This window comes from Watersipora subatra, chromosome 1, assembly GCF_963576615.1.
Source record: "Watersipora subatra chromosome 1, tzWatSuba1.1, whole genome shotgun sequence".
Lineage (NCBI taxonomy): Eukaryota > Metazoa > Bryozoa > Gymnolaemata > Cheilostomatida > Watersiporidae > Watersipora > Watersipora subatra.
The window spans coordinates 13,990,896-14,196,513 of record NC_088708.1 but is presented as its reverse complement, the minus strand read 5'-3'; the positions used below and the strand labels follow the sequence as shown (position 1 = coordinate 14,196,513).

The following is a 205,618-nucleotide window of genomic DNA, read 5'->3' as shown; positions in this document are numbered from 1 at the left end:
AACCTGCTTTTTAAAGTGTGTTCTTTTATCTGAGCAAAGCAATTTTTTGTAATCCGAGGTATGACATTGAGAATCCTTAAAAGGTATTGCAAAATCTAAATGAGACGCCTTTAAGAAATGTGGAGTCCAGGCAGAGAGAATATATATTACGCATAATATCCCATAAGGATGTGCTGGCAGGTTAAGGATATACTAAAGGAAACAATCCTTGGGAATTGTCTCCTTTGGTATAAACCTCACCTGCCGGCACATCCTTATGACAATCCTTGAGGATTGTGGTGTGCAGGCGGATAGAGCATATGCAAAAGCAGACAACTCTTGAAGGTTTTTACTTACAAGTAGGTTAGAAAGTTACAGCGCACATCTGCCAGCATGATACAGAGTTCGCTGCCAGATATGTATCATTGAGACTGCAAAATTGACACCGATCGGTACATCTTTTGATGGCATAGGAAGAATGCCTTGCAGAGTTGTCCACCCTTTCATAGTGAAGAGAAAACAACAGATTATAAGTAGTCGTAATATCAATACTGAAAAAGCCAAAAAGATCCCTCACTATGGTATTTTAATAGATAAAAACTTTAACATATACATAAAATCCCAGTTTAACTTAAACTCTTTGCTTCTGCTTGTAAATGCAATTGAGTTGATGTGGCCCCAAGTAGGAGGAAATTAGAAAGAAGGACCATTTCAAATACACTTGCGAGAGAGGGAGGGAGAGACAAAGAGAGCAAGTGGTCACCCTACTAGTGTGCAAAGGATAGAGAGAAAACGTCAAGACAAAATTGGAGTATTACATACAATACTTTAAGCAAGATAACATATCAAGCAAGATTTGTATTATTTTGAACATCTAGCGATCAGACTACACCATTCACAGAAGCTAAATAGCACATCAGTCAAGTTACACATCGGCTAAGTTACACATTGATTCTAGTTTTGAGATTTCACATACTTTGAATGCTGCCAGTTAGCAACAAAAGGTGCTTTGTTGCTTTAGGTGATGATTTTGATGGGTAATGAGGTTGATGAGGCATCTAACATGGTTGTATTATACCTCTTTATACATGCTATCTTACTCTAAAACTGTTATGTGCAACTCATGCAACACATAGACAAAAAGAAGATAACTTCAAATGCAGAAGTGATAGGCATTATTTAATAGATTAATAATAGGCCATACGTATATCATCACCTAACAAAAGTCACCCAGTGATGCTGCTAGTTACATACATAAAATAATGTAATGAGATGATAATATAATGTCATTTTTAATAAACTAATGATTTTAAATAAAACGGCAGCATATAACATTTGACGCTATTTATTATACTCTTGTTGCACTCAACAAACGGCAAAACGAAATTAATTAAACAGATATAGCAACTTATATATTGTGTGAGTTGTAACGCCGCACTCAGAATGCGTTTTTATTTACAACAGAATAGTAAAATATCGCAATTTAATAAAATGTACCATTAGCTTCTTTCAGAATCTAGAAGCTACCAAAGAATACAGAGAGTTTCTGGTATAGCAATAGAATTACATGTATCTATATTAATAAAACTCTGTTTTAATAAAACCCTGTGCGTGCGTGCGCGCGCGTGTGTGTGTAAGTCTGCAAAACTATCCATTTCCACTTTTTTTGCCCAATTTCAGCCAAACTTCCAACTCAAATGCTTCATGCCTTTCGCCAGGCTGCTAAAATATTTGATCTCCAAAAGCAGGCAATTATATATATAATTATGCCAAATAGTGGAGTTGATAGGAGCATCTGCTGGTTCTATCCTGACTTACTGTTCACTTTTTGGTGATCCCATGACAAGACCCTTGCTTATATCCATTATCGTCTGCAACTTCCATGGTCAGCACAAAAAACTAACTTCATGCCAGCTCGTACGCCACCAGTCAAACAAGGTCTGAGCTGCCCGTAGCTGAACCAGGGTGATAGGTGACAAATAGGCTACTGGCTCAAAATGGATGGAATGAACTCGGAATAGTAACACCAACCTCATGCAGGGCTACTTTATGAGTGAACTTCAGAGGTATGAATGGCTACATGGGTAGAATGTGACAACTTTGTATATGGTTGTCTGCTTTGTACCATAAATTGTTATTTCATAATACAATTAATCCTCAAACCTTATAAATAATTTGAAGATAAGTTTGTATTTAGCTTTCAGAGTGTTTAACCTACAGCCTAATGAGAAGATAGGATACTGCATCTTTGAAATCTGATAGTGACTGAAAAAAAGCACAAATTGTTTTTTTAAATAATTATAGATTAGTTCAAAGATTAGTTGCTCCAATTTGCTCTGTATTTCATATTATCTTTCAAATAATTATTCATTTCAGTAATATGTTTACTTGTATACATATAAATATACACTACTAAATCCCACCTCGTCATTGTGCGTGCGTGTGTGTGCGTGCGCGCGTGCGTGCATGTGCGTGCACGCGTGTGTGTGCGCGCGCGTGTGTGCATGCATGTGCATGTTAACATGTGAACTGATAGTGCGCATGTCTGATAGTTCATGTAAACACGAAGAATTGCAAAAAAATTTTGGTGAGATTTTATCCGAATATCGCACATATACGCTCCGTGCCTTCTGTCAGCTCTCTAAAGATAATCGGTTTCCAAACCTTTTGGTTCCTGAGAATCAGCCTCTTAAACCCCCATTTATGGCTGATTGAAAATATAAGAAATTCGGCACATCACTAGACTTAATGCTATTGTTATACATTTGGTGAATTATAAGATCACAGCTTTCCCTGTCTAAAGAAATCGATCTCATAATCCTAATAGCTAGAGGATAATAGAATTAGCTAATCTGAAGCTATAGGGCTATAGCTAGACTAAGTGGTTTCAGCAATATAGAGTTAGATCAGCTGTGAAACAAGGTACGGACAACTCTTGTTTGTTCGGACTAATACAGACTTGGCCATGTTTGGACATTGAAAAAGTCTGGATATCGAAAATTGTGTAAAAGATAGTACTGTACAATAAACAGCCTATACTGTCTCACATTCATACTCCTAGAATACAGTATAGCCCAATGTGCATATACAGTATACGTGAGAGAGCAACAAACGGTTACACATGCAATAGGGTATTAATAATAATAATAATGATAATAATATTGATATTGTTCTGAGTGATACCAATAGTAATTGGTGCACTCGGAACAATATCAATGAGGCATATAGCATACCTGGTTGAGGTAGGAGTAAACATGTCTTTTTAGACTATACAGAAGACAGCCAATTTAGGAACAGCTCACATTTTGAGGAAGGACCTCTCTTAGTGGAATTGAGGAAGATGTTGGATCCTTTGGCCTTTTGTTAAGACCCGGACTCAACATGGACTACAACCAGTCACCTACCACCACACGACTGTGAAGAAAAGCTCTAACAACAATAATAATAATAGTAATAATAATAACAATAATAATCGTAATAATAATTCTGCACGGTACGACCACCATGCAGAAGCTGTATTGGAGAACGAGAAAGTGAAGCTGCTATGGGACTTCAATGTGCAGACAGACAAGGTTATTGAAGCTAGAAGACTAGACCTGAGACTAAAAAATAAAGAAACCAAACAGTGTCAGGTCATAGACATAGCAATACCTGGAGACACAAGGGTAGTACAGAAGGAAGATGAGAAGATTGGTAAATACAAAGAGCTTGGGTTCGAGATAAATAGACTGTGGAAGGTGAAGACCGGCATGATACCAATAGTAATTGGTGCACTCGGAACAATATCAATGAGGCATATAGCATACTTGGCAGAGGTGGGAGTGAATATGTCTTTTGAGACTATACAGAAGACGGCCATCTTAGGAACAGCTCACATTTTGAGGAAGGTCCTCTCTTAGTGGAGTTGAGGAAGATGTTGGATCCTTTGGCCTTTTGTTAAGACCCGGACTCAACATGGACAACAACTAGTCACCTACCACCACACGACTGTGAAGAAAAACTTTTACAATCATAATATTAATAATAATAGTAATAATAGTTATCATAATAGTAATAATAATAACAATATTAATAATATTAATAATAATAGTTATAATAATAATGGCTAAAGGCTTATTTGATTATATTTGTCTATTGTAATACGTAGATTAATTTCACTCAATACACTTTTTTCAAACACTACTTGAATAGTTCATAGAGCTTTGCTATATTTATTTATTTTAGTTATTTGTTTTCTAGAATAGGAGAGGCCTGCAGGAAGTACTGCAGTGCATAACCATATACATGTCTAAATTATTTGTTTATTATACAAGCAGTTATCTAATAAGGAACTTTTGTGCAATACTGAGGTGAGAAACCCAAGGTAAAAAAACCCACAGCATGTTTCTATCGTGAGAGCCATTGACCTTTGACCCCTATTGGTCAAAGTTGTCATTCTTAGAACAGACACACCACATCAGACAATCACATGCATCCCAGACCTTGCCGAACAATTCACATTCAGGGGAAGTGATGTCTAAAGAAGCAGGGGTTAAATGTTAACTGTTAACTGTATTGTTAATGGTGGTTCCTTTTACTGCCTTGTTTGCCTTGTTTCGTGGATAGTATCATAAATTATACTGCTAGCTGTCTTATATTTTCAAAAACTAGTCTCTGTCGAATCAAACCAGTTTCAGCATATTGATTGTACCTTCATCAAACTGTACAACAACAGATTTCATTTCTAATTTGCTAAGTACGAACTTGTTTCCACATGATAACGACAACGCTGTTACAGTATGAGATATTAATAACTTGCTTGAATGTTACAGCCTTCGGTTATAACATTCCTGCTGTCAAGTGTTTCCCATATTAATATGTGTACATGCCTTTGAAGAGATCAAGTCTTACTAAAATCATTGTACATGTTAAAGCATGGTTGCAATTGCTCCTTTTAAAACAAATCACCAGGGGAATAGGTATTACATGTAGTTACTTTAGGACCACAGGCTGTCTTTTTCCTTCAATCTGTGTCAAGGACATGAGATGGCTTTTTTCCTATGTCTTTAGAAGTTTACTATAAAATGGCTTTGTTGAAAGCAATAACTTTCAAATGGGATTTCATGTGTATGATTTAAGCTGGTGCCATAACCTTAGCCAATTGTCTAGCATTCAATGAAGGAAAAGAAACAGGTGTTATATTATAGGTAGTGGAACAGCGCGGAACATATTCATAAAATAGCCTGTGGTTAAAGTATCACTCATTTACAGTTCATCATCTAAATCTTCTTCATCAGATTCATCATCACTATCATAGTCATCATCATCATCATCAACGTCTTCTACAGTGTAGCTCTTTCCGTGACCATCCTTCCAATTTCCAGGGTCGAGAAGGGCATCATTTCCCCCGCCACAACTGTTCAGCTTCCTGTCTCTCTCAGTCATACAGAACAAGTCAAAAAGCCGCTTTTCCTTGCCTTTGCTTTTTACTATCATCTCGTAGATGTCGTACTCATCAAACTCTCCCATCAACTCTCCACATCTCTGAGCGAGTCTGTCAATAAACAACAATAAACAACAATAAACGTATTCGTTGATGGAGGCTTCATAAAATAATTTAGTCCCATCTTGTGACTTGAGAATAACATGTGATAGGAGAAATGATATAGCCAAGCCAGTCTTAATGAGCCAGCCCGCTGAGAAGAACACTCGTAGCTCAACTAGGACTACAAAGTACATTAAAATAGGGATTTGAGCTTGTCATGGAGTTGTCTATCTTGTTCTTAGAAATGAGCCAAGGTAGGAATTGTGCTTCCATGCTAGCTTTGACTGCTGCATTATTGAAGCAAGACAAAGATATATCATAATAATGCAGCAATCAAATAATGCCGCAGGTACATTATATACTCGGCATATATTATATATTATTTTGGGCCAGCTTAATAATCGTTACGCGTAATGGTCAACAGTGCTAGTTATTAACCCCAAGCAAGAGCTTTAAGCCTGCGTATTGTAATGAATGTAATGACTATTTATTCAAAGTATATCATGTTCCGTGTAGCTCCATGGTAAAGCTTACCACCTCTACATCTTGGGGTCCCGGGATCAAACTCAGTGCCATGCAGATTTATCATTGCTATAACTGGACATACGGTTTAACAAAAAGACAAACACTGAGATTTATATATGTGTCACATATATAGATATAAAAGACAAAAAGATTTACACGCATATGCGTGCATGCGTACATACATACATGTATGTATATTCACATTTATATATATATTTATATATAGCCTAGATATACACGTGTTTATATATAAACAATCATTCGAAAAAAGTAGATCTCTATCATAATTTAGCCTGATAATTTCTGTATCCAATCACAAACAACAACCACATTGTGTTAGGGACTTTAAAAAAGTGACAATAATGATGCATGATGTAAAATGTATGTTATGTAATACATTATAGAGCACATCGTACAATACTAATTGGAAGCAAATGCATTACTATACGTATAAGTGATCAAAAACCCTTGATTCATCTATTTGCTATAAGATTAACTTTAGTATCTCACCTTGAGGGCCAACGACCTCCACCCATAATCATTCCAGCAGATCCATCTGCTTTGAGGCCAGGTCCCGAAAGTTTTGTTGCACCATTGACATTCTTTACTCCGTACCTTTGACACATGGTAAGACAATTTCTCAGTCTAATACTTTTTTGTTTTACCATTGGTTTATTTGTTTAGGTCTATGTGCAACTCCATAAGCTTTTATATAGATAACTTTATGGATATCACTATAGACAACTCTATGAACATTACTATAGACAACTCTATAAACATTACTAAAGGCAACTCTGTGAACATTACTATAGCCAATTTTATGGATAGTACCATAATAGACAACACAATGAATATAATTAAACAAAACAACTCTGTGAATATTAAAATAGACAACTCATTGAATATTACTATTATAGACAACTCTATAAATATTACTATAGACAGCTCTATGAATTTTACTAAAAACAACTCTATGAATATTACTATAAACAACTCTATGAATATTACTATAGACAACTCTATGAATATGACTATAGCCTACTTAAGACTATTGCTATAGATATTTTGTTCTGCAATGCTATAAATTTGGTAAGCTTTTGAGTTTTTAGAGAGTATTCAATGAAGATGTATATCTCAACGTATTCAACAGACATCAATTGACAAGCTGCATTTTAAATAAAGTTGAAGTTTTTGAAACAAAGTGAGCTAAACAGAGGCACAATAACACACACCCATTAAATACATCAGTCAGGCAAATTTGTTCCACAGCTGCAATGACATCTGACTCGGGCTTCATCTTGTTTTGAGGATATTTGGTTTTATGGAAGTTCCACAACTTTGAAGTGATCTAAAATAGTAAAAAACTGATACAGACACTTGAAATCTTTGAAAAATTTTCTCATACAAATTACAAATATAGCTTGTTTGTTGTACAGACTAAGGTACGCATGGAAAAGTACATATATTGATCCCAATAAATAGAATATGACACGTCTACTCAGTGTGCAAACAGCAAGCAACAGTTCTCTTACAAAATTGAATTGTTTTAGATAGTACTTTTTTGTGCCATCATAAAATGAGAGGAGAATGGTATACAAAATTACTTTGGAAATAGTATAAATATGAAATAATAATATAACAATAAAAATACAACAGAAAAATTAGAAATTGTTTTATTAACTAATATTTACCGTATAAGTGATTGCTTTGCATCCTTCACAGGTAAGTGTTGAGGGAACATGGGCAGACCACTGAGACTCATCATCCAGAACTGGCGCCTTGAAACTCATTTTTTGAGCCCCACCACGGTTTGCCTTAGCTTGAAAAAGGGGGAGAAAGGCAAATGCTGTTACAGGCAGTATCCATGTCATGGATTTAAATCCAAACATTTTCACTTGCCGATTTAAACTTTTCAATTCTAAGAATGTCTTCGAGTCCAGCGTTACGCTGTGCACACTGTCAATAAGCCATTATTGTTTAGATAAGTTCATACATACTGAAACATTCACCAGGTTTTTAACCAATTATGTGCTTTTAGGCTGTAATCAACCAATCACATGAGCGTGTGCTAGTATGACGGCTTTGGAGGGAAAATAAACAGGCGTGTTTGTAGAAAGCTCATATACTAAATTTCATTAGCTACTCACCTAGAGCCCAATCAACAAGACAGAAAGAAAGCATATGCATATGCTTAACGCTGGCTGCCACTGCAGGAGTCGTCGGCAAGCTTACAATAGCAGAAGGTCTGGAGTGAATAAAGGATGAGTAAGGGAGAGAGGGTCAGCGTTGAATTAGTTGGAGGGCCTCCATGGGGATTCAGATTGGGTGGAGGAGCTGACTTTGGATGTGCTCTCGAGATTGCCAAGGTAAGTTTATTTATTTGCCCCACGAAAGTAAGGACCCAAAGCTGATTATTATGATGGTTTATCCATGGTGAAACATCAACATAAATAACAGGCAATATCTTTTTTGCATTATAGAATAGAAAAATGTGAAATTCAGTTGGTTTCATATCAATGAAGCTCACACAAAGTCTTGTAACTTTTATGCAGATTTTAAAAATGTTTTTCGTAACTTAGTAAACTAATGCTCAATCTATAAAATAGCTGACATTGATTTTGTCATTTGGGAAACAGCTATTCCGTTTGGGCTAAAAACCTATGCAGATGTGAGAAACAGCAATTGGATAGTGAGGCCATGGCCATTTAGAAAAGGAGACGAATCCAATGACAGCTGAGGCAGCGCTTGTTAACTTTGTGACAATAAGGCACATAATGAACATATTTTTTTATAATTTACTTTGATTGCAAATAACAACCTGTTGACAATCAAAAATGTCTATCATCTGTGTTAGAACATGTGTAGGTATGAGCGTATCTGGCCATTTAATAAGGTCATAAGTAGGAATGCCACTTACAGCATCTGGGTTTAAAAAACCCAAATGCCTTTTATGAGTCAGCCTAGCCATTGCGAGAAAGAAACCTTTGGTTAGTGTAGCACAATCTAGTCTCACCTTGGCTTGTTTGGGCTCTACGTTTGCATTAGTATAAGTTTATTTGAGTTTGAAAGTAACCCAATCACTAGCCGGCCAAGATTGACTGCTATATACAGTTATACGTGATGCTGGTAGCTGGAGATCTGTTATACAATAAGTGCTTAAGGCTCTTAATACGCAAATAGAAGTCAAGAGGCCAGTCGACTTCTCTGACCTCGGATATGAAATGAATATGACCATGTCTACAGCGATCGGACCGGTATATCATAACTCATATCATAACTCGGACCGGTGTACTCATAACTGTACAAATTTATTTTTAATAGGATAGTGTTTGTCTTAGTGGCAAATTCCAGAGGCTTCGTATACCGCGGTGTGTCATCTTTAAGCGATACCTTCAGTACTGTGAGGAAACATTTGATCTCAAAATGGCCCGTTAAAATGGTTTCTAGATTGCTGTTACATCACTGCTGCGCTGCCGCAAGAGCTAGAAAGGAATTCAAATAGCGTATGTAACTTTCTAAGAATAGGATTGCCCGAATAACCTCTAACGAGAAATCCTCTCATGTATTGTTGAGCTTGCCAGCTGTCTCATTAGAGCCATCGTAAATGTGTCCAAAGCTAGGCGTGTGCATGTAGCAAAATCCTAGATAAAAGCCAGCCAAATAGTCGCTAAAATACTTTATTATCTTTTTAAGAGCAAATGTAAGTTTTGCCAAAAACAATTTCAACAGCCACATGAACAGCTGCTCAAAAACTATAGGAGCTCAAGATCTCAGAATATGATCGGGCCATCAACACACACTCAGCATAATAGACTATATAGTTTATAGGATCTCAGGCTATAATAATACCTACTGCTCAACCGAAGGTGAATAAATTTATAGTTTACGATCAGCTGTCATTCAGGTGAACAGCCCTTGGAGCGTCTATCTCACCGTCTGAATGTATAATTGGTCCAGTTCACTGCCCGTCTCGCTAAGGCAAGGCAGACATGTATACATGTATATAGGATAAGAACACTTGCGAGTTTACATTGGTAGTTGGTAGTTGGAAGCTAAGCACACCTGAAACTGTCCTAGTTAAGTCAAAGAGTCAGTTTAGAATTTCTCGCAAAGTCACACAAAAAAAACTTAAGGTCTTGGTATATGCATTATATATAATTAAAATTTTAAGGCGTGTTTTATAGATATGAAAACCCTTCAACATTATATAACAAGCTAAGTAGATGCAAGCTGGTCATTGCATGATATATAATACATTATCCTATGATGATATCCCATTGTCAGTTGCCGAAATACAAACACCTCCTCCTTTACCATCATGCCACTAGTGGACTGTTACAAGAATTTGTAAATGCAAAGGCTGCTTAGTATGACCTTGGCTGAAGGTCTGATATGTGTACAAGACAAAGTTATCATTGAAACTTTCCTTAGATTCAGTTCTAACCCCTATAACTGGCTCTTCCCACACCTTTATTTGACGAGCAATGACTCGGGGCTATATCAGATGGTAGTCACTATAACATGTTTAAAATGTGACCAGCTATCAGTATTTTAAAATACATTGTACTACATATATCACCGGCGATCTCTCGCTGAAGGCTGTAATGTTTGTCGCAAATATAACTTGTGTCCGTGTGATTGGTCAACTGGGTGGCTGTCACCCTAGTTTAGCTTCAGCTTTAACATGAATGCATAAACTTGTCTACTAAATAGTTAGATTTTTCTACATTCAACTAAATGAATGAAAAGACCATACCACAGCGAGCATCCTTAACAGGAGCATTTAATATTGCCTTATGCTATACCATGGGCTGGCCAAAGGTTTATGATTCATTATGTAGAAAGATGTTATTTTGCTGTAGTGATGATCACTCTTTGAACCTCTATCCTAAATTATGTAATAGAATGATAAAAAATAGTCTAGGATGAGCAGAAGAGAGTTGTGTTGAGATTGCCTCAACATTATTACCTTTATAAATGTTGAAAAAGCATTCAGCTTTGTTACTACTACTACTACTACTACTAACACTACTACTACTACTACTACTACTACTACTACTACTACTACTACTACTACTACTACTGCTACTACTACTACTGCTACTACTACTACTACTACTACTACTACTACTACTACTATTACTACTACTGCTACTACTACTACTACTACTACTACTACTACTACTACTACTACTACTATTACTACTACTACTACTACTGCTACTACTACTACTGCTACTACTACTACTACTACTACTACTATTACTACTACTGCTACTACTGCTACTACTACTACTAATACTACTATGCATGTAAAAAGACACATGATAGTAGTGTTTGAAAGACTTCATGAATACCTCTCACTGTAAGGTTTTAGTACAATAGCTCTTAAAAATTGGAAATAACCTTTGTACTTAGTAATCTTTGGCAATACCAAAATATTGTAGGCTAAAATTTATAATACCGTACAGTTCAAATACGCAATTGAATTGTTAAGACTGACATCTATAGCTGTAATTTATCTTAGGTGCTGAGTGTTAAACCCTGATACTGCCCTGTTCGGGCTCTCCATGTATGATCTACATGTATATGGTATGTAATATATATATGAACATAATAAGGTATCATTACTGCAGCTGTGTATGATCTACATGTATATGGTATGTAATATATATGAACATAATAAGGTATAACTACTGCAGCTGCGTATGATCTACATGTATATGGTATGTAATATACTTGTATATGAACATAATAAGGTATAACTACTGCAGCTGCGTATGATCTACATGTATATGGTATGAAATGTATATGAACATAATAAGGTATAACTACTGCAGCTGCGTATGATCTACATGTATATGGTATGTAATATATATGAACATAATAAGTATAACTACTGCAGCTGCGTATGATCTACATGTATATGGTATGTAATATATATGAACATAATAAGTATAACTACTGCAGCTGCGTATGATCTACATGTATATGGTATGTAATACATATGAACATAATAAGGTATAATTACTGCAGCTGCGTAAGAATAGCAAAGCTGCAAAGGTTGGACTGACGGAAGGAGATGTTGTGACTGTTATTGATCACCAGCGAGTCGACAGCAAAAGCCATGGTGATGCCATGAAAATAATCGAGCTGGCCGGACCTACTTTGCGCCTCGAGATTATCAAGTAAGTGAGTTGACTAGCGGGTAGGAGTTAGCTAGTTGTCAGTTACCACTGAATCAGAACAGATCAGAGATATATAATGAGCTGAGATGAGAAAGTTACAAAGAGATAGCCAGATTAGAGAACAAATACTCAGCTACGCAAGACATCCACTTCCAACTAGAAGCCGAGCTAGGCCTAACCTCATTACATGCCTTAATTGCATCCTGAATATAAATATATAGGCTTTTGATGATAGTATTTTGTTCATTCACTTCAAGCAACTATTATACAGTTGTTGAAACATAAAAATATGCAATTGAGATGGTTGGTTGTTAGTTTGCTGCCTTCTGGTGGCCATATGTATAGTCCATTATAGAACTTTCATATATATCTTATAGAGTGCTTCTGCTAGCGCTCCTGCTAATCTGGTCAGCTTGCTATACAGCAAACAGGTGCTAGATATGTTGTATGAGTGATCCTAGCTATGTTGTTAGTTCATTTGCTATATATAAAATGACAAGTAAAACAGAGAATGCGGTTTTTAAAATACAGTCTGTAATTCAATAGCAGAGAGATGCTTTACGCCTCTGTGTTGTATGGGAAACTGTGGTCTCTATTTGAGAAAGATTATCCTTTTATGATAAATTATGATGACCCTGCTTTATTTTATGGTGAAAGCTGACAAGATATAATAGAAGCTGATGCCTTGAATTCAGTTCCATACAAAATATTGACTGTGCGTGGAACCTCTCTATATCCACTGTTCCACACCTTTACTATGTTTCTCTGGCGATTTGAACAGAGGTGTAGGACCATCGGCTGAGCTAGCAAATTCTTCCATGACGAGTGATAGTTTTACAACTAGCCAATCAGAAGGCAAGGAAAGTCTGCACCAAACTCGTTCCTCCGAACTGAAGGTGCAGGAATCTAATATTGGACTCTCTAGCACACCCTCTCCACCCAGAAGGAGTAGCACTCCCCAAACACTCACCATTATCCCTTCCTCTCACAACCAGAAGGAGGTATCAGCAAATCTTTCCTTACCTCCACTAATGGTATTTGATGTATAAGTTATAATGAGGCTGCACACATTCGAATAACAAGTTAAAGTCGTGGCTACACGGCAATTGAGCAGAAGCTTTCCAATTTCAAGTTGTAAAGAGTGTTGACATCAATCAGAACTGACCCCAGAAAGTTGACATTATTTCAGCTGTTTCCTGTTTTATGCTTGTACCAGTCCTTTTATTCTGATTTGGTTGGCCCTTTGTTCAAAAATAAAGCAAATAGTGCATTCACCTAGGATAGGTTGTTCAAAATGGGTTTTGGTTCTGTCTGGCCTAACCAAAATTATCCTGACTGAAGCTCCTCAGTTGCAACTTTCAAGGCTTCCACTCCTTTGCATGCTTTTTCCTACTGAAACTGCCGATGTCAGAAGCTTAAGGTCGATTGTCATGTGGCCACAACTTGACTTATGAAGTTTTTAGACAGTTTATCTACTGACCTCAAAGTGACTAGTGCGCGAATGCTGCCGGCCTCTTATCTGGCTCAACTGGCTTTTAACTCAAGACTGTCTAGCTGCCAGCAGGACTGCTAGGCTGCCAGTGATATGAGAACTGCCAGCAAAAACCAGCTTGCTTGTTTTAATTAGTAAATATAATGATAAATATAAAGTAATCAACTGTCTTAATAGTCAGAGGAGAGGGTTTTAAAAAAATTCTTTATATTGCGCAAAAAACTACGGATAATATGTACAGATAAATATATCAGTTTATTGTATACTAGCATTATGGGATATGTATACCTGTATATATACAGTGTGTATATATATAATGTGTATATACTATATATATAATATAAAAAAGATTGCATCATGATCTCTCACGCAATCATGATCTTCAAGCTAACTAGCAGAAGCTTGAAACGTGCTATTTTAATCGATCAGCATTAAAGATTTGCAGGTGTAATAAGTATGATATGCACAATTTTTTCACAAAAGTGCTGGTTGACCTGCATAGTGTAATGGATAGTATGACTGACTGTAGAGCTGAATGTATTGAGTTCAATTCCAATGTAGTGCGAAGTTTTTGTTCCTGTAACTTGATCAGTATAACTGGACACACAAATGACAATGACTTTTTGATTATCCAGGCAATGCCGGCATTGGAAAATTTATTTTTAATTGGCTAAGTTTACTTTAATGCCTGGTGTTGTCCGAATAATAAAAAGTCTTTCCACGGAATATTTATTTTTATTTGACATATACAACATTTACCGTCATAACTTTTAAATTTTATATCACGAGAAAAATGTTTTGTGCAGTTCAAATAAATTAAGAGAAAAACTAAAACAACTGTAAAGGTGTTTAGATGTGAAATAATTAGCAAGTAATGACTAAATAAAGTATGTTTTATTACAATGGTTACAATGAAAAGTGATTTGATACTGATCCAAGTAATAGGAATTGAGATAACGAAATAAAAATCATGAATATGTAGAATTAATAATAACAATGAGTGCATAGAAGTGGGTGTATAAAAAAGGTTACTGTTTCTGCTGTACATCAAAATTTTGAATACGATTCTGGTACCTTTCAATACAGGTACAAACGTAAAAATGAGATATAGAAATTAAATACTGTACATCAGTGAAGCGCATGAGGGTACTTTGTCTGCCCGAACAGAAAGAGAATGTAGAGGCAATTACGACTTGAAAATGTCTATGTGAACAGTTTTTAGTTTTCCAATTTCTAGTGATTGCCCTTTTAAAGTAGCAGAAATTGAAGATTAAAATTGTGTTGTTATATTTGCATTGTAATAGAAAATTTGAAATTTAAATGGCACATTTGAAAATTACAAGTTAAAAAAATAGATAACAGATTTTGAATTGGTTTTTAAAAAATTAAAAGAAACAACAAACGAAAAAGGTAATATTAATTAATAATAAAAGTGCATATCCATTTAGCTTGTAACCTGCAATGCGCGATAAGGATACCGTAGATAACATAGCTGTAATGATAAGAACAGCTTATTCTTGTGGTTAGGTGTGTGTGTTTGCAAACCTACAATTGCAATCCATTGCGAGTTCAATTCCAGTGCTGTGTGAATTTTTCATTGCTAGACTTTAATCGCTTTAACTGGACACATGGTTGAACAAAAAGACAAACTTCAAGATTTATATATAGATATATGTATATTCATATATGTAGAGTATGTCAATAAGGGTATAAACACATTTTTCTTAAAATTTTGATTCTTAGAGAAAAATGATTAGCATTTATAACCTCACTTGCTTAGCAACTCTTGCTTATTTCTGGCTAATTCTGGCTGCGTTGCTCCGTGTTCAAGCTTTCATTGTAAAACCCCAGAATGCTTTGTCTGCACCTTTAGGAAGAGCCAAAGATGGCTGATACGAAGCCTGCTGCTCAAGAACCTTGGACTGTCGATGTCACGTCTTATGAGTTTGCTAAGACTCCCGATGGCAAATCTCAAACCCTACATCCGATAGCTAGGAAGCAGCCACCACCTACTTCTCCCAAACCAAAATTTAAAGCAAATACTTTACCTAGAAAGTCAGCGAGTAAAAAAAGTAGTTGTCCTGTGCTGCCTAGCTGGGAAACCCCGCCTACCAACCCTAACCTCCAGCATGTGCAGAACCTTGCAGAAACCGACCACCCTGACACAACTATTGGTAGTCAGTCTAAAGCGGCTCCGATATTCAAAGTAGCAAAAGTAGACGCAAAGTTGCAGAAGTGGCAGCCAACCTCTATGAAAAACATTGCTTATGATGATCCACGCCACAAGTTCAATGATTCTGGTAAACTATTCTGACAGGACTACTTATATAATGAGCTACTGGGTCTGACCTTTTAGCTATTTATTTGCCTCCCCTAGTTTATCCGACAGGCACTTGTTAATAACTTGTGCTTTCTGAGAAGAGTGCTCCTTCCACCTAATACATGTATGCCAGGTGCTGTGGCCCTTCCTTCTGTACATGAAGATGGAGAGCTTTCTACAGTAGCCCTTCCTTCTGTACATGAAAATGGAGAGCTTGCCATTGTGGCCCTTCCTTCTGTACATAAAGATTGAGAGCTTGCTACAGTAGCCCTTCCTTCTGTACATGAAGATGGAGAGCTTGCTACGGTAGCCCTTTCTTCTGTACATGAAGACGGAGAGCTTGCTACAGTGGCTCTTCCTTCTGTACATGAAGATGGAGAGCTTGCTACAGTAGCCCTTCCTTCTGTACATGAAGATGGAGAGCTTGCTACAGTGGCCCTTCTTTCTGTACATGAAGATGGAGAGCTTGCTACAGTGTCATTTGTGTAAATGAAAGCTTCCTAGAGTTCAACAAAAGCTTCTTTAAAATTGGCTAAGTCTGTGCGTCTGCCAAAGTTTTTTTTCAATCGTTCATAAGCCTGGTAGAGGTGCTTATTTTCCAACTTGCGTATACCTAAATATAATGGCTGAAGTAAATAATATTTTGGTCATGTTGCTCACACATCTAATTACAGAATTATTGACATTTTGGGCTGAGCCTCAAAAAGTTCTTATTAGAAGATTTGATTTCTTATCAGCAACTCAACAGGCTGAAGGCGACTTTTGGTAACCAGTCAGAAGTGAAAAGCATTTTTAGCAGCAGTTAAGCCCTATGTCCGCTTTGCCAGCCACTTGAAGATAGTTTGCCAAAAGCTGTGACATTAAACTCATGGTTTGTTAGTACCATTCATATATTCCTTGTCTACAGCTGTGCTCTACTTGCTTCTTAGATAAATTTATTTGTGCAGAAATGACAGCAACAGAGCAGAAACCACCAGCCACCATGTCACGGTCATTTGAACAGCCCAACCATGTAATAAACCATTCGCCAGCCTTCTCAACTGTTCCGGAACCACCCCCACCTCCTGCTCTATCCCCCAGGAGACCTGCTAACCATATCCCTGGCATGGTGAACCCGCTCATATGTGATGACAGTCAGGGAGATTTTGGAACAAACAACCTCGTGAGACCAGACAGTAAGTCATCAACTTCTGGTGCCATCAAAGCAACCGCCCACTACCTCTTTGAGGTCTGACAAAGTCTTTCATTCGCTGCCTGCTGCCTTTTCAACTAAATGCTTCAGCAAACACCTTTTCAGTTAGATACGCATTTGTTAGAATGGTAGTTGCTGGTTGAGAAAATTGATCCAGACTCTTGTTGACCTTGTTCTAGGCTGAACTTTGGACTTTTTCACAAATATTAATCTTTAACCTTTTTTAAACACTAATAAATTTGGTTTTGAAAATTGGTTTTCAATTCTTTGCATAAAGTGCCTTTGTATAATTTTTTAATATAAACAATTTTGTTAGCTTCATTTTCCAAAATAAGCTCTTACACCCACCAAAATTATACATTGCAATAGTTCTGGAGTTTCTCACTCATGGCATGCCAATTCTCACTCATATTTACAAGTAGCCGACTAAACCTATTTAGACAGTGAGCATATCTCTGACAACTGTCTTGTTGATCGATGAAATATGGCTATTTTAGCTGACGGAGAAAGAGCTAAGTCTAGTAAGTGTGCGCTATCCCACTGGCAGCGTGTGCATAGTTTTCGACTTTGCCTGCTGTTATTGCAATATGATTATTCTAGCTTTGCTTAGGCAAGCGCAAACACCTCTTTCATTAGGCTATCCCCAGCTTCCTATTCCTAGTCTACCCTGCAAAGCAGTAGCACCCATCTAAATACACTGCTATTATATAATTTACAATCCGCAGATCTGCAGCTAATGAGTGCCAAGTAGTGAGGCAGCAGTTTGGTGGCAACTGACTGTTGGAGGCGGGTCTATATATTGCATGTTTCACCTTTACGGCAGCGTTAATAGAAGCATAAGTCAACTACTAACATTTCCTAGCAGCTAGCTACAATAATGATTCTAGTCAGCATGCCATTATGTAATAAGAATTGAAGTATTGGAGTCTTGATAGGAATGCTGTATAATTTGTTAATCATATTCACTTACCACATTCTAAAATGTTTGTAGAAAAGATTTATTCAGATTCTGCATTTTATGATTCGCCAATGACGGTTTACCCGACCATACAAGAACAAGTTGCTTTAGCAAAAGAAATATCCAATTTCTTGGAATCGAACCAGAATAAGAGGTCGAGAGGTGGGCGCATGTTTACAAAAAGGAAGCAGAGGGCTGAGGAATGGTCAATGAATAGCCAAGGTCAGCGCAGAAACATACAGCAGGTCACTCCGCATGATTCACTGGACTCGGGCATACCAAAGTTTTCAATGCACAGGAAGGAGTTTGGATATAACCAGGTGAGGCACCACCCTGATCCAATTAAATCCAAGATTGACGCGGCTGAGCTTGAGGTGATCCAACACAACCAGAACTCTCTGTGTAAGCATGACACGCTTCCTCCTAATATCGCTTTCGATGTCAATGAGGCATTGGCTACTTCTCATGGCAAGGCGGGTCAATTCTTTGAGAGAAGAAGGCAGCGAGCAGAGAAATACATTGTTGATGAAAACAATAGAAAGAATTGGCAGCCTCAGGCCTCTTCTAATACCCTTTCGACAAAACCATCACTGTCCTCGGTGACACGACCTTACAAGTCGCCATGGGAGGCAGCTGCTGAAGGTAAACTAGAATCTGCATTTGAAGATATGCCACATAACCCGGCGTACCAGAAGCCTACATTACATAGCCCAGCTATTCAGAGACCAGCAGAGTCCAGTTCAGCCTATCAGAAGCCGGTTTTTTCAACACAGCAATATCAGCCACTAAATGTTATAACGAATCATGCAGACACATCCAGTCCAGGAACTAATGTCAAGTATAAAACATTCAAACCAGTAAATCCGGTTATTAAATCCACCCCTAGCGAAAGAGGGGTGCCGAGCACCTGCACACCACCCAAACAGAAAACTCGCCTTGAATTGATGCTTGAAGGTTCCACATCAACAACTTCTGCTACTTGCATAAACAACAGTAACAACATGAGTAACAGTCCAAGAGGTAAGAAACCCTTCATATGCGTGTACAGCAGTCAAACTAGGAGTTCCAATTTTGGATGTTACCTTTTTCTAAATTGATCAATAGATAACTCGGTTAACTACCACAGTTAATTATTGGGTAGTCATACATATGGTTGTTGTAGTTCAGTCTTGTCATGATATGTTGGAGACAAAGCTCTAATCGGGTATTGACAGGGTGTTGACAGAAAGTTGGAACTGCGTTGACAGGGTGCTGACTGAATGTTGATAGGGCATTGACAGAGCGTTGACATAACATTGATAGGGCGTTGACAGGGTGCTGGCAAAGCATTGACAGAGCATTGACAAGGTGGTGACAAAGCATTGACAGGCAGGGAGTTGGTAAGAAATTGGTAGATCATTGACAGAGTGTTGACAGGGCATTGACAGATCGTTGTCTAAAAATTGACAGAGCATCAACAGAGTGTTGACAGAGGTTTGGCAGAGCATTATCAAGACAAGATGTTGACAGGGTGTTGACAGGGTATTACTAGATTGTTGACAAAAATGAAAGATGACAGCTAGTAATACTTTGTAGCTCAATAGCAATCAAACCTCCATCTTTTGTAAAGGCAAAGATTGTAAGGAATTTACTACTGCTTGTATTTCAGATGCAGTAAAAGGAGGCCGAACAGAGATTTCAGTGGCAAGCAATCTCTTGCACAACCAACCAACAGCATATTCTTCTGTGTCTGCGTCTTCTCTAGCCCAGCCACCGTCATTCACTATAAATCTCAAGCGGCCAAAGGACTACCTGCAAAGTTCCAAGACTATGAGCAGACATCAAAGCTCTGCCCTATCCGCATTTTAATCCAAAAGAAAACAAGCGAGAGGGAGATAAGACTTTATTGCAGAGGCCATAATTTACATGTACCTCTGGTTTCAAATCTTCTAACCGTTTCCAAAGCTCAACAAAAGCTGTTGATCACAGAAACATTGTTTGCTTCCTGTTGGCTCCGCACCTAGTTTAACTGTGGTTGGAATGTATGCGCCCCCATCCCCATAGCATCTTAGCAGAGCTTATACTTACATGTATTATCTTCTACAAGCTACTTTGAATAGTTTTACTCGATACTTCATAGTGCACGCGTTTTCCTGTTCTAAAAATAGCTCTCCTGTGATAGCAACATACTAAAGTGTGTCTGTTAATATATTTATTATTTAATTATGGCAGTGTAAATGCACCCCTAGCATACTAGTCGTGGGAAACCTTGGGCAGGTTTAATTTCTGGTAAAATTGCTTGCATCAGTTCTCGGGTGTCTTTTGGATAAAATTTTATTTTGTTTATACAAAATTCTGTGAATAAATAGCTTTCAAAAAACTATTGAATACTTTGTCCAAGCATTGCGGCATCAAGCAGCTCTTATAGAATTGCGCCAATTTCCTAAGTAAACAGTTGGTACGAATACATAGACAGATGCATCTACAAGATAAAGGAATTTAGTTTGATCTAACTTCCGGATAGACAAACAGACTCCCTTAATAAAAGGGTGAAGCTAGAATAGAAGAGAAAATAGAGTCGAATTGGAGTTGAATAAACAATAGAATGGAAAGTAGTTATGATGGACAGAAACATAAAAAGGCAAAAAAATGTAAAGATAAAAAGGAATAGAAAGACAAGTAATAGAACAAAATAAAGAGTGATAGAATAAGGAAAAGAGTGATAGAACAAGGTAGAGATTGATAGAACAAGGTAGAGATTGATAGAACAAGATAGAGAGTTGCAGAACAAGGTAAGGAGGGATAGAACAAGGTAGACAATGATGGAACGAAATAAAGAGTGTACAAACAGGATAGAGAGTTGTGGAACAAGGTAAAGAGTAATAAAACAAAGTAAAGAGTGTTAGAACAAGGTAGAGTGATAGAACAAGGTAATGAGTGACAGAACAAGGTAGGGACTGATAAAACCAGGTAAAGAGTGTTAGAATGTGGTAGAGCGACAGAACAAGGTAAAGAGTGACAGTTCAAGGTGGGGGCTGATAAAGCAAGGTAAAGAGTGACAGAACAGGGTAAGTAGCAGTAGAAAAGGCAAAAAATTATAAAACAAGGTAGAAAATGATGGAATAAATTAAAGAGTGATATAACAAAGTAAAAAGTGACAGAACAAGGTAAAGAGTGACAGAACAAGGTAACGAGTAATAGAGACCAAGGATGGTAAAACTTATAAAGTTAAAGCAATGCAAAAAATAAATGTATAATTGAGTAAACATTGTATTATAGTATATTGTAGACGTGACTGAATCACATTACAATGCTAACGAATCTTATGAGTTAGCATTGTTATGAGAGAGTTATGAGTTAGCACAATGAGTGCATAGTAAAATAATGACAGCCGATAGTAAGTGGAAAAGAAAAACACATGCACTTGCTAAATAGAAGTAAGCTTATGGCAACTCACATAAACTGATCACAATAATCATAAAATGAACCTAAAATAGAAAGTGTATAATTATATACATGCATATGTTGGGCTAATGTTCTGACAGTCTTTTGTGGAAGACTCATGTTATTCCACATGGGCTGGTCAAGGTGATGCCATCTGCCAACTAACCTAATAATGTAGGATAATAGGATAATTTCAAGTTTACAGATCTACTAGTATATATGAACCACGATTCTACTGCTCTCTAGCTGTTAGGCTCCTCCTTTGCTTGTATGCACAACATTTTATTTCTTTATGAGTTGTTTTAAATGTTGTTATGCCAATTTTAGTTATTTTTAATTTGCGCAGAGTGTCATCAAGTTGGTAGACTTGCTAAAGTTATTGTGGTATCAACTAGGCAGAAAAATCTAAAAAAATTGCTACTCAATCATAAATAGTCCTTGTAGAAGAAGAGTGCAACAATACCTAGTATGTAGTTAATAGTGTTGTTGGGTTTTAGTACATGCCCAAACATACATGTATGTTTGGAAACATATTGTAGAAATTTAGATATTTAAAAAATTTGGTCATTCAGAAATTTTAGACTTGAATGTACATTCTATGCTTGTATACAATAAATTGATTGTAACTACTTAATGGCAACAAAACTTGGTTAAAAGTAATTGCTCACTCGTCGAGCCAAGGGACAATTTTTAGCAGTATCTTGTGTTAGTTGTCCGTATTTAGGAAAGTTTGAATGAGAGCTAGAGTGGTAGAGTTTGAGTGGTAGAGTTTGAGTGAGGGAGTTTGAGTGGGGGAGTTTGAGTGGGGGAGTTTGAGTGAGGGAGTTTGAGTGATGGAGTTTGAGTGGAGGGGTTTGAGTGACGGAGTTGGAGTGGGAGAGTTTGAGTGGGGGAGCTCGAGTGGGGGAGTTTGAGTGGGAGAGTTTGAGTGGGGGAGTTTGAGTGAGGGAGTTTGAGTGGGAGAGTTTGAGTGGGGGAGTTTGAGTGGGAGAGTTTGAGTGGGAGAGTTTGAGTGGGAGAGTTTGAGTGGGAGAGTTTGAGTGGGAGAGTTTGAGTGGGAGAGTTTGAGTGAGGGAGTTTGAGTGGGAGAGTTTGAGTGGGGGAGTTTGAGTGGTAGAGTTTGAGTGAGAGAGTTTGAGTTGTGGAGTTTGAGTGGGGGAGTTTGAGTGGGGGAGTTTGAGTGAGGGAGTTTGAGTGATGGAGTTTGAGTGGAGGGGTTTGAGTGAGGGAGTTTGAGTGAGGGAGTTTGAGTGGGAGAGTTTGAGTGGGAGAGTTTGAGTGAGGGAGTTTGAGTGGGAGAGTTTGAGTGGGGGAGTTTGAGTGGTAGAGTTTGAGTGAGGGAGTTTGAGTTGTGGAGTTTGAGTGGGGGAGTTTGAGTGGGGGAGTTTGAGTGAGGGAGTTTGAGTGATAGAGTTTGAGTGGAGGGGTTTGAGTGACGGAGTTGGAGTGGGAGAGTTTGAGTGGGGGAGCTCGAGTGGGAGAGTTTGAGTGGGAGAGTTTGAGTGGGGGAGTTTGAGTGAGGGAGTTTGAGTGGGAGAGTTTGAGTGGGGGAGTTTGAGTGGGAGAGTTTGAGTGGGAGAGTTTGAGTGGGGGAGTTTGAGTGGGAGAGTTTGAGTGGGAGAGTTAGAGTAGGGGAGTTAGAGTGGGGGAGTTTAAGTGGGAGAGTTAGAGTGGGGGAGTTTGAGTGAGGGAGTTTGAGTGGGAGAGTTTGAGTGGGGAGTTTGAGTGAGGGAGTTTGAGTGGGAGAGTTTGAGTGGTAGAGTTTGAGTGAGGGAGTTTGAGTTGTGGAGTTTGAGTGGGGGAGTTTGAGTGGGGGAGTTTGAGTGAGGGAGTTTGAGTGATGGAGTTTGAGTGGAGGGGTTTGAGTGAGGGAGTTTGAGTGAGGGAGTTTGAGTGGGAGAGTTTGAGTGGGAGAGTTTGAGTGAGGGAGTTTGAGTGGGAGAGTTTGAGTGGGGGAGTTTGAGTGGTAGAGTTTGAGTGAGGGAGTTTGAGTTGTGGAGTTTGAGTGGGGGAGTTTGAGTGGGGGAGTTTGAGTGAGGGAGTTTGAGTGATGGAGTTTGAGTGAGGGAGTTTGAGTGACGGAGTTGGAGTGGGAGAGTTTGAGTGGGGGAGCTCGAGTGGGGGAGTTTGAGTGGGAGAGTTTGAGTGGGGGAGTTTGAGTGAGGGAGTTTGAGTGGGAGAGTTTGAGTGGGGGAGTTTGAGTGGGAGAGTTTGAGTGGGAGAGTTTGAGTGGGGGAGTTTGAGTGGGAGAGTTTGAGTGGGAGAGTTAGAGTAGGGGAGTTAGAGTGGGGGAGTTTAAGTGGGAGAGTTAGAGTGGGGGAGTTTGAGTGAGGGAGTTTGAGTGGGAGAGTTTGAGTGGGGAGTTTGAGTGAGGGAGTTTGAGTGGGAGAGTTTGAGTGGGGGAGTTTGAGTGAGGGAGTTTGAGTGGGAGAGTTTGAGTGGGGGAGTTTGAGTGGGGGAGTTTAAGTGAGAGAGTTAGAGTGGGGGAGTTTGAGTGGGGGAGTTTGAGTGAGGGAGTTAGAGTGAGGGAGTTTGAGTGGGGGAGTTTGAGTGGGGGAGTTTGAGTCAGGGAGTTTGAGTGGTAGAGTTTGAGTAAGGGAGTTTGAGTGGTAGAGTTTGAGTGAGGGAGTTTGAGTGGGAGAGTTTGAGTGGGGGAGTTTGAGTGAGGGAGTTTGAGTGGGAGAGTTTGAGTGGGGGAGTTTGAGTGAGGGAGTTTGAGTGGGAGAGTTTGAGTGGGAGAGTTTGAGTGGGAGAGTTTGAGTGGGGGAGTTTGAGTGGGAGAGTTTGAGTGAGGGAGTTTGAGTTGTGGAGTTTGAGTGAGGGAGTTTGAGTCAGGGAGTTGTTTTCACCTACATGCAGATAGTCAATGTAACTTTTGTACTAAAAAATTAGATAGCTGACTGTAAAATGCTCTGAGAGTTTATGTGTACGCATGAAAAAGCAATATACTCATCATGCCAGCTGTAGCACCCTCTGATGCGCAAATAAGCTTTCTACTAGCACTTCTTTAGTTTTAATAAGCACTCTACATCAGCTGAACAACCATTTTCAAAATAATGGTAAAACTAATACATCTCATATATTGTGGAAGAAGTACAAAACTATATTATTAAAAACAAATCATAACAGAGTATTATGTCATGGATACTAGTAGAACGAGAGACCAAACGCAGATTAAAAAAATATTTCAAATAGAACAAACTGCTCGTTACTTTCAGGATTTAAACATTCATGGAAGTAAGCTGATTGTTTCCCTTAACAGACGGAGTTGTCTTTTCAGCATTGATAGCCCCAACTGCATGTAATCTTAATGCTATTGTATTAAAAACTGCTTTTAAAATGTACACTAACAGAATTTTGCGATTTTTAGGTTTTCTGTGCACAAAAACCAAAATTCTGTCACAATATTTAGGAGTTATCTTCTTAATACTGAATGCATAAACATGCTTTATACCAAGCTGATAACCTAACTATCTTGATTAAATTCTAATTGGCTTTTACTAAATATTAAAAAATATCAGTTCTATATATGGGCCTTCTTGGTGGTAAGGTCTTCTGACTACGAGCAGTTACATTATACCGGTAGTCATATAATACATGGGCAGACAACTCTTACAAGGCTATCCAATATTCACCACTCTAAATGTCCCATAGCACAACATATGTATTAAGAAGCCTGGCTATTATGACAGTGATTTAGGTATTTTAGTTTAATGGTTAACTCCAGAGCTTGCAGCTACACTGCCCCAATAATAGAACAGGTGATGGTGCCAGTGTGGCTAAACCGGTGTAACATAGTTTCCAGGAAATGTCCCAAATAATCCGGTACGTCCCGATGTGCCCACAAACCATCCATCAGTACATTTCTCTATAACATGTACTATGTCTCCGCGCTTTAATTGTAGCTCATCTTCATTCTGTGGCTCGTAGTTATACAGAGACCTGTACCTGCTCAAAAAAACCATAGCAAAGAATCAAGTTTATATACGATCTTACCTTAAAACTGATGTTGTTGAAGAAAATAACCCACTAACAGTGATGTCATATATAATTGGTCACATGACTTTTGCAAAAAGCACATTCAGAAGGAATAGCGTTAGGAGCAGCAGTCATCATTGTTACATAATGGCAGCTGATGAAGTAATTTCATGTAGATCGAACCATGTGTTAACTGCTGATGATGTTTTATCGATTTTATTTACTAACATGATAAATACGATGATAAATATTTTCAGTTTTAAAGAAAAATGATTAAACAGAATTGGTAGTTTTTTTTAAGTCAAAGCAGTTAATTATTACATTATTAGAAGCCGTGTCTGTCTGTTTGTCCAAAGCCAGTTTTAGAGGTTAAGATAAAAGGTTGCTTTCGACAAGTCTTCCACTCGTGACAGTCAGCTTGTTAGACCGATACATCACCGTCCGCACTCATCAGCTGCCATCGGACATTTCATAATAAGGGTTCAACTAGTTACTTCCTGTGCTTTATCACAGAAAAAACTTCCTACAGCACACCTGACGATCCAGTATTCATAAAATGAATAACTAATATATTCCTAGAACTCAGCACAGTGGAACCATATCATTTATCATTTCACAAGCTTGATCATAATTCTTTCCTAGAAGCCAATGAGCTCTAATCTTTTTTGGTGAAAGTCAATAAGCTCACTACTTGTTATACTTACGACGGCATGTCAAGGCTTCGTCTTCGCTGCTTTATGCCGCACTCAGTCTCGCCAACACTGCATATGTCACCTAACAAACAAATGGCACCAGTGTAGATACATTATTTAGCAGACTACTTACATAACGTAATATTGTACATACATAGTATACGAATGTATGTACAATGCAGGTAGGTATACGTGTCGTAATGTGTTGGTGTATTGTAAAGGTTTTGTGTGACCTTCGCTTTACTCCATTAGTACAAGACTCGGTGCATGAGTTTATACATATATTTTCTGCTTAGTTCATAAGTTGTAAAATAATGCTCAAGTAAAGGCAATGAACAGGCCCAGAACAGCTCTGCTCTTTAGCGCAAATGTTCAGGCTTTTATAGCGGGTAGGCCTGCCTACTCGTTCTGCTTGGCTGGGCTTGACCCGGCTGCGAAATTTTTTTCCCAAACAGGTTTACATACGGCAGTAAAATTTTGGCTCCTGATTGCTTGTAGTAATAGCGGTTTAGTAATCAAAACCTACATCATTACATTAAAAATCAAGTTATAATTAGAAAGGAACCCAAAATTCTAAATGACATACAGTCATACTTCGACTTACGAGCTTAATGCGTTTCGAGACTGAGCTCGCATGTCAATTTACTCGCATGTTGGTGCAATTTATTTATATATAGAGCAATTAAATATATATTGATTGGTTTCCATACTCTGAAAAATTCAAATAAAACACTCAAAACAAGATATTGTAACAGAAAGAACGTATTGGTTATTGTCCTAACTTAGCACGTGCTTTCAAAAAACAACGAATAAAAAATAATGCAAAAAGATGTGATTAATTAAAGTGTAAAATTAAATACCTACAATAGCAGCTAACACTAGAATTTGCCAGAGAGGGCAATATAAGTTATCTTTCATTACAACAGTTGACTTTGATAAATTTAGATTTAATCAAATTCTTAAAAGAAAAACTTAGAAGCAAACCTAAAAGCAAACTTTCATTTTTAACTTAACGTAATTAAAATTTCTTCGGCGTTCATAGTTTTAAGTTGCTCGCTAGTTAGCTAATTTTTCCTTTGTTTCGCTTTCACGACTAGCCGGCCGTTTTAAGTTAAACCTATCTAAGGACGTTTGTTTTTGTCGCCCTTTCAACATGTTGCGATTAGATTTTGAAAAACTAGTACAAATTGAATTCACTGTAAAAACCACATTAAAAACTGAAATAGCTACTGGATGTAAATAAATGTCTCACGTACGATTGACATCTGTTGAAATTGTTTCCTCATTGTTTTTGTCAAAGCCCCAATCGTTGTTATTATTGTTATTGTTGTTATAATTGCTAGTCTGGTCGGCCTGACTGTATCCAAACATTGGCTTATACTCTGGGGGGCTAGAGATCTTTTGGGAGAATATGTTCACATGTGAAGTTCCAGTAGGTACGGACTGTGACCTGTTGATCAGCGCTGACATCGGACTGTTGATTTGATCAGTTAGCCAATAGTTGTTATCCTCTAAAACTAAAAGAGCGAATACTGCGGTAACTCGACCTACATCACAAACGCTCAGCCAAAAAAGGTAAAGTCTTATAGTCATAAAATTCAAGTTGGCATCCTTACCTGGCTCACTAATTACTTGCAAGTATGATACTGGAAATATACCGGTAGTTATACTCCCTTGCACCCTGCCCTTGTACCAGTTAGGGTCCACTCGCTTAATCAGTGACACTCGATCTCCCTACAATGTAGTTCAGTTGATTGGAACCTTTGAAAAGGTGACCAGTACCAGTGAACAACTTTTAAAGACAACATATAGTTATTTACAGTGACTCATTCTATAGTTGTTGAATGACAGCTGTGGAGTGATAGTTGTTAAGTGACAGTCATTGAGTAACAGTGTTTGAGTGACAGTCGTTGAGTGACAGTGTTTGAGTGACAGTCATTGAGTGACAGTCGTTGAGAGTCATTGGGTGACAGTCGTTGAGTGAGAGTCGTAGAGTGACAGTTATTGAGTGACAGTTATTGAGTGTTAGTTGTTGAGTGCCAGTTGTTGAGTACCGTTGTTGAGTGACAGTTGTTGAGTGACACCTGTGGAGTGGCAGTTGTTCACTGAGTTGTTGAGTGACCGTTGTTGAGTGACAGTTGTTGAGTAACAGCTGTGGAGTGACAGTTGTGGAGTGACAGCTGTTGAGTGTCAGTTGTTGAGTGACCGTTGTTGAGTGACAGTTATAGAGTGACAACTGTTGAGTGACAGTTGTTGAGTGACAGTTGTTGACTACCCGTCACAGTAAGCTGATGAACTAGTCTCTCAACTCATCACTCCCTCTCAAATCATAGCTGATGAACAAGATAGGCATCTAAGAATATTCTCATTACTAAACAAGTTCTGAATATGTAGATGAAACGTTGTGAGCGAATCAACTATTTATGACGTTGAGTTTATTAATATAGCAAGCTGAGAATATAGCAGTCTCTATTGAAAAATGGGCTAAAATATATGTATTTCAATTCGTACTGCTTATTATACAGTGTACTTTAGTGGAACAAAATATACCCTTCTAAGAGCAAGCTCTGCTTCAGACTGAGGATTAAAGTTGTATCTAGCGACAGCGCTGCCTTCTCGTATGTCTGGAGGAGGTGAAATGAGAGGTGGTGGAGTTAGGCTGAATTCTTTCACTACCTACAGGAGCACAATTCATAAACTGAAACTCAAGAAAACCACAACTAGCCTGAGAGAGTATAAAATCTGTATAAAATCTTTAAATAGAGCAGAGGTGTATTTAAAACCTTAGAGATGAGCCTTTCGGGAGCCTGAGAATCGGGTAGGTTTATCTCAACATATGATTGTTTTTCATTAAAGAAATGCCTGGTTTATATTCAATGGCCTTGTTCCGTCTGGTGACATCATCGGCCTGGTGACATTGTAGGCCGTCCTTTCATCTACCATTTGATATTTTAGCAGATTCAACGCGTGCACATTTGCATTCACTTGTTAGCAAAAAAACTTCCTCCAGTTCTGGTGCGATTTTATCCACCTACATGTAAACCTTAGGGGACATTTCAGCTTCACATGTCTGCTAACCTGTAAGTATGTGACAGGTATGATTCCATTTCTGCCATTTTTACAGACTTCATACCAGTTACCATCTACTCTTCTCTTAATGGAGACAGTTTCATCCTTTCGCACTGACATTTCTCTACAATCAGTCAACATCATTTGATAATAAATACAGCAATAAAACATCTCTGCATTGCATAATTATGTTTTTAAATAAAAACACAAAAAGCTCTGACAAAGTTGCAAAACTGATAAGAGATCTCCAACCCCATTTTTCTAAACATGGTGCTAAAGTTGTCCACAATTATTTAATTCTGATCATAACAGATCTGAACATTTCCCACTCGGAGTTGCCTACTCTTAAGTACTGTACCTGGGGTGCTGGGCAATAAACTCATACAAGGCTATGGCTGTGCATGGCTTATTCATCTCGGAGACAATCACTCGCGGCGAATTCTGAGAAGTGGTAGATCTAGCAGGAGATTGTGGAGCAGACATAGAGGCAATGACTGGTCCATCATATCTATTGTGAGGTATTGGTGATTTCTCTTTGGGTCTATACACACAAGTGAAGTCAATGTTAACACGGAGTTGTCCTCACCACATGACATTCCATGCTTAGCATTGTAGAGCTTGTTCAATAAGAAATATCAAGTAAATGTGTGTAAAAAGGTTGAGTTATGGTTGGAGTTTTATCACACCCTCAGCTCAATCAGGCACATTGTATTGCTATGTTTGTTTTTTTAACTTTAGCATTTCAAATCAGTAAATCTTTTATTCTTTTACAGGCAGCCGTCTACCATTTTATAAAAAGATGGCTTTCTATTGACTCACGAAAAATAGTCTGAATGCCTGCGAGCTTTCCTTGCAGCTTCTTCCTCTTTAGCCTTTTTTCTTCTCTCTTCCGTTTCTATTTTGCTCTGAAAAAAATGTTTGTTTACTGGATGAGTGGATGCCTTAGCTTCAAAACTAACAAACTTGTTCTGAAAGGATGAAGGAATGTTTCGTAATATCTGCAGCTTGTGGAATTACACATGATATTTTATATACTATAATTAGTGCATAGTTTTGATATAAGTCTGTCAGTTGCTACTAGTAAAAAATGGAATAAGCAACTTCAGTTACCAGTATCTCTCTCCTTCTTGCATCAGATCTGTCTCTCTGGACACGCGGAAGGGGCGCTGGTGACCGGTCATATCCGGCAACAGGGGCAGGAACTTGCTTAGGCTTATCTAGAAGCATATTAAAAGCATTGGGTAACCGCTTTTATGTTCATACACTAAAATTTGAGTGTTTGAAGCCATGTTAGCCATATGATCACCAGAAACGGAAAAGCTGGTAGCTGCAGGACCGCTTTATTAGGTTACTAATATCTTGTAACTGTAACATTCTTCGAGATTCAAGGCTATAAGCTAATTCCAATTATTAGCATTTTATTGCAAACTTTATTTTATTGCTTTTTATCAAAGTTTTAACCTTTGACTTGTACCAATTTTATATAACTTGATGTACTGTAAGTTTTAACCATTTATCCTCTGCATATCTAGCAATATTTATCTATAAAATATGAACCAGCCGCGAGCAGACGTGCAAAAACATGTTTGCATTGTTTTTGTTGGTCTCAAAGATTCAGGTTAAAAAAAGTAACCAATATATTAGCTACAAAGGATTAAAATAGTAATAGTTGAGTCGCTATAAAACTAGAGCTAGGTGATTTCCTCTCCAGTGCTTCAATAAGATCAAAGGCTAGGGCGAGCAAATATAACATGTCATCAACAGGAAGGGCTACTTTTGAGGCTATAGTACAATAGCATATGACATTTAGGTGTAGTATTTGAGAGTTTGAGTTATTCTGTAATTTTATACATTATTTCTATTTAGAGTATCAGTGACAAGTCATAGTAAGGGGTTATTCAAATTTAGAGTTCTTGGAATTCATTCAAGTATTGGTATAAGAGCAGACGCTGTGGAAGTCTCTGAGGGGTGTGGTTTATAATGAAATATTATATCACGTAAGTATGCACACCATGGAGTAATATCATGTTATATCATACGGAAGTGCCAATTGTGAGAGGTGAAATACAGGTGTCATATAGTGAGATGCTCTATTACACCAAGGTGCACACTGCGTGAAGTGTGAAATGGGCGTGCTATGCAGTGACACGTGATATTATACAAGTGTGCGGATCATGATATAGTAGTGTCTACAGAATAGCAAACAGGCAGAATGTCCTGGTTAGCATTCTACAGGTAACTCTAGACAAGCTGTGTTAGTCATTAGCATCAGGTTGGTTCACTCAAAGACAAAGAGAAAGTGGTTATGAGGCCGATATGCACCCAGTTCACCTTCAATTTGAGCCTCTCCTTCTTGTGGTACACAGATATTTAGCTCTTGTACATCACGAATAATGTCAGGTAGTGTACACACGGCCCGTTCCCTACGTGTGGATCTCAGTTGATTAAGGTATTCAGCAAAAGGAACAATCATTGGAATTGGTTTATTAAAGGTGCTGTCAACTGAAGAGCCATTTGGGATTGAAAGTAAGGTTTCTGTAGGAGTTATTTTCTCCTGCGCAAAAGAGCTCAGTATTGTATTACCACTAACATGGCGCAGTCTCTCTTCAGTAGGAGACTTTACAGCTATGTGCAGGCTTTTGGGTCGCTCTTTGAGCGCTCCACTCTTCTGTCGCATTATATGAAGATTGTGGGCTTTCTGCAGAGATAGGGTCTCTTTTTTAGATAGACTTGTGGCGATTTCTGGTTGGTCAACTTTATTATCAGGTCTGGCTAAATTCTTTGCTCGGTATTCGGAACGATAAGTTGCCCTCTCTCTGAATAAAGGCTTCAAATTCATTGGAGACTTGAGTGCAGTGTTAGAGTTTGCAGGGGTGTTAGCCTGTGCACTTACCATGTGGGAAACTTTGGTGATAGGAGGTGGAGACACTGAGAAATGGACAAGACACATGCATGGATACCATAGAAGTGGTATCTATTACAAGATCAAAACATAGCAGTGGGAACAACAGGCTGACACAACAAAGACCATTTTTAATGAGTATCATTGTTATAAACAGAGTCTGAACACGGACTATGGCAAGGAAACACAGAACAACAAGAACATATAAAAGGAAAATATGTGAAGTATGACTAGTATGGGCTTTTCTGTTAGTTGATGTTGCTGAGCTTACTGACAATTCACAAGCCGTTGCATGTACTTTGCTGGAGTCATAACCTTAAGCCTCTGCAATACAGTCATGCAGGGAATATTTGTATAATTTAGTTGAAGTCAGGGATGCTACTCCTCTGCACACTCCCAGTTCTTATAAGAGAATGCGCATCGTTCTGCAGTAGTAGGCGATGATAAAGAAATAATTATTCTATATCAGGCAAAACTAAAGTGATTTATTGACTCGAGTGGAAACACTGACTTCCCAGGGGAGCGCGATATGCAGTATTATCATAACTGCGCTTCCCCCATTCTTGCTCAGTGTTTGTGAACGTGTTTATAGCAAACAGGAAAGGGCAGCTCATCAAACACTTGTACAAAATAGAAAGGGACTAAAACCATAGCAAGAGTGTATCAACTCCAACAAGAAAAACACTGACATCAAAAGTCCTTACAAGGTTTATGTAAGGGTGTCTCTATTAGCATTGATTTAAAATTTATTAGAAGATTAGTCTCGGGAGGTTAATGAAGGGTTTTCCTATGATAATTCCTCAAAAGTATTTCTATGAAAAATTAAAAAGATACCTTTATGAAGGGTCAAAACAGGTACCTCTATGAAGGCTTGCAGAAGTACCTCCATAAAGGTTCATAGACTGTATGTACCTTCAATAAAGTTCCATAGATTGTACCTTTATGAAGATTCTTGAAGGTACCTTTATGAGCGCCCATCCATGCCCACTACTACATTGGTGAGCATTATTTCAAAACTTTATTTGCTAAGAACAGAACGTCTTTTAACAACTCAACAGTTATATCAGCAAAGTTACAAACATTTTCTCCATTTCACAAACATTTCACCTAAATTTGGTAAAGCGTTGTGTTACTTTTTCATTTGACTTGATTGTCACATATATGATACCAACTATCTTTACTTATATAGCTCGTGAGTCTACAATTATTAACTGCGAAGGTGGCGCAGTGCTTAATACTGATTAAGCACTGCGCCACCCGTATTTTAATAATTCTGAGGCTACTGAAAGGGAAACGCATAAAAATATCTCGAAACTCACCGGCTCGAGGAGGGGTCACAGGAGCTGGTTTTCTCAAGCCAGAGAACGGTATTTCTCCGCCCCGTTGTATCTCTTTGTACTGCAGGCTAGGAGAACATAGACTAGCGCTAGAGGCAACCGAGCAACTTCTTGATGTAGACTGAGAATCACCAGTGATAAATGGATTCTCACCGTTCTCCTCCTCATCAATGGATAGGGCAGTCAGATACTGTGAATGTGGGGAGGCCGCGCTACAACAACAGTTGATGAATTAAAATATACAAAACTTTGATCAGGCAAGAAGAGGCTTTAAATCTATACGAGCTTTTGTTATTGGAACTCAAGCTAAAGCAATCTTCATAAGCAATCCTAATGAAATCAACTTTATGAAAACATAATTTCGCACAAACCTCGTGAGACCTTAACAAATCTTGACCACATTTTATCCGCTGGCTATTTCAGCCATTTTACAAATACATTAATCACATGCGAAAGTAAACCAGATACAGAGTAGCCAGATACAGAGATCCAGATAGCCCGATGCCTGTGCTAGATGTAGATATGGCAGATATCACTTACCCTGTATTGCCATGCTCGGCTCTAGTCATGTGTTAGCAGAGGTTGTCTAGCTATGTACTAACTCAAGTCTTGTGATAGCAGCTCAGCAAAGTCTCAAATCAATACGCAGGATAGGAAAAGGCATTAGATTGTGTTTAAATGACAAATAGAAGTCATTGATTGAAATCTCAGTAATTATTATGTAATTTTGTCATAGCTGAGGTAACTCAAAAAATATGCTTATTTAAAGATAAATGCATTGACATGAACAGCTAGCAGACAGCTTTCATAGCTTTATGTCCCACAACTCTAACCTAATTCATTAACCTCATCAAGCAATCAGGCACTTCCTTTCTCGGTTGATGAGTGCTCAGAAACCTAACCAACCAATCAATGTCATAACCATTTATCGTAAAATATAACAAAGTGTCGCAAAGGCATAAACAGTACCAATCTAATGAACTATACACAATGAGTGTGATGATGGAAAACTGGTTGTCAGAGACAGAGATAGGAGCAAACTAAATGGTATAGTTCTACCTGTTTGAGTAAAAGCCTGAAATCAGCCACAAATGGATGATTGTGAAGTGAATAGATCATAACTAAGTTATAGCATATATTAGGGTGTAGCTACCCATATTTCTTTCTTAAACCCTAAAATGCCATCTCATGGCTGTCAGGTTTGCTAAAGAAGTGACCTCGATGACTTACCTTTGGGAGATGTCAGCCAGAGTGTCAGCAACCATGACTGTCTAAAATATAAAATATGTCTCTTCCGCTGTTGGCTGCGTGTACACAAATGAGCAGTTGTTTTGTACACATACTAAAGCACAACTGTCAAAACATAACAACAAGACATGCACTGTGAAGAGTCATTCATTTAAATGGCAGATGCTGTTTGAAGGGCAAAGTATTTAGTATATAAGTCATTCCTTTGTTGATAGGCTGCTGCCTACTGCTGCCTACTGCTGCCTATGCATCGGTTCACCAGATGGCTATCAGCTATCACACACCCGAGTGCCCTAGTTCAGTTATATATTGATTGCTTGAGTTTTTATCAAACTCAAACATCCAAGCCTGACTAAAATAAAGAAAACAAAAAATGTGGCAGCTGGTTTTACAAATGACTCCTCGTAGACACACTTTTATAATCGTAAAATGTTCATGTCTGTCTCTCAGCACGCGTTAGCATTACCCTAGAGCCAAGTAAAGAGTACCTTTATAAGATTTCCATAATTCTGTGTCTCATCAGAAGCAAAAATAAAATGAGATGTCAGAGGATGATGTAGAAAGTCAGATATGAGTCAGATATAATAATAGCGGAGTGTTCTACTAACGCCACAGGGCAGTGTGTCGCTATGGCTGGTGGTAATACATCAACGGCATGGGATTGAGCAAGGTGTGAAACAGACTTCAAGGATGTAATGCAGAATCTGACAGTTGTAGGACCTCGCGCTAGTGCTGTGACTAGATTTGTATTGCCCTGTGACCTAAAGCTAGATTAGGTGTCTAAAGTAGTCCTTGACAAATGAATTTCTATAATTAACGAGTGCTGTTTCCGTTGTTTAACTGTGCCATACGCTGTAGGTAATAATTTAATAGAAATAATAGGTACAAATTTATAAAAGCAAAAAAAGAAATAAAATAGAGCAGCTACAAGCGCAGGACAACTGAAAAATTTGAGACTAGGATTGTAGAAGCACAAATCAGAAAGTTACACAGATCAACATAGCTCACCTTCTAAAGCCACAATGCGTCTTTAGAAGGTGAGCTACGATGTTGGTTCTAAGAGCTGATAGCAAAATTGTCAAAAAATTAAAGCTGTAGTGAACAAGCATATTCCTTCGTAACAGAAACTTACCAGAATAAACCAGACTAACCACTGTATTAGATATCAATGGTAAGTTATATTTAAACCTCCCTTGTACTTACATCCTTAGCATCTGAGTTTGCTTGAGTAGAACGCAAGGACTTCGAGCTGGAAGTATGTAGAGAAAGTTTGCATATAATTGGTTTCTTTTTAACAGGAGGTTTCACTTTCTTTTCCATATTTGTCCTTTGATTAAATTCTTTGTCTACGACCAGTGAAGCTGGAGCGACTGCTGCAAAAAAGCTTGCAAACTAGACAAGAATCCTGTTAGCTATTATTTACAAGAAACCTAACAATTAACAAGTTAACATTTACTACTTCTAACAGTTAACAAGTTAAAATTTGCTAATTTTAACAATTAACAAGTTAACACCTGCTACTGCTAACAATAAACAAGTTAACACCTGCTACTTCTAACAATTAACAAGTTAACATTTGCAAGTTTTAACAGTTAACAAGTTGACTTTTGCTACTTTTAACAATTAACAAGTTAACATTTGCTACTTTTAACAATTAACAAGTTGACATTTGCTACTTTTAACAATTAACAAGTTAACATTTGCTACTTTTAACAATTAACAAGTTAACATTTGCTACTTTTAACAATTAACAAGTTAACATTTGCTAATTAATTGAAGCTAATGAAACCTGTACATTTACCAACATGCGAAAATAAGATTCTACTGAAAGCAATACAAACAGCTACATCATGTGAACTAGCACCAAGCTAGTCAATATAAGGGCCATGTGGGAATTCTTGAGTCCATATACTCATTGTAAGTTTGCTCAAAGATGTCTCCAGAATAACAACTATATTTTGGTTTGACCATAGAACTATAAATTTGAAACTTGCTTGCAAGTACAGAACTTCGTATTCAAAGAAAATGTACAAGTTTAACACGATTTCAAAAAATGGTCTCCACAATCTAAAATTGAAATGTCCATGAGAGGACAACTCCTAAAGGCCATTATGACCTACCATTATTGTTGGTGTCAGGCCTTCCTTGGTGGCATTCACTCTGACTGCTTTCTCGTTGAGATTCCTTAAGAGAAGCCATAATTTGGTCTAAGTTGGTGTGGCATGTTTCAATATGATTTGATGCATACTAGAGCTTCGCGATACGGTGATTTAATTGTTCAATGGCAATTTTGGAACTGAACGATTTGAAAATATACAAGTGAACAATATAATCGGATTATGGCGATTTATCTTACGCCTGACAATTTTCAGAGTGAGCGATGCTGGAACTAAAATGCATGGGCCTTATAGTCTTATACATGTAATACGATCATTCCAAGGCTTTTCACATTCATGGGCCTTCATAAAATAAGTTTTTCTTAATTATAGCGCGCACAAAACAGTTTTTTTAACATTAAAATATATAAATTAGTGTTAACAAAAATCTACAAGTTTTTTTTACATAATAACATCGCAATATAACCTGATTCGATATAGCAAACTTGCTATATTGAATCGCCTGGTGATTTTTGGAAATCGTGAAGCTCTAATATATACTGTACAATATTCAACAATGCAAAGCTATGCAAAGCTATGCAAAGCTATGCACCGCTATGTGCAGCTATGCTATGTGATGATTTACTATTTTATAAAATATACATGCAACATCCCAAAAAATTACATAATACTGACTAATAGTAGCACTACATATTGTCATGTTGTATATAGAGATGGACTGCAGTCTAACATTGAGTGGCAAGGTCCCTATCTGCTTTTCAAATTTTAAAGAGATGTTACCGATTTGAAGATGGGCTATCACACACCCAGCCTCAGTTTAGTTGTGTGTTCTTGTCGCTAATTAGCAGCATTTTCTCATATTTAAGCATTGCGCTATTTTATCTCAACTAAAATACAAATACAGCATTCCGCCTGTCTTGATAAACAGTCACTTAAACATGAAATGCAGAGATACTCGTTTGGCTGACTGAATATTCCAGTTGGTGGTATTGTTTGAACAGACCTACAAATGCTACTTAATAGAAATGAAGTATAAAATTGTGTTATATTTAGCTCTGCTACATAAAACCAAAAGTAAAATATCTAGGAATTGTCGACCGTACTGATAAGCCCTAAGCTCAACATGGGCTTGGTGAGAAGGTGGAGATATGATACGATAAGATGTGACATGTCGTTAGGTGGAGATACGCAGAAGGTTACTCGCCCTTCAATAACCCATTAATAGTGTCTCCAGCAAACACTGATAAAGAAAAATAGCTTTGATTCTAAAACATCCCATCTATTGGATGCCTCCCATAACCACCCTGAGAAATCAGAAGACATGATAGTTCATAGAGTAGACCGGCTTATAGAGATCCTTAGTCAGCGGAAGAACAAGGTCTGGCAGCACCTGTAACTTCTTTATTTATGCAGACTCCTCCGCTGTTCTTAGACCTTTTCATGTTTTGATTGCTGACATAATATGTCAGCAATCAAACTCAGTCAATAATATTATTGTTGACTGAGTGCCAGCAATAAGTCAGCAATAATCACTGAGTTTTCCCTCAATTCAGATGATATGAATATGTGTCTCCTCATTCACATGTCATAATGCACTCACACTGATACTTGCATGTTATCCTTATATTCTATGGTACACATGCTAAAGCTAGCATATGCTCGTACCTGTCTGTCAGTTACATATGCTATGGTACCCGTGCTAGAACTAGCATGTGGTTATACCTGTGTGTCATTTATATATTCTGTGGTACACATGCTAAAACTAGTACACTCTTAGAGCTGTCTGTCATTTGCATATTATATGGTACACATGCCAAAACTAGCATGTGGTTATACCTGTGTGTCATTTGCATATTCTGTGGTACACATGCTAAAACTAGCACACGCCTTTACTTGTCGGTCATTTATATATTCTATGGTACACTGGCATTTTTAGATGCTATGGCAAACCGGTTCAAGTGAGTCCATGTTCAAACCTTCCTGTCATTTTCATATCTCATGGTACACCAGTTAAAGGAAGCACATGCTCGTACTTGTCTGTCATTTTCATATCTCATGGCACACCAGTTAAAAAAGCACATGCTCATACCTGTCTGTCCTTTTCACATCTCATGGCGCACCAGTTAAAGGGAGCACATACCCATACCTGTCTGTTATTTTCATGTCTCATGACACAACAGTTAAAGGTAGCACACGCTCATACCTGTCTGTCATATTCATATCTCATGACACACCAGTTAAAGGAAGCACATGCTCATACCTGTCTGTCTTTTTTATATCTCATGGCACACCAATTAAAGCTAGACTATGTTATACCTGTCAAGGTGGGCCGATGTTCATACTCATATACCTGCTGTGAACTTTTTGACTTGTCAAGTTCCTGAGATTCTACTAGTCCTGGTTCAGTTTTGCATACTGTATCCTGTTTATCCTGTTTAGATATCTGATTGAATGCAGGAACAAGAAAGAACTGCTCAGCGTGTTTATATCCACCTTCAATCCTTTCACTGGTGCCTACGTAGAGAGCACCCTTTGGTATCTCACCTGCTGCAAATACAAAGTTCTGCCAGTTTTAAACCATGAGAGAAAAATCTATCTGGAAGTGAACAGCCAGTGTGTGGATGATAACACAAGGCATAGACAAGTTCAGTAGAATTATCAATGACAAGTCGAGACAAGTGAGAATTACAACATGACACATGTGATCATTACTAGAACTACTAGACCATAAAATAGAAACTTCGAAACAAAATGATGCTACCTACAATTATTAATACAAGATGAAAAAAACACCGTATAATTTCATGGCACTCTAAATGCTCTCATTTTCCTGTCTTCATGCTAAAAGTACTTGACAGCTGCTGAGGTTCAGAAATGACAAGGTCAAAGGTTGCCACTGTTAGCAAGAGGGAAAGTTAACATTCCAAGTGCAGCTTGTAGCCATAGTTTGATAGCAGTTTTCTTCAAACATTTTATGCGTAGTTCATATGACTTACATAATTTAAACTTGTTTTCTGGCCGCTAAATGTTTATAAAAGAACATCTTAAATGGGTTATGCTTTTCCATATACAATAGTACAATACAGTGAGCAATATGTAATGAGCAGATTAAACTCCGTTATTCCTATGAGCAATCTTTTAAGCTGTCAATTTTAATCCTTACCAAACTGTCGAGAATAGAGTGCTGGGGCAGCCAAGCACTCCTGTATCTTATGCATGGTCTCTGAGGTGTTTCTACTACTATACAATTGACTATGACTACAACCACCGTCTGCAAACACAGCAACGACAAGACTGGCTAAGACATGCAGAGAACACCATTCAGAAGCAAGCATGCGATTGAACTGTAAATATTAGCACCTGATTGGTTGAAACACCAAACACTAGTTGGCCTATAGCCAGTATTTGGTAGCGGACAGCTACCATGCAGGTGTATGTAGCTACTGTGTAACCTACATATACGGGATGGTTTCTATAGATGACTCCTGTACTAGGAGTATACATAGTAACCTCATATTGGCTGTATAATGTATGAAATGTGTACTATAGAATTAAATACTGCTCACCACCATTATGCAACATAATATAATATGCATTTATATACTGATGTTATAACTTGAATGATGCAACATGGTAAGTTATGCGTGCGAGTTAGTCGTAGTGAAGTTTTTACATAGACACATTTTATTGTTATCCACAGTTTATATTTTAGCTAGTAGACAGCAACACATCGACTAAATGTACTGGATGACTGCCTAATAAGGACGAAGACAGGAAGACAGACTCACATAGATTTCTAGCCACAGATTTCTAATTGCGTCATAAAAATAACTACGCGTAGTAGTGCATGTATTCTATTCTGCAAACTATACGATGTTCATTAATTTGTGAACTGTCAATATCAACAATGTTAACTTTCATGAGGCCTGAGAGTATCAACAAATAGATATTGCGCAATACGAGATACTGTAAATATATTATGCCATAATACATTATAATTATACCTAAGCATATCAGGTAGCAGAACACTATAGCTTTATATTTAAAATAGAAACGAATCAAAAGAAATCAGTTAATGAAATGTAATGACTTCCAGAGAAAAGTGCTAAGGTAATTCAGACACCTACCAATGAAACACACATTTGCATTTACTTTAGTAGTTGGTGAGTAGTAGTTATGCCAATACATACAGAAACGCCAGAAACTAGAGAAATATTTTAAGAAAAAGTTAAGTAGAAAGAAAGGAAGAAATACAAAGTAGATGACACTCTCAGTCAAGAAATGTTGACATAGCAGAGTAAATTATTTTTGTTAAGTGAAAAAAAAGTTGAGTTGGGTTAAACAAAATGTCACAGACAGTTGTAAATACTTTCTGACAATATAAAAATTGTGACAACTCAAGACCAATTAATATACACTTTATAGTAATATACAGAGCTGTAACAACTCACTACTCACTAGTATACACTTTATAGTAATATACAGAGCTGTAATAACTCACTACTCACTTGTATATGCTTTATGGTAATATACAGAGCTGTATAATAACTCACAATTCCCTAGTATAGAATTAATGGTAACATACAGGAACTCACAAGCATCTCCACTCAATTTAGTAAATGACCAATTGTGTAACCAGCATTAATTCAATTCAATTAATATTCATCAAAAAATCAAATCTAACTTAATTCAAAACTTATAAACACAACAATCGAAAATAATATGGAGTATTTATTTGTTGGTAGCTGATCTAAGTTAGTATCTGATGTACGTTCAACTCATGCACCAAAATTCTTAGCTAGCTGTAAGGCCCAACAGCGTGCCAAAATATTTAATTGATAAATTTGAAGTTTCTATTACTAGTATGGTAATACAAAATATAATATAATAAAATAGTTTTAGGTTATTAGGTTTAAACTGAAGCTAAGACTTTATAAAATGACCACTCAAAAATTAAAACTAACTCAACTCATTAGCATACGCAAATTAGTTTGAACTCGACTCAACTTACAAATAAGATGAATTTAAACTTTATTCAGGTTTGACACATTATACATATTAAAAGGATTTGTTCTCTATTTACAGTTATCTAGTGTCTGTCGCATACTTCAAAATTTTGATTATTATAGCTTGAATTGAAAGTCAGCCTAGAAAACTAAACAAATTCAAACATATATTTATATTCAATTGACAAGAGTGCATAACTGGCCATAGTTTTGACAATGAAATTATATTACAACTGATTGTCATTAATAACTTATCACACGCATAAGTTTGGTATAACTCAGTAGAAAATCAAGTACCTGGTATGTCAGTTATTAGTGACTGTCTAGAAATAGGGCAATAAATTGGAACCTAGATTTGTAAACCTTAGACCTCAGAGTGATTGCGATTTGGACACAACTCACATGTAAACTGGCTGGAATACTGCTCACCTAATGTATTCAGCAGCCAAAATGGCCGACGCAGGTAATTTATAATCAGATGGTACATTGCTGGTTGCTGTCTCTGAAGGGTCAGACAAGATGAATGCTAATTCTGTTGTTCAGACAAAACATTCTAATTATTACCAGGAATGGTTGCCAATGTTTAAAAGGTAACCTGTCTTTAGAAAAATTTAACACCGTTGTCAATCTAAGGCTCCGATTCTTTCAAGTTTAAAACCAATAAAACTAAATAACCTTTAAATACTAATGAGAAGCAAAGATAGGCTCGTTATGCTGTTAGTAAGGTAAAAGGACATGTTTGCCTGAGGACAAGACTAGCCTTTCAGCTGCTAACTTGGCATCTGCCACATTGTCCTATGATCAGCATCGATCACCAATACAAGACTGTTTGTTAACACAAAGAAAACAATGTATAACTAGTATTTAGGCTTGACTTCATACTTTGTAACTGCCACAGGATCAAGCAAGACAGTGATACCAGACAAGCACTAATCACTGGCTGACAGACGGATTTTAGTTCAAAATTACCTTTTTTCTTTGAACACGTCTATCGATTGACATACCTCTAGATTTCTGTAGTAGGGTTACTGTAGGAGGCTGTGACTTCGGTAGAACTAAATCAGTTAGTTCTATAGACTGATCACTGCTTGAATTGCATAGAGATGGGAGTTGATCTCTCTTTGAGATGCAGCCCTATAGATACAACTACATTGGTAATTCATGTTGTCTTGCTGGATTATGTAAACCTTTGCTGTGAGCTGTAAGCATTTATTACAGTCATGCACAATATAATACAGTAGTCTGTGACAGGTAATAGTAAGAGTTTGTTTCCTTTGTGTCTTCTCACTGATGTTACATGTCTATATCGATTATAATTTATTGTTTGTTGTGTTTAAAGTAACATAAAATATTTAATTAATAATTCCTTAAATCGATTAAATTCAACCTTTTGTAAACCCTTTCAGTCAGTTTTACCAAAGTTTCCAGCCAATATGAGTTCACAGACAAGGTTTCTAGCTAGAGCATAATCACTCAGAGATTTTTTTTTCCGACAAAACTCACTTAATCAACAAACCTATATACCTTCATGGTAAGGGTGCACCTAAATTTTACCAACTGAGAGGTTAAACAAGTTTGATGTAGTGTAGAAAAGACAAATGCTGCATCATAGAATGTTGCGCTTCACGAAGGGTGTAATGCGTGATGGAAGCAATGAAAGGTCTGCGCTTCTTTATGATATAAATATTTCTCATAAGAACTTCTCATCTTGTATACAAAAGAATATGATTTGTTAACACGTGCCTTAGCTGAAGGCCTATTATCACTAGATTAGGCGCGAATAGAACTTTTCACATATATGTAGTATTATGTACACTAATTATATGCAAGCAAACTGTTAATTGATGGTTGTGTGGAGGAAGATCCTACTATCATCTGTTCAAGAAGCTCATGAGCCGGGCATTTAGTATTTCCTGTCTTTTTGTGATATTGTAAAACCATACTCTGAGAAGCGGTTATATGAACACAAACAACCTTTTCCAATGCAGGTCAAGTTTGCTGTGGGTTTAATGAACTGCAGATACAGGTAACAATTGAATAGCTACATAGTTTGTTAAACCCGCATTTTTTATCAAAACTTTTAAAAATACTCCCATATTAACTAAAAGAGATTTAGAATATCACCGTTTTAGTACATGTACATGCAATAAATTTGGCACTTTTAACGTACCACAAGCCACACAAAACCCATCATTTACCTTCGGAGTATCCGGTGGGCTTTCTGAAATTCTTAAGGAGTTATCTTCTTCCCATTCTCCTTCATCTAACTTGTCAATATCTGGAGGGTAGGTTGGGCACTTTGAGGCTGGAAAAAAACAACAACAGATCACCATGCCGCTGCAGGACATGTATAAAAAACTAGTTGACTACCCTAGTAATATAGGATACGGGTTTAGAGAAATCCCTAAGTATAATTGATAAAATATTAAAATGATCATGTAATTTTAGACAATACTTTTGGATTACAGCATTAACTGTGAGGGTAATGCATATGTAGTGCATATGTAGTGCATGAGTATTGTACCTGTAACATTTAATCATTGCAACGGTAAGGTTGAAGTATTGCACATGTAACGCTGAAGTATTGCGCCTCTGATGTTAGGTAATTTACATGTATTGTAGAGGTATTGCACCTGCAGTGTGTAGGCATTGTACGTGAAATGTATATCTACTAAGCTGGCAATGTTTAGGTAATGCACATGTATCGTCGCGGTATTGTGCCTGCATTATGTAGGTAATGCACATATACATGCTTGTTCACCTATCAGTACTAGTTGCATGAGACAAGCTACTTCCATAGCCACACGCAGCTGCACTTGGCAGTATTTCCTAATATTCTAGAGCCCTAATGAATTAAGCAATGCATTCTTCATAATTTACCATAATCATCTACTAATCTGCAATGCAAAGCAAGGCTATACTAGGACATGCCGTAGGCCTATGTAATATTTACCTGCTTACGTGTGTCTAGCTTACCGTCTGTGAGCTGATCATATTCATCAGCTATGCTAATTAACAAATGTACAGACTTTCCTAGCCAATGGTTTCACGCCAATCATTTGTTATTGTAAAACGCTTCAATCGCGAGCTGAGCTGCCGCTCCCTTTTCTCCATTGTGCATCATTGTGTGGAGATGTAAAGTTATATATTTGTTCAGGGAACATAGTAAAATAATAATACCATTGATGTCAATTCAGAAAAAAAATTCCGTATTCCAAAACCAAATGGAGTGCGTCTTTACAAATTGAGTTAAAAGTAACAATATTTGTACAGCCTTACGCAACCAATGGCAATGCAGAGGAGAGAGCAAGCGGTGAAGCGGTAGATGAATGCTTGAGAAAGACACCCAAACCAAACCAATCCACAAGCGATTTATTGTAAATCAATGCTATGGCTACCTTAATTCATCCTCTCTCTAACAGTTAGTATGTTGGTAAAAAAACTATGTATTATTTTTATTCATAAATAGTATGGCTATTTTTTGTCGTTCGAAAGTAATTGATACAATGTCTTTCTTGGTTCTGCAGATGTTGAAGGTTTGGTCGTTTTCTTTTTTACCCAAGACAGATCCGGCTCTGCAAAAAAATACAAGCACATAGTTGGCCAACATACATGTATATTTACTTGCGAGTTTTGAGATGAGGAATTGAAGTAGCCATATAAAAATGAAGCCAAATTTATGGCAAAGAGCCTTTTCCATGCCTTTCCAAAGAAGACTCAAGCGCTGAGTATGTCACGCATATTCTGCGCTTTGTCAAGCAAGTTATATTAGTTTAATTCTTATATTGTGGCCTGCCACACATATGCACTGCTTTGTATAAATTTAACACAAAATAATTTTATTGGCACACTTTTTAGTGTTTGTTAGAGCTCTAATTCTAAATCTAACACACAAGACTGGTTTTAGGTCTATCTACCTCACACACAAGACTGGCTCTAGGGCTATCCACCTCACACTCTTCTGAAGCTACCTTAGTCACATGATCATATAAATAAGTAAACTATTAGATATAGTAAACCAGTTCTATGTTTCTGTAGACTCCATTTTATCAGAAAAATAGAAACATACAAGGAAGTGGTTAGATGTCAAAAATCATTAACTAAAGGTAACCTCTACTTCTCCATGTCTCTCCGTCTCCTCCTGGCTCTTCTCTTTTCACTCCCTCTCCCTCCCCCCTCATTCTTCCTCCATCCTTCCTTCTCCCTGTTTCCCTCCCTCTACCTTTTGTTTCTTTTTTTTCCTTAATGGCTGTCCCTCTCTTCTTCTTTCCATCTCTCCCTCTCCACCTCTCTCACTCTCTTCCTCATATCCTTATCCGCTCCATTCTCTCTCAATTCCTCTCTCCCGCTCATTCACAGTTCTTCTCTTCGTCCCTCTGCGCTTCTCTTTCTCTCACTATCATTTAGACACTAAAATCAAGCATAGTAAATACCTGGTTCACTAGCTGCCGGAATTTTATTTGTTTTGAATTTAGCGGCTCTGGCAGCTTTTTTCTTTTCTGATTCTACAAGCTTTTCTCGCTCAATTCGTTGGAGTTCTTCCAGTTTGATTCTTTCTTCTTCTTGTTTCCGTTTTAGTTCTTCCTGCTTGAGTTTTTCTTCTGCTTCACGCTTTTTAGCCTCTAAAAAATGTTTTTTATTTTTACTGTTTCTCAATGGCTTCATAGCCTTAGGTCAGAAAAGACTAAAAAATATCTCCATATGGGAGTTCTTAACATGAATTTATTGTTAAAAGTAATGGGTTGTAAAATGAAGTACGTATAAATGCAAGTTTTGTACACGCAACACATCACATTCTTTAGTAACATAACATGCTATGCCACTGGACACACACACTTCAAATATGCAACAGGAAACTGTAAAATATTCCAGATGTTGCCACAAGTCCTGATTGTAAAATATTAGTATTGTGAAATAAGTGCACAATTAGCCGTGTTAATGCAACGGCGGCATACATAGAGTGAATGACCTTTTGATTTGCCAGCTATTCAGGTAGTCAGCGGTCTTGGCATGATATAAGATACAAGAATCACACGCTAACAGTACTTACCCTTCGATGAAATGTAAAACTTCGGGCAGCCTTGGATGTGCTTTTACTCCAGGGAGTGGACAAAACCTTAGCACACTCTAGGAAAGTGCAGAGATCTCCACCTGAGACATGTCTGCTGTGGCATGCAGCGGGTGCGGTCCACGCGACATGCGGCATCTCAACCTTCGCCATGCAAATTTTTGACAACTACTATTGCTTTTTAACAACTGTTATGCCACAATTAGCTACCGCTTTTCATTTTTTATCCTGAAATCTTTCAAATTTAAAAATATGTCATAAAAAAGCGTGAAACTCAAAATGCCTATTAAATATGGGACATGCGCGCACACATCAGCACGGCAACCAGTAAGGTCACCTTCGGCAGCCTTCTCTTCTTCCTCTTCCGCTGCCATCATATCGGCTATAAGCTTCTGACGAGCAAGAAAAAGATTCACTCCTTTGCTTTTACTACTGCCACTCTCTGAAATACTCGGGTCAGGAATCTCTGAGATAGCCTCCGCGCTTTTCTTCTTCTTGTCTACCATTGTACATTCAAATGTATAAACATACAGCGAGTAACCTATTGAACTTTTGCTGCCCACACTGTGCTGCCTCCTACAATACCAATGATATAGAATGGTTGTAGTTAGAACTGACCTGCAGCAGATATCATGACATAGCTCTGAGGTTTGGCTGATTGAGAATGAACAGAGGGTTCTTTTGATGTGGAAGGAACGACACCTGTCAAATATGTAGATGTCCTGGCTTATGCATGACTAAAATTTATCAATGGTAAATTGAGCATCTCTTTCTCTCAAGTAAATCTTTAGCTTTTGTTTACCCGGCCATGCGTGTCACATCGGGTGAGCGTGAAGGCTTTTTAAACATCAAGAACATTCACTTAGCCTAGCATAAGATAAGCCTCAGGTCTCAAATGAAGTATATCATCAAAGATGTAAATATGGAAGACAACATCTCGTTATTGCAAATATTGGCAAGAGAAGAGCTGTGTTCATTCAGAATGTGTCACCACAAGCTGTTGCGGAAAGATGCACTGAGATGAGATAGCGAACATGCGTAAACAAAGGTTGATCATATTTGTGAACGTAACTAATGGCTATCCGCTTTTTGCAATACACCGACTCAAACAGAAAGCAGAGCTAAAGGTTAGATATATCTCACTCCCTGATGAGTTCAACAGCTCCTTTTAATCATCTGATCATTCTGAGGGAGCCATCACTGTACTTTGGTAGAGGGGTCCATATCAACAAGGATGCTTCAGCGAAGAAGAACATACCATGCATTACAATGTCTAGTAGCAAGCACTCAAACACGGGGTGTATTGAATTGGAGTATGTTATATTCGGCTGCGTAGTTAAGCCATGCCACCCCTCTGTACCTTCATTAATTCTGACAGCGCTGCCACTGACACTTGAGTCTGTCTCTTCTTCTTCCATCATGTCGGCTATAAGTTTTTGCCTGGCTAGAAATAGGTTGACACCCTTGCTGCAACCACGTTTGCCCTGAGCTGAGGCTACATCCTTAGGAATTTCAGCCATCTCTTCGATGGACATCAGGTCATCACTCATTGTCGACCTTCTATTCGCTTACCATAGATATTACATACAAAGTTTCCCCGCGTTCTCTTCTCGTTCCTTCTCAAAATATAATATTTTGTAAAGTAGTGGCAACTAGGAAAGATACTATCACTAACTTCAAGTTTTATGAAGCAAATTTATTACCTTTAAACCTGTGAGGTCGCTCCTAGCCTCAAACTCTCTTCTGTGCGCTGAACTATGTAGGAATGCTGCCGAGCGGCAGCTGGCCGTGAGATTACGTTAGCAATAATTAGTAGGAGTCAGGTTCTATAAGCAGCAGTAATTAAGCGCTATTCGCTGCCGCCTCTATTACGGATGCTTGTATAATGTCGAAGCCATCTAGCCCTCGGCAGCGTGAGGATAAGGAAAGCTCTTACAGTCAGTGATGCTGAATCAGAACTGCGTGTGAGCATGAGGGGGTGTTACATATCTATAACAGGACATTGCTCTTAGAATCCTTTGCTCTCTATTCTTACATGTAGAATGCAGCTGATGCCTTTTTATGACAGCGTACTGAGCGACATTGATGAATAGGCATAGGTAACATCACAAGCATAGCGTCTTTATTAGCGCATATTAAATCTATCTGCTGGCATTGCATGTAGCAGCCCCCAACACAGACCACAGCACACCGCAGTCTTGGAAAGGAGCACACGATACTTAACCATATACATAGTCAGATTGAATGGTTGCCGTAACAACCCAAATCCGATCAGGACATTCTATTGACCTTTTCTTCCCGTTCTTTATTGCAAGCTATATTATATTTTCTTCTGGTAAATCTGTGATTTTATTTACAGAAATTCAAGAGCCAGACTAAATTATAAAAAGGACAACCACACTGAAATAGTTCAATCATGTAGCAGTTGGTGACCTACGATCCTAAGTTACTGCCCATGACTTGACGCACATAACAGCTCTAAATGATTCATTGACCTCTTACTAAATAGGTGAGCAGAGGCTTGCTTCTAGGGTATCCTCATAATCTTTGTCCGCAACACCTATGAGAGGCTACTAGAAACTGTAAGAAACAACTCTCTACACAAAATCTCTCTGATACTCATCGTTTTTCTATGTACATTCACTGGAGTTGTCTCACCTTCAATGCTATTACAGTATTCTTAACGCGTGACTGATGTGGTATGACTAATTTCTTCCAAGACGCTTAAACTCATTAATAAACATAAAAATGTTAAAATTCAAGACTTAAATATATAATTCACAAAGCTGTCATGAGATGTCAAGCGGTGAATTATAGTCAGCGGCGCAAGAAGTACATACCAAGTGGTGTTTTATTAGCAGCAACACGCTGAGCTATCATTAGAGAAGAGAAAAGCGACTATAACAAGAAAGATAAGTGCCACATTGTCTCATGGCGTCACCTGCAGATACGTGTCAGTTGTTACTCTGACACGGCCACCCGCTGCTGCAAGCATTGCTGGGCTGACAGAGAACTTCCTCATCTCTTTACGAGTACTTCTAGGGTATCAGGGATGTACGTAATGAGATGTATCAGGTAGACACTGTAACCTGTATTTCGTCTAATTTCTAGCGGCGTATGCTCCTAATGTGGCTGCTTGAAAATAACACGAGTTGTACCTGAGAGATTAATTCAGGGTTTCAATGGAATGAGTAGGAATTATTTATTAGAGCTGAAACAACCTGTAGCTCATCCAGACCACTCTTTGTTCACCATTGCTAATGCTTTGGCCATACAATTAGTTAATAACCAAACACTTTTTACAGTAATTTTTATGTGCTTTGGCAAAATGCCAACTAAGTATCGCTTTGATAATAGACATACGTTTTGTGCATTAAAAAAGCTGTGAAGGACAAGTCTATAAGTCTATGCGCTAGAGAAAACTTGAGTTACTAAGCGAGCTTACAAATATCATATATTATTACAGCTGTCTCCTTTATATGTTACGTAAAATCGTGCAGCCTCCACTTACACCGCCTTATACAATGTAATTATCTTTTTGATAAATCTCTCCGAGACTCCGTTACACAGGCCTTGGAGTCGTCTGATAACAATCATGTCTACAATAGAAAAGACACATGTGAGAACAGACATCGGAGTAGAGTACATTAATGATACAGTTGTAACTTGTTATTGGATGGTAGAAGATGTAATCAACAACATTTACAAAACATTCACTTCTAACAAAACTTAGTTTTAATAATAAAAGTTCCGAGTTTTATACTACAAGTATTAATAATTGTTTTAGATTTTAGGTGTTCTCTTTTGTCTATCTCTTACACTAGACTAGTAAGATTGGTTTCATATTTAGAGCAGAGTTAAGCAATAAAAAGTATGATATTAACCTTGTTATGATGGGCATATCATGTTCAGCAATAAACACAGCAATGCTATGTGTGTCTAGTGACACACTTTACACATGACTGCAGTGCTCAACATCAGGACACTCGATATTACAATCTCTAGTAATTACTTACCCAAGTTTTAGAAGAAAGGCTGCCTTCATATTGCTCATCCGCTATTGATGAGAATAGACTTACGGCTCATTGATATGTCAGCCTTGATAAGGCTGAGTGTAAGTGGGCTCTCATCATGCTATGGTTGAGTTAGGTTTTATGACCTGCAATAAATGAGTATATTCAGTTTACAGTTTATAATAATGATAGTATTAACAACTGGTCAGAGTAAATTTGTAAAATATACCTTAGCTTCAAGTAGCTCAGCAGAGTTATAGCGAAGTTTTGCCACAGAATCTAGCACATCGAAAAACTGTACATATATGTATATAATTGTATCTATATAGCAGAGTTTTGCAGAAGGATATAGTTGAGAGAACCTGTAAACATATATAACAGAGTAGTGTAGCAACAACTAGCTAAAAAAGGTTGGGCAAATAAAATTGCGAGGAAGGCAGAAACTTATAGTTAAGAAAACAACAGGTACAAAGATCAAAGCGATACAAATAATTATCCAAGTCAAAGGAATTGAGGGCATCTACAGTTCAGAGAAAGCGGCATTTACGAAGCACCCAAGCAAATTATACTTTTAATAGATTGTTTTTATTTTACAGTAATAAGATATGCTTGCTTACTCGTGTATAAACTGATTTACCTTTACTTAACTGCCTCATGACTAATTTACATTACTGGGTGCCTTGTAGTAATGACCATTTAGTTTTGAGCAAAATTTTCTTTAGTCAGGTATAGCAGCTCTAAGTAAAAGGTGTCAAACAAACAAAAGGTAATTGTAGTTTGATGATGGTCGAATCAAATTCTGAAGATATCAACATACCCTAACGTTCAAGTGGTCTCTGTTGCCAACAGCATTTTCAGGTAGTGCAACTCAGAAGAGCTTGGAGTTATCTTACCGGTAAATTGTGTTAGATTTATTAATCAAACAGAGCTACCTATTTTGACAAGCGCTTCGATAATGGAAAATACGACTTTTTTGATTCTGGGAAGACGAGGCTATTTTAGCAATTCCGTTTCTCACTGATTTAAGGTAATCCAATATGTAAAGAAAATTGTCTAAGTAAAGCAAGCCTAATCCACATTCGTCGTGAAGATATTCGTTAGTACAAAGTTTCTCTTGTTCAGAACTTATTGTGCATTATAGATTCATATGTAAAACTCAGCTTAGACCAGTCAACTTCGTTAAAGGACCAATAACGTATAAATCAACCACTCAACCCGGAAGGTATGTTCAACCAAAGCAATCAATATAGGCTACATGTAACTATCGTTTTTACTTATGCTAACAAATAATACTATAGATTGCACAATTGGCATTTATATTTTTATTATTAATCCTAATATTTGTAAACTGAATGCTTTATTTCTTAATTAAAACGTTTCGTTGTGTTATAGCTCCTTTTACTACTTTTAATTACTAAGGCAATGCTATAACGACACTATATCAAACCCAGCGTAGCTATCGCAATCAATCACGATTATTGATAAATGTAATCAATGTAATAATTCCAAATACCTGTTGTAACGTTCTTGAGTTGATCTCGATCCCAGTGCGTCCACCAGGTTGGAAATCCGGGTTCGAAAAGAATACATTTCTGTCCTACGAATCTCCCACCTCAGGTTAGTTAGAGACGCTCTGCCAGCGTGTAACAATCGTATTGGATCTTGCCTTAAACCTGGAAGTTCTAGCCTGAGACGAAAAGGTAGAAAAGATGATGAGTTAGACTGATGATGTCGTTTGATAGAATATCAAGACTCTAGACTACCTCCGCTATCTAACTTTAGCTAGATTACACAGTTCATGTTGACGTGGTTGCTGCCCATAAATCAAGGTTATTGACGGTTCCCTTTTCTATGAATGTTGTGAGTCAACCTCCGCAACTATCTATTGTTCAGAATATATAGAATCCGTCTTATGCTCAATTCCAGCTATAACAGTTACCCCTTAAGGTGCAAAGGAACAAAAAGGAGCTAAAAGGGACAAACAAACAATATTACTTTGTTTAAGTACATAAAATTTATTCTAGCATAAGGTACGTTTTAGCAGGGTATATAATTAAGCTTCACTGTTTTAATTATGGCGTTTTGATATGAGTGAAAATAAAAGAAAAAAACTAATAGACTTATAAATATGACTCTGTTGAAAAACGTATATTTGTTATGTACATGTAAAGGGGAGCTGTAATATCATGCCATTTCTCTTTATCTCACCTGTGTAGCCTAGGACACTGTTTACCATGTCTGTTTATCTTACTTCTGTAACATCAGACATCGTGTACCATTTTTCTTCATCTCATTTGTGTAACATCAGACACTGCCTACCATTTCTATTTATTTCACTAATGTAACATCAGACAATGTGTACCATTTTTTTCATCTTACTTATGTAACTTGAGACACTGTTTCGCATTGCAGTCATTAACCAAGTGTAATGACTTCATGACCTCTGAACAGTATTAGAACACAGCGTGGAGTTTATCAATAAACTTTATCACCATCAAATAGTCCACAAAGTGCAAGTACCCCTTGACTGCTAGGTTGGTTAGACAGTCAATACGCTGTTGGTAGCACTTTGGTAGAATTGATTACTGTGATGATTATCTGCCTGTTCAACTAAAGTGGTTAGATAAAAAGATATGCTCGGTAGACCATTGCTACATTAGTTATATATAGCACCCATAGGCACTCTAGTTAGAGACCTTATTGTATATCAACTAGCACAATTCCTGAAAAACTGATCCTATTCTTGATGCTGTTTTAATTGTCTTTTCTTCTGATGGCAGTAAGAATATGTTAACAATTTTGTCAAGAGATAGACCTTGCCTGCAGGCAAGTTGGCAAACCTGGCAAAAGAATTTTGCATTATATTTCTAATTTTGTTGTAGTGAAAAATTTAAAAGCACTAAAAATGAGTGAGAAAGAAAATGGAGGATCAGCATATCTGTATGAAGACGTCGGTGATTGTATAAAGCAGCTCTCGCATCTCTCTCCAGGTAGATATCATTCAACACCGTGGAAGACCAAACAACTTTGGTGATGATCTATTTTAAAAAATGGCCAAAATATTGAAAATTCACAGATGTGTCAAACTCTTACCTTTATTGTATATTTGTAAACAATATACCATAGTCCATGTACTTCCATTCTGAAGGTCTCACAATTCATTGCCTTTGAACACTACACATCACCCTGTGCTTCTCTGTGAGTGTACACACTTTACCATGAATATGTCATAAAAAAACTTTAAAAATGGATGCAAACAATTCAACAAATTTTAAAGATTGATCTTAAAAATAACCGCAAAATGTTTGTAGGAGATCCGGTTTTTTATTATTATGCAGGCACGGCCATTTAACCTTAACTGTTCTATGCCTTTCCGCTACACATTTCTTGACCCGCTCACTCCTCTCTGGATTGCTTCAACTAAATTTAGTGAAGACTCATGGTTTGTTGTTTTATACGAAGGCACTGATGAGTACACAGAGGCAGCAGCTAGCATGCTGACAAACCAGAAACTGCTTACAAATCTCCGTAGTCTCCTTGCAAATGACTCAACAGAGACTGCTGATGCTGCTCCTGCAGCTCAGCTCGTAGCAGAGCTTGCCAAATCTGGTGAATATTCATTCTAATTTTTGATGTTGTTAGTTTTTTGGTGTAATCAGTTGTACCTGTAGGTTTAGTAAAGCGCCATCAATGAGTTGAAGTCTTCGTGGGTAAGCATTTATAATGATTGAGATCGCATTCCCAAGCTTGGAAAGTTGGCACTCTGTAGCATCCGTGGTTGTTCAGAAACTCACCAAAGTCTGAAGAGAGTTTTTCCTATAATATTTATTTGTTAAAAAAAGTTTTTTTGCAAATAATCCTATGATGAGCGGAAAAGGTTTCGACAAGGTCTATGTTATAATAGCTATCTTAGTTATTCACATCGGTCTGCAATAATCAAATTTTGATTTATAGTAATTTTATTTTAAATGTCAAGGTGTCAAAAAACTGATTACTGCTACACTTTTAATTTTAAATAACCTTAAAAAGAGTCACTGACATTGTAAATTAGAAACATATGATATTCTTTAACCATATGAAAACTTGTCTCCTCTGAAGGATGGATGCCCAGTGATTGTTTTGAAAGTGGGCTGGTATCTGATCATCTTGTGTATAAGCCATAACCTAGCCAAGCATAGTCCCTTCTTGCAAAGTGTATTGCCAGAGGTTACGTTTATAGTTCACAGCAGTTGTTCTAGATATAATCATGGTCAGTGTAATTGCAGTTTCAAAATATCATTGCAGTGATCAATAATGGACTTACTATTGAACAGCTATCTGGAGTGCTCGTGATAGCTTAAAGGTTGTCTTGCAACAAAATTCACATTACAGTTATTTGGTATCAAAAGATTCACCATGTCTTACTCTGTTGTGTGGTAGGTGCCAAATATGTGGAAATGTGATTACAAGCTCTTAAAAGCTCAAAAACGAAAAACCGCCGTAGATTCGAATCTGTTTATTTCTCTGACGTAGTCATTACAGTTTGGTTATTGTCTTGTCACGTGATGTTCTTTAGTGAATTGAAAGGCCAATAAAATGCTCAATATAAAACTTATTGTAGCACTAGTTTATGACAAACACTTCGGGTTTTACCGAAGACCCCGTATCAATTATAGATGCTCGCTACCTTACAGTTTTGTTTCGGCTTGATCTAATCGTCAAGTTGTAATCTGATCATGTGACCTAATAATTCGCAAATAATTTTTGCAGCACTTTTCGATTATCACAGGTGACCAACAAGCTCGTCATGATTATCAGACAATGATATGTACTCCTTCGAGCTAAGGTTAGAAAATTTAATGAATTTTTACGGTAAGTTATAAGATATCAGTGCTAAAAGTGACAGCATTACAATGACGATAAAACAGACGCGTAAGAACAATAGACATGGTTTTATTGAATGCGCGAAGTATATTTGGGAAAATATTTCGACGAATGAGGTTGCATGAAAGTGTAAACAGAAACCATCTTGTAATAACTACGTCCCATTTGAGTCGTTTTGGAAAGAGAATTCGAACTACGGCGGTCTCGTGTGGCTGCGATTAACTGTTCGTTTTTTAGCTTTTAAGAGCATGTAATCGTATTCCCACATATTTTGCACCTACCACACAACAGAGTAAGACATGGTGAATCTTTTGATACCAAATAATTGTAATGTGAATTTTGTTGCAAGTCAACCTTTAATATGGTTATATCTATTGTAGTCACACAACTAGGCCACACCATAACTAACTCTCCCAAGTGGTGGACAGTCATGGTCAAACAGAAGCAAAAATGCTCATGTGTATAGCCAAACTGTATTTTGCATGTGTTGTAATCTACCTGACCATTACATCGCATGTTACGCAAACGTAATATCTGTATATCTGTTAGTAAATTGAGGCATCTAATTACGTTGATAGAGCAGACTCTTGCATCAGAACCAAACTTATTTGTATGCATTCAGGAGAGAGACCATTTGATCTCCAGCATTTGTTTCAAGATTTATAGACTGAAATGTTCATCTTAGCTCTGACAGATGATAATGTCGTGCATGCAGAATTGTTGTCTGTTCATATCTCTGTACTTTGAAAATTCATGATATATCACGCGCTAACATTTTACAGAAACTGCTAGAGTCACTCTTCACCACGACGGATTTATCGCTCTTCTAGTTCCTGTTATGAACTCTGATGACAGGGAGCTTAGTTTGCAGAGCATAAGAGCGCTTGGGAACCTTTGCTATGAGCAGGGTATGTTATTAACAAATGTGGCTATGCTATGGGTTTTTATATATTTATATTTTAAAAGAACATTTAATTATTTGTGCTAATAGTTGGACAGCTCTGCAATTTTCTTACTTGCTCAAATTCAGTGTCAGGCGTTGGTACGACCTTCACTGGCACATCTAACATCTAATTGCAGATTGTTCGTAGCAGTCTGTTGATTTTTGGTTATACCTTGTATTACCTGATCACTGTATTCTCTTTGCTCTATATATTGGCTGGATTAATTTATCCTTTCTGTACCAAATATTAACTAATTCTCTCTGTACCATATATTTACTGGTTGAACTGATTTTCTATGTACCATGTACTAACTGGATCAATTTATTCTCTCTACACCATATATGGACTAGATCACTTTAGTCTCTCTACACCATATATGGACTAGATCAATTTATTCTCTCTATACCATATATGGACTAGATCAATTTATTCTCTCTATACCATATATGGACTAGATCAATTTATTCTCTCTATACCATATATTGAATGGTTCTTTCTGTACCATGTATTGAATGATTCTCTCTATCATATATAGACTGGTTATCTGGTTCACTCTCTACCATATGTAGACTGGTTCAACTGGTTCATTCTGTACCATATATTGATGGCATTAACGGATTCATTCTGTACCATGTATTGACTGAACTGAATTAATTAATAAGAAATCTTAGAAGTAGATATTTATGTGCATACAACGTATTTTGTGCAGACCAATGCAGGGAACAGATAGTGCAGGAGAAGGGATTGGCTGAGCTCAGTTTGGTTCTGCAGTTCTGTGTCAATCAACACACCTCTCATCTAAAGCTTAAGACTGCATCTGCTGGATTCCTTCACAACCTTCTCAATGGAAATGGTTCGTAGCTAGGACATATTATTCCTATTTTTCTTTTGCAATTATCCCTATTTACTATCCCTTAATTATTATACCTATTATATTATACTATATAATATTATATATATAGTTTTCTTTTTGCAAACTACAGCCAGTCAGTAGTCATAAACATCAGCATCACTCATTAGTGCCTGACACTGTCTGCAAGTACTAACTGGAGAATGACTGGTGTTAGAAGCACTTGTCAATAAACCAGTTATCGGGATTCTTAGCCTGTAAAAATTGATATGCACTACACTAACTGAAATTTGTATATATGTTAAATAGGGTATATTTATATTGTTTGTCAATAGTTGGTTTTTGACATTCATACAGTTATTATGATATCTGATTAAGCCGATCTTGTTTGGGTACTGGCCAAGGCCAATAGGGAGGTGATAACATGATCATGATATATAGTGACAAAAATATTTGTCAGATACTCACTAATGATACAATTACATATGTAAGATACTCACAAATGATATTATTACATATGTAAGATACTCACTAATGATATTATTACATATGTCAGATACTCACAAATGATACAATTACATATGTAAGATACTCACTAATGATATTATTACATATGTAAGATACTCACTAATGATATTATTACATATGTCAGATACTCACTAATGATACAATTACATATGTCAGATACTCACAAATGATATTATTACATACCCTAGGACACTTATGTATTCGCGGCATCTAACTTTCGCGTTTTCGCGGCGTCATCCTCTCGCGAAAGTTTCATGTGCGAAACTAAACTATCATAACAAACGAGCGAAAAAGCGAAACTAAATAGCTTTGTTCATTGATACTGTATAATTGAATTTTATAACGACATTTATTTTAACGTTTTTAACGACCATTATAGCATCGTTAAAATATAAACCGACAAAATAATTTGACTGTCAAAATTTATTACGTTATTATTTTGCAATTATTTAGGATTATTTTCCCATTAGGAATGCTTTATAATGATAGGAATTTGATGTCAATGCACATGCATTAGTTAGCGTTATCGTTTGCTGGGGACATCAATCAATGCAGTGAGCACCGTGTGTTGAAAGAAAATAAGACACATGCACTGACACTCGCAGTACTACACAAGCAGCATGGCTCTGGAAAGGTTTGGATTCACCACTGACACCTCTTCAATAACTTGTAATTTTTTTAGATTTGTTTTGTTTCAAGTGATGTGACTGACGAGACGTTTTTAAATTAAAATAGGCAAAACATGACCGCAGTTAATACGCTCAGAAAAAAAAACATCTTTTCCTTTTGAGCGTTTTAACAAAGATCAATTTTGCGGATTTTATTTTAAGTTCATTCGGAGGCTTTTACGCTTTCGATGGGACACAGCCAAGCAGGTGATTGATAAAACTTAATCTTTTGCAAACCTTTATAAAAGTCGTTAACAAAAATATTTTGCCTCTGATGATGATAATAATGATGCCTAAGAACTACTAGAAGTTGATGTTTGTCTCTATGGCTTGGAATGAAGTGACATTCTACAGCGATAAAAACCGCGTCCATGGCCGTTGGGCAAATAACTTTTCGAATAAAGGATGTTGAAGTCGAGTTATCTGAAGGAATTTATCATTGCGTTGGAACTGACCAAACAAATCCGTTTGAGTCGACCTTGCGTTTGAGATGAAATGTTACATTTTATCTGAGGGCGAGTTTTTCGAGTTGGACTGTACTTACCGTAAAAAATTCCCAAAAAGTTGGGGCGGCTCAGCCGGCCAGCTGCCCCAGCGAAAACTGGCCTGTTGATAGTCCAATAAACAAATGGCAGCAAGCGATCAAATTGCATTATCGACCTTGCCCACACCATTCTACCTGCGGTTCACAATTACAAACTAGTCGCAAATTGAAATTTTTTTTATCGGTGAACCGAACCTGAGGAATATAATTATGTTTGTTCCACTGCATTTATTTTCACATCACTATATTTTCGCACTCATCAGAGCTGCGAAATTAAGTTGCTTCGAAATTTTACTCTGTGAGCTACTCACGAAACTAAATACTAGCGAAATATAAGTGTCCTAGGGTATGTCAGATACTCACTAATGATACAATTACATATGTAAGATACTCACTAATGATACAATTACATATGTCAGATACTTACTAATGATATTATTACATATGTAAGATACTCACAAATGATATTATTACATATGTCAGATACTCACTAATGATATTATTACATATGTCAGATACTCACTAATGATACAATTACATATGTAAGATACTCACAAATGATATTATTACATATGTCAGATACTCACTAATGATATTATTACATATGTAAGATACTCACAAATGATATTATTACATATGTCAGATACTCACTAATGATACAATTACATATGTCAGATACTCACTAATGATATTATTACATATGTCAGATACTCACAAATGATACAATTACATATGTCAGATAATCACTAATGATACAATTACATATGTCAGATACTCACTAATGATATTATTACATATGTCAGATACTCACTAATGATACTATTACATATGTCAGATACTCACTAATGATATTATTACATATGTAAGATACTCACAAATGAATTTATTGCATATGTCAGATACTCACAAATGATACAATTACATATGTCAGATACTCACTAATGATATTATTACATATGTCAGATACTCACAAATGATACAATTACATATGTCAGATAGTCTCAAATGATACAATTACATATGTAAGATACTCACAAATGATATTATTACATATGTCAGATAGTCACAAATGATATTATTACATATGTCAGATACTCACTAATGATATTATTACATATGTAAGATACTCACAAATGATATTATTACATATGTCAGATACTCACTAATGATACAATTACGTATGTCAGATACTCACTAATGATACAATTACATATGTAAGATACTCACAAATGATATTATTACATATGTCAGATACTCACTAATGATACAATTACATATGTCAGATACTCACTAATGATATTATTACATATGTAAGATACTCACAAATGATATTATTACATATGTCAGATACTCACAAATGATACAATTACATATGTCAGATACTCACAAATGATATTATTACATATGTCAGATACTCACAAATGATACAATTACATATGTCAGATACTCACTAATGATATTATTACATATGTCAGATACTCACAAATGATACAATTACATATGTCAGATATTCACAGATGATACAATTACATATGTCAGATACTCACAGGTGACACTTACGTGTCAATATTTGTTTTATCATGGCAGATTACACGTAAGATATCAGCAGCATTTTCATGAAAATGATTGTTCTAGTTACACAGTAGTAGCTAGTAATGCAATATATGCATGTTGTTTGATGAATAATGTGCATAATCAATCATTCTTTAAATATATTTCTAAAAATAAGCTGATGTCAAGTTCTATGGCATTAGCTACAAAACTTAAACTTAATTTAAGGTTGACTTACAACAAAATTCACATTACAGTTATTTGATATCAAAAGATTCACCATGTCTCACTCTGTTGTGTTGTAGGTGCAAAATATATGGGAATGTGATTACAAGCTCTTAAAAGCTCAAAAACGAACAGAAAATCACAGCCACACGAGACCGCCGTAGTTTGGATTCTCTTTCCAAAACGGCTCAAATGTGACGTAGTTGTGAGAGATGGTTTCTGTTTACACTTTCATGCAACCTTATTCGTCGAAATATTTTCACAAATATACTTCACGCATTCAATAAAACCATGTCTATTGTTCTTACGCGTCTGTTTTATCGTCATCGTAATGCTGTCACTTTTAGCAGTGATATCCTATAACTTACCGTAAAAAATCGTTTAATTTTTTAGCCTTAGCTTGAAGGAGTACATATCATTGTCTGATAATCATGACGAGCCTGTTGGTCACTTGTGTTAATCGAAAAGTGCTGCAGAAAGTATTTGCGAAGTATTGGGTCACATGATCAGATTACGACCTGCCATTTAGACTAAACCAAAACAAAACTGTTAAGTAGCGAGCATCTATATTTGATACGGGTCTTTGGTAAAACCCGAAGTGTTTGTCATAAACTAGTGCTACGATTAAGTTTTATATTGAGCTTTTTATTGACCTTTCAGTTCACGTGACAAGACAATAACCAAATTTCATGTCTATGTCATCGAAATAAAGAGATTCCAATCTACGGCGGCTTTTCGTTTTTGAGCTTTTAATCACATTTCCACATATTTGGCACCTACAGCACAACAGAGTAAGACATGGTGAATATTTTGATACCAAATAACTGTAATGTGAATTTTGTTAAAGCCAACCTTTAAGTTTGTGACGCCTAGCCTAGTTTGTGCTGGATCACCTACCTCACGTACTACTACAGATAACAGAAACTCTAACTCACGTCTCTTACAAAATCATTCATTTGGGCCCAAAAATAAGGTTTTATTATTATTTTTACTTGCCATGACAAATATTCCAATAAGATTTTATCTTGGTACAGTCAACCCTTTACAAATAGTTTAATTCCAGTGAATAAAATAGAAGTTCATTCGTATGCTATTATAACTGCATTGTATTTTAGATCAAACGCTCCCATACACTTATTTTATTTGGACTCAGTTTGAAGTCCTACAATAACTTGCTAATAACTACTACAGGTGTAAAAAATTCATTATACAGAGATGTAAAAAGAGGTTGAAAATTAAATTAAAAAAGGAAGTATTCACTAAACAAAGCCTTTTGTTGTTACCATAGAGATCAAACAAAAGTATAGACTTAATGATGCTCAGGTGTGCGGGTAGTGGTAATGCCAGAGACACGGGGTGGGTGTACCTTATCTGTTAGATTATTACAATTAGATAAAGAAAACAGCTTGTCTGAATGCTCAACATTTAATAAGTGTCTCTCATTAGTCACACCAATAAACATGAGTCACTAGAAACTTCCAGAACAGTGGGTGTGGTTAACAGCAATATAAACATATGGGTAGACAACTCTTAATAATACAACATCCAACTTGGTTCAGATTAGATTTAAACAAATTTATGGTAACTTAGTTTATTAATGTCAATTTCTTTACTTTTTTATTAATTTTGATCTTGAAGTTTCAAGCATCATATCTTGAAGATTTCTTTAGTTGTAGAGTTAATTATTATACGTACATTCTGTTAGACTTTTCATATGATGAGCTTTTAACTACATATCTGCCATTCCTAGTTGCACCTAGCTTGTGATTATTTCATGATTTATTTAGCTTGAAGTATAATTGTAGCAAGAATAATAATAGTAATCATCTAGCATCTAAGTGTTTTGTATGTACACGTACTTCCTGAAAGCACCGTCTGCAAGGCCATTTTAGTACCTACTTCATACTATAGTCATTACTTCATCTACGCCTGTGACCTGTCATACATTCTCCTTCACACCTGTCATACATTCTCCTTCACACTTGTCATACATTCTTCTCCACACTTGTCATACATTCTCCTTCACACCTGTCATACATTCTTCTCCACACTTGTCATACATTCTCCTTCACACCTGTTATACATTCTCCTTCACACCTGTTATACATTCTCCTTCACACCTGTCATACATTCTTCTCCACACTTGTCATACATTCTCCTTCACACCTGTCGTACATTCTCCTTCACACCTGTCATACATTCTTCTCCACACTTGTCATACATTCTCCTTCACACCTGTCATACATTCTCCTTCACACCTGTCATACATTCTCCTTCACACCTGTCATACATTCTCTTCCACACCTGTCATACATTCTCCTTCACACCTGTCATACATTCTCCTCCACACCTGTCATACATTCTCCTCCACACCTGTCATACATTCTTCTTCACACCTGTCATACATTCTCCTACCCACCTGTCATACATTTTCCTCCCCACCTGCCATACATTCTCCTCCACGCTTGTCATACATTCTCCTCTACACCTGTCATAAATTCTCCCTCACACTTGTCATACATTCTCCTTCACACCTGTCATATATTTTCCTTCACACCTGTCATACATTCAAGTACACCAAATGCTATCACATCTTTAGCTTGCCTTATTTGCATATTGCTTAGTCTAGATTATTTCTGCTCAACTTTAGCAAACTGATGAAACTAGAATGTCTGATTTCAAAAATTAAAATATTTTTGAAAAATTTGTTAGCATATCTATAAAATGTAAACGTAACTCGCTTTTCATTGCCCTTAGTAAGTTAGAAAATATACAAAAGGCCTAAATTAGACTTTGTTATTGAGCTGCTTCAAAAGTCATTCACCTGAGCAGCGCACACTTGGAACAGGGTCAGGCTTTATTTAACATATTATCATTCGACTTACCAGACAGCAATCGTAAGGCATTCAGACCTCGTCATTGAGACATGGATGCTGGACATTTGAGACTAAGTCTCCGAAGTTAAACCTCTGAGGTGCTGAGGCTAATGCTTTGAAGCTGAACCCTAAGGTGCTCAGGCTAAGGCTTTAAAGGTAAACTTTTGAGGCACTGAGGCTGGGCCAATCAAGACACCACTACTAATTTACTGGAGGACGAGTCTGAATCGTTCAGCTATTCTAAGTTACATCAGGGTGATAAATTGTGTCTATTATTTATATACAAAGCTGGTTTTCTCCTCTATCCTTTGACTCTGCTCATGAGCCGGTGTTGATATCTGCCTCTAGCAGGCAGCAGGTGTCTGTTGGAGAGATCAGCATCTGTTGGAGAAGTCAGTGTCTATTGTAGAGCTCCGTATCTGTTGTAGAAGTCTGTATTAAGGCTGTACTGAAGACAGACATTTTGTCATTGCTTCGTGACCTGCTTGAGCGCAATGCTAAGTGTGACTCCATAACCAGCTTCTCTTATATGACATTTTCTAGCATAGCTGAAATGGGTGAGTTGGTTTTCCTTCTCAGGTTCACATTACAGAGATCAGAATATAAATTGGGTGACTATTTCTTTAGTGTCATGGGTAGCATTTGATAAGCAGATGACTCATATCTAGTGCTGCACGATATCTTTGCATGTACATTCGATTATTTGGTCTCAAAATATATCGAATATCAAAAAATATCGAACATTGGAGTTGTCTTCTTTTGATATATAGTATTAGGCGATATGAGAGGATATTGGTAAATATCGGTTGAGAAACAGGAGTTACAACCTCGTTACAATAAAGAGAATAGACAACTCCATTTTTGCAAAATAAAATAAGCCGATATTTCGATAAAATATCGGCTTCAATATTCATATCGACTCGAAAACTGACCAAATATAAAATCATCCACTGAGATATATCGTCATATCGAATTTTATTGTGTCATCGTGCAGCACTACTCGTATCGCATTGTAAACATTGTATTACAGCTACTTGTACATTCTGTATGTCTGCGCATTAGCAACAGTAGGGGTATCTTGCATATCTACATGAAAAGACAATGAAATATTAAAATCATCAATTTGCTTACTAGGGGAGGTAACTTTGTAGCTGAATATCTGGTGAACTAATCTGGTGAAGTAGTAAGATAATAATTATCTCAAATTGATTATAACACTTCAAATCTTTTTTTACACGTGACAACATGACCTATTTTGGCTGGTTTCTATTCTAAATGTGATTCATTTTGTTTCACCAGTTTTCAGTATGTTAATTGCGCAACTCATTGACTGCTAGAAGATCAGAGGAAGTTAACTGGGCGATTGTAATCAAGGCTCTTGTGTGATATATGTGGTGCATACCTGTTTGAATAAAATTGTCATTGGATGATACGTGGGAGTTCTGATTGGATGATTCGTGGGAGCTCTGAATGAATGTATCATACATGGGAGTTCTGATTGGATGATACGTGGGAGCTCTGATTGGATGATACGTGGGAGCTCTGATGGGATGATACATGGGAGCTCTGATTGGATGATACGTGGGAGCTCTGATGGGATGATACTTGGGAGCTCTCATTGGATGATACGTGGGAGCTCGGATGGGATAATAAGTGGGAGCTCTGATTGGATGATATGTGGGAGCTCTGATGGGATGATACATGGGAACTCTGATTGGATGACACGTGGAGCTCTGATTAAATGATACGTGGGAGCTCTGATTGGATGATACGTGGGAGCTCTGATGGGATGATACATGGGAGCTCTGATTAAATGATACGTGGGAGCTCTGATTGGATGATACGTGGGAGCTCTGATTGGATGATACATGGGAGCTCTGATGGAATGATACGTGGGAGTTCTGATGGGATGATACGTGGGAGCTCTGATGGGATGATACTTGGGAGCTCTGAAAGCTCTTAAGTTTATACAGCTTTTAAAATGTCTGCTTATTTTTTGTTGCTAAGCATTCTTTTGCACTATTTTATGTGATACTGTATTGATTGTGCTGTCACATAAAGTTATGTAGTAACTCAAATTCAAATTGATTAGTTATTTTTCAAAGTTAATATTAACCTTTAAATTAAAATATTATTTTAACAACATTAAATTAGGCATGACAATTTACATCAATGCCTAAATGCTAGTACATCCAATAGAGATTCATATTGGACTTGGTGAGTCATTTAGTGGCAGCTCACGAGTTTTGTAGCCATCTGAACCAGGGAATACTGACTTGGAGTTATTCTATCATTCTTTACTTATGAGCTAAAGTATTTACGTGTATGTCATTCACTGAATAGACCCTGAATTTTTTATGAAAAGTATATCTTTGTATAAGGGAGCCTTTATCCTTGTACATTTTGTAAGAACTGCTAGAATAAAGTAATTTTCTGTGTATATAAATGGTAGTATTTCATGTGTTTCACATTATTTTAGAGAATATATGTTGGCACAAGTTTATTTTGAAATCTGAATATTAGTAAAGCTGACAGCAGCAGTAGAAAACTAATAATATTTTCTGGTACTATGTTCAGAGGGTGGGAGTGAAGCGCTACTAAAGGCTGACGTTGTATCCCTGCTGCTGAAGATATTCGTACACTCTAACATAGCAGACACAGATGACGTTCTTCTCTCAATCTTATCAGCCATGGCATCTGATTGCGGTGAGTCATTAACTTACCATACGTTGTGTCATAGTCACCATCATTTGTCACTTGTCTTAGCATGTCGTTTTACCTTGACAGATGAGGTAAAGAAGTTATTTGCTGAGTCAAGTCTTGACATGCACCTCCTCAAGATCATATCGCTACTCTCTAGCAAGACAGATGAGGATTCACAGCAGCTCGTAAAGGCAGCTTCGGAACTCCTTGTGCTTGTACTTACCGGCGGTTTGTAGTCCCACCCATCTTCAATCCAGAACTATGTAAATAGTAAATGTTGCTTTAAAGTTTTCATGCTGCACCTATTGCAGGCGTAGTACGTGCTCATCCAGATTTATATTGTAAAGGCTCCGCCGTGACCCTTTACAACTCCACATGAACCAAACCCTTTTCAGAGTATGAATATATATACAGTCAATGCATGCGTACAATAACTGCAATGGTGAGACTGTCCCGTGCTCTGCTCTCCCTTGGCTCATCAGGCTTCTCATATAGCTCTTATGATCATAGACTCCCCCTTCTAGATGGACGACTTCTGTCGACTTGGCAGCAGGTTGGTTTATTTGGTGCCGGCTCGGTGGTCAGCCGGTCGATCTTCTACTGGTTGGCGGTTGGCCAGTCTTCTACTTGTCCGACGTCCGACGGGGCTGACCCCAGTCTCATTCGGCTGGTCCGGGCCATCTTTCCTTGGCTGTCTGGCCATGTCGGCCCCTCTTGGCTCTCGGTCCAGTTGCTAGTTTTTATTACGCTATACCTTTGACTTGGAGTAGCTGCATGTACGCTGAAGTGTGGGTGTGTGTGCGCGCGTATGCATGCGTGTGTACAATATTAATCAGGGTGAAATCTACGCTTCGAATTCCACTCGCTCGTGTATATGTGCTATTATATACATGTTTGTGTATCTATGCTATAATATACATGATGCTATACATATGCTATTGTATATCTGGTGGTGTACATATGCCAATATATGCATGTAGGTGTATATATGTCAAGAGTATACATGTTAGTGTACATATGCTGTTGTATACATGTTGGTGTACATATGCTAATGTACACATTGCATCCTCTATTAATGAGGGCTTATGCTCTTATTTGTACAGCACCATAATGCTCCCAGTTATAAAGATGCCTAATTTAGGGACGAGTCTTTGTACCACACCGCATCTCACATATACTGTAGATGAAGCGATGAAGATTTGGTTTGATGGAGGCGAGGGTTACGTGTTTGCATCTGTCAGCGAGTGGTTGCAGAGCACCAATGGACAGTTACTACAGTCTGCTGCCTTTGCTATCGGAAACTTTGCTCGTGGAGAAAGCAACGGTGACATAATTATACAGAGGGGGATTAGCTTAGAGCTCTACAAGTCTCTAGATCAACTGCAGGGCGTCGCGGATGACGCTAGGACAGCCCCTACGATTCATGCAATACTCAGTGCACTGAGAAATATGGCTATCGCTCGTGAGTTTAGAAGCTTAGATAACTTGGAGAGAAGGCTGTGATGGAATCTTTTGCGTTATTGTGGGAAATCTCTAGCTTAGCTTATTATACATGGGTTTGTGTATTTGCAGCACGCAACAAGATACAGCTGCTGGAGCAGAGGATTATGGGCCATATCCTGCCATACATGAAGAGTGACAACAGCATAGTAACGAGCAAACTTGTTGGAGTTGTTCGCCTTCTTATTGATGGACAAGGTAGGTTGTGTTTGTTAAAACAAGTTGCATTATGCTCAGAGCGCATTCACTTGGAGCAAGCTAAAAGCTCATATCCTTCTGAGCTTTTGGTCCTTTACAAGACTATGTAGTGTTTGGGTTGTATATATCCACTTATCAATTCTCAGCCTCTCAAGCGATGCCTTTCTTTGTCATTTTTTGTGCAGAAGAAGAATCTACAATCTTAGGTCAGAATGAAGAAGTGATCAGACGACTGGTCGAGTTTGGTGACTCTCAGACAAATGCCTTACTCATGGGTGAGTCACTAGTAGTCATCTCTATTGTCAGACTAGTGTGAAGTAGTGCTAACATACTCATAGGTGGGTTATTAGTAGGTATCTCTATTGACAGACTAGTGTGAAGTAGTGCTAACATACTCATAGGTGGGTTATTAGTAGGTATCTCTATTGACAGACTAGTGTGAAGTAGTGCTAACATACTCATAGGTGGGTTATTAGTAGGTATCTCTATTGTCAGACTAGTGTGAAGTAGTGCTAACATACTCATAGGTGGGTTATTAGTAGGTATCTCTATTGTCAGACTAGTGTGAAGTAGTGCTAACATACTCATAGGTGAGTTATTAGTAGGTATCTCTATTGTCAGACTAGTGTGAAGTAGTGCTAACATACTCATAGGTGAGTTATTAGTAGGTATCTCTATTGTCAGACTAGTGTGAAGTGGTGCTAACATACTCATAGGTGAGTTATTAGAAGGTATCTCTATTGTCAGACTAGTGTGAAGTAGTGCTAACATACTCATAGGTGAGTTATTAGTAGGTATCTCTATTGTCAGACTAGTGTGAAGTAGTGCTAACATACTCATAGGTGAGTTATTAGTAGGTATCTCTATTGTCAGACTAGTGTGAAGTAGTGCTAACATACTCATAGGTGAGTTATTAGAAGGTATCTCTATTGTCAGACTAGTGTGAAGTAGTGCTAACATACTCATAGGTGGGTTATTAGTAGGTATCTCTATTGTCAGACTAGTGTGAAGTGGTGCTAACATACTCATAGGTGAGTTATTAGTAGGTATCTCTATTGTCAGACTAGTGTGAAGTAGTGCTAACATACTCATAGGTGGGTTATTAGTAGGTATCTCTATTGTCAGACTAGTGTGAAGTAGTGCTAACATACTCATAGGTGAGTTATTAGTAGGTATCTCTATTGTCAGACTAGTGTGAAGTAGTGCTAACATACTCATAGGTGAGTTATTAGAAGGTATCTCTATTGTCAGACTAGTGTGAAGTAGTGCTAACATACTCATAGGTGGGTTATTAGTAGGTATCTCTATTGTCAGACTAGTGTGAAGTGGTGCTAACATACTCATAGGTGAGTTATTAGTAGGTATCTCTATTGTCAGACTAGTGTGAAGTAGTGCTAACATACTCATAGGTGAGTTATTAGTAGGTATCTCTATTGTCAGATTAGTGTGAAGTAGTGCTAACAATTTTAGTAGAAACTCTGCTACAGCCTTAAATCAATCAAACACTAAAAGTATTTGAATGTCTCAGTGTTTTACCAAGTCAAAGCATATTTTAAATGACTTCATGCTAACTACCTCAACTCATCATGTACAGGGGAGTCAACAAGATGCCTGGCATGGATAGCGAAGAACAGCAGAGACCTGACAGCTCTCGACACACTCCTGCAACAAGGAGCATTCAAACACTTTGTCTCCCTTATCAGCTCTGATCACGCTGTCATGCAAAGCGAGGGAATCATCGCTGTTATGGTCATGTGTAAATCTCTTCCTGGTTAGTGTCGATAAGGCCATTCAACAGCCAGTAGCGCTGTTGAATCTGTTTAATGGCCTTATCATTCTAATTCACACAGTTCGTTAGCTAACATTATCGAGTTGAACTAACACCAATGTCTTTCCTACTCATTCATTTTCAATAGAATATTCCGGCGTTTGCCATGTTCCAAATTCCAGCATGTGCAATTATATAGGTATAGGCCATAGTAATACAGATAAGACATCAAGTTTAAATTTTTATAAGTCTTCCAGTTACGTTACCTAGAGATAACCATAGAGATAACCATAGAAATATTCATCACTCTCATTATCATTCGTGCTACTGTGCTGCCTGAGTTTATTATGTGTATTTTAATAATAGCCTTAGCTTCCAGTCTTCTGAGTTTTGCACTAAGGTTACTCACTTTAGGCTATTGACTTATCCGTGCTTCTTCGTATACAGAGGATACCAAGAGAGTTATAAAGGAGTCCTCTCTGATACCAACACTTGTGAAAATGCTGAGTAGAAAGGAAGAGATCGCTATAGAGCTTTTAGGAAATGGACTTCTTCTTGTTTCTGAGTGTATAAATCTAGGTCAGTACTTGACTTGTAATCCTTCTATGCTGCTGCTTGGTGCGGCAGTTCGTACGATAGGTCTAGTTTGTGATTGGTCACAGCGTGGCTGTTTTAAATGACACTCTTGTTCTTAATAAATCACTCATCGCTGTATTCTATTTAAAAACGCTCGAAGTTTGGTTGGCTGTTTATTACATAATTCTATGTCATTCCAAAGGTTTTTGAGGTATTAACAGTAGTCGGTATATCAAAATGGAGTATGCAGAGTTAAAAGAGAGTGTAAATGTGTTGTCTTAAATTATTTTTGGGAACAGCTCTTCAAAAATGGATTATGATGTCAGCTTAGCTTATTGCAAGCAGAGGCTGTTCGTGTTTTGAAGAACGTTGTTACACAAACAATAGTTCTGTGATCTTGGCTGGACATGTCTGAGCCCAGTGTCAAGGGAACCTCAACAACTGGAGAGATGCCCAGTTGCAGAGAGCAATTTAAGGATGGATGTCATTCTTGTCTTCACCAGTAGTCTTTTTGGGAATTGAACCCCCAGCCTGTGGATTGTAGGTCAGGCGTTGCAGATCACTTGTTATCATAATTTTACTAGATTGTTAAATTATTAACTATCTATTAATGAAATAACTAGAAAACCACTGACCTATTTCTAACACTCATTCATATAACTTGTTGAATTTGCACATTTGCACCTTGCCAAAGTTGGAAATATAAGCTCTGTATATATATACTACCTACATAAACCTCATTAACATGTTGGACTCTGTACGGAGTATAAACCTTTAACTCTATGAACTTTCTAGACAGTGTGAACTAACTTAAATCTATGAACTTCCTAGCCTGTGTGAACTGCCTTAACTCTATGAGCTTTCTAGACAGTGTGAACTACCTTAAGTGTATTAAATCTCTCAAGTATGTGAACACCATTACTATGAACTACCTAAATTATGGCTAGAAACTATCATACTGAGAGCTATACGTATTGCAAATGTTTCAAATTGGACAACTCCAAATGCTTGTAAATTTTTATTGACTTCATTTATGATAATTCTTTTTTGTCTTACAGTTTCAATTTTACTCTATTTCTAATAATCTATTTCTACAGTAGATTGTCTTTCTCAGCAGTTGAACTCTTTTTGCATCTTCATGTCAACAGCATTCTACTTTTTGTAAAATTATGTTAGTGGGAATGCGCTAGTTCAGGCTATATAAGTGTAGTATGTAGTAGGCTATATAGGCCATGTAGGTGTTGCTCATCTCTTATCTATAAACTCGGTATGGAAAGAGTGTATGCAAGATGAAACAAGCCTTTATTTATTAAATAACTTGGAGTTATCATCCCATTTGCCACAGTTTAGGGACAAATTTAAGAAAACTTGATTGCAGGATTAAAAGAGGAACTAAAGAACGCAGAAGGACTTCAGGAGTGTATTGAGCTTTTGCCTTCCAAGACTAGTGACTCAAAAACCCTTGATATGCTAACATACATAACACGATGCCTTAGGACATAGCTGAGAAAGGACGGCTTTGGGATATCTATGATTGTTTCTATCATAGCGGTGCTCTGTTAGTAGAGTGATTTAACTAAGTCTTGTCCATATATCATGTATTTCTAACAAAATGGGAAGTTATATTCTCTTGTTTTTCTCATTATGTAGACAATTTAAAGTAGTAATGCCTTGATTTACGAACAGATGGTGCGCTGCTATCTTGCTTGGGTTACATCGAAACACTGCTCTATATGAAAAGTGAGAGATGGGTGCACGTGTAAGAATCATAATTTCATACAAACCAAATGAGCAGCAACCAAGGTTGAACTCTACTAGAAATCACAAATTATCCTGTGATAGCATAAGATCCTGTGATAGCATAAGATTTGTGTTAGCTATTCAAATGCTTGGAGCTGAATAAAAACAACCTTTATCAACGTTTCACTATCTTTCCATGTTGTTTGTTTACTTCTAGTTTTATATCATCCTTATTCCGTTAGTGTAATGATTTTGTAATAGCTTATCTTGTTATAAACTTCAGAGAAAGTTGTTTTTGACTTTCACAATATTCATTTAGGATCTTGTGCATATATTAGTTATCCTTTTTGATATGATTTAAAGTGATAGATATGCTACATATTATTTGTTTTTATTTTGTGTTGCTGCTGCTTGACACATAATAAACAGTTAAATCTTTGCAAAAATATAGACTTTTAGCTCATCTTATCAAATTAGCTTTTTATGATTTACTAGTTGCATGTATTACCTTCCGGATTTATTCATGAGATTACATGAGGTATGCATTATTAAAGGAGATAATGCGCTGGAGGTATTAGTGAGGTGGAAGTGTTGGTGTGGTGAAAGCGTCGCTGTGGTGAGGGTGCTGCGGCAGTGGGAATGTTGTTATGTTGGGTTTGAGGCGGTGCCAGTGGTCCTGCTACGCTGTGAGGGCTATAGTGCTAGAGGCATGGCAGCACTGAGGGTGCCTAATGAGTGGAGGGTTGTTGTTTTAGGAGTACTGCAGTACTAAGGGCGCTGCTGTGCTAGAAGTGCTATAGTGCTGGGGGTGATAAAGTGCAGGGGTGCTATAGTGCTGGGGTGCTGTAGTGTTAGGGGCACTGCTGTGTTGGGAGTGCTATAGTACTAGGAATGCTGTAATGCTAGGGGTGTTATAGTGTTAGGGTGCTATAGTGTTAGGGGTGATATAGTGCTAAGGTTACTATAGTGTTAGGGGCACTGCTGTGTTGGGGGTGTTATAGTGCTGGGGGCTGTAACGCTAGGGGGTGCTATAGCACTAGGGGTACTGTAATGTTAAGGGTGTTATAGTGCTGGGGGTGTTATGCTTGGGGTGTTACAGTGCAGGGGTGTTATAGTGCTGGGTGTGCTACGCTGGGGGTGCTATAGTGCTGGTGTGCTATGCTGGGAGTGCTATGGTACTGGGGTGCTGCTGTGCTTTAGGCACTGCTGTTTGCTTATATAATCAATCTGAAATTGAGCCGAACCTATCAAATATCACATACCTTCAACTTGGAGGTCTGTAAAAGCAAGTGTTAGGCATTCTAACATTTACATGTTACAACAGCACTGTTTGTATGTTGTTAATCTTTATTCAATTTGGAAGGTTATTAATCGATGAGAACAATTTCAAGTTATTACGTTTGAATAAATATCAAGTGCTGTTCAACAAAAGGGACCAGAGAGCATTGTGTATAGATCAAACACGCTGCTATCGGTCTCTCACCTTCCTAGCTACAATGGAAATCATTGTATAAATGTGTAGGATAGCGGGTAGTGTTAGAGCGCCTAGTAACGAATTGAACTGGTCTGCTATCACAAGCTAGTACTATATGTTACTACTTGGTTTGTAATAGTACTGCTGGTACTTACTTTACACTGGTACTTACTGTTGCTATCACACACCTATTGCTCAACTTAAGGTAAGTTGGTATAGTTTGCTACTTGCTTGCATTCATTAGCTGCTGAATATTTGTGTAGCTAGTAAAGTCATGGAAGTTCTGACAGGCTCGAGATTTTGATTTGTGAATCCTACAGTGTTTTCTGAAGTTCTGTAGATCAACCAAGATTACTACTTCTATTCTCTTGCTCCTACAATTTGGGTATGAACCGAAGGCTTTAAGCATATTTGTGCCATAGAAATATCATTTACTGAGCTTTCTTTATCACCTACAATGAGCGTTTTGATACGGTTTCAAAATGACCAGTAATTTCAGTTGTTTTCCATAGATTAAATAAAACATTTGTGTATTATGGAGTGAATTAAGAAGTCATTGGATATGCGGTTTTGGGTGCGCTAACACAGTAGAAGGCGTCTATTAGACATATAGACTGAGGAATATCCATGTTCTCGATACGTGGAACAACAGCTACAGAAGCTTTATGATCTTTGTGATTGTAAAGTGTTGATGGAATGGAAGCCACCATGACTTTATCAGCCATTAGCCTTTCCATTGCTGCATCGTTGTCAAGACACACTGCCATAGTTTCCTGTAAGGCAGGTTAATCATGTATGTGCGGCTATAGTAAGTGTCAACACACACTGTTTGAAATTCAAGTGCGTCTATATCCGGCTCACTATTCATAGGCCCGCCATAGTGATATTGAGCACAAAGACTGATCGTTCGCTGCCTGCATATATGACTTGATGGCTATTTATTTTTGGCTGCTTTAAAGAGTGTAATGTTGACATCTTTCAGGTTTTAGACTGAAAAATGGAGGAGCTAGAAAAAACCTTCGACTTTGGTAAGCGAAATTCTTACAACGCCACAAAAAGTTTAGCACGCATTCGAAGCAGCAAATACAAAAGGGTCAAGGCTCCTGTTAGATACGATCTCTGGAACAGACCAGCACCAGACTTGCGGATGCAGCTATATCATCCTCACCCGGTGCCAAGAAATAGTCAAGAAGCCATTCAGCCTTGGAAATTCAGAGCATCATTTGATTCTGAAAAGGTGAAACATTTTTCTTCTTTTGGCTTGGTAGCTAATGTTTAGCTACTCTACGCATTCTTAGTTAAGCCTGGGGGTTAGGATGCCAATAAAATGTTAAAGGTCATAAGACTAGGTGATATCTAAAGTCGCTGGAAAGAATTTATAATACTTTCCGTTAATGCATATTTTTAAATCTACATACAAATAATGATGATTCAAAGAGTAGCGTGTAGTCTGTATCAAATTGATGAGCACCAGTTGACGAGTCGGGTGGCTACCATTGCAGCCCGTCCAGCTGTCCAAGTCTAAAGTGCTGCCACAGAGTATACAAGATGCTTTGTTTGGTGGAGAAGAGAAGGAAACAAAAATGACCATATCTCCGAGAGTATTGCGGCCCCATGAGGCAAAAATACTATTTGTGAAGAAAGGAATACTGCCCAAAGAAGTCTATAGTAACCCAAAACCTCATGACCACCGAGCTGTGAGTATGAGATTCACCATATTTTGTGCTGAACTAGTTCAAAGTTTGCCTGAGGTCCTATTTGCATTCAGGGGCTCTTGATGTAAAGTAACTGGACTAACATCGGCTGTGTAATCATGTATACAGTGAGTGAATGCAGGGCTAGCAGGTTGTACATCACCAAGTAGCTAAGTTGACTGCTCAGGCTTGCATCTGAACGAGTCCAATTTTAAACAGTATTTGTAGGAATTCGACGCGTAATGATTATCTCTCTCAGGAGACTCATCACACACAACCACCTCTACCACTTATGCACTCATTTTACCTGCCAGCCTATGTATACTTTTTATTTATGCTATACTGTGTCTAGGTTTGTCTTGTAGCACTCAGCTTGCCTTCTGTGTTTTCACACACATGGTGTGATTATGTGATTAGTTGGATGTTCTGTTAAAATAAGACATTGTTTTTCGTCTCCCATGTTTAGTAGATACATACGCGTGTAAAGACACGCTAGAGAGATAAGACTAGGGTACTTATGACACCAGTGCATAGCTTAGAGGCAGAAGTAATCTATTGTTTTGTCACACAAGAGATTTACCTATTTGTTGTGTCGTATACTTCAATATATCTAAGCCTTTTGTTAGATCATAAAGTTGATAACTAACTCTAGTTGTACAAGCCAGTATCTACTAGAACAGTGGTTTCTAGCTTAGGTTTGATTGAATCCTAAGGGTGCGGTGAGTCAGTCCAAGGGTTCGGTGGAGATCTCTCAAATGTAACAGTGGAAGTCACACGGATTTGCAAGATCATGTCTTTGTGAAAAGATATGTAAATTGTTGTGAGTTCATGCGTTGTATTGATTTTGTTCTTTCAATGCAGTGATGTTACTGCACAGTTCTTTTTGTGTATCAGCACAGCGAAATGCGGAAAAAATGCAAATGGGAAAAATGTGCAAAAAAACATTTTATTTTTAATAAAAAAGTGTTCAGTGATAGAGCCCATAATATTAATAGGGTCAGTGCATCCAACAAGGTTAAGAGCCACAAAACTAGACTCTATATAAAAATAATATAATTATGAAAACTTTTGCAGTTGCCTTCTTTGAAGTCTCTCGGCTTGCCAGAGTTCACATCGTCCTATGAGAAAGACCCATATAACATCATGTTCAAGTCTAAGAACCTCGATCAAGGTAGCTCATAAAACTTGGTCTCTTACGGTCGGCTACTGCTGACTACTGATGACTACTGCCGACTACTGATGACTACTGCCGACTACTGCCGACTACTGCCGACTACTGATGACTACTGCCGACTACTGCCAACTACTGCTGACTACTGATGACTACTGCCGACTACTGCTGACTACTGATGCCTACTGCCGACTACTGATGACTACTGCCGACTACTGCCGATTACTGATGACTACTGCTTACTCCTGATGACTACTGCCGGCTACTGCAGACTACTGCTGACTACTGCCGACTACTTCTGACTGCTGTTGACTACTGCCGACTACTGCTGACTACTGCCAACTACTGCTGACTACTGCCGACTACTGTGGGCTACTGCCGACCACTGATGACTACTGCTGACTCCTGCTGACTACTGATGACTACTGATGACTACTGATGACTACTGCTGACTCCTGATGACTACTGCCAGCTACTGCAGACTACTGCTGACTACTGCTGACTACTGCCGACTACTGCCGACTGCTGCTGACTACTGCTGACTACTGCCGACTACTGCGAGGTAATGCCAATTACTGCTGACTACTGATGACTACTGCTGACTCCTGATGACTACTGCCGGCTTCTGCGGACTACTGCTGACTACTGCGGGCTACTGCAAACTACTGATGACTACTGCTGACTCCTGATGACTACTGCCGGCTATTGTGGACTACTGCCGACTACTGCTGACTGCTGCCGGCTACTGATGACTACTGCTGACTACTGCTGACTACTGATGACTACTGCCGGCTACTGCCGACTACTGATGCCTACTACCGGCTACTGATGACTACTGCTGACTATTGCCGACTACTGCTGACTACTGATGACTACTGCCGGCTACTGCCGACTACTGATGCCTACTGCCGGGTACTGATGACTACTGCTGACTACAGCCGACTACTGCCGACTACTGCTGACTAATGATGCCCACTGCCGGCTACGCATAACTACTGTTGACCACTGATGACTACTGCTGACTAATGCAACCCTTTTTTACCTGTCCAGTCATTGGCTCGTGTCATTCTCCGAATTTAAAACAAAGCACCATCTACTATGCTTGCAGTACATGGTTTACCAGTCAATGTGCGAGATGTAGCTCCTGGTCCTCAGATGGGAGACAATGTCCTAAGGCAACCACCAAAATTTGAGAAGTCGTTGCACCTCCCCCACCCTTCCTTCCCAACTAGAATGATGAACACAACTAGACACAGGCCACTTTACCGCTCTCCACATAGTGCTTATTTAGAAAGAGTAGAAACAAAACTTTCTAAAGAATGGCGAAAAGAAAGAGCAGTAATTGCTACTGCACCAGCCAAAGCTCATGTCTCCTTATGAGGTTTGCCTATATTTTAGTGCTAGTTTTTGTTTCTATAGAAAGCATAGGACAACTTTTCATCGCTTCTTGAACACTTTCTGCGGTGCTAATGTTTCTAGTGGTAGATCCGCAAAAGTTCTCCTTGCTATATCATTCTGACAAGATATTTGCTCAAAATATTTCTATGAAGAGATACTATAAAATTTGCTCAACTGCGCACGTCTCCTGCTTTGTATAACAAATTAACTGCTCATGAAATATTTGGGTTTCAACACTTAGGCTTCTACAGCTGAAGATTTAATGCAACAGTAATGTTGGATTTTGTTCCTATTTTGAAGCAATTTTCAGCCCGTCGAGAGCTATACGAGACAATTCTTTGACTAGTTGTAACTCAGATTAGTCTATTGGTAAAACTGAAAATTTTGTATGTTCTTAAGATCGGTAAGAGTTCTTTTATTTTATGAGCTTCTGCTTTGATACATTTTTATGTAAAACATTTTGTAACACGTATGTTAATGGTTAACAACAATTTACTATATTCTTGTTAATTCATATTCATCTAAATGTACTGGCTACTTCCTGGGCTTGGCCTAACATCCATGAAGCTTCTGTGTCACATCTTTAAATATTTAGCATTTCATATGTACTTCTGTGTAGAATACTCAGATTGTCTTAATGTATGTAAAATCTTATTTTCATTGTTCTTTATAAATTTACCTTCATAGCTTTTGTGAAGAAACAAAAGTTTTTGTAGTGAATGATTCAAACAAGTTATGGGGCACATTTCAATAGAAGTTGTCTCCACTCAATTTTATGATAACACGCATCAAACTTTTTCAGCAGTTATCGATATATGCTCTGTATGCTGACTAAAAATTCTCCTTTACTCATGAATAAGCAACTTATTATCCTTGATTATCCTTGAATACAACAAATGTGAGAAATAGTTTATGCTAACATTTTAGAACAATAAGCAGTATGTAATTGTTGCCATCACTGCATGATGGAAACAATTACAACTTAATATTGATATAAACTTTGCTATTTGTATTTGTATAACTATCCAGTCTAACTAGAAGGGCGCCATTCACCAACCTCTCGTCTAAATTAACTTTGCTCGCAGTGCCTATGGCTACAGACCCTTTTGCTGTTCTGAACAGTCGTGAATAATGTAATTCAGCGTTTTTTTTCTATCTGTAAAACCGGTGCTCCACCTTATAGTTAGTAAACAAAGCAACTTTTTCTACACAGTATCACCTCCGCAGCAGAATCTTCACATACACAAAACTTTATTTATGCAGATTAGTAGTAAAGGTACAATGTAAAAAATAGCTGTCCACCACATGTGGTTGACTATGTCCACCACATGTGGTTGACTATGCCCTCCACATGTAGTGGACTATGTCCTCTGCATGTGGTGGACTATGTCCAGAGTATAACAAATTGAATTGCAGCCAAAATATGCTGGTGAGTAGACGGTAATGCTGTCTTAACAGCGATTGCTTCATTAGCAGGCGGGATGCATTAACATAAATAATAGTGCAACATTAATTATAAAAGAGAGGATAACTCCTGTATACAGGAATAAGCAAAGTTTTAGTAACAAATAAGGGTTAATAAAAGGAATGCACCAGCTAGAATACATACAATAAATAAAAACTCATTGTTTTCGCAAGGATTCTTTCAATGTTGAGGATTTCTTGCCTTTAAGAAATGTTAAATTTTTCATCTTTTTTTTAAGTGAACCAGTCATTGTGTCTCCCATCTGCTGCATGTCACTAGCGCCGTTGCTCGCTGATGACTTGACAGTGTCTGTCGAATGCTGTATATTAATCTCTAGTGTAGGTTTAGACGTGGCAGGCATCGGCGTAACAACAGTCAGCTCCACTTTATCTCCTCCCTTTACTATGATAGCCTTGATTTCCTTTAAAGCTTTGCATTTGACATTGACCCCGTTTACAGCGGTGAGAATATCGTCTTTGTTAATACTTGCCACCTGCAGCACAAACCGATGTTAAAAACTGACAAAGATGCAGTAGACTAGTCAGTCCCTTTATTCAACGGGAGACAATGGGGGGTTTTTTAATTAGAGATCAACTCCAAACCACAAACAAACATGAAGTTGAATTAACTTGTTTACAGATTAGCAGCTGAAGTGTCTAATACATGATATCATAAGCTATCCTAGTAGCTTATGGGCACCCGCATGAAGCAACCGCAAACAGATAAGGGTTAAGGAAGAGTGGTAATAAAGACTTAAGAAAAAAGAGGGCTTTATATTGAACGTATTAGTTAATGTTATGAGAAATGTAACGGAAGACAGTGGAAATGTCTGAAAAGAGAAGCCATTAATTCATTCATTGGGGCATTTTGAATGGCATGCGCAAAGTATTTTATCATTACTGTATGAAATGTGTGAAATGGATCAGTTGTTAAGCAAGGCATGTGCTACAGATGATTGGTAAGAAAAATGGTGTCTATACCAGTTCAGTCTGATCGTCAACCTACGATAGAGATTCACATATACAAACTTTCTATATTACAACACGGCAGGTTATACAGTTAGATGTGACATACGTAAATGATAATATTCCTAGACAACCTTTTATTGAAAGAGTAAAAAGTACCTGTGCAGGGCTATCATTCTCTACGGCAACTACCACACTTGGATTGTCACCCATAATAGTAAATCCAAAACCATGCGTCTCATCTTTGGTGAGAACCACAGTTCGGGGAACAGTCCATTCTGTTTGTGCAGAGAAAACAGACACTGGACCCTGCAAAGTGTTATTGACCTGCATGAGCTGCGTATATATGTTTTGAAATTTGTGGTCAGTATATTTCAAGGGCGTATTGCCCAATGGTGACTGTTGAACCCATAAAAGTGACTAGAGAGAATGAATTACTGAAACGAAAAGGAGGAAAAAATTATCTCCCCTTGGAACTCTAGCAGTGTGCCATTTTAACTATTCCATTACAAGCCAGAAACCATTTTAACAATGATCAATAAGTAGGTTTTAACAATAAGAAAAGCGATTCTGTCAGTTAAAACTGGTGCAGATATATCACTTGACTCAGCAGTAGGCGTTAAGAGGATCATTTTATGGAAAAAATAGCGAAGCTGGTTTCTGCTGCAACGCCACAGGGACTAATGCAATGAGCACTCACCAAGTCGCTGAAGAAATCCTCAGCAGGATAATCAGTGAAGTTTTGCAATGTAACCTGCACAAGGGTGTTGGTTTTGGGTACAACCACTGAGGTCGTCATAAAGATGTCTTCATAGTCACGGTCATCACTGACTTCTATTAACAACAGCTCAGCGCTGAAACAACAACAACTCTCTTCATGGGTCTATTGATTATTTCTTCATTCAAACAACAATTCCGAAATAAAACTTAAATCACAGTCTTAAAATTATAAATGAAATTAAATTTGGTTGATAACTGACTTTTCTGGCGATCCCAGGTAACTACTACTCATAACTAGACACTGTTCACAAAGGTCTCTAGAGATAACATACACAACCTCTAGAGCATGCAGCTTTGTGGTCAGAAGGTAGTAATTTAGAGCTCAAACTAAAAAGCAAGACTCACTTAGCTCGAGCTTCAGATAAAACTTTCATGAAGACATCGTCATTGTTCCTGAGCATCCGACAAAAGCTATAATCTTTCTCAGCAGTCTCATTAAGGGAGACTGAGCGATTGAGATGGGATCTGCAGTACTGTTTCTTTTTTAATGGGTCAGCACCATACTCCATCGTATTAGATTTAGAGTCGGAGGTTGTCACTCGTTCTAGAGTCTTTGTAATCTCATCAAGTGAAGGCAGTCGCTCTGTAAGGATTGTAATTTTCTGTCATACCACAGAATCTCTGTCAGTGCACTAACACATTAGCTTAGCTCTTGTTTATTGAAGTTCAGATAATTCACAACCTGATAGCCTATGGGGATACATAGCATGCGATTCACAAACAAACACTAAGTAATGAATATTTATGCAGCGAGTCTACCGAGGTGTGGCTGACAGAAGATCCCTGTTTTTTATATGGAACCAAACTGATATATTCAAAAATAACATATGCTACATGATCACATGTCAGTCCTTTGTACATTCTATACCTAAAATAATTTTAGCTTCTGAGGTTTCAAAAACCTGTAAAAGTATTTTGTACCCTTTTCATGTTATGCTTTGAACAAAGGGTTGTGCGAGACAATCAGAAGGTCGTCTAATGCGGTGTTTTCAAGTTCAAGTTTAGCTGGGATTGTCGGCAAGTCCATGAAAGGGCAAAATATTGTGAAGAATGCCGATATTTAGAGCTGAAGCCAGCCAATGAGAATTACCTGAGTGTTTGATGTCAAATGTGTACGTCTAAAGCTCAAAATAAAAAGTACTTAACGTCGTCATACTATTAGATTACTTGTTAACGCAGTGAACCCTTTACAGCACAGACTGACAGAGCCAATATTATAAGGGTAATTTATAGGGCATGGCCTCTGAAAAAGGGTTATAAATGACATCAGCCGCAAGTGGCCAACATGAAGGCGGACCAGTTAAGTAGGTACGTACATGACAGATAAGATAACAACATTCTGACATGGTTCCATCAGGTTTCGTCAAATGTTACGACTGCTGATAGCATTGAAGAGCTCTGCTAGTCAAATAAACAGCTTTCAAAAACGCCTGCCGGGCCATAAAGGCACGACCTTCAGTTCACCAATCACGGCTCACTAGTACAAGACTCGCTAGATGATTACAGATAGGTAACAAAAACTAATATATTATATGGATGGTTATGTGCAAATCCTAGTTGTTGGGTGAACAGACATTGACCGACCCTAGCTATAAACTTCTTAGCCTTAATTCCTACAGCATGACTTCAGTGAGTCTACAGCATGGTTTCTTTTATATTTGAAAGCTTAGAAATGGCAGTAATTTGCTTATGACATGACACACATGGAACTCAGTGAAAGTACCCAAATCTATAAACCAGTACACCCACCCTTGTCGAGTAGTAGAGATGAAGCTAGGTAATAGTGCGCCAAGGCTAAGTAGTGGTTGCACTTCATGATGGTCATAGTGAGCCAAGAAGCAGGCACATCATTCCTGATTGCCTTGCTTGCCACTGCGTTGTGTGTTTCCTCATACATGCGAGAGACCATAGCTGCCTCCTGCGCGTATCGGATATGGTCCGTGAACTTAACGGGAGCACCACTAACTAGAATCATTTTTTCATAAACACACTCCTGGCCTTGAGACTGCAAGAGGAAAGAAAAACACTTAGTCCAATGTGCTCAGAAAATCATTTGTTGTGACTCCCATGTGTATCATATGATTCACCAAAATGCCAAATAAGATGTGAAAATGAAGATAATTCTTATACTGACTGCTTGTATGATGGAAGGTATATGAATAGCAGAACCTAATTATACCAGACCAATAACATACTGCGGCAGGTACGCATGAGGCAACCTAACCATACTGGACCAATAATATAATGCGGCAGGTACGCATGAGGCAACCTAACTATACTAGACCAATAACATATTGCGGCAGGTACGCATGAGGCAACCTAACTATACTAGACCAATAATATAATGCTGCAGATACGCATATGAGGCAACCTAACTATATTAGACCAATAACATAACGCTGCAGGTACGTACATGAGGCAACCTAACTATACTAGACCAATAACATATTGCGGCAGGTACGCATGAGGCAACCTAACCATACTAGACCAATAACATATTGCGGCAGGTACGCATGAGGCAACCTACCTATACTAGACCAATAACATATTGCGGCAGGTACGCATATGAGGCAGACAAAAAGAGAATATTGTATTGTTGAGAACTTACTAGCATTAGCTGAATAAGGAGTGTGAGAGTTTCTGTGTGCATATCAAGACTCGGGGCATTGGCAAACCTGTCTCGCAAATATTGTAGTATTCCTGCAGATTTCTGGTAGTATTCTATGGCTTTGTTGAGCCCAGTGGTAGAGCTCCGGTCCTGCAAATGCACAAACGTATATTTACAAGGTATATGGTAATGCAAGAATAGCTTGTAGTCGTGACTTGAAATTCACATATTCAGAACTTTTGCCATCTCTTTTGTCTAATAGCTCAACAAAGGCTTCTCGATGCGATGCATTGTCATTCACTAAATTTTCAAAGGGATGTAAACAGAGCCGCCTCTGTCACCTGACATGCAGTTATCGTGATAGGTGTTGTTAGACACAGCAGCCAACCACACGTGCTCTCTGACATGACATAATACATCATAGCCTTATCAGCCAGGGCTAGCGTTATCACCTACTGGCTCCATGAAAAACATGTTCACAAGAGAAGGTAAGCCAGTAGGTGGAAAGTTATCAGATGAGTCATGGGCAGGACATGAGTCATCTGGGGAATTGAAAGTAGACTGAAATATGACTTTCAATAAGATAATCAATAATATTTTGCTTGTGAAGGAGCTTTGTGACTGACCAAGGTTCAAGACAGCATTCACTTACACTGATGGAGAGCTCTTAACCAAACCCATAATCATCATATCACAAACCTAATGACAGTTCATATGAAATGTCAATAAATAAATCTTTCCAGGTGCCCCACAAGCCATTGTTCAACAGAAGTGATGTAACAGTTACCATGTACTGCCTCTTTAGCCCTTACTGATAGACGACAAATGCCTACACACATGATAATTGATAGATGAGAGGGTTACCTGCGCTGTGCCAAGCTGAGAATATAAAGCACCAATGTTGAAAAGCACACACCCCCTTTCAAAACCGAGGGTCTTCTGCGAGGTATGCATCCCAGTTAGAGAATCGTACCTACAAAACAGCCACAAAAACTCGTCTGCAATGCGCCATACTCTCCACTAAATGTTCCATTGTGTTTGTCAAAACTTATTACAGCCAACACAAACCATCTTGTGTGGTCCAACTCATTTAGTCTGAGTTGGGCAGTAGTAGATATTAATAAACTACTAGAACATATATTCCTACAAGCTTACATTATGAGGTTAAAATACTTCAGCTACTTCTACTTCCTCCTCTATTTCATTACGCCATTGTAAGCTATTTTAAGCTCTCTCTCTTATGCACTAAGTGCAAACATTAACTAAACAGGTTATTTCTGTATAGAAACGCAAACAGGTTGCTGTTAACATGCAGATCAAAATGGTCTCCATGTCTGCACTCCTTGATTACTTGACAAGGCGCTAGCTAAACACGCTGACCTGTTGCGCTGACTTTGCTTTTCAACAAACTAACTGATCTAAACGTGATAAGTACACTCCTGTTTGAATAGAATAAACAGCATGCGCTGTGAGCCCTGATTCAGTCTTAATTACTAGTAAATCTTAGAAAGACTCGACCAAAAACTGTTATAGATGGAATTTCCAACGCCTAGAAAAATTAATTTACATAATTTTGTGCAAGCATCGAGTGACAGGAAGAATAAAATAGATGAATTACCATGTAAAGTAGACAGGAACAGCTCTCCCCGGAGGATAAAATCTCTTTTGTGTGTGACTGAGTTGATTGTAGTAGGTAAAGAGAAGCTCCACTCCAGCCTCACTCCTGTCTGGTGTTCGCATCGCCTGCGCATACATGACAGCATGAAAATGAGAACATTGACTGGAATAGCTTTAGCTCCATACCTCATGTTGCGCACTCTTTATTCGCCTTACTTAAGTAATTATCCTTCAGGTGATTATGGACTTTAGCTGTATATTTATCTTATTCTTATTTGTTATATAGTACTCAACTAAATGCTTTCACCATTGAAATATTCTTGTTGAGCAAAATTAATATATTTAGTATATACATGATAATAACATTAAAGATATATATCATAAACTGTATATGAGTGATAGCACCAGCTAGTTATTCTGGGCCAGCATGAACCAGAGGGCGAGTAACTATACATATAATCTCACAGCATAGCCAACCAGTTGAAAAAAATGGGACCATATTCAAAGCTTGTTTGTTGCGTATATTAGCGAATATCTATATATATATATATATATATATATATATATATATATATAAGATAATCTACATTCTTGCCCATGTTATGCATTCTACCCTTATATATATATATATAAGGGTAGAATGCGCAAACCAACCGCTATTCGATAAATTGCATTGCTTGAAACTCATCAGAGGCCATCAAAAGTTTTTTTGTTTGGTTGGATGAAGCATTAATCACTAAATGCCCTCAAGAAAAGTTTGTCAACATACAAGCTCTCAGGTTGAGGTATTTTGAAGGAGCTTGCTGTTTTGAATATTAGATAACCTAATTCCCAAACTTTAAAAGGCACAAACATGAAATCAGGTGAAACTTGGCTTTATAATTTGTCCTTGACACTCAATATGTTACGACAACAACTAACGGTTGTATTTTAATTCTACATTGACTAGCTTTTGAGCATGAACATGAGCTGCCTCAGTTGACAGGCCCAACCGCTTCATTAGTATTAGCATAACAACATTTATCGGGAACTAAGGGATAGCGTGTTGAATTTTCAATTTTTATCAAATCATAGATATGTGCATCCACAAGACACAGAGCAGTATGCCTCACCTTTCTCAAGGCGTGCAGTCTGTCAAGGTGCTGTGAGTAAAGTGCACCACTTTCTGAGTAGTGCTCCTCTATGTAATCCTAGCATGTAACAGACATAGTAGATAAGTAACATATGAATACAAATAACAAGAAAGTAACATGCAATTGAAGTAAATATCATCTATTTGATTAGAAATTAGCATAAATATTGCTTGTAGATAACGCAAAGTCAGCTGGCTCACCCGCTGAGCAGACAAATAGCAAGTATAGTACAAGTAATTGATATATGCACTGCATGTAATCCACATATTCACCGTGAATACTTACACCTATGAGAATACAGTGGATAGAGAGTATCAACTCACTGTGAATACTTACACCTATGAGAATACAGTGAATAGAGAGTATTTACTTACTATGAATACTTACACCTATGAGAATACAGTGAATAGAGAGTATTTACTCACTATGAATACTTACACCTATGAGAATACAGTGAATAGAGAGTATTTACTCACTATGAATACTTACACCTACGAAAAGACAGTGAATAGAGAGTATCAACTCACTGTGAATACTGTGCTAAAGTTGGCATCTTTGGTTTCCTTCAAGCCCAACGATAACATGGGAACAGCTGAGCTCGAGCTGCAAAATAAACAATAGTTACATGAGTTTTGACTTTAGATAAATTGGTGGAGCGGATGAGGAAAACTTAGTGAAGCTGAAGAATGTGTTTGTGTCGAGGTGAGCGCTTCCACTTACTGACTCAATGCTTCCTGAATAGTTTGGCTGGATTCATATAGACTATTGTGTTGTATAACTACTCGCTGCCCATACCATTAGAAACGATAAAGATTGCGATCAGTATTGTGTAACTGGATTGTATTTAGGGAGGGATAACATCACTAATAGCCCTCTATTAGACGAGCCCTTGAGGGTGTCTAGTGCTACTACGGATAGAGAGAGAGAGAGAAGAGGGTGGGAGTCTACCGCACACAAAATAAATTGACAACAAACCAGTACGGCTGTAATAGATAGCTCACCGGTCTGATTTCTTGCTGATTTAGCAAAAAAATATGTAGCTGGTTTGAAACAAGATATACACATAGTGACCCCCTTAACAATTCAGCAATAATATGCACGCCATAAGCTAACATTGTGAGAGCGTAATACATACTGGTTACCAGAAAGAAAGGTCTAAAGATGTCGCTAAAGAGCAACCTGCTGACCACTCTCCTTAGACTAGTCCTTAGAAGAGAGCATCCCAGCACAAAATATTTCTCTGAGCACCTGGTTATGGTAATTTTATTGTCGGACAGTAAAACTACTTGAATCTAATGCAAATAAACTGTAAAAAGGTGAAGTTATTACCACCTAATGTTACAGCCAAGGGCATTCACTCAAGCCTTAGAATACAAGTACTAGCCGATATGAATATACCGGAGGTCACCAGCTGGCAGCATCATGGAGCTGTCAAAAGTTGACAACCTCGCTAATACATACACATGCTGCCAATTGATTTTATTTATTCAATCCGCCGACTTTGATGACTGACACAAGAAGGTGAGAAGATTTAGCGTCCCTAAGATAAGTCATATGATGAATAGATACATAAGTCTGAGAATAGATACATGTAAATACGCTAAGTCCAAATCAAACAAGGTTTGATAAAGACAAGAAAAGCTACTATCCCCAGAGAAAGGGAGGGTGTAGAGAGAGAGCCTGGAGGGAGCAGCGAGAGTGTACGAAGGCTCGTGTCACTGAGACACGGAAAGATTAGATATCGCCAAAGAGGAAGAAGAGGCTTGTTATCACTCACTTTTCATTCTGGTATGTTTTGACATTGCTGTTGAGCTGAGCTAAGTCTCCCTTCAGCACCTCGAGCTTAGATTTGACAAAACCGAGTTCTATAGTGACCTTCTCTTTAATTTCCTTGTTAGTTGTGGCTCTGCAATTGACTCGTAAGTTAAACAAAAACAAATAAATCGCTGATGTGTGCTATCAATACCAGCTCAAACTCAGAGCGGATAATTCTCAAGGATCAAAGGTCAATGTAAGCAGAAACGTCAATGCCAGAGAATGAACAGTAGCGTGAGAGCCCTAAACATATATTAATATTTTTGTGTTTGCGTCTGACACATTTAATATTACAGGCAGCGCAAGCGGCCTCAGGTGTCCACAGAGTACCTGTAAACAGAGTCATCTATTGAGAGGGAGGAAGGTGACAAATGGCTAAAACATGTGAAGAAAGGTAAGAAATGGCATGAGCGCTTAAGAGAGGCGATGAACAGGGCAATAGTAATACAATTAGAAATGCAGCGAGTGAAATACACGAGTTTACCTAAAAAGCATCGGCTAAAAACTTGAATAATCATACTCATTAACAAACTAGAATGCGAGTAGAAGTGGACAAGTTGCTAACAATCAGACTGGCTGGGCACAAGATGGCAGCCGGTACAACTCGAAACAACTGCAGATGAATGAGTTGCATCACTACAGCACCAATAATTCGTCTGTACAATAAGATATCTATTTGTCTATGTGCTGCTTCAAGGCAAAGAGCCATTTGACTGTGTCAGGAGCGCAGTTACCTTAGCAAATTCTCTGCACCTCTCCTTAGCCTGAGTTCTTTAATAATGTCATCATTTATTCGACTTCTTTTTTGCTGTAGTTTGCTTCTGCCCGTATTATATGTGGCATTACAACCCTGCAAAAGATATACAGCTAGCTAGAGGCCTCCAAGCGCGTTTCATTCACCAAGAAACAATGTTATCACCAGTTCAATCGGAGGTTAAGTCGACTAACTGCTAAACTAAACAAAACAACAAGATCGTGACAAGAGGTTAACAATGTCGGTAGGCCGGTAGGCCAGCGGTGAGAGAGTACACCATACATTCAAGTTTAGGATGAGATTAGAGAGTTGGTGGAGCTATTACATTAGACAGTATAATGGGTTTGTCGTTGTGTGAAATAACTCATCAGACACTCCGAAGTTCTTCAGACTTCATATAATTACATCGTCACACAGGCCAAGCTTTTCATGAAGAACGCGAAGACAATTACAATCATAGTAATTGTCTTTCCATTTATCAAGTGTAGGAGAACTGGTAGAGGATGAATGAATAGCAGAAAGAACTGACAGGCATTGTCAATGGAAGATTAAAGAAACAAATGTCTAGTGGTGTCTATCCTGACAATGAGACCAACCATAATCCCAATAAACAATACAGTCTCCGTAGGTTATAGCCATGCTTGGAGCAATTACACAAAAGACCTACTTTCTTACATAGAGGGATACATTCAGAGACAAAGACACAACAAATTGTTCTTTTGTATCTCAAAGAGTTTCAAATAAAAGAACCCTTGTCTTGTAGTGCCTTCCATTAAGTGCAAGCGTGTCAACATGTGGTTATTTCTAAGATAGAAACCATAGCTATTTAGCAATAACTTCTGGGATTGCCCAAATCGATAACACAGTGAACACAGTATATGGAATAGTTGCTAGTGATTGCTAATGCCACGGCCTCTTACAATATATCCGTGGTTGTAACCAAGTATTGCAGCCATGCGTGTTAAAATTATCTCTCTAAACAAACTGGCACACTCTGAAGATTACGTCACATTCTAAGAACTTTAGATAAATAAGAATGAATTGAAGAGCTAAATCGCTGGTGAATAGCTTCCCTGGTCAAGGCTTGCTGTGAAACTTATGAAACTTTGTAAGGTTGTAGTGGACGAGTAATCTCTTCATCCACTACAACCTTGCAAAGTTTACAAACCTCATCCACTATGCCACTATCATCTATGCCTCCTTTTAGCAAAGCAATGCTATTCTCATGTCATACGTAGACAAAAACGCTTTCATTTATCGGACGTTTTTAAGATGGGTCGCTGCAGTTGTGAGTGTCTTGATGACAAGCTGCCGCCGCTGTAGTTATTTAAAACTGGGAACCTGGTGGTTATAAATATTCATACTTCTTGGTGGTAAATATTGATCTGCGTTCTGATTGTTTAGAAGTCTTTCACCAACGTTTAATTATTAATAATTTTATATCTGCAACTTCAGTATCAAATGTGTGACTGATCTAACAAGTATATGCCGATTGTTACTGTCTTTAAGATTGAACTGAAAAACTCTCATGTGTTAGCTAGATCCATAGATATATATATCTATGACTAGATCATACTTAAACTAACAGACAAGTTTTCTATTGTAAACTTGCAGCTGCTAGTCAGGAGGTTAGCATGAGCATGTTAAAAACTTAAATTTACCAATTCAGGATCACATCACATTTTTTGACGGTTTACTAAAAAGAGCATAATTGTATCAATTAAAGCTTCTATATTTTGTAGCAAATATGTTACTAAAACTAATGATTTTAATGCGTAAAAGTGCATTAAGCAAAAGATTTTACATTTGTGATGATGAAAAAACTGTCCATTTGTGCACCTCACTCTGTAGCCTCTGACCCAAAGTATATTGCGTAGATAAGCTTGAGAATATTCTTTATCATTGCTCAAAAGTTTTCTAAAATGGGTGTGGTGATGTTTGTTAGGAAATGTTTGCCTTGTTTGTATAAGCGAATCGAGCTGCCTAGGTTTCCTGTATGGTCTTGGACAATATCAGCTGCTATGAATCACATGATAAGCTAGCCATGAATAACAGTAGCTTTAAGATTATGACTAAATAACTTAATCATTTCGCTGGCATTCTCTAAACTAATCAATATTACAAATAGGAGAGCTGTCTTTACATAGGCTTTAAGTAACAACACAATCACATTTGAATATCTATAGTGAACTTGCATAATGAACGACAAGTATGTTGCTTGCTATAAACTGGTTTAGAGTGTACAACATTTTTCTTCAGAGAAAAATAGTCAATATAGAAATATATAAAAAAAATGATAAAACATTTTATGATGGGTGATTTAAGAATGTTGGATAAGTTGTTTTGTGAAACTCAAGCAAGCGTTACTTACTCGATTAAAGGGACTAAGCTTGTCTTGAGTGTTTGTGGCGTCAGATAATTTTCCAGTAGTGACCAACTTTTCTTCCATACTATAACTTTGTATTTTAAGTCTAAAATTAAGATAATGCAAATTTAGCATGACACATATTATAGCAGTGCAACAAACAAGCTAGTCATCTAGTTTGCTACAAACAATTTAAGTGTGGTTTAAAATTTGTAAACCAAAATTGGAATTTACACACTTTAGGCACTTTAAAACTCAAGTACTAATTACTTTAAAATGAGAATTAGTCTTGAGACAGGCAAACAGCGGCACGGTATTGTGCTAAACACCGGAAAGTGTCAAGTATCACAACATACGAATATACAGGCTCACAAGTTAGGGAAGAATCAAAGCACCACTGTATCGCCAATTAAAACCTTTTAAAAACAACAATTCAACAGTTTACTTCTTGAAAAGTAGAGTGCATTGTTCAGGTCAGATTCGTTGTTAATGCGGTTACTACAAAATAATCATTGACTGTTGTACACGAATACCTTATATACTTACTTGAGATGCACTCCAGCACAAAAATGTCTTCGTTTTCTCACCAGTAAATTAATGGTGTTATGACTGTAGAGTGGGCGCGTTTTTACTTCATATCGCTTCTGCAATGATAAGCCACACCTTGTTCTGCCGATGATTGTTTGTACGTTGACTGGCAAAGGTTAAGGGTCATCATCAGCCTTAGACACTGAAAACTTTTAACATCGCAAAGAAGTTAGAGGTCACGGTCGATTAAGCCAGTGTTCACAAGCTAACCGTAACGACCTTTACCCGTCCTTAGAAATAAAGGACGAGTAAAGGGCATCTGTTTATGTACGTCTGTTTTACACCTACTCATAGCAATTGGGCAACTATTATCAATATATTTTAGAAGAACTAAACATTCTAAATTTTTCTAAAACATTTTTATTATAAGGCTCGTTTTGCTTGTTTAGAGTTAGCTAGACTTGCGTGTAGATTGCTGAAATGGTGCACTCGAGTCTGTTTTTCTGTCATGTACGATCAGCTCTAATTTGTGCAAATGACCAATTTCACAACTTTGGCGCATATAGTGGATTTGCTTGTTGTATTTTTTAGCAGTAGATATTTTAGCTGAAATGGCGAACGCTAAAGTTTAATGTTTTGCTTGCTATACTTGTGCTGGAGGCCACGAATCCTTAACAGTTTCAAAGCTAGCTACTGCCAACGATTGGATTTCTGCCTTCGAATTATTTTTTTTTATATAAAAAATGTATTTAAGGAAAAACAACCTAATCTAAAATAAATGTACAATCTAAACGCTAATAATAGACTTGTCTCAAACACGTAAAATCAGATTTGTATAAGTATTACTGTTTCCTTTTTGTAACCACTTTTTTATTTTTGTTATCACTTTTATAAAAAAGCATAAATTTCTGCTATCTTTTATATATCATTCTTAATTCTTTTTATATTTGTTTATTTTTGTAGCACCTGTTATCATAATGTCATGCACAATGTGTTATGTAGTTAACAATGTGTAGAAAGTTATTAATTTGTTTGGACCTCTTTTGTGAACTCTTTATTAAAGGTTTTAGCGTTTAATTTTAGAAGAGGGAATTTTTTTTTAAAACGAATTGCGAAGCCTGGCAGTTTTAGAAAGCAGTTTTAACTCTTCCTTTTCTTTCTTCTGCTTTTTCTTCAACATAAAAAAGGCGAGATTAGCAACTTTAAAGCAAGTTATATAGGTTTTCTGTGGTTCCTTTTTGATTTTGCACCTTTTGTTGTCCTGTTGTTTCTGACTCCAATGTATCATTGCAGCTAGTTTTCTCCAAACTTTTTACTTCTTTGATCTTAATGCATGCTTTCCTGTCTGCGGCATTTTTTTTCGGTCTTTCATTTCGATTTCTAAAAAAATATCAGGTTTGTATTTGTCTAGAGTCAGCAGGCTTGTGATGGTTTCAAAGGTGCACTTCTCTCCCAAGTACATTCAGTTATTCCTTTTTCTTAGATTAAGGAATGTGGTGGTAAACATTCATTATTTGATGGAGTGACTCAATCCAGTCTTTCTAAGTTTTTTGCGAGTGATTTAATTTCTCATTGTCCGGTTTAGTTATCTCCGCAATGCTGCTGTTTTGTGGATGGCTGATAGTAGTTTTCCTACCTTCACTTTGCATCCTTCTTTCGTCTCATACCAATTGAATAGCAGCTAGAGTGAACCCTCTTGTCTGTCCAAGGTCTTTCAAGATTTTCCTTCCAGCAGAAGTGGTTAGGGCTCATGACATATGTATTAGTAGTTGACTAAAATGACTATTCATGCATTTCCTTTTGCAGAAATAAATGTTAGCCTAGCCAACTTAATGACCATCACTTGCCACCGGCAGAAAGTATCTACTCTGTATTTGTCTATGCTTGCTATGTTTATTGTCTCTACCTACTAAACATCAATTTAGTTAACTGTGTACATGCCAGAACCACCCCAGATGTTTACAAAATAATGTATGATAAATTATTGTGTTGGCTAGAAGTTTGTGAGTGGGCAACTCCTATATTTTCATCGCTATAATCTTCAGTTTTCTCAATAACATATTAATATGAGTAGGGTGATTTGCTTGATACAAAAATGATAGCTTTAGCTCCCTCACAATAAAGTCTATTTACTAACTTCCCAATCATACTATGATATGTTAGATGTAGCGGATAGTTGTTACGTACATAGGTTTGTGTCAGCCAAGTTTTTATTTGACGTTTTATTTCATAGAATATATATTTTTTCAATGTTGTGACTGCCAAATAAAATTTTTAAACTAATGTTTTTACCTAAAACTTTGTCTGCAGTTCTACTAAAATCTTGCCAATGAAGCTCATATATTTAAATATATAACTATACATCCAATTCTGTTAATAGTCAACCACATAAAGCTGTTATCATATATTAGTAATTATCACTAACATGCTAAATAAAGAGATCTCAGCAGGACAAAGATTTAGCAGAATAACACGAATTTAATTAGAACAAAAGAGAGAACTCAACTTTGCTACCATCACATTGTAGGTGTTGTCTTACTACTGTAAAGAGCATATGCATAGAGAATGTTACACATGTTTTCTGCTGCTGTAGCATTCAGTCAGTTTATCTACTTTGAGACCCTAGGATTGATATGCTCTTGTGACAGCCTAAGATAGCTTGAACTGTTCGGTTCTGACTAATACTGCTGATGAGCTAGATGCACCTATTTATTGACACATGTCTAGCTGTCAGATAGTATATCTAACGGCTGCGTTGGGTGAGAAACCTGCATGAGGTATGAATTTTCTGTAATGGCTGTATTGTCATCAATGTCTGGAGTGGTCCTTGTAGGAGAGCAAAAACAAACCGATTAGTCCAATGCGCACAAAAAAGTTCTCAGTCCATAATAAAGTTTGAATTAAAACTATACACTTAGTGTACTGTCACACATTCCCATAGTTTGTGCTTCAGAGAAAACAATGTAATTTGTAGTTTCCTTAATATAATTACATGAACCAAGCCAACATAGTGAACTGTAAGATATTGAAAGGCAGAGGTTGTCACTTCTACCTACATATTATTAGAGTGAGTTTGCGGAGTAAGCTATTTGTTTTGGTTTTGTATACATTTCCATTATACAACATTATCTTTTGCTATTTAACAGTACATACGGCAGATTATTAAGGTGGTTATGTACATGTACTATAATTCTTCTCAACTATCCAATGTGACTGCCAAAAAGTTTGCTAGAACACTTACATGTAGGATGTTATGCAATTACTGTCAGTCAGGGAATCATCCGAGACTGAACGATGTACATTTCCTAGCTAGTAGCCAAAGCTGAATTCGTCACTGTCTCGCGTGTTTGGGCTGATATAGTTCTCTGAGCATTTGAATCTTTTTGCAAGACTAGTTGGTCAAAACCTTATGACCTTGGAGGTTTGCTAGGTACAGGTTCAGCTGTCTAATAGGACTGGTGTATTGGAAAAAAGGTGTCATAAACATGGAGCTGAAAGTCAAGAAAAAGCCTTTGAAGTCTTGTTTAAACTACATGTTAGCAGTTGTTTCAAGTTCATTGAAGGCAGCGGGAACAAATTTTTCCAATGCTGTTGAACAGCTTTCCATTTGTCGTAGGATGGCTCACTCTGCATCCCAAATTCCTTTTTTGGCTCTATGCCAAGTGCTAGAAGGAATTCAATCGAAAAAAGGTGTTGCCGAAAAGAGAAAACTTCTCCAGAAGTTTGTGGATGAATGGAGAAACAAAACATTTGATGTATCAAATCAAGTAAGTTTTCTCATTGTACTTAAGAGAGTCATTTTATGCATTACTAGATGTGTAATCATATAACATTCCACACTTAATACACCTTAATATTTCTGTATCAAGACATTTAGTGTGGATCTCTCAATTGTATTCACAACTGTTTGTTTTTTGCTTGCAGGAGGATAGCTTCTATCCGATGCTACGTTGCATGGTCCCCCAGTTGGAAAAGATAGCATATGGCATAAAACAGGTTGGGCGGAAGCTAGGGCTAGGTTTAGACAGAGTTAATGAGAATTGTTTGTTATTACCATTCAGTAAACACCAGTATTTAACTAGTACACAATATGCGCTGTCATCCATTTTTCCAACAATGCTGCCAAGTTCAGCAAAGCAATCAAACGCCGGTAGATTTGGTTCTTTTGTAGCATTCCTTGGGGCGTCTCTACGTTGATGTGATGGGGCTGGGTAAGAAGAGCGAGGCGGCTACGATTCTTATGAACTACAAGAATCCAACAATGTCTACTTCAATCAACTCGGTACATCAGTACAACCTACTCTCTAGCGCGCAGTTCAATACATAACCCTTATTATCTTTGAACCCTTATCACCGGCACCTCCATACCCAGTACTTGTACCTATCATAGTATATTCTATTTACTTGCCTTCAGAATCTTGGTGACTTCGCTGAATGTGCCTATGGTGTGCTCAAGGACAGGTGCTCCGTAAAGTCTACCCTCTCAGTCATGCAAGTGATAGAGAAGTTAAACGACATTGCCAATGGCTATACAGGGAAAGACAAGTTGCTGGTCAAGTCTACGCTCGAGTATCTCATTAAGAACCTGACTGGACTAGAGAACAAGTGGTTCATAAGGATGCTTGTGAAGGACATGAAACTTGGTGAGTTAAACCACTTGTTCTCTAGTCCTGACTGAACTAGAGAACAAGTGGTTCATAAGGATGCTTGTGAAGGACATGAAACATGGTGAATTAAACCACTTGTTCTCTAGTCCTGACTGGACTAGAGAACAGGTGGTTCATAAGGATGCTTGTGAAGGACATGAAACTTGGTAAGTTAAACCACTTGTTCTCTAATCCTGACTGGACTAGAGAACAAGTGGTTCATAAGGATGCTTGTGAAGGACATGAAACTTGGTGAGTTTAAAATAGTTGCTTGTGGATCACCGGATCAGATGGATGGCTTAAGATGCATAAGCTCCCAGATTGGTTTATTCGTCAGAACATCACTTGCTCGCTGTGCTACTGAGGTAGTGAGAGGTACTTGTGCAGTGTACTACTAAGGTAGTGAAAGGTATTTATTCAGTGTATTACTGTGGTAGTGAGAGGTACTTGTTCAGTGTACTACTGAGGTAGTGAGAGGTACTTGTTCACTGTGCTACTGAGGTAGTGAGAGGTACTTGTGCAGTGCACTACTGAGGTAGTGAAAGGTATTTGTTCAGTGTATTACTGAGGTAGTGAGAAGTACTTGTTCACTGTACTACTGAGGGAGTGAGAGGTACTTGTGCAGTGTACTACTAAGGTAGTGAAAGGTATTTGTTCAGTGTATTACTGTGGTAGTGAGAGGTACTTGTTCAGTGTACTACTGAGGTAGTGAGAGGTACTTGTTCACTGTGCTACTGAGGTAGTGAAATGTATTTGTCTATTGTATTACTGAGGTATTGAGAGGTATTTGTCCAGTGTATTACTGAGGTAGTGAGAGGTACTTGTTCAATGTACTACTGAACTACTGAGACTCACTCAGTGCCTTTCCCAGCTAGTGCAATGCTTGTTTCACTATGCCATTATATTTTTGCTATCCCACATTCATTTTTGCCTTTTGCAAGACCTTGAACACAATAATCCCACGACCAAACACAAGCGAAGCGATTGTTTGGGAGCTTTATGATAAATGCATATGTGCACACAACTTACGAAAATTATTCATCAACACCGTCGCAAACCCTTGTACCGAAATCTCATCAACAAATTTTACCGTTTTTCAATGGAGTCGTTTAAGTATAATAACGATACAAAACACATATAAACTTATTTAAATATGTTACCAAGTTTTTGAAATTTGTAGACAATATCCTAAATCTTACCCATCTGATCGTATAATACATAACTAGACAGATTAATTTGGCCTAAAATCGCTATTAAAACCTGACAAGCTTTTTTTAATCAAAATTAAGACCGGCCAACAAACGCCGATAAAGCCGTGCGACCGAGAGTAGAACCATTAAGTCGTGCGTATTTCACCAGAAAAACGTGCACATTTCACTAGTCTATGGCATTGTCCAATTGCTGAAGGTTTCTATTATCTTTCCGTTTTTAATATCTTGCAAAAATATTTAATTATAAGAATAATTATTCGATTTTATAAAATTATTATAATATTTAATTATAAGAATAATCATTCGAATTTATTTATCCGAAGGTTTCTGTAATAAATGTAGACCGTTTGAGGCGTAGACCGATTTACAGGTACAAAATTGTGATACACAGTTTATCAGCCTATGTTTCTTTTGTCCAATTACCGAAGGTTTCATTAAATTATTTAGAACGTTAGCCAAAATTCTTTACATCTTATGTACAAGCTAGGGCCGAACTACAATGCCCCTTTATGACGAGAACATTTTTTTATTTTGCTCCAGTTTGCAGAAAATTTCCAGACGCGTGAATGCTGATGCTCGCTTTCTGTTACAGATCGCTATCAAAACCATTCTACATTCAACACAACCAACTTTCAAACTGTGTATATTACAAAGCAGCTTGCCATTTTACTTCTAATACTGCAGTTCTCCTATTGCAGGGGAGAGATATAAACATATAATCTTTTCCTTTCATTATTGCAGTTTGTTGTACATAATAACACCCAGTACATTACAGCTACCATTGCAGCTACCATTGCAGTTATCCTATTGCACTGCAGTGCCATTTGACTGCTAGTATTGCATTTCTCAACCAGCATTACCCTTTCTTTTTTCCAATATCACTTTGGTTGTGGGCTGTATGACAGGGAATTTCTACAAAATTATGATAAGACCATTCCAGATTCTAGAAATTCCCCTGTCATACAGCCCACGACCCGTGATATTAAAAACAGGAAAGGGTACTATGGTTGGTTGAGAAATGCGATATTAGCAGTCAAATGGCACTGCAGTGCAATAGGATAACTGCAATGGTAGCTGCAATGGTGGCTGTAATGTACTGGGTGTTATTATGTACAACAAACAGCAATAATGAAAGAAAAAGATTATATGTTTTTATCTCTAGTTTATATACTGTACATGTATATGGTAATAGACCGAGAGTTGTCTATCTCTTTATGCTTAGGGACGAGTAACTGCATCAGGTGGAGCCATTTGGTGTAACTCGTGTGCAGCTGATTTTTGGTTGTTGGCCTCAGTGCAACAGGATCCTTTTTGCTACATGTGCTACAGATGCTTGCAATGTGTTTTGTTGACTATGAGTATGCATAATCACCATCACACTATTATCACCATCACACTATTATCTTGTGTCATTATCTCTAAAACTGTTTTTTGTTGTATTTTGACATTGACAGTCCTCTTCATCTTTAATATAGCGTTTCAGTTTTTATTGCTCAATTTGTTTTCCATCTACACTACATTATTTATTAGAGTGTAGAATCTTACTATTAAAAATTTTTCTTGCAGGTTTGGGGCAAGACAGCATTTTGGCTGCCGTTCACCCGGATGCTCCTGCTCTTTTCAATGTTGATACGAGTTTAGAGAGAGTAAGTGTCTTGTCCGTATCATCTATAGAGAGTAAGTGTCTTGTCTTGTATGTATCATCTATAGAGAGTAAGTGTCTTGTCTTGTATGTATCATCTATAGAGAGTAAGTGTCTTGTCTGTATCATCTATAGAGAGTAAGTGTCATGTCTTGTCTGTATCATCTATAGAGAGTAAGTGTCTTGTCTTGTCCGTATCATCTATAGAGAGTAAGTGTCCTGTCTGAATCATCTATATAGAGTAAGTGTCTTGTCTGTATCATCTATAAAGATTAAGTGTCTTGTCTGTATCATCTATATAGAGTAAGTGTCTTGTCTGTATCATCTATAAAGATTAACTGTCTTGTCTGTATCATCTATAGAGAGTAAGTGTCTTGTCCGTATCATCTATAGAGAGTAAGTGTCATGTCTTGTCTGTATCATCTATAGAGAGTAAGTGTCTTGTCTGTATCATCTATATAGAGTAAGTGTCTTGTCTTGTTTGTATCATCTATAGAGAGTAAGTGTCTTGTCTGTATCATCTATAGAGAGTGAGTGTTTTGTCTGTACCATCTATAGAGAGTGAGTGTCATGTGTCATGTCATGCATCATCTATGTATAATATTAGTATCATGAATGTATCAAGTCTGTATCGTGACTGTATCAAGTCTGTATCGTGACTGTATCAAGTCTTTATCATGACTGTATCAAGTCTGTATCGTGGCTGTATCGAGTCTGTATCAGGACTGTATCAAGTCTGTATCGTGTCTGCATCAGGTTTATGTCATATTTATGCATGTATCATATCAGTAACCTGCTTGTATCATTATTGTAACATGTCTGTATCATGCCAATATACATATAATGTAGTATTTCATTTGTATCATTTCAATTTTATGTCAATATTATGCCAGTATCCTCTCTGTATTATCTCTACCTCATACCTGTATCATAGCTGGATTGTGTCTGTATCATGACACCCCTTAGGTGATAGACTGTTGCTGTTTCTAGAAGCTTCTCTGCATTCTGATCAACAATCTTGTAGGTTTGTCTTAAGCTGCGGGATATAAAGAAGCGTCTTCATGAGGTAGAGGTGAGCCTGTTCGCTCCTCTCAAGCCAATGTTAGGAAAACAAGTTAAGCCTAATGAGGTAATTACTAAACACATTCGTAACTCTTTTCATTATGATCTCTAGTTTCCTTTCACTTCAACGTATTTCCATCTGTCTTGTCTCAACATTTGAACATACATGCTGTGGGTGGCATTTTTAGTTAGAATTTAGTTAGCCCGTGTACCTGATAACAGTGCACGTCATTTGTCATGACTCTACGATATCCGTTTGTAGGTAGAGGCACAGTTGCAGAGTCCCACCTTTTTGATTGAGAGAAAGTTTGATGGAGAGAGAATGCAACTTCACATGGAGAAGGGGGCATACAAGTACTTTTCTAGGAAGTATGTAGTGATAGTGAACTCGTGTACTTGCCGTCTTACATCATATAATTACGTAGGTGTTGTTGGCCTACTAAAGCCTCCCTAAAGCTGAAGATGCCCTCTACTGATGCGATCTACTGCAGCTTATTCTTGCAGTAGTTAAGTTCCAGCAGTTCAGTTCAGTAGTCCAAGCTTAGTCCTTGGTCTCAACTTTTCCTTTGCTTGTGATTGCTTCCCCTTGCTTGTTTTCCCCATCATGCAAAAGCTGTATGGCGTTGGCATACTGGAGTTTTCTTCTCATAACCAAAGACTTTTTAGCCCATTTTCAGAATTTTCTTTTCATAGTTCTAGTTAGCTACAGAACATTGAGCTGATGAATATCTGTATCCGTGTTTAGTATACATGAAAACAATCACATGCGTTGGCCATTGCAGCGGTCATGAGTACACAAATACATATGGAGCCACACAGTTTGAAGGAAATCTCACTCCTAGAATTCATAAGAGATTGAAGGGGGTCACAAGCTGCATACTGGATGGAGAGATGTGTGGCTATGACGAGGAGTTGCAGGTGCTTGGTGAGTTAATAATATACCGGATGGATAGATGTGTTGGTATGATGAGGAGTTGCGGATGCTTGGTGAGTTTATAAACTGAATGAATAGATGTGTGAGTATGACAAGGAATTGCAGGTGCTTGGTGAGTTAATATACTGGATGGACAGTTGTGTGGGTATGATGAGAAGTTGCAGGCGCTTGGTGAGTTAATAATATACCGGATGGATAAATGTGTTGGTATGATGAGTTGCGGGTGCTTGGTGAGTTTATAAACTGAATGAATAGATGTGTGAGTATGACAAGGAGTTGCAGGTGCTTGGTGAGTTAATATACTGGATGGACAGTTGTGTGGGTATGATGAGAAGTTGCAGGCGCTTGGTGAGTTAATAATATACCGGATGGATAAATGTGTTGGTATGATGAGTTGCGGGTGCTTGGTGAGTTTATAAACTGAATGGATAGATGTGTGGGTATGACAAGGAATTGCAGGTGCTTGGTGAGTTAATATACTGGATAAATAGACGTGTTGGTATGATGAGCAGTTGCGGGTGCTTGGTGAGTTAAGCAGAACGCAGACAAGTTAACTCATCTTGGATTCTGTTTTACGTGACAGTTTTTATCAGTTTGCCATTTATCAGCTGTAGCCTGTGATTAGCAATAGAGATTTTCTTAGTCTCATGCTCTCTAATGGACTGAAGCATCTATTGATCAACATTCTCATCTTCAATCGCTACCTCTCAAAAGTTGATTACTAGCTTAGCTTCACTCTTCTCACTGCCAGTCTGTCCTCAGGCACGAAGGCGATGAACTTCGACATCAAATCAGCTTCGTTGTCTCGCTATATTCCTTGCTACGCCGTCTTCGATATTCTCTACTTGAATGGTGATGTGCTTACCAATGTACCACTGAAAGACAGACTTAAAAAACTACCAGAGATAATAGAAGATGAAGAGGGTGTCATATTCGCATCTGGTCATACAACTGCATCTACCAAGTTAGTACACATTTCGTTATTGAACCACCTGCTGAGCACATTTGGGGCTAGCCTTAGTACCTCAACAAACTGATGGGTCTACTTATACCACCCACACACTTTTTGTTTACATAGAAGAGCTAATGTATCGAATGCCATATTCCTCTGCATTTCTATCTATTGAGGACACAAACGTGTATGCAAAAACTTCCCTTAAATATAGAAAGTTTGTATACACGTGAATGTATGAATTTCTGAAGTAATGTGATGAACAAAGCTTTTAACGTTGCCTTCCTCCGGCTGCATCATTGACATTTTTGTTGGTTTCAGATTGGAGTTTCTGTATTTTAATATTGTCTCACTGTTGAGCTTTGAGAATTTGTGACATGTCTCATCTGTCATGAATTTCTAAATACTGTATATGAAGTGACATCATTGCCGTACTCCGTTTACCATAGCCTGCATTCATCGCTCACTAGGGTGACCGCAGCAACAATAATCATCATATCTAAACTATTATCAATCCAAAGAGTTCACCTAATCTATAAATTTTAGTGTTTGTGTGTCTGTCGTTCGTGTGTCCAGTTAGAGCAATAAAGTTGTAGGAACGGAAAATTGTTTCACACTGGATTTGAACTCAAAACCGCCAGTTCCAAAGACATATCCATTACACTAAGCGTCCAACTGGCCATATTATGGAATAATTGTGCACATCATAATTATTACACCTGCCAATCTTTAATGCCGATTGGTTAAAATAGCACCCTTCAACTAGCACGCTTGAAGATCGTGATTGCATGAGAGATCATAACGCAATATTTTTTCCTAATGATGGCTTCCGAGGGATGAACACGGCTCTTATTATAGCAGCGATTTAGACCAGCTCAAGTTACTCAATTCATTGGTAAAGAAACTTAGCCAAATTAAAAGTAAATTTTCAAAAACTTTTTTATTGCCCATGCAACACTGGGCATTCATCTAGTACTTTATATTTGAGAAGAAAATGCAGTTTGTTTTAGGTACGTTGTAGATGGTGATCTTTTAGCCATTATGTATATATATATATACATACATGTTTACAATATATATTCAAGTTGAACTTTTTACTTGGGCAACACTGCATGTCTGCTTGTGCAATGTGTATATCAATATCTTGATTGAGGTTTTCGTTTTGGTATATAAAAACATAAATCTACAACTTTTAAACCTTGGAAATTTTTGTTTTATATACCGTAAAATTTCTATCTGTACGCCACCTCTATTTGTACGCCACTATGAGAGAAGGGTTGAAAAATAGAACGCCACCCTCTATTTGAACGCCACCTCCAATTAACCGCCAATTTGACTATCTTTGATCTTTATGAACCCATAATATCAATTGATCAGTAGAAAAGTGTCCACAAAATCGTATTAATAGTGAATCATTTACATTAATAACAATCAATTCTCTCTTTGTCCAATTCTAAAGCTTTTCGCTTTTTTCGTTAAAACTTTGAAAGCAGCACCATAGAAATAATCAATAACGGTCTCAAGCTAGTAGTAGTTATTTGTTTAACGCAGTCTTTCTACTTCGAAGTAGCCTACATATATAAAAAATGGTTTAAATTTACGATGGTAGATGAACTTTGAAAGAATCACCATAGAAATAATTACTGTCTCAGGCTAATAGTAGTTCCTTGTTTAACGTGGTCTTAGTACTTCGATGTACATATATGAAAAACGGTTTGCAAGTTTTGAACCAAAGGTTATGGTTATCTAGCAGTTGTGCTAAATGCAGCACAAAAATTTTTTGTTTTGCCAAAAACTTGTTTGGACGCTAATATCGACTAGTTTAGCAAAAAGAAGAAGATTTGAGGTCAGAAGACATTGTGGAATGTATTGGACTACAGCTATCCGATCAAACGATGAAAATATCTTTGTTTCAAAACGTAAATTTTTGTTTTTGCATGTAATATAAGTATGTTTGTTTATATCACTTGTTCGTGAATATATATTTGTAGCATTTGGTAAATTATCCTTATATAAATATAAAGTTACAAATTTATTGCATATTATTTGATAGCATCATTGCGGTAATCTGTTCATACAATTGATCGACGCTTGCACCTCTTTCTATTGCACATAAAAAGCTAGTTTTGACTGCAAACTGTAGCAAACATATCAATGGGTGCAATGAGTTTTTATGCAACATTGGTTAATATAAATATAAAATGAAAATATGTCTTCAAATTTAGAATGCATTGAAAATTGAAAGTGCCAACAAATTGCAAAGAAGGACACAGGCTATAGTATCAACGCAGGTCAATTGCAAGCAATAGATATCAACTGGTAGAGATAATTCTTGGTTTCTTAAAGTTTAAGAGATTTTCGATAAGTTGGAGATAAGTTAGCAGATTTATTGCATCCAAAAAGTTTAATATTGCTTCACCGAAAAAAGAGAGCAAAATAAAGGTGACGTTCGCTTCGCCCGTAATATGGCTAAATTTATCTTCCAAAAATTGTGACGAGCCATTTGAAAAACACACCGCTAGTCTTTATTTGACCCCCGCCTCCAAGAGACTGTCACTATAGCAGAAGGGTTGAAAAATCGAGCGTCGTGGTGTTCAATTAGAGGTTTTACGGTATATATTTTAGTAAAGAATCAATCGATACATTACCTGGCAGCAAAACCTGTATTGATGGTTTATTTTGTAGCAAAGAATGTATTGATGCATTAAATAAAGCTATAGATGGATATGAGGAAGGCATAATGGTGAAGCATCCTGAATCTGTTTATAAACCCAACTCCAGGAGTGCTGGGTGGTGGGTTTTACCTACTCATTGATAGGTCATATATCCTAGTTAAAGTATCACAGGCATCTTTTTAAAATTACACTATCATCTCTAGTTATCTACAGGGAGTCTTACTGCAGCTGTTATAACACTATCATATCTAGTTGATTACAGTTAGTCATACTGCAGCTGTTATAACACTAACGTCTCTAGTTAACTACAGGCAGTCATACTGCAGCTGTTATAACACTAACGTCTCTAGTTAACTACAGGCAGTCATGCTTGAACTGTTAAAACATTTGCAGGTATAAAATGAAGCCCGAGTACGTGGATGGGTTGATGGATGAGTTGGACTTGGTTATAATTGGAGGCTATTTTGGTAAAGGCCGCCGGGCCAATATCTTGTCACATTTTCTGTGTGCTGTCATGGATAACAGCACCAAACCTGCGCAGTTTCACTCTGTTACTAAGGTGAGCAAACATTTGGTTTTCTTAGCTTCTTCTTACAATTCGTTAGAAATATTTTATCTTTGAACAAATCGACATAAGCACTGTTGTCTGTAAAACGACATTATCCACATTTGATACATTATTTATTGCTGCCATTTAAATTTCCTGCAATTTTCATACGAGACCTGTTCTTTGTGAAATGAAGTGGCACACGCTAGTTGATTCGCTATCCTTTATAGTTTAGGCACTCATACAGTCATAAGGACATACGTTTACTAGTCTAACACCTCTCTAGTTCAATTTGCTAGCTGTAGTCTATGTCATTGGACTGCAGGTAGGCTCTGGTTACTCATACAAGGAGCTTCTTGATTTCAACTTGAAGCTAAAATCTCACTGGCAGAAGGCACAGCCATCCTCTGTTCTTGTTTCTAAAGAGAAACCAGACATTTGGATTGATCCATTTCAGTCAGCTCTGCTACAGGTTCTCCTTTAATTACAACTTACTCCTATATACCTATACATGTGTATTGCAGGTTGTCCCTGTTCAATTACAACTTGTGCCTATATACCTATACAGGTGTACTACAGTTTGTCCCTCTTTAATTACAACTTGTGCCTATATACCTATACATGTGTACTACAGGTTGTCCCTGTTCAATTACAACTTGTGCCTATATACCTATACAGGTGTACTACAGGTTCTCCCTCTTTAATTACAACTTGTGCCTTTTTTCCCTGATAATATTTTGGGTTTGAACAAAGTTTAAGAACCTTTTATTTAGCGATGAGGTATTGTGACAGCAATTGGGTAGCGTTGTGACAGTTATAGGAGAACCTTGGGACAGCCATGTGATAACTTTAGGATAGCCATAGGACAGCCTCGTACAGGAATGAGATAACATAGAGAAAGTTATGGGACAGCTTCGGAACATCCTTGGGACTTTCATGGAACAAGCATGGTGTAGCCTTTTGTTTGAAACAGCTTGTTTTTGTTTGATTGGTATACCAGTGGTAACCTTTGCTTTGCTGTATCTCGTGTTAATGTGTTAATTAGGTTTGTTATTTGAGTGAATGTGAAGGACAATGTGATGCCCATTGGATTTCAGATAAAGGCTACGGAAGTGGTCGAGAGCTCATCCTTTTACACAGGCTACTCCTTACGATTTCCTCGAGTTGATAAAATCAGAGACGACAAAGATCCAACCGACTGCCTCACACTCAATGACTTCAGTCAGCTAAGAACGGTTAGAGTTGCTGCCAACTCATCTACTGCATGCAGACATGGTATTTTTAGATGCATGTTTCTAAAATTACATACATGTAAGTGTTCGTTTTGTAGAGACGTTCTGGTCAACTTACCGGAGGGCTTGTAACAGATGAGATGCTTGACGAGCCAAAACCAAAAAAACGGAGGCAGCCGGCGGCACGGAGTGTAGCTCCTACAATTGCTCAGCAGTTCAAAGCTGCTGACACAGCTGCTATAACTAAGGTCAATAACTAAGGTCATACCTGCTGTCAGAGTTTTTCATATTGCGCCTTGATCTTTTTGAATTGCGTGAACAAGCAGTAAATCTCATTATTGTCTTTCCATTCTTACTTTGGCAGGAAGTAGATACATTCGATAAGAAAGAATTCTGTGTAGTCCAGGGTACTAAAGTCCAAACAAAACAGCAGTTAGAACAGGAAATTGTGAAAATGGGAGGTTCTATTGTGCAGAATGCTGGTAAGACTTGTCGTTAGACATTCTATGAACAAATCTTATCTTTCACCAGTTTCAATCACACATTGTGCAAGATGCCGGATGATACAGTGGACCTTCGTCAAATGATTTTAATTCGTTCCAGTGTTGGCATCGTAAGGCAAAGATTTCGTATAAAAAACCCATAGTAAATATCTAATGCAAATACCCCTGGCAAAAATCAGCAAAATTTTATATACGTACTGTACATACTAAAAATTAGTAACAAGATAATATGTTAACCTTACTAACTATAGTTACCTACGGTAACCATAAAATATTTAGTGGCTATGATCTGCAATAAAATGAAATGTTACAATGTAATGTGTGCAGTACGTACCATAGGGAGTGTTTAATTTCAAGGCAGACGTATAAAATAAACATTGAATTTAACTTAAATGAATTTAGCTTACCAAACACATACTTAAAGCTATGTTTTAGTATGTATTTTTAACTATTTTACTAAACTTCAACTTTTTCATTGCTAAAATTTTATTACCTATCCGTTTCTGGTTTCATTTTCACAATAACTAATAACGAATGACATCGAACTGAGCCAGATCGAGCATCGTATATCTTTCATTTGTTGTTAGAGGGATTTCAGCGAGTAGCATATCGGCATATTTCTTATTCCGACATAATCAACGTAATCACCGACTGCCAAATTTGAATTTCTAGAGAAATTGTTTATTTCGTATGGCGAAAAATATTTGTATGGAAGGGGCAAAAAATCGGTGTGTTCTACATTGCAGGGCGAAAAAATCGTGTAACGGGGTCATTGTAACCTAAAGGCACACTGAATTTAGCATTGCTAATCATGCAGACAGTCATTCTGTGTTCAGCAATACCTTATACATATCGTGTTGTAATTACCGTAAAACCTCCATTGAACACCTTGATGCTTGATGATAAATTTTTCAACCTTTCCCTTATAGTGGCTTTTTATTAAAGGTGACGTTCAAAAGAGGGTGGCACTGTATTTTTCGACTAGATCGTCTGAATTTTGGGAAGATAAATTTAACCCTTTTACTGGTGAAGTGATGCTAATGCTGCCTATATTTTGCACTCGCCTATGGGCGCAGCGGCCAGGGATTCGGGGTCAGGGACCTTGTAACCGAGTAATTCTTAGTACCAGTTTGTGGACGCTTTGCTACTGATCACTTTTTATTATGGGTTTGTAAAGATCAAAAAATGTCAAAGTGGCGGCAAATAGAGGTGGTGTTCAATTTAAGAGTGGCATTGTATATTTCAACTCTTCTCCTATAGTGGCAGTCCAATAGAGGTGGCTTGCAAATAGAGGTGGCATTCAATTAGAAGTTTTACGGTAATACATTTTGCATTCAATCTGTACTGAAAGTGACAGATTTATGATCATGCTCAATAAAGAACAGCACATTCTGTACATGATGAGAGAATAGGCATTTTGCACTGTCATGCTGAGAGTGACCTTTTGCTTTCTGTCTTCTTGAAAGTGACGCCCTTTATTCATATCACAGATTCAGATTTAGTCAACAATAACCGTTGCTGCCAAAATTTACTGTTTTGTATTTGTGGTTGACAGGGGATAACACCTTCTGCATTGTCACTGATAGAATAACAATAAAGATACGCAACTATATGAAGGCAAACAAGTACAACATAGCGAGGGTGGAGTGGCTGTGCAGGTGTATAGAAAGTCAGACTCTACAGAAATGGTGGGTGGTAAGGTTATTATAGTATAGGTTATTCATCTCTGATCAGCTTTCCTTCTAACCAAATGACAATGCTCACCTATGTTCTCACCAAAGCATAGGTGGAAATTCCTGTTGTATATCAGAATAGACAATATGACTCATCCAAGTGTGTACCAACTTGTATATAGACTTATTCTAGCCTTGCAATAATGCTTTAGCCTGGGTACCTAAATAAAAGTGGTGATTGACAAGATCTATCAATCACCTAATGCAGATAAGTACTTTCATAGTTTACATGCATGCGTATGTTATTATTTTGCTATGCCCCGACATGGCTACGAATGTGATAATAGAATGGGTACCAGATATTTGCTTTGGCATGTGAGCATCCAGAAGGGCATTTAGCTTCTCTTATGCCACGCACAATCGCTTTGCCTATACAAGGAAAATTTTATTATTTTAATTTAATGAAAATATGCTGTATATGAGGAATAATTTAACTTTAAAAGCTAATGTTGATGGAGATGGTGATTTGGTGATCTTTGTCTGTAAGAACTGTTGAGCTGCTTGCCTGTCTTGAAGAGTGGAAGTAATGGAGATGAAATAAATAGCGCCATATAAAAATGCTTGCAGGGAGCCGTGTGATATGATCCATGCCAGTCCCGCCTTGCAGAAGCTCTTTGATCTCGAATATGACAGGTTCGGAGATGAGCACTCTACTAATACTAGTACGGAACAGCTGCGCAAGATATTCACTCTGATGCCACCTCGTAAACCAGTCAGTTACTCTCTATCATGGCTTATAATAAACTATTTCTATATATAAGATGCTGCCATTTGGGTCGCGGTCACAGAAACCATGGTTAAGTCGCAAATCACGAAGTTGAGTTATTCGACTTTAAAGTTGCACTGAATTTATAATTTTGGTAAAGATTTTTGTAACACGTGCTTCTAGACCAATCAAAGAATGATCTTTCTGAATCTGAAGTCAGTTTAGATAATAAATGTCTTAAAACCTCAGAAAAAACCCTTAAAACCGCTGCTATGCTAAACAGGAAGTACTAAAAAATGGCGTCCGAAAAACGTAATCGTTTTTTTTTTGTCGATTTGAAGGATAATTCTGACATTTTGGACACTTATAATGAGTACTTTGGTATTCCAACTGATGCCAAAAGCAGTGTAAGTAAAGGGAATGACCATGATATATTCCTAACCATTCTTATAAGATTTTTACTATATTTAATAATAAGAACAATTATTCGATTTTATAAGATTTGATTATAGGAAAAATTATTCGAATTTGCAAGATCAAAGTATAGAGTGACCCATGATGTGCAATATGTTACAGTTATTATTTTTTAAACATTTCGTTGATCATACTACGGTTGTGCTAAATATCGCGGCACAGCCAAGCCATTTTTAATATCTGCAAAATTAGGTAATACATTTTCTTATAGATATACAGCCATTTCTATGACAACCAGCCAAAATCTGTTTAGATTTTTAAATTCAGCATAATGTTTTTGATATAAAGACAGAAATCTAGATCAATATCACAACCTCTTAATATTGGTTGCTATGACGTTTTGAAGTGTAAACAAAACTGTGCATTGGTTTTCGTTTCTCAGACTTTAACACCAGTTTTCTCGGAACTATGTTTTTGCACTGATGGTAAACATGCATTCAGTTTATTGACCATAAAATCTGCTGTATTTAAGCTAGAATCAAAATTTTTTTTGCAAAATAACTGTGAGAATTTTCTCCTTCTGTTAATGCGGATAACTCTAAATCTTATAATCCCGACTTGACCATGGTTTCTGTGATCATGACACATTTACCCTCAGTATCACCACCTCTACTCAATGTAGTCTGTGTGCATTACAGACAGATCCTTTGGTAGAAAGTGCAGAGATAAGAGAGGTGGAGGAAGAGTTAATAACAAATGAAGACTACGAGAGAGCCCTGTTTAGGGGCTGCAGGTAAAACTACAGCTAATCTTATCGAAAGCCTACTTTTGCATATTTATTATAAATACTCATTCATGCTGAATGCCATTTGAATGCACCTCTACCGCGAAGTTGTCTGAACTGAACTGAACTGAAGGGGTAATAGACGCATGGCTGCCATATGATACAAGTAGGAATGTTAGGCCTGGTCTAGCTCTCCCATCCCACTTGAGCAAGGTGAACCTTGGTGAACCTTGGTAGTGTCTCGCCGGCTGGAGTCACACTCTACTTGTGAAGTTAAAATAAATTTTTAGTTTATAAAACTTTAAAAATATTAATAGGCAATCACTGATTTTTACTAATATAATTTTACCCTATATTGTGTAGTCCTCAAAAACTTTAATTATGTGAACCGTTTCATCTGACAAATTGATGTTTCTGTGCCTGTCTGACATCTAAGGAACGTCTCTCTATTATTAATTATCAGGCTGATGTAATGAATAACAACAAGGTTCATTCAGTTGACCGTTTTGTCATGTAAGAAGTACTACTGTCTACACACTGTAAATGTAAGTTGTGATTCTGAAGAAAGGTTATTGTGAAAATTGAGTTCCGGTGTTGACCTTCACATTCGAAAACTTTGCAACAATGTTACTATTATAGGCCGAGCCTAGATTAGCAATAGCATTAGACAGTCATAAGAACACCCTGTGTGTCCGTGAACACAAATTTTGAAAGGCATAGTCCTCATTGTAATTTGAGCAAGATTTGGGCTTGTTCTGCATGAATTAGGTTTGACTCTGTTGTATTAATCCCATATGTTATACTACTCGTTTTGTGTGGTTGTTATTGATAGTCCGTAAAATTCTCGAAAAATGCTCAAATTAAATATATTAGAAAGTGAGCATAACATACTGTATGTGAATCCTTAGGAAGTGAACATAACATACTGTATGTGAATCCTTAGGAAGTGAACATAACATACTGTATGTGAATCCTTAGGAAGTGAACATAACATACTGTATGTGAATCCTTAAGAAGTGAACATAACATACTGTATGTGTATCCTTAGGAAGTGAACATAACATACTGTATGTGAATCCTTAGGAAGTGAACATAACATACTGTATGTGAATCCTTAGGAAGTGAACATAACATACTGTATGTGAACCCTTAGGAAGTGAACATAACATACTGTATGTGAATCCTTAGGAAGTGAACATAACATACTGTATGTGAATCCTTAGGAAGTGAACATAGCATACTGTATGTGAACCCTTAGAAAGTGAGCATAACATATTGTATGTGAACCCTTAGGAAGTGAACATAACATACTGTATGTGAATCCTTAGGAAGTGAACATAACATACTGTATGTGAATCCTTAAGAAGTGAACATAACATACTGTATGTGAATCCTTAAGAAGTGAACATAACATACTGTATGTGAATCCTTAGGAAGTGAACATAACATACTGTATGTGAATCCTTAGGAAGTGAACATAACATACTGTATGTGAATCCTTAGGAAGTGAACATAACATACTGTATGTGTATTCTTAGGAAGTGAACATAACATACTGTATGTGTATCCTTAGGAAGTGAACATAACATACTGTATGTGAATCCTTAGGAAGTGAACATAACATACTGTATGTGAACCCTTAGGAAGTGAACATAACATACTGTATGTGTATCCTTAGGAAGTGAACATAACATACTGTATGTGTATCCTTAGGAAGTGAACATAACATACTGTATGTGTATCCTTAGGAAGTGAACATAGCATACTGTATGTGAACCCTTAGGAAGAGAACATAGCATACTGTATGTGAATCCTTAGGAACATAATATACTGTATGTGAACCCTTAGGAAGTGAACATAACATACTGTATGTGTATCCTTAGGAAGTGAACATAACATACTGTATGTGTATCCTTAGGAAGTGAACATAACATACTGTATGTGAATCCTTAGGAAGTGAACATAACATACTGTATGTGTATCCTTAGGAAGTGAACATAGCATACTGTATGTGTATCCTTAGGAAGTGAACATAACATACTGTATGTGTATCCTTAGGAAGTGAACATAACATACTGTATGTGAATCCTTAGGAAGTGAACATAACATACTGTATGTGAATCCTTAGGAAGTGAACATAACATACTGTATGTGAATCCTTAGGAAGTGAACATAACATACTGTATGTGAATCCTTAGGAAGTGAACATAGCATACTGTATGTGAATCCTTAGGAAGTGAACATAGCATACTGTATGTGTATCCTTAGGAAGTGAACATAACATACTGTATGTGAATCCTTAGGAAGTGAACATAACATACTGTATGTGAATCCTTAGGAAGTGAACATAACATACTGTATGTGTATCCTTAGGAAGTGAACATAACATACTGTATGTGTATCCTTAGGAAGTGAACATAACATACTGTATGTGAATCCTTAGGAAGTGAACATAACATACTGTATGTGAATCCTTAGGAAGTGAACATAACATACTGTATGTGAATCCTTAGGAAGTGAACATAACATACTGTATGTGAATCCTTAGGAAGTGAACATAACATACTGTATGTGAATCCTTAGGAAGTGAACATAACATACTGTATGTGAATCCTTAAGAAGTGAACATAACATACTGTATGTGAATCCTTAAAAAGTGAACATAACATACTGTATGTGTATCCTTAGGAAATGAACATAACATACTGTATGTGAACCCTTAGGAAGTGAACATAGCATACTGTATGTGAATCCTTAGGAACATAACATACTGTATGTAGAGACCTAGAATTTCTGCTCTTCAGCTCACCACTCACTCTTCCGTGTGCACAAGCTACTTCTTACATATTTGGGGCACTTCGTGATTTTCCTTGTCCACTATTGTTGGATTATTTTAATAGGTTCTATGATGCTGACGAGGGAGAGGAATCCCGAACCACACTGAACTTGATACAGGCCAGATTTTATGGCGGAGTTGTATCACACACACTAGATAAACTAGTGACACATTGCCTGTGTTCTTCTTCGTGAGTATTGAGTACTTCTACTATTCTCAAAATTTTTGAATTTCTTCTGTAATTCACTAGCACCTTTGTTGTCTATCATAAATATTAAGTACCTCTATTGCCCCAGTAGGCATTGGGTATTTCTAGTAGCACCCGTATGAATAATAGAGGTACTTGATACAACACTCAATACCTTTATAATTTTCTGGAAGTACTGAGTACCTCTTATAATTACTCCCTTTAGGCACGGAGTGCTATTCCTTAAGGATATTGAGTATTTCTATTACCCTCTGCACATGCAGTGTACCTTTTTATTCCCTATATGTATCGAGTACTTCTATTATTACTCCCTTTAGGCACGAAGTGCTATTGTTTAAGGGTACTAAGTATTTCTGCACATACGGTGTATCTTTTTATTCTCTGTATCTATCGAGTACTTCTATTATTTTCTGTAGGTATTGAATGCAATTAGACATTACCCTCTGTAAATTCTCATCTTTTGTAAATGCAGAAATGTGAATTGGATGCATGAGTAATGATGGGTTGGCAATTATTCCAGAACCCGGGTATCTAATCTGAAGGAGCTCAACCAAACAAGAGAACAAAAGTTTCACATTGTATCATCTTCATGGGTGGAGGAAAGCATCGAAGCGGGCAAGCTGCTCAAGGAGAGAGCATTTCCTATTTCGTAGCCTTTTACCCTTTACAACTGTTTAAGATTTTAGTACTTGCACTCTTTATTACATTGTTATTATTCTTAGACAGCAATTGTTACTTGATCATGTCTCGAGGCAAGGAAATAGTATGAACACTGATGGAATGTTGGCTGTAGCGCTGTCTCTCAGTTGATGAGCTCATAAAAGTGCACTGCTGCCGACTGATAGGCTGGCAGTATCAGGGTGTTACCGACGGTTACCATGTCTAAAATGTCGGACTTCCTGAGCTCTCGGTCTTGCAAGCTCAATAACACTTCGCCTAAAATAGATTTTATATCCATGACTTTATTTCAGTCCTGTTGGCATCATTTGTAGTGTGCCAACAACATACTCTAGGTCATCGCTAGTATCAAAATCTCCAAGTTTTGCTAAAAAATATAATTTCAGAAGTGACTAGATTGATAGCCGTTTAGCGGCAAGAGATTGTTGATCTCATTGTTTTGTCTCGGGGCCAAGAAGTATAATGTGAGAAATACAACACATGTTTAATATCATTTCAGCACGTCATACAATTCTAACCTGTGTTTCTCTGGAGGACTTCAATCTCTCTGGCGCTTCCATTAAACACCAGTAGATTGTTTTGACCATATGAGGTGATTCCAAGTGGGTCTGTGGTGTATCTATTTGTCCAACCTTGCCCACCCGTTCGGACATCAATCGCGAAGACAAGAGATGTCTGATAGTTTGATATAATCACCGAGTTGCTGACTTTGACGCTGCAGACTGCAACCCAACCTTGTGACAGCGCCGTGCACTGAATGTGCTTTACTATCTTACCATCAAGGGTGTAAACTACCAGCTGATTGTTGGTTCTGTCTGGTACAATGAGCCGATCTTTAAGGATAGTCATTTTATTACTCCACTGCACGCTATCCGTGTGGTCCCAGCTGCTTATTGACTCTCCCAGCAGGTTGCTCATGTATATCTTCATTGGCTTTCCGTAAACGAGGGTGTATATTTTACTTTTATGCACGACAATGCTCGCTACAGCTTTACCGTGCATCAGAAAGCGATTGTGTAACTTGTATTTGCTGTCAATTTTACAAACGTTGCCATCTTGAAGCCCAACATATGTACTTCCTTCATAATGACACAATGATAATGGAGGGGATGTCAGTCGTACAGTTTTGAGGAAGTTTATAAATTTTGGCAGTTGCAGACTTGATGTGAGGCCACTGGTGTGATCCAGCCTGCAGTCGTATGATATAAAATCACACCCTTCATGTACAGCACCTACAATAGGTAGTTGACAAGACACACAGTGATTCTGTTTTTGTCCTTCAGCATGACTGTCAGCCGTATGATCGTTTTACTTACAGGTTTCTGTAAGTTTGCCTACTTACAGGTCTCTGATAGTTGACCTACTTACAGGTCTCTGATAGTTGACCTACTTACAGGTCTCTGTCAGTTGACCTACTTACAGGTCTCTGTCAGTTGACCTACTTACAGGTCTCTGTCAGTTGACCTACTTACAGGTCTCTGATAGTCGGCCTCCAGCTACCGATCTCCTTGCATAGCTGGAAATAATTGTCGACACAAATTTTTAATGAAAACTAAGCTTGTTTCTACTGTACAAAAAACAAATAAAATATTAGTTTGTTTAAAATTTCAGCATGTCTTAATTAACAAAAGCAGCATTTTATGAGTAACAAATATTTAGACAAAAGTTCATTTACACTTTAAACAGGCCAATCTGCTTTCATGTGTCATATCTCAAGCGTTAACATAGGATTGGCATCACCATGCCATATTGGAGCAGGTACTTGATGGGCAGGTTGTCATGTTATGCCACCCTGTTGCATATAAGTGTCAACATTTAGACTGGTGCTATGAGTACATTTCAACACACAAACAGGCATTTCACATTATCTGCGAAACTGATTTAATTTCTGTGAGATATTGTTTGTATTTAGTAACCTCCAAGTCATTGAGAAAGTCACAACAACCTTGAGCCAGCTATTCACGTGCCGAACAGTGTGAATTATGTAGTCTGCAGGCAAGCCCTTTGCGATGCGCAGACTAGCTTTATGATAAAAAGTTCGGCATGCCAATTCTTTGGCATAGAAAATGAGAATAGTTGTTTTTGAGATAGGAACTGTGTACATAACAAAAGGTCAATTTGTAAATCACGTCATTACATCAGCAACATACAGAAAACTCGCTACCAAAGGTGTGTGTATACTCGGTGTACCAGCCATGCATAAAATTTTCATTGCAGCGCTCATCTCATTTCTCCTAATACAAAACATTTAACGGCTGGCAAAAAAACAGTTTCATAGTTTTTTAAAGTTTTACAAAAAAGAGGAACTATATTTTAGTTTATACAAATGAAGTTGGTTAAGAAATAGTCAAATTTTAGTTCAAAATTAGTGACAAACCTTCAGTGAGCTTAATATTCTCAAATCTCAGCTTTGGGAGCTCTTCCTTCACCAAACACTGAATGTCACAGTATGTGGCTGTATGATCTTTAATCAGATCTACCTGCGTACAAGGTAGGACATTTGCACCAGCACAAATGCATCTAGCCGGTATCATGTCCCTACCAAAGTTTATCTACTACTGCAATTTTAACGCTTATCTGTAAACTACATATGTAAATAATAAAATGTCAAGGCAATAACAATGGAGTCCTAAAGCCTTCTGTTGCCTGTAGCAGACTTCTTGGTAGTTTCACTAACACGTTAAACTACAGTTTAAACAAAACCAGCGTTCTCATCTAAATGTGTTTAACATGTGATGAAACAGGAAAAGTTAAAAAAGTGTTTGACATATTGTGTAGAAGTTTACACTTTGTTTTAGATATCTAGAATATGTTAAAAATGATGCAAGATACACTTTCTGTACCTTTAGGTGAGAATTGAAGAATTATGAACAAGCTAGAGGAGAGGTTACTAGGTTTCTAGGATAGATCAACAAATATCATCTAATAATAGAATAAAAGGCTAGGTTAAAGGAAACCTATGAGTATAAAGTAGCTAACCAAACCTGCAACACTCTAACCTCAGACCGACTTCAGAGTTGGTTAGCTTTTATCATTGTGAATTGTAGGATAAATGTAAAGCAATGCACAACAACTTAGCAAGATAATTGTAGGAAAAATTGACTGGCAGAGATGTTGGAAAAACTAAAAAAAGGTATTTATATATATATAATTATTATTGTTAGAATATGCATAAACTTGGTTCAGAGAAATAATTCGGTTAAAGCGATATATAAGGCATGTAGTATAATTATAACATATGAGAGCCTATAGAACAATCTGGAGTTTTTGAAATGTTGCCATCCTTGTTTTTAGGAAATAATTCAAAAAATAAAGAAGCCTGCTCACCTTATGAGAATGCTTAAGTCTAGCCTCAGATTTTAAACAGCATGTGCTTATTGTTGTTTGTTGCTCTCGGATAATATCTGAAAATTGTTGCATTTCAGTTTTGGACTTGTTCCTTAGCTCCACCAAATGCCTTTTGGATGGCGCCTAAAATAACATTTTGCAAATAAAAAGTAGCAATTTTTTCTCTTTTGGTTCCTTTGATTGGTAATTGTCTTCTCTAGAGCAATACATTTTATTAGTGCAGTGGACTCACGCCATATTATTTTAATTTGTTCCAGTGTTGGTATCATAAGGCGAAAATGCCATATAGAGGAGCATAGAGACTCATAGTAAATATCTAATGCAAACACCTGGTAAAACCTTCAAAGTTGTATACGTATGTACATACTATACGTATATATACAGTTTACGTATACAATATGTTCAGTATGAATAAATACTGTACATATTAAAAACCAGTAACAAAATAATTAGTAACTATAGTTACTTACAGTAACTTTAGTGTGTTAAGTGTACTTAGGTGGTTATGATCTGCAGAAAAATTTAACATTACAATGTATTATGTGAAGTACGCACTGTAGGGACTTCTTCCCTTCGAGACAGACATATAACATGAACGTTGAATTTAGCTTAAATTAATTTAGCTTACTAAAAACATACTTAAAACTAAGTTGTAGTATGTATTTTACTTAACTTCAACTTCAACTTTTGTTATTCCAGCGTATTCAATACACTGACTGCCAAATTTGAATTTCGAAATAAATTTTGGTTGATATCGTATAGCGAAAAAATGGGATGTAGCGAGGCCAAAAAATGTCGTAGTGTGAAAAAATCGCATAACAGAGTCATTGTAACTGGAGGGCAATCTGTATTTAAAACTTTGTAAAGACAATACAGTGTATGTTACATGACCTTAAGTTTCGAAGACTGCAACATTTGCTGAGTTTCAAGTGCATGCTCATCAATGGCTGCCAGTGTCAAGCACAGCAAGGCAGCCAACCTTTGCTCTTTATCGACTACTTGGCTGATGAGGCAGCGTATTTGTTGTGTCAGCTGAAGAGCTAGTTCATCTATGTCCATCATTTCATGTGAAGTTTCTGCACAATTCAACATCATTGTAAAAGCACTATGAAGCATTCTCAGAGTCTCTTAGATGATCCAGTACTGACAGAATACGTAAGTCCAAGTGACTAACTAAAAAATATTGGTCATCATCACCATGGTAACATTTAAATCATAATGCCATTTAAGTAAACAAATTATCGCAAAACCTTTGTGTATGAATTTAATTTCAACTGCAATCTGCTTTGTATGTTAAAACTATGAGATGTTGGAGCGCATAATCCCATGAGAATCCACTGTAATTCAGTTAATTCGTTCCTCAGCCTAAACATAATAACATTTACCCCACAGTACTAAATAGCATTAAGTACTGTGGAGTAAATTCCGATAGCATTAAAATGTTACATAATATAAAACTATGTAAGTTAGATAATTTCATGCAAAAGAAACAAGTTTTTCTAGAAACAGAGTTTTCAACTGCCATTTTAGCCTAGAAACAAGCGAACAAAGGTGTAGGTGAGGCGAGGTTGGAGTGACGATAAAAATACACAACTAAAGCTCAAACTAACTTCAATATCTTATTTTTATATTTTCAATGCTTTATGATTTTCACCAACTTCTTCATGTTCATTTATAAAGCTATAATGTTTTTAAAAAAATGTTACAAAGAAACTTCGAACATAGTATGTTGGAAGCTACTTTTGGTGTCGAGTACAACTCAAACTAAGTGTCGCATATTAGAAAATCCGCAAGTTGACCTGATTGTATGAAGAGGTTTGGCTGTGTTATGAAACATTTTTAGAGCCTTTTTAATGAGAGCTTAATGCATGCATAAAAGTTTGCGAATTGAAACAACCGTGGTGAAACAAATCTAGCACAATATTTTATGGAGTACAGCAACACTAGATTTAGCTTTAGCTCACAAACTTACGTAACAAATCTGTTTATTGTTTTATTGTTTATTGTTTTAGCATGAAACACGTATTATGTAAGGTCATTAAATGCTATTTTTAGATAAATATTTTCAAAGTTTGTTTATTTACCTGCTGTACACTTTCCAGGACTACAGAGACAATCTACACACATGAGAACCAGGCATGTTTTGCAGGCTCTTAGGTACGATAGTCCTGTGTGTATAGGACATAGTCTAATCTCTAGTTGTTGAGCTTCTAATCTGTACTTATTTATCTCCATGTGTACGTGTTCCTTGAGTATTTCCTCATGTGACTGGGAGCAAAATACACAATTGTCAATTACGTAAACACTTTCCGATTGTTATAAAACAAAAACACACAAAACTAAAAAACATAGCAAAGGTGCCCAGTTTCTCAGCATAGTGACTTCTGTGAACTTTTCAGCATTTTTAATTTTGTCAGGCAAGCCATTCAATAATTTGACAGAATAATTGTATGGCTCCGTGATCTCAACCAGCATTCTAAAATGATTATTCTATCACCAGCCAAATCTAATCCAGGATCTCAGTCAGGTTAGCTCAACCTTCAAGACTGGTCCATATAATACTAAGATGCTTTAGAAGCTGGCAATATACCAACTCACAAGCTTTCACTTTTTTAATGCAATACCCTAGCCTTTGTGAACATACAGTCATCCATCCTGCAGTAACAAAGTATAACAGAACAAGATGACTGTAAAACTTCTATTTGAAAGCCATGGTGCTTAATTTGTCAACCCCTCCCCTATAGTGGTTTTTTTAGAGGTGACGTTCAAATAGAGGGTGGCATTGTTTTTTGAATAATTTAGCAGAATTTTGAGAAAATAAATTTAACCAAATTTAACCAAAATATAAGCAAACACCGTTTATATTTTACGCACTCCTACAGGCAGAGGGACATTAACCTTTATGATGCAAGAAATTTGCTAACTTATCTCCAATTTGTCAAAGACTTTTAAATACATATACATTGGGAAGCTGAGAAATATTTCTACCAGTTGATATTTGTTGCCTGCAATTCACCTATGATAATATTATAGCCTGTGCTGCTACTTGTTGGAGCTTTCAATTTTCTATTTCATTTTAAATTTGAAAGCATATTTCCATTTTATATCTATATTTAACAAGGTTGCATAAAAGATCATTTCATTCAATAATTTGTTTACTGCAGTTTGCAGCCAAAACTGGCTTTTTATGTGCAACATAAGAGAAGTTATGAGCGTTGATCCATGTCAGCCGTGTTTATATTACCGCAATAATGCTATTAAATAATACGCTATAAATCTGCAAACTATAATTTTTATAATAATAATCTATCAAATGCTACAAATATATATTTAAGAACAAGTGACATAAACCATCCATTCTTATAAGGCTTACAAAAACAAAAATTAACATTTTTCAAACAGCAATATTTTCTCGGCCAGTTGCATTGTATTTGTCGCTTTTGTTTAGACCCATTTCATTTTCTTCCGGCCGTTCAATACCTTCCACAGTGTCTTCTGACCTCAACTCTTCTTCTGCACTGCTGAATTAGTCGATATTAGCATTCAAACCATTTTTTCAGCAGAGTAACACTTTTACGCGTCGCTATATAGAATACAATTTCCTTGCAAATAAAGAGCAACTTTTAGCTGCGTGTAAGCTTGCGCATGCTAAGCCAGAGTTTTAGCCTCAAAATAGTAGCAGATTTTATCGTAATTGCTAAACGGCTTTTCATAAACATTGAAGTATCAAAACCACATTAAACAAGGAACTAAGATTACCCTGTTACAGTTATTAATTATTTCTGTGGTGTCGCTTTCAAAGTTTTAACGAAAAAACTGTACAGCTTCGGAGTTAAAAAATGGATTTCGATACGGACAGCAACAACAAAAGAATTAATTGTTATTGATGTAATTGAGTCATTATTAGTAACATTTTGTGTACACTTTTCTACTGCTCACTTGCTATTATGGGTTTGTAAAGATCAAAGAGTTTTAAAGTGGCGGTCATATAAAGGTGACATTTAGTTAAAGGGTGGCACTGTATTTTTCAACCCTTCTCCTACAGTGGCGATAAATATAGGTGGCGATCAAATAAAGGTGGCATTTAAAAAGAGCTTTTACAGTAACTTCAACTTCAAAAATCTTTCTAAATTGATGAGCCAGTAAATCAACTGAATTAATATATTAACAAACTTCATCAAGGAAATTTAACACGTGTATCTTCAGATTCCTTATTGTATCATAAACAGTGAGATGTTTAACAATTATCACCCATCTTTGGTGAAGCAGTTATTATGACAGGTTATGCGCTACGCTGAGATGGTTACGGACTACTATATATCTCTTGTATAGTATACTCAACACATCAAATGCTGTACAAAGTACATTGTAGGGTACTATGTAGTCCATTTTAAATGTTATGTATAGTTCTTATGCAATTTACTTGCCAGGTTGTTTGCCCTAACAAGTCTAAATCAATACCGTCCGGCATTGTATGTAAAAGGAAATGGAGTTTCACTGTCAGTACGCATGAAGTTATTAAAGTGTGTAACTCACCTGCAAATGCTTCTTACAGTATTTCTTGCTGCAGGAAAGGCAATAAGCTTCAGCTCGCTCCTTCACGAGGTTTTTCATGCAGACATCACATGAATACAGCGGTGTGTCACGAGCGTACTGCGGGAGGCTCTCCAGTTTCTCATCAAATACCTTTCTATAGCAATACAAATATTTACCCTGTAAAGAGTTGTTACAAGTGTGCAACTTGAAAGCATCATATTGACTAATATTGCTAGAGAAGTGCTCCAACTACAGTGCATTACCACATCCATTTCATCCATTTCATGAGTCATATCCTTTGTTCAAAGAGCTACTAGGTTGAGATCTGACAAGTAAAGGACAGACGACTCTTGCGCTATAAGAGAGTTTGGCCACCAATGATGTGTCATGTTAAACAACTAGCTGTAAAACTGCTCATAAAATAAGCGAGGAGATCAACTATTGAAGGAACAGGCTCTAATAACAAATCAAAGTTTCGCTGCAACGATGAATGTGGAGAGTGTGACATTGTAGAGCCAAGGCTATTTTCTAATGTTTATTATCGCATTAAGTTTCTCTTGTCTGATATATGGCTATATATTTTTAACCTGCATGTGGATAGAGGGCATCGCAACACTTTCTTTATGACAAAGATGGTCTGAAGGCAAGCCATACAGTGGATATGTTTACACGGCAGTACTCTGGCATCTCCGGTTATATCACACCTCTGGATGCAATACCCACACTTTACAGGTCTTCTCTCAACTTCATGATTACAGCTGTCAACATGGCTGGCTAGCTGACAAGCTGCTTCCATAACTGAAATTAAAATTTGCACCAATATGATGCATGAATCTAGAATTGCTGTACAAAAAATGCAATTTTATTTTACGACTTATTGGAAACTAATGCTTATCGTACGGATTTGGAAAGAATCTCAGAGAACTCACAAAATAGCTTTTGTATGCATGCTTTTCTGTTGAATGAAGTTTCCTGCGGCTAATAACATTTGTAGATTTTGTCAGACATACTCTTTTTCTGCTAATACAATTTGTAGAATTTGAGGCTACAACAATGAAGCCAATCATCTCCTTGATCATCAATAAAACAGTTGTTGTAATATTCCCTGCTACACTGTTAAACGATATACAAGTTCTCTGTTTGATCGACCATCAGTTTGCAAGATTACACTGCTTTTCAATTTTGCTGGCTCCCGAAATTTCTTTGAAAGAAATTTTTAGTTACCAAAATCTTTTTCCTTTGAGCATCTGCGTCAAATCTCTTTAATATAATGTTTATGCATTAACATCTAGCATCTGGACCATTTTTATATAGTGGCTGGTCATCTTTAATATATCTTGTGGCCATCATGGTATATCGTGTGGCCATTTTGATATTGTGTGTGGTCATCTTTGTTATAGTTCGAGGTCATCATAATATAGTGTGTGGTCATCATAATATAGTGTGCGGTCATCATAATATACTGTGTGGTCATCATAATATAGTATGTGGTCATCTTTAATATAGAGTTTATGGATATCTTAATTACGGTAAGTCATTAGTTAGTGTTTTTAGTGTTGTTAGTCATAAATTAGTGTTTGGTACCTTTTCACCAGTTACTGAATATCAATTGATTGTTTGTTCCATTACCACCTCAATAGTTCTAACGTGTTAAGGAAAGTGTTTGATTCAACTTTAAACTGGTGACTATAACCCAACACGGCAAAGATCTTTAAAAAATAATAATTTTACATAATATATTATGACAAGGAAATTGTTGCTGAACAATTTAGTTACATTTGAGACAAATCATATATCAGAATCCTGTCAAGTCATGATAAGGAAGTAATGTCTTTTGTAGCCACATCCTGTTATGGCCCAAATGCATTTAGTTAGGAGCGGTATGATTGTTAGACAGGAATATGATATGCGATATACATGATCGGGTGAAGCAGAAGAGGCATCACTAGGCACAGCAGAAAAGATATGGTGCAAGGTACCCTAGCTGTAGTACTGCTAATCCTGAACTTCATAATGCCTTATAGAGAAATGTGGCTAACCTTTTTATCTGTCACAACGCTGCCAGTGTGAGTAGCAAATAGTGGGTGGCTCGAGGGATTGCAGTGCACAAAGTGTAAAACCGGAGTCAGCGCTTGTTAAGGAAATGACTTTCTTAGCTAGAAGCCATCTGGGAAATAAAATAAGATAGGGCTGATTAGTAATGGCTAACGATTAAATCTGTATTCCCTCATTACCAGCACTTGACAGGCCAACTGCAGTCAAACCCCAGACCAGTCAACTGATTGCTGTAGATTTTATTGTCTTATTGATGGCTGAATGCCTGTTTTTATTTCAGCAACAAGCAATATCGCAGGAGTAAAATCAATAAACATTCATAAGCAAGTAGGGTAGTAGAAAACAACTTGCAGTAGTATAAAAACTTGCCTTCTTTAAAATAAACACTGCAGCATCTTACAATATTTGAAGTACAGTACTTTCTGTGTGCTTCAAGAGTAGTTGACAAAAGAGTGAGCTAACAAAAAGTGCCTTATATATGTGTAAAAGATATATTTTGTCCATCCCTAGACTTTAAGTCTTCAAGTGTTAGTCCGTGGGCTTGAAAAAAGACTTTTACGTCTTCAAGTGTTAGTCTGTGGGCTTGAAAAAAGACTTTAAATCTTCAATTATTAGTCCGTGGGCTTGAAAAGAGACTTTTAAGTCTTCAAGTGTTAGTCCATGGGCTTGAAAAGAAACGTTCAAGTCTATAAGTGATAGTTCGTGGACTTGAAAGGAGACTTTTTTTGGGCTACGCTAGTTTTGAATCACAAATTTGAACTCTCTTTAAATGGTGGCAAAGAGCTTGTGTGTGGAAAAGGCAACTCCCTAAATAGCATAATCTCTTAATCTTTTCATATCTTTATATATCTAGAGTTTGTGTCCCCATGCTTGTAATAATGGACTCATTCCTTTGGCTTCATCGATAAAGACTGCTTTTGTAGAAAGAATTCCTATGTGATGTACACATGTTATGTTTTCAGATTTACGCGTGTTGTCCTGCTAAGTTTTGAGTAACTTGTTCATCCTGCTTCCAGTTATAAAAGGAACAAGGTCTATGTATTAATCACAGTCAGGGATACATAAAGCATACAGATGCTGAGCAGGATGGCAACTCTTTAAACTTTGATAAGAAATGTCAACTGAAGTTTTTCATTGTAACAAGAGAGTTCATGGTTTGTGTAGACATTAGCCTGCAGTGGGCTTGTGTTCTAAACTTGGAGTGTTAGCTGGGAGCTGCTAGGGCAGGTTTGACACAAGAACTGACAACATTCACAAGTGGTGACTCTCGCATAGTCTCATTTTTGTTATACGTAATAGTCAGAGCAAACGCTGCCAGCTACACTAGTGTACGATTGATTTACAACTGAATTTTTATAGCATTTTAAAGTTATTTAAAAGCTGTTTTCATATTTGTAGCTGAAACAGTAAATTCAGTTTTCTGTTCTCATAATATAAAAAAATAACTATAAGTAAACTTTAGCATAAACTAGTAATGAACTTTGCCGAGTTTCTTTACTCTTTAGAACACTGTGTGAGATGCTTTACAGCGACAAATAATGACTGAGTTTACGCTCAACATCTTAGGGAAGTTAGGTTTGATAAGAAAGCGCTGTCACTTATCAGCTACAAACATTGTTTCCTTTACAAATACTTACTTTAAGCTGCAGTCGACAAACTCACATAAGACTTCAAACATAAAGAATGCTAAGGCACACTAATAACATTTTGCTAGCCAAGTTAACATCTTATCGACTTAAGCAACAGCTCGTGTATATATCCAATGATGGAAAATCATTCTTCAAAAGAACCATTGGTTGAAATAAGATAGTTAGTCCTACAATAATTTCCACAAATTCTAAGGCACAGATGTCGACATGCAATTTTAAAGACAGTCACTGTGGCCCAGACATGCCATAGTGTGTGCTAATAATCTCAGATGTGAAACAATGTTTTTATCTTGACTGACCAAACAGTTTTTTTTAAATCGAGAACTTAAACTAGGAAGTTCACGCAGTAAAGCTAAGGCTTATAAATGTAGTAATGACAGAAGTGTATTTAACTGCGGTTATATATAATTTATATAATATATATACAGTGGAAGTTAATAATTATCAAAGGGATAACTACTTAAATGAAGCTAATAAAGAGTACTCAACATGAAGTATGGAGCTAAGTCTACAAATAGTATAAAGCATAGTTTGTACTTAGCTTTCAGCTGCTGTCAGTTTAAGGATACGGTCTTTTTTCTCTCATCAGGATGTACTCGAAGAGCACATCCTGATTAAAGGAAAGACTGTATCCTTCAACCTGACAGCAGCTCAAAGCCAAGTACAAACTATTTTTAAGCTAGTTTTAGATAATGCTGGCAACTTCAATTGTATAACATGCCAGCTTCCAGTTAGAATCACTCGCTGACTTTTATGAGATGAATATGAAACATATATATATATATATATATATATATATATATATATATATATATATATATATATATATATATATATATATATATATATATATATATATATATATATATATATATATATATATATACATCTACATAAATTTCAAAGTATGTTGTTTGATGTGTCCAGCTATAGCTATTAAAATTTAGGAATGAAATATCTGCTTCATGCTGGGATTGGTCTCAGAACCTCCATTCACCTGGCGCTAATCTTACCTATTAAGCTATGAAAGATGCAATGATTTCATTAGGCGATATGAGTCTCTATCTAGGTTAAAATATGCATAGAACTTTGCATTACGCAACATCACTAAAGCTTGCTCTTACAGCTCTTGTTAGTAAGTTGAGCAATAGGATAGCAGCGGATTCAAATTGGTCATTGGCAATGTGCCAGGCTAATAGAAAGTGGCAGGCAACTACATTACCTGTCATTGTTTATAAACTGTTTTTGAATACCCATACAACGCCAGGCCTTCGGCTAGTCTAACAATATAGACCAGAGTGACTAAATAAACATGGGTAAGTAAGCTGGCACATAAGCAAGCCTCAGAACTACAGAAATTTTTATCATACCCCTTCATTGGTTAAATAAATCACTATAGCAAACTTGAGGGAACTGCTAATTTTCTATACCCACAAGCAGTTGTTAGTACAGGAAATGAAAGAAACCATTTAAAAGGCACAATGTATCAACAGAGTATACACCACACTTTAATGGCCCGCTGGCAAGGTTCAAACAATTTAAGAAAGCAATGACATGTTTTGAATTCTAGAAGTTCATAATGAGAGGACTGTTATGGCTTGCAGCGTAGTATGCTTCTCAAGCATGAGTATTTAAGATTTGCCAATCGAGAACACAAAATAAATTGTGGTTGGGGTTGTCTGGCAGTGTATCGAATAGCTGTAGATGTTGCACACAGACTACCCTATAACAATTGTCAACCCAGCAGGTGTTTCTCAGCATCTGACCACCTCTGATATCCACATATCAGCAACACGAACAACGAAGTGTAGCCGTAAAGCATTTCGAAACTCGAAGTATTTAGTTCAATTTATATGGTAAGTTCTTCTGCAGTTTATTTTTTAGAGATATGACTTTTTAATTTAGTACAACTTAATAGCAGCAACACCTTTACATAAATATTCTTGGATAGAGAGCCTTACACAAGCTGCTGCTACTACTACCATGGATTGCGACCAAAACACAGATAAATTACAAAACAGTTGTAAATCTGTTAACAACACGGCAGCAAGCCTTTTAGTTTTAATTAAGCAAAAATGTTCCTTGACAGCTGCCTTCCTTGACAGCAAGCTGTCAAGGAAGGCAGCTATTATTACACAGAATGGTGAAGAATGGAAGCTGTTAGTCATAGCCATACAAGAGCCAATGCTATGCTCCAACTCTTTCCTACCTCTCTCATTCAGACAATTAACATGGCTGTATTTGCTGTGGTAAATAGTGTTGTCACTACAAAATGAGAGAAATTACTCACCTGAAGCAACTAGCTAACGTGCAGTGTAAAAGCCAAATTAGTTCACAGGAGTAATTCACTGAAAGTCACTCAAGTGAGTCAGAGAGCCCGAGGAGGTTGAGAGAAAGGAGCCTATTCTACGATTATGACAACTGAGTCGCTCAGATTAAACTGTTGCATTTTGAATTATGCATGTAAGAGCGAGAAATAAAGAATTCCTTGTTTCTAGCAGCTGCGCATAGCTCAAATATAGGCAGAGGTTAAGGTGAACTCCGGAGACTACAAATGAACAGTAGTTACGGTAAATATTTAGATGATCACATGAAGTGACTGGCACATAACTTCTCATGACATATGACAGGTTACAAGGCATATTATACAATGCTCAAATATATCTTTTATCTTGCTTGGCAACCAATGGAAAATTTTTTTTAGCTCTAAAATCTAAATATCAAAGAAAACAGGTGAACAGAATGTGTAGAAAATCAAGGATGCGCACACTAAAGACAGCAACCATACATGAAGACAGCAACCATACAGGAAGCTTAATTCGCAATAACAATTACAGAACATACAGAAATTCATCCCGATCATTGTTCATGAGATGTATGTGACACGTTGTAACAAGTATTCGTTTGTTAACTTTGTAAATAAAATGTTTCGCAATCAACCATCGCAGCTGATAGAATTAAGAACTTGTGGATTTTAAAATTTGAATAGCCAAAAATGTGTCACTCACCTGCCAGGCAATAGCTACTAAATGTGAGACATCCGTGTCAAACACGGTTCAGAGTTGCAGCAAGAGATAAACTAACAGCGATTTGATGAGGAACATAGATGGTTCTGGCCTAAGGTCAGACAAGTAAATAAATATTTACACGTCTTGCAGTGAGATTCGTCTGATCGGCAGACTCAATTGCAGCTTATCTCATATTGATTCTTCCATCAACAACTCTGCTTGCATAGATTGGCTGCATTTCTAGCCCAGGTCCTTGGCTGATTGATCAGCGCATAGCAAGAAATATGACAGATTATTGGCTTATTTAATAGCTGCATTTTTTTCCGCTGCATCTCCCCACTAGCCTCCCTCGTAACTTCCCCACTAGCCTCCCTCGTAACTTCCCCACTAGTCTCTCTCGTAACTTCTGCTGCTGTCACTTTTCCTTACAAGTTAATTAGCTACAAAGTAACTCAGCTTTTTTGTGGTGCAATTCAGGGATCAAAATCCTAGCTGATACGCAAACCACTATTTACAATATCAATATTATAAGTAGTATACACCAGCCTATATAAATGCATGTATTTTACAAGAGTCATTAAAACAGCCACTAGATGAAATACAGGAGTCCAGGGAAGTGATCAGTTTAGATGAAATACAGGAGTCCAGAGAAGTGATCAGTTTAGATGAAATACAGGAGTCCAGGGAAGCGGTCAGTTTAGACGAAATACAGCAGTCCAGAGAGGTGGTCAGTTTAGATGAAATACCGGAGTCCAAAAACGCTCACTTAGCTCAACTACCAAAGTTCATTATATTTCTATGCAGTAAATAAATGTCATGATAAATGCAAAAAAAGTGTATTCAATTGAATTTTCACATAAACTGAGAGTTGCAGAAGCAAAGCTAACATAAGTGCTGCAACGCTAGACTGAGTACCACAACTAGTTGGATCAGCGCATGTCCCTACGTAACTCTGAAGGCAAGCTGCATTCATTAATAAAAGTGTGTCAAGTTGCTGATAGAGATATTACATGTAATATACTGGATGTCATCAGGCTGTCATTCATCCCCTCCAATGATACATAACAATAGTCATTGAGTTACCATCAACTCATCAACAGTGTGATAAGGCTGTGCCTGTTATACAAGCCTCAGCACTTCAGTAATGTTTTTTATGGTCTCACATCTTCGTTCCTGTGATGTGTCACATGATGCAATAAGTGCGGCCCTCATTCCTAAAGATACCGCAGGTAAATAATCATTGACATATGAATCTCCTATGTGTAAGACCTCACTTTCTTTTATGTCTGTGCCTTCTATAGCTCTATAGAATATTCTCTTGTCTGGCTTGTACACACCTGCAAGACAAGCCAACACAGCGTTTCATTAGTCTCTACAAGTCAGCTGGATAGACTATTACAATTTATCATTGGTTTGAAAAGGCCAGTAAGCTAATATACATTGCCAATGACATGTAGCCTCCAGTTCAGAAAAAACAAGCTAATACATAATCTTTGGTTTGCACAGCTCTACAGAGCAAACCTCCGGTTCAACATTTAGAATGTAAAACTCAACCTTAATGTTCCCTTTTTCCTATGAACATAAAGATGGTCTATCAGTAACATATTAATAATATCCACTACCCGGCACACTCACCTTCCTCATTGGAAATGATGATCGATTTGAGCACATGTCTATCAAACAGCTCGCCAAGGACATTCCGAATCCGTGAGTCATTGTTAGTGATTACCACAACATCTAATCCTAAAACACATCAAGTTGTAAGCTGGCAGCCAGCTGTAAGATAGGTATCTATCAAAAAATGTGTTACACGTGCTACTTACCAAATCCTATGTAAACTGCAAACTCTAGCATAATCACAAGGAGCTCTAACAAGGAATGAAAAGCCGGAGAAGTACCTAGTAACAAGGTAGTCTTGTGAAACAATAATAGCGCTGATGTCAATTCCTTGTTTATGGACAGGTAGCTAGTCTGTTCAATTGCTGATGGACTAGTAATACAATTTCATCCACAGAGAATTGTGACTCTTCATATTTCTAAGACACCAATTAATATGTTCTCTTAAACAGTACAGACTGTTGTAATATTGGTATGGTACTTACATGTATATGTTACTTTATATTTTTATGAAATAAGGAATACAACACATACTTTTGCTCAACTTCTCTATTGTATCCTTAGCTCCAGGAATCAACTCATAGGCACTTGCAGATGAAAAGTGCTTATATAGGGCGCGGGTGAACTGAGTTAACTCTCTCAGCTCCAGGTCTTGACTGAATGGTTGCAGCGTATCTTCAGTCACCCTATTCCACCATTCTATTGCCTGTGATCCAAACAGCCGTGACTTTATGGTTTACAGGATCTTTCACAACCTTTAGTTATCATTCTTACAATACAATGCATTCTTGATCACAGCTAGCAAGTAAACTGAACCTTTTGGTATAAGAAATGTAGCAACACAGACACTAATCAAAATGTCTTCTGATTAGTTAGTTTGCAGCTTGTGTTGTAACATGCCTTCAAACATGGATCCGTATTGAAGCCACCAATAGTCTATACAGAGGCTGCCAGGTTTGGATATCCTATGTTAGACATTAAATCATATTAATAGAGTTTATCCAAATGTCTAATATTTCAATGAAGTTGACAAACCCTAAAGTGCAGTGATAATTTCTGAGAGCTGGAAAAATGAGGGTTGTAGCTATATAATTTTCAGCATCCAATAACGAAACAAAATATTTTAAAAATTCCTGGAACAGGATGCCAAGCTACTTGTTTATTTCAAAATTATTATATGGAAGCACAAAATGTTGTTTGATGTAGCAAATAGTGAAGAATTGTCTTACCTCCATATTTGAGTAGCCAAAATTGGGAGAGTGCTCCCAATGCTTGTGAAAAGTCTTTTTGAACTTAGAATTGATGCTGTGAGTAGGTATATGGTTGAGAAATGACAAGCCTTGCATTGTGGCGACCTGCTTGTACATCCCACCCACATCTTTTCTAATACGGATAATTGTACCAGTCACATCTAGCGTTACTCGTCTTATGCCTCCCATGTAGACAGTTGTTTTCAGGTTACAAATCCATCACGACTCGCTAGTCTTGTAGAGCTAAAACAAATTTAAAAATTAATATGAGATTTTTGAAGTCACCATGTTTTTGGAGTTCTCTTGTATTCCAGCGCAACTAGCACACTAGTCGCTTTGTCAACTTATCCCCTTTCTACGGATGCTAATCAGTTCTGCATTCTCCAACACTTTTGACGATACCGCATCAACTTTCATAAATTGTAAACTTGAAACAGGGTGCATCTTAAAAATACAAAAACTGGTAGTCGCTTTTCTGAGGTATGTTTATGAGTATTTCTCAGAAGTAGGTCATATTAACATCTTATTTCAGCTTAACTGTGATTCGGTGGGGGCAACCATGATGCAATTGCTGTCTTTTCCCCCTGTTGCAAATTGTCTACCTAAGTACTGTTCATAAAAATCTAGTGACCTTGCACTTTACAGTGGATGGGCAAGCAATTCTGCTGCCAACAGCAGTTTCTTTCGTAGCACCTACCTACGTGGTACATATGCTGATACTTATTTGCTCCTTGACAGAATGCTCGTCGCAGAGCTACGAAATCAGAACTGAAATGGTACCTTGACAGACTCTGGCAACGCACACTACTACCTGACTCTTAATATAATCTCTATCAGACTAGCAGGTGAGCGATATATTCAACATTATCAGAAGAGTGAGATGCAAAATTGAAATGATTGAAATATGTATTCAAATGGCTAGTCTAGATAGCAGAAACCTGGTTTTTCTCCGTTGCGAAAGTTTAAATGAAAAAATTATAGAGAGTGCAGAAGCAAGACGCTTTAAAAAGTGTATATGCATGAATTTTTTATGTAAAAGCATTCACTCAAAATGGATTAAGAACTCATACACATGCCCTTTATGGGATTACAGACGAGTTGATAATTTTATTTATTGCGACGAGGGCAGCGGAAGCAGAGCTAGAACGCAAGAACTGTTTGGATATTTGTTGGCCTGTTTCTTAGATAACTACATATTAAGTTCCTGATAACTGTGAGACTAAATTACTTAATTGGAGCCTCATACCAAATGGAACTACCTATTCAAGAAGTTTCTAAAGCTGCTAATACTTCCTAGTTCCTACTGAACTGCCTAACTAACATCTTTTACCATCAGGCTCTACAATTTTGAAAAACCATGCACAATGTTACAGTGATGAATGGCCTCCATGCCAAAAACATTATGTCAAGCATAACAAACAAAAAATGAATAGCCTAAACTAGTTGTTGGCTTTAAAGTATTTGTAATTCCTACAAGGTAGAGGAAGTATGTTTTTAACACATGAATGTTTTTCATTCTTCCTACAAAGCTGATAGAACTGTTGTTTGTAGGACACTTGCTAAAAGGATTTCTGCCTGCTACTATCAAGCGAAAAGCAGTTTTAGCTTTACAATCCATGTAACTTATGGCGTCTAGATATGCATTCTTAAAGAATTGGTTAATTCATCAAAGCCCACATGGGAAACAAGCTGTATGACATATTTGATTATATAAATTTGGTTTCATTGTACCATTAGTCAACAAAAAATGTGTATAAGTCACCCTGTCACTTGCATTTAATTTACAGGATCTACAATAAACCAACCACTTGTTCAAGTAGAAAGGTATGTATATTTATAAATAAATATACTATGAATTTGTAAGCTATGTTTATAAATAAATATACTAGAAATTTCCCTGTTATACAGCCCACGACCAAAGTGATAAAGAAAAAAGAAAGGGTACTGCCAGTTGAGAAATTCAATATTAGCAGTCAAATGGCACTGCACTGCAATAGGAGGACTGCAATGGTAGCAGTAATGTACTGGGTGCTATTATGTACAACAAACAGCAATAATGAAAGGAAAAGATTATATGTTTATATCTCTCCCCTGCAATAGGAGAAATGCAATATTAGAAGTAAAATGGCAAGCTGCTGTGTAATATACACAGGCTGGGGGCTGTATATCACTGGTCATAGCAACCAATATCAAGAAGTTGTGATATTTATCTAGATTTCTGTATTTATATCTAAAAAAATTATGCTGAATTTAAAAATCTAAACAGATTTTAGCTGGTATTTAGAGTTTAACATATTGCACACCATCGGTCACTATATACTTCGATCTTGTAAATTCGATAGATTATTCTTATAACTAAATTTTATAAAATCGAATAATTATTCTTGCAAGTAAATATTGTAATAATCTTATAAGAATCGTTAGAAAAATATCGTCATTTCCTTTACTCTCACTGCTTGGGACATCAGTTGGAATACTAAAGTACTCATTATAAGTGTCCAAAATGTCACAGTCCGGTAGAATCGGCAAAAAAGAAACGATTACTTTTCAGTACTTCTACGTTTATTACAGAAATCTTCGGCAATTGGACAATGCCATAGAATCGTTAGAAAAATATCATCGTCATTTCTTTTACTTTCACTGCTTTGGACGTCAGTTGAAAAATCAATGTACTCATAAGTGGCCAAAATATCAGTTACCTACTTTAAAATCGGCAAAGAAGAAACGATTACTTCTCAGTACTTCTACGTTAATTACAGAAACCTTCGGCAATGCCATAGACTAGTGAAATGTGCACGTTGTTCCCACGAAATACTCACGACTTAATGGTTCTACTCTCGGTGGCACAGCTTTAACGGCGTTTTGTTGGCCGGTCTTAATTTTGATTAAAAAAGGCTTGTCAAGTTTTTATTGCGATTTTAGGCTAAATTAATGTCTATTTGTGTATAATCCGATCAGATGGGTAAGGTTTAGGATATTGTCTACAAATAAAGACTTGGTAACATATTTAAATAAGTTTATATGTGTTTTGTATCGTTATTATACTTAAACGACTCCATTGAAAAATGGTTAAATTTGTTGATGAGATTTCGGTACAAGGTTTGCGACGGTGTTGATGAATAATTTTCGTGAGTTGTGTGCACATATGCATTTATCATAAAGCTCCCAACAATCGCTTTGCTCGTGTTTGGTCGCGAGATCAAAGTGCAATTACTGTGAGTGCAATAAAGAACTGCATATAACTGTGTGTCCGGCAGGCTAGCGATTGTCTGGCCTCGTATAAACTATTTGGGAAAGTTTAGGGTAATGATTATCTGGACTCTTATATACTATTTGGGAAAACTTGGGCATCTTTATCTCAAAGGCCGGATGGCCATTTTCTGCTGAGTCAGTCAGATCGGGTCAGTCTCTGTGGTGACAGGTCAGTGGCCGGCCAGTCCTTGTTCTACCGGCTAGCAGCCGGCCGGTCGTACTTTCCGCCGGCTCAGCGTCTTCCTGGCTCAGCCTCTCTTCATCTTGGTTTAGTGGGGCGAAGATGAGAAGAGGTATCTGATGTCTTGATGGTGATGCCTTGCTGGTGGTGCAAGAAATCAGCCATAGCTTTCGTCACGGTCCAGTGCCGACTGTCACCCATCAGATACTGGGTCCCCTTTTCTACCGGCCGGGCAATAACTGAGGATCCAGATGAAGGGATCTGGGGAAGTACCCGGCTCTGATGGGGAGCTGACCAGGGCCATCGATCTGACTGTAGCTCCCTCTGGTGGGTGGGCTAGTTTTCTCAGAGGCTGGGCTAGCTTCTTTGGAGGTTGGGCCGGCTCCTTTGTGGATGGTGCTGGCAGATCCTCCCGGGGTCTCTTTTGGGCCGTTTTTTCCATGTGCTCTGTCCTCCTTAACTGGTTGATCCTTTCTGATTCGGAGGGCCGTGGTCAGAGAAAGGGTACATGGCTTCATGGAAAGACCTCTTGACCAACTGCATACCTTCAGGAAAGAGAGCCACTTTAAGCGGTCCACGTGGCATACCACATCTCCGCGTCGGCCATCTCTGTGCATTCTACTATGCAGCATCACCTGATCTTTTGAAACATGCTGTCACATGCAGGGACACACAGGGATGGTGAAATAATGAAGCTCAGGGTGTCGACCCCATCAGTTGCTAGTTTTGTAGCCGCATAGGCCTCACTTATCTGGTCAGTCTTTTAGGGCAGTGGCTACACTGTCCCACATAGCCTAAGTGATGAGCCGCTCTGTTGTGACGCCGGTCTTCCTGGTAAGGAGTTCATCAATCCTGATGAGTTGCAGCCATGGTGACTTGGTAGTAGCCAGCAGTCCGGTAGTGGCCAGATCTTCCTGGTCGGTCTCCATGTTGACCTGAAAGACTTGAGCCGGAATAGAGCACTTGGCCTTCACTTCCGCCAGCCGCAGTTCTCATGAATCTCAAGTGATACACTCGCATCTGAATTCGCCTAGCTGACGGCTCCTAGTGATTCTCCTTTGTAGAGCATGATGGCAGCCGACCTGGGCCAACTCGTGCCGGGGTATGAGCGTTAACTAGGTGTGACTCGACTTGAGCATCCTCTGCTATAGAAACGGAAGCAGGAATATTTCTAGAGTCAGCCTGGCAAAGACACTCCACATCCTCGTTCTTCTCCTCGATGGAGGACCCACTGCCTCATCCGAGTTTGCCCTGGCCGTGCTCGTAGTCATAGCTGTATCGCCAACAGTATGACTCCGTAGAATGGCAGCCACACAGCCATGACTGTCACTTTCCTTGAGGAGGTCCTGTGCACTCTGGGAAAACATGTAGAACACTTGCTTACTCAGCAAGTTCGTGGTGCATCCAGTGTCAATCAGGAACTAGATGGATCGCAACTCTAGCTTCTCCAAAAGAAATATAGCTAGTCGAATAAGGCCGATCCAGAGCCTGCACCCTGATCGGGTCGACACAATTCTAACCCCAAGGAGCAATAGGGTCCAGGATGGACAGCCCAGAGCCTGTTGTCACCATGGCAAGTCTCTGGTGAGTCCATCTGATTCGGAGGTGGGGGCAGGGGGCCTGTCAATTTGAAAGCAGGCTTCCGGCTGGCTACAAGCCCAGTCTCCTCTGTCTGCTGTCCGAGTCCACTCCTAAAATCCTGTCTGGTGTGGCTCATCTTGGCTCCGGCTGCTTTGTCTTTTCACCCGGACAGGGTCCAGACTCCAGCTTCTCCAGAGCCTCATAGCAGTTCCAGGTGGCTATGCCAGAGGAGCTCCACAGCACTTCTCTGTCTCGGGTAGCTATAGTGAGAAGCCTTCGCGCCAACTCCCCATTCCTAAGGGTTATGGCGGAAGACCGCCGCGGCACCTCCCCATTCCAGGTAGCTATGGCAGATCTCCACGCTACATCTCCATTGCTTCTTGAGGCTGTGGTAATATGGGATTCGTGGAGCTCAGGTTATATTGGCATCTGAGCTCAGCGCAGTTGCAGGTGGTTGCAGCAATTACGGTGAGAAAATAAAGTCAGTAGATTAGGTAATATTAGGCAGTATATAAGTAAGTGGAAGGAAAAACGGAGCCCTTTTTTGCGACAATCCCATGTAAGTATACTGGTTTATACAACATGACGCAGTCAATAAAACTTCAATTGTTTTTCTGTTATCGTTAATAAAAGAGTACTGGTGGTGTAGTAAGTTTCACGATTGACAATACCCTTTAACATGCGTGCAGGTGAAGTGTCGTATAAGGTGAGAGAAGGAAAAAATTTTAAGGCGATGATTTGTTGAAGCCGTGAAGTGCCATGTTTGAGAAATAAGGGTGAGACATTTAAATTTAATATTCGTGAAAGAGGTGAGAAATAAAAATAAAAGGTGAGGTGTAGAGTGGTAGAGCATTAGTGGTGAAAAATAAATTGTTGTGGTGCTTGGTGAGCACGGTGATTGTTTGAGGCAGAGATTTTTCGAGAAGATGAAATTGTGTATCGAGAGGCAAGTTGAGAAGAGAGGTTATGAAAGTGAAGGTGAAAATAGACGTCCTATTATAAGAGGTAGAGCTAAGTTGGTGCCGTTATTGAGAGCTATTGGGCATAATGTTACAGAGGCGTAAAAAGGTGCAGGGTTCGACGTAGATAGTGTAGAAACCACTTATGAAGAGACAGAGTATTATGACAGACAAGAAAGTATGTTTGTGAAGGTTCTAAGTTCCTGACGGCTAGACAGCTAGTGGGTGAAAATAATCAGAGTTTTTGTAGCGAGTTGAGAGTTTCAATAGATATGTGGCGGTCCCTAATAATGCTGACAGAAAAAGGTTTGCTCTAATAGTGGCAGTTGATGGGTTGAGAGATAGCGAAATGAGTAGAAACCTGATGAAGAATGCCAATTTGACATGGGATACGTTGAATGAGGCATTGAGGGTTCATGAGATGAGGAATAATTTGGACAGGTTCTTGAGAGCCGACAGTAGAGGTGGTGACTTGAAGGAGATTAGGAATGTAGCAAAGGTGTCAGGATGGTATAATGGATATGCTGTGCGCAGTACCGTAAGGATGGTACTAGAAGATTCGATTCAGGAAGATATTTTTCTAGAAGTAGTCCTAGGGGTGGTAGTAAGTTTTATGGTGATAATAGTGATGAGTGTGATGTTAGTAGGTTAGAGGCAAGGAGTCGATAGTATAGAGAGGACAGGGACAGTATGAGATATAGAGACAATAGCAGGGAGAGGCCTGTCTCTAGATATGGAACAGGTGGTAGAGAAGTAGTGGAGATAGTTTGTTACAATTGCAAGCGTAGTGGTCATGAGATGCTAAGTTGTCCCTTCATTAAATGTTTTTTTTGTGGGCACAAGGCCATGTATCCTGATACTGCAGAGATAGGGGTCGAAAAGTGAGGTATGACAGACGAAGTAGCAGCAGTCGGCTGGGAGGTAGCCGTAACAGCAGCTATGAGGTATATTAGCCGAGATAGTAGAAGGGAGAAAAAAGTATTGAGACAGAAAAAGCCCTCGCCAGGTGAGAGAAAAGTGGAGTAGAGTGGTTACAGGGATAACGGTATGGACAGGTATGAGAGAGACAGTCGGTATGAGGAGTGAGATACGGATAAGCATGATGAAAGGTACAGTGACAGGAGCAAGGGTAGAAGTGTAAGATTTGCTAACTCTAGAGATTAATATGGTGAAGACCAATGACGAGACTGAAGAATTGTGCAGTATTTAGAAATTAATGGAGAGAATGTCGAGTTTACGTTTGATACTGGGGCTGAGGTGTCAATGGTAACCAAGGTAACAGCCAATAGGTTAAACCTGCGGATAAAGAAGGCATCAACAGCTTTAGACAATGCTGATGGTAGCGAGTTGAACGTGGTTAGAAGTGTGGTAGTTCATTTGGGAAGTAAACAAAGAACTATGGATGCTGGAGTTTATGTGGTGAAAGGATTGAGAACAAACTTTTTATGCATAACTGAGTTGAAGCAGCTAAAATTATTGGCAGTGTTAAACTATTAGCTTTGTTGGCTTTATTATTGGCTAAATTATTATGCGTTGAGCCTGTTAAGGAGTGTAGAGGTATAAAGCCGTGGTGGGAGGAACAGTGAAAATATAAATTCAATAGGTTAACCAATGAATATATAAAGCCAGGAGGTTAACAAATGAATATATCATGTCAATAAGTTAACCAATCAATACATAAAGTCAATAGATTAACCAGTGAAAATACAAAGTAAATAATTTAACCAGTGATAATATAAAGTCAATGGATTAACTGGTGAAAATACAAAGTCAATGGGTTAACCAGTGAAAATACAAAGTCAATAGGTTAATCAGTGAAAATACAAAGTCAATGGGTTAACCGGTGAAAATGCAAAGTCAATGGGTTAATCAGTGAAAATACAAAGCCAATAGGTTAATCAGTGAAAATACCAAGTCAATGGGTTAACCGGTGAAAATATAAAGCCAATAGGTTAATCAGTGAAAATACCAAGTCAATGGGTTAACTAGTGAAAATATAAAGTTGATGGATTAACCAATAAAAATATAAAGTCAATGGGTTAAGTCAATAAGCAAATCGAATTTATATGTCAACATTGCAGCTGCATATACGGTTGAGACAAATGTTTAAAAAAGACATGACTAAATGGTGAAAGGTGTTACTTAATTGAGGAATTAAAAATTTTCTGGAATCAGAAAGGGTGGAGACAACAATTACAAAATGTTATAGACCAAAAAACCGTACAACTCCATCTGTAGGGAAACTAAACGTATATATTATGCACCAAAATGGAAGTTTGGACGTGTTCATTCTACATATTGGTCATGACCTATATTTACCAACTGATGCATCCTAGTAGACTGGAAAAATTAAGAATCAGGAGTCAAATCCGAGATTGAATTGAAAAGGCTGATAGAATAATTGAGAAAAGCTCCACTATATTTAAAGTTCTTGCATTTTTTTACAACAGCCTCCAGTTGTGAATAACAGATACTGGATATTTTTATACATGTTATTAATAGCTATAATAGCTATAATAGTATGTAAGTATTTATGTATTTATGATGATCTTTGCAGCTTACAAAGTATTCGCATAATAAATATTTAAAATCAAAAACTGCATCCAACAGTTGAATGAGTGAAAAAGGTAATGATGGCGGCTCATTGCGTCACGGAAGATTCACCACCTCCAGGGATTAAATTGAAAAACATCATCTTGTTGGTATCAGTCTGAAATAAAAGACATTTAGTTGGTGAGTTAGGCGGTTAGACAGATGAGTGAATATATTTCATCGGAGCCGCTAAAACAGTGACTCACAGTTGAATATCCCACAGCAATAAATACTATATGCAATACTCTGATAGTGCCCTTAAAAGGTAGAAAGAAAATAAACCTGAGCGCTCTCGGCGATGTGGGTAATGTCAGAAAAGTTGACCTCTGGTCTCGAGTCATTGCTGTACGCTATCGAGCCGTCATTAGAGAGTATCACTGTGTTTTCTACAAACCAACAAACGAAGCTAATGTTAGGCATGGAAACTTACATATTCACATGAGTGGAACCTAAACTGAGACAGTCTGGCTGGGGCTACACATTCCGCAGACAAACTCAGAAATGAACAATTTGTCACCCAGAAAGGCAATAGTAAACAACAATAATTTACTTTAGTTTATAGTAAAACAACGCAAAATATATGAATATGAGAAGGCAAGGCTGACCTGGGAGAGACACGTGATGGTCTGTCTGGTCTATGACAATCCGTGAGTCTGTCTGCTCGGTAAGCCCGTTTACCCCAGCGACTTCAGATGCTACCTGCGACCTCAAGAGACTCGGGGCATTCACTGTAAAAGTGCAGAGGTCATGACCTCAGAAACAGTATTTTGCTTAGTCATTTAAAAGGAGAGCTCATTATTCAAATAGGTAAAAATCAGAGACAGGCCACAAAAATTTTAAAAATATAGTACTTGTTTTGCATTTGCAGCAGTGATGCAAATGAATTGAAAACAAAGTGGCACTTTTTATCTGGTCTTTCAAAACATTTGATATATAAATTATCGACTCTGACAAATCAATAAACCAAAGTAATCTAAATAGCAAAATTTTAATAATTTAAATCTGTTACTAGGCGGATTTACAAGGAACCAAACTCAATATTTATGATGCATAATATTTTATTTTATTTAGGTCAGAGAAGTGATGTGAACAATTATAGCATTCTTTTAAAAATTATTTTAATGCTTCTACGGCTGTGAAGGCACCTAGTTCATAGGTCTTCTTACTAGGTATGTATTCTCAAGTGGCATGTATGGAGCTTGTCATTGCTGGACAAGTATTGGTACTTATGATTGCTTAAACTTACAAAGTCTCCAATATTTGACATGAAATTGGACCCAACATTTGACTCTATATTTTAGGTGATTTAAAACAGGTCATTAAAAAATCTCAAAATCGGACATTTTCATAAAACAACTGGCAAAAACAGAACATAAAAAATAGAAAAATATACAAGTTAATGGAATTTTAATCTAATTTTAGTTACTTGTATTTTTTGAGTTAAGTTGAGCTGTGTACTTATATCCATTACCTTCATTCATCAGTAAGCCTACGTTTCTGTAGGCAACAGTTTGCAGAGGTTTAAAGCATATCTGCTTTAACTATGCTATGGCGCACACAAGCTTTAGTTGTTAAGATGAAATTCTCCACATGATTTGAGTACCGAAGGTTTTACTATAAAGTGAAATAGCACAAGTATAACTATGGAAAATGTAAATGCAACCAGATGACTTCAACAATATTTAAGAACTTCAATTTCGATTACATTTTTGCGAAATGTTCATCTTGTCTGCCAGCTGACATGTTATCAGTATAATTGAGAGCATAACTTGTGACACCATAGAGCTAAAGCGTTCTAGTAAAACACAAACTGATATTTATATACATAAAAACTGCAATGCGTTTAGTTATATTAGAAAAACACAACATTCATAAACCACAATCTACAGCGTTAGGCCTACTTTCAGATACAAATAATTCCATACGGCTGCCATAAATATTTGGGAATCCAACAGTCTGTTCCTAGAGCTGAAGAAAAGGATTTAGGGAAACGCGAGACAATGTTAAATGATCCATATTAATATGCTAATTTGTGTTGATCTATGGTGATATGAGACATGGCATCCTACCTCTCTCATCATTTAGATTGACCTGAGTGAGAATTGCCCGCCCATTGGATAAGTTGATGGTGAAGTGCTGCGCATTGTTCATAGACAGCTGCTGTGATCGTACATCGGATAACTTCCTAACGTCATTCTCTGGAAGATGACCTTGACCTGTGTATAGCTGCATAGTTGAGCTATCCTCACCAGCTACAATAAAGCATTTTCAATATATAAAGCATACACACTGTATCATACAGCGGTTCCTGACATTGGAGAGTAGGTGTTGTGTATAAAGAATCTATCAACTGCTGTTCATATGAGCATCTAACACCAGAGGTCTCTACCTTGCCCAATCTGCTCCTCAGCCAGTTCAACCATCTGTTCGGTTGTTAGAGATTCCATAGAAATGACAAGCGGGGCAGATGCGGGTCCCTGCCCATCCATGAGCAGTCGGTTGACCACCTGGCACTGCTCTATGTCCTTCTGCAAAGACATCAGGTAAGCCGAACTGTCTGCCATGTCAGCAATCTGCTGGTGCTTTCTCTACAACCGAGACACATACAACAAACATACAAGTAATATTAACCTTTGCCAGCTGTTAAACTATTGTGATGATATGACATTGGTCATATTGATAGACAGCGACACACTATGGAGATAAAGCCCTTACTTATGTTTTCAAAAACAACAGACGAGATAACAATTAACACAGAACTATTTTTGTAAAAGGAATTGTTTTTATGATAAATATTAGGCTATCCCAAACAAAGTTCTACAAAATCCTTAGAAAACAACGAAGCTGCAACGTGTTGCCATAACATTAAGCACCGTTAGTTACAAAAGCAGGTCTACTGCATCACTATAATTGACATTCGTCATTGGCCTGCCCCACAGCTCAGCTCGTGGACAAGCATGACTAATAATTCTACACTGTTATACGAGGAAGTCATTCTTAATTAAACTAAGGTCACCAGTCAGATAATAAATTTTGTAAAATACGTCGACTTTGCTGCTGACGCAAGTTTAATCAATTTTACTGAATGCGCACAGCATTTCGGATCTATCTTTGACAGCAGTATGTGCTGCCAAAGTTCAAAGATATGTGAAGTGGTTTCAACAATCTGCCTTCATCTTCACTTTGATTAAAACTTCATAGATTCACAAGATACATACTGTAATACCATTTATTGCGCTAATGCATTCCCAGTAGCCTGGGTCCCACATAAATACAACAGATTGCCTTTTGAGAAAAAATGCTATATATATACTAAGATAAAGTCATACCAAATAAATGCATGAAAATAATTAGAGATGCCCCGATTCTAAACTCACCAGCCGATTCAGATACCGATCCGATATACCGATTCTTATTGAAAAATAATCCAATTCAGATACCGACTCAGATCTTTTGTGTTGCATAGATAATTGTTCATTTTATGATAGAAAATATAAATATTAATGTCTTTATATGTATTGATTTATTTATTGAAAAAAGAGATACAGTCAAACATGGATAACTCGTCCACGGATAGCTCGAACACATGGTTAATTCGAACATTTCCTTTGGTCCGTTCCCACGTAATGATAAATTGCTATAGATAACTCGAACTCAACACTGTTAATTCGAACTGTTTTTTTGCCCAACGGCTACCGAAACGGTTGTTATCGCTTTAGAAAATCACTTTATTCAAAGCCATAGAGGTAAACTTCATCTTTTCGTAATTCATAAGCGTCGTTATTACCACCATCGGCAAAATATTTTTGTCAACGACTTTTCTAAAAGTTTGGTGAAATTTGATTTATACTGCGATACGATGAATAGCACGGGCTAGCCGGGTCACGCGCGCAAGGATTTTCGCCACGCACATACAAAACAAAAATCGCATGTTGTTTTGTATGTGCGTGGCGAAAATTCTTGAGTGCGTGACCCGGCTAGCCCGTGATGAATAGTTTTCCGACGTTGATTCCGTGTTGAATCAACGTCGGAATGTTGAATGTTTAAAACGTCTTAAAAATTTTTGTAATTAAACGTATACGTTGTCTGAGCTACAAAAAAACTATTCATCGTTTGACCTAAACACAGAATACGTGTGTACATTCAATAAGTATCTATTAAAAAAGCGTGAGTGATATAGAATGTACCGTAAAACCTCGTAAAACTTCTAATTGAACTGCCTCGGAGTGTTGCTCTTAACGAATCCCAGGTAAAGTAAGGTAATCTGCATAAACTTCAAGAAAAAACGGCAAAATTGATCGTGGGTAAAACCCCAAAAGAAAAAAATGTCTTTTCTTTTGAGCATTTCAACAACGATCAAGTTTTGCCAATGTCAATCTGAAAAACGTCCTGGCAATAACATCACCTCAAACAACATACCAATCTCAAGAGATAGAAAAATCTCTATACTTTTTCATGAAAACGTTTTAAACTTTACATTAGAAGCATTTAATTTGAAACAAGTCATTTGTGCTTTTGATTTATATTATAGTTTGTATATGTACATGTATCTACTAATAAATAAGTAAATATATGGACTTGTGACAGTGCTCTGATAACTTGAACGCTCTGATAATTCGAACACTTTTGCTCGGTCCCTTGAAGTTCGAGTTATCCATGTTTGACTGTATATAGATATTCACATACTGACATACCGTACACGTAGTAACAAAACAGTCCATGTTTCTTGTAATTTGTAATTAATAATAGTAATTACTGTTAGTGGTACAGCTCTATCTGTGATAATGAAGTCTCTCTTCTATTGCTCAACGAACTGTTGCACCTGTACAAGTTTAGAGCAAATAAATGTTTCTTTTAATTACTGTTAGTGATTCAATTCTCTCAGTGGGAAGTCTTTTTCTTCTATCACTATCAATGTAGCCAGTCGTACTGAGGAGGGACTCACTTGCCACAGATGATGGAGGTCAGGCTAAATACCGATAAGTCACTGGGGTTATTTTCTATGATACAAACAATACATTGTATCGTCAGAATCAAGAGAGAGAGCTAGATAACTTTATGCATCGTCTGCTGATATTACTTTCGTAATGCTAGTAAATAGAAATATTACACTGCATTTCTGTTTCCCTTTATTATTATCTTAATTTTATATTATTTATTGTTAAATCCCATCGCTGCAATTGGGAAATACCATACCTGACTAAAGCAAAAAGGTTCCTCAGCCGTGTTGACGTTGATCAGGCTATAGACATGAAGTAAATAGTGTGACAGGCCCAGAATTCATTAGGTAAGAGTAAGGAACTTGCAGCTGATGATCTTTATTAGTGTAACAGGCTAAAATATTGTTTTTTGCTAAATAGTTCATCTGTAAAAAGTATCTGAAGTTTCAGATATTTTAAGAAAAGATTGGCCGATACCGATTTAGATACTTAACACCCATATCGGCACCGATACCGATACCAAAATCGGGGCAACTCTAAAAATAATGCATGAGAAATGATAAAACTGGAAAGTGGGGAAAAGGCTAAAAGATTCAATAGCAAACGTTTGCCAATAGAGTTACTTCCTTGAAAAGATTTTACTTATTAAAATTGATAATAAATTGCCGTACAAACATGGCTGCTAGTAATAGTACAGCACTCTTTGTTTACTTGGTTACACTTCCGACAGCAACAAAAGGGAGGAAGTAAAGGAACAAGAGATGACAAGAGAGCATAACCTACCTTGATGTGTCGCCGCATGGTATGTTTCCACCTGCAAGTCTCGCCGCAGACCGCACACACGTAAAGCTTGTTGCTGTGCATCTCCTTGAGGTGCTTGTTAAGCTCATACTGGATAATAAACCTTCTATCACACAGGTGGCATGCAAGACTTCTGCCTGTAATATCACAAACACAGCGGAGTGTAGGCAAGGCGGTGTAAGAGGACATAAACAATGGTAAGGACTGGTGCAGTTGTATGATCCGTATCTGTCCACAGTACTGCAGCTTTAGATACTGGGGTAATCAGAGAGCAGTTCATCTAGGAGTGACATGTGACCAGCTAACATAGCTTGAGCTGTCAGTGTATCTTTTCACTCCAGTAAACTTGTCATCAGACCATATCTTTATTATATTACTACCATTTACTACTATGCCAACACAAAATTAAACTTGTCATTGACTAAACGACCCCAACTAATGACCCCAACCTCCTGGCTTACCGCATCGCCTCGACAATGCTTTCGGTTTATGGTGCACATAATCGACGAATAATCACTGAGAGGACAACCCCAACGTAAGGTGTTAACGTGTGAACACGTTAACACCTTATGTTGGGGTTGTCCTCTCAGTGATTATTCGTCGATTATGTGCACCATAAACCGAAGGCATTGTCAAGGCGACACGGTACGCCAGGAATGTTTGACAGCTATAAACTTTCGCTGAGCATCCGTGACAGCCTCTGATGTCGCAAATTGATTGATCCATATCATGTTTTATGACAGTTGCTGCGAGACTGGTGTTTCATCGTTTCTGCCACCGCATTGCATAATGAGAACGCTATGCTGTGAAAATTTCGCTGATGTCAATGCTGGTGGATTTGTGATAGTGCGAACATTGTTATTACGGACGACTTCCAAAGTATTATGTGATTAACACCAACATACTACTTAAGGTACTTAATGCTGTTCACATACTGTGTGTACCAGCCTTAAGTAGACTCGTCATTGAACAGACAAAGGCCGAACGAAAGAATGAGCAAAACAAGCTAGACAGCGAGTCGAGTCGCACGTATTCAAAAGTAGAAATTATTAGAGAGGTTGAGCAACTAGGGAGTCAGAAGTGAGTTTTACTCTAGCTAATTAGCGAACAATTATCCATAGTGAGCCGGTGAATAACTCTCAAAGGGATCTAGTGCCTAGTCACTAGTGTAAAGGAATAGGCATTATATGTTGAACTAAAATGGATGACCGTAGATAAACTATAGAATAGTTATTATGCAACAATACTCTAGCATAGAATCCTATAATTTCAACTTTGCTGTAAATGCGTCGTCATTACCGCCGGATGAGCTGTTCTGCTGGGTTATTTCAAGCTAAAGTATAGCAAGATTTGTTCGAGCAGTGAGTCGGTGTGAGTTGATAATAAGCTTGTTCTTACCAATCCCACTTTAGTCGATTATATGCTTAAAAAGCCAGCAATAACAGTCGATAGACTAGAGGCTATTGTATCCTATTAGCATGACACCAACCTACATTTTAGGTTCTTGGTCTATTGTCTAACTCAGGTCAAAATGATTGCGAGATTGGATGGCGATTACAATTCAGTCTCAAGATTTATTAATGACGCTATAATAAGCTTGAAACTTGGAAATATTAAGTTTTGCACCTCCCTTTGGGAGAAGCAGGAAAATTTCACGATGAATGTCACAAAACCTCTAATTGAACGCCATGGTGCTCTATTTTTTAATCTTTCTCTCGTGGTGGCAGTCAAATAGAGGTGGCGTTCAAATAGAGGTGGCGTTCTATTGGAGGTTTTACGGTAAGTACTTCTGCGTAAATTCTTATCCTGAGCTTTAATGAATAGACAAAATATCATTATATTTACAATCTAAAAGGAAATTAGCTAAAAGACAATATATAATAACACTTTGGTGGAGTCTTGTGAACAGTTCAATTTTGATGAGACTTGGCTAAGCTTATTACCTAGAGACCTTTGCAAAAAAACTAGTTGTGAATCATTATACAGTTCAAGTGTGAATTATACAAAGTTCAAGTGTGAATTAGGCCCAGATATTCGCAAGGAAAACATTGAGTTACCAACGGAGACAGGCCAATGTTTTATGTTACGCAAAGCTTCTTGTAACTAGTCGAATTAAAGAAAAACCAGGATACCTTGCGCGTGGAGTACAAGATGTCGCTTCAACTGCTCAGGGTACCTGAAGGACTTGTCACAGAATTCACAACTGTAATGGCGTGTAGCATCATGGGCCAGCATATGCTTCATCATGTTGCCTTTTTGTCTAAACTTTTTTTCTGCAAGATAAATTTATGTAACTAAATTTATTAAAATTATATAAAAATAAACTTGAAATTCTTAGGGTATTAGAACATAATAAAGCTGTGGCATGACAATCTACTGTCAAGTTCAGAGCTGCACCATCTGATCTGTATTGACCTATAGGCCTTCACAACGACTTGAAAATATTTGATACTAAAATAAAGTGGCCAGCATCGCTAGTGACCCCAATCTAATTATTTACTACATTATCATTATTTATATTTATTATTACTGGTATATTATTAAATGCTAATTATCTTGATTATATGCTCCATTATTATGCTGTAACCACCGATTTCAACACATATCAAGGTAGATACAATCATGGAAAAAGACTCACCACATATTTCGCAGGCGTAGAGGGCGATTGATTCTGAATGAAACTGCTTCATATGCTGATGAAGACTGTACTTGTTTCTGAAAACTCTTTTGCATTGATTGCAAGCAACTTTGAGCCTGTCCGTGTGCACTGTGTCATAGTGTAGTCTCATGGCGTGCACCTGGTGGAAGGTTTTACCACAGGCTACACAAGTGTTGTCCTTCTCCCCATGGAGCTAGAAAAGATACATCACAGGCACATTACGCCGATCAAAGGAATACCTTATAACCTCATTGTATTGAAACTGATGGGTCCAAGCCAAAACCAGGTACCAAACAGGGAAACAGAAACATCACTCATTTCAAAGGTTCCCTATGATCAGTATAATGCTCAGATTACTTTCATTGATTTAACAAGGTCACTAGGACTACACAGGTTACTTGAATGATTTAACAAGGTCACTAGGGCTATGAAGGTTGCCTTCAGTGATTTAACAAGGTCACTAGGACTATGCAGGTTACCTTCAGTAATTTAGCAAGGTCACTAGGACTACACAGGGTACCTTCAGTGATTTAACAAGGTAACTAGGACTAAGCAGGTTACCTTCAGATGCTCAGTAAGGTCACTAGGACTACACAGGCTACCTTCAGTGATTTAACAAAGTCACTAGTATTACACAAGTTACCTTCAGATGCTTAGTAAGGTTGCTTTGAGAAGAGAATATCTTGCCACACTGATAGCAGACGATATTTGAACTAGGTTTAGGATCTTCAACAAGTTGAAGATTGTCTGGCCGGGGTATAATTCTCCCATCCTCTCCTCGACACTGATGACTCAAAAAATAATCTTTTCTCACAAATGTCCGCCCGCATATAGGACATGTATGATGCACCTGTTCAAAACAATACCGCCATAACAGACCAGACATACATTGATTTATTCCTTACCTACAATTGGAACTATTTTCACATTCACTTTAACAGTCACAGGTTAACTGTTAACGCTTTAAAGGTCACCACTACGCAGCTAGGTCTCCCTATAAAGGTCACCACTACGCAGCTAGGTCTTTTTATTAAGGTCATCACTAAACAACTAGGTCTCCTTATAAAGGTCTTCACTAAACAACTAGGTCTCCTTATAAAGGTCACCACTAAACAACTAGGTCTCCTTATAAAGGTCATCGCTCAACAACTAGGTCTCCTTATAAAGGTCATCGCTCAACAACTAGGTCTCCTTATAAAGGTCTTCACTGAACAACTAGGTCTCCTTATAAAGGTCATCACTAAACAACTAGGTTTCCTTATAAAGGTCATCACTAAACAACTAGGTTTCCTTATAAAGGTCATCACTAAACAACTAGGTCTCCTTATAAAGGTCATCACTAAACAACTAGGTCTCCTTATAAAGGTCATCACTAAACAACTAGGTCTCCTTATAAAGGTCATCACTAAACAACTAGGTCTCCTTATAAAGGTCACTGCTAAACAACTAGGTCTCCTTATAAAGGTCACCACTAAACAACTAGGTCTCCTTATAAAGGTCATCACTAAACAACTAGGTCTCCTTATAAAGGTCACTGCTAAACAACTAGGTCTCCTTATAAAGGTCATCACTAAACAACTAGGTCTCCTTATAAAAGTCATGACTAAAAGCTAAGTCTCCTTGCAAAGGTTAGAGGGAAAACCTCAAGTGATAGTATCTTGTACGCCTTACATGCCCATATCAAAGCAAGCTACTGTGAGAACAATTTTTAACTCTTTTGCATAATTTCTTACTCACTATGGACTGTAATATATACTGTTAGAACAGAGAAAGTTCAACTGATATATAACATATTTTAAAATCATAATTGCAATGACTAGGCACTACAGCAATTAAAAACCATTTGATGGCTCAATTATATATAGGCATTGCTTGAAGACTTGATTGTCATGTTAAATACAAGTTTAGCGATTTTAAAGATTTAAAAGTTGTTGCTTTAGGAGATGAATAAATGCCTTTTGATCTAAATCGTTGTTTAGCCTGATGATTTCAAAATCCAGCTATCTTACAGATGCAGTAATAGGAGAGACCTATTTATGACAAAAACAGACGGAATTGTGTCCTAATTTGTTATAAAACTGGGACAACAACATAGGTATTTAATTTATCTTCCAACCCTATTTCAGTTAAATCATCAATTCATTTGGCATAAAAATGTTAAGGACATCCCCAAATCATATTCCTCCCGACATTGTCTACCTCAGTCTCACTAGTCTACTGCGTGCCTCTATGTATCAATGTGGATCAAACAAGCCAGCTCAATATAACGAACATGTATGGGGAGCACTTGCATCTAACTCCTCAGGTTATGGTCAGTACCGCTGATAGCATGGGTTCTGAAAGCCAACATAGCAATACTAACCAAGGCTCAGCAGTCAAATTCTAAAAATCTTGCAGCCTGTCCATGCCTTGAAGAGTTGGCACTTTATTTCCAACTGAACGAAATTTGACTTGTATCACAACTTGACACATATACCGTTAAACCTCTAATTGAATGCCATGGCGGTCTATTTTTCAACCCTTCCTCTATAGAGGCGGTCAATTGGAGGCAGCGTTCAAATAGAGGCTGGCGGTGTATTTTTTAAATGGCTTGTCAGAATTTTGGGAAGATAAATTTAGCCCTACTACGGGCGAAGCGAATTTCGCCTATATTTGCTCTCTTTTTCCGGTAGAGCGATATTAAACCTTTCGGATGCAATAAATCTGCTAACTTACCTCCAAATTGTCAAAGATCTCTTAATAAATATGCATCGAAAAGCCGAAAAATATCTTTACCAGTTGATATCTATTGCTTGCAGTTGACCCGCGATGATATTATAGCCTGTGTCGTTCTTTGCAATTTGTTGGCATTTTTAATTTTTATTTCATTCTACATTTGAAGACATTTTTATTTTATATCTAGATTTAACAATGTTGCATAAAAGCTCAGTGCACTTACTAATATGTTTGCTACAGTTGGCAGCCAAAACTGGCTTTTTATGTACAATAGAAGGGGAGATGAGCATCGATACATTGTAAGCCTTGTTAAGATAGCCGCAAGAATGCTATTAAATAACATGCTATATATCTGCATATTTATAAGCTATATAATGACAATCTATCAAATGATACAAATATAAATGTATATTCATGAACAAGTGACATAGACTAACCATACTTATATTACATGCAAAAACAAAAATTAACATTTCTAAAACAATCGCACTGTTGAACTAATCAATATTAGCGTCCAATCAATTTTTTGGCAGAGTAAAATTTTTATACATTGCATTTAGCACAACTGCAACGCGTAATAGTTTGCTCGCTGAACGCAGCCTTTACTCCAAAACTTGCAAACCATTTTTATATGCATGTTCTTCGAAGTATTAGGCCCGGATTAAACAAGGAACTACTCTTAGCCTGAGACAGTTAGTAATTGTTTCCATGGCGTTGCTTTCCAAGTTCGTCCACCAACAAAAATTTAACCCATTTTTATATAGATACATGTAGTTTGGAATATCAAGACCGCGTTATACAGGGAACTACTATTAGCCTGAGACCGTTATTGATTATTTCTATGGTGTTGCTTTCAAAGTTTTAACAGAAAACAAGCGAAAAGCTTTGGAGTTGGACGAACGAATTGATTGTCAATAATGTAAACGAGTCTTTATTAATATGACTTTGTGGACACTTTTCTACTGATCACTTGATATTGTGGGTTCATAAAGATTAAAGATAGTAAAAGTGGCGGTCAAATGAAGGCGGAGTTTAAATAGAGAGTGGTGCTCTATTTTTCAACCCCTCTGTGGTAGTGGCGGTCAAATAGAGGTGGCGTTCAAATAGAAGTTTTATGGTAGATGTAAACAGAGACAGAAAAAGGCAACTACCAACCTCAGAGGAAATATGATGGATGCTGCGTGACACAGATTTTTTTGGCCTCTTTGGCTTATCACTTTTGAGAGGACACTTGTTTGAGTGAAGAGTCAGCTGCTGCTTTTTCCGGAACCTTCTCTGGCAGTGCTTGCACTCATGGTAATGTGTATGCACAGAAAGATGGCTCTTGTACTGAGCCACATCCTAAATGCAGAATATTCAATTAGCCAACCAACTCTGTGAGTGTCCCCATATCCACAACATGGTGCGGGTTCAACTTATTATGTTATGAGTTTTATCAAGGCAATAAACGCTAAAGAGTAGAAATATAAAAAATGGGATCAGAATGGATGATGCAGGCATTGCTTGTTAACGGGAATAGATACAAAAGCAAAGACTGAGGTCTTACCGTGAAGCATGCTTCACAATGGGCACAGTCGATACGTCCCGTCTTATCCAGCATATCTTTAGCACTGCACTCCAGACTGTGTCTTATCAGTTCCTCTTTGTCTATTAGAAATGAACAGTTGATATATTGTGTCGCGGTCACAGAAACCATGGTTAAGTCGCAAATCACAAAGTTGAGTTATCCGACTTTGAAGTTGCACCAACTGAATTTATAATATTGGTAACGGTTTTTGTAACACGTGCATCTGAACCAATCAAAGAGTGATATTTCTGAATCTGAAGTCAGTTTAGCCAATAGAAGTCCTTAACCCTTGGAAAAAAAACCTTAAAACCATTGCTATGCTAATCAGAAAGTACTGAAAAATGGCGTCCGATAAATAGAATAGTTTCTTTTTTGCCGATTTTAAAGATAACTGACATTGTTGACACTTATAATGAGTACTTTGGTATTCAAACTGATGTCAAAAGCAGTTAAAGTAAAGGGAATTACGATTATATTTCCCTAACGAGTCTTACAAGATTATTACAATATTTAATTATAAAAATAATTATTCGATTTTATAAGATTATTATCAGATTTAATTATAAGAATAATTATTCGAATTTCCAAGATCGAAGTATATAATGACCGATGGTGTGCAATATGTTACTGTTGTTATTTTTCTAAAGATTTTGTTGATGATTTGGCTGTGCCCGATATCGCGGTACTGCCAAGCCATTTTTAATACTGCAAAATTAAGTAGCATATTTTTTTTATAAATATACAGCTATTTCTATGACAACCAGCTAAAATCTGTTTAGATTTTTAAATTCAGCATAATTTTTTGGATATAATACAGAAATCTAGGTAAATATCACAACATCTCGATATTGGTTGTTATGACGTTTTGAAATGTAAACAAAATTGTGCATTGGTTTTCGTTTCTCAAACTTTAACACCAGTTTTCTCAGAACTATGTTTTTCGCACTAATAGTAAACGTGCATTCAGTTTATTGACCATAAAATCTGCTGTAATTAAGCTAGAATCAAAATTTTTTTTTTGCAAAATAACCGTGAGACTTTTCTGCTTCTGCTAATGTTGATAACTCCAAATCTTACAATCCCGACTTAACCATGGTTTCTGTGATCATGACCCATATAGCAAATGGATAACATACACACATCTCCAAATCATACACATATCAACCAACATGCCTTTCAAGTAAATAAATAGAAAACATACCATGGAAAGTCTTTTTACATAGGAGACAGTCCAGATGAAGGGTGTGTGTGAGATAGTGAGAGGCGAGAGCCTTACTAGACTTGAACGCATCCTTGCAGATGTCACAAGAGTGTAGGTCTCCCTTACATTCATGAACCTCAAATTCTTCCTAAGGGTTTAAAAATATTATTGTCTCTACATAGAACTGACAACTTTACAAAAATAATTGACTTATTCACTTGCCCTAACATTTTGTCAGCTAAGACACACACTTCAGTAGACTGGGCACCACACGTACATAGCATAATAACAGTAGCCTGTGTCCCAGCCTGTGATGGTTAGCAGCTTCACACAAGACAGCAGCAGCTCATCATACAGGAGAGCAGCGAAAAAGTAAAAGATTTCTCACCTGAACAGGAAAGCTCATGTGACAGTCCTTGCAGTCATATGTAAGCTCTGTGTGATTACGGTTATGGTACTCGAGGCCATGCTGGGTAGCAAACACAGCTTCACACTGTAGACAAGCAAAGACGGGCTGCACTCTGTCTAACTGCGATTGATCACAAAGAAGGAGGTGCCTTTGCAAGCCATACCTGCTCCAGTACTGGTGTCCACAGCTGCAACATACACACACATGCTGTGCTGCTATACCATATAACACTACAAACTACTAAACAATGTAATTTAGTAATGCTTCACCTACATATCATACAAGCAAGCAATAAAATGGAAACGCTGATAATAGAGCAATCCATCAGAGCAATCGCTAAATCTAAGCACACAGCCACCAAAGCCTACTCAGCTGACATCGATTAGCAGGTGTCTGACAGAACTGCTGCCCTACTCAGCTGACATCGATTAGCAGGTGTCTGACAGAACTGCTGCCCTACTCAGCTGACATCGATTAGCGGGTGTCTGACACAACTGCTGCTCACCTGTTGCATTTGTAATCGGTGTGTATGGCCAGGTGGTGTTGGAGAGCTTGCTCATCAACTAGGAGAATGCTACAGTACTGACAGGTGTGTGAGAGGGAGCTCTGATCAACACCATTTCCTCCGGAGCAGGTGACAACATGCTCCTCCAATTCATCCACGGTAACGCAGTAGCTACAAGAGAAGATAATTGCTTACAGAGTCCTGATAGCTCATAAACAAGACCATGGAGCACGGCTCTGCTAAACACTGATAATGGATAATAAGAGTGGATACAACTAACCCTTTGCAGACCTGACACTGTAGGTTGGTGCCCTGCCAAACGAGATGTTCGTGGAACTCAGCGGGGTCGGTGTAATTGTGCTCGCAGCAGAGACATGTGTAGTAGGGATTTTCATTGTCTATGTTTGTGTAATAACGATTGATGTCTATGAACAGCATCGCCTCTCTACACAAGTGCTTCATACACGCCTTTCCTGATGCAAACTTTATGCCACCTAAACCAAAGACATAATATATATGTACGGTTTCACTGCAAACATACAATGATATTATTGACTAACTTCCGTCACCCTTGCATGATGTACAATGCACAGGCAGCAATTATTAGACACTACTATTATGTACATTACTTATAAAAATACCACGCAGCTTTAAGAGCAGCACGATTAATGTATCAATGAAATTTTCAAAAAGTAAAGTTATTTCCAAGGGAGACAACATCAACAAATGAACACTGACAGTCAGCGACTATAAAGCTAATCCACTAACACAAATTTTGTTCTAAAAGTGTGAAACTTTACAAATGTTTAAAGTTGTCGTTTGCAGGCAGTTTTAAAAACAGATGACCAAAGAAAGCAGTAGCATGAACAACTACATGGAAGAGATTCATCAGTAGCAGACAACTACCTGTAATATTACTCTGTCTCATTTAACAAGCTTGTACAAAAACAAGTAGGCTAGATATGCTTAAGTCCTCCAAAATAAATATAACAAATCTTTCGCATAATACCTAGCAAGTAGTTGCACATAACTCTATACTCATGAAAAATAATTGTATACCTGTCTCTTAGAAACCACATCGTTATTATACTAGCACCATATCAGTACCACACCAGCACCATACCAATACTATCAACAATGGTAAGGACTGGTGCACTTGTATGCTCCGTATCTGTCCACAGTACTGCAGCTTTAGATACTGGGGTAATCAGAGAGCAGTTCATCTAGGAGTGACACGTGACCAGCTAACATAGCTTGAGCTGTCAGTGTATCTTGTCACTCCAGTAAACTTGTCATTAGACGATATTTTTATAATATTACTACCATTTAGTACTACGCCACATTTACTACCATAAAAACAGTATATCAAAACCATGCTGGCAGCATAGCTGAAAACACAATTTAATGAATACATACACTTGTCACACTGAAAGGAGTGGGCATAGCTGATGTGCTCATTCAGTGCTGTATCACTAGCTAGTATCTCACTACAGTGCGGGCAGTCCAGTATCCCCTCGTTGTCGGGCCCATCTAAATGCTTAGGCTTCTTTTTCTTTCTTTTCCCTCTACCATACTGAGCCACTTCAGAACCTGGAGCCAAATATGCACAAACCCAGTGAGTGCCATGCGAGCTCTTTTCGAAAGAGAGTTACTGCCGCACATTCCGAGAGTTAATAAAACATATGCATGGCATATATGGCTGACATGGCACCAGACAGCAGATACAGAGTCATACGGTGAATATAAAGCCACATGGCGAATATAGATTCACACAAAGAATAGGGAACTAAAAGACAGATATGCACTCACACAGCAGATGTGAAACCCCACTACAGATATGGAAACCCACTGCAAATATGGAACCACATGGCAGATATAGAAACACATAGCAATAATGGGACTGCATGGCAGATATAGAAACACATAGCAGATATAGAACCACAGTGGATATTGAAGCCACACAGCAGACGTGGTACCACGTAGCAGATATGTAACCACAAGCCAATATATGTGATAAGAGCAAGTAGTAATCACACTCAACTATCGTAGCAAGTATGTACCTTTAGTAGGTAAAAACATATCAGTCTCTATCACAACATTAATAGTTGAAACACAGTCAGAATCTTCCTCTTCGTTAGACTGTATATCCTTGCTTGCCTCATCCTCAACTAGTGGGGCCGAGTGGTGAAGCTTTCGGTGAACTCCCAGAGAACGAGGGTTACTAAAAAAGGTAACATACGGAGTAAGAGAGTATCATAAAACATTGGGTTGGTTTGCGATGAACTTGGATGAAATGACCATATTAATGCATCTGCAAGCATTTCTAAAAAAGAAATTTGGTAAGATAAACGCGGGCAGTATGCTGACCAGTGACTGACTTCTAAGGATCCCAGCTTACATGTGGAACATTACGGTAATTCCGAAAAAGCAATTATCATTATTATGCTTCTCATTATTTGAGTAAAACCTAACAGCGTGAGGACTACAAGCTGCTACAGGGGTTCCCAACCGGGGAGGAGTTCCTCCTAGGAGGGAATTTGGAATATACAAGGGTGGAACAGAGAGGTGTCTGATTTGATAAATTTTTGTCCTGCAGTGCCGTGTGAGTTTGGGTTTCATCATTTAACATTTTGGTTTTATCTATAATACTAGTTGCTAATAATGAGCTACTAGTCAGAACCCAGATATATGTGAACACATCTGTCCAGATTTTGATTGGATAGTAAGTTAACCTAGTCATAAACCAATTCACCGCCATGCCGAAGGTCATGTATTGTTGTGTGTCGTATGCGTGTTGTATAAAAATTTATATTATGTTGTTATATGTTTAGATATGTACAATAAAATGGGATTATAATTTGTATTGGTTGTTTTTAGTCATGTGAGTTAAAAGTGCGGGGGAATAAAATTTATGAAAAGGCATAAAGGGGGAACTGAATGAAAAAGGATGGGAACCCCGAGCTACATACTATATGCTTGTATATGAATACCCATCATGCAGTGCGATACAGCCTCCCAAAGTAAATCTAATGGCACGTCTAATCAACTTCAATAAATTTAAATCATAAAAATAAAACAAAACAAAAACAAACCCGAAGACAACGCCGCACTTGCTGCATGCCCAGACTCGTTTCTTCGGAGGAAGTTGTAAACTCGACTCCCCAGATCCAGTCTGCATGTGCTCAGTGGTAATATGTAAAGCAAGACTGGCTGTGGAATTGGCCTTGTGGCTGCATTGCTTGCAATCAAAACTGAAATATACATCAGTGCATTCAAGTCTGATGCCAGACTAGATTGATAGTCAAATTGAAAACATCTTGGCAGCAGATATGGACTGAAATGCAGTCTACCTGTTGTTCCTTGCAGGCACCTCTTCCACCACAACTCTGGACTGTGACTCATCTGCAAAACAACCAACTATAGTATAGAGCAGCAATGACCAAATGGCGGATCTAGCTGCGAATGTGGATCTCTGTAGTTTTTTTGTGAATCTTTCAAGTTGGCTGCCAAAAATATTTTTGAAGTATTTTTTTAAAAATTTGGTTTAAAAAGATTTTTGTAAACTTTTTTTTATTTTTGTAAATTCATTGTTCGCAGCAATGAATTTTGTGAAAAACAATCATAGAACAAGTTTCACAAATACTCCTCTTCATGAACTTTTAGAGTCACTGTAAGTAGTAATATTGTTACAGACAGGTTGTATTTATAACCACTGCAATAAAAAAACTATCATTGTGCCAACAAATGTTGACACAATGATAGTTCACAGAGAGAAAGGCTTAGTTTAACATGCTCTGATGCTAAAGCACACCAATTTGCTAAACAACTGGTTTGAACCTTTTGAGGAGAAGACAACTTCGATTTTGATAAAGTATTATTTTGCTGTTCAGAATTTTTCACATTTCTAAAACCAAAATTATCATTACATTGTTGAAGGAGAAAGTGACTGTCAGTTGCAATTGAAGAAACCAAAGCTAAGACTTTTCAAGACACACGTATAATTTATGGAGTTGTACATGTAAAAGTTGTACAGCAGGCCATTAAACATAGCTAACATGAGAATTTTCATAGCTATGTCTAAAATGGTGTTTATATTTTATGACTTAATTTTTTCATTTTAATGTGATTTAGGAACATTTAAAACTGGTTGAGAAACGTCAATTGGTTGAATCCAATGCAGAAGGGTGATGATATTTCAATATTTGAAAACTGGAGGCGCACTCATGAAATTAAATATTCGTTAGCGGTAAGAATTAACAATGGGAGACGTTGATGCTGAAAGTCTGTTTAACAATGTAGATGAGTTCAAGCTTAGATAAAACGGCAATAAAAATGATGCTCATACAAACCCTAGCAAAAATTAATCGTTTCAACGGTTGTGCAATAAAAACTTTCTGTATCAACAGCTGCACCGATTTCACAAACTAAGAAAAATAACTGCTGACCCTATAAAATAGCAAGGATACTAACAGAGCAGACAGTGCAAACAGACAATAGTTGTCAATGACCTGTAATATCAATTGTTATGTAACATATTGCCTTTATCTTTTTACCTGACGTGTAATCAGTTGTATGCTGATTAAAAAGCAGAATGCTATTGATTTAACTATAAAAATTTGTTTTTGTAAACAATTGTTAAAATACCAGCTAACTACACATTCAACACTAGTAACTTCTAAGCCTGAGACACCGACAGTAGAAATAGAACTACCCAGAGTGTGTAAGATCACTTTATGTAATAGACTGATCTGCATGTAAACAACAATGAACGGTGCCTTACTATTATCAGGCATCTCGTCGACCAACTCAGACATTGACTGCCCGTGTGTTTTGTGATGTATTGACATCATGTGCTCCTCGAGTTCTTGCTGGCCACTGCACGTGACATCTGGACACAGGTGGCAGGCATAAAGCAGTTGGCACTCCAACATCTGGAGGTCATCTGCAGAACCATAGCAATAGGGTGTAAGCTAGAACATTTAAATCTAACTAACTCAGCTGACTGAACACACCGCGGTTTCATGCTATATAATAAAAACCTGGTGACTATAAATCCTGATCATTATGGTATATATGTTGAAGTCTTCCATGAGTTCACTTCTAACACCTAGCCTTGGTGACAACAGTTGGAATATACCACAAAATTACAGCCAAAGTGAGAGACAGGGTAACATCTACCGCCTATGCATAGCTACTATATATTCCTACTACCAATACCTTTTACCTATGTTTACTACCTATTCCTACCCCCATCTCTACTAACTATACAGGTCTACTACCTATATGTACCACTATAGCTAATACTATACCTATTACTACACCTGCTACCTACCCTGCTCTGAGATGTCAAAGGCCTGACTCGCCACTATACTTTCTTTAATAATATTGTTCTCTGGGCAATTCTGCTCTTCAGATGGCCCTCTGAGAGGCTGAGTGGCGATACTGTCTACAGTGCTTCTCCTTTCCATCAATTTTTGTGAGTTCAGCTCATCCTGTACACCAGTGGTTTGGTCGTCAAGTCTCTCAGAAATAATTCGGTGCTGATTTGGCTCCGCCTCTTCGAATGCCGCTACATTTTGTCCCACGATTTCAGCAACCTCATCAGCGCAGTGCTGTGTATGAATGATAGCAGTCGGTGAAATGGGCTTCCCAAGCTTCAGAGCATAGCCCTTGGCGTACCAAACTCTGAGGGCCTCTCCTACATTCACCAGCCTTGTCGTGTTGTAGTGTATTTCCTTGCCCAGCTGAAACGCTATGCAGTTCTGCTCTGCCAGATAGGATGCTGATTTTATGAGTGACAACCAGTTACACTCATTTTCATTTGTCAAGTCTAAACAGGTCCTGACAGAGGAAGCTGTATCAATTATCTACAAAACCATTACCAAGTCAACAGCACCCAAGTTTACTTTCAGCACGGTTGAAATATAATAACCGCTACCATTTGCAGTATGAAGAGCTATGAGAGAGCAGGTGATTTAGATGAGCAAAAGTGAATTTGAAGTGACTCTAAGAGAGTGTATGCTGCAGTTAACCAGCCCAGTATTACCGACAACCATCAGGTGTATTGAAACCAGAAAACAATAAAGGCAACTTTGCTGTGTTATATTTGAATGCCGGCTGTGAAGGACTACTAGACAGAGCGATTAAGTAACAACGAGAGAAGCAATATACATATTGGAGGAGAAGCTCTTGCATCTGATGAAATCTCTACATTGCAATCAGAAGATGCTTGCTTTGTAGAGTGAATGACAACTTCAACAGCATTAGCTTTCAGAGTACACATGCTATACCATGTATACAGTACATGATATAGCATGTGCTACACATTTTCTGGTTGTCCTTCTAGACATCTACTGCCTTATCCCTAATGTGCAGCCTGCTCAAATGCGCATGGAGCGACCAATGGCTCAATGCATTATAATGGGCTCAGTTTACTATACAAAGAGTAGTCTTAAAATGAACAGTCAGACTTCACTGCAGTTGGCCTTCGGGATGGTTGGCTGCTGAAGCTGCAAGCACACCAGATGATTGGTCTACACTCCATGCATAGAAACTACGCAAATTCCGTAAACAGTCATTAATAAAAATCATTTACGGATAAACGGAGCGAGCCAAGAAGACTCATTAAAACACTCTGTGGTGAAACATTTCTTTTGCGTAGGGGATGAAAGCATGTTAAATTCTGCCCATCTTTTGTTTATGAAAATGATAGAATTGGCAATATAGTCTTAGACCTGCTGGCATGCCCAATTTACTTTGACAGACTTGCTAATGCATCATATTGGTTAGTCATCTCCTAGAATTAAACTTTTCTCTGGTACATTTTTATTTCCATACAAGAGAGATGATTTGCAAATAGATTCCTTGTTTCTGATACACGTAAAGCAAACCTGCAATCATATCAGCAGTCAAGTATGATGTTACGATGACAAAATGAAAACTATCACTTGATTGGCCAATTATTGACATTTTTGAACATTTAATGTTTCCAAAATGTTAATCCAAGAATTATGGAATTACGAATCTATCAAAGGTGATATTTGATTTTTACATATTTCTCATCTCTCTACATGCACAAGAGGCACTGGGCACGTGGAGAGATGATATTGACTATTAGAAATACGGACAAATAGTCAATAATACTCACTTATACAACAATATGCATGACAAAACCTACCTCTAACTGCAAGCTATTGGGCTCTTGAGAAATAGCTTCAGAGCGGTACTTGGAAATGGCTGGGCTGAGCTTAATGTGGGGAGCAACGATCGGGCCGAGTTTAGTTCGAGCTGCTATAGAAACTCGACTAATTATGTCAATGCCAGCAGTGCTTTCGACAATCTCAAATATTGATGGTAGTGTTTGTCGGGCTCTGGAAAGGGAGACAATCTTTATTAAATATACAAACACTAAATGAATGCCCGGGTAACAAAATGGTCTTTGAACAGAAAATTTATTTTCATTTAATATACACAACAATTACCATTCTAACTTTTAAACTTCATATCATTGGAAAAGTGTTCTTTTGTGCAGTTCAAATGAATATAGAAAAAGAATGAGACCATTGTAAAGGTTGTCAAACTTTTTCAAACAACTGTAACTTTTGAATTTCATATCATGGAAAAAGTGTTTCGTTGAAATAAATTCGGAGGAAAAAGAAAACTGTAAAGGTGTTTAAATGTAAATGTGAAATCATTAGCAAGTAATGGCTAAATATAGTGTATTTTGCTAGGACTACATTAAAAAATTATTCGGTATACGATTATATGATTTCAGTCCGTTTCAGTGTTGGCATCATAAGGCGAAAGTATCGTATAGAGGTATAGGATGGTATAGAAGCCCATAGTAATTATTTAATGCAATCATTTCCTGGTAAAAATCATCATCATTAAAAAAATAGTAACAAAACAATATGTTAACCTTGGTAACTTTAGTTACCTAAAATAAGTTTAGTGCGTTTTGTGGTTATGATCTTGCAAGAAAATCTAACATTACAATGTACTACGTGCAGAGTTCTTACCTTCGAGACAGATGTGTAACATAATCGTTGAATCTAACTTAAATGAATTTAGTTTACTAAAAACATACTTGAAGGAAGTTTTAATATGAATTTTAGTAAAATTTTAACTAAAATTGTATCACTTATTTGTTTGTGAACCTGTTTTTACCATTACGGATGACACTGAACTGAGATACAATAGGCAAATTTCAATTTTGAGAGAAATGTTTCTTGATATAGTATGGCGGAAAACAAATTAGCCCTAGTGGCGAGGATGAAAAAGCATTGTGTTGCATAGAGTTAATAGAGTTTCAATTAATACATCATTTAGCATGGGCAATCGGAAAAAGGGTATACGGTGTATGATAAGAGCAATAGATTCATCCGAACAGCGTAGCCTAGTGGCTAAATGCATGGTTCGAAACTTGCGGCTGCAATATTCATGAGTTCAAATCCAGCAGGATGCGAGCTTTCAATTCCAAGATTTTAATAGCTATAGTTGGACACAGCAAAAGTACAGAATAACAGATACACAAACTTTGAGATTTATATATATATAGATTTAACAACATTAGTCTTAAAACAATGAATGATAAAGCATTCTACGAAGTCAGATAAAATTTTTTATCAACTATAGGAATGGATTAGAGTACATACGAGTGCCTCAACATGCAAGAAACTCAAGATACGAGCAGACTTTCGAGCAAATTTCTTCCTTGAGAAACGAGTAATCTTTGAGATGCGAGCCGGTTGTTGATGGCCAAGTATGCGGGAGAATGCTTTTGAGAACAGCAACGCTCAGTATTTCTCCTTGAATCCATTGGAAAAACGTTTTGAAAAGATTGGCCAAAAGTTATGGTGTAAGCTAGGCAAAACGCAACTAACCAGAAACAGATAATAAAAAATTAAGACGATGACAAAATTAAAGTAAGTGTAGTGAAAGACTAAAACTTAGCTTCAAGTGTGTGTTTAGTAAGCTAAATTCATTTAAATTAAATTCAAAGTTTCTATTATGTAGGGTCACAAAAATTAAGTGTACTGAACGTGTTGCTCTCAAGTCTCTCTCAGAAGGCCATTATCCACAACGTCTGTCTCGAAGGTGAAACATCCATAAAGTAGTAGTGTGCACAGTGATGTTACATTTTATTGCAAATCATAACCACTAAATAGGCATTTGTTACTTTTTAGCATAGACACTGAATTACAACAATTAAAAACTTGTTTTTCCACGGCAAAATCCTGTTTCGGTGTTTTTCATAGTATGCTAACGGATTAATTTGTACTTGGCTATTTTATAAAGGAAATAGTGCCTTGAGACGAGTAAATTGACATATGAACTCAGGTCATACTCGAGGTATGACTGTATTGGACACTATTAATCAATTGGTGAACTTGCCATCTTGCATAACATGATTAAGGCCTACTTACAAGGACTTTGGTGTTGATAATTGCAGCGTTTGTTCTCCTGGTTCCATTTCAGGACATGACTCAGTTGTGTGGCTTGAGCAGCCACAAATACTGCATTCTAATAAGAAGCAGCAACAGCATCAGTGGTAAAATATACACGAAGCCCTACTAAATTCTATAAAGTTTTTATTTAACCTCAACAGAAGTTCATTAATGAATGATAAAGGAAGTTTACTGTGAACCAATTTTTATTGTCAAAACAGTAACACCAATACCCTAATCCCTCCTAATTTGTGAGGGTTACGTTTAGAATTCATTTGTGAAATAGAAACTAGGTGTTTTGAAGTATGAGCCAGAAATTCAAAACTTCTAAACTTTCGCAATCACTTGTCCTTGTACATGAGTTATACTTGCTTAGCACATAATATATACAATACTAAAACCTCTACAATGATAAGAACTGAATGGTGAAACATGACTGAGACAAGAAGTAAAAAGGCAAAGTCAATGCTAAACATCGTTGCTAGATGCCGTTGGTGCTTTCAATCGATTCTTTGTATATGAAGGAGCATGGATAGTCAAAGTTTATTCGATAATTGAAAAACTGTTCTAAACTATTCTTCGAAAAAGTTCCAATTTTGTTGATACCAGCGACCAGCTTGTTGCTAGGGAGCTTTCAAATCAATAGACTGTCCGCTCCACAGTCACGCCTTAGCGGTGAGACTGACAGTGCATCGATATACCTATCCAAATGAAGGCCACCGCCGAGTGAATGAATGCCCCACAGCTGCATATTTACAATAAAATATGTTGTACTGGTGTACACAGTATTCCTTAATTTATTCATTTCAAAACAAGATAACAACTACTTTTAAGCAAGTTATTATTATTAAATAAAAATGAAGAAACTTGAGTAGCCGCAAGACCCGGGTTACAGCAAAGCCGCGATAATTGAAGCCGCAATTATACTGTATTTTAATAGGGTAAAAACCAGTTGATAGTGATTCCACAACAAAATCCAAATACTGAATATTTGCTATACTAAAAGATGTAAGTTGCTACACACAACACAATAAAAATGGAACTATTGTGTGAAAATAGATAGTTTCAACTTTTCAAACTTACTAAAAAGTTTGTGTTGGAGTATTTTGCAGTTGGTTTCAATTTAATCAAGTAAAATAATAACATGATAGAATAAGAATGATAGAAGCATCACTACTCAGACAGAGCCAGACCGAAAAAAAATTGAAATAGGATACCACTCAACAAATTTTTCTTACCATCTGGAGAGCATTCCATGACAAAGGAATATATTTCAGCCAATCTAAAATAAGAATAAGAACAAGTAATGGTGACACATTCAATAATGACACAAAATAGATAAAGTAACTTTGATCAATTACTTACCAAAAGCACGTAAAGTTACAATAGTGAACTTCCGGTACATGCGTAGAACGTAAGAATAATATACAATAGCGGTCAAAGACCACTCTTCTGAGCAACTCGTGTAAAAGCAACTCGTGTAAAAGTGCAACACTTCAGAATTAGAAAGATACCTATAGAAAGACGATCTGTTCTGTAATTTTTGCACACTGCGCTATATGGATGGTTTTATAATTAATAGAGATATTTCAAAGTTAAACATTCTGTGTAAAGTGTTTTGTTATGTGTTGTTTTGTCATTGTGTTTTCGGATTCTAATACTAGTTGGCAATGCAAAATTAACATTGCAAAATGAAGCTGTAACAAGTAGCTAACATACTGAGAAAGAAAAATCACACACATAACACAATTTACAGTTCCACCCACAATTTCACTACTATACTACGGGTAAACATTTTGTACGTTGCTATTACAAAAGCATGACCTTCGGTTCAGGAAGCCATGGCTCAGTTTGGCTGGGTAGCCAATTTGACATGTCCGATGAAACATCCATCAACAAATGATTGGTTGAGGTGCTTTCTCACAGCTGTGGTCAAACACACATGTAAATTTTAGCAAGACTAGAAAAATAATGCAAAACTAATGCGCTGGTGAATATATGAGAAAACACTGCTGCACAGCATGATGGTAACACATTGTGGTACATGATCAAGGATAAATATGTTTTCGAATCTCCAGCCATAATTCTGTATAAGCTACTGCCTTTAAAAACCAATCAATACTTTTGCAACTACATATAGGAATGCGCCGTTATATAAAACACTCCTACCAACTTTGCACCAGACAGTTATCCAAACCACTGTTTATTAATACAGCAACAAAAACATTTTGACTTCTTGCAAAATGAGTGTCTCAATAAAATTTTAATATCGAATAATTTTCGGGTTGAAATAGTATGACAATCACCTTACATCAGCTTACTTAAAATGGTGCCTCATTGCAAGTGTTGGCAATCGCTTTGTCATTTTGCTTATTTGTATATTATAGCTTGTATGAGAATGGCTAATTTAACTGTATGGAATAGACTTCTGTGATATAAATAAAAATCCATGATGATAAGAACTGCAAAGATAACGAAAGCTATTTTACAGGCATAATATTTTATTTGCTATTAACCAATTGGTAATTTCATTGAATAATTAACAACCTAGTCACAAGTGAGCTCTATTGTACACTTTGTGCAGTTGAATATATGTAAGTTTTACTGTGTGCATGTCGAGGTAAATTAATATCATTGATCAGCAGTAGTAAATATCAAAATACATAATTGAAATGTATCATTATACATTTCGAAAATGTTGATGTTTTGCTCCTAGCAATTTGAACTGCTAGTACAACGTGAACCGTGCATGGATGAACTGTTTTGTAATAAAATGTTAGAGCACTATCACATATAGTGATTAACAATTTCTTTGAACAATACTCAATGCCATAAATAAAACTGTCCTAAGTTCACAATCGAAAATATAACTGGTGTCACACCATATATGCCAACTCTCACGCATTGGGCGTGAGACTCACGCAATTGCCCCATGCCTCACGCATTTCACGCGCATGTCACGCAATTGCCCCTTTTACCCAAGCAACCCTGTTTTTTGCCCTTATCTGCAAGTAGTAATCATATACTTACTACTAATAAACAACTATGTATAAACATATTTGTGGCATTCTCATCTATCAATAACTTCCACCTCCACGACATGTGGTTTCCATATGGAGTTATATTATTTTTTGCTGTGGTGTTTTTATAGGCTATGAAAATTTACCCCACTCCCATTTTCATTGCCCCCAAAATAGACTCTCAATCCTTTCCCCACTCCAAGGTTGGCAGGTCTGTGTCACACTGTAATAAAGTGGTACAGGTGCGTGAAAATTACCCAATAACAGGTTTTTGGGATAGTTTTGATTAATTTCTTAGTCAAATTTCATTCACGGAAGAACGCTCACAACAAACTTGAAACCTGTTTTTATCCTAAAACCATTACACTTTCAAACCGAAACCGCATACTAGAGTTCAGAAAGAAAACTAAATTATAATGTTGGAAACGTAAAACTTGATAGGCTGTGTTATGTCGAAAAGATCCAGCCAAACATCCACTGTTGTGAAAAAATAACTAAAAACATTTGCACAAAAAAAATAATATCAGATAATATGTGATCGTAACGTCCAATTTATGAAAACAATCGTGAAAGCACAATCTGCCGAATAAATTTTGTCTTTCAACACGCGCATGCGTTCTAGTAAAAGATGTATCCTTGACCTCCAACAAAAGTTTGTTAGCGGAAAAGCAGTTGTTCTTAATACAATTAGGGCACAGTCTTGATGCACCGCTATAGACAGCTTAAACGTTTTAGATTTTAGTCAAGTATGTTACTACGGTACTAAGGGGAAAATAAAAAAATACTAATGTATTAAGGTTCGCAACGACTTTGTTCTTTGTCACTGGTATTATCTTTTATAAGAGATCATTATAACCTACTAAACATTTTAATATCATATTTAATTAAAAACTACTCAGTAGTTCTATACTTTGTTTTCACTGACACCCTTACAAATGACAAACGTATTTGCCATCCTCTCGTTTAGTGGACGTGAGATAATATCAACATAGTGCTGAAAAAGAGCGATCAAAATAACATTGTTTCGGAAATATTTTAAATTGTGGTAGTTTTTATCGGGACCAGCAATGTAATTCTTAGTTTTTTCCATCTTAGTTGTGACAATCACTGATCTACGTGAAATGTTTTCGAGTGCTGTTATGAGCAACACTGGACACCATAAACAAAACGCTACATCAGTCTGCTGATAATTACTAATATAGTGATAATACGAAATGCGTAAGGTGGTGTCAAAATGAAGCGAAATTAGATACATTTATGCGATGTTCTTGATTGAAATTTATCAAGGTTATATCACATCTCAACAGTCTTTTTCTTTTATATGGCTTTGTATTATCAGGTGTTCATCATTGAAGTTGCTATTGGTAATCAAAGTTCTCATCACTCCTTTAAGCAAACAATTCGTTACTCACAACACAAGCAATTTGAGTTTATGTATCCACAAATAGCCTTTTAAAGATCATAGGCCATATTTAAATTGTAATTCATTTTGTAAAATTAAACACTTTAGATATGAAATTTTATACACAAAACTCAATGCAACTTGGAACAGACTGCGGGAATAAAATTTGAACATCTATTTGTAGTGTTTTATCTGAGTGATCTTACAGAGACGTTGGGTTAACTCTGGTGTTACTTCAAATAAATGATTCTACAAAGGTCTAGCACTTATAATTGCATGTACAATAACTAAACTAGGCATAAATTTATAGGTGAGAATGAAAAGCTGGTGTTACTCTAAATGTCAAAACGGTTTTTGTTTTAGGCTTAGAATAATACACCACCATGACAACAAATCTTCCAACATACAAGCCTGCTATAACGCCTATAGATCTGTTTCTCAAAAATCACCCTCCACCCGCTACCTTACCCTCTAATGGTAGCTCATTTGGTACCATCACCATCAATAACAATTTTTTAGAGCGCATGAACACTTTTGGTATGGCTTACTTTCACATCTTAACTGTAGCACTATACCTTGCCATACTGTACTATTCAGAGGCTGTTTATGGTGTAAATGCCGTTTACGTAAACTACTTCACCACTTATGAGCTGTTTAGCATATTCGCCAATTATTACTTGGCTATGAAATACCCTGCATATTTCAAGCCTGTCGACGTCTGTGAGTTACCAAATGACACTTGGTCGTTCTGCAGCTATTGTCAGCAAAAACAGCCACCGAGGTGCCATCACTGCCCACTGTGTCATAAATGCATTTCAAAAAGAGATCACCATTGTTTTTTCATAGGAACTTGTGTCGGTCAAAGAAATCAAGGCTATTTTGCAGTTTATTGTTTTCATGTAGCCATTGGCTTGTATATTGGATTTGGCATTTTATCAGCAGTACTGTCAAACACATATTATGAACTGTTGAGCTGGGACTTTTACCACTACATTCCTCCTGTCACACTTTTTGATGTTCTCAAGGGTCACGCTGATTTTTCAACTTTTATGCTGGTTGTTCTTATGTGTGGCAGTTTGGTAACTGGAATTTTTACAGTGTTTTTGTTTCTTTGGCAATGCTTTCTAATAACGTGTGATCTTACTACATATGATGCTCAAACTGCTTGGAATAATAATAGTATGGGTATTATCTTATCTAAGCTGAAGCCATGGTATAATATCAAGGCTGTATTTGGAGTTGTCCCCTTTTTAGCATTTATTTTTCCCCTTCCTATAAGAAATTCTAAGTCAGTTTATAGCTATCGATCTAACAAGTCATTTCTGTAAAATATTCATAGGTGCCGCATATCATGTTTGTATTGGTACAAAAGTTTTCTTTGTTTGGATATCACAACATTTTCACTATCTATTTATTCAATGGGAAACTTGAGCAGTTAAAATACATGTTTTGTTTCTCTTTATAGCCATATATTTGATATATAAATGATTTTTTCCATGATAATGCCAAACAAATTTAGTTCTTGTCTCATTATCAATTGCCCACACTTGAGTAAAGTCAACTGAACAAGCATCATTTCTTCGCCTTTTTTCCTTTCTTCGCTTTTTTCCCTTTCTTTTTCTTTCCTTTCAGCTTGTCCTTAGCCTTAAGCATCTGTTTCACACGGTAAGCCCTATAAAGAGCTTGTATAACAATAGCAGCCTGCACCTTTCTTTCCATATTACGATACTGTTTATCTTTACCCTCTTTCTCAGCTTGTCGTCGCTTCATAATCTCCTTGTACTCCTCCTGAAGGGGATGAACTTACATGTAAATCAAAACATTTATAAATATCATGCATGCTCATGCAAAGCAAAATTTTCAAGCAAGAGTTGTTATGATGTTTGCTACATATAATTTTCATCAAGATGCCGTCATTTGTATGAGTGATAGCCTATCTAGTAAGGACAGTCACTTAATTACAATAACACTACAAACCTGAATCTTTAGAGATACATCAATTGTTACCTGCTTATTTTTTGCATTACATAGCTTTTAATAGATATATTGTGCTTCAATCAAAGAATTGTTGGTTTTGTAGCTTTTGCTGCACATAAAAAGTAAGATCTGTTAATCAGAATAACTTTCAACCTGACTCGGTAATAAACATTTCCTAAATAATCTGTGAAATTTCTACTATTTCTCTTGTCTGTGATATTTTAGGTGTCTAAAATATACTACAATTTTTGTTTGAAGGTGAATCCTTTAACGTCGCACCCACGTTAGAAGGTAGTTTCAACAGGGGTTGAGTCAGAAAACCAACCAGCGTAATATGAGTCATAGAATCAGTTTCGAATGAATCATACAACCAGTCTAGTATGAATCATAGAACCAGTCTAGTATGAATCGTAGAACCAGTCTAGTATGAATCATAGAACCAGTCTAGTATGGATCATAGAACCAGTCTAGTATGAATCATAGAACCAGTCTAGTATGAATCATAAAGCCAGTCTAGTATGAATCGTAGAACCAGTCTAGTATGAATCGTACAACCAGTTTAGTATGAATCATAGAATCAGTGGAGCATGAATCATAGAACCAGTCTAGTATGAATCATAGAACCAGTCTAGCATGAATCATAGAACCAGTCTAGTATGAATCATACAATCAGTCTAGTATGAATCATAGAATCAGTCTAGTATGAATCATAGAATCAGTCTAGTATAAATCATAGAACCAGTCTAGTATGAATCATGCAACCAGTTTAGTATGAATCATAGAATCAGTCTAGTATGAATCATAGAGCCAGTCTAGTATGAATCATAGAATCAGTGGAGCATGAATCATAGAACCAGTCTAGTATGAATCATAGAACCAGTCTAGCATGAATTATAGAATCCTAACAATTTGAATTGTCTAGTATGAATCATACAACCAGTCTAGTATGAATCATAGAACCAGTCTAGTATGAATCATACAATCAGTCTAGTATGAATCATAGAATCAGTCTAGTATGAATCATAGAATCAGTCTAGTATGAATCATAGAACCAGTCTAGTATGAATCATACAATCAGTCTAGTATGAATCATAGAATCAGTCTAGTATGAATCATAGAATCAGTCTAGTATGAATCATACAACCAGTTTAGTATGAATCATAACTTACTTTAATGTAGGTACATGTACTTACATCAAGCACTTTAAATCTTTCTTCTAGTTCAACTAGCTGTTTCTTCTCCTCCTGATACACTTCATCTATCTTTCCATACTCTTCTTGTTTCAGTGTCATTTCTTCATCAAACTTCTGTATCCAGTTTTCAATTTCAGACTCTATTTTGAACTTTTTCTAGGAAGTAGACAAAGTATTTTGGCTTTAAATTAAGCTGCCAATTCACCTCAGGTCTTCAGTTTTAACAAAGATCTAAAGGATGATTACCATACCCTTCTGAGCCGTTGCTCATCATCTCGGTTATTTTCGATATTCCCAGTTAGCTCAGTGGAAATATTTTTTAACTCAGTTTCTAATTTCAATTTGAGAAGCAGACTCATTCGGTTTTCAGCAAACGTTTGTTTCTCCGACTCTGTTTTTGCTCGTCTGATATCATCTTCTGTCGCTTTTTCAAGCACTTCAAGATTTTTCTGTAACAGAGAACAAAATGAGACAAACGAATTCTATGATCCATGAGTTGTAAGATGAATGCAATCTTTCTAATACATAAAAATCTCCAAGTTTGAGAATTTGTAATCGCAAGTGATTTAAATTTTAACAGACGGTTTGCCCTTATAAATTCAAAACGTGTGCAGATTATTCATGAGTTTTCTTTTTATGTAAATGTAATTTATATGCTATTCACAGCACATCTTGATGCATTCCTAATAAAAAATATCAGATGATAATGATTGGTCTGCTTTTATATAAACAATTACAAAAGCCAACCTGCAGATCTCTAATGATGTCATTCCGCTTCATTATCTCATTGTTACGGTCCTCCAGAGCTAATGCCAAGTCTTCTTCAAGTTTCTCAATAATCATTTGGTTGTTTCTTTCTTGGGCAGATATCTAAATGTACCACAGTTAGAGTTGTTGTCATAACATATTATGTTAAGTCGAAAAAGAACTGTTTGTAGATAGTCTTTATCAGTTAGATGGATCATATAGCATTGCCATATAATTACCGTAAAAACTCTAATGGAACGCTACCTCTATTTGAACACCACCTCTATTTGACCACAACTATGAGAAAAGGGTTGAAAAATAGAGTGCCACCCTCTATTTGAACGCCACCTCCATATGACCGCCACCTCCATTCGACCGCCACCTCCAATTAACCGCCACTTTGACTATCTTTGAACTTTATGAACCCATAATATCAAGTGATCAGTAAAAAAGTGTCCACAAAATCATATTAATAATAAATCGTTTACATTAATAACAATCAACTCCCTCATTGTCTCAGGCTAATAGTAGCTCCTTGTTTAATGCGGTCTTGATATTTCGATGTAAATATATAAAAAATGGTTCGCGAGTTTTGGGCCAAAAGTCATGTTTAGCGAACAAAACTTTCACGTGTTGCATTTGTGCTAAATGCAATGCGTAAAAGTTTTTGTCTGTCAAAAATTGTTTGGATGCTAATATCAACTAGTTCAGCATTGCAGAAAAAAGAGTTGAGGTCAGATGACATTGTGGAAGGTATTGGACAACCAGAAGATGTTCGTTCCGTCGAATGCAATGATCAGAACGCAGCTATCCTAGTAAACAATGCAAATATTTTTGTTTCAAAGACGTTAGTTTTTGTTTCTGCATGTAGTATACATGTAAGTATGGTTCATTGTAATTCATGTAATATAAGTATGGTCCATTTATGTCAATTGTTCACGAATAAATATTTGTAGCACTTGGTAAATTATCATTATATAATGTATGAATTTGCAGATTCATAGCATATTATTTGATAGCATCATTGCGATAATCTGATCTTACAATTGATCGACGCTCGTAACTCCCCTTCCATTACACATAAAAAGCTAGCTTTGCCTGCAAATTGTAGCAAACAAATCAATGAGTACAATGAGCTTTTATGCAACAATGGTAAATATAAATAAAAAATAAAGATGTCTTCAAACTTAGAATGAAATAAAATTTGAAAGTTACAACAAATTGCAAAAAAGGACGCAGGCTATAATATCATCGCAGGTTAATTGCAAGCAATAGATATCAACTGGTAGAGATATTTTTCGGTTTCTCAACACATATTTATTAAGAGATCTTTGACAAGTTGGAGGTAAGTTAACAGATCTATTGCATCCAAAGGGTTTAATAACGCTCTACCGGAAAAAGAAAGCAACATATAGGGACATTCGCTTCGCTCGTATTAAGGCTAAAATTATCTTCCAAAAATTCTGACGAGCCATTGAAAAATACAACGCCAGCCTCTATTTGAATGCCGCTTCTAATTGACCGCTACTATATAGGAAGGGTTGAATAAATAGAGTACCATGGCATTCAAATAGAGGTTTTACGGTATATTATCACTTTTAATCAGTTTCATCTATTGTATACCAATTAACATCAGATGGCCTTTCAATATCATTAGTAGCATACTGATGTTCAGTTTAATCACATGCGCATAATAATAAAAATAGAAATATACATACATTTACAATAATATATATTTACTAACTTTTAATAATAATAATTATATAATGACACTTTATAATGATAATTTAAGATAGCTATATAAATTTACAGCACAAACACCTTATATTAATAAAGATAGATGTATACATGAACAGCTTACACACTATAATAATAAAGATATACTTATACTGTATATATACATGTATATATACACATTGTATATCTTATATTTATAAATTTAAGTGTTTGTTGTATGTCCAGTTAATAGCGATTGGTTAAAATACACATGCTTGCGATTCAGTGCACCGTGAGAGATCATGATTTGTATGATCATATGCACAATTATTCCAAAGGTGGTGTTCACAGCGAGGTGGCTGCATGGTTTAATGATAGTGCATTTGGCTCCTAATAGTTGCACCCGAAGTTATGGGTTCGATTCCTGGAAGGTGCAATCTTTTTTCCTAACACTCTTAGCTGGCTTTGAATAGACACGGGTCTTGTTACATTAAAGATTACCATGTTAAAACACCCGTTCTGCAGACACATGTGCTATCCTATCCACTATGCTGTCCTTGCCATACTATCATTAATTGTTCACATACTTATTGCAACTGTCAATCTTTAATGTCAATTGATTAAAATCACACGCTTTATGCTTCAAAGAGCACGCTTGAAGATCTTGCTTGTGTGAGAAATCAGATCGCAATATTTTCCTAACCTGACTTAACTTATAATAACGGCTCTTATTATAGTAACTAGCTTAAATTGCTAGCTTAAATTATTCAAATTCGTTTGGTAAAGAAACATAGCCAATTGCAATTACATTACCTGCCACTTTTTACAAGCTATTTTAAATCTATCTTGAGTGAATGTGTAGCATAAGAAATAAGAAATGTTTCTCAACAATCTGTTTTAGCTATGCCTCAAGCTTTCGAATATTTGAATTGGTCTGACCCACAAAGAAATAAACAAACTCCTTTGTTTAAAAGTTAGAATGGTAATTAGATATGTTGGTTAAAAATAAACATTCTGTGCAAAATATTTTATTAGCCGTGCAACACGGGGCATTCAGCTAGTTTTAGAATAACTGTCATACTTGCACTGGCATAATACATTTTATATCAAATATATTATAGTGGGGTAAATGTCATTGTAAAGCTATCATTAGCACTTCAATATATGACTCACGAAGACAATGTACATAAAATCACTTACTTGAGACAAATACTGCATCTTCTCATTTTGTTCCAATGGTGTTACAAGAAGTCTATCAAATAGCATATCTCTCAGTTCTCCCAGGCACTGCAGAAAATATGAGGCTTCTTTATAGCGACGCCCTCCGGCAGTGCTCAATAACTTTTGTATCAATGTCTCATCTTTTTGAAATGCCCGCAAAACATTTCTTATTGAGAATTCTATTCTGGTTCTTGCATGGTTGAGCTTGTAAAGCAGCAAATCTTGTTGAGCCTGCGTGTAGTTAGGCAATGTACTGACAAACGAGTTGTAACTGTCACTGGCTGACCGGGATCTCATGCGGTGCGGTATGAGTTGAGCAGCAGGGCTAATAGGTTTAAAGTTTCTTTGATTTGACATCGTTCCTGGTAGGTTCATGCTGAGAAAGTGGAACGCTGCATCTTTGGATCGTACAGAAGCTGCTGATATATCACTATGTTCTTTTACTTTAAGCTCTTTGCTAGTTGTAAGATCGGTACCGCTGCCGGTGGCTTCAGTAATTTGAACGGTCTTTCCTGCCTCTAGATACATTTTCTCTATCGCTGAGAACTCTTCCAGCGTGTCAGTGTGCTCTTCTAAAAGCATAGTTAATGTAGGACCCAAGAGTTCAGCATGTTTGGGTAACTCTTTCAGTATGTTGGGCATCACTAGTATTACTTCACACTTTAGCTTCAGCTCATCTAGTACTCCAATAATTCGCTGAGCCTCTAAGGTTGAAAGTTTCTTTTGGTAGGGCACCAGGAGTCGAAGAGGATTCAGTTTCACTTTACCAACTGGTGTGTTGTGAGCATTTAGTTGAGCGATAAACTCTTTCTGCGCTTCATCTACTGTTTGATGGTCATCAAGACTACCGGGTGAGGAAATGGCTGGCAGCTTCAATCGTACTCTTTCTGAGTGAAAAGGCTTGAGCGATCCAGTTAGCACTTGAGTCATGCCCACTTGACCTTGACCGATTCCTTGTGGCTTTGATAAAGGCATAGTATAGCGGTTGTACCATACAACTCTAAAGGAATATTATTAACAATGCTCCTATTTGAATACAATTGTTTGTCTAAAAGACATTGTTCATATTGAATGCAATCCACAGGAAGTAGAGTATGACGCTATGTTAAGCACCACGTCCAACTTTCCCTTTTTGAATAGTTTCATGTTTTTAATATTTTACTCTACAGAAAAACCTTAAAAGACAAACATCTTTTAAGACACTAAACATTTTTTATAGCATAATCTAATCTCATTTTTTTCGTGTAATGAATCTGCACGCGAAATTTTAGTTTAGTTCGTAGTTTAGTGACGCTAGCCAACTGATAAATGCTTTAATGCTCAGTAAGTTGTCATTTATGCTGAGATGTACATACTAGGATTAGCTCAGTGCTAGTGTATTTATATGCTTGACACAACACTTTGCCTTTAGTACTATTGTAAAATGGTATCTGAAACCTTTGAATATGCGACACATATCTTACTTTATTTGTGAAGCTATTAATTTTTTGTATTTTAAGTCAAATAGTAATGTAATAAAGACAACGATGTCATCACAGGCAGCATGAATTTGTATCGCGCATTTAGTATTCGTGAAGAATGTACCACAATTTCCAGAGTTATAAGAAGACAAAATAGTAACAGTAATAAAATATGTAGCAGGGTTCTGAGAATGCTACTAGACGCGTTTTAGTCATATATGATGACATAACCTAAAATTTAATATAATTTTTTTTTGGGTATGTGAAAATTTTGCTAGCAGTTGTCAAGACTAAATTGTGCGATAAACTAAATAAACTTTGTGTTCTTTTTTAATAGAAATGGTTATGAAATTTCAAAATCCATTTTGCCTTTTTGTTTTTCAGTGTTTTAATTGCACATGATTTTATACACAATTTCATGTCGTATACTGATTAATTACAGTAAGTGTAAAAAATTAGCCTTAGATTCCTCACAACAAATTGAAATTATACTTCTAATTCTCTGTCTATTGACCATATTGACCTTCTAAGTATCTCAACACATTGAGAATGAAGAATTACATACTGGTGTTTTTACAGCGAACTATTTCTGTCGATCCTAAAAAAATCTCAACAAATTAGAGACAGTCGTTTCTATTAAGGAGGTTACTAAAGTGGATTAGGAACTTAGTTGACTTGGAAAATTGGTTGACTTGTTAGAATCAACCTTTAGAGTCCTTTCTTCAACCTGTGTCTATAGTTTGCTTAAACATTCTTTGCATTGTTTTAACTTGTTCATGAACCACTGTGAACATTTATCACGGATTAATATTTGTACAATGCTTGATATTGAGAAGGAAAAATGGCAACAAGTGGAAAAACTGGCAACAAGTGCAAGACAGAGCAACAAGTGGAAGACAGAGCAGCTGGAAGATGATCTATGGCCTAGCTATGGCCAACCCGGTGCAACCATACATTTCCTATTATTCTCATTTAAATAGAAAAGCAATGAGTGTTGTATAGCTTAAAAAGCAGCAAAGTGCGCTGGCGGACAGATAGAGCCACAAACTCTAAATAATATTAGATTAGAGTGATGGTTTGGTATAATCTACAAAAATAGTTAACATCAAATTAATATATTAAAATAAATAACTAGCACAATGTTCTATGGTTCAAGCAGAAGATGAAGTTAGCAGCATATTGATAGCTTCCGCCAAATTATCTACATAGCCATCAGGTTTCACAGTTGGATGGGGCTCATCAGCATCCGCTCTAAAATTGATTTAAAAACAACTCATGAATCTATTACACGTAATTATTTTTACCCGACAAGAAAATGTGATATTTGTAAACAAAAGCGCAGATATGGAAAAGGAAAAACAAGTGAGATAAATTCTGTAGTGGCTTTACCTGTACTTGCCAGTTCGCACCTGAACTCCTCGCATGCCCATAGCCTGGGCACCACCAACATCACTTACAATGTCATCGCCTATCATCACACACTACAAAAAAGTATAATTGTGCTAAAAAAAATAGCCAACAGCTGTGTTACCAGTAGCAAATGATGGTGCAGTCCAACCTTGACATAGGAAATTAATCCATTCCGATATTTGCTCAATGTATCAAAGCTGTTGCTCTGTGGAGCAAATATTTTTATACAAATACATCTTATTTCATTTAATACCTTCTACAGCTCAGCAAATGATACAAATACTACAAAAGAATATATATAACATTAAAACAAGTGCATTCTATAAAACTATCTATAAAACCAAATGGGATAAACTAATTTATATTTAAGAAACTAAATAAAAAATGTAACAATCGAGAAAAAGAGGCTTCCATTGGCTTCTGCTTTTGCAATAAAAACAAGCTAATAGAGGTGCACCCTCCACGAGACAGGGGATGGACAGTGTGTAGGTAGGGGTGGTGATATAGATAGAGAGCTTGTCTGACCTACACTTTGTGAAATTTAAATTAACACAACTCATATTTATTTGCTTGTATGTCACATAATTTCTATTTTAACTTTAGTTATAATGGCGAGTCTCTCTGGTTCTTCAAGTTCCATGTTTTCTTTTTCTCGCATCCCTTTTTTTCCTCACAACAATTACTAGGCACATAAGATTTTTTTTCCAAGTTGATCCGAGAATATTTGGTTGTTTTCCAATATTTGCAGCCTTAATTCTACAAAAAGCAGTGCCTCCTCTCACCATAATACTTCTTGACTAGTAATCCTGACTTTAAAACATGCATCTATTTATAATATTGTTTTATAAATTGTTTGTGCTGAACATGCATACATCTATCTTTATCAGTATAAAATGTTAGTGACGTACATTTACATGTCTATTTTTATTATTGCAAAGTGTAGAACCAAATCATATAAACTTATGAGGACTAAAAACCTATTTGCTGAGTTGAAAAACTCCGGGCGTTGTACGTTGCAGATCACTTTGTACGTCGAAACAAATAGTTGCTTAGATTTGAAGTTGTATGTTGAAATGTTGTTGTCAAATAAAATTACCCGAAAACAGTGGCTTTCCTAACTTTTTATGGCATGATGTCATACAAGATTAAGTGCAAAGTGATATGGAACAATATGTAACAGTACACTACTACTAACAATTAGTAAAACAACAAATTTTCCATAACTTATTAATCTAGAGTCTAAAGAGTTCTAGAATGTTCCATTAGCAGGATACACTCTGCCCTTTTCTATAGCCTTCAAGTAGGTATATCCAGTACAGCATTGGTCGATGATATGTGTAGAGCTATAAGACCCCCTTCACCTGCCTTTGCATGGATATACCAACCAACAGATGCATTAGTGTTGTCTTTTCTTACATCAACATGACTGGTCAAGTCTACATGACTATTACTACATGTCTATTGGTAAAAGAGTTACCCTCACTTACCATAGACACTCAGTCAACACATTTGGCCATTAAACAAACGAACAATGCCTCATTTTAGACACAAATATCAATCAAAGACTTTGTAGGCTGTTATTTACCTCTGATGCTTTCACACCGAGCTCCTGCAATGCTTGTTCAAAAAAAGCAGGCTGCGGTTTTCCACAGACATTCATGGTGCAATCTGCAGCAAACTGCAACACATCAATAACAATATCACGTGCATGAAAGATAACCCTCTACACGTAGCTGTAGAAAACAAGATGCAACATCTCCGGCAAACTTCTAGATAAGTTGATAAGCTATTCAGGTAAATCACTGGTCAAGTGGGTGAATATGAAAAATTCGTCAAATGCCCACAAACTGGTCAAAAGCTGCTGGAGCAGAAACAATCGGTCATTGATCAGTACAGTGCTCCTAGAACTAGTTGATTCCTGTAAACCTACCTCAAGCATCCTAGCATATGATCCAACATCAAGGACAAGTTCACCGTTTTCACTATAATACTTCCTACAAGTAAAACAACAGCCAGCTGTCAGACTGAAAAGAATTTTGGGTGAGTACTGTGGTACATACAAACAACGCAAGCAGGCTTTGCACCAAGAGAGCTAGGATATGATTAAATAGAATTGTTGCTACATTTCTACCCAGCACCTAGTACATGTAACTACATTCCTATCCAGCACCTAGTACATGTAACTACATTCCTACCCAGTACCTAGTACATGTAACTACATTCCTACCCAGCACCTAGTACATGTAACTACATTTCTACCCAGCACCTAATACATATAACTATAGTCCTACTCAGCACCTAGTACATGTAACTACATTCCTACCCAGCACCTAGTGCATATAACTACATTCCTACCCAGCACCTAGTACATATAACTGTACATTCTTACCCGGCACCTAGTGCGTATAACTTGCGGTTGTCTGCGTGCATAGAAAGTAGAACTCTAAATGCTTGGTTGAGGGAGCAGCTAGTGAAGTGCTCTTGGCAGTCTCCCAGCACCACACAATCAGGGTTGCTCTGATCCAGGCTGCTAAACTCTGCCAGCACATCTGCAAATTTGACATAGACCTAAAAATATGTGAGAATGCTCCTAACAGTCCCCCTCACTAAAGAATTGTAGAAGAATGAATGGCAAATGGCACAAGACAACAGGCAAAGATATATCTACCAGATTTTAACTACTAAGGAGGCATATATGGTATTATTGAAGAGAACCGGGATGCCTTCAGATAGGCATAAAGAAAACATAAGAGAAGTCGACATAATGTTGTGATAAAAGCTAACACTATATGAAGATTCAATGTATTCCAGTTTGTAGTAATGATATGCATTTTCACAAATACAGCTACAAGTCATTTTGAAAGATGTATAAAAAAGCTAGAGAACATTACATAGCAAAGGAATGAAGATCAGCAGTGTATAAAAGCAAAAGCTGCCACGTTGTGCCAGTTAAATTAATGAGAGATATGAAGACCAAATGAAGGGAGTAGAAGGCAGACTGGAGGCAACAGAGCTGAGAATGATGAAGCGTGTACTAAGTGTGTTGAGGAGAGTGGAAGATTTAAGGTGTTAGATATTTTGAGGAGGAATAACACTACTGAGAAGGAAAGAAGATCAAAGAGGTTTATGAAGTAGATGACAGCGGTAGATTATCATGAAGTAGATGATAGCGGTAGATTATCATGAAGTAGATGACAGCGGTAGATTATCATGAAGTAGATGATAGCGGTAGATTATCATGAAGTAGATGATAGCGGTAGATTATCATGAAGTAGATGATAGCGGTAGATTATCATGAAGTAGATGATAGCGGTAGATTATCATGAAGTAGATGATAGCGGTAGATTATCATGAAGTAGATGATAGCGGTAGATTATCATGAAGTAGATGATAGCGGTAGATTATCATGAAGTAGATGATAGCGGTAGATTATCATGAAGTAGATGATAGCGGTAGATTATCATGAAGTAGATGATAGCGGTAGATTATCATGAAGTAGATGATAGTGGTAGATTATCATGAAGTAGATGATAGCGGTAGATTATTATGAAGTAGATGATAGCGGTAGATTATCATGAAGTAGATGATAGCAGTAGATTATCATGAAGTAGATGATAGCGGTAGATTATCATGAAGTAGATGATAGCGGTAGATGATAGCGGTAGATTATCATGAAGTAGATGATAGCGGTAGATTATCATGAAGTAGATGATAGCGGTAGATTATCATGAAGTAGATGATAGTGGTAGATTATCATGAAGTAGATGATAGCGGTAGATTATCATGAAGTAGATGATAGTGGTAGATTATCATGAAGTAGATGATAGTGGTAGATTATCATGAAGTAGATGATAGCGGTAGATTATCATGAAGTAGATGATAGTGATAGATTATCATGAAGTAGATGATAGTGGTAGATTATCATGAAACAATTATAAATGATTAAGTGCAATGGTTAAGGATAATAAAAAGTAAGAAGTTAAACCTAGAAAAAAGGCTGCTCGACAAAATTAACATACAAATCAAACTAATGAACTAATGCACCTGGATGAACAAGAAGATGAGGCCGAAGTGATTCACGCTTCAATAAAGCTACCATAACAGGTGCTGGAGATAATATCTCATCAGCTGATATATCAAACCCATGCTTGTTCAGCTTAGCTGCGAAGTCTGCTCGGGTCTGCGTTGACTCATTTGAGCAAAACTTGTATAGAAGTTGACTTGCTTTTAACCTGCAAGTATTTAAACAAACGACATTTTATTGTAAGGATTCATGTCGCCTTTAGCTAAGGGAGAAATTGGTAAATGCTCGCTGATCTACATTTGTGAGTTCTAAAATGTCTAAAAATAGCTACACAAGCAAACAACTCAATTTTAAGCACAATAATATAACTAAAGTGCAAACTAAATTAGTGTGTACAAATAATCTGGATAGTATGGTGTTTTTAAACAACTCATATACTGACACCAAGAGCTTACTACTAATGTAACCTTTGAATTGCTTCCACTGAGCCAACAATCGGTGTTCCACCACACGATCCACTATTATACAGAACACCTGTAATGTCTAGCAAAACTCCTTTCACACCGTTTGCCCAAGTCATCTCTTATCTAAAAGAGAAAACTAAAATACGTGAGCTATCTCGCTAGTTTATAATTTTACAACAGGTTTAATAATACACAACAAAACCAATTTAACCTTTGAGAAGTGAGGAAATGGCAAATATTCCATTTCCATCAATGGCAAATAGCCATTGATAGTTCTAGAGTAATGTAGACCTGGCCTACTCCAATTAGGTAGCTTATATTAGCTGTTTTTTTTTCAAGTGAACTGATTGCAATAAGAATTTTAGACAAAAAACCAATTTTATCATTGGGACAAAAGGTGAAAGAAATCATCTGATAAACTTGTATCGATTTGCGTCTGCTTGAAAAGCTAAAACTAAAGAAGTACTGAATGCTTGAAGGGATATATTAATGAATGAATAGAAATCTTCTCCAGAATAGCTAGCTCGGTGTTTATAGCTGACCTTGGTGTTTATAGCTCGCCTTAGTATTTATAGCTACCCTCGGTGTTTACAGCTAGCCTCGGTGTTTATAGCTTAGATGAGTTAGTATCGTGTAAGGGTTATTGCAAATTTGTTTCCACAGGAAATAACGTTCGATATTATGTTTTATTAGTCAATCATGAACATGTCTGAAGATACTTGAAGTTTAGCTGACCTTCATAACAATTATAGTTGAGACCAACCATTTCTCACGGAGCAAGAGTAGATCTATCACAAAACTGGCAAAGAGCAGTACAGCTTATTACTAAACAATTCAGCACGCGAGGTCAAATTGTACAAGGTGGGTGATTAAAAAAAGCCTCCCATGACATAGTGGATCCGCAATATTGGAAAGTTGTAATTTGAAAAATCGAATATGAGCACTGACCACACTCTATAGTCAACAAAAGGAAATTTAATTTATCTTGTTTTTTCTTTGATTAATTTAACCACAAAATAAGTAGGCAAGAACACGGAATTTATATGAATCTGTTTTTATCAGCCATACAGCAGTCTTGAGCCAGCTTCACAGTTGAGGGAAATGAGAGGTTGCCCACTCCATAAGTTTATTGACTTAAAAATGATGTATAAATGAACTTTGTACAATATGTACAGTTTGAGTCAACTATATGAATAAGTTAATTTTAGAACCTACTATGTTGTTGTGCGCCACTTTTGATCTCAGTACATGTAATGATATTTGTGGCAACATTTCTGTGTTAAAATGAGACATATATGTCAAGCTGTCTTTTTATCAGCAGCCATAAACTGCTAGTCTGATGCGCATGTAAAAAATACAATTTATCGAGATCTTTGGATTATACACTGTTGTTGAAACCAACATTCAATTATTTTGTACTACAATTCTATATAACAGCAGAACTTTAAATTAAATAGTATACAAAACTTTCAAATATATATGCAAGCATTTTTATTAAATGATGAACGAATCATCCACTGTCAATCAAGTACCTGTTTATTTCTTTCAGCATTGTATAGTCTATCAGAAGAATATGGCGTAAAATGATGGTACTGCAACGTGCTTCTTCATAACTTTATTTAAAATGAGTAACTTAGTAAATTGCGTAAGAACGGGAAGACTCAGACGGAGGTGTTTAGCTTCCTAACATTTGCAGAAGGAATGGGCAAGCAATGTAAGCCTCACCTAGAACAGTTGTGCATAAACAAGCTGCTTTAGATTAGCACCTCATCTTCATAACTTTCAATACCTCGTGTGATATGGTGAACACAATCCTAGTAGTGACACTGTCTACTAACTACCCAGACCAAACTACTAACCTACATGAACATTGAACATTGGTAAGTATATAACACATGTATCCCTTCGCTATGGGTATTTCGTCTTTGACATTTTTTCAGTCTACATATAGCTTGCTTGCTAATGGTTCCATAGTTGGCCTTCTATATTTAAAATCATCAGTCAAGTCTGAGTCCATGGCTATCAAAATGATGAAACACCCTTGCCACACTGTTCTTGAAGTTTCATGAAACGTAACCATTTTTGTTAATTAACTCTCTGTCTGACTTCTTAACAGTGTCAAGTCTGTTGATGAGCCCGCTAGCTTACTAATCAAGACATTAGCGACTGATGTTGCTGAGGTGACAGTTCTTTCGCTGATTTCTGTTAGATGACAGTTTGAATCAGCGTTGTGAAATATTTACTTTTGTGGATGGTAGCCTTTAAAAATGATACGTGATACTAATTCCTATGCTTCATTTACTGTCCAATTTTGTGTTGATGCAATGTTTAATGACATGTAAACAGCAGCATGGTCAAAGTGCCATTTAATTTTCTTGATTTGAGTAGTTCGGCAGTTAGCCAGTTACACTTGGCACACTTAAATGAGTGTGAGACATGTATAAGACAAGAATCCTGCTGCACAAAGTCTGTCTGTAGATTGACTGAAAACATCAACCATGCCAAGGGCATTAGACTTTAGTTCACTAATTCACTTAAACCAATCTACTCCACGGCATGAATTTGTTTTAAATGCGTTGATAACGTGCAGACGACCTTGCCATAAACACATTAAACCAACTAAATAAACCAACTAAGCCTTGGCTCATAAAACAATTAGCCTTTGCAAAATTGCTCGTTGGGCGCCAACTGCTTTTTCGTGCAGAACTGTTACTTGCTTTCTCGACAGACCACTTTCTGTTTGGGCAACTAAGACTGTTACTCTCTAGCGAGAAATCTCTAATTTGTCTCTAATAGTGATTAGGTTTCCTTTTGACTGAAAATGCAACAAGCAAAAAGCAGCATAAATGCCGAACAAAAAGCAAAGCAATGACCAAGCAACTACAAAGTTCAGATTGATCATATAGGCAAACTAAGATAATTATATCTGCTTAGCGCACAGCAACAGCATTAGCAAATGATATCGAAGGTTAAACTTTGAAGTAGTCAATCAAGTGAGTCTACTTCACACTTGCCACTTAGCCGTTCGTAACACGTTTCATTGTTGGCGTAACAGTCGTTTAATTTATTAGGCAACTGATTGCACAAGAACTAGCAATATTTTGGCAACATATAGCAGTGTTTCTTATCGCACCAAAAACGATTACCTATATTTGCAGTTTCGGTTCAAGGTTTTCTAACAAACTAATGATAATATTGGATGGGGTGTTTGTAACCTAGGTTTACAAAACAATTACGCGTAGAAAATAGCTATTTTATTATAAAGATGACTAACGTAATCGTGAATAACATTAATCTAACAAGCCAAAACCATAGAAGTAGATATCATCTGCAAAGCCACAGGTTAAAGAGCATCTCTTTTTTTTTTTAGGTCGGGTTCCTATTTGGAGATCGTTGAACTCGTACTAAAGAGTAGACAACTTTTGCACGTATGACATCGCAGCTCAAACGCATCATAAACGCGTAGTATAAACAAGGGATGGGCAAGGTTTTTCTCAAAGAGCGAAATTTCAAAGTAGCAAGATTTTTGGTAGCTGCGTAATATGTGTATTACAGTATAACATTTCATACTGATAATGCAAGTTGGGTAGTTTTATTGTAATTAAATTTATTTATTAGAATATGTTTACAATGGTATCGAATAATGTTGAAGTAAGCCATAAAGATCTTTGTACAACTTAAAGTTTAGTGAGATACCTATAATTGTTTATGGCTGCTCATTATCTTTTGGTAATCTGGCTCTCTACTGCAGCATGCTATTTTTAGGAGCTGACACAAGTGATCTTTGAGTCAAAGTGGATCTCAACTTGCTCTTGATATTATTCATGTATGAAAATGCTGATTCACATATATATGTGGCAGCAAACACAGTGTGCAACCATCTTCCTAGTTGAAGAAGCTGTGGATATTCCAGCCTTTGTTGGAGCTTTCAAATAGAAGCCCTCCTTAATTTCATCTATATCTGCACCTTTGAAGTTACACAACTCTAGTTGCAGAGATGAGACATTAACACTCTTCAGTGGCAATTGAGTAACCCACTCTCTATTAGCCTTCTGAGGTCTTTTTATGAGTTGTATGATGTGTTTTAAAGATTGAAACTGACCTAATCAATTGTTAAACTCTTGTTGCAGCTTTTTTATGAAGTGGGTACAATCAGCTGTACAAGAGGCCATTTCTTCATCTTCATCTAAAAATGCTTTTAGAGTAGGGAAGTGAAGCATATCACATTGCACATCCACCAAAAACAACTTCAATTTATGGGAGAAAGCTTGAACAGCTAGTAGTGTATCAATGATAGTCTTGTTCTTCTTTTGAAGTTTGAGGCTCAGATCATTCAAATGGCCACAGATGTCAACAAGGAAGGCACAAGACAACAAGGTCACTCATATCTTTAGAAGAGCTTATCATCTTTTGAAACTGCTTTGCATTTAGGCTTGTGCATGTATTTAAAAATGAGTTTATCTTCTGACGAATACTCCACAACCTCGACAGAGCATTTCCCTCCCTTAGACATCCAATGTTATTGTATGTTAGTAAATCTTCACAAGTGGCATTGCTTTCTCTAAGAAACTTCCTTCAGTTTCTGTATCTAAAAGCTGATTGATTTTTGAGGAAGTTGATTATCTTCATAGCCTTGCACATTAGTTGTTGAAAGTGATCATTTAGTTTTCCGCATAAAACAGTTTGGTGGATAATGCAATGGAATGCTATCATTGACGGCATATCCTTCTTCAATCTAGCTATGACACCTTGCTCTCTTCCAACCATGACTGGTGCGCCATCTGTTGTTACAGATATGCATTTGTGGAAAAATATCTTCATATTATCAAGTTCTTTAACGAGGGCATCATAGATAGCTTGGCCGGTGGTTTTTCATTTCAATCCAACCAAAGTACATAAGAAGCTCGTCCTTCATTCTTCACCATCAAAGAATAGCCAAAACAGGATATATGACTGAAGCACAATACTATGCTTTATAAAGAAACATGCTCATGTTTTATGAGAAAGCATGTAGTATAAATGTGTGGGTTAGTCACTTTGAAACAAATATCATAAAATAAGTGCATTATTTTCTACTTGGAGTTGTGTTCTCTCTGTACCGTCTCTTAAAATGCACTTGTATGACTTCAGCTTGCAACTGCATAGTAAAAATGACATTACCAGTTGTTAGTGTACACACAGTAGCCTACATAGCTTACAAAGACTGCTAATTGAGCTACATCCCTTATATCAGTAAATTCATCAATAGGGATTGAAAAGTATTCTGCATGGTCAATATGGGCTAGCAAAGTCATACTGAGATAATCATTAATGCTTTCAATTCTACAAGTAGCAGTTTTCCTAGAAAGTGATTTTGCCTTGACTTCTTGTTAGCGGAGATCGTTTCCTGGCACAATAGTCATTGCGGTTTGCCATGAATAAAGATGAACGCATATTCCAGGGTCCACTCATCTTGAAGTTCTCTTTAAATAGAAATGAATCTACAAGAGAACTTCAAGATGAGTGGACCCTGGAATATGCGTTCATCTTTATTCATGGCAAACCGCAATGACTATTGTGCCAGGAAACGATCTCCGCTAACAAGAAGTCAAGGCAAAATCACTTTCTGGAAAACTGCATTATATATAGCCTAATATATAGACTTATTATGTGCATCATAAGTCATAATCCATGACATCATGCACATGTAGCTTTTTCATTAGAATTACAATTAAAAAATTAGAATGCTCCAGAAATGTTCACCAGGAAGTCATTTCATCGTGATTTCATAATGCTGGCTTATATAAGATGCTGTCTCTTAGTTGAACATGTCATTCGCAATTAAGCCGATTAATGCAGTGGGGGTAGCAAAAGCATGTTCAACAAAACAAACCATTTCCAGAATTACAATAGCAGCCTCACAAAGTAAACTAAATAGAAATGAATCTACGTTTACTTTGTGAGGCTGCTATTGTAATTCTGGAAATTGTTTTTTTTGTTGAACATGCTCTTGCTACCCCATTATGACTCATGATGCACATAATAAGTCTATATATTAGGCTATATATAACGCAGCAATAGTGCACTTTTAAATAAGCCTAATATGCCACAATGCATGTAGCTTTGTACCATATATTATAAGAATATTTTACATACGCCAAAAGAATTTGAGTTTTCAGAGTTGACAGAGTCGCAATAAAATTTGCAAAGAGCCGCATGCGGCTCTAAAGCCGCACTTTGCCTAGCCCTGGTATAGACTATGGTAAGGCCTCTACCTCAAGTTCGGCCGACCAGAAACGCTAACTCTAAAAAAACATTGAATACAGTGGTTTATTTAAATTGTACTAGTTTATAAACCATGTTTAATTTTTTTGTTAAAAAATTTAAATTATTAAAGTACTGTGTTTGAAGTATTAAATCTGCGTTCAAATTGATTAAAAAAAATTAAATTAGTGTAAAAAACAAAGATTTCACTTGCAACTTTGCATTCAACATGATATATGAAGTATGAACGAGCTTAACATTGAACATTATGCTTGCAATGTGTTGCCATATGATGTTATGTGTAGATTTGGAAGAAACATGCAATGAGCGATTATTCTGCACGCGCATACATGTACAGCACACCAGTGTTGAATTTGTACTGTCATATGCGTGTGTTGATTGGACTCGCTATAGCAAAGCAGAACTGACATGCGCAATGCACATATGCGATACAGGTTTTTTATTCTAATATTTTATTAGCTATAGCTGAAACTACACACATACCCACAAACTTTGAGAAATATATATATATATATATATATATATCGATAATTATCTCTGTCCTTGTTCTTGTTTGCGGTTGTACATTTGTCTGGTAAGCTTCTTATCGTTATTCATAAAGCTTATCATCAAATTTTGACTCCATTAAAGTCTTGACAGTGAACTGGCACATCCTTCTAAATGAAATTGTATTGACTTTTTACTGTCACCATAGACGAGTTGACTTGATTCTCTATTTTCAATAATTATTATTTTCAATAATGGCTCAAGGAAAAATGCATCGATGCTTACCTTTATTATTTTCGTATCTTTGATTATTACTGCATTGTCAAAAATCCATCGCAGACAGAGATATCATAAATAAACAACTATGTTATATGATGAGCGCTAAAGCGAAGATGCCTGTGCAGTCCAATGTTGCCAGCAACACACATTCCCACAAGACCTTGAAACCACTCCACTGTATATAATTTGTTAGTCGAGAATACGTGCTATGCAAGAATATAGTATAGCTCCCGGTTTGCATGCGCACTGGCAATAATTTTAGTTAAGCTGTTTTTATATCAGTGCAAACACATGCAAGCAACCTAGTTAGGCACTCGTCATCCAAAAAGGTATGTTTATTTTTATGCTTATGCTAACTGAATGCCTGGCGTTGCTCGAGTAATAAAAAGGTTTTTGCACAGACAATTCATTTTACATAAAGTGGTCTAAAAACCCATGGTAATTATCTAATGCAAACACCCCCTGTTCAAAATCAAAATTTTATAAAAATTGAGAAATTAGTAACATATTTGTACATGTTAAAAATACATGACTGTACATATTAAACATTAGTAAAAAAACAATATGTCCACCTGAGTAGCTATAGTTACTTACAGGAAATTTAGTGCTTACGATCTGCAAGAAAATATAACATCAAAATGTACTACGTGCAGTACGTACCGTGAGAGTTCTTACCTTTGAAACAGACGTATAACATAATCGTTAGATTTAACTTAAATAAATTAGCTCACTAAACACATATTTAAAGCTAAGTTTTAGTATACGTATTACTAAACTCCAACTTTTGTCATTAAATATCAGGCTAAAATTTTATCACTTATCTGTTTTCGACTTCATTTCTATTACAACTTAGTTACTTAACTGCTGAACTGAGATAGCGAGCTTCGTATATCTCTTTCAGGCGTTGTGGAAGGGATTTCGGCGAATAGCATATCGGCAATCTCATTATTTTGTCATTTCGTCATAATCGGTACACAGACTGCCAAATTTTAATTTCGAGAGAAATTTTTGTTGATGTCATATGGTAGAAAGAAATTTGCCTAGTACACCAAGAACGAAAAAAATTGTGTTCCACAAAGTAAGGCTAAAAATTTTGTAACAGGGCACCGTAACCCGTATTAATTAATAATTGTAGCGTATGCAATTGCGAAAAGGATATCTAGTGGGGGTCCTACCACACAAAGCTGTCGTCAGAATAGTCACTTTTAAAATCACTGTCGTCACTTTTAAAATCACTGTCGTCACTTTTAAAATCACTGTCACCTTTTTCAAGTTGGTAACCAAAACAACCTCTTTTTTTACATTCGTTATTTTAATACCAATATCTATACTGATGGCACTGGGTTGCGTTAAAAATCTGAAACTCGCTCAGTTTGAACTTCTGCTAACCAAAAACATGGCTCAACCAGCGACCTTCACAAACATATTAGTGATGTTTGGGAGCATTGCTGATTACTCCGCGAAAAGTGACAGTCGTATTAGGTTTGTAGAGCTATATTTCTTGTACTGAAAATAGACCGAGATTGTCTTTAATAATCACTGTCAGTCACAGACTTGGAAACGGTTTTGCTGTCAATGTCGTTGCATTTCATTGCTTTAATTATTTGGCAGTCTATAAATGCTGGGCCAGATGCTTCAAACCAAAACTAGTGAAGTTTCGGTTGACCGTGGTGATTTATAAACAAATAATAAGTTAGTAACGGTACGGCTACACGAAACAAAATTTCCGTTGGTTCTAACCAAAATCACGAAATGATTGAAACACACAGAATTATTCTGCGCTGCTACAATCGTGCTAGCGAGCACGATCTCAGCAGCTTTTGCAATTAGTATAGTCCAAGAGACGTATAATGACACACAATAAAAGTCTAAGTGCAAATCAACATAGTACACACGATGCAACTGCATAGATTGCGTTATTGAATGTATTTATTGTTTGGCCGCTATAGCGACAATTTGTTTATTTTTTAATTATATTTCCTTTTTAGCAGCAAAAGTTTTGTGGTAGAGAATGTTGACATCTCTAGCGCAAACAAGTCAGTTGCATCGTATTTACTATGGTAACTTTCTGTAATATTTTTCTTGTGTGTCGCATTATGTTTTCGGACTACATATATCTTAAAATTTGCTAGAATCGTGCTTGCTAACCAACAATAGCGCGACTTAAACAGTTACATCGTGTGTTCTATGTTGAAATGCTTTCGTATTTTTATTGTGTGTCGCGATACATGCCTTGGACTATACTAATTGCTAAAGCTGCTAGAATGGTGCTTGCTAATAATTTGTTTAATCGGTTAAAAGCGTTTCGTCGACGAACTCAGTGGGCATGCACAGCTCAAATAATTCTGTGAATTTCGACCGATTAATTCTGCGTTTTTTGTGATTTCAGCCAGAACTCAGAACCAACGAAAAATTCGTTACGTGCAGCCGTACCTTTAGTAATCCTACTTACGCAAACCTTGTCACCTACGTTGATAAATGGTCGTCTCATCTGTCACTTTTTAAATATCCCTGTCGTCGGGTCGTCAGAATCGTCACAAAACATGGGAGGACCCCCTCTAGTATATAGCAATAGCAATGGGTGTAACAAGAATGACTTAGTCTTGCGGTTACTCACACTTATTAGCATATATGCGATTTGGAATGTTGTGAGTTTAAATCCAGTACAATGGTGACTTTTCATTGCTAACACTTAATCGCTATAACTGGACAGATGAACTCCAAACAAAAGACAGACTTTGAGATTTATGTATGCAGTACACACTCCTAGAACCTATATCTTCTATAATGTAAATCCTATTTAACGTAAAAAATTTGTGCGAAGTTTGCTTAATACTATGTAAAAAATTCCGTATAACGTATTGTCAAGTAATGGCACTTCTCAAATTTGATTTGAATGGTAACATATCTCGCCGCACTCGTGGGAAAAAACAATGTATGTATAGTATTATATGTATTATATACAACTTCCATGACATTTTAGTACTTTGTGATAGATCGTCAGATGTGTCAACAAAATAGGGAATAGGTAGCTGCGTAATTGTTAATAAATACTTGGTGAATGATGGGTGCAGGTGTTACAGCGACAGTCTACCAACTTGATATCGCGAGTTGGGAGTATCGCCAGAAGTTATTTTGTATCCTGACCTTGACCCCTGGGTGCCGTTAAACATCGAACAGGTAAACATAGGTCGTTTTATAGTAAAATATATTTTTGTTTTGCTTTATTGTGAATGTATAAAATATTTTTTATTAGTTTTTGTCTCCAAAATTGACTTTGCAATCTACAAAAAAATGAACAAATTTTTGTTGTGTAACAATATGTGTTTCCCATCAACTTAGTGTAAAATTACAGCAATCATAGTCTAAAAAACCAGTGAAACTGATTGGAAAAAGGAGACAAGTTGTTGATGCAAATTCATAACATTACAGTTACGATACAGCCAACAAATTAAAAAGGAATGTCTAGTTTGTTTTTGAGTTTGGAAAAAGCTTGGAACGAATGAGGCAATTTACATGTATTTTATTGTTTGATGAACGTAAAATCTCTATAACGCAAACATTCCTGGAACGAATTATTTACGTTGTAGGCGTGTCTGCTGCATAGATTGTCATGCTTATATTTATTTTTGTATTTATAAATACCTGCCTTCACGTATTCATTATGAAACGCTTTTATAACGGCTTGCCGTAGTATATCAAAACATTGATAATGGATCACAGAGTTAACAGGTCTACTCAAAATAATGCCACGATAAATTCAGGCTATTGAGTTGTTATATATGCTTGTCTGTTGCCTGCTCAATTGCATTGCAGGAACTTAGGTTAGGAATGTCAGATCAACATTAGGAGGTTATGCCTCCAAGTACATGAGCCTATAGGAGCCTGAGGTCTGCACGGGTTTAAACGCCTCATTTATATATATATATATATAAATATATATAAATGAGGCGTTTAAACTCGTGCAGACCTCTCTGTGAAACTTTTTCAGGAGATTCTCATGACCTAGAATAGCAGCTTCACTGAAGCTCTCCCCCAAAGGCATTGCCTCTACCATACTCTCACCGAAGTGAGAATTCATCTGAACTGGCACTGCATCTAGTTCTCCATGGTCTCAACCTCTCTGAATCAGCTGGCCTCCTAAACCGTGTTTGAATCATGGGTATCCTTGACCTCATCAGCTCTCCAAGCTAACGGGTGTACCTCTACTCTTGTCAGTGTTGCCACTTGCAGTAGCTTTGGTGGCCATAGCTGCTTTACCACTGGCCTCATTCTCCTCACCGCTGGCAGTGGTACTGGGACTTCATATAGTGCTTTTCATCTCGGCCAGCCACTCCAAGGCCTCGTATGTCTGCCTATCCTTTTTAACCTGTTGGAAGAGGAGAGGTTGTCCTCTTCCTTCTGAAGCCTAGCCGGATTCTTCTTGTAGGCTATTCTGGTTGACTATTGCTTTCTGTCATTATCTGTTCTATGCTCATTGACTTCCTCTCATTGTTGCCGCTGTGTACCTAGTGCTGCGATCAGTCACCTTTACCTTTGACTCTGTCTGCTAGGAGCTAGTGCTAGCTTTTAGCTCCTTAGTCCTTGACCCTTTTTGGTGTAAGGCTGCTCTACCTGCCTCACAGCTAAACACCAGGTGCCCAACTTCACCACAGTAGCTGTGCAACATTGTTATATATTTTTTCTTTTGTCAGCAGTTTGTGCCGTTCTATGAGTTCCTCCTTTGTTTTGGTATATATATATATATATATATATATATATATATATATATATATATATATATATATATATACAGCAGTGTATTGCGAAGTCTTTTTCTTTCATCTAGTGGTGATTGTGATGAGTGCTTACATTTAGCATGGTGCAGTTGACAGGATCAGCACTAAGGCTAAAACTAATGGTATTAGTGTTTTAGAAGCATCGACAATTGCTTCTCGTTAATCCAAAAATACAACACGAGGTGCTAAGCGTTACTTCAGTTAAAGTGCGAAAATTCATAGAATTTCGCTGAGGCAACATGACTACTACAGTTAGGGGTTGAAGGATAAGTATCTCAGAGTTAGTGGTATAACTTTTGGTTAAGGGCCAAGGAGATATAATATTAAAAGCCAATATAGAGATCTTAGTCAGTGTTTTAGGAATTCTAGTGCTGATAGATATAATTAGCGTATTAAGTCTAAGGGTAAACTTTCACCTAGGAAAGAAGATGAGTGCTGTGACTGTGGTAGTCGTCAGCACCAGCTATGTGTTTGTCCTCAAGCTATACATTTTGCCCGTAAAAGGAAGGGTCATACCAGTATTGCCTGTGACATGAATAGTTCTGAGCACACTCGGAGATTAAATTTTAGCATGTACTGCTAGGACAGAAGTAGCAGTAGAGAAGGTGATAGGAATATGGGTAAAAGTTGAAGTAGAAAAGATCGGTATTACACATGCTTTCATCATCTTAGTAGGAGTGCGAGATTTTCATTGGCTGGTCTTAAATGACTGAATAGCAAGATAGTTATGCTATTCAGATACTTTAGAAGTAAATGATATTGAGGTCAACTTTATATTTGAGACGGGCTGAAGTTTCGATATCAATTGGAAAAACAGCCAACAGTTAAAATTAGTTGGTAAGTAAATGTCCAGTTGGGAGGCGGGAATAGATCTAGAAAAACTAAAATGCACTTGTCAAAGAAATGAAATGAACCTTTTGGGCAGAAAAAAGTTGGATCATCTGTAAGTACTGGCTGTTTTAATGCCTTGACAAAGCAATTTTGAGCCTGTTAAAGACATAAAGATGAGCTAGAATGTATTAAATTTTTTACAATGTTGTCATCCACTATTACTGCTGGGTTAAGTTGCCATCTTTCAGATGACGTCAAGTGTGAAAACTTGACGAATAAGTCTGGTGAAAAAGGTAAAGGTTCTGAAATCAGGAGGAACTCATAGAACGACACAAACTGCTGACAAAAGAAAAAAATATATAACAATGTTGCACAGCTACTGTGGTGAAGTTGGGCACCTGGTGTTTAGCTGTGAGGCAGGTAGAGCAGCCTTACACCAAAAAGGGTCAAGGACTAAGGAGCTAAAAGCTAGCACTAGCTCCTAGCAGGCAGAGTCAAAGGTAAAGGTGACTGATCACAGCACTAGGTACACAGCGGCAACAATGAGAGGAAGTCAATGAGCATAGAACAGATAATGACAGAAAGCAATAGGCAACCAGAATAGCCTACAAGAAGAATCTGGCTAGGCTTCAGAAGGAAGAGGACAACCTCTCCTCTTCCAAAAGGTTAAAAAGGATAGGCAGACATACGAGGCCTTGGAGTGGCTGGCCGAGATGAAAAGCACTATATGAAGTCCCAGTACCACTGCCAGCGGTGAGGAGAATGAAGCCAGTGGTAAAGCAGCTATGGCCACCAAAGCTACTGCAAGTGGCAACACTGACAAGAGTAGAGGTACACCCGTTAGCTTGGAGGGCTGATGAGGTCAAGCATACCCATGATTCAAACACGGTTTAGGAGGCCAGCTGATTCAGAGAGGTTGAGACCATGGAGAACTAGATGCAGTGCCAGTTCAGATGAATTCTCACTTCGGTGAGAGTATGGTAGAGGCAATGCCTTTGGGGGAGAGCTTCAGTGAAGCTGCTATTCTAGGTCATGAGAATCTCCTGAAAAAGTTTCACAGCTTGTTTTCTGATTCCCTTATAGGAAGGCTCTAGGACAAGCGAAAACATAAGTAATAAGCGAATACCAGCCTTGAAGACGTTTTGGTGAGGAATTATTTTGGAAGAATCAACAGAAAAAAGGTATGTTTATTTGCGTTTGTTGTGTCCTAAAAATACATCAGTCCTCTATTTATTGGTGCACAAGGTGTTTCATTGCACCAGTCTAAATGACTACTGAAAAGTTGCTGGAACTTAGATTAAGAATGTCTGATTGGCTCTGGGAGGTCACACCTTAAGGTACGGAGACTTATAGGAGTCCGATGTCTGCACGGGTTTGAGCGCTCCATTCAAGTACTCACCACAAATCTAGTAGTGATTGTGTTGAGTGCTTACATTTAACAATTCATTGGAAAAAAGCTGAGTTAAGCCGTTTTAATAGCAGTGCACACACATGTAATTTTGTTAGGCATATATGTGCTAGTATATGCCTAAAGTATATCCAGAAAGGTATGCTTGTTTTTATGTTTACATTGTCATGCTTATACTTACTTGTATTTATGAATTCCTGCCTTAAAGTGCAAACACACTAGGCGATTTTATCACGTGCGTCATGAAGAGCGTGGCAATATCGCTGGTGTGTGCCTAAACACACTTGAGCAATTCACCAGCAAATGATAACGCAGGCACGCTCACAAACTGTCAATAAAATTCTGTATCATTAGTTTCTTCGGAGTTGTTAATAAATTTAAGTCAATATGGTGCCTTTTAGGCGATGACATAAACAACTGAACAATTGAGAACTAAATTGTGGTGTTTGGTGCTTAAATACCGAATTGAATCAATTTTTAAACGGCCTACCCTAGGACACTTATGTATTCGCGGCATCTAACTTTCGCATTTTCGCGGCAACATCCTCTCGCGAAAATTTCATGAGCAAAACTAAACAATCATAACGAACGAGCGAAAACGCGAAATTAAATGGCTTTGTTCGTTGATATGCACAATAAAATCGTCATATTAGAAAAGCAGGCAAGTTTCGTGTGTGTTTGGCTCATTGGGTAATTTTTGCTAAACTCATTGTAGCTAATACACCGACTGAGCAGCATGGCAAAACAAATAAAGATAATAAGTTTTTTGGAAAAGCCTAGACAAATTAGGAAGATTATGATATTAGTTTAGTCATTGAATTTGTAATTGATGAGGATGACAGTTTGGTAGGGAAAGTCATAAAATTGAATAATAATTATTGTGGTGATGAATTTTATTACCAACCAAAAGCAATAACACCCGGAGCCATGGCCACCGCGTGCTATAAATACTTGAATTCTAATATTGGTATCACATAGGCCACTGCGGCAGGGACCTTGACGTCATTGATAGTCCAGGAAACAAATGGCAGCAAGCGATCAAATTGTATTATTGATCTCGCCTACACATTTCTACCTGCGGTTCACAAATAAAAACTACCGTACTTTTCGGACTAATAGCCGCTACTTTTTTCTGATGATTTGAGCCATGCGGCTTATATAAGAGTGCGGCTAATCTGTGGCTTTTTCTTTCACCACTAGGGCGCACTAACGTGAATCTCCAATTAGTGAGCTTCTAGCGGTGAAAGAAAATACAAAACAATGCCTCACTGTACTGCCACGTTAGGCGCTAAGTTAAAAAGCGTCGGATAATACGAAACTGTGCCGTTCTGCACTGTTCCGTTTTTAAACGGCAAAGTTGCTGCCGTGTTAAAAAGCACAGTCCTAGTTCTACGGCCTATACAAAGGTGCGGCTTATGTATTGTTTTATTGTCGTTTATTGAAAAATAAAGCAGATGCAGCTTATATAGTTGTGCGTTTTATAGTCCGAAAAGTACGGTAGTCCCAAATTGAAAAATATTTCGTACCAGTGAACTGAACCTGAGGAATCTAATGATGTTTGTTCCACTGCATTTATTTTCACATCACTATATTTTCGCTCTCATCAGTGCTGCTAAATTAAGTTGCAGCGAAATTTTACTCTGTATGCTACTCACGAAACTAAATACTAGCGAAATATAAGTGTCCTAGGGTATTATGCAGAATAATTGGGAACTGAATTATTAATTTCAAGATGAGAATTAAATCGAGTCATTTTTAAAGCCTTTCATGCATCTTTACATTTTTACGATGTATAAATTGTAAATATCTGAAACCGAATTTGACCTATACATATAATGCCAATTGTGACACAGACTAACTCATTGCTATGTTAGACAATATTATTTAATAAATGCTGAAAGTAAGTATGCAAAATAGGTTTTCATAACGAGGAAAGTATTTTATTAGCATAATGTTCCCACATAATTTCTAAAACAAGTATATAAAGCTTTCAGCATTACTACTTGAACTAAAAGTGAACTTTAACAGAGAGGTTAAACATATTATAAAACCTCTAAATAAATCACTACAAAAAACAAAACTGAGAAGTTTAGTAAACATTAACATATAATTGGTCAAAAAAACATCTCCTTCCATACTAGCAATCTGATGTATGACACCTGATAAACAAATAGTAAATACCAAGTGATCTAGTTTTCATTGCGCAAGACATGTTCAAAGCAATAAAAATTTGGATTCACTACATTTGCCTCTGAACAACGTTTGAAAAGAGCAATGTCCGAGAAGTATTGCAATATTTGACACTTAATTTGCAATAAAAAATGTTACTATTACCAATGACACTGAACCTTATACTGAATTGCAACCATTTCATCCAATCCATAGAGTGATTTGCTTGGAGCAAGTGAAACATCCACATTATTCTCAGCTGACATGAGCTCCTCTGGAAGACAGCCAGCTGCAAAATTTTCACTAGTCAGAGTAACTGGCTAATAAAACAGCCAATTAAAATTAATTTCAATGATGTTTAGTTTTGTCTCAAATCATCTTCAACTGACTAGCTGAACTGAATGTTTCAAGATACCGTAAAAGCTCTATTTGAATGCCATGGCGCTCTATTTTCAACTCTTATCCTATGGTGGCGTTCAAATAAAGGATGGCGCTGTATTTTCTGACTAGCTGGTTAGAATTTTGGCCATTGATTAATTTAACCCTTTTACGGGCGAAGCTATGTTAATGTTGCTCATATTTACACCTTCCTTCGGACGAATTGAGATTAATGCCGTTGGCCTCAGCATTTTTGCTAAACCATTATTCATATACAACGAAGTATCAGTCCGAGCTAAACAAGGAAATACTTCGATTATAAAATAGTAACGTGGTGATATTATTAAATATTTTGATGGTGTCGCTTTTAAAGTTTTATAGTAAAAAACCGTGAAGCTTGGGAGTTAGAATGCGAACAATGTTTTTGATTTTTAAAGTTTTAAAGTTAAAAAATGCCATAAAAGGGCTGGTATTCTGTCGTCTCGTACGTTATTCATTAAGGGCATTCTCATCATTCATCAAAACACTTCAAGTCTTCAGGTAGGATTGTAAACCATATCATGAACAAATCAGAAAACAATGGATATGATTTAGGCCTAGTGACTTTGAATCAGAGTGTAGTTCTGATGATTATGATGATCAATCTTCTCAGGCGCACAGTCACTAAAATCATCGTAGCCACTACAGCAAAACGAAAAAAATTAACTGTTATTGATCAGGCCTGTATTCACTGGTTGCAAGTTGGGGCAGCTAATGTTGGGCGACTAATTATGAACACCTGGGGGTGTGGAGGGGGGCAGTGTAAGCCCCCCAACAGGTTTCTCGCGTGTAGGGCCTCAGCCGGGCCTCTCATGTGAAGTTTTAAATTTTTTTATCAAAAGTATCAACATTTTTCTATTTTTTGAGATTTGTTTTGTTTTAGGTCATGTGACTGCCGGGATGTTTTTAGATTTAAATAGGCAAAGCTTGACCGCAGTTAAAACGCTCAGGAAAAAGACATATTTTTCTTTTGAGCGTTTTAATAAAGATCAATTTTGCCGATTCCATTTTAAGTTTATCTAGAGGTTTCCACGCTTCCGATGGGACATGGCCAAGCGGATGTTTGGTAAAACTTTACCTTTTGCAAACCTTTATAGAAATCGTTAACAAGAATATTTGCCGCTGATGATAATAATGACGCTTAAGAACTACTAAAAGTTGATGTTTGTCTCTATGGCTTGGAATAAAGTGATATTCTACAGCGATAAAAACCTTTTCCATAGCCGTAGGGCAAATAACTGTTCGAGTAAATGATGTTGAGGTTGAGTTATCTAAAGCAATTTATCACTGCGTGGGAACGAACCAAACAAATCCGTTCGAGTTAACCTCGTGTTCGAGATGATGTGTTACAATTTATTCGAGGGCGAGTTATCCGAGTTTGACTGTACTTAGCCGCAGAAAATTCCTAAAAAGTTGGGGCAGCTCAGCCGGCCAGCCGCCCCAGGGAATACGGGCCTGTTATTGATGCAAACGAGTCATTATCAGTACTATTTTGTGGACACTTTTCTATTGATCACTTTCTATTATGGGTTTGGTAGGATCAAAAAATGTCAAAGTGGCGGGCAAATAGAGGTGACGTTTAAATAAATGATCGGACTGTATTTTTCAACCCTTCTTCTATGGCAACGTTTTATTAGAGGTGGCGTTCAAATAAAAGTGACGTTCAAATAGAGGTTTTACGGTAGCTGTTTCAAGAAGTGAAGTCTCTCTCAGTGGTACATAAAGACCTAGAGAGAAGGTAGAGCATACTGGTACACGATATAGTATCTCTCTGTGGTACATAATACCAAGGAAGAAGGAAAAACATACCTGAGCATGATATAGTATCTCTCAGTCGTACATAAATGTCCAACGGAAAGGATAGAAGAATATTAAGCTGCGGCAGAGGATAAGGTGGACTGAGGTAAGACCTGCTGTCACATACTATACTTAGCATCTGATTTGACTTGGACATTGAGTAGAGTGGTTGAGGGTTAGGCAATGATTCAATTGTCATTGTGATCACTGCAAGGTACATGTTCAATGATGAGATTGAAACTGCTAATGGAACACTCACCAACAGTGGGTACAAGTTACTTTTACATCGACTGCGAACAAATTTACCAATTTAAGAAACACCTCCAGGCATTGAGTGTTTTTGACTGTGACTCAGAAGTGTATAAAATCTGTTATCTATGTTAAGTTTTGCTGGAGCACTACTGACATGTATTCCAAACAATCGATGACCCAATTAAGTAACTGTAGTTCTGAAAGCACTAGGTGCAAAGGTAACTCACTGAGGCAGCCTTCTTCTCGTCGAAGTATCCATTTTGATTGGTCACAATACAGGCTTCCAGGTCTGGAGGGGTCAGCTAACAAAAGAAGAGTACTATGTAAGGTAGGTAAACATGACGGCGGTGAGTGGAATGAGCCTATTAAAGGTAATGAGAAACATTTACTGGCCACTCGGAATGATTTGTGATGACAAAAGCCAAAGCATCCTTAACATACCTTGAGTGTACCCTTGCTTGCAATGACAAGGAAGACGAGTGTCTGTAGGGAAGTGCCACTGGTGATGTTCAGCTACAGCCCCACCAAATGGAGAACAATCAACAGTCACAGGGTCTGGCAGCATCGAGAGACAACCCATTTCTAAACGAAAAGTAAGAGAAACATGAATTTATTAAAATTTGATATAGGGGAGAAGGTAGTGTCAGAAGAACCGTGCACCATGATCCATTCGTAAAGGCACATACGCCTGGCACCATGCAATCCAATTCTCTAAGTCTCCTCTGGTAGTTAATACTGTCTTCATGATCAAACAGACCTATTCATATTTCTCTGCTCTGTGTAAGTACAATTTACTGGAATACTTTTTATGTGTACACATGTATATGTCCACTACAGACTTTCTTTACATAACTATATTAATGGCCCTCAAGTAGACAATGCTGCTTCCATACTGTCACAAGAAATATTATGGAATGATCGAGCACAATAAACAATAGCAACAATAGAATAATAAGACAGACGAAAAGTATTAACAGAAACAACAATATGAGATTTAGTTTTAACTACATGTATGACCCTTTAGCTGAGAATGAGATATAAAAGAAGTAAGCAATCAAAATCATGGATCACAAAAAACCAGTGCGAATAGCAATAGCGTTCCAAAAGAAAGAAGGCGATGCTCTCCTTGGAACTTAAGCAAATGTCTTTGGATAACTTTTTTAAAAATCTAGGAAACTGTCTAATAGTTATGATAAAGAAAACAAAGATCATGGAAAAGGAAGTAAAGACAAAAACGAGTGAAACTGGAGTGACTGGATACGACACTTCAAAATAAATCGTAAAAACTATAAAATATAAAAACCCAAAATAAAACCATGTTACATTAAATTAATGTTAATTAAGTCCAAGTTTAGGTCCACACTCTATCACCACATCTACTTATGCACCATCTTTTCTATCTCCTTTATTACCACAGCTGCACCTCAATTTGTCTCTCTTAATGCAAAGTCAGAGCGAAAATGAAGATATCTTCTCGACTGTTTATTTATTTAGTTTTTTACATATAAATTGTTTTTTTTTATTGTGTTTTAGATAGTGTTATATAACGCATTTGTTTTAATGACGTGTAATTAGCTGAAGTTTTGGAGCTTCAGAATTAATGAAAAGAACGCCATTGATTTTTACACACAATTACTTGCTCCAACATGACAATCTCAGCATGACAATTTCAACATGACAGTCTCAACACGACAGTCTCAACATATTAAGCAAATAGCTAAACTAATAATCTTTGTATGCCGAAATTTGAGTATTCTGCATTGGATCTGATACATGTATTCCAACAAATATGAAGCAAAGATGGAAAGAAATATGGTCTATAGATTTTAATGGCTCTAGATAAACTCATTAAAGTTTTGACTAAGTACCAAAATATCTGGTCATTTAAAATCACAACAAGCATTCAAGTGCTAGTTTGAAGTGAGCATTTGGCAAGTGAGCATTTATCTGAGCCGATTGTCTCAAATTATAGACAAACTATAAATTACCACAATTCCACATGACTATGTTCACCAAAACAGTTCCATTTCCTATATGCGGAGTTCTGATACGGTATCAACTCCGATTTATATTTTGTTCATTTATTTACAGCCATAACAACTCACCACAAAACGAAATAGGAGTCCACGTTGCTTCAGCCTCTAAACTCTGACTGCAGAAACTCTGACTGATACGGTGCCTGGTCATAGGCACCGTATTCACTGACGGGCAAGTCAGCTCTGCCTGATGCCCCACTCTACAGTACTTGTCCACACAGAAGCTCTGCCCATCATACAATGGCAGAAATGATTTGCAGTTGTTAGGCAATACGCAGGGGATTTCTACAAAGTAGCAGCAGAGAGGGTATAGTTCAATGTTATTATTCAAGTGCTAACAAGAAAGAAGATTATTATATACATTGTCATTGGGTCATGATAAAACTTTTGCCATATTAGCTAATTAATAAAATATGTGGGATGAAGTGAGCATATCCGTATAGGCTAATAAAAACAAACTACATGAGAGCATTGAAACACAGTGTAATCTTTATGATGTTATGCATAGCATAAACCTCTATTTAAACGCCGCCTTTATTTGAACACCAACACTAAGAGTTTGCTACTATAGGGAAAAAATTGAAAAATACTAGGCCGCCCTTTAATTGAAACACCACCTCTATTAGACCACCACTTTGACATTTATTGCCAAAGAAAATAATAATAATGTCAAAGAAAATAACTAATAATGACTTGGTTACATCAATAACAATTAATTGTTTTGTTGTTGCTGTAGTTATTGCTATGGTTTTAGTGGTGGTGTGGTTGAGAAGATCGATCGTCACAATCACCAGAACTACACTTTGATATGAAGCCATTAAAGGCTGGTTCACACTATATCGGAGTTGTCCTTTCGGCATTCATCGTCGACTATGTGCAACATAAACTGATGGCATCAATG

General features: G+C 37.2%; 14 protein-coding genes across 16 annotated transcripts; 5 read left to right on the top strand and 9 right to left on the bottom strand.

The window, feature by feature from the left end:
* Window positions 1-5,146: 5,146 nt before the first annotated feature.
* On the bottom strand, window positions 5,147-7,955 carry LOC137385371 (marginal zone B- and B1-cell-specific protein-like). Its single transcript, XM_068071821.1, has 4 exons — window positions 7,720-7,955; window positions 7,261-7,376; window positions 6,539-6,643; window positions 5,147-5,512 (listed from the first exon to the last, which is right to left on the bottom strand). The coding sequence occupies exons 1-4, from the start codon at window positions 7,915-7,917 to the stop codon at window positions 5,224-5,226; spliced, it is 708 nt and encodes a 235-aa protein (XP_067927922.1). The 5' UTR covers window positions 7,918-7,955; the 3' UTR covers window positions 5,147-5,223.
* Window positions 7,956-8,200: 245 nt separating this feature from the next.
* Window positions 8,201-20,504, top strand: LOC137402411 (synaptopodin-2-like). Of its 2 annotated transcripts, XM_068088913.1 has the most exons (8): window positions 8,201-8,394; window positions 12,065-12,216; window positions 12,998-13,217; window positions 15,582-16,008; window positions 16,976-17,203; window positions 17,718-17,741; window positions 18,212-19,198; window positions 19,827-20,504. In XM_068088913.1, the coding sequence occupies exons 1-8, from the start codon at window positions 8,290-8,292 to the stop codon at window positions 20,024-20,026; spliced, it is 2,343 nt and encodes a 780-aa protein (XP_067945014.1). In that variant the 5' UTR covers window positions 8,201-8,289; the 3' UTR covers window positions 20,027-20,504. The 2 variants fall into 2 exon arrangements, with proteins under 2 accessions (XP_067945014.1, XP_067945021.1); XM_068088920.1 differs by lacking the exon at window positions 17,718-17,741.
* A 4,163-nt stretch (window positions 20,505-24,667) lies between these two features.
* LOC137403023 (sorbin and SH3 domain-containing protein 1-like) lies at window positions 24,668-44,283 on the bottom strand. The gene is made up of 16 exons (XM_068089405.1): window positions 44,149-44,283; window positions 42,955-43,084; window positions 39,295-39,491; window positions 36,948-37,011; window positions 36,031-36,200; window positions 34,810-34,850; window positions 33,562-33,791; window positions 30,451-30,557; window positions 30,160-30,245; window positions 29,699-29,881; window positions 29,350-29,464; window positions 28,822-28,947; window positions 27,888-28,005; window positions 27,528-27,788; window positions 26,284-26,353; window positions 24,668-25,549 (listed from the first exon to the last, which is right to left on the bottom strand). Exons 1-16 carry the CDS (start codon window positions 44,281-44,283, stop codon window positions 25,381-25,383), a joined length of 2,202 nt encoding a protein of 733 aa, XP_067945506.1. The 3' UTR covers window positions 24,668-25,380.
* An 801-nt stretch (window positions 44,284-45,084) lies between these two features.
* On the bottom strand, window positions 45,085-48,786 carry LOC137410476 (uncharacterized protein YscB-like). Its single transcript, XM_068095893.1, has 6 exons — window positions 48,722-48,786; window positions 48,379-48,634; window positions 47,637-47,720; window positions 47,356-47,517; window positions 46,384-46,572; window positions 45,085-45,525 (listed from the first exon to the last, which is right to left on the bottom strand). Exons 2-6 carry the CDS (start codon window positions 48,566-48,568, stop codon window positions 45,425-45,427), a joined length of 726 nt encoding a protein of 241 aa, XP_067951994.1. The 5' UTR covers window positions 48,569-48,634; window positions 48,722-48,786; the 3' UTR covers window positions 45,085-45,424.
* Window positions 48,787-52,062: 3,276 nt separating this feature from the next.
* LOC137405236 (rap1 GTPase-GDP dissociation stimulator 1-B-like) lies at window positions 52,063-72,978 on the top strand. The gene is made up of 14 exons (XM_068091469.1): window positions 52,063-52,253; window positions 53,914-54,021; window positions 54,494-54,640; window positions 56,677-56,802; window positions 57,548-57,691; window positions 64,509-64,637; window positions 66,658-66,786; window positions 66,868-67,011; window positions 67,967-68,245; window positions 68,356-68,481; window positions 68,667-68,756; window positions 70,076-70,252; window positions 70,697-70,828; window positions 72,204-72,978. Exons 2-14 carry the CDS (start codon window positions 53,937-53,939, stop codon window positions 72,326-72,328), a joined length of 1,833 nt encoding a protein of 610 aa, XP_067947570.1. The 5' UTR covers window positions 52,063-52,253; window positions 53,914-53,936; the 3' UTR covers window positions 72,329-72,978.
* Window positions 72,979-75,036: 2,058 nt separating this feature from the next.
* Window positions 75,037-78,852, top strand: LOC137402877 (putative uncharacterized protein C7orf78). Its single transcript, XM_068089398.1, has 4 exons — window positions 75,037-75,276; window positions 75,542-75,736; window positions 76,808-76,904; window positions 78,013-78,852. The coding sequence occupies exons 1-4, from the start codon at window positions 75,037-75,039 to the stop codon at window positions 78,282-78,284; spliced, it is 804 nt and encodes a 267-aa protein (XP_067945499.1). The 3' UTR covers window positions 78,285-78,852.
* A 684-nt stretch (window positions 78,853-79,536) lies between these two features.
* Window positions 79,537-92,444, bottom strand: LOC137385508 (rhophilin-2-like). Its single transcript, XM_068071982.1, has 14 exons — window positions 92,351-92,444; window positions 91,811-91,910; window positions 89,420-89,535; window positions 88,648-88,776; window positions 87,398-87,473; window positions 86,850-86,927; window positions 85,739-85,863; window positions 84,985-85,093; window positions 84,121-84,270; window positions 83,262-83,517; window positions 81,858-82,095; window positions 81,433-81,586; window positions 80,892-81,041; window positions 79,537-80,260 (listed from the first exon to the last, which is right to left on the bottom strand). Exons 2-14 carry the CDS (start codon window positions 91,886-91,888, stop codon window positions 79,925-79,927), a joined length of 1,995 nt encoding a protein of 664 aa, XP_067928083.1. The 5' UTR covers window positions 91,889-91,910; window positions 92,351-92,444; the 3' UTR covers window positions 79,537-79,924.
* A 196-nt stretch (window positions 92,445-92,640) lies between these two features.
* On the top strand, window positions 92,641-115,210 carry LOC137385507 (DNA ligase 4-like). 2 transcript variants are annotated; one of them, XM_068071981.1, is made up of 21 exons: window positions 92,641-92,659; window positions 95,949-96,099; window positions 96,257-96,328; window positions 96,504-96,614; window positions 96,789-96,975; window positions 99,756-99,835; window positions 100,856-100,960; window positions 101,156-101,262; window positions 101,676-101,818; window positions 102,590-102,791; window positions 105,465-105,572; window positions 105,848-106,013; window positions 106,327-106,473; window positions 107,099-107,236; window positions 107,332-107,481; window positions 107,598-107,715; window positions 109,292-109,424; window positions 110,037-110,181; window positions 111,288-111,382; window positions 114,274-114,399; window positions 114,938-115,210. In XM_068071981.1, coding segments are annotated over exons 1-21 (2,619 nt in total). In that variant the 5' UTR covers window positions 92,641-92,657; the 3' UTR covers window positions 115,071-115,210. The 2 variants fall into 2 exon arrangements, with proteins under 2 accessions (XP_067928082.1, XP_067928081.1); XM_068071980.1 differs by having other exon boundaries at window positions 96,747-96,975.
* Window positions 115,078-129,796, bottom strand: LOC137385509 (uncharacterized). The gene is made up of 11 exons (XM_068071983.1): window positions 129,692-129,796; window positions 128,974-129,231; window positions 125,019-125,146; window positions 123,567-123,777; window positions 122,980-123,133; window positions 120,528-120,711; window positions 119,335-119,519; window positions 118,423-118,566; window positions 117,473-117,575; window positions 115,614-116,327; window positions 115,078-115,353 (listed from the first exon to the last, which is right to left on the bottom strand). Exons 4-11 carry the CDS (start codon window positions 123,773-123,775, stop codon window positions 115,220-115,222), a joined length of 1,827 nt encoding a protein of 608 aa, XP_067928084.1. The 5' UTR covers window positions 123,776-123,777; window positions 125,019-125,146; window positions 128,974-129,231; window positions 129,692-129,796; the 3' UTR covers window positions 115,078-115,219.
* A 672-nt stretch (window positions 129,797-130,468) lies between these two features.
* On the bottom strand, window positions 130,469-133,865 carry LOC137406231 (haloacid dehalogenase-like hydrolase domain-containing protein 3). Its single transcript, XM_068092771.1, has 4 exons — window positions 132,538-133,865; window positions 131,843-132,014; window positions 131,327-131,434; window positions 130,469-131,028 (listed from the first exon to the last, which is right to left on the bottom strand). The coding sequence occupies exons 1-4, from the start codon at window positions 132,745-132,747 to the stop codon at window positions 130,811-130,813; spliced, it is 708 nt and encodes a 235-aa protein (XP_067948872.1). The 5' UTR covers window positions 132,748-133,865; the 3' UTR covers window positions 130,469-130,810.
* Window positions 133,866-140,119: 6,254 nt separating this feature from the next.
* LOC137403757 (zinc finger protein 585A-like) lies at window positions 140,120-161,682 on the bottom strand. Its single transcript, XM_068089787.1, has 21 exons — window positions 161,253-161,682; window positions 160,701-160,862; window positions 159,271-159,322; window positions 159,013-159,171; window positions 157,981-158,141; window positions 157,337-157,510; window positions 156,201-156,414; window positions 155,921-156,091; window positions 155,395-155,602; window positions 155,007-155,154; window positions 153,785-153,885; window positions 153,394-153,579; window positions 150,167-150,373; window positions 149,503-149,716; window positions 148,997-149,137; window positions 146,847-147,001; window positions 143,513-143,711; window positions 143,193-143,375; window positions 141,729-141,851; window positions 141,406-141,509; window positions 140,120-141,241 (listed from the first exon to the last, which is right to left on the bottom strand). The coding sequence occupies exons 1-21, from the start codon at window positions 161,386-161,388 to the stop codon at window positions 141,173-141,175; spliced, it is 3,267 nt and encodes a 1,088-aa protein (XP_067945888.1). The 5' UTR covers window positions 161,389-161,682; the 3' UTR covers window positions 140,120-141,172.
* Window positions 161,683-169,152: 7,470 nt separating this feature from the next.
* Window positions 169,153-171,291, top strand: LOC137408451 (palmitoyltransferase ZDHHC16-like). Its single transcript, XM_068094990.1, has 2 exons — window positions 169,153-169,183; window positions 170,152-171,291. The coding sequence occupies exon 2, from the start codon at window positions 170,172-170,174 to the stop codon at window positions 171,114-171,116; it is 945 nt and encodes a 314-aa protein (XP_067951091.1). The 5' UTR covers window positions 169,153-169,183; window positions 170,152-170,171; the 3' UTR covers window positions 171,117-171,291.
* Window positions 171,292-171,360: 69 nt separating this feature from the next.
* LOC137402790 (dynein regulatory complex protein 10-like) lies at window positions 171,361-177,617 on the bottom strand. Its single transcript, XM_068089326.1, has 5 exons — window positions 176,622-177,617; window positions 173,706-173,828; window positions 173,210-173,407; window positions 172,959-173,114; window positions 171,361-171,576 (listed from the first exon to the last, which is right to left on the bottom strand). The coding sequence occupies exons 1-5, from the start codon at window positions 177,615-177,617 to the stop codon at window positions 171,361-171,363; spliced, it is 1,689 nt and encodes a 562-aa protein (XP_067945427.1).
* Window positions 177,618-178,906: 1,289 nt separating this feature from the next.
* On the bottom strand, window positions 178,907-184,119 carry LOC137403056 (phospholysine phosphohistidine inorganic pyrophosphate phosphatase-like). Its single transcript, XM_068089404.1, has 7 exons — window positions 184,004-184,119; window positions 183,557-183,744; window positions 181,902-182,061; window positions 181,443-181,506; window positions 181,098-181,190; window positions 179,492-179,583; window positions 178,907-179,353 (listed from the first exon to the last, which is right to left on the bottom strand). The coding sequence occupies exons 1-7, from the start codon at window positions 184,114-184,116 to the stop codon at window positions 179,254-179,256; spliced, it is 810 nt and encodes a 269-aa protein (XP_067945505.1). The 5' UTR covers window positions 184,117-184,119; the 3' UTR covers window positions 178,907-179,253.
* Window positions 184,120-205,618: the final 21,499 nt, after the last annotated feature.

What these genes read in the sequence shown, in the direction of transcription:
- LOC137385371 (XM_068071821.1), bottom strand. Translation starts at nt 7,917, where the DNA reads ATGTTTGGATTTAAATCCATGACATGGATACTGCCTGTAACAGCATTT. An exon ending in GCAAAGCAATCACTTATACG is followed by an intron (nt 7,377 to 7,719) that starts GTAAATATTAGT and finishes TTACTATTTTAG; the next exon opens with ATCACTTCAAAGTTGTGGAA. An exon ending in CTGACTGATGTATTTAATGG is followed by an intron (nt 6,644 to 7,260) that starts GTGTGTGTTATT and finishes CATGTGTCAAAG; the next exon opens with GTACGGAGTAAAGAATGTCA.
- LOC137402411 (XM_068088913.1), top strand. Translation starts at nt 8,290, where the DNA reads ATGAGTAAGGGAGAGAGGGTCAGCGTTGAATTAGTTGGAGGGCCTCCA. An exon ending in CGGAGAAAGAGCTAAGTCTA is followed by an intron (nt 17,742 to 18,211) that starts GTAAGTGTGCGC and finishes AAATGTTTGTAG; the next exon opens with AAAAGATTTATTCAGATTCT. An exon ending in CATGAGTAACAGTCCAAGAG is followed by an intron (nt 19,199 to 19,826) that starts GTAAGAAACCCT and finishes CTTGTATTTCAG; the next exon opens with ATGCAGTAAAAGGAGGCCGA.
- LOC137403023 (XM_068089405.1), bottom strand. Translation starts at nt 44,283, where the DNA reads ATGGTGATCTGTTGTTGTTTTTTTCCAGCCTCAAAGTGCCCAACCTAC. An exon ending in AGTCAAAAAGTTCACAGCAG is followed by an intron (nt 37,012 to 39,294) that starts GTATATGAGTAT and finishes GCTTCTCTTAAG; the next exon opens with GAATCTCAACGAGAAAGCAG. An exon ending in AATTTCAACAGATGTCAATC is followed by an intron (nt 26,354 to 27,527) that starts GTACGTGAGACA and finishes TTTGTTTGTTAG; the next exon opens with GTGACATATGCAGTGTTGGC.
- LOC137410476 (XM_068095893.1), bottom strand. Translation starts at nt 48,568, where the DNA reads ATGAGTGATGACCTGATGTCCATCGAAGAGATGGCTGAAATTCCTAAG. An exon ending in AGAAGAGAAGGCTGCCGAAG is followed by an intron (nt 46,573 to 47,355) that starts GTGACCTTACTG and finishes AACATTTTTTAG; the next exon opens with AGGCTAAAAAGCGTGAAGCA. An exon ending in TCCGGCAGCTAGTGAACCAG is followed by an intron (nt 45,526 to 46,383) that starts GTATTTACTATG and finishes ATTTTTTTGCAG; the next exon opens with AGCCGGATCTGTCTTGGGTA.
- LOC137405236 (XM_068091469.1), top strand. Translation starts at nt 53,937, where the DNA reads ATGAGTGAGAAAGAAAATGGAGGATCAGCATATCTGTATGAAGACGTC. An exon ending in GAACCTTTGCTATGAGCAGG is followed by an intron (nt 56,803 to 57,547) that starts GTATGTTATTAA and finishes TATTTTGTGCAG; the next exon opens with ACCAATGCAGGGAACAGATA. An exon ending in TGTGCTTGTACTTACCGGCG is followed by an intron (nt 67,012 to 67,966) that starts GTTTGTAGTCCC and finishes CATATACTGTAG; the next exon opens with ATGAAGCGATGAAGATTTGG.
- LOC137402877 (XM_068089398.1), top strand. Translation starts at nt 75,037, where the DNA reads ATGGAGGAGCTAGAAAAAACCTTCGACTTTGGTAAGCGAAATTCTTAC. An exon ending in CATCATTTGATTCTGAAAAG is followed by an intron (nt 75,277 to 75,541) that starts GTGAAACATTTT and finishes CTACCATTGCAG; the next exon opens with CCCGTCCAGCTGTCCAAGTC. An exon ending in AACCTCATGACCACCGAGCT is followed by an intron (nt 75,737 to 76,807) that starts GTGAGTATGAGA and finishes AAACTTTTGCAG; the next exon opens with TTGCCTTCTTTGAAGTCTCT.
- LOC137385508 (XM_068071982.1), bottom strand. Translation starts at nt 91,888, where the DNA reads ATGGAAGAAAAGTTGGTCACTACTGGAAAATTATCTGACGCCACAAAC. An exon ending in AAAACATACCAGAATGAAAA is followed by an intron (nt 87,474 to 88,647) that starts GTGAGTGATAAC and finishes TTTATTTTGCAG; the next exon opens with CTCGAGCTCAGCTGTTCCCA. An exon ending in CTCAGCTTGGCACAGCGCAG is followed by an intron (nt 84,271 to 84,984) that starts GTAACCCTCTCA and finishes GTGCATTTGCAG; the next exon opens with GACCGGAGCTCTACCACTGG.
- LOC137385507 (XM_068071980.1), top strand. An exon ending in CATTTGATGTATCAAATCAA is followed by an intron (nt 96,100 to 96,256) that starts GTAAGTTTTCTC and finishes TTTTGCTTGCAG; the next exon opens with GAGGATAGCTTCTATCCGAT. An exon ending in AACTCCAGGAGTGCTGGGTG is followed by an intron (nt 105,573 to 105,847) that starts GTGGGTTTTACC and finishes AAACATTTGCAG; the next exon opens with GTATAAAATGAAGCCCGAGT.
- LOC137385509 (XM_068071983.1), bottom strand. Translation starts at nt 123,775, where the DNA reads ATGGAAGCAGCTTGTCAGCTAGCCAGCCATGTTGACAGCTGTAATCAT. An exon ending in ACTGTAAGAAGCATTTGCAG is followed by an intron (nt 120,712 to 122,979) that starts GTGAGTTACACA and finishes TTTTGCTCCCAG; the next exon opens with TCACATGAGGAAATACTCAA. An exon ending in GACTTAAGCATTCTCATAAG is followed by an intron (nt 117,576 to 118,422) that starts GTGAGCAGGCTT and finishes CCTTGTACGCAG; the next exon opens with GTAGATCTGATTAAAGATCA.
- LOC137406231 (XM_068092771.1), bottom strand. Translation starts at nt 132,747, where the DNA reads ATGGGAGGCATAAGACGAGTAACGCTAGATGTGACTGGTACAATTATC. An exon ending in TTGGCTACTCAAATATGGAG is followed by an intron (nt 132,015 to 132,537) that starts GTAAGACAATTC and finishes TTTGGATCACAG; the next exon opens with GCAATAGAATGGTGGAATAG. An exon ending in AATAGAGAAGTTGAGCAAAA is followed by an intron (nt 131,435 to 131,842) that starts GTATGTGTTGTA and finishes GATGTGTTTTAG; the next exon opens with GATTAGATGTTGTGGTAATC.
- LOC137403757 (XM_068089787.1), bottom strand. Translation starts at nt 161,388, where the DNA reads ATGGAAAGGAGAAGCACTGTAGACAGTATCGCCACTCAGCCTCTCAGA. An exon ending in TATGTTTTTACCTACTAAAG is followed by an intron (nt 157,511 to 157,980) that starts GTACATACTTGC and finishes ATTTGGCTCCAG; the next exon opens with GTTCTGAAGTGGCTCAGTAT. An exon ending in ACATCGCCGAGAGCGCTCAG is followed by an intron (nt 141,242 to 141,405) that starts GTTTATTTTCTT and finishes CTTTTATTTCAG; the next exon opens with ACTGATACCAACAAGATGAT.
- LOC137408451 (XM_068094990.1), top strand. Translation starts at nt 170,172, where the DNA reads ATGACAACAAATCTTCCAACATACAAGCCTGCTATAACGCCTATAGAT.
- LOC137402790 (XM_068089326.1), bottom strand. Translation starts at nt 177,617, where the DNA reads ATGCCTTTATCAAAGCCACAAGGAATCGGTCAAGGTCAAGTGGGCATG. An exon ending in AGATGCAGTATTTGTCTCAA is followed by an intron (nt 173,829 to 176,621) that starts GTAAGTGATTTT and finishes TGGTACATTTAG; the next exon opens with ATATCTGCCCAAGAAAGAAA. An exon ending in ATGAGCAACGGCTCAGAAGG is followed by an intron (nt 173,115 to 173,209) that starts GTATGGTAATCA and finishes TCTACTTCCTAG; the next exon opens with AAAAAGTTCAAAATAGAGTC.
- LOC137403056 (XM_068089404.1), bottom strand. Translation starts at nt 184,116, where the DNA reads ATGACTTGGGCAAACGGTGTGAAAGGAGTTTTGCTAGACATTACAGGT. An exon ending in TCATCTTCTTGTTCATCCAG is followed by an intron (nt 182,062 to 183,556) that starts GTGCATTAGTTC and finishes TCAAATTTGCAG; the next exon opens with ATGTGCTGGCAGAGTTTAGC. An exon ending in GTGCGAACTGGCAAGTACAG is followed by an intron (nt 179,354 to 179,491) that starts GTAAAGCCACTA and finishes AATCAATTTTAG; the next exon opens with AGCGGATGCTGATGAGCCCC.